The sequence below is a fragment of the Lingula anatina genome, chromosome 6 (assembly GCF_051362555.1).
Source record: "Lingula anatina isolate TDL-2025a chromosome 6, LinAna3.0, whole genome shotgun sequence".
In the NCBI taxonomy this organism is placed as follows: Eukaryota; Metazoa; Brachiopoda; class Lingulata; order Lingulida; family Lingulidae; genus Lingula; species Lingula anatina.
In genome coordinates this window covers 23,150,652-23,439,009 of record NC_141772.1, presented here as the reverse complement: position 1 = coordinate 23,439,009, position 288,358 = coordinate 23,150,652, and the positions used below count along the sequence as shown (strand labels likewise).

Sequence of the window (288,358 nt, the reverse complement as noted above, 5' to 3'; positions counted from 1 at the left end):
TGGTGCAATTAAGTTAATTCATTATGGTCGCCAACTGTCAAAGAAATTGCATTTTAGATTAAGTAAGCTGAAAACATTTAACTTGAAATAGATGATATTTTTCATGCTATTGTATTTCTCTAAGTTAAATGATAAGAACGAAAACGAAGAGAAAAATGGAAAGAAAATATAAGAAAGAAGGAAAAGTGCATATCAAATATGAAATCAAATTCACAGATTCAGTGTATATTTTCTATCATTGTGATAAGCTGCAAGTGGCGACGTCATCGTTGTATCAGTAAATTATCGCCTGGGACCATTTGGTTTCCTGAGTATAGATGGCACTAATAATGCAACTGGAAATCTGGGACTGTGGGATCAGATTGAGGGACTGAAGTGGGTACAAGACAACATTGGAGCCTTTGGTGGTGACCCTAAAAAGTAAGTTTATTAGGAATATTTACTTTCACATTACCTACCTGCCCACCTGTCCGTCTGTTAAAATGACAAGTTCGATATCTCCCACAACTACTTTACCGTTTCAAACCCGTGTGCTAATAAACAAAATTTGATTTTTTGCTTATCCTCTCAGAGGGTGAAACAAATCTTACAGTGACGCTTTAACTTTTTAAATCTCTTTTTTTTTTCAGCGTTACTATATTCGGAGAATCTGCCGGGGGTAGCAGTGTCTCTCAGCTTGCTCTTACCACAAAAGCTAAGGGCCTGTTTCAGCGTTTCATTCTTCAGAGTGGGTCCTCCTGGGCAGACTGGGCGTGGTCGACGGAAAAAGCTGAAACACTTTCTTTAAGGATTGGCGATATTATAGGCTGCCACGCTGGGCCAACCGAGAGATCAAAACTCCTCGACTGTCTGCGGGGAACAACAGCTGAACGATTCCTAGACGCGAGCATCATTGCTACCATAGGTGTCTCTGGGGCCCTTCATTATAGCGCCGAGGTCGATGGTGATATGTTCCCAGAATCTGTATCAGACATGTTTAAAAACCATGATTCAGAAGTCATACAGCACTTTCGTTCTCTGGACTGTTTGGCAGGTTTCAATGACGGAGATGGGGCGATATTGACCCATGACATCGATAACGGGATCACCCCTGCAGAGTTACGAGATAAGTTCATTCCTGATGTGGCAAAACAAGTCGCACCTGGCCACGAAGCCGAGATTGAGAACGTTCTGATGAAGGAATACTACAACAGCACAGCTAATCGATATGACACTGCTAACCGTTACGTCGACATCATGACGGACTGGGCGATAGCAGGACCGGTGGCAATTCTGACAACTAAACACGCGTCATCGGGTAATGGCTCTACATATCTGTACTACCTCACAAAGGTACCTTCATTTGGCTATGTTTTGAAATTCCCTCCTTGGTTCGATCGGTCAAACCACGGAGACGACCTTTCTTACCTCCTTGGTCCGGATCACCCAACTATGTTTGGTGACGGCGTGGAGTTTGATGACGGAGACAAGAGGATTTCTTATGAAATGATGAAGTATTGGGCAAACTTTGCTAAAACAGGGTAAGTATAGATATGATAAATCTGATGGTATCACCATGTTTCATATTCTAATGTTATTCTTCTGCTGCTTCTTTTAAGAAGCTTTTAAAATAAGACAACTCTTTTGACTTGTATACATTAAGCATATCAGTAAGTGAAATATTTGTGTAATAAAATACGATAGATCTGTTAAAATGTATCCAGATACAAACGCTTAATTATCAGAAATATTTAGTTAAATCAAGAGAAAGATCTATGTGTTATTGCACTACTTTTTAATTTAACTACATGCAAACATCGTAACAGACTTATGTGATGTTGGGAAAGTTAAGTTATATGGTAGCTATTTAAACACCAGATTAAACTATAAGGTCGCATATGCATTCCACGCCTTTATGTTACTTATCCAGTATAATTTCAATTTAATCAATATAGGAATCCGAATCTACCAGACCAGCCGTCCACAAACTGGCCGCAATACACAGCAACCGGGAAAGAATACATCGAGTTAAGTGACGTCACCAAGTCTGATTCTGGCGTCATTCCCAGTCGATGGAAGCTGTGGGTGACCACCATTCCGGGGATCCAGGCTTCTACCGTCTCTGCAGCTGGTGGCATTCGTCCCCCATTCTACGTCATAGTGGCGGGTATAATGTGGGCTTTGATAACACGTCCCTAATAAAACATATAGAAAAGGTTCATATAACGTACACTTCTTGGTACACTAAAATCTATTTCAGTATTCAGACAATATTCAGAGTAGGAACAGAGTGAAATTAGTGTGTTGAATAATAAGTTTTACAACGTTTCAATCAACTATGAGCACGATGAATATACGAGGGCCATGAACGACACAAGGGTCATTTGGAAGATAACACTTACACGCGTTACCCTCTTCAAAAAAAGTATAAGATTGTTAAAATTATTATTTCAGAATCGTTATTATTATGCAAAAGGTGATTTTTGCCTTGTTGTTTAACAGAATTATAATCTTATTATTGAATTTATTGGTCAGTTCTCGGGAACAGTAACTTTAATTCGCCAACTAACTTGTTTTGCCTGGTTATTAAGATGCCAGATGCACATTTTTCTTTTTTATCATTGCAAATTTGTAATTAATACATGTATATTATTCGAAAGTTTCTTCTGGAGACGGTTTGTCTTCTATCTCAAAATTTTGTACGAGTTTAATCATGCAATAAAATAATTGTCTTAGTGGATTATCTCATGGATAATTTTGGAGTGTAGCGTGTTAAAATTCATACTGAAATCACCTTTGTAGGAAAAAAAGCCATGTGCCTCGTAAACGCAGATGAACTGATATCCACGTACAACTTTAAAAGTTGTTCACTTGCAGCCAATGTGTTAGTTGAGTTTTAACTCAGATAATGCACCAGGACGCGACAATTGTGACTTAAAAGTCTCATCCTGGTGCATTAACTGGTCCATCGATTTTAGAATCGTTGTTTGTAGTATGGAGCTAACCAGCACTGGCAAAGCTAGCTTGTGTAATAGGGTTACAAAATGTCAGTACAGTATTACGTAAAGCATTCCCGCCTATTTGGCAGTCACAAGAGCGGGTAGTATAAAGTTACCGCTCAATACTATTCTTTGTAAGTCACGTGTCACGTCTTTTGGCAGTCACGTGAGCGGGTAGTATAAAGTTCCCGCTCAGTACTATTCTTTGTAAGTCACGTGTCAGGTCTTTTAGCAGTCACGTGAGCGGGTAGTATAAAGTTCCCGCTCAGTACTATTCTTTGTAAGTCACGTGTCAGGTCTTTAGCAGTCACGTGAGCGGGTAGTATAAAGTTCCCGCTCAGTACTATTCTTTGTAAGTCACGTGTCAGGTCTTTTAGCAGTCACGTGAGCGGGTAGTATAAAATCACCGCTCAACACTATTCTTTGTCAGTGTTCGCAATTCCACGTGAGTGTGCATGTGTAAGTATACAGGACTGAGGAAGGAATAAAGAGGCTGATCCTTATGAAATATGGTCGATTTTTTTATGTGTTACTCGGCTACACTTGAATTCAGTGATTAGTATCGTACGTGGATAAATATAATTTAGTAATTTACTGCATTAAATGGCTTACAACTAAAAAACTAGCATATGCATTTCATTCAAAACTTAAATTGAAGAATGAAATTACTAATGTTTAGAGACATTTTGTGTAAAATATCATTATTTTGGGGTTTTGCCGTCCATTCTGTATTTAATAGATGATCGTAAGAAAACTACAAAAAGTACAGGAAACCCTGTCTACATGTTTCTGGTGCACAAATAATGTGATAATAGTGACTGAAGTTGGACATTTCGTAATTATCAAATGACATGACAATTATTCTTCCCAGATGGAGATTGCATGTATTCACATTTTATGTCATAATTTGACTGAAATTATAGCCATGATCAAAGGTTTTTCAAGGGTGTAATTTTCTATGGGAATTGTAGGTCTATTTACAAAATATTTGGTTTCTTATGCAAGGAACTTTTTACTTTAAATATTTGATTTGAAGATTTTCAGCAAATGCACTTAGGTTATGAAAACACTGTTGCAATTATGTAAGGATAAATCTATATTGGGGGGATTATTGCCTAAACAATTAGCATGTTTGAATAAAAGCTGTGAAAATCTTTGACCTTAAAAGTCTTCACTTTAAACAATGATCCCATAAGAGGTATTAATATTATTTAATGCCAAATAATTAATTATATATTAACAAGTATTACATTGTATTTGATATCTTTTAAGATTAAAATAACACTGGATTATCTACATTACCAAGGCGGAAACTTCGTTTTAATTGTCTTTTATCTATTAAGAACAGTTCATCTCTAAAATTCATTATCTCAAGTTAGAAAATGTAGTTAGTGAGAATGGCATGACAACACTTTCAAAACCGAAAAACAATTTTTATCGTGTTATGAATGGTTTTTCGAGGAGAATGTAGAACACGATTTAGTACTAATCATATCAGGGATCGTTTGATCATAGTTCTTATTGATACTTGAATCCCCGTCACATGAGTAAACCGTTGCCAACATCCTCCTAATACTGACGACAGCGACAGCTATAAATTTGCAGCTCTTCTGTGCATTTTGGTTTAAACTCGTGAACTTCTTTGGGTGTCAACTTCCGACGATACTTTCATAAAATGGCTTGGTGGATTAGATACCTGTCTTTGCTTATTTTGTCAGTAACTGTAGTAGACAGCCAGTTAGAAGTCACCATCAGCACCGGTAGAATACGAGGTTTCAACAAAACAGTAAGCGGGATAACCGTGAACGAATTTTTGGGAATTCCCTTTGCCAAGCCTCCAGTTAGGAACCTTAGATTTGCAAAGCCCCAGCCTGCGAGCCACTGGGCAGGGGTGAAAGACGCCACAGAGTACGGTCCAGCTTGCATGCAGAGACCTAATCCATATGGATTTCCTAATCCGAAAAAAGTAGGTAGACAAAGTTTACATACTGCAAAAATATTTCACATACTGTAAGAATATTTATGGTTAATTTCCCTCAAAAGGAAAAGCGCACTTTGATATCTTAAATTTGAATTCAAATTAAAAGTGTGAAATGTAATATTTTCGTTTTTCAGGCAGGACCATCTGGTGATTTACACAACTGTTTTGCTTTTGTATAATGGGGTTCGCTATGTAAGAGGGTCCTATATTTGGCCAAGAAAAAACTTTCCCGTTTTTTTATCTTAGAATGTTTGTCTTAATTTCAACGCGATAAATATAAGCAATTGCACAATTGTCTATTTCTGTTGTTTTATTCACAACCTCAAGGGCTTCTGCTTCTGTTCAGGTGAGGGAGATTTGTTTGAAAAAAAATTCCACAAAAACGCTACTGTAACGTCTGCAAATCGAAGAAGCAAATTCGCTACGGTGAATTTTTGATGCCACTGCATTCTCAAGTAACATGGCTGTTTCTTGCAGCATTATCTAGGCGGATTGGGAAAATTTCCTAACCTACGGAACTCTGTGACATCTCATATATTGTTGCCCCACGACTAGTGGCACTAGATGTAGGGCGTATGTAATTTATAACTTATTTTCCACTGCAGATATCAGAAGATTGCCTGACACTCAACGTGTTTGTTCCTGATACCCCTGGCTTCAAAGCTGTAATGTTCTGGATTCATGGCGGAGGCTACTTCACTGGCGGAAGTTTTCACTATGATTTCACCGAATTTGGTAGGTCCTTTACAAACCTTGTAAACCAAGATGGCTTTCTCTCTTTGTGAAAATCTCGTAATTTTGTGATTCGGAGTCTCCTGGAACCTAAGAGTGAATTTAGCTTTGTTGACTCTTCGCCCCGTGGGCAACTTTAAATATCTAAGAGAAATATGAAATCTTTCATGTGAACTAACGCCCAGTATCAATGTACAGTATTATTTGCTTCAAAATGACTTCTTTTAGTCACACAATTAAAGGGAACGGATGGAAGAGAAAACGAGAAAGTGGAATGGGAAGAAAAAATAAGAAAGAAAGTAATTGTTCTATTACATTATTCATGAAATCAAATTTAGATATATAATGTATAATTTCTATAATTTCATAAGCTGCAAGAGGCGACGTAATCGTTGTATCAGTAAATTATCGCCTGGGACCATTTGGTTTCCTGAGTATAGATGGCGCTAATGCACCTGGTAATCTGGGACTGTGGGATCAGATTGAGGGCCTGAAGTGGGTACAAGACAACATTGGAGCCTTTGGTGGTGACCCTAAAAAGTAAGATTATCCATAATGTTATGCTTTAACATTGACTGCCTGCCTTCCTATTCGTCTGTTGAAATGACTTCGCCGGTTTCAAACGCCGGATTCAAACCCGTTTGTTAAGAAATGAAATTTGATTTTCTGCCTATCCTTAGAGAGGGCAAAAATAAATAAATAACAGTGACAATAACGCTCTCTTCACTCTCTTTTGTGAATATCTTATTCATGCTCCTTTTATAATGTGATCATAAATTCTACTTGAAGCACATATTTAAACATTTTTAATCTGAATCTTTTTTCAGCGTTACTATATTCGGAGAATCTGCTGGGGGTAGTAGTGCCTCCCAGCTTGCTCTTACCACAAAAGCCAAAGGCTTGTTTCAGCGCTTCATTCCTCAAAGCGGCGGACCAGGGGCATATTGGGCGTGGTCGACGGAAAAAGCTGCAACACTTTCTTTAAGAATTGGCGACATTCTAGGCTGCCACGCTGGGCCAACAGAGAGGCCAAAACTCCTCGACTGTCTACGGAAAAACACAGCTGACCGATTCCTAGACGCGAGCATCGTTGCTACCATAGGTGTCTCTGGAGCCCTTCATTATAGCGCCGAGGTCGATGGTGATATGTTCCCAGAATCCGTATCAGAAATGTTTAAAAACCCTGATTCAGAAGTGATGCGACACTTGCGTTCTCTGGACTGTTTGGGAGGTTTCACTGACGGAGACGGGGCGATATTGACCCATGATATTGATAACGGGATCACCCCTGCAGAGTTGCGAGACAAGTTCATCCCTGATGTGGCGAAGCAAGTCGCGCCTGGCCACGAAGCCGAGATTGAGAACGTTCTGGTGAAGGAATACTACAACGGCACAGCCAATCGATATGACACTGCTAACCGCTACGTCGACATCGTGACAGACTGGGCGTTAGCAGGACCGGTGGCAATTCTGACAGATAAACACGTATCACCAGGTGGTGGCTCTACATATCTGTACTACCTCACAAAGGTACCTTCATATGGCTATGTTTTGAAAACCCCTCCTTGGTTCGATCGGTCAAACCACGCAGATGACCTTTCGTACCTCCTTGGTCCGGATCACCCCACAATGTTTGATGACGGCGTCGAGTTTGATAACGAAGACAAGAGGATTTCTTTCGAAATGATGAAGTATTGGGCTAATTTTGCTAAAACAGGGTGAGTATAGATATAATAATTCTGGCGTTACAACAAGTATAAAGTATAGTTGAATTTATTTTTCTCTGACGGTAGGGAGGAACATACAGCTACATTGATATATCTTAGTTACCAAGAGGTGTTTGCAAAAACCGTTATACTAGTTCGCCAATTCATATCTCGATTACGAAACAAAGAACCTGAAAACGAGATTAAGAAAGTAACATTCTCAATAGGCCTAACATTCAATAAACCTGGGTGGTTAAAGAAAACTGCAGGAATTTCCAGGAATTAGTTTTTCTATATACAGTTCTAACATTCACTGTATGTTGATGCCTTGCACTAATACAGAATAGTTTTCATTTGTTTAATAAAGGGATCCTAACAAACCTGACCCGCCGTCCACAAACTGGCCACAATATACAGCAAACGGGAAAGAATACATCGAGTTAGGTGACGTCACCAAGTCTGCTTCTGACGTCATTCCCAGTCGATGGAAACTGTGGGTGACCACTATTCCTGAGATCCAGGACTCTCCTGTGCCTGCACTGGTCTCTGCAGCTGGCGGCATTCGTCCCCCATTCTACGTCATAATGGGGGGTATGATGTGGGCCTTGATGACTCGTGTCTAAACTAAAACATAGAAAAGGTGCACTTTACCTTAATCTTTCTGCTGTTGATCACACCACTGGAACCAAGATTGACTAAATTTAAAACTATTTTAGTATTTACAGTATAGATGTTACTGAACGGATTCTGTTCTTGACGTGTCGAATTAGTTAATATATGTATGCAATAATTATCAACATCATAAATGTACAAAAGGTACAGTTAACTGTCAGTTAATTACTTTTCTTATTGCAGAACAGGTTCATAAACTAATAACTAACTATAAACATAAATTAACTACCATATTTGTACAAACTCACCATGGAAGCTTTAAAGAGAAGTTGATAATAAGGACATTTTTGCTGTAATTCTGCCTACGGAATTACTGCATTCGTCATGTTTGTGACAAATCTAATCTCTAAATCTCCTATACAGCATTGTAGTTGTTAATATGTGGTTTCATCATGAGATAAAACAACTGGTTCAATAAACCTTTAAAAACTAAAAATGCGTTCGTCATGTAAGTATTATATGAATTGAAGCTTGTGGAAATATATATTGAGATAAATTTTGTGTGAGAAAAGGCGTGTGCTCGGTGCACATAGATGAAATTCATTAAACTAAAGGACCGCGACAATGCTGGGAACTTACTGCCATTGTGGTAGTTGAGCCTTGTCCACAATCGTCACATCTTGAGATACTTGCTCAACCAATGCATTCAACCTGACGGTTCGTTTCATGAAAATCATCGTTCATTCTATGTGTGATGCAAACCATATTTGGCAAAGTTATCTTGTATATAGAAAAGTGTAAATTACGTAGATGGATAAAAAATTCCATAATTTTCCCCCCGAACAAAAACAGACTTCCACCCATCCCACAGTCTACTGGCATCTCGCCCATCTCATTTATGGGTTCCAGAAGTAGATGGTATTCAATATGCTCACGTCCTTTTTATATTCTGTTCTTGGATTGAATACTTTCGAGTATCTTTCGGCTACGTACTTGTATTGGTGCATACATAACAGTCGTTATTTACGTGAATGATTTTAAGTATAGATAGCAGTCCGCACTCCCTGTATGATCAGAAGTGTGTCAAATTTCTTGCACCAAAATACAGGATGATTCCTTTCTTACGACGAACTGAAGAAGCAAACTGGTCGTCATTCTTTAATTAAAGGTTAACAAATGAGACGTTGCGTTCTGCTAGTCCATAGTCCACATTCACCACATCGTATTTAATGACCTTAAAGAAAAGTTCAGCTCCTCAGGGCCTGTAACGTGCACACGGTTTTCGTCTGCCACAGCATTAAGATGGAGTCCCGGGTATCGCGTCTGTCTCTGTTAGTAATTCTGGTCAACGCTGTGGCCAAAGTGGACGCTCAAACAACTGTCACCATTAACACGGGTACAATACAGGGATTCTCAAGTACAGTGGACGGGATAAGAGTGAACACATTTTTGGGAATTCCGTTTGCCAAGCCACCAGTCGGTGACCTCAGATTCGCGAAGCCCCAGCCTCCGGCGAGTTGGACGGGGGTTAAACAGACCGTTAAATATGGACCGTCCTGCATGCAAAGGCCCAACGAATTCGGCTTTCCCAATGCAACACAGGTAATTAAAAATCTATCATATCAACTGAAATATGTCTAATATTAATTCTCAGCACCTTGAACATATTTTTTCATTTGTTTTGGTTCAATTTTGCATCGGCTTTTGGACACAATAATCATTGGGATAAATCCCATTTGTCTTTTGGCATTTAAAATTTTTTTATTACATTGTTAATACAACTTCAGCTTAATTTTGACATATAATAATCAACTGTACCATTTTTAAACTGGCACTTTCTTCAGTCTAGCTGGCATCAACTTTTCTGTATCATAAAAAAAATTAAGCATGTGAGAAAAGAACATCTGCGCTAAATCAAAATTATCAAACCGATGAGCCTATTTCAACAAAACTCGACTTATCTGACGAAACAACAACATGCTACATTATATCAAGGACAGAATGCATCCTTGCAGGGACGGTATTTTTGGCTCTGTTTTAACACTTCTTACTCACTGGAAATGTGTGCTCAAGAGATGTACATACGAAGTACTTCCAAAAACATGAGTCTTAAATATTTATCTTAACCGGCATTCCTGGATTTTTCAGGGTAAGGCAGTGTTTTCAATGCCTTGCTTCTCAACCTCTTCCAACATTAAAATCCTCTAAACAGAAAAAAAAAAAAAACACTATGATAGATGGACATTCAAAGGAAGAAAATGATATTTATATTCCACTTAAACTCACAATATAATGTTTATAATACAAATGCATGCCATGTCTCAATCTCTTTCAAGTGTCAAAATTATTTTCATGTATTTTGAAAAATCCTGTCCGACCGAGAGGCAAGTGTTTAAAAAAATCTGCTTAATAAAGTTTATATTTGGCAACTGATAAATTACAGTAATGACGGTCACAGATTCACTGTCAGTGAAGTATGTAAATTCTGCCTCTATAACTACTAGTACGTACAACATTAGACCTGCGGTGTTTGAGACTTTAAGGACAGGAGATAAAGTAAAGCAGAACGCGGCGTGACCCGCTAGTCGACCTGATTGGTTTACTTTTCTCTCTGTGTAAATATGTATATTTACAAGTGATGCTCATTCACAATGATAAAAAGTTGTCATCATTTTCAAAGCTGACAGTGGATAAAAAATGGGCTCCAAAGGCTAGTGGCAGTTGTCAGACCCATATATACTGTACTTTACATGACGGTTAAAATCGAAACAAGGAATATTAATTTTTATACCGCGACCAAAATCTGATCGATTTTCAGCCAATTAACCTACCTCTAAACCGTGTAGAAATATTTATCCATCTTTATAATTTTTTTTTAGTTTTGTCTTTTCACTGACAAACCAACAAAGGCAAAACATGCAGGGCCTCCTAGGCGAAGGAAGTATTCCTCGAAAAATGTGATGAAACGACATAATCTTTCCAGTAATAAAGCAAAATCCTGGTGGTTTTCTGCTTTAAATGCGGTTCCAACATGTATTTACCAAAATAGCGCCAAACATTAATTTTCCATTGATGTGAGAAGTGAAACAGTTTTGTCTAATAAGTGATCTAAAGTCTGCTTCTAACACTAAGCCATGACAAAGCCGTATCTTTAGCTTACGTAATTATATCCTTTTCCTTTTCTGTAATATATAGGTATCTGAGGACTGCCTCACTCTGAATGTGTTTGCTCCTAATACAACTGGTGTCAAGGCCGTCATGGTGTTCATTCACGGGGGAGGATATTATTTTGGAGGCACCTTTCACTATGATTATACTGAATTTGGTGAGTCAAATTGATACGGGACATAGCGATTAATATGTATATATATATATATATATATATGAATAACCCAGTATATAGTTATAGTTGAAGTCATGCATGCACATTTACATATATAAGTTTAGCTTTGAAACCTTATTTTGGGGCCTTGCATATACGTACCTTAGTTTTATTAAAGTAAGCAAATGGTGATTCAGTTCGTGAAAATCCATACACTTTATGTTTTATTATTTTTCTATTTTTTTACTTTGCTTTCTTTTATAACTATATCATAATTTTTTCTATTCTATCCTATAAGCTGCTAGAGGCAACATCATCGTTGTAACAGTAAATTATCGTCTGGGAGCATTTGGTTTCCTGAGTATAGATGGCACTAATGCACCTGGTAATCTGGGACTGTGGGATCAGATTGAGGGACTAAAATGGGTGAAAGCTAACATAAGAATCTTTAATGGCGACCCGCAACGGTGAGAATTTCTTATAGCGACAGCTGCACATCCCAACATTATTTTAATAATAAGTTAAAACTTATTTGTAGTTTCTGATTCCTTTTATGTGCCTGAAGTACCACATCAATTATAAACTTGAGTTTAAATGATCACAGTAACCAAGACTGCTCTTTAGTTCAATAAACGTCCTTAAAATGCTGATAATATAGGAATAAGAAAACAGTGTCGTCAAAGTGAGTAGCGCGACGGTGCTATAAACACACGTTTGAATACTTTGATGTGTTTTTAATCGCCAAATGCAATGTCTAAAGCTAGTGCCAAATGGTCGAAGTGTGTGACACGTACTGTAGTCAAACCATCCGATTTGCTCTGAGATCCATCTATAGGGCGTACCTTTCGGCTTGGGGCCCATATATTCACGGCAAACGGCGTTGTGCCCATATGGGACGCTGCGGGCCAGCTTGAAGCTCCCATGCACGGTGTCAAGGTGCAGCTTAATATTGACACGGACGGCAGATGTTTAATGTAGGCCTAGTTATATTTCAAGTACAGACTGTTGAAAGATGGGTTTTTGTGCATAATAGTACAATTGGTTATTTTCTTTACTCCAGTGTTACCATATTCGGAGAGTCGGCCGGTGGAGGAAGTGTCACTCAGCTTGCCCTTACCGCCGCCGCCAGGGGTCTCTTCCAGCGGTTCATTCCTCACAGCGGCTCAGCCTGGGCAGACTGGGCGTGGTCGACAAGATCTCCAGAACTCTCCATGAAGATCGGCAAGATCGTCGACTGCAACGTCGGGCCAGCAGAAAGGGCAGAACTTCTGGCTTGCCTGCGCAAAACAGACGCTGAAGCGTACCTTAACGCCAGCTTTGAAGCTACCGTAGGCGTACCAGGGCTGTTGTTTTATTGCCCTGAGGTCGATGGTGATATGTTCCCGAAATCTCTCTCTGACGTATTCAAAAATGCCGATTCAGACGTTGTCAGACACTTCCGTTCTCTAGACTATATGGGCGGGTTCAATGACGGAGATGGGGCCATTTTGACACCCCCTACCGCCACGAACGGTATGAGTCCGGCAGATTTGAGGGACAAGTGGATCCCATTGAAGGCCAAAGATATATCTCCCGAACACGAAGCCAAAATAGCAGAGGTGTTGACAGAGGAGTACTACGACAGTTCTGCCGATGCCATAACCACCGCCCGCCGCTACGCTGATATCCTTACGGATTGGTTGTTCACAGGGGCGATGGGAAGCGCTACAGCGGCGCATGCGTCACCGACTGGTGGCTCCACCTATCTTTACTACTTCACAAAGGTACCATCGTTTGGCTACGTCGTGTCGCCAATGCCCCCTTGGTTTCGGCGGTCGAACCACGCAGACGATCTTTCGTTCCTTATGGGCGCGCATCATCCCACAATGGTACCGAACGCCACTTTCACCGACGAGGAGAAAGAGTTTTCGAAGAAGATGATGACGTATTGGGCAAACTTTGCGAAAACGGGGTATGACAGTCATTTTATTTCGATTTAGTATAAAAAATATTTTTAAAATGCTGGAGATTCGATATAGTTTGATAAATTATTTGTATTGGTTGTTATCAACGATGTAACTTAATTTATTTCAGAATTATTCTAAAACATTTGGTTAGGAAAAACAGCACAGTCTATGCATAGATAGGGTGGAGCTAGGTCTAACGACAAACCAAAATTCCACGCTCTTTTCAATTTATTGTTTTATAGGAACCCCAATCAACCAGTTTCTCCTTCCACAACATGGCCAGAATACACAGCCTCTGGAAAGGAGTACATTGAGTTGGGTGACGTCATCAGTGCCAAATCTGACGTCATTCCAAAGAGAATGGACCTGTGGACGAACACCATCCCCAAAATACGGGCTTCTGCCTTTTCTACTGCAGCTTGCGGAAATTTTCCACACGTCTTTGGCATTGCTTTTGCTGTTTTGTGTGCTCTGATAAAATATTTGGCCCACATTTAATTAAAACATGTACAGTCTTGTTTAAAGATTATGTCCAAGTGTTGCCAAATAGATATGTAATCGGGAACATTTGTATGCCTTGACACGGATCCTAAGATGCCTACAAAGTTTACCAAAATGGTAGATTGTTAGATATTTAAAAATGCTACGATTGGAGCTAAAATTTTCATTGCAAAATATTCTATTTTTTATAATACAAGTACATTTACCGTGTAGATTAAATTCATTTGGAAGAAAATAAAATTGGGGACTAAGGAAAAAAGCTTGCCCATAGGGAGACAAGATATGTTGAGGTTCAAAGAACATGCTCTATGTCCTCAGTAGTAGAAGGCGAGGAGCCAAAATGGCGCCATCAGTTATATATCCGCCTTGCGTAATTTCCAGTTTGCCAAACGGAATGGTACCTGTGTGTTGACTCAGTACTTTCCAAAGGCAAGATCTAACAATGGCGCAGGTGTCCGTTTCCGTTGACATATCTCTTTTAATGCATTTACTGTCTGCGTATTCTCTTGCCTTGGCTGCCTTGTTTTATAAGATGAGGTCATATGTTGTTGCATTCCAACCCTGACAGACGCGCGAGATTTTTAAACAAAGTAAGGTCACAAGTAACAACAGACATGGGTGTTTGTTTAAAGCAGCAGTCATGGTATCGGCAAAGGGGGGAAGTAGCCAAATTAAGAAAAATGATTCACTCAGTTTTAAAACAAGTACGCTCGTTTTTTTTTTTTTTTTTTTTTTTTTTTTTTTTTTTTTTTTTTTTTTTTTTTTTTGCTTTGGATATGGCGAACTGAAAACGCGTATGTACCTTTTGGACTTTTTGCCGATAAAAGGAAATAAGTGTTCTTTGAAAATAATGATGACGTTGATAGTTTCTTGATTTCACTGCGAGAAAATAATACTTCTAATGCAGTGGGAATAAATGGAGAACAAGACCACATACACAATTTGCTTAATTAAAACGAGATTCATGCCCCAAAACAAGGGCAATGTATCTGGCTATGGAGGGGGGTAGGGGGTAGTGAGGGTGCATACTGAAATGTGCTATAGAGAAAATAATAATAACACGAGTGCCTGCTCGCATCTTGGAGACCTTGACTTTTTCTGCGCTGCTAGTATATACTGGATCGAGGAGAATTTATGTAGAATTAAAACCCAAAGTCCTTGGCATTCTGCATTGGTATTCTTTCTGGTCTATTGCCACTCATGCAGCAGTTCTGATAAAGAGAGCAAGGTGACTGGCTTTACATACTGTACATGTACAAGACGTTGAATGGAACTTCCAGTACATAGCGCCCGTTGCGTTACCATGGGGGCTCAGAATCACAGGGGGGGGGGGGGGGGGGGGGGGGTCAACTCTCCTCTTAAAAATTCTTGAATGACATTTGCCAGGCGTTCAAAAATTAAAAATTTAACTCTTTCTATGTCGGAATGAACATGGAGACTTTGTAAAACCTGATCATTGGCTGTACATGCATGTTGTACACAGTGCGCAGCAAGGTTATTAATTTAGGGTACGCTGTTACGTTTTTTCATGCTAATAATAAAGATCTTGTGCTTCTCTCGGAGTTCACGACAGTTCATTGAAATCAAACTGAGAAACTCGATATCCTTTTCGTGCTTTGAAAAGCTTCATTTCACGTATTGACACCAATAAATAAATCTACTCCAAAAATATCACGATTTTTGTGATGTTTGTCTGGTGTTTTCGTCCTGAGAAAGCTATATGCTATCCGCGTTTGATATCTTCCCTAAATCATTCTTATTTTCTATACCTACAGATCAGGAAAAGCTACTTACATGTATCTTTACCAATTCAGGCTTTAAAACAATAAACCTGCTCAAAATAAGGTACCTGATGCCGATAATTTCCACTGAACCGAACAGGACGACATGACGGTCAAAACGTAACAAGAAGCTGATAGGGCTAAATGATCTAATTAAAAATGGTATGAATGTCGAATCCAAGTTCATAGGGGACGGGTCGGACAATGATTTTTACTAGGAGAATATGGGGGTTTCTTTGTTTCTTTCAATCTTTTTCAAGGAAAATTTGATTTTGTGGGGGGAAAAGCAGAATAAGATGTAAGTCCGCCGATAGGTTTAACTTTGAGTCATAAATATCATTTGACCCTCATCTATCAATGTTGCGAAGAATATGCTTGAGGAAAATTATAAACATTTAAGATATTGTGTCTGTGTGTGTGTGTAGGGGGGGGGGGGGCGATCAAATCTCCTGAGGACATATCTGGCAGGACGGGTTATATCCAATTTGTCGTTGAGGATTTAGTCAGAATTCAATAACTTAACGAATACACATAAACGGATCTTATCATGTAACATGTTGAGAGTTTAAAAAGACAATCGTCTCATGTTTAGTATAATAATAAAAGTCTTCGTATAGCAAATGTTTATTTAATGAGTTAAAATGAATTTGAAATATGGCCGATTCGGCCGAAGTCCCAAACTTTGAAAACCAATTACACAGAAGGTGAAAGGTTGAGATACGGTACATTAATAAAGATCCTTGTACCCTTCATCAATAAGAGATCCAATATAAACTTTACCACTGTTTAAAAATCTCTCCATATAAAATTGCCGCAGGTAAATTTTTACACGCACCTCGTGCTAACGGGAAGGTTTTATCCTCTTCTTAATCCATTACATGTCGATCTCTACATCAACCCCCTCCCATTCCTTCGCCTGGGCTTTATCTCAAGATGTGTCACGTTTTCGAAAAAGTAAAATGGTTTGGGTGCGAGTTTTTACGATTTTGTAATATTTCTTCCAACTTGTCACAAGCAAATCAGTTGGCATTACTGACCCCACCTCTCTCGATCATTCTAGATTCTTAAAATTCAAAGTGCACGTTACAATTCTAATTTTAGAAATCTGTGGTATTTTTTTTTCGGGAAAGCAAACAATGCAAACTAATCAAAACAACTGATTCTTTCAGAACAGAACACAGACAAGTTAATTAAATTGTAACACCGATATTTATTGACAGGTATTGTTCAAAAAGAACACAAACACGCCCTACACAAATTTCTTTGTTAAAACCACACCTACTATTCAATCTATAGTATCACATACCAAGTGTTGCAGTTCAAGATCTTTGTCTAAAATGACAAAGACGTGGAATGGAAGGGGTCTCCACTGTAAATAAAATGGAATTTTCACAAACAAAACACACACAGAATAGCTACTTCTCCTCTATCTAATCGTATAAAAAGAAAATGAACTTTTCTAAAAATCTCCCACTGACATACCTCAAAAGATACCCCCTCTTTTCTTTAAAAATGTATTTAATATTTATTTTACAAAAGAAGAAATAAGAATTCATACAATTCGAGATTGTTGTCATCTATCCGGTCTTCAGTACTGTAGCTCCTACCTGACCCCATTTAAAAAAAAAGGAAAAAAGAGGTTTGGTGTTTTTTAGCAGTTCTCTCCATTCTGCACGCAAAATATCCACACCATATATTACAACCAGGCCCCAGGTTCATGCAGAAACATACACAAATAATAATAATTTTCCTGGCTTAGTTGACTAGGATTTCCATGAGAGTGCTGTTACACTGCCCCTGATAGGGTAAGATGTACCCATGTGAACGTGTAACCTTGGTAATTAAGTTCTCAGCCAGGGAATTAACTAAATTTTGCTGAGGCCTGGACAAGAAAAGATCACAGTCCAGAACTAAAGCTTTACAATTGTGAGCATCTGAGTAGAAAATGAGTAACAGAGACAGGGCTGCAGGCTGCAAGGAAAGCAAACTTTGAAAATAAAAAAGATTTTTGAAAAGAATCCTTTCCCCTGTAAAAAGTGTGAGCCTTTTCTTTCTACAAGTCCATCAGATGTTCATATGTATGGTTGCATGTGTTGTAGGCCTTAAGCAGTCACCTCCCCCCCCCCCCCCCCGCCCTTTCACAAGAACATCAGCCCACAGCTCTGAAAGTTTTATATATATATTACAAGGGCAGTTAATTTGAAAGAATTATAGTAATTACTCAATTTTTCAAAGGGAGATACGTCTGAATTTTACAGAAACTGTATTTTTAAGTCATAAATTCTTGAATTTTACAGAAACTGTATTTTTAAGTCATAAATTCTTGAATTAGAACATTCATATTGAGTAGTAGAAACGTACTTAAAAAGCAGGCTACTTTATAGTACCATATAGTAAAAGCATTACAACTGCTACACAAAATTGTAAGTTTTGTGACTATATAATTATGTGTCTGAAAGTTTGATAATTTTTGGCCCATTGAAAAGATCAAGTATTTACTGTACATGAAAAGAATCTCCAGCTGAGTACCCTGAATATCATGGCCTAATTAACTCCATTATGCCATTCCTGTACCTTATGTATATGGTGACTCACATGATTAATGACACCTGTTTCACCTGGAATTCTTTAGGTATGCATATCTCCTCTTAATATCATAAAAAGTTTGCACAAGTCAATCTTCCACCAGAGGAGTGCGATGAAAATTTGTTTTTACAGGACAGAAGATGGACGCAATTTACATCCTGAAAACCTTAATAAATTCTGATGGAAAGCTACAAAACTGAAAAGTATTCTATAACTGCATTTGACTATTTTACATTTCCTAAAGAAATCAAACTATAGACAAGCTGCAGCTGTTCTACTGAAGAGAAAACAAGAATCTGTCACATAAAAAAGTTAGATATAATACAGCTAGCCAAATTGCACCCTACTGTATTGCTAGCCAGCTACCTCTGAGAGAATATTGTACCCAAGGAATTGACTAGTAACAGGTGGGTTGTACTTTTTCTGCAGAGGACATAGAATAACAGGTATGCACCACACGGATCAAAAAAAGTTTCATTCTCATCTCCATGTGTGAGTGTCTGATCCATAGGACCTGTATAGAATGATAATTCAAATACTCCAAGACTGTGCACACATAGTGCATCCCCCCTAAGAGAGTGACTGGAGTATAAAAAAATTAATTGAAAATATTCCATGATTGTTTGATCATACTTGTACTTGCATATCGTCCAGTTTCTCCATCCAAACTTGGTAACTTACAGTTACAACCACCGGTTAACAGAGAATTCACGTGAAGTCTACTTGAAAATATAACATATCCATTGCCGATGTTTTCTTTACAGTTAAAAATAAAGAATTCATAAAGATTAGTTTAATTCCCCTCAGTTTCAAATTGGTCATATTCATATATCACATTGATCAGCAAACAGCTGCACTGGAAAAATGCCAAACAGCCCAGCTGATTGGCCCCTCCTGGTCACATGACAGTGTCACATGATCACATGATGATCTGTGGGTCAGGTACGGACTCTGATATAGATTTATGTGGAAGAATTCTTCCTCCATTGATGTATATTTCATCTTTGACAGTGACATCTTCCCCCAGAACAGATACATTTTCCATGCGTACCTGAAAGAAGCAAAATCTTCACAGTCAGAGGAGTATTAAAGTAATGCATAAAGATCCCCTACTCTACCCCTAATGTGTTTTAGTAAAACAAACAGTCCCTATTTCTAATTTCAGACTGGTAAGCATTATTTCTTAGGCACCTAATAGTGTCCAGTGTTTTTTATAAAAAGTGTAAAGACATTACCTCACTCCCCCTCCCTTCTATAGGGGGCAGCACTTACCCATCTCCCCACATGACACCTCCATCCAATAATACACGAGTTTAACCAGCTATGGGACTTAATGACTGCTCCCTTCAGTACAGTGCACCGCTTGATGCAGACGCCATCTTCTATGACAACATCCGGTCCTATGGTAACGTTGGGTCCTATTCTGCAGTTACGACCTATTTTGGCACTCGGGTCCTAGAACATTAACACAGGGGCTTGATTGTTGTCACCTCTTACTTTTTTCTTTCATTTGTGTAAACTGTAATTTGTCAAGTTTCCATATTTATACACAGGTCTATTTTTAAATCAAAGATACTACGTGTACCTAGAAGCAAGTACCTACTTTGAAAAATGTGACTTTTTTCTTTTTCTTTTTGCAATTATTATTTTTATTGAACATTTTTTTAAAAAAATTTATGCCAAGAGTTTATTTCAATAAAAAATTAAAGCTTTTTCAACAAAATAATCAAATAAACAGAAAAAAAGGCCACAAAAGTAAAACAAAAGCACATATTAATTGACAAAAGTTAAAGAACCCAGTATAGATAAAGTTATTTTCTCACCACCAAGACATTTCCTAACACTCCATCTCCATGGTGAAGTAAGTGGCCTCCTTTCTGTTTTAGTGATGTCAGATACAAGCACATGCCTGTCAGGAAATCTTTGGGTTGGCCAACATCCATCCAGAAACCTGAAGAAATAAAGTACCCCAAATGAAAACTAGAGGAACAGACAGGTATAAACATCTCCTGAGGATGTACCACCACCTTAAACTTGAACAATATGAGTCTCAGCAAAGATAGTTCCATTCTTATAACAATTAATGGGTTAATTAATTATTTAGTCAATTAATGCGTTATCACCAAAATCTCACAGATTCAGAGCATGCCAATGCGTGAAGTTTCCTGAACATTTATTCAAAATCTGTCAATGCCTCTCCGAGTAAGGCTGTCAACTAAAAACTAACAAAAACACACACACAAAAAGAAAAAAAAACTTCTCAGAGGGCAATATATGATAATAAAAACACTATCATCTTATTATTTTATCTCTGTTCCAGACAAATTGTGTTCATCTCATCTAAATGTTAAATAACCTTCATAAAAATGTTGTTACATTGAATAATTCCACTGACCTTGTAACTCCATTGCATACAGATTGCTGTCGGCTGCCATGTGTGGGAACACTTCTTTTTCTATAGAGGTTGGTCGTAGCTGGAAAAAAATAATGACATAAAACACTTCAGGTGGAAATGCAGGGGGTTTATAATTTACAACAGTCCCAAAACTTGCTAGTTACATTAGATCCCCAATTATATTTAATACTTAAATCTTATTTTAAATTTCATCAATTATATTCTAGATATGACTTAGGGATCATTCCCAATAAAACTATCCATCTATGTTGATCGATCCAACTCCGCCAGGACTCTCGCTGAATGCAGTCAGATTAACACACCTCGTTTCCAATGTTTCAATTGTTTCCAATGTACTTATATAATCACCAGCTTTTCTATATACTGTACTCAACACCAGGAGGATTGCATTAAGCGAGAGTCCCCACACATTTGGACCTTTCACATAGTAAGATGGTTCACTGGAAATGAGCCCATAGCACGTGAATAAGTAACTGATTGAAGCAGTTCTGGTTCTGTCCTAGTTAGTCTTCGTAAGCCACACAAGTGTTTTTTTACATCCTGGATTACAATGTTGCAGATTATTACATCTAAAAGACACAGACAGACTTAATCTGTTTTGCGCGTTATAGCACCAAGATGGATCCCAGAATAAGCTAACTCACCTGTATTCTGTTCAACATGGTAGGACTAAAGATATAGAGACCTGCATTGATTTTGTTGGAGACAAATTCTTGTGGCTTTTCCACAAAACTGTCAATTTTCCCAGATTCTGGGTGATAGACCACTACGCCATATTTGGAAGGTTCTTCTACTTTGGTGACCTAGAGCAGAAAAAAAAAATTACATTACCGGTTAGGACCAATCAAACTTGTAAAGAAACATGAAAAGGGCTTTAACATCTGGCTCCCATTTCACAAAGAATCTTAATTTCGTAGTTGACTAGGCTGAGCTAAGTGACTTAGCCTTTTAGATTCTTTGTTGAACATAACTTAGTCACAGAGAGAATAAGCAATGTTGGTAACCAATTTTTCAGTCAGGGAAGCCGACTTGAGTTTTTGTGAAACAGTTGCCTGACTGAGGACCCCTGGCAGAACCCCCTCCCTCCCCCAGGATCCTTACCACAATAGTGCCCTCCCTGCCGTGGTTCTTGTGAAACCTTGCCATGTCTTTGAATGGAAAGTCACAGATCACATCACTGTTCAGGACAAAGAACGGCTCATCATTGGAGCCCAGGATTTCTCTGGCTAGGGCTAGAGGACCAGCTGTGGAGAGAATGGAGAACAGGTCATAATAATAATAATAATAATAATAATAATAATAATAATAATAATAATAATATTTGTTGAGAGTTAAAAACCCATAAATATATGTTCCGTACACTTTACAAACTAGAGGATCAGAGAGGCGATACCGCCTCCGAATATTGTACCACCAGCTGGAGCAAGCGCATTCGTATAGACCCCCACATACACAAAAGAAGGGACACAGCCACCAGTCTTATGCTTGACAAGCTGTAAAAATGCAATCAACAAGAATTTTCAAAATATGCAAAAAATATATATATAACTTAAAAATATGCAAAGTTCAGTTCATGGTGAAAAGTTGGTCAAAGGTCAATTTCAAGGTCACAGTAAAATTGCCAGTATATGACTTCCTATTCAACTTCAATAGTAACTATGGACCTATCTCTGCCAGTTTTAGAGATATAAGGGACTAAATGTTTTAATTTTGGAGTTACCATAATGTGCCATAAATTTCCTACAGAAAAAATTAATTAAAATAAAGAAAAGGTCATTTTGGTCAAAATTCTTGAAATAAGAGGTGCTCTGAAGTTCCAGATGTTCAAATTTGATGAAATAATGTCATTTTTGACCACAAGTTGTCTGCTTTGCCAAGCCTTATGTTTTATTTTTCCAGAGTTCAAAATTTATTATCCATTACCGTGCTTTCACCACCAATATGTACTTTTTGATACAGCATAGCTTGAAAACCGTATGGAATACAAAAAAACGGAGACCACCTTCAGTGTTGGGCTTTACATGCTCTACAAAATGCAAAAAAGAATGGGTCTCTAGCATTAATGGTTCCCGAATTAGAGACAGTTTTCAGTTTCAGTATCTTATGGCCGCTACTCCCGTTAAAATGCACCGATTGACCCCAAATTCATGGAGATGAAAGATGACCTGAAGGGTATCATTTTCCAATAATATTATTGGTTAAGTCTGTGTGGTGTCTGAATAACAGCGCAAATAATTTTTTTTCGTAAAAAAATTTCATTTTTTTGAAAAATTTGGCCTGTTTGACCTTGAAATAAAGGTCAAAGGTCAAATCCAAGGGCATATTTGAAATCTACACATATGACTTTTGGAAAGCCGTCTGTAGAAATTTTTCCCATAATTCCTTCCGTAGGGTAGATAATTAGCATTTAATTTTGCCATTTTTGGACAAGGGTGCATTGCAATGAATGACATACCTAGACCCCAATACCGACAAAGCCCAAATTTTACGTGGAACGAGTTGAGATTATAGGTGACCTAAATCCAAGAGATGGGCATGGGGGCCCTTACCGTCTAGGAGGAGAAGCGGTAACGGTAACATGGCGGCGGAGCCGGCGGAGCCGCAGGAGCCGGCGGAACGGACCGGACGGGACTAAAACCATGTGTACCGCCAGCGCTAACGCTGGTGGTACAATAAAATACAATACAAATAAAATATGAAGTACCTATACCATACTCTTTCAAACCTTGACGAATTCTTAATGGTATTCTGTTAGGTCAAACAAAACTGTTACAATGAAAATATGACTATTTCAAAATTATGGTCTTACTTTCATGCCAAAAATAAATCATTTTTACTAGTATGCACTTCAGCATAACTCTGAAGTTATAATAAATATAAATTAGTATACTAGGGCCCTATTGATTTCCACTTCATGCTTGTCACATTATAAAAATGGTTCCACTTATTATCTAAATATCAAATGTGAATCCACCAATCAAAGATAATCAATCTGTCAATATCACCATGCCACTGGTGACACCTAAAGAATACTGAAATGAAGATGTTAGATTGGCATGGAAACGTATCTCCAATTATCACAAAATATTGATTAGTTTGTGAGAAAAGAACATATGTTAACAATCACCTCACCTGTCCCTAGTGGCTCCTCCTCATAGGAAAATGTGATTGTTACTCCTAGCTGAAATATAGATCATTCAGACATCATAACCTGACTCATTCTCATATGAAAATGATTTTTTTTCAAGAAATTATTTCTAGCATGTAAATGTAATGAAATTTTTATTTCCAAACTTTGTTACATTTTGCATCTATCAAGTGAGTAACCTCTTCAGAATTCCCCCACCTTTACCAGATGGTTACTGAAATGCTTGACAGCGTATGAAATTTTAATCAACTTCTAAAAAAAAAAAACTTTTATCTCTAGTAGAAGTCTTATGATCTTTCCTAATCTCTAACCTTTTCTTCTTGTACTTTGAGTTCCTGTTCTAAAAGCTCTGCTCTGTAGCTGACAGCTAGTACTATCTGGGTTACCCCTGCCTGTAACAAATTAGACACAATTATTAATAAACCAGTTAATTTATTAATAAATTAGACACAGGGCCTGATGAAGACCTATGCTGGTTGGGTGTAAGCTAACGGTATGAAAGTTTTTTGGGTTGTGTTTGACAATTTTCATTTATGACCTCCAATTGCTATCATAAAAACTGTAGACCATCTTTTTCTCTTCATATTTCAGTCATAGTAACCAAGTATCTGATTACACTGTAATTCACTTGGTGTGAAATAATTTCAATGTAAAATTATCAGCATCTTCATCATCCGAGGTAGTTTACATACCTCTACCAGGGCCTCTATCTGGTGTAACATCATAGGTTTGTTGCCAAATTCCACCAATGGCTTGGGCCGACTGAGGGTCAGAGGTCGTAATCGCGTCCCATAACCCCCCACCAATATCAGCGCCTTCATGTTGCCTATGTGGTGGTCCTACGAAAAAAAAAAAAGAAAATTGCACATTAAATTCACGTGTGAACTGAATACCATCTTTAATTTTCTAAATTAAAATGCAAGGGATGCCTTCAACTTTCACTTGGCTGCAATGAGGTATAATTAAGTAGTCATTTTGAGTAGTTCATTTTCAGGTACTAGTGTAAGAATCTCTGAACTTTTACTGAACGTTTTACACCTAACAACTTTTAAGTAAATGTATCTAAATCAGGAAGAAAAAACAGATTTCAATAGCTTCTTTTCTGTTTATTTAGGCAGTTTCCTAAGTTGAAATAAATATTTTTAACAGCATGGAAAGCTCATTAAAAAAAATAATAATAATAAATAGGCCAAGGCCAAAGCTACCTTCATCTGCACTAAATGATTCTATGGTAAAACCCAAAGAAATAGACAAAGAGAAGAATGAACTAAATCAGTCTGTTTGTTCCATGTTTATTGTGCCCTACAGTCATTTCCGCCCGGAGGCCTCTTCAGGGGCATTATAAACAGATCTAATTAGAAAGAGGCCACTGTCAGCACACTATGGAATATATTCCTTTTGAACTAAATCAAAACTTGACACAAGAACAATGTAAAACTTGATGAAGAAACAGTAAAATATTTCACATTTTCTAAATAAAAGATTTTCATCTAGCTAAAATGTCTTATGCTACAGTAAGCTCTGTGTCCTTGGGTAGGGTGACCTCATCTCAGGTACACTTGTGACATCAGGTGTTAAACACTAGAACTAGAATACACCCACACCCAGACACCAGTCACCACACAGGTGTAACCTGATCACTACAGCGTCATAGACTACACCCCTTCTGTGTCCATAATACACTCAGGATACAAGTTACAACATGCCACTTTGAATAACAACTTAGTCACATAAAACATAAAACAAACATTTTCAGGCAATGCAAACACGCCTGCGAAATATTCATCTTCTCATTTGTTAATTTTTCTAAACATATAACTTTAAAATTTTCATAAACATCAATGTGACAAATGCCCTTTCTTAAACTTTCTGTAAAGATGACATAATGAAAGTATTTGACCTAGCATCAGATATTTAAAATTGTTCACCAACAATGGGCCATCATAATTTCATCCCACCTATCCCTGGGAACATCTCCCGGACCATCAAAAAATAAATATATTTTTCTCTTTAACAACTGACACTTGTATGACAACCTAAATGAGCACTAGTACTAAAGATTGCTTGAATAATAAAACAAACATGAACTCTGCGATCTTCAGCAAACATTCTTCATCTGAAACTCCTACATTATAATTCCAACTGAAACTTTTAGTCATATCATAAAAAACTTAACAAATATTTTATGAACACCCAAATGAGAAGCAAAAACATCCATAAAAATAAAAATATACACTGATTGTATTAATTAAAACACATGGATAGACACAAAGTCAAACTCATACAACCGCAAAGCAGGACAAAATAAATTTTGAAAGACACTGAGCTAGAGAGGGAACACAAGTGCCTATTTCACAGAAGTGTGTTAAGGACGAGACACTTTCTGACCAAATCTGCAGAATCAACAGCGCCCTATGTTCAGTCATACAACCGGGACAGACTTCCCCTAAGTATCACAGAAACCAAAACCCATCTCTTCAGTATACAAAATCGTTTGTTATGAAGCAACCCATGCCAGTAGACACGTCTCTAACTATTTCTATATCACACGCTCTAATACCAAACACATCCTGTAATTTTTTTTTTCATAGTTTATGTCAGTTCATACCTACCTTCATGATGAAGTCAAGTTTAGAATCTCTCAGCGGATGTCTTCCTAAGTTGTGAAGTAACTTGTCTACTTGGAGAGATATACTAATGTGTGCTCAAAGCCACGTCAGATTGTGACCCAATTTTCAGAAAGCTCACTTAGGCTTATAAATAACTTAACGTATTTGTGGTGGCATCCGCATTCAATGACATCTTTTATTATGAGTTCATGGCATACATAAAAAATTAGGACAACTCTTCTTTCCGTTTCTTCTATATTTAGAGCAGCAGAATTCTGCTGTGGGCAAAATGAAGCTGTTAATAATTACAAATTTGTATTTAAATTCACAGGTGTATATATATAACACAGTACATCAGTAAGCCTGAACATTAATCATGTAAATATTGAAACAGGTAGAGCAGGTGTCTGTTAATTATACATGACAGAAACACTGGCAATGAGATAAACCTGGTAGATGACATTAACTTTCAGCTACATAACAAAAATGCTTACTCTTAAATATTATGGTTAATTTCATCTAACCATTACTATGTTTTCATTTAAATACTTAAAACATTTTTCTGAATCTGAACTGTCTTGCATTATCATCAAAATATTTTCTCTCTTATATCCCAAAGACTTATCTTCACATCAGCTATCTTCCCTAATATATTGTAGGCATTTAGGTGAATCCCTAAATTATAATATTATTTTAAAAACTCTCTGCAACTTGAGCACATACACTAATTCACTCTCCCGTTCCATCTCCATCAGACATAAAATTTTTGACCCAGAAATAATGTTCTGTTACCAGGACATCATATCTTAACTTTATATATGGTTGACCATTATAAAACCCCACAACTGAACATATAGAACTGTTTCAATAGCACTTTATTTATACAGTAAATGGTATTGTATGTCCACACTTTCTACCTAGAAATGGCTCTCATGAATCCTCACAATGTTTACAGTGGTCTAATATGGCTTAAGAATAAAATGAAAAGCAACTGCCAACATCTAACAATTCACCACCGATTTGGTTTAAAAAAAAATCATAAATCTGATTCCACAGAAAATGCTGACGAGACCTCAAGCAAAAATGTTTACACAAATAAGGTGTGCTACAAAAACACACACACGCAGTAGCCTCAGCTTGCATACCTCCACTGTATAAACTAGTTGTGGACTTCCAGACATCAGAATGCAGCAGCTGAGCCTACATTATTGAACAGTACCAGTGGATCACCTGGCAGCTGTATATACAACTACATGCTACAGCTACCTGTGTTATAGGCTTAGGAATTCAAACACACAATAATAGCTTGCTATACTAGTATAGAAAATATTCCTGATTTTTGTAACTTTAAAGAAAGAATGTAATGTTATTGTTGTGTTTTTATAAAACAGAACTAACATATTATTGTCATAAACTATATATAAAGACCCAAAAGGTTGATTCCATATTTTAATCAAATAATGTCAAAGTATGATCCTTAACACTTTCTGTGTTAATAATACCAACCATTAGAGTGAAAGGGGGGAGGGAGAAAGAAATACAAAAAGTGGGCTACCTAGCAATGCCACTTGGTGAGGACGAGGAGGGGGTTACTGAACACATTTGTTAACTTAATATTAAGGAGAAAACATGTCACAGAGCTAAAAGTTTACGTTATCAGAAACATGAGAACTCTGCATATCACCTTAAATATTGTCATGATGCAGTCTTATGTTACTTTGTGACATAATTAAACAAAGGTGTTTGTGTCAAAGTCTGCAATAGTGATGGTGGTTGCTTTGTTTTTTTCGAGCATTTGAAAAAAGGTAACAAAAAAAAAAAAAAAAAAAGAAGAAAAAGGAATGAAAGGGAAACACTAATAAAACATAAACAAAGCATCTGTTTTGGTCAGCTTTATCTTTATCTCTGATGATCTTATAATTTTTCTATCAGATGCTACCTGATGATCTTATAATTTTTCTATCAGATGCTACCTAGCAGGAGCGTGTGGTGCCATCTTATCATCATCTATCAGGTTTTTTCATGTGCCATCACTTTGGACCAGTAGCACTTAGGTATTTAAAATTTAACACTGACCACAATTATTCCATGTTTGCTATATATAGTCCATATATAGATGGCTAAAAGGGGTGTGGTCCATTATACATGTAGTCAACTTTGGGTTAGCAAACAAAAATTACATCACACTTGTACTGAAACAGTTTATCAATAATTTTCCTAAAGTAATGAAGATGCTTTAAGAAACCAAATTCTGTTTTCATGTCACAGTTTTAAAAAAGTTTGGTCTTGATATCAGAATTACGTTTAAAATTATGACAGAACAAATACTAGTAATAAAAACTACAGCTAAACTAGTATACAGTAAAATATAATCTTTCATATTCCTTTAATGTTTTTTCTATGACATTCTGTGTCTGTTCATTTTCTCAATTTCTTGCTTAAATATCTTTTTATAAGGAGACAGCCATTAAGTGCATTCAGACCTGCTAAATCGACCTGTCACATCAACTTTTTCCGAAAGCGGTGATATTAACGTGTCTAACCCTCATATTATGTGTTCATTGTTGTCCCAGAGCGAGAACTATGAAAAGCATACACGAAATAAGAAAACACTTATATTTTCCGTTTACAAAACATGAATGTGGTCTATATATCGTCAACAGGAGTGCCAGAGATTACAAGTCGTTTTTTGTGGCTCGCATCTATTCGCAGGCAATGGAGAAAGTGAGCAACCGGCAAATTTCATAAATAGTTCATCAGAGCAGATTTCACTAAAAAGACCTACGCTTGTCACAGTTGGCGACATATAAACTCTATGAACAAATCCTGGTGCCTATGGCATTTATGAACTCGTTAAAACTCACCTAATTTATTATTAATGTTGGGGTGTTTACAGTAGTTGTGCTGTGCCACGACTCCTCGAAGTGAAAACGAGACTCGGGCACGCATGCGCATGTGAAACCGGAAATCAAAGTGTGATTCACACGGAAACAGCGATCTTGGGAATTTCCAGGACTTCATTGCAAGAATATCCATTTAAAGTCTATACGTTTTCAGAGGACGCAGGATCTGAAGCAGCCCAGAACTGGTCGTGGAGACACCACAACGATTGATGGCGGAAGCCGGAAATTCAGCCCAGGCGATCAAGCCTGGGTTCTACCGTCTTGAACTTAACAAAGCGGTCTGGGAGGTTCCCGAACGTTACCAAATGCTTCAGCCCGTGGGATCAGGCGCCTATGGACAAGTTTGGTACGTGTGTGCTTGATTTAATTTGTCATCTGTACTTAACACTTGCTCGACACGCAGGCGTCTCTGCTGATTATTATACACCGAAAAACTTCCTAGCTTATGTTTACTGTAGCAGTACAGAACCGACTCCTTCGTCATTTTGACCTTTAAGTTGGCCCACTTAGGTGGTGATGTAGTACTACGCGTAGATTTTGCTTTCTGTTTAAAACTTTCCCGTATTCCAGTTATTTTTGGAAAAAATAGTAATGCACAAACTGCTTAAATGCAGCAGACAGAATCCAAGAACTGTACCTAAATTTTCCTCTAATTAAATTTGACTGTAAAAAGTTTTCAAAAAAATGTTAAAATGAATTGATAGAGAAAAGTTTTTTTCTGAAGCAGTAGATCTGTAGTTGACACATAAGTGGACACTACTACCACATTGAACAACACAACTGGAATAATGTTCTACAGTTTAACATAAAGTGAAAACAATTTTTATCATCTCTACATCCGCTTTTTAATTGATAATAAATGAAAGTTTGTTTACTTATCACTTTCACATTCAGTGAGACTTTTGTCAGTTACCAAAGCAGTTTCATTTCACCATTGGCATTTATTTGTAGAGAATTCTTAGCCATGTGAGTCATTGTTGCTGGCAAATATATATGGAAAATCTTAGGATGCAATTAGCCAAGTTGTGCTACAGTATATTATATAATTAAAAAAAAAAACAATTCTGCTGTGAGGTTTTCAAGACAACCTCTAACTGGCACACATCAAGCATGTAGCATATGTTGTATAACAGTTTGTTTGTATATACTGATAAAAAACAATCTCCCAGAACTAATAAGCTTACTGCATTGTTAAATGCCCTTATTCATCCCAACAACCCCTTCTCTTATCACAACTCTGAGTGGGTGATATGTTCAGAGGTGTGAATCTGTGATTATCATTCATGTGCCCTTGGCACCTCCAGGTTGACATCACTTATCAGCAACTACAAAAAGAAAATGTTGGGTTCAAGGTACCCTCAACCAGTGCCACAGGTTGATTTTTTACAAGATATTCACAGCCTATGTTTTTAAATAAATAGACTGTCATTTGGTTCTCTGTACAATTTGCCTAAAAATATCTACCACCCTGGTAGAGGGTAGGTTCAAAGATCTTGGTAGAACTCCAGTCAAAACTGTGCCTGGTGCCTGTTAATATATAGTAGCTATATTCACAGCATAACTTCATAATTGTTATAAATACTTATTTATTATAACTGTTTTATTTTCAGCTCAGCAGTAGACACGCACAGCTCCCAAAAAGTGGCCATAAAAAAGCTGGCGAGGCCGTTCCAGTCCCCCATCCACGCCAAGAGGACGTACAGGGAAATACGAATGTTGAAGCATATGAACCATGAAAACGTGAGTGGAATACTACTGTTTGTAGCACTCTACTTCCTGGTTTTTGTTAAGCACATTAGAAATTGTTTCTGTCATGCTGAATCTTTTTGAAGCAAGACAGCCTAAAGCTGATCTATAAATTATAATGCTTTTCTGTTACTTCATGAGAAATTACTCCTTTAACCATTGTGATCTCATTGTTCATTTTTGTATTTAGGGTAAAAACTTGAAAATTTGGGCAGTCTTGAAAATTGTGTTGGAGGATGATTCTTAGCCAACATATTTTTATTTTGAAACTTAAAAGTCACACTGGAAAATCGGCATGTTGATCATTTTGAGAAGTTTGTCAGGTAATATGACCATGTTGGATTAAATTTCCAAGTTTTACCATACTTGTGCTTTTCTGTACAACTACATCTCCACTATCTATAGTCTTGTAAAGGTCAATTGTGATGTATTAAATGGATAAGTGGCCAATGTATTGATCTTACAATACTGTTACATATCCATCAATACTATGCCAGTGATCTTAATGTACACATTGTGGTAACTTGGGTATTACGTAAACAATGAAGGCTTGAAACTAGATTTATTTGAATCTTTTTTTACATGCTGTGCAGACAAGTAGGTCTGTAAGTTGTTGTAGATTTAATCTTCTTTTTCTCCTTTCATTTTCTGCTCCCTACCGTTTTTTTTTTTTTTTTTTTTTTTTTTTTTTTTTTTTTTTTTTTTTTTTTTGCAAATTGGCAAATTCTGTCATTGTTTCTGTTTGGTCTGGACCTAGTTTTATGACTGAAAACACAAAACAATCTAACAGCCATACAGTGATACTAAAGTGGACTAGAATTTTAAGAAAAAAAAAGTGTCCATTTGTTCGACCAGGAATTCCTGCCTACAATAAAAATCTCTTTAGACAAGAACATTAAGTGAATGAAACTGTAGATGGACTACTAGTAAAGGGACATAGATATATCAGACCCAGGTCATGACCATTTGTTTATTGTATCTGATGAGGACAATCTGACACACTGGCTTCCTGACCAAAACAGCTATGAAATTTCAATCTGTACTGTAACCAAAGAAGCCATAATTAAGATCAAATGTTAGGAGTTCCTGATATCCCATCTACAATAAGAATCTGTTTTGATAAGAGCATGAAGTTCATCAAACTGTGGAAGAACCAGGGACATTAGATGTTTGAAGTGCAGGTCATGACCAGGCCAGACATATGGGGACAAGGTCAAGATTTTGTTGACTGCAATGTTCATGATTGTCCCTGTATGAAAGGTGCTTTTGCTGTGATATAACATGCTCCTAGATAAAATATATGTTATATAACTACTTTTTGATGGGACCACTTCAGACTTATTTCAGGTCAGAGAAGACAACATTTTTGCTATAAACGTTTAGACTGGTTTTTGGGCTAAGGATCTTTTGTAAAACTGGCCCCTGCTGGAGACATATGTAAGCTCTAAGATCACATTCAGTTTCATACATTTTAATAGCAAGGTTGCCCCAACTCTACAGGGGATTCTTGCTAAACTGCTATCAGTGAAATCAGTTTAGTTGTCTGACACGCTTTCTTAAGCAGCTTTGGGGTAATTAACTATTGTGTGCTGATTATGCTGATTCCACTGATTGCATTTATCGAGAATTCCCTGCAGAGTTGGACAGACCCAGCTAGTACGATGGACTAATCTGAATGGGCCCTAAAGCAATCTGGATTTGAACCTTTTCTGTACCTCTCTTACTTTCTTCTATATTGTTACTGTTGTTAAGGACTTTGGTTTATAAAAAGTATTATTGTGGGAACATCATGTAATATAAGATAAGAGAAAACACAGCTGAGTTGGGTATTAATCAGGTGTGGAAGTACACTAATAATGTACAGCATGCAATCTATGGAGGTTTCTGTGATTTATTTTGTATAGTTCTGGGTCAGCTGAGAGGTGCATTCAGACCATACAATCCTTGAGCTGAAAAAAAAGCATTACCAGTTATATCCACTAAATACTGTAGTAAAAGATGTTATTTTAATAAGTGATATTTTTCTTTTGTTTCCAGATAATTGGCCTGTTAGATGTGTTTACTCCCACAGATACATTGGAGGAGTTTCAAGATGTGTGAGTATCAGTAGTCCTAATGGGAGAGTGGGACAAAGTTCCTATAGGAGAGTGGGACATAGTTGTAATAGGAGAGTGGGACATAGTTGTAATAGAAGAGTGGGACAAAGTCATTATTGGAGAGTGGGACACAGTCGTGACTGGAGAGTAAGACAGTCATAATGGGAGAGTGGGACATGGCTGTGGTGGGATATGGGGCTTGGTCGTGACTGGAGAGTGGGACATAGCCATAATAGGAGATTGGGACAAAGTCTTACTGAGAAGATCTGAAATTTGTAAAATCATGGTAGTTCTGTGAATAAGTGGAATAATGTGGCAATAACAGGGCACCTGAGGGTGGATGACTTTGTACAAGAAGACAACTTAGAATTTGATGTAAACATGTTTATAAGTGATATCCAGGCAGAGTGTGTAGGCATGTGTTTGGGACTGTCCTAGATAGGTTTCATCATTGTGATTAATTTCCTACAAAATATCAGGGAGTCCCGGCCCATCATTTTGCTAAAAAAATTCATAAGCCATCCAGCCTTCTTTGAAAATTAAGGCAGACCAGTAATGCTGGTGGCTGTCCAAATGATGGCTGGATGGCTAGCTGGGAAAAGCCTTGATCACAGTGACATTTCACACTAAACCCCCCCCCCCCCCCCCCCCCCCCCCCCCAGCAAGGATAAAAAGTGATCATGAAATTTCTGGTCCCCATCACATATATTATTGATATTCTTTGTAAAATGATGTAATTGTCAGCTTTGAGCACTTTCGTATGGCCTCTAATTGAACAAATCACAGCTCTAATTATTAAATAGAGCTGACAAATATCAGTCCGTAGGTGCTGCAGAATTCCATTTTATCATCCTAATATGTCTATTAATACCACAGAGATGGTTTTATTGGTTTCTGAGAGATTATACCGTGTATTGAATTGCCTCAATTGGCACGTTGGTGGTTAACGAGAGAAGCCGTTTGCAGCAGAGCAATCTGGTTTATTGATAGAATGTAAATGCTACACTGGAAATATCACCTAGATCTGGTTTATAGGAGGTCTTCCTAGGGTCGGATACTCAGGAAAATTTCAGACTGGAAATTTGGGTCAACTTTCAATTCAGGATAAATCCCTGGAGGTCGGATCGAATAAATTGCTAGTCTTAAAGTAAAACTCAAGTCTTTTTTTTTTTTTTCACTCCCAGTAAGAGGACTTTTACTGGCTTATTGGGGGGTAAAAGTAGACTTAAGATTTTATCAAATATTTAAGACCAGTATTTGGTCTTTAGATCTTGGGTGGAACTGTTTCGTGTGGGCTTTTACAGCATGGCAGACGTCTGGAATTGATGACATAACATCCTTCTTCTGACTGATAGCCAAAGTTTAGGATGATGCTGGGCACCTTGACGTTTATATAAAAAATTTACTAAGTGAGCACTGGATTGAGTCATCCAATCTCAAGGGCTGACCTTGCTTTGCTACTGTTATGAGGCAAGGAAAAAAAGGACTTGGATGACTGAGATATAACTTGTAAGATAACGCTGCCCTGGTAATACTATGAATTCAAATTATAGACTAGATGAAAATATGTGAATTTAAGGGCGTATTCCCAGACATTTAGATCGATCTATCCCCGTGGGGAGTCTCACTAGATTACTGTCAGATAATCCGGCTTAAATGTCCGTCCCGCCTACTGCAAGCTGTAAGGGGGTAATTAACTTTCATGCCCGCTCGGCTGACAGCTATTTAGCGTGAACCCTCAGGGAGTTAGGTCAATCTAGTTTGGATCGATCTAATCTCTGGGAATGGGGTCTAACACTGGGTATTATGAAAACAGCAAGATAAGTTCCAGGGTTGCACGAAATTTTGACATTAGTAGATTTTGACCAATTAATAAAGTTGATATACCTCCAATAACATTGGCAATATTTTGCATAATTTACATTCAACTTTACACTTAATTAGTAAATTTATACATACTGTATTAACTTGAATTCTGAGTCTGCAGATGTTAATAAACTTGTTGTATATTTGTAGATATTTGGTGACAGCGTTGATGGGTGCTGACCTCAACAACATCATCAAGACGCAGAAGCTTAGTGATGACCACGTGCAGTTTCTAGTATACCAGATTTTACGAGGTTTAAAGGTAAGCAGGTGTCAGTGTGCTAGACATTCCCTGGTTAGTTTATCTGATGGTGCAATTTAGACTGTTCTGTGACTGTTTTAAGTTGGGTTGTGTAAGAACACAGCCGTTTCTCACCAGGAGCATTTCCTCTCCTCCACGCACAAAAGATCCCCTATTAATAGTCGATAAATTGCCTCCAAGTTCTCCTTCCTGCCTGTTGGAATTTATGCCCTTGGATTACAAGGCATATGGACAGATGAAAATGAAATATAGAGCATGAATTCATGGAAGCATTTCGTCTCAATTCTCTGATTGATTTATTTAATATGGCAGAAAATAACACGTAGCACTTCGCCCGAAGAAATATCATGTCGACATGTACACAGTTCATCATGTAGGCTTTTAGGTAATTGTCTTCATTGGATTACATGATGAACTGAGTTCTGAGTCAGCCTGGGGTACAAGACAATTTAATATACACAAGTTGGCCATAAGACTTATAAAGTATATCCATACTGTTAATATTCAGTTCATTTAAAATGTATGCAGTAGTCAGACTAGTGTGTCTAATCTGTGTGTTTGTGTGCCTGAACATTTGATTTCTATATCTGAGTGTATGTGTATAAAAACAATTAATATTCAGTATCACAGTATTCTTGTATGAAAAAAATCTATCAGCAATTGCTCAGCAGTTGACTATTTGTGTAGCTATGTGTTCACTGCTGTGTGGCACCAAAGGGAATAGTATGACTAGCAAGTTTCAGAGTTTTTTTCTTCATACTTCAAGCAAGTGTTGTTTTTATGTGTACCATGTACGTCATATGGATAAATGCAGCATGCAAAGCTGTGTTCATATAATGTCTGTCTGCGTGTAGCATGTAACTCATATCATGTGGACATTTTTTTTTTTTTTTGCTTTAATAGTCTTAAATCTATGATATATTAGCTAGATCATATGTACAAGCTATACACAAATGTGAAGTAAATAATTCCTATCAGAGATAGTTTGTAAATTCTGTTATTCAACATTTCAGTTGTTCTTAAGACAAACCTCACAACTATAATTTTATATTTATTGTATTTTTCACAAATACAAGTACTAGTAAGCGTTTTTATACCAGTACAGTTTCGGTACATGGTCAACTAACTAAAATTGTTATTCTTAGGTAGAATACAATAGATTATGGAATGCTTGGTTTCCAATGTGATCCAAAAAGCAGCATGATTCTTGATACGTGCACACATTTCATGGGCATTAAGTTTCAGTAGATCATTCATTTATCAAGATACTAGTATAAACATGATAATAGAGGAAGTTATTTTTTTTCTTCTCTCATTGCAGTATGTCCATTCAGCAGGCATCATACACAGGGTGAGTACACTTCATGTTTTGCCATCACCATTGTTTTTAAATTTTTTAATGATTTTTTATTATGAATTTTTCATATTTTATTTATTGAATAAATTTGTGTGCATCATAGACAACAAAATGATAAATTGCTATTGTTTGCAGGACTTGAAACCCAGTAATATTGCAGTAAATGAAGACTGTGAGTTAAAAGTAAGTAGATTTTTATTGAAACTTATCCTTAAAGTTCTAAATCAGTGGCAAGAGGTCCAAGATCAATACACAGCTCTTTGACTGGATGTCATTCTTGATAAAAACCGATGATTAAAAATTTCCCTTGAATGAATGAATAAAGATAAGAGTTGTAGAAATTAAGCCATAAATTGTCTCTTCATGACAGTGGTGCTTTGCGAGTTCTTCAGACTGAATTCAAATTACCTGAGAGACGATAAACTGATAATGGCTAATTTTTATTAGCATACAAGGCTCTAAGAAACCTGTGACAGTATAGCCTTAAGGATATGTAACTAATGGAGGAAATTGTTGATGACACACTTGTAGACTTGATGTGACCTTTTACAGAAAAGATAGCATTTTGTGGGAAAAACACTGGTGGAATATAAGTTTGTGTATGAAACCTGAACGAAACAAAATAAATAGGAAAGTGTATTCAGTGAAATATGTGGATGAAATATAATAAAACAAGATATGGGCATTTTTACAATCCTGGGCTCCTTTTTTTCCCACCAAGGCTCAAAAATAGAAGTCATTATTGTGTTGAAATTTGTACTTTTCTTGAAAGTATAGACCTGAAGGGTGTAAGAAATGACAATCCCGAGATAAAACCTTGTGCATGTATAAAGTTATGATTATTTGAATTTTGAAAATCATTTTTTTAATTTTCATAAGCTAAACCTTGAAGTGTGTGACTTTTATGATAATTTAAGGTATTGATCTCCAGAAAACCACTTAGTTTTATCAGAGAGTATTGCTCTTTTATGTATTTGCAAAAAAATGGATGAAAATATCCAAAATTTGACGAATCAATGATATTTTGTAATTTTCCTGTTTCAGTATTAAATGTGACTTCATGAAGTTTTTGATGCTGAGATATTCTGAGGACTTCTGTACTTCACTTTACCTTGCATTAGTTCTTTATGTTATGCTTCATGATTGTGTAAAATATTATTTTGCACAGACATGTGTGCTAATTGCAGTGTCATGTTAAAATAAATGTCCTTTCCGAAACATCCCTGTTTCGGAAAGGACATTTTTTTAACATTTATGATATTGTTTTAATATATTGTAGTATTTGAGTTTATAAGTTTTAGGTAAAGTCTTTGAATAACAGGGGCAAAATAGGTGCAAGCTGAACTAAAATAAAGTCTTTTTATTACATTTTGTGCTTGTTTTGTCTATTCTGTACTAGTGATTCATTACTGGAATTTTATTTTATTAAATATTGATTCTGAGATATATTCCAGGTATTCTTTACACCATTACACCTTATTGCAGTTTCTTTTGTTAGAGTTCATTGCTGTATAAAATATTATTTGACAATGTCAGATTTACCAACAGTAAAGACATGTTTAAAAATATGTCCTTTTAGACATGTCCTTGTTTCGGAATGGACATTTATTTAACATTTATGAAATTGCCTTAAGATCTCATAGTATGTTGGTTTACAAGGTGAAGCAACCATTGGACAAAATATGAGTTAACTAAATTAAAACTGAACTGTTTTTATTACATTAATTGGTCATTTTGGATAGTTTTTGATTCTTTTTTGAAATGTTACTCCATTAGTATTTGATAATGACATAAAATAGAGAGTTCTACACTCCATTATACCCTATTCTACTTCCTTTTGTTACAGCTCATAGCTGTATAAAATATTATTTGACAACGTCAGGTATAAATTTAGTAATTACATTTTTAAATATGTTTTTAAATATTTTTAGGCATGTCCTGTGTTTCGGAATGGACATTTATTTAACATTTACGAAATTGCTTAAATGATATATATATATATATATATATGATGTATGTATATATTATAAATAATCACAGGAAGTTAATTATAACCTGCCTGCGAGCGCCTCTGTAAACCGTGCCAGTGAACTGACTCTCGCAACTTTAACATGTGTAGCCTCATAACTATTTTCGAATACTTTTACTTACATCATAAGTAAGCAATATTTAAAGTAAGGTAAGCTATATTATTCAAAATTATATTCTACATAAATTTGATTTGCTTCCCATCATCCTCTTCCTCATGAATAATAAATAGATGAGCAGACCAAAGAGTAAACAAGTGTTTTAGAAAATGTGTTAAAAAATGTCCTTTCCGATACAAAGCATCCAAATTGCCTTTATTTCTATTTATACTGATATAATCTCTTCAATTAATTGTTAATTTAATTTTGAAATACATGAACTTTGGGAAAATATGCAATGGAAGTTCTAGTAGATCCAAAGAAAAGATGCTGAATCACAAAAATGAATTTTTTTGTTGAGGATATATATAGAAATTTAAAAAGATGCCATTGAAGAAATGTTCTTCTATTATTTTTATGTCATATGCATGATGCTCTAACAGTAATTTGCTCATGTCAAGTGAAACATACAGCATTTAAGACAGAATTCTCTCTATTTATAATATTGGCAATGTAAAGGTACTTTTATTTGTTTCGGAATGGACAATTTTTAACAAGCATCTCAAAAAAGATCACAGTTAAATGGGTTTCTGTGCACTGGGGTTTTCTTATATAAAAATAAATATCACATGTCCTGGGCTTTAGAGAAATATATATTGTTACAGGCTAGGTGTCAACATGTTCTTTTTATGTAAGAAAAACCCAATGTTTTGGAATGGACAAATTTAACGGAAAAACACGGTAGGGTTATTTTGCACTCCATGTCAAGCTCCAGAATCATCGCGCAGATTTCATTATTTGATACAAACAATACCAATACATCCAAATAATGATTAGGATGGTTAATTATACTGTATGTTTTATGATATATTTTCTGAAAGTAATTTATTTTTGTTTCGGAATGGACATATCGTTTAACGGAAATACCAGCATGCCATAAAAAGACTTTTTTTCTAGGATACACCTCTCTCCTGTTAATATTTAAACTTTTTTGCTTCCTCCATACTACTGAGTGTTTTATAATCCAAAAAATGCAATGTCAAAGACTGTTTTAATTTATTTCAGATTGCTTTTTATTTCATATGACTGAAACGGGAAAAATTTTTGGTCATTTTTCAGGCTTTGCTTTAGCATAACTTTGGACTCGGTGGTGATATTTGATTTCTAATTTCAGTGTTTATCTTCACTTACACCATTCTCCAACATAGTGATAAAAGAATTCTTTGATCATAAGTATGTAATTTGTTAATTAGCAATATGTGGGAAAATCTGAAAAGTGCCCAGGATTGTAAAAATGCCCATATCAAGATACCACTTTTTCCATTCTGTATAATAGTCATTAAAATTTGATATCTTCACTATACATCTTGTTTTATAACTTCACTCCCCAGCTAGGGTAGAGCACTTCTCAACATAAATAGACAATATTATATTGCATATTTAAATATATATTATAGATATAAATTTGTGTGTGCAGATTTTAGACTTTGGGCTGGCCCGACATGCAGATGATGAGATGACGGGTTACGTGGCTACAAGGTGGTACAGAGCTCCTGAGATTATGCTGAACTGGATGCATTATAACCAGACAGGTAAGACTTGATATACATAAAGATCTGGAACTGTGAAAGGTCAGATATCAGCACACCTGAATGTTATGAGTACACAGGTAAGGTGAAGATGTGTACAGGTGATGGAGTATGCTCAGGTGAGCGTAAGGATCATAATGATATGTGGAATATTCATGAAGTTTTTTTGATAAGGGAACAAGGGTTATTTGGTATCAGATGGGGGGGGGGGGGGGGGATGAGGCTGTGATGGCTTACTCAGAATGAACTTTTTCCAGTATGTTTTTCAGTATAATCACAGCTGTGTATTTATCAGTAGTCTAAGAATAACAACTGGAAATTAAATGGAATCTCTATTCTTAAGTGTGGGTGTGGAGAATGCACAAGTATGTGTAGATTGGCATTCCATGATTTATTAATTTCAAAAGCCATGAATATGCATAAATAGTTTGCCATAAACTAACATCATACTCACTCAAATTGCACTGGAGCATGATAGTTAGTCCTAGATAGCGGAATGTTGAAATTGGGCTGAAGTGCACATTACTATGGCTAACATGGGTAATAGATATAATAGAGAAACGGAGTAAGATTGCATTCTTGGAGTATGATTTAAATGAGAGGGGGGCAGATTTGAACAAATTATTTTTCTGCGTGAGGTGGATGAGTAAGATTGTAAGTTTGTATTTCACAATCACTTCAAGTTTTTAAAGATTTTGCATAAAAACATTGGTGTTGTGTTGATAAAACTGAGGTTTATAAAGCGAGTAGTGTTTGGAGGGGTTGTGACTGGGATTTGTTTGACTTTTTAGTGCTGACTTAGTTGTCATTGTTGCTGAGTATCAAATAAGTTACACTAATGTTGACAAGAATGACCACCTGAATTGATTGATGGATGTGAGAGTGGGGGGGTGCATCTGCCACAGTGTGTTAGTTGTACTGTGACACAACATCGTGTTAGGTGTGCTGCATCACAATATTGTGTTAAGTGTGCCAGTACAATGACATTGCATTAGGTGTGCCTGTGCAATCACATTGTGCAAGGTGATCAGTACCATCATATTGTGTTGGTTGTGCCAATGCAATCACATTGTGTTGGTTGTGCCAGTACAATCACATTGTGCTGGCTGTTTCCCACTCAGCATGTGGCCTTATCTTGCTTGTAGTTCTACTGTCTCACTACACTTACCCTGTGGACATCTGGTCCGTAGGCTGCATCATGGCCGAGTGCTTGATGGGAAGACCACTCTTCCCTGGGTATGACAGTATCCTTAATAATAATAATAATAGTAATAATAATGATAATATGTGTATGAAGATTGTCACATATCCAGTAGATAAGGAACATGCACATTTTTGTATACCTTAAAAAATATTTTTCTTGGCTTGTTTTGTCTCATTAGGTTTTTGTAGCACTAAAAAAGTGAGTGTATTGCATTGGGCAGAATTCTGGGGGGGTTTATTTCCTAAAACCTGTGTCATGACCACAAGTCTGTAACGTTAAGGAATTTTTTAAAGTTTGTAGTATATTTATATTAGTGGAAAAACTTAGCAGATTTTTTTAATTAAATTTTCGTTATCAACAGATTTCATTTTCATCTTAGTTCAAATTGACCCAGATTTAAATTCCTCTTAGGTTGTTGTCCACATGACCAGTGAGCTAAAATATTTAAGGCACAAGAGTGACTTTTATCTTGAGGATTCACATTCACTTTCAAGTTATGCATGCATTTGATATATATAACTAACCTTTTCTTACTAACCTTTTGTATTTCTGTAGCATCTCTTACATATTATTAGTAGTTTATCACTGAGCATTTATTTTTGTTTAACTGAACTAGATTAAGTTGAGTTCACAAATGATTTGTTCTTCACCAAGAGAATGGTTAAACATGGTCCATGATTTGATCGATATACATATATAGTAAAACTAACTTGTGGATAATCTAACTGTAACACCAGAATAATCCTCCTATGGCCTAATGAGCTGTTTCATGGCATATGCATGTTTAGTAGTCTAACATCATATTGATTCTTGCTTTTTGCTTAGTTAAAATTTATGGAGGTTTTGCTCCACATATCTGAACAGCATTAAGGTTAAACTTTTATTTTAGAAATGTTGGTATTAAAGCTCCTATGATACCAAGTTAACATTTCACTAATGTATGGCAAAAAAATGTAGTCAGCAGCTCCATTTTACATAGCTTATCTAATTGGGCTACCTTTGACCTGTGGTTGACCTTTTTCCCTTCAAGTGACCTGTAGGTGACCTTTGACCTTCCTGTGACCTTTAACCTCTGACCTCTGTGTATTCTGTTCTTTCAGTGGATATCTGGTCTGTTGGCTGTATATTTGGGGAGATGCTCACTGGTCGTCCTCTGTTTGCGGGATTAGATCATATCCTTGGGGCACCTGTACTGCATGCTGTGCCTTGGTTTACTTTACCTTCTTACTTTCATATTTAAAACTGATCCACTTTTTGTGCGTTTCATCATGTGTTTTTTTTAAATTTAATTTTTTTTTTTTTTTGCCCACTTTTTGCATGCTCATATTGTCATATATCATGTTGATCTGCTTTTTGCAGCCTTCAGTTGCTGTGGATGAATTTAAGGTTATGTTATTATATAGTAATTATTGTTCCAGATATTCTCAAGCTGGCAAAAAATACTTGTCATGGCTAATTTTAAAGGTCCTTTTGAAAATTGTTTAGTTGGTTCTTTGGACTGACAACAATTAAAATTTATCATGACTGCCAGTCCAAGTATCTGGCAGTTTTAAAAAGTTTATAAAAGTTTTAAAAGTTTTCATAATGTTTTTCATCATTTGTATATATTCAAATTGTTTATATTATGACTAGCTGTAACTACATAGAGTCCTAGTACAATATCCCTACAGCCTGACCTTCCCAGTCCTTGACTATATGGATTAACTTTTATATGGGATGAACACAACACAACAACTAATAGCTCAGTCATGTCCTTTTGTTTTTAGATAAATTGCCTAGTTAGGTTAGCTTTGTTTGTTAGTCGCACACACATTTAATTTCACTGTATCAGTCAGTGGAGACATGGTTTGCTGGGAATTTAATGTTCATGTTGCATGCTCTAACTGTTTACCATTAAGTTGATCACAGTGGGTCATGTGTCACAGCATGGGTGTCTGGTATATCGACTGGAAGCCAGTTTCACAGAAGAAATGAAAAGACCTGAAATTGAGAAATTAAAATCTACTTTATTCCAGGATAAAAAAAAATGCTGCAAACTAAATAGAAAAAAATGTTGCTACAAATTCCTGCAAATTGGCAAGAGCATTTTAAGTGTGCTACGAGTTTGCAAGAAGTCTTCAAATCCATTCATATTTAAGACAGTGCCTCATTTGCATAGTAAATTATTTCTTCTTGCAAATTGGCAGCATATTGGCAGAAACAGTTTGCAAAAAAAAAAGAAAAAAAAGGAATTTACACTAAGGGTATGATGGAAACTCATTCTGTAGAATCCTTAAGGCAGACTTTCATTCTAAGGCCTCATTCAGAACAGGGAACTAACTAGTCCGAGGGTCAAATATGGCAACCCACTACAAAGCTTGCCATCTAATATGCTAATAGACACTGAATATATATCCCGTGGAAAAGTATTCAAATGGGTCAGCCATATTTGACCCTCGGACTAGTAAGTACACTGTTCTGAATGCGGCCTAAGTTAACACCAGCTTAGGGTCTCGGGGGGAAGTTTTTCTGTCACACTGGCCACAGAACTGGGAGTAATTTGCTTTTATCTTTTTGTTTTTCAGTTGACATTTGGTCTGTTGGCTGTATAATGGCTGAACTCATGACTGGCAAGACACTCTTCCCCGGCACAGATCGTATCTTTTGGCTTGTTTTAATTTAGTTGTTGATTTGTCTGTGTCGTTTATGTGCAGCTATGTAGATATGCCTGCAAGAGAGAGAGAGAGGGAGGGAGAAAGAGAGAGAGGAGTGAAGGCAGCCATTGTTTTGTTTGATGTAATGTAAAGCTATGTGGTCACATGCATGTTGCCTCAATGCAGGCTGTGTAGTTTCATTGTTGCTTCTGACACATGCTTCCTACTATCTGTATCGGCTTTCTTCCATCTTTACCAGCTTTCTACTTTCTAGACCAGCTGTCAACTACCTGTTCCAGCCTTCTGATACCTGTTGCAGCTTTCTTGTATCTGTACCAGCTTTCTAATACCTGTACCAGCTTTCTTCTATCTATTCAAACTTTCTTAACTGTACCAGCTTTCTCACTCTTGATTGATTGAATAGTAATCAGTTATGCTTAGGACATTTTGGAGTCAAGGTCAGTTCAGACATGATAAAACTTGGATCGAGAGTTGATTCTTTTGAGACCAGAAATCAGTCCAACTTTCGTGCTCAGATAAACCAGATTAATGAACCAGGCATGAGGCTGTCAGAGATGTGCTGGGACAGCCAACTGTGCTTCAGACATCTGTGGCCCTTTTCACGACAAGTCTTACACTTATCCCTACTTGCAAATATGCTTTTGAACACAAAGTTTATCTAAGTAATCGTGGCTAAGTTGTTTAAGTTCCTTGACTGCTGTCCAGATATTGACCAGTTGACCAGGATCATGAGTTTAGTGGGGACACCAGATGACCGTCTGCTGGCCAAGATAACCAGTGACGAGGTGAGTGGATGTCTTTTCTTAATTAGACATTTATTTTCTTCGTAGATCTTCTTATTCTAAGGAAATCTTTTCTTGGACATTCTTTGAATAATGTTTTCATATTCAAAATTTCACATTTTTGCCATCTCGAAAGAAATTCACCTGTTTTTATCTTTGTTAGGAGAGACATGAAACCAGAAAATTTTGAGCTCGAAAACTGGTTTGGATATGGGATTCCTTGTAGTTCAGAGAAAATCTCCAGGAAAAAATAACCTTCTTCTACATAAACTTTAAGTCTTAGTTCTTATTTTGCACCTGTAGTTGACCTCTGACTTGAAGGAAAGCTTTGCATAAGTAAAATTTGTGCTTTAATTTGTGAGTTGATGTTTTTTCAGGCACGGAGGTATATAAAGTCACTACCAACTACGCCAAAAAGAGAGTTCAAACAATGCTTCTTACAAGCCAATCCCTTAGGTAATCAAATCTCAGCCTTGTGGTGTTTTAGCCTCTAACATGTAGCGTGTCTGTAAATGTTTTGCTCAAGTTGGTTTAAAATTTCTAGCACATAACATATATTTAATTAATTTCTACTTAGTGGTAAAAGTTTAGCAGTGATTCCCAGCTCAATAATTACATTGTTGTATATGGCATGCAGTGGGTGACTTGTCTTGGAACTGTTACCTAAACTAAAATAATGAAGAAAAATCTAATACTCTACTTACATTAAAATGGAGATCACGGCTTTTTGACCTTATATAAAGGCCTTCATTGGTTGAACTGATGGTGCTGTCACGTGGTGCTTTCCGTTTCAACATAAGATCTAGTATTAGGATTAATATTTTCATTATCTAAGTATAATGTAACTGGATTGATTATGACTGTCACTTTGTTGTGTCCAGCTGTGGACCTCCTGGAGAGGATGCTGGACCTTGATGCAGACACTCGGTATACTGCCAAACAGGCGTTGGGCCACCCTTACCTCAAACAATATGCAGACCCTTCTGATGAGCCAGAATCTGAGCCTTACGACCAGTCCTTTGAGGACAAGGAGTACGATATCCCAGTCTGGAAAAGTAAGCAAATACTCCTGTATGAATTTGATTTTTTTTTTAATGGATATTTTTACTTTTATTATTTTCATTGTTTTGGGTATCAGCGTCATTATGGATAGCACGAAGGGTGTAACAGAATTCCGAAAGGGGAACATTTGGGGTTGGTAGACTGAGATGACCTTTGTTTTGCTTGAGGATAATTCAAGTTGTTTATAAATATGCTGTCCAAGGAATGTCCTTTTTCAAGTGACAGTTATAATTATTATTTTCAGTGAGAGGTAAACATGTTGAACAGAATTTTTGCAAAAAAAAAAAAAAAAAAAAAAAACAAAGAAAATTTATTTTGGTTGATATACTACAACTTCCCCTTTTGCACAATATGAATTGTCCTGTTTTGTCAGTCTGGTTTAGAAAAAAAGATAAAGTATTTCCATCCCATTTTGTTTCAGGACTAATATATGAAGAAGTGACAAACTTTGAGCCTAAGCACTTAGATGAACAGCAAGAAATGTGTATGTAAGAACACTTCCCCTATTTGTCTGTGTTCATGGACTCGGTGAGACAGAGAGAGAGAGTGACAAAATACCAAATTAAGTGCTTTTGATGAAGAGTGCCCTCCACAGGTCTTTCAGCTGCCTTTGTACTGTAGGACAAGAATTAATCTGGCTTTGAACACAACAGATGCTCTTCTGTAAGTGGAGGAATGGAAATGCGTAAAGTCGAATTTCTGGACTCATTTCTTTGGATGATAATTCAAAACCTTGTTAACTTTAAGCATTCATACCTTGCAAAAAGTCTCGTCTGGACGGGGGGGGGGGGGGGGGGGGGGGGGGGGGGGGGGGGTTAAGTCTGACACCCCCCTCTTTCCAGGGCCCTCAAAGAAATGAGAAAACGGGTTTCTTTCCACGAGTTCAGCAACGAGAGATATGCTACGCGTGTTGACAATAACAAATACAGTACCAGTAGTTAGTATCATATACATATATAGGGACGACAGTGATATTAGCAGTGGTGTACAAAGGTCTAGACATGTAAAGAATGGCTGAGTCAGCATTTTGACAGTGGAACCTCCCCCAATAATGCAGTAGTTAATATATAGAAAATTGACATTTAGATAATGTAGAAGTAATAAATATTATATAAATTAGGAAGATTGGCTAGCGCCTTGCTCATGACGTTAAGTAGTTCTTATTTGGCTGCTGATGTTTTCAAATTGTCCAAAAATTTCTTGATTGTTGACATGAACAGAGATGATGATGTTGTTGAACAAAGTTGTATAGATGAAGTTCAAACAGTGGTCTTGGTGATCATATATAACTGCCAGTGTTATATCATAGTAATTTGTTTGTAATGGGTGGCCACAAATTCATATGCAGAAAAGCTATCATCTTCATTGGTCCATACTGTTCATTGAAAAAGAAACCTCCAAACAATATGCATGTTGAAAGATTGCTGGATGAAGATGGATGTTTTTTATGATAAAGGAAATCCAAATGTGCATTCTTCATCCCTGAAGTTCTGGGGCCTGTTGATGGTTGACAAAAGAACACAGCTCAGAAGTTTAACAAAAAGGACTTCTTTGATCCAAGAAAACTTAATTTAAGTCCACAAAATCATGGCAGTTGCGTGTTTGAAGCATTTCTTAGTTTTTATAAAAATGGCTCGTTGGAACAAACTTTGAGAGACTTATTCTGAGTGAAAAGACTACAAAATTTCCTTCTTGAGTTTTGACTAACGTTTTCTGGGGCCCTGTTAAAAACCCTCTCTTCATTCTCTGGGTCACTTTGTAACTGTGATGTACGCCAGGGCTGGGAGAGATTTACCTGCTGATGAATGTTTGTCTTTAGATTTTCTACTTTGTTTTTCATTCATGCTCCTTTGCTTCCTTTGTACATATTTGCCCTTTTGCCATCAAGAAGAAAAAATTAGTGAACAAAATTATTTAAGTGGCTTGATAAAAATTCACTCAAGTGGTGTGATAAGAATTTCACAGCTTATGTAACAGGATTCAGCATCTTGGTGGCTTGGAGTAGGATATTCTTGCACAATTTTAGTCTCATAGTCTCAACAGATCAACAATTTTTTTGGAGAAATTTACACTCAGCTTGTCAAATGCGAGCAGCTGAATGGTGTGATTTTCTACTGTTGTAATTCAAATTGAATGATTTGTAAAACTATAAACGAAGCTGATCCAGTTGGATGGACTGCCCAATGACAGTCTTCGTATGGAAATTTTGTTATTTATCAACACATGTTCAACTGTGCAATTTATTCTTGAGTGAGATAACTTTCCCTTAAGCCCTCGTTACACTGGACGGCATTCTTTCTGCGTCCTTTGTACGACTATGAAACTGGTATCGCTGAGGTCATAGAAAGGAGGCACAAGCATCGCTTTGGTTGCAGAATGAATGCTCAATGATTGGCCAGTTGTTGGCACGTAAAGTTTTTTTTTTAACTCTCAAACGGGGCCATATTACAGGATGCAGAAAGGACGTCGTCCAGTGTAAAGGGGGTTTTACTGGTTTTATACACCATGGATTGAGGATTTATATACAGCTTGGCATTTGTGGTGTTTGGTTTGTTTACATTCATACTTAATTCCATCACAGCAATGTTATATAATTACTATTCTAATGGTTTTGTTACAACATGTAATCTGTATATATTGTTTTTATAGACTGTTATCACAAAATATGATTTGTGATGCTTTTTTATATCGGCTGATGTGGACATGTAATTAGGTCAAAATGCAGATGAATTAATTTGTTTCAAGCTACAATCAATGTATATTGAATACAAAAAAAAAGCTTGTACAAATAGTTATGGCCCCTTTCACATCGAATGGCAATTTTCTGTATCGCCTCAGTTTGAGAGTGACAACTTAATAGGCAGGGTATTTTGTAAACGAGTCGCCTCAACAGAGTCCCTGCGCCCCTCTGGGATAGTCAAGCTGGCTTGATACAGAAAACTGCTGCTCAATGTGACAAGGACTTATGAAATTAATTGCTTGGTATAATAAAATATCTATAGTACCCCCAGCTGTGTTGATATGGTAGTTCAAACCATGAATTGAACAATACCGATTTCTACAGAAGATATATATGCAGCAGTTAAAGATGTTACGAGTACACCTTGACAAAGTTTTAACTTGCTATTAAATGGAAATACAATTTACTAGGAGGTGACTGTATTTATTATGCAAGAAAAATTATAATCAGCAAGGTTAAATGTTGCCTACAAAAATGAAGTTTGCACAGAAAGTGCAAATATTTGACATTCTGATGAAAATAAAAACATTTGAATTTTTTTATGACTAATTTGTCATTTTATTATAAGTCTTTGGACAGCCCTGGTATTTCTCAGTCAAATCAAAAATTAGAATTATTTTTGAACAAATTTCTTTATTCTTCACAGCCAGTGCATTTATGATGATAGTCTTTCCAAATTATTTTGTGTTCTGCCACCTTGTCTCAATTCATAGATTACATTTGCTCAGTTTCAAAAATAAAGATGCATTTAAATAACTGAAGATTGTGTCTTTTGTTGAAAAGTCTCTGCTCTTTTTTCTCCTCATTTAAAGTCTGTTCCGAAGTCGTAATCCTCTTCAGCTTCAGCTCCGAGTCCACTCATAGCGCCATCTAGTGCCCTGGAGAGCTCTCCCGCCAATGCATCTGAAAATGATGTCAAAGCATGGGTCAAGACTCATTCTAACAACAGAAAAAAAATTAGAGACAATTTGTTGGAAATTAGTTGCTTTGATGACTTTCTCTAAATGAAAATCAAGATGTGATTGACAACTAAGAAAATTGTAATTGATGATATCACTTCTTTATATTGTAACAAAATGAGGGATATTTTTACTAAATTAAAATTGTCCTGTATTTTGAATAAAAATTTTCAGTACTGTACCTGCTCTCTTTCTCTTTTTCTTCATCTTCTTAAAATCCTGTTTTCTTTCTCTGTTTACCTGCTGGTTAAGACTCGGGACATTCTCAGAGTTTTGTTTTTTCTTCTCTGTAACCTTGGACGAGCTCTTCTTGGTTGGTTTTGTTTCCATGGATACCGTGACATCCTTTAACTACAAGTCAAAATCAAAGATGAGACATGAATAGGTGCACTAAGATCAGACTCTGAAAGGAAAATCTAGGCAAATAAAACATTTTATTGTACTACTAAATGCATAGTTACTGAAACACCTATAAACTTGACTCTGTGCATAAGTTTTATATTGTATGCTCAATTTTGCCAATTGAAAATGGTCATAAATATAATGAAAAAAGTTGACAAAAGTTTGGTTAAATGTGTTGTTGATAGTGCAACTAGTACACATCTAGTTGAATTGTCCACCTCAAACATGTTCCCTATTACTGAGCACATCCTAATCTTTAAAGTTTGAATAATTAAGTTAATCAGTTCTTTACATTGGAACTTATAGTGCCTAATTTACCATAGCACAGTCACTTAACACTGCAAATAAAATTACCTGTGTGAAAAGCAGGTAAACAACAGCTTAAAAAAGAGCATGACATCAATTTTGTCAACAAAGAGAGCACAGTGGATTCTAAGTGACAGATGTCAAAGATTAGGTCACAGGTCAAAGGTTAGGTCAGAGGTCACATCAATAACTATCAATACACCCCCTTGCTTATTTAACCTTCACCAAGACAGTTCCTAATTAATAATTCTATAATCAAATCCTGCTGGTGAATAAACTGAATAGTCACGGAGGGTCATTAAATATTAAAGGGTTGATGTTTTTTTAATTGACTTCTACTATTTGTTTTCCCTTCTGTGGAGAAATCAGAATATCAAATTTATCACACCTTTTTTTAATGAAAAATTATTTGGTTGTACAATGAGGAGTTGTGGCCATTGAGGTTTAGACCTCCTCACTGACACTGAGGTCTCTGAAGAACAGAATTGAATGACATGGTGGTGGTTTAACCCATTAAGAGAGCTGGCGGTGGTGGAAGGAGCCCAAATACAAACAGGTACGATTAACTAATTCTTATTTTCAATTCGATCCAATATTTATATATCAGTAAGAAAACTTAGAAAAAAAAACATCAGAAAAGTAAAATCTAGGGCACATGTAAAGCACAGCCTACTATCAACTTCTTACCACAAGACAATTTAGAAGAATTTTATGAAAGGTTATGACAGCAGTGATCTTAGCAAAGTAACCTTTTACAACTGAAGTACAGAAATTACATAAGCTGAAAAGCAAATACATGCTACGACACGCTCTCTACATTAAACATTTTAGAAAGATTAAGATAACAATTTAACAGTAGAGTTCACAAAATGTCACAGAAGAAAAATATTTTTCTGTGTTGTTCATTATAAAGCAAAAAATGTGACACCATTTAAAAACGGGTCAATTTATTGAAAGTGCCCAGTCAAAACAGTCAATTTACTATGCTAAGTAGCTACATAAACAATCTCCAAAGAGCCAATCCATTAGAATAGCCTCATCACACGCCATAAAGTACACACTCCACACAATTGAAGACTTTTAGACGCACAATACCAAAACTGTTCTGATCTGTTGCTGTTGTACAGGTGCAGGCAACATGGAGCCCTAGTTACTTCTTTCTGCCAAGAACCCTACCACAGTGAGCAAATAGATTAAAAAGAGCTACATCAGAAAATACTTAAAGCTGCTAATGGAGTACTAGATGAACCCAAGGACCTGAGGATTTTGAGAGGCAGACAAATCAATGGCCAAAGCGGAATAGGAAACAGTTCCCATCTATCAATCACATTTGGAAGCCACTCAACGAGGACAGTTGATTGATAAATTCCACGGCGCCATCTTCAATCATTTATTTGGATGCTACTGCAAACAGCACAAATTGATTACTGTAACACAGTACACAAAATTCAAGTTGTCACCTGTCACTGTTCAGTGTATTAATTGGAGACAAATGGTGTTGACAGGATCAATTGGGCTTGTAAAGCAGGAATTCATGACATGCATCTACTCAACTAGGATTTAAATGAAAACAATTCAGTAATATTATTCATAACACGAGAATGAGCCTTAGCACGGAGAAGGATTACAAGAACTGAAGAATATAGCACATTTAAAACTTTGCCCTTTGACAGAATTGAAAACAAAAATGAAACATGGAATACATGAAACACAGTGTCAGGAACAATTTTTGCCACTTCTAAAGAAGGTGTAATTCTGGAATAAAAAGCAGAGGTATGTCCCCCCAGCAGCTGTACCTCTATACTGACACAACAGCCAGTGTCAGTGGGAAATCGTTGCCTAATCAACAGAGGAAACAAAGCGGAATCCACACCACACAACTCAGAGGGAACGAACCCACCAAGAGGGTCACATTTACGGACAAAAATGAAGTTAAAACCACAGCTGGTGTGGTGGCAAAAAAGAAGAAAGTTTCACTGCCACCAATAGGACCCCAGTCATCCACTGATCCAGCCAACAGAAAGAAGGCATTAGAGGTAAAACTTTCGCCAGCCAGGGGCATTCTAAAACGATCTTCACTTCCAAAAGAAGACAATTCCGTTCCCACTGTTCCCAGCACCAGCAGACCTGAGAGTTTGCTCTCCTTAACCTCAGCCAGTCACCATGACAATGAAGACACGGTCAGTGTTGACCCCTGCGAGTGTGACCCTGCCTCGTCCAGTGTCCCGTTAGGTCAGCAATGTCCAGGATGTGGTGGATGGAAGTGGACCGACCAAGAGAGCAACCTCGTAGAAACTCCATCACAGGACAGGATACAGGACAGAGGTAGAGCACAGAGGTCAGAGAGGGCACCACGTGTCCCCTCCCCAGTGGACAGTGAGTATGATCTAGAAAAGGACAGTCTGTGGTACAACAGGTTTGGTCTGGTGGACTCCCCAGTTCTTAGTGAGGATCTTGAGAGAGAGGACAAACAAAAAATGGAGGATTTTACGCCAAACATGAGACTGAGCCCAAATGATCTCAGAGACAATCAAGGCAGTCGCAAAAATTCTAAATCTAGTCCCATTCTTCCTGCTATACAAAATGGACATAAGTTTCCCAAAAATGCACACCATAAGCGACAAAAACTCAACACAATCCACAGGGATGCCTATTTGGAGACTTTGTCCATTGCCAGGGCAACACAGTTACCACGGGAACCATGGCTCCTAGCAACAAGGACAACCCCAACTGTGGGGTTCTCTTACTTTTCTACAAAGCCAACAAAACCAGACTATAGTCACTTCCCCAGTGGTAGGGTAAGCAGAAACCCCATGAATGAAATCTTTGGAGGGGCTGACATAGACGGTTACTATACCAAAAAGAAATTAAAGCAGAAAATAGATGCTGTGAGTGATGTCCACAATGTTGTGTCTCACATGAGTAAATTAGATGAGCAAGGGCATTTTTGATATGCATAATGATGTTGTTTCTATATTTTTTTTATTCATTGCAAATTCAAAGTAAATCCTTAATTTAAATCTGTCTGGAAGGAATGTGATTATGCATTGAGAGTGAACTTAATCAGATAAAATTCATATCCTGAGGAAATAAATGCTAAGCACTAAAAATTCTAGCTATAACTGTTAAGGAGAAGTCTGGAAGATTTCATTTCACTATCCTCATCTGTGATATTGTGCCAACCATTCATTTTTTTGTAGCTTTAATGATTAAAAGGGAGGCGAGATCGTGTACACAGTGTGTTATGACCAGTTGTTTATCTGTTATTTGTATGTACATATTTGTAAAGTCTAATGAACATATTTATATGGAGTTTAGACTCAAAATAAATATATTATTATTATTATTAAAAGGTTAAAGTCACATTAAATATTTTATACATTCACTTGTCCTTCAAAGAATTATGAGAATACATTATATAATATCATATAATTTCTGACATTAAATTATTTTATGGCTTTGTGAAATGACAAATGACAGGTCCCAGGTGTGTGCGTGTGCATGTGCGTGTGTGTGTGTGTGAGAAGGGGGGGAGGGGAGGGGAGAATACAGAAACTGCCTCTTATTGTTAGTTAAGCTTAATCAAAGAGTTCTACCAAGATGAGTCATCTTATAAGTTATATAAAGATAACTTCCCCCATTCCCCTTACCTAGTTAAAAAGTTTTTTATAAACTGCTTATTGTGAAAATCTGGTTTATTAGAGTGAAATTTCCCAACAGTGTCTCTAAGGCAGCTGTTAAAACCTACTGAAATAATCAATTCATGAGGCAGTAGAGCAAACATTCTGTCCATTCCAATCACTTGTGTAAATATTGCACTTACTCTGTCAGTCAATACATTAAATATTATAGAGAGGTAGTTTCTTATGTAATAACTGACAGACTGACATTGAAAATCTAACATAAACTTAGTCTATCACTTATTAATAAGGAAGCATCCTGTCAAGCAATGTATAATTTTTTTCTCTTCACAACCCTCGCTACTCCGAAACATTACAGTACCACAGTCACTTTTGCAGATAACAGAATATATCAGTTCCTTTAAGTGAGATAAAGAACCAAATCAAAAATGTCTTTTTGGTATAATACAGGACTGTTTTTTCCAAAGTAATAATCCATTTTATCAAATAAATAAATAAATAAACTGTAAAATGGAATATCAAAGAACAAGGGAGAAAACAAAACAACATGTCTACCTCTTCAGCATCTTCTTCTTCCTCCATCTTCTCTTCCTCCTCTTCCTCCGCGGTGACAATTCCGTCTGTGGGTCCAGCTGACTCCACCACAATATCCATACTACTCACACTCTTCAGATCTGGCAGGGCAAACGCATGGAGATATGAGTTATGATCACTGGGATATGATTGGTATAGAAAAGCATACAAAACCTGTGCCAAAATATTTGTGTACTGGTCCTCCAGTGCCAAAAATTGGCTAGCCCAAAGCAGAAATAGTGACCAGTAACTGGACAAATTTACAAAATTTTACTGGCATATAGCGTGGGGGCAGTTTATATGCTGCAGACCGTATACACTTAAGACTGACAATTGTTGTGAATTGAGTGAAGTTGCATGGAGTCTATATCGCATTTTCTTTCATGATAACTCCTTAAACATCTTCAGGCCATCTTGTCTATTGATATAAAATACTCCACTACATAACTGTTGAAATTTAAGAGATGTCAACAAGAGTTATTCAATGAACTGTAATATAGCGGTAAACAAAAACAATTATTTTCTTCTACTCCAAAAATAAACAAATTTCTTAAATTTCAAAAGGAAAGCAAAGTTTTTGAGTGCACTATCCTGGTTAAAAAAAAAAAGAAAGAACGATGATGAAATCATTCAAAACCTCTCAGTGTGTCCTCGTCTTCCTTCATCAGGCTCTCGACATCGAAGGCGGCGCTCAGCTGGGTCACTATGGCAGCGTCAAGGTGGACAGGGAGAGAGTGCTGCTCTGGGGGGTGGGTGTAGTATGTTATCTTGCCACTGAAATAGTCAACATGTATCTCATACTAAGTAAATTCCGTAATTTTTTTTTTTTCGTCTTTTATCTTAATTATTCATCTGGGGCCCTTCTTCTCAAGCTGAGAAAAGAGGCATGTGGCAAAGCTGATATAATTTCTATTTCTTGTTGAGTCAAAATGTTTTGTAGATCCAGAGAAAAATCATCAATCTCTGTGATTTCCATTTTAACACATCCCCATATTGCTAACCTTGTCCAGTCCTGTAACACCGTCTTCGCTGCCTTGTCCACGTCTGGCACTCCTCCCTTCTTCAATCTGCCCATCTTGGTGGCCAGCAGAGACAGAAACTCCTGAACGTCCGTGTAGTCTGGGACATTGTAGTGGAGCATCAACTGAGAGATAAAACATTCAAGAAATAATTCCAATTGTCATGATAAGAGATCAGCCAGATACTTTTTAATTGTCTTAATCTGACTGTATAGTACATAAAACTAATTTGGCATCTGCATATCAGAAGGTATTGTGTATACATTAAAAGCCATTTGTCTATTCATGATAGTGGTTCTGAATATCTTACAAGCCCAAATATTTTTTTTTTTTCACGTTTGAAGTAATTTCTTATTTTTGTTGTTCATCTTCTTGAGTCAGCAAAAGTATTTTCCAGCCACTGCCAGTATACATGTGTGTGTGTGTGTGTAAGTACTAATACACAAATTGTACTAGTAAGCAGTCCTAAGGACACCACTTCTCATTATTATTATTATATATTATTTTACTCACCTGCTGCTTGCTACATCTCCGCATAATGGCCTCTACTGGAGAAATGGGGTCAGGGAGAGTCTCAATCTGAAACAAATGACATACTCTTGTAAACTGGAGGGTCAGAGAGGTAATACCACCAGATGGGTTAGGCACACAAAAGGGATAAGACACATATAATATATGAAAGTGAGGGAAGAATTCCATCAGCTGCGTAATGTTAAAAGAGTAAAGTGACTCCAGGTTATTCCTACCTTCACACAATTCCTTAGAATTACTGAAGCGTCCGAGGATCCCGTTGCCATGACAATACCCGGACTGTCCAGCAATTTGATGTGTTTATCCAGGTGGACCTCCTGTATGGTCCTGCAGGAGAGAAGAATTTGCAGATATGAAGTCACTAAGCCAATTACCGAATTTAATTAAATTCAAAATTTAAGTTACATCTTTACCTATAATGCAAACTTATGAGAGCATTAAATTGTCTTCCTTGATTTCTCATAAATTTAAAGCAATGTTTACTTCAATTCAAATGTTTGTGTATCTTCAATCTCATCAACTGGCAAGGAAATTATTTTTTCAACGGGGTAATGAGTATTTGGTTACATTTGTTAAGAGCTAGAGACAAATGTGTATTGCCAAGAGTCACATTTTTTATCTGTTTGAAAAAAATTACTGGTGACTAATTAAGGCATATTCCTTATTCTCTAAAGTGATGAGTGAATAAGTACAATGTCCTGAAGTAGACATAAATAAAATTGAAATTGTTTGTCCATGATTTCTACTCACTTGGTGAAGCCAGGAGTGGCACCTACACCACACGCTTTACACCTCTTCAGACTGTTGATGATACTGCTCTTGCCTGTGTTAGGAAACCCTGAAGACAATTGTGACAACATGTCACACGTAACACATTGTTTATCAAGTAAATGCATTTCTGTGAGTGTTATTTATCTCATTTGGGATATAATGAGCTTCAATCACAAAAGAATTATTTCATGTTCTGTAAATTAGGAACAAAGATCAGATTTGGCCTGGTTCAATTTCAACTTGATTTCATCGTCTAGTAATTTCTTCCAAACACATGTCAAGTTATCCTCTACTTACCCACAATCCCCACAGTAATAGCTGTCCTGATATCTTGGTTTCTACAGTAGTTGCCTAGCAACTTGAGGAGAGCGTCTGCTCCTACACAGCGACTTGACTTCAGCAGATCTTCTGTCGTCTTTTGAAGTGAGCCTCGACTCTGTCCCTGTATAATTGTGGTCAAAATAAATAGATTAATGAATCTTATTATTGAATATCTGATGTGATTAAGAAATTTGGTTTGAACAATAATATGGATTATTTTCTAGTCCCTTAATATGTCACAATAAGTTAAAATTGGCTTCCATCAAGGGCTTCTCAAGGCAATCTGGACTCTAACTTAAGAAACTGTTTATGATGACTTACATTTGCTAATTTTCGATGTTCTGGATCATGTTAGAATTTTTAGCAAAAATTCATGCAGAATTGATGAATTTCAAAAGTATTTTCAGTATCAAATATTAAATCAATTTACACAAAACATATGTGATTCATTCCAGTATGAAAATAATGTTACACCAGAGTTAATAGAGATTAACAAGAACCTGATAGGAACAAGTCTAGATAAGATCTAGATGAACCAGTCAACAAAATACTAAGAAAAGTCAGTATCTAATGATCACGAAATCAAACTATATTTCAATGCAACTGTCTATAATTCCAATAAAACCATTTCTCGGTACACTAGTTACCCACCAAGTTTTCTTTCTGTGTCTGAGTTGATGCTTTGAAGGCAACAGTGGGTAATTCATTCCTCAAATGTGTCAGCCACTTTTCAACATTCTCTTTTGGAACAAGATCTGGTAAAAGTTGTAATAAAATATTTATAACAATATACACCAAGTGCATTACCATACAATATAGCAAACTGGTATCAGAACAAAGAAAACAGTAAGTGACTCTTGCTAATGTAACTCTATTAAAATCAATGAATCTTTCCCCGACAAATTACCTGACATAGCTTCTCACCCTCATTCACTTCTCTCGAGCAATTTCAGGAGTTGATTAGCCAAGATTTTGTCCCTACAATTCACTTTTACCAAATATAAATTAAATCAAATTTACCAATTTTGTTGAGGACTAGCACCAGTTTCTTGTTTGCCCCTGCGCTGATCACCGCTTGCTCCACCTGGGGGCAGCGACTTCCCACAGGGTCCCTGGCATCCAGCACCTCCAAGATGACGTCTGCTGCCTCAATCACCTGCAGACACAGTGATAAATGGGTCTAATGGCACCTTCATTATGAAACACCTTCAGACACAGAGCTATCTAACTACATCTTTATTATTAAACATATGGCGACACAGGGATAAATAGTTCTAATTGCATTTTTATTTCTGATGAAGACTTGTAGAGACAAGATCCATGTACTAAGTTGGATCCACCATCTTGATAACTAAGAACATTGCTCTCATTATTTAGATTCTGTTTTATCATCTTACCTAGAGACCACAAAATCCTTTTTCAATACACTTTATTACTTTGTTGTAGTTTAAATACTGGAAGAAAACTAGCATGTGGAATTTTTCTTAAAAAACTTACAATGATACATTCTAACTAAAAGAAAAAATATCAAGCTTGCTATTATAGTTTTTTCTGATATAAAGCACAGTTTATTAACTTAATACAAAATGTGACAAAAAGCCAATGACAATAAAAGTCTGTACATACCAGTCTTTGACTAATATACCATCACTGTTCTTACCTTTTTAAACTCTTTGTAGTAAGCTTTGAGAGATGACTCCACGGGTTTTCCGCCAGTGAGAGCGGCGGACGACTCCTCCCCCGACAGAGCATTCTGGGAAATAAGTTATTTTTAAAAGTGACACATCAAAGTGATATTTCAACTGAAGTGTACTTAGAATGTGAACAATATTGTTCCATACCATTTTCATTTCTTTTAACTTTCTAATCTACTAAGAAGTATATTAAATCCGGTAAAATTAAAACTTAATGCTTATTCAATTACTCATTTACTTGGTATGCACAGATTTAAAAGAGAAACCAAATATTGCTACAAAATATTTTAATAAAGAATTATGATTTAAGAATAATGACAGCCACAACGAACAACGATGCAGACAGTTTTAATAAATAGCATTATTTTCATGATACAAGATGCCTGTAAACAATGCTTTACCTTTCTCTCATATTCCTCTGTTCTTTTCTGTGCATCTTGAGCAAGACTGGCTAAATTTCTCTTTTTATCCAAGACCTTTTGTCTGTCTTTTTTCCTCTTGTCTTTCAGACGTTGCTGTTCTTCTTCTAACTGTAAAATAATTCATTACCTTGAATTTTCAATGTGCTTTCGACAATCCCAGAAAGTACCCGCGGCCTCAGGTTCAGTAAGTTAATGCTATTCTTATCCTGACATACTCATATTACAATTGGAGCCATCCAAGAGATCCCCATGTCCCATGAATTAGCACATAATCAAGAAAAAATTTCATAGGATTTGGAGGAGAGTGGGTCAAAAATAATGGCAAACTAATGAGCGCAAGGAACATAAATTCCAGTAACTTCCAAGATCCGTCAATCACTCTATGAAATATATGAACCTATACATTGTAATACCCTTCTCTTTCTGTCTTCAGCTTCTTTCAAAATTTCTTCTTTAAAAGGCAAACTGTTTGGGACAGCCACATCTTTTCTTTTAGCTGAAAAAGACATGCGTTGTGTGGACTAAAAAAACAACCAAACTTTTGCTTATTTTATCAATCTCTGGCATAAAAATATGATAAATCAAGATATTAAACTTATGACTGTCATGTTGATTGCAACATATACTGTGTGTACTAAATGATTTATTATCTAATTATTATTATGGCTGTTATCTTCATGTTTACTGCCAACTGTTAATGACAAAAGCATGAACCCACATTTAGTGTTGGGATTGTTCTTTGCTTCTTTTTTCTTCTTTCTGTTGTGTTCTCTAACCTGGAAAATTTTTCTTTTAATAAACAAGTAAACAAACATACCATTACAAAAAATGAAGCACGTTTACAATGTTATTAATTCTGATCAGTATCAATATAGCTACACGTATGAAAAGAAATCATACACAGTTTTACACACCAAACATTTGACACAGTCACTGAACCTAAATTCAGTGCAATTTGGCATCAGTGATTTCAAAGAGTTTACTGTATTTCAAAAGATCAATGTTGCTACAAATATGAAAGTCTAGTTAGCATTCTAAATACACTACCAAATCTGACTGTCACCTCAAAAAGTTGTAATCAGTTTACTTTACCTTTCTTTCTATTTTGTATTTTTTTCTACATGTTAGCCTCTTGCTCCTCTTTTCTGAAAATAACATCTCCACAATATGAGCATTTATCAATTTGACAGAATGGTTTAAATCAATTAACAAATTAATTTAAATTACAAAAATTAAAATAAAAAACAATTTCAATTCACATAAATATAAATATAATGACAAAACATCTAAATAATTTACATATCTTGCTTTACCTTTGGTTGAATAAACCATATCTTATTTTCAAATCATGCCTCATGCAAATTGGAAAAATTTATATATACTTACTGAAAAACTGTTTCACCATGCTGAAAGCTTGTGTTTGTCACTTTGTGAAACGCTTCAACATCAGCACAGAAAAAAATCAAGTAGCCTCTCGGCGTTCTTAACTCAGCGATTCTCTCACAACTTCCTTAATGATTTTCGTATTTTCTTTTTTTTATGCAAAATCATCAAAACCGAGTACCGACGAGATTAAATCCCGGTATATTTCTCACGATGTATGTTTCTGTTGTTACAACGTGTATCTCTCGCTCACGTTTCTTTCGCCGGAAGTAGCGGAAGTTGGTGTTTTAAGTCGTTCAGCAGAGAAGAAAATGAATCCGTTTCATTGGATGATTCCATGAAAAACAAACGTGCTGGAGGACAGGCAAAACTACTAACTGCAGAGTGTGAGTTTTAAATTTATTTCATAAATCCCGGTAAACTATTTTTTATTGATCATATATTTTGATAAGACATTTGTAACATTAAAATCAACTTATTTTTGTAATAATTTTTAAAATTAAGGCAAATGTTTTTTGTTTTTGCTCGGTAAGAACTAGATTCTCCTCGTGCCAACTTCCGTGTAATGGGAAAGTTGGCAAACAAACCTTAGTCACACTACTACTGCAGTAGTTATGTTACCACAGCATCCGTTGACTTAGCGGTAATGTTTCTTTCTCTTTTATGTTTCATTTATTTAAAAATTTAAAAATAACACAGCTGCTCACCTTTTATATTCTCGATATATAGTCTGATACTAGTGCTTTGATTTACCTTTTTAAATCTCATTTTTACTGTAACTTGTTGTATGGGAGCGTCCACATAAACTCGTCGTCGATCTAACTCTGGGGGGGGTGGGTGATTCTCTCTAAATTGCATTCAGTGTAAATGGCTCAAATGTCTGGCACGCCTACTCAAGCTACTAGGGGGTAATTAATGTAATTAATTGTATTTCAGAAACATGTAATTGATAATTAAATAATTTGTCAAATCTAGTTCTTTCTCAGTTTTTGTCACAAACATGACTTAGTTTTTAAATTGAATAATAAGCTAGTCCCTTTCTTTGGTTATTGGTGAAAAAGTTACATGCATCCGCTTTATTCCAGATAATAACATGCCTGAGCAGATACCCGAAACACATGTTGCTAATTAAACTACTATACATTATAATTAAATGTTATTTCTTGTTGGCAGTGTTAGTTGAATATAGTTTTTTAAAAGAAATAATCCTATTAGATTAGTGCCAGTATTATATAATGCAGAGGTACTGTACAAAAAAAGCAAAGTTATTTGTTGCTTTTTCAGCCTTACATGTAGGTATTAAATTTTACAGGCAGCCAGGCATTTAATTTATTCAGATATAATGCAGACATGCCTGGGCATACAATAAAAAGTAGTGTGTTTTGGTCCTGACTTAGACTATGTAGTTGTAAACATTATTACAGAGAATACTGTACAACCCGTCTGACTCATGGTTTAACTACATACAGTAAAAACTTGAAAATATAGTTAGTAATGAAAATTTTGTCAGAAGACCATTCTTTCTCGACATATATATTTTTTTTACTTTGAAAATTTGGTCATACTTGAAAATTAGCCTGTTGATAATTTTGAAAAGCTAAACACCTAATATTTAATTTCTAAGTGAAAATTTTTTTTACCATAATACATATGTTGCTTAAAAACCTTGCTGCTTATACTGGAACCTGAGAATGACAGTTTTTTTTATTTTAATTCAAATACCAACGAGGAAGAGTGAAGATATGGGGTAGGGGAGGGGGGAGGTTGATGTAAGAGAGTAAACAGGCAGATAGTGTATCCATGCAGATAATATCATAATTTTGAAAAAAGGGTAACTGGGAGAACAACATTGATGAAGAGATAACCCCTGTCACATGAGGCATTGAAAACTATCACAAAAATAATATCTTTCACTGCCAGTTTTTTCCCCTGCTGCCAAGCGATGAGACAGCACATCCCGTTTATGAAAGAGTAGTATGTCCTAGATCAGGATCAGCCCCATTTCATTCTGACCCAGAGGGAGACACATAGTCACAAGTCCATCCAGTGGCAGTCAGTCATTGAAAATATTAATTACTAAGGTCCATAACTTTTAAAGTTAAGTTGTTAATTTTAATTTGTTAAAACAAAGCCAAAAAACATAACCTGGCTCTCAGCAGAGGCAATAATATCATTATTAATATTATGATATTGTTTAAAATCCAAATATATTCTGTAGACTTATTGATGTAAAATACAAGTTAAAGAAAGTCATTATACTTGCATTTTGCCATAAAAAAGAGCCATTTAATGTTCAAAATGTATATAAAAAGTCACAGGTGGTATATAACTTATATCCTTTTGCAGAAAATTTCTTTACTTCCCCATTCACAACCTCATTAAGTCAACCTTCCTGTTTATATAAGGGTTCAGAAAATTAAACTAGATTACTGATTGTCGGATGTGTCCTGCCAAAATATGTACTTTGCCGTACTAGGTACATCTCTTGTGTTTACTCTATTGTTAACTGTCAAATCACATCTCTTGGTTCAAATCAATTTTTTCAAAGGGACTCCAAAATAATTATTTGAAGTGCTAAAGAAAAATTTTAGAGACATGATGACTAAGTAGTTAAAATGATTGATGGCATATTTTTTTCAGTGTGCAATCAGCCATATTTGTAAGGCTGTGTACACTGCAAGCCTGACGTTTAAATCTTTCACATCTCAAACCATTCTTTTTTACTACCCCAAAACAAGTTATTTCTTGATTCGTTTGTGTTATCTGAGTATTGGTTTTATTAAGGTACAAATTTTGCAGGACAAACTCCAAATTTGCTGCTTTCCATTCTTGCTAATCACCAGACAACCTATTTTTTGGCAGACAGGAATTAGGAGGGGGATTGGGGTTATCTTGTCGTGTCCTCAGATAAGGTGCCTCATGCTGATTAACAGCACTCATTGTTCCTAGAAAATGGGGAAGTAGGAATACTAGTAACTGACATCAGTGAGTAATAGGCTGTTTTCCTGTTTTCTTAAATTACAATATTTCTGCTTGGTATTTTGGTGACGATGTTTATAAATCATCATTTTCAGTGAAAATAGGACACGGGTATTATGAAGAAAAAGTTAGCTCTATGATTATTTTTATGCCTTTGACTTAATTTTTCAGGTGTACCTAACTGGTATATTATTCTTCAGCAAAGACCTATGGTACCATATCTGGTTTAATATGGATACATAATGTGAAATGGATATCTACTATGACCTGGGTACAGTATGACTTGGACACTTGGTTTTATATGAATATAGATTGTGACGTCATGGATTATATCCGGTATGACACGGATACAGTGATTTGTAACTGTGAAGACCACTAAGACACAGTAATGGCATCGTATTCACAGGATATGCCGCCACCCCCACCACTACCAAGACACACCCACCACGCCTTCTTTGCTCACCATGAAGAGGAAGAATCCTTCCTGCGGTGTGTCCTCTCCATCCTCACAGCCCTGGGGTACAAGCATGTCCGCACCGGTCAGTGTCGAGCAGGGGCCAACAGGTTTTCCTTCTGCACGGACTCTATTTTCAGTGCCAAACATGCGGTGGTTTGTTTGAGTCCTCAGTACCTCGGGGACGGATACTGTCGTTACCAGACAGACCAAGTCCTGTATATAAAGGGTGCCAACAGAGTGATATGTGCTCAGTTGAGGCCTTGTAGAATACCAAGGGAGCTACGGCACTGCTATGTGCTTCCTGGGAAGGATGTGACCAGCGCTGTGAAGGCTTTGATAAGATGTCTGGCTAACCCAAGATGTAAGTGAGTGTTTAAGAGAGAGAAAGAGAAAGAGAGAGAGAGAGAGAGATGCCTAATATGTGGAAAATCTTAAAAAATTCAAAAATGTTGGTGTTTTCTGGCATTTTTATATAAATCATTTTCCCAAAAAAATTTTTTTTAAGTTGATGATTAAGGGACCGTTCACATGGAATATCTATTTTCTAAAAAATCTATTTGCGGTATCTTGTGATCACAGTCTGTGCCCTGAATACCCCACGGAGTAATTACGGGCAGCACGAGCCAATTACTTTTTAAGCTGTAATTACTTCTCCGCGCTGCCAGTAATTACACTGCGGGGTATTCAGGGCACAGACTGTGATCACAAGATAACGCAAATAGATTTTTAGATCTTTAGAAATTAGATTTTCCATGTGAACACAGCCTAATTATACGAAGTTCATAAACTTGGAATAATGTGCATGGTAACAGTAAGATTATAGCTGTTGTGGCACTGGTTCTACAAATTTAACTAGAAAAGCACTGAGAGCGCAGACCTCTGCCAAGGCAGCAAAGTCTCCACCCAATGCCATTTCACCCCTAAATTTTCATTCTATGATTTAGTTTTTTTTTTATTTTTCATTATTGATTTTTGATTGATTATTGATCTGGATCACCACCAGAAACCAATCATCTGTTCCTTGGCCCACTCCTGACAGTTCCTGAAAATTTCATCAAAATCGATCCATAACGTAGTTTTTTATTTTTGATTATTGAATATTGATTGATTATTGATCCAGATCACCACCAAAAACTAATCACTTCTAAGTTAACCCTTTTCTGACCTACACTGAAAATTCCATTGAAATTCATCCATAATTTTTTTAGTTATGTTGATGACAAACAGACATACAAACAAACAAACAAACAGGGGTGACAACATAACCTCCTTGGCGGAGGTAACTTGAAAAGCATTCAGAGTGCACAGATCTCCACCAAGGCAGCGTAGTTCTCATTGTTAATAAATGTACCATTACCAAAATCTAAAAGTTAGCCTTTTTTCTAATATTATAAAATTATAAAAATTTAATGAAGTCTGTGTATGGCTTTTTGAGTTCAGCTGTTAACTACCAAAGGAAATAACACAATCCCAATTTGGTTCAGGTAATTGATAAATCAAACAGCAATTGCAGTAAAAAATAATCACATCTGTCCTTTTCAGTTATAAGGAGGAGACGAGGGATGGGATGCCTTTCAAATGTCTATGGTGGGATGAAGGTTTTGGCCAAGGTGCTATGTAAGTATTGCAGCTGAGCTTAGTCTTTCATATTTTCAAACATGATATTTTTTTTCGTATTGATTTCAATGTGGCCCTTGACTCCCAGTGGTTATACAACTAAGATTTCTCTCTCTCTCTCTCTCTCTCTCTCTCTCTCTCTCTCTCTCATATAATAGAATAGAATAGAATAGAGAACAGATCTTTACAGTATATTATATTACCTGCCTTCAGGCTGCAAGTACCAGAGGAAGGCCAGACAGGCACTGGCAGAGAAGTATTCCATACAAAGACAGTACCAGAAGGGGGCCAACACCCCCGTACGGTGTGCCAACCACCCCTGTTCCCACACCTGTAAGGCCAAGGAGATATGTTTTCACCTGAGGCAGTGTCCGTACCAGCTGGTCAAATGCCCCGGTGTCCGGTGCCCAGTGCAGGTGCAGCGGCACAATCTGAGCAGTCACGTCAACAAATGTCCATTCTCAGCCTCGTTCAGTGGAAATGGGACTAGAAACAGATGTTATCTGCAAGAAACTGCCGTTGTAAAAGCGAAAAGTTCCAGCTTTCAGTGCAGAGTCTCTGGAGCCAGTTTTAGACAGGTTCCCAAATGCACAAGGAAAATTCGAAATGAGAGAAGGTTCAGGCATATTCAGAAGGTGCCATGTATTATCGCAGAACACATCAAGGCTGTTGCCATGGCAATACGGTCTATAGCGAAAAGCGCTTTGAACATAGACAATAATGAGAAGAGCTCTGATTGCCTGAGTGACAGTTTATATGAGATAACAACGAGAAACTTGACATTTTCCCCCACCCTCTGCCCGAATCCAAACTGTGGGGAAATTGTTCAAAAGTCCCACTTACCACGTCACCTGACCTCTTGCCATTTCACCCCCCTCCCTTGTCCTTTTGATGGGTGCATTTTCAAACAGGAGCGTCTTCGGCGTAATGAACTTGTTGAACATGTGCGTGTGTGCAGTTGTGCAGATGTGCAGTGCGCATGCGGAGCCTTGGTGCCGAAGTTGGAATTTATGCGTCATCACGAGGCTGTCTGTCCTGCTAGAAATGTGAAGTGTGTGCTGTGTAAGAAGATGGTAGACAGGTGAGGGTTTTACGTCATATGTTTCTTCTGAAATAAAAAATAAATTCATGGTTATGATTTGCATTAACAAGCACAAGGGAAAAGCTACAATGTAGTTGAGACAGTTAATCTTCATCTCATTACTGTTGAAATAGTCTTACCAACTTTATACACGCACACACACTTTTTTTTTTTTAATTTCATAATTGTAAAATCTGTCTAAATTGCTCATCTTGAAGAAAATATCAAATATGTCTTATTCAGGACAATTTAAGTCCTTGAATGTTGGAATCCATTATAAGTTTATTATGTAAATCTTTCTTGTACTTCAGACTTGAACTGGGTAACCACAGGAGAGACAAATGTCACCAGCGTCTGGCACTGTGTCCATACTGTGGTCAGTTGCTGACCGTGGCAAAGTATGTGTCCCACCTGGCAGAGGAACATCTTTATGATGATGACACGAACACAGAAAAGGTAGGCAGATTTATGTTTGTGTTCTGGAAATCATCCAAGTGCCCATTCAGTACAGCGGACTAACAGATCTGCAGATCAGATATGGCTGACTGACTTGAATGTTTGTTGCATAATTCCCACAGGGAATCTGTTCAGTGTCTAATTGGGAATAAAGCAGCAAGTTTTTTAGTGGGTTGCTATATTTGATCTGCGGATCTGTTAGCCTGCTGTTCTAAATGTCCCCCAAGACATGCCTGTATGCTAAAATGGGAAAATTCACAAGTTGCATATTTCACATTTTTGTATGTATCCAATGCCCAGTTACCTGTGCTGAGTAAAAATCAGATTAATTATTAGTTTACCCATAATTAGATATCTCACTCTCACTCTCTGTTGATTTTAAATTTGGTTCTTAACCAAGCATTTCTACTACAGGAAACCCAGGAAATAACTACGTCCACTGCTCACAGTGCAAATATTATTTCCCCTAAGCAAAATCATTGTAAGTATGTTGATTGTATTCAAATAATTTCTTTAGAAGAATATTTAACCTCACAAACATGTAATAACTTTATTATATTTAATATATTTAAGATTGGTATTTTAAGACTATTTTTATTATTGAAAAATTTATCCCCTCTGTTTTTGTGGATGCATGCTTCAAAACCACGGAATGTGTAAACATAGTTTTACAAAAATTCTTGGATTTTCAAGCATCACAGTTTTTGCCACTATTACATTTGCACAGGGACCACAGATCAACAGCAGTGCATACAGCCACCTGTCGTTAACAGTGGGTGCAAAGTTCAAGATGAATCTGAGGATGCCACGTGGGAAGAACTCGTCCAGCTCACAACACATCCAAACCTGTCAAATGTTCATCACCTTCGTCAAGATTCCGCAGGGAAAAACAAGATTCCACATGACACAATGAAAAACATATTGGGTGTTCCTAAAAATGTGCATCAGTTCTCCAAGTCAGGGGACCCTAATGAGGAAACAGCAGCTGGATTTCAAGAGGGTACCTGTCTATGTGACCCGATGGGCTCTTCAAAATTTGTGCCAGAATTTGAGGGGTGTAAGTCTGTCGGAAATGCACCAGGTGTTCCTGGTAACTCTGCCACAATTTCAAAGGGCAACACACAGGGAAGGGAGAACAGTGAGAGAGATGTTCTTGGTGTTAGAGGTGTGGGTGTCACAGAAACGGTGGGCAAGGAACCTCAAGATGTGGACTGCGAGGCACACTGTGGTGCCATACCAGAAGATAGTACAGAACCACAGTTTGGTGAGTGTCGGCTGGCTCCAGACCCGGAGTCATCCTACAAGGCCAACGTTCATGTTGAGAAAGCAAGACAGACTTCTTCGGCTGGGGCCAAGACAAGCTTTCCAAATGGCACAGTGTTCACAGGGGCCAGGTCACACAGCAACATGTCAATTATAGACACAAGTAGAAGTGATGGTGAGACTGCCACAGGGACCAAGACAAAATGCAGTAAAGCTGGGACAGGGGCTCATATATTAGACAGCGAGCATGGCTTAGCAAGTGAGACCAATCAAATTGAAATAAAAGCCCCAGACTTAGACAAAAAATTATCTATGCAGGTCAGAGATGCATACGGGAGAACTTCTCCAGAGAAAATAAAAGGCAAAACAAATGGTGGAAATTTAACAGTGGAAGTTGTTGAATCAGAGCAAGCAAGTAAAAGTAGTACCTCAGCAACTGAGCTCAGTTGGAGGCAAAGTGGAAGCTACACAATAATAGGTGAAGTTAGAATGGACAATAAGAGTTGTCAGTTGGACTTGGGTGAAAGTGAAGTTGACAGTGATTATCATGCTGAGGTCACAAGTTTCAACTGTGCAGAAGGTGAAGTTGCGATGGTTTTAAAGCGTAAAATTTTGTCAGCCATGAAGAACCAAAAGAGCTGGAGCTTTAACACCAGCGATGACTATGTGACGAAGAATGTCCGAGAGGTTTCAGATCATCTGCCAGCTGCTTCAGATGGTTACAATGAATTAGACCCTTGTTGTAGGAAAGAGACTGAGTCTAATCATGATTTGTCCAGTGGAGACAAGGGTTTCGACCAAGAAGAGGAATTTGTTCTTGTAAGTCCCGAGGATTTATCAGATTTCCCAGTAGGTGCTGATGTGCTCTGTACCTGGTCGGAGCGAGGAAACAGCATAACCAGGCCAAAGAATTGCTTCTTGAAACTTTTTGGTAGAAAAAATAAGGAAACAAAAGCAAGAAGTCAGAGCTGCCCTGTCAAGAACAAAGGTATTTTGTTTGTTCGCACAAGTAAATTCAGTAGAAAGATTGTGAGGTGTTCAAGTCAATTTTGGAATTTTTCTTGTAGTACTTTTAACATTAGACAATAATTCTTCCTTTATCATATCTTCTGAAAGGCATTGCTGTATATTATTCCACAAGATGACTTATTGTGTTTTAACAATTGAAATTCACACAGACTGCAGTTTTGTATTTGCTGGTACAGTGTAATGATATTTACTTGATTTCATGATTACTGACAATTTATTTTATATTTCAGAACCAGTTCACGTCGAGTCCCCAAGAAAGTTTCAAGGATTTAAAAGTCTTTTCCGAGGAAATCTTTGCCCATTCAGTTTAAAAGACACCATCGACCACCTGTATGAAAAGAGCTACCTGACCTTGAAAGAAAAAAAGAAGTTTGAAACACATGCCAAAAAAGTCAAAACCTTGCTCTGCCCACTGGACGAAGCCCTGTACCGTTCAATAGAGTACCACAATCCTGATTTATTCGGTGTGGTCCAAGATGTCATCAAGGCTTTTCAGGCTGGGAACCTGGATAGAAATATCACCTTTTTTGAACACGTGTGTGAGCGTTATGCAGTGATTTTCAAGCGCAGGCAGAAGCAGAGGAAAGATGGCGGTCAGTTAACTTTTTCGTCAAATTTCTCATCACAGCAGTCATGTCATGAAAAAGCCTCTCGAAAAGTTGCAGATGAGGTGCTTCCCCCAGGTGTGGCAGAGTACTTGTTTCTGAAATAAAAAACTTTAAGCATGGTCAGTAAACAGGATGGAGACAAGATAAAATTCTTCCCTAACCAAGTTCTTGTTCTGAGGAGAGAGTCAGCTTGTAACAAATATGGCTGCTTAATTTTTATCATGCAAATCAAAGGCTGTTTTTTTTTATTGTTGTCATTTTTTCAAACTTCATGTAATTGTTGATATTTTAGATGTTTTAACACTTGAAAAGTGTTTGGTGATTAATAATTACCTCTCCCAAGGAGCTTATGTTTGTTGTTCCATTTGTCTGTCTGTAATCAACATTATGGAAATAGTTATGTAAGGATTTTGTTGAAAGTTTCTGAAACTTGGAAATGTACAAGTAGCAAAGATTTAGAAACTGGTGGTGATCTACACACCGATTAATTAGTCAGTTAATAAAAATGAGAATTGAGCTTCCTTGGCGGAGGCCAACATTCTCCAGGTGCTTTTCTAGGCGATTTTTATATTATTGAAGATATTATGAATGCTACACGTAAACATTTTATAAACCATTTTAAAAACCCAGTCAAAGTTCTTGTATTTGATTTTTGAAGGTTATGGTAGTGTTAGATTTTTTTTTAAATTATTATATTAAGTTGGGGTCAGTACTGATAGTGCCTGGTGAGGAGTTTGTACCTCTTCCTTTTTAAAAACTCATCTTGTTGTTTAGTAATAGTAATTAGTAATAGGTTGGATCTCATAATTTTTGTTATTATTTGTCAAATTTTTTAATCTAAGCAAAATGCAAATGAGAAAAATATGTTTATTGATAAATATAAAAAGCTGTATGGAATTAAGATGGAAAACTTGCATATGTCTTTACATATATATATATAGAGAGAGAGAGAGAGAGAGAGAGAGACGGAGACGTAGTAGTGAAGTACAGTTTGTGATTTACAAAGGGGTTAAAATCCTAAGACATAAATATGGTGAGTCTGTTGGTAATTTTGACATTCTGTCTCTTTAACAGACAGTATTCTTAAAATGATATTTGCACTTACTGCATATCTTGATTTCTTCACCCCAGTTGTGTTCATGAAGTATAGCACAGGTACTGTCCTAGGCCCCCTTTATTTACTCTGGATGACGTCCTTTCTCGCTTCGTAGTACGGCCCCGTTTGAGAGTAAAAACTTTACCCGCCAACAACTGGCTGATCATTGAGCATTCATTATGCAACCAAAACAATGCTTGTGCCTCCTTTCTACGACCACATCGATGCCAGTTTTCATGGTTGCTAAAAGGACGCAGAAAAGATGTATAATTGTAGGGTCATGTGAATGGTGCTCCTTGTGATTTACTGCAAGCATTTTTTTTACTACAGTGGAAAAATATTGTGCCATTGTATTTACTTGAATTTGGCATTAAAGCTATATTTTTCATTGCTTGTCCTAATATTTTATTTTTATATATTTTATAATGTAAATATTAAAAAAAAATTGATCGTTCTGTAATTTGAATTTAAGTAAAATATGCTTCAATTAAAAGTTTTCTGTTGGCTGCCACTGTCTCATTCCGTATACTGGTTTCCGACACTTGTCTCAATTAGATTAAATCTTTTTTTTTCTGCATGTGGCCACGTCGTTTAAAGTCAACTCCATGGGATTTTCCCGAGGAAATAAACAATTTTCTAATACCCGTGTTTCATTTATCTATCCTTCTCTGAACTTGGATTCCGCCGTTAATTGAATTCGTTTAAAATGGTTGGCCAGTCATTATAACAGCGACCATCACCCTGTATGCTCCTATGTAAAAATCAACATCAAGTGCGCTCCAGAAAGAAGTATTTAAGGGGTCAAATTGTTTTTAAGGTGTATGTAAGGTTCTAATAAGGCGCTCTAGATGGCAAAATAAACATATGGGGAATTTTCAGACCAATGGAGTGTACCTTTAATTTATAATTTCAAAAGAAAAAATGATGAAAAAATCTTTGAAAGCGTAAGAAGCAAAAACAGACTGCAGGCAATTTTCTATAAAAAAAGTAAATCTTTGTGCCCCCCCCCCCCTAGCAAAATACATGTATCTTTGCCAGTCAATATACGTACCACTTCACCTGGCTCCACTTGTCACACATCTGCAGCATGGAAAATCCGCACGTCTGTTAAATCTCACAAACGGGAATTCCCTGGCTATATTTGCATGATCTATTATTAGTAACAGGAAAAATCCCCACTGTGATTTCCAATCATATAATAAAACGGCGTGACCTGACAAGTTTATAACTGTATAGTCAACTAAGTCACCCAGACAGTGTGAGGTTTCTCATCTGGATAGCTAATTATTAATGACAACCGAACCAAGACGTTCATTCGTTGCATCCATAAACGCCAACGGTGATCGAAGGGCTGACCCTAATGAGTGACAAGCCTAGACAAGGAGACGCCAGACATCGAGATATTACACATACAGAAGAAGCGAGGTGTAAGAAATACTCTTTACCAGGGTCACAGATAAATTTCTCAACACATATTCACAGATATATTTAATTTATCATAAATTATCATGACCTTGTACAATATATATAATATAATAACAACAATACAATCGGCGCATAATAGGCCTACCGTTTCTTTTGTTGGTAATTGTGTTGCCAGTTTGTGAATGAGCAAAAATATAGGCTATGTCTTAATATGATGACAGAATATACTGGTTTTAACTTAAAAGTTACTAATGAAATATTCAAGCCAAGTGGTGAGATACAACTTCTTGGTGTGAATATAAATTTTCTGTAGACACAAATCGTGAAGAATATGGCTGTAGGATCATATGTTACACAATGTATATATATCTCTGGCTAATTACGAAGGTTTCTCGTATTCTGCAAGACACAGTTTACTTGTAGCTGAAGTTCGGAAGCCGAGCGAATCTCGCACACATTTAATTTAGGTGTTCGGTACACGTGTTTAAATACTTAAATTTCTTGAATTAATCAACACTGATTTTGCTTAACAATCAAGATATTTAAAATATTATGTTTTTGTAGACATTTCATCTACTTCCTGAATCAGTAATTTATTAGTAGACGACGAGTAAAATGTAACATGATGTCAGACAATGCAGGGGCGGATCCAGGATTATTTGAAGGGGGGGGGGGGGGGGGGTCTGCGGATGCGAAACCGATCTTCACCCCCCCCCCCCCCTTTTTGTTTTTTTATTGGGTGAACGGTGCCATTCGGTACGGTTTAGAACTATAATTCAGCTAGTCATAATTCTAATTTCAAGAGGGGGCCATTGGTATGATTTTTTTCAGAAATCGGAGGGGAGGGTCAGGACCCCCCTGACACCCCCCTAAATTCGCCACTGCAGTGTGACAATTTGGTAAACGAACTCGACCCACGTTACTTAGAGAAAATGAAAAATGTACTTTGTTTAAAATGAAAGTAAAACATGCACTGGATATTGTTTTGGTTAATACACGTAGCAGTAACTGATCTCAGAAAAAATCTTAATTAGTACCACTGGACTTACGTCTTCAAATGACCCAAGCTGAACAGTGGATTTGAAAATTTCCATTCCCACCCTCACCTCCACAAAAAATAAATATATAAATAAATAAATTAGGCCCACGTCTATAGATCTTATCTCTCGTTAATCAACTTATTAATTCGTTTGGCCTTAGAAAGGATCCTAGATAATAGGCGTAAGTGAAAGGTGCGCTGTGCCGCACGTCCCGTTAAGGGGGCCCGCACACGGTGAGCATTTAGCGCGCGCCACTTGCGCTGCGCCGTTTTCTCATCGTGTGCGGGGCTATTTCGGTGAGATTTTTGCCCCTCGCGCGGCTGAGCAAAATTTCTCACGTGTTTGATTTTTTTATGTACAGACACAGATGTGTCTGTACATATTGCCATCACCTGCGTCTGTCGTCGCCGATGCCGATGCCGATGCCGATGCCGATGGCGATGCCGATGCCGATGCCGTCGCCGTGCACTTTCCTTGTAAACACGATAAGTGGAAGGCAGTTTTACTTTTTGGCTTTATATTTACAGAGCTGATGAATATTCATAAAACGCAGGTCAAGTTCGAAAATCAGCATGATCGGGCCATTACTGTAGAAGTTATGCTGTTTTTTCACTTTTCAGCATATATGCAACCTTGTAAACACATTTTAAGGAGATCCGTTAGGCCTGTTGTCATGAAACTCACAGGAATGGTCAGTCTTACTAAAACGCAGGTTGAGTTCGAAAATCAGCATAATCGGGGCATTATTTTAGAAGTTATGCTGTTTTTTCACATTTCTTCAGATTTCCTCAGATTTAATTCTTAGGCATGTTAATAGCCTTATTATTTAAGTAATAAGATACATAAAAGTGTTTGTTTGACATTTCCTGCATCTTTACAACATTGTTAGTTGATTATGTAAAAATGATGGTAAACTTGTTATCGTGTATTGTGTAATAAAGTGTCAAAAATGGAAATAAACTCATATCATTGCAGTTTGTCAGATTCAATCATTCACTATGTTCAGAATCTCAGAATGGAAGAAATTGGACATTTAACACTGTTCTATTGATATTTTTCACATCTCATCAATTTTCTTAGTTGACCTTATAAAAATGGCAGTAACCTATTAATTTTGTTTTATGTTAAAAAAGTGTTAAAAATGGAAAAAAACCCATTTCAGAACAGTGCAGTCTTGTTTACATTTTGGCATCTTTAAGTCGTGACTTTGAAGTTCCATCGGCCTAAAAACCTTTGTTAGTCACGTTTACTATTTGCCCATGATACTAATATTTTATTATTAAAAATTGATGATCATTATGCTGTTAAACATTATGTAATATTGCATCAAAATTTGAAAAAAACCTATTTTGGGCACTGCTCCCATGATGACCATTTAAGAAAAACCATGTCACTTACTGTTCTCAAACAGTACAGTTGATATGTACAGATGTGTCTGTACATATTGCCATCACCTGCGTCTGTCGTCGCCGTCGTTGCTGTCACTGTTGCTGTCGCCGGCGCCATGCACTTTCATTGTAAACACGATAAGTGGAAGGCAGTTTTACTTTTTGGCTGTATATTTACAGAGCTGATGAATATTCATAAAATGCAGGTCAAGTTCGAAAATCAGCATGATCGGGCCATTAATGTAGAAGTTATGCTTTTTTTTCACTTTTCAGCATATATGCAACACTGTAAACACAATATAAGAAAAACAGATGGGCCAATTGTCATTAAACTCACAGGAGTGGTCATTCCTGCTAAAACGCAGGTTGAGTTCAAAAATCAGCATAATCGGGCAATTATTTTAAAGAAATGCAGTTTTTTCACATTTCCTCAGATTCAATTCTTAGGCATGTAAACAGTTTCATTATTGAACTAATAAGATACGTAAAAGTGTTTGTTTGGCATTTCCTGCAATTTTACAACATTATTAGTTGATTATGTAAAAATGATGGTAAACTTGTTATCGTGTATTGTGTAATAAAGTTTCAAAAATGGAAATAAACTCATATCATTGCAGTTTGTCAGATTCAATCATTCACTATGTTCAGAATCTCAGAATGGAAGAGATTGGACATTTAACACTGCTCTGTTGATATTTTTCCCATCTCATCAATTTTCTTAGTTGATCATATAAAAACGGCAGAAAACTGTTAATTTTGTTTTATGTTAAAAATTGTTAAAAATGGGAAAAAAAAACATTTCAGAACAGTGCTGTCTTGTTTACATTTTGGCATTTTCAAGTTGTGACTTTGAAGTTCCATGGGCCTGAAGACCTTTGCTAGTCACATTTTCTGAATAGCCATAATACTAATATTTTATTATTAAAGTTGATGGTCATTATGCTGTTAAACATTATGTAATATTGCATCAAAATTTGAAAAAAAAAACAAACTATTTTGGGCACTGCTCCAATGATGACCATTTAAGAAAAACCATGTCATTTACTGTTCTCAAACTTACAGGAAAGAAACATGGGACTAAAATACAGCTTCAGTAGGAAATACAGTCTGTTTGATAATTCTTACTGCCAGTTAAACAGTTATTTTGTGAAAATTTAATTTTTCACATATTGGCATTTTTAAGGTGTGACTTTAAAGTTCCACGGGCTTGAAGACCCATGCTAGTCACATTTTCTGAAAATCCATGATATGTATATTTTATTATTAAAAATTGACGGTCATTATGCTGTTAACCATTATGTAATATTGCATCAGAATAGAAGAAAACACAATTTTGGGTGCTGCTGCCATGATGACCATTATGGGAAAACCATGTTACTTATGATTGCCAAACTTTCAAAAAAGAAATACAGGACTAAAATGCAGTCTGAGTTGGAAAAGCAGTCTAAGTGACTTCTTTTTCTGGAAGTTATACATTTTCAAAGTGTAAACTTGTCACATATTTTAATTACATTGGTATTACCTGTTGAGGATAATTAAAATTTGATGTTGAATTTGCAGTTTAACATAATGTATTTTTGCATCAGAATTGACAGTAGCCTATTTTGTGCATAGTTATTTCCTGTTTTTTGTCTGTACATTTGACAGCTTTGCTGCCTTGTTGGTCTCTTGAGGCAAATGTCTCAGCGTGTGCGGGGTGCAAGCCCGTTATCTCCCGCTCTGATTGTCCATTTAATTTAACCTTTAACCAACAATTTCGAGATTAAACATTCATCCGAGAAAAACAGATAACACTTGTGCCTAACAGGAAGCATTTATACATTTACGCCAAATTGCGGTACAGGTGAGAAGGAGGATAAGCAAAGTGAAAGTGAGGAGGTTGCTGTTCGCGAAGATTTTCTTTTGAGTTTAACAGAATATTTTACGACTTACTTATAAGTAAACATTAGGACAGGGACCGTTACCTTCCCCCCCCCCATCCTTCCATCTCTGCTTCCTGCACTTCTGGCTAATGTGAGGGGGAGGGGGGAGGGGAGAGCCCCCCCCCCCCCCACCTTCGACTGATGATGGATTATATTCGGTCCGATGAATCAGGGGAGGGGCGTATTATGTTGGGCTCTCATCTTGGTTGGCGAACACACGGGAGGTCAAAGAGTCCCGGCTTTCACGATTATTTAGGCCCTACTAGAACCTAACCTGAAGCTTTAATTAAATGATCAAAAAATTAGCTCAGCAGCTTGGTAAGATTTGAATGTGAAACTGGTCTTATTGATGCCCGTGAACTGAGTTACAGGACACGGCAGATGCATACTGATAAAAAGTAGGTTTCCAGTGATTTCAGAAAAAATTCAGGGTATAAATGCAGCTAAGGGGAGGCACCCCACCCACCTCACCCCAACCTCCTCCCGCTTCCAAAATGGCGGAACCAGTGCCCGAAATTTTTCTTCTCGGGATATGAAAACGACCCCAACGGCACCTTATTTTCGAAACATTTCTTTGCCGTTAGTGCCGTGGGAGGACAGGATGAATTTAGGGTTGTCACATGACAATTTATATAGGCTCATATTGAGTGGCAAACAACAGTGCCACATATTACGTTTCCTATCACTTACATTGTAGGGGAGAGGAAGAACGATGTCCACGCCAAAAGTGAAACCACCGAAATTAAGGAAACACAGTCACCATGTGTTTTTCGCCCATCACGAGGAGGAGGAGCACCTTATTTCACCCTTCATTGTTTTCCTGAAAAATCTTGGCTTCACGTGTAACCACTCTGGGGCCTGCTTTCTTGGCAAGCCAGTCGTCCAGTTTTATTACGCGTCCATCGAGCAGGCCAAAAGGGTTGTCTTTTGCCTGAGCCCCGACTTTTGGAGAAACCCATGGTGTATGAATCTTCTGCAGCACGCCCTGTGTGCGAAGAAGCTGAAAAACCTGAGGAGTATTCGAGTGAAAGGCTGCAAAGTTCCAAAACACTGGAAAAAACACCGCATTGATCTAGGCAACATTAACCGTGGCCCTAGTACGCTGCAGAGATTAATACGGTTTTTGGCGAAGCCTAGTAAAGGTACTTCTTCTGCACTTTAAATCTTCATTCCATCGTTATTCCACAGAGGTCTGTTTTGTACTTAATTTAAGAAATTAAAGACGGTATATGTATAACGTTTGCAGGATTCTAGGGAAGGGGTTACATTGGTAGAAGTATGGCTTCGCTCCTTATCTATATTATCTATACATACATACATACATTTTTTACATACATACAATACCATACATACAATAAGCCCATTGGGACAACTCTTCCAATCAATTTGACACATGGACTAGGTCAAAAATGTGATATTACTGTCAAAGGGAATCATAAGGGTGTGATATCTTGTCTTAGGTTCGTTGCTATGGGGAAAGACCAGAAGAGTCGTGAGAACAGTGAAACGTGCTATCTGTAAGTATGATATACAAACTTTGTTTGCACCATGCGGTCACCGATAATTTATATTTGCATTTGATCATTTTTTATGCTCGGGTCAGTTTTTTTTTCTGTGGCACTTAAATTGCACATTAGAATAAGCCACCATAATGAGCTATGGCGGTTAAAACGGGGAATTACAAGCACCAGCAGGACGAACCTGTTTATCATCAAGGCGTTTTTTTGCCCCAGTAAAAACCTAAAATATCGTCTGTCAAATCCGAACCGATTTCTGTACTTGATTTACATGTAAGAGATTCTGGGCTTGATCAGATTATATTCTGCAATGCCCTTTAAACAGGATAATTAAAAGAAGACTCGAATACAAGAATGCTTTATGATCTCTTTTCTGAATTTGAAAAATCGCCCCTTTTGACCCCAACCTCCTCCCGCTTCCAAAATGGCGGAACCTTTATAGATATTTTTGTCTGAATTTATCTATCCTTTGTTTGCGTGTTTAAATATTATTCATAAGATAGAAAAATATTTTAAACTTGAGACATTTAAGTATTTTTCAAGTGTGAATTTTTGTTGATTTGTTGGATAAATAGGTATCAAATAAATACTGTTATATTACAACCAATGATGCTGTTAAGAATGCACATATGCTTCATAAATCTACTTCATTTCAAAATTACACGTCTCAAGGCAGCGGCATGAGGAAGCATGGCGCCGCCAGCCAACATTTTAAAAGCAATGAAATGGCGTTCTACTCCAAGGTGGCGGAACTCAAAGTCAGGTGCCATCATCTACCATGCGTATTCAGTGGCACAGTCAGGGAGATGGTTATCCACGAAAGTGTTTGCGATCACATGCAGATATCATGCCCTCACCCTCAGTGTAGCCAGAGCGGACCCAGAGGAGCTCTCCGTGAACATATCAAGACATGCCCGCTGAAAACACAGCACAAGATACCAACGAGCAATAGAAGAGATGGTAAAGCAGGAAAGAGCTTGTTGAAGTGGATCACGTCTCTCTTCAAAGCGAAGCCTGCCAAAGAGAACGACCTGCCCTTCCAAGCCAACCAGCAGTGTCCTGATTTCGTCCCCGTGGTCTGCACCAACCCAGGATGCAAGGAGCTGGTCCTACCCAGCCAGTTGGAGAGACACCTCTCCTTGTGCAAATTTTCCACGGTCACGTGCCCGTACAAGTCTCTGGGCTGTCCCCATAATCTCCTGCATCGCTGGGAGCTGGTGGAGCACGTGGAGAGGTGTGAGTGGGCCTCGTACCACTGCGTCTGTGGGGAGACAATTCTGAGGAAGAGTATCAAGAACCACGAGCCCCTTTGCCCTGCCAGATATACCACATGTCCAGCGTGCAGTAGCAGAGTGGAAAGGTACGTGGACTGCACTTGGTTCTCAAAAACCTGATGGTTCTAAGAAATATGTGTTGATCCAAGTTAAGTTTATGTTGTGTTCTGAAAGGTGGTTATTAATTGACACGAATTGTACCCCCCTTACCTTGTGAAAGTCCCATGATATTTTCTGACATCAATATTTTTGCATTAAGGCATTGAAGACGTCTTTGCCTCTATTGCAGACATGACATTCGACATCACAAACGGTTCCAGTGCCCCAAGACCCCGGTGTTTTGCGAACACTGTTGCTCGTGGGTCACTGCCGGAAAATACCAGGAACACATACGAACTCAGCATGTAGTCTCAGAAAACAAGGTAAGTTTACAACGTGTAAATCTACAGAAAAGAGAAGCTTCTTAAAGGTAGAAAACAGTTCTACTTAAAGCATACTAGTCTTCTTTGTCGATGAATAAAACAATTATTAAACAATTATTATGAAACAATCAATTACAAAACATCTAATGTTTAATGATTTTTGTTCATAGATGTGAGTCTAAGTGTTGTGATTTTTACTTCAGCAATCGTGCATATTTGAAGAAGGTACCGATGTTCAATATAAAGGACCGTCTACGGGTATGTAGAAAAAGGTTTTTGCTGCAATAATATTTTGATAAGCTTGAAACTTATTTATTAATTATTAACCAATCGTGTAGTCTGTTCTTCAGCAAACGTTAAATTCGAAATGATCCTATTCTGACAAAGACACCGCAGACAGTAAGTACTATACGAGCATATTTGCCAAACTGATCCCTTTTTCTTTTCAGACAAAATTCATCAATTCGACGAAAGCTGTAAGTCCGAACCTGCCACAAAGGTGAGACGTTTCACGGACAGCGGATCGTATGTTCCCTGGTCTGAGTTGGAAGAATCTCTCAGCATTCAGACTCAGAAAAAGCCACCAACGAAACATATGAGACGAGACAATTGTTCTGGAACACCACCAGTAAAGACAAGGTACATTGGAACACCATCTATAAAGATGGGACCGAGTGGAAAACCACCAGTTAAGACAAGATCACAGGACAAGGCATCATCAGTAATGTCGGAACTGAGTGGAACATCACCAGTTAAGACAAGATCACAGGACAAGGCATCATCATTAATGTCGGAACTGAGTGGAACATCACCAGTTAAGACAAGATCACAGGACAAGGCATCATCAGTTATGTCGGAACTGAGTGGAACATCACTAGTTAAGACAAGATCACAGGACAAGGCATCATCAGTAATGTCGGAACTGAGTGGAACATCACCAGTTAAGACAAGATCACAGGACAAGGCATCATCATTAATGTCGGAACTGAGTGGAACATCACCAGTTAAGACAAGATCACAGGACAAGGCATCATCAGTTATGTCGGAACTGAGTGGAACATCACTAGTTAAGACAAGATCACAGGACAAGGCATCATCAGTAATGTCGGAACTGAGTGGAACATCACCAGGTAAGACAAGATCACAGGACAAGGCATCATCAGTTATGTCGGAACTGAGTGGAACATCACCAGTTAAGACAAGATCACAGGACAAGGCATCATCATTAATGTCGGAACTGAGTGGAACATCACCAGTTAAGACAAGATCACAGGACAAGGCATCATCAGTTATGTCGGAACTGAGTGGAACATCACTAGTTAAGACAAGATCACAGGACAAGGCATCATCAGTAATGTCGGAACTGAGTGGAACATCACCAGGTAAGACAAGATCACAGGACAAGGCATCATCAGTTATGTCTGAACTGAGTGGAACATCACCAGTTAAGACAAGATCACAGGACAAGGCATCATCAGTAATGTCTGAACTGAGTGGAACATCACCAGGTAAGAACGGACTGGTAGTGACACAGCAAGCAATGTCGGAACAGACTTGGACACCGAAAACAATGTGGGAACTCACTGGGACATCACCAGTAATGGCTGGTCTGATAGAGACACCGCAAGCAATGTCGGAACAGACTGGGACACCGAAAACAATGTGGGAACAGACTGGGACACCACCAGTAATGGCGGGTCTGATAGAGACAGCACAAGCAATGTCGGAACAGACTGGGACACCGAAAACAATATGGGAACTGACTGGAAGATCACCAGTAATGGCTGGTCTGATAGAGACAGCACAAGCAATGTCGGAACAGACTGGGACACCGAAAACAATGTCGGAAATGACTGGGACATCATCAGTTAAGAACGGACTGAGAGGGACATCCCAAGCAATGTCGGAAATGACTAGGAAACCACCAGTAAAAAGGGAATCGACACCACCTGAACTAAAAAAACGTTTAAGCCGTTCAAAGAGTGCACCGTCAGCATTGTCAGAACTGAGTGGGACACCACATGTAAAGACGGAATCGACCTCACAAGTGAGCGGAGGACCGATGAAGTTACAACCCGAATTGAGCCCAAAAGCAACATTTCACTTTGCTGTCGAGCCAAATACTGATGACACTGGGCACATTATGTCAACTCAGTCAGGTAAAATTGGGTCAAAAGAAGATAAACGGCTTAAAAAGAACGTGGACAGCAATACAACTGAAACGAAAACAGCTACACAGCAACTAGAGGGAACATTTGGCAAACCAGGTTAGACCAGATGTTTCTGTTAGAAATTAAAACCTATTGTATCTGTGGAATGAATACTATCAGGAAAGTTAACTTAGATGTAACAAGACACCTTAATTCTCATAATTAACTAATCAATCAATTGAAATTGATTGATGTCATGATAAAATGAGAAGTGGTCACCATCAAAATCTATTTGATATTTAGTTAACCCATTCTCGACACGGCCTGAAAAATTTTATCAGAATTACGTTAGTAACCTTTTGAATTAGGCTGTATACTATCAAACGAACAAAGGCCTAAGGTCGGGGTGTAGTGTTACAGTCTTTACATAATTACAAATTAGAACAGAGATGTTACTTTGGCTGCGCGAAAAAAAATCACGATTATTTCTTCTCTTCTCTCTTGTTAGATGGTGGGAAATTATATGGCCTGGCCACCAAAGAGAACCTCCCTCAAAATGATGGTGCACAAAGACGTGGAAATGCCAACGCAGTTCCTTTAAGGAGGCGCCGGACCGTCAGCGAAAATGCCCAGGAAAAGGATGGTAACGACCCATATAATGACATGTTAACAACCGAAGTTGATTCGCGGATTAAATATTGTTGACCCATTTGAAATATTGCCGCATAATCCTCGCGGGGTATCTTTTCAGTGTCTACTTGTAGATGATGCCACAGGCTTTAGAGTGGGATGGGCGTGTTTGATCCCGGGATTCTTTAGTCCGCGAAACAATTGGTTGTGAGAACGGTCTTAGACACACTGAATTAATATGCGATTGCATGGGATATGTAAATATAAAGTTAGTCGAATGAGTCATAATGTTCTAATCATCAGAATGCATATATACATACACTGGTCAATAGAAGTGTCACCCCCTAAATCAGAGTAATAAAAGTAGGCAGATCTTGGGCAGTTATAATGCCTGGTCTACTTATGATGTGACTAATGAGTATAAAACCGCTATACTGCTGGTCTTGTACATGTACAGCAAATGTCATTACTGTCTTCCTCCAATATGGCAAGATACAGGCAATTATCTGACGGTTATAGGCGTCAAGTTATTAACCTGAGGAGGCGGAATATAAGCAATGTAAGAATATTGTCCAGTGTGTGTAGTTCATCGCGGCTTGTACAGGAACTATAAGCTGCAAATTAATTCCTTCTTGTTCAACATTCAAATTCACCGAGATTCCCTTTCACATGTGATAAATGATATGAAATATTTTGAATTTTTTCTTTTGATCTATTAATTAAGTAATTCATTTGCTTATATAAAAGCTGTCTCAGTTACATGTACTTTAGTACACGTAATGAATTTTTCAGACAAGTCAATTCGCGCCTTTCTAGACCTTTGCAAGAGGAAACTATGGGCTCAAGTGGAAGAGCTGTGCCCCTTTAATTTGGAAGACCTGGTCGATTGCCTTTTTGGTGGATACTTGATTAGCAGAGAAGAAATGATGGGATTCAGAGACTTTGCTAGTAAACTGCCCGTCTACAAACAGTCGCCGAACAACGCCCTCTATCGTGCCATTGAGGTCTGGAATAGTGGGTTATTCGGGATAATTCAAGAGGTTGCCGAGTCTTTCCATGCAGGATGCATTACGTCAGACAAAGAATGTACATGTCTTTCTATCATCCGTGATAAGTATTACAAGTTGAAAAGGTCACGAAATGCTAAAGGAAACGGTCCTGGTGCCCATCCATCCAGCGGGACCGGTTCCCCGACGCTCGCGATTGGTAAGTTGTTTTACCTGGATTCGAAAACTAAGTTTTTTTAATTTTTATTTATTTTTTTTAAATTAAGTTGGGGCTTGGGGTGGGTGATACAACAGTCTAGTCCCAATACAGGCCCGTATCCAGGAGGGGTTGGGGGGTTCGAAAAAAAACCCTTTTTGGGAAAAAGGTCCACTCTGGGTAAATTTGATCTAATTATACTAAGGTTTCATGACAATAGGTCCACATTTTTAGAAAAAAAAGAACCCCCCTCTTGCAATTGCTGGCTACGAGCCTGCAATACCTCCCTCTGAGAAAATATGTAAGTTATGGGATGACCGATGCATCTCACACAATACACATACTGTACATGACGGGTGTCAAAGACAGGCTGTCGTGTCGCGATTCCCACCAGAAGCAGATATAGAACAATTAAAATATTGTTACAATTAAAAGGCCCCACAAGGACAATATGAAGTGTATATGTAATAACGTCTTAAAAATAGAAACACTGTGAAATATGTGTATTCCAAACAGTACTAAATGTCTTGTTATTGAATGTTTGAAGTGTATTACTAGCAGCATTATGTATGTAAAGGTTTTTAGTGTGGATTAGCATGTCCTTATTGTAAATTTTTGTTAGGTCATATCCTTTTTGTAAAAAGTGTGCAAGAATCAATTAATCGTTGTATTTTTTTTTTACTTCAATATAGCTGTGTGATTATGTTAATAAGAAAGGCTCATTTCGATAATCAGCAACGTTATTCTTCCAACATGTACAGTTACTGATTTTTAATGTTTATTTATTAATTTATAAGATTATTTTTGTAAAACTTGTTGCAATGTCTTTGTTGTTTGGTGTCTGTATATTTGCCGACCTTAAATTCTAATCAGAAAATAATGCAGCGGGTTTGATTTTGAAGGCTGCCTTTCGTTTATTGGGGTCTCCATGAATTTTGAGAGGTACCTCTAAAGCCGATTTAGCATAACTCAAATATATCAGTTTGGATTTTCGTAATTTGTGGACGGGGTTAAAAGAAATGTTCCAAACACCGTTTTTAGTTGCACAAAGTTATCAATATCTATGATAGAATATTTCTACAGTCTTACAAGAGCTGTTCTGGCTACGCATCTTACAAAGAAGTTTATGTAAAAACATTGCTATTGTTTTTAAGCTTTTACAGAATATGCGCCAGGTTTCCTCGTAGAAATTATTCATCAGCGCAAACAATATAGGCCAACTAGAAACTCTTTCATTTTATACTTAACCTGTCCTAAAAAAAGAGAGACATTGTAACACATTTTATGAGGATAAGGCTTTTACTATTCATGCACCAACATAACGGAACTATTTTATGTTGGAGCTGAGAGTGATGTCGACAGATTTTTGGTCTCTCTAAAAATTCATCTTTTTCAAATTTTATTTGTGATGGTTAATGTGTTTAAACCTTTAAACTACGTTTGTGTCATTTTGTATTGTAATTTTTCACAGGTATTTGCTCTTTGTTTTCCAACGTTTTGGAACTCTTTATATTAGACGTGACGGTGATTATGACAGATTTTAAGTCTCTAAAAATTGATCATTTTCAAAGTCTTTTAATGAGTAATGTCTATGAACCTTTAAACTTAGTTTGTGTCATTTTGTTTTGTAATTATATTGTGTTGTGTCTTTTTTATATTGTATTGTGAGCTAAAAGTGAAAATGACAGTTTTAGCCTGTCTCTAAAAATTGATAATTATCTAAGTCTTTTTACGATTAATGTCTTTAAACGTTTGTACTTAGTTTGTGCCATTTTTTGGACTGTTATTTTTTAAGAATTTTATATTATATACCGGTGACCTGCACTGACATATATTATATTGGAATGCACTTTATAAGAAATAAATATGATGATGATCATTATTATCATTATTATTATCGCGAGATAATGGCAGGATTCACATGGAGATGGTGTCATAGACACAGTTTTGACTTCATACTGACAGTGAGTTTTCTGCGTTTAGTTCTGCATTTATCTTGAACAATAGGCAGGTGATCGAACGAAAGAACTGAGCATTTTGTAAAAAACGCTTGGTGAGAACATTATTCAATATATAAGTACTTATTTTCAATCTCTAGATTAGTGATCGATCGATTGGTTGGTTGGTCGATTCGTAGATTGATAAATTTATTGATTGATTCTTTTATTGATAAACAATTCATGAAATTTGACGTCTATGAATATCCGTAGGTGCCCCCAAGTGTTGGCCGTCTTTTTAAATTGTCCGTGCTGGCCTCATAAGCAGCCCTCAGTCTAAACCGATAACCGGATGGACGCGCCCCGTTCGTGTCTTCCTCGTATTTCAAGGACCCGAGAACAATCCACTTGCTTTGTTTGCTTAAATATCTGTCTAAAGAGCAAGTTGATCCTATAAATATTTCTGCTGGAATCTTCGGATTCCCTGTGTTCCCTTTGTTTTTCAACACACAAGACACGTCGAACTTGCAACCGTATAAAGTAAACACCATAGCCCGGCTGTTGTTAGCGACGAAAGCGTCCGACGCGTTCGCTGTGGAGTTTAGAAAGCGGAGGCTGGTGCATCCAGTTCCATTTGGGTAACACCCGATATTGGCCACTACTGTCTCATTCCGTATACTGGTTTCCGACACTTGTCTCAATTAGATTGTCATCAGTTAAAAGTAAAACATTTGTTTTCTGTGGCCACGTCGTTTAAAGTCAACTCCATGGGATTTTCCCGAGGAAATAAACAATTTTCTGATACCCGTGATTCATTTATCTATCCTTCTCTGAACTTGGATTCTGCCGTTAATTGAATTAGTTTTAAATGGTTGGCCAATCATTATAACAGTGACCATCGCCTTATATGCTCCTATGTAAATATCAACATCAAGTACGACCCAGAAAGAAGTATTTAAGGGGTTAAATCGTTTTTAAGGTGTAAGGTTCTAATAAGGTGCTCTAGGTGGCAAAAATAAGCATATGGGGAATTTTCAGACCAATGGAGTGTACCTTTAATTTATAATTTCAAAAGAACAAATGAGAAAAAATCTTTGAAAGTGTAAGAAGCAAAAAGAGACTGCAGGCAATTTTCTATAAAAAAAGTAAATCTTTGTGACCCCCCCCCAGCAAAATACATGTATCTTTGCCAGTCAATATACGTACCACTTGACCTGGCTCCACTTGTCACACATCTGCAGCATGGAAAATCCGCACTCTGTTAAATCTCACAAACGGGAATTCCCTGGCTATATTTGCATGATCTATTATTAGTAACAGGAAAAATCCCCACTGTGATTACCAATTATGTAATAAAACGGCGTCACCTGACAAATTTATAACTGTACAGTCAACTAAGTCACCCAGACAGTGTGAGGTTTCTCATTTAGACAGTAAATTATTAATGACAATCGAAACTATTTACACTGGGGATCGAAGGGCTGTCCATAGTGAGTGACGGGCCTAGACAAGAAGACGCCAGACATCGGGACATGCAAGGGGTAAGAGATGGCCTTTACCAAGGGCACAGATTGATTTTTCACTTGTGTTCACAGATATGCTGGTTAATTTCTGACACTTTTCTCTACTGTTCCGTTAGAGAAACTGTACATGAAATGCACATATTAGAGGGTAGGTAAGAGATGGCATACGGAAGTTTCTCGTGTTCTGCCAGTCACAGATCACCTTCTAGTATTTGAAGCTCAGGAAGCGGTGCAAATCCCGTACACATTTGATTTAGGTGTTCGGTTTTTAAATAGTTAAATTTGTTGAATTAGTCAACACTGATTTTGCTTAACAATCAAGATATTTAAAATATTATGTTTTTGCAGACATTTCATCTACTTCATTCATCAGTGATTTATCAGTAGACGACAAGTAAAATGTAACATGATGCCAGACAATGCAGGGGCGGATCCAGGATTATTTGAAGGGGGGTCTGCAGACGCGAAATCGATCCTCACCCCCCCCCCCCCCTTTGGTTTTTTACAGGGTAAACGGTACCATTCGGTACGGTTTAGAACTATGATTCAGCTAGTCAAAACACTAATTTAAAGAGGGGACTATTGGTGTGATTTTTTTTTCAGAAATTGCAGGGGAGGGTCAGGACCCCCCTGACCCCTCCCCCCCCCTTAATTCGCCACTGCAGTGTGACAATTTGGTAAACGAGCTCGACCCACGTTACTTAGAGAAAATGAAAAAAAATGCACTTTTGTTTAAATGCAAATAAAACATGCACTGGGTATTGTTTTGGTTAATACACTTTGCATAGTAACTGATCTCAGAAAAAAAAAACTCAATTAGTGCTACTGGACTTACGTTTTCAGATGACCCTAAAGCCCCCTTTACACTAGACGGCGTCCAGCAGCACGGCCCCATTTGAGAGTTAAAAGAATTATAATATTTTACGTGCCCACAACTGGCCGATCATTGAGCATTCATTCTGATACAAAATCAATGCTCGTACTTCCTTATTAAGACCACAGCGATGCCAAATTTCATGGTCGCAGAGAGGACGCAGAAAGGAGGCCGTCCAGTGTAAAGGGGGTATAACTGATCAGTGGATTTGACATTTCCATTCCCAACCTCACCTCCATAAAAAAAACTGGCTGAACCTAAAATCCATGCTTCTTAAACATATTTTAAAAAAACGGCCGACATTTCGTCTATAGATCTTATCTCTCGTTAATCAACTTATAAATTCGTTTGGCCTTAGCAAGGATCCTATGTAGACAATAGGCGTAAGTGAAAAGTGCGCTGTGCCGCACGTCCCGTTATCTCCAGCTCTGATTGTCCATTTAATTTAACCTTTAACCAACAATTTCGAGATTAAACATTCATCCGAGAAAAGCAGATAACATTTGTGCCTAACAGGAAGCATATATACATTTACGGTACAGCTGAGTAGGAGGATTAGCAAAGTGAAAGTGTGGGGGTTGCTGTTCGCCAAAATTTTCTTTTGAGTTTAACAGAATATTTTATGACTGACTTTATTATACATTAAGAAAATAACCGTCACCCCCCACCCCACACACACACACCTCACCCTTCCATCCCTGTTTCCTAAACTTTTGGCTAATGTGGTTGAAAAAAATTGTGTGAGGTGGGGGAGGGGGGGGGGGGGGGAAGGGGGAGAGGGTCTCTCTCCCCCTTCCCCCCCCCCCCCCCCGGACTGATGATGGATTATATTCAGTCCGATGAATCAGCTGAGGAGGGGCGTATTATGTTGGGCTGTCATCTTGGTTGGCAAACACACGGGAAGTCAAAGAGTCCCGGCTTTCACGATTATGTAGGCCCTACTAGAACCTAACCTGAAGCTTTAATTAAATGATCAAAAAAAGATTAGTTCAGTAGCTGGGTAAGATTTGAATGTGAAAGTGCACTACCAATGCTCTCTTCTTATTGATGCCTGTGAACAGAACACTGAGTTACAAGACACGGCAGTGTTTCTAAAACTCAGGGTTTATAGGCAGCTATGAGGAGGCACACACACACACCCTCCATCCCCACCCCACCCCACCCATCTCACCCTCATCCTCCTCGGAACCAGTCCCCGACCTCGTTTCTTCTTGGGATATCAAAATGACCCCAACGCCACCTTAATTCGGAACATTTCTTTGCCGTTGGTGCCGTGGGAGGACAGGATGAATTTAGGGTTGTCACATGACAATTTATATAGGCTCATATTGAGTGACAAACAACAGTGCCACATATTACGTTTCCTATCACTTACATTGTAGGGGAGAGGAAGAACGATGCCCACGCCAAAAGTGAAACCACCGAGATTAAGGCAACACAGTCACCATGTGTTTTTCGCCCATCACGAGGAGGAGGACTACCTCATTACGCCCGTCGTTGACGTCCTGGAAAAACTTGGCTTCACATGTAACCACTCCGGGGCCTGCGTCCCCGGCGGGTGGGTCGTCGAGTTTAATCACGCATCCATCGAGCAGGCCAAAAGAGTCGTCTTCTGCCTGAGTCCCGACTTTTGGGGAAACCCATTGTGCCTGAACCTGTTGCAGCACGCTCTGTGCGTTAGGAACCTGAAAAACCTGAGGAGTATTCAAGTGGAACGTTGCAAAGTTCCAGAAAACTGGAAAAAACTTCAGGCTGATCTAGGCAACATTTACCGTGACCCTACTGGTACTGTCCAGAGATTGGTATGGTTTTTGAGGAAGCCTAGTAAAGGTACGCCTGTTGCTTTGTGCCCCTCTTCATTTTAAGTCACATGAAACAGGTATGTTTTAAACAGCGAGATGTAGATTTTCACCCTTTTACTGACAACCATGAATCCTACCATAATGCAAAAGGACGGCACTTTTATCTTCATTCCATCTAATTCCAGAGAGGTCTGTTTTGTACTTAATCTTGGACATGATAACGAATTATTATCGTTATTATGTCCAAGACTTAATTTAAGAAATTAAAGACGGTATGACGTTTGCAGAATTTTAGGAGAGAGACTACAATGGTAGAAGCATGGTGGCGCTCCTTATCTATGCATGTCAACTGCCCTTCGCCCCCCCCCCCCCCCCCCCCCATATACTCCTGTGTTATATCACTATTGTTTGGGTTTTTACGTATAGAGAGTACACCTTGAGCATAGACCTATCAATAAGCCCATTACCATTGGCGGGTCCAGGTGTATTATCTGACAGTCTTCCAAATTATCTTTGTTGATATATCCTCTATTTTTGACCGTCTTCCAACAGAAAAAATTAGATACCTATCAATGTAAACTTTAAAATCTGACCGTCTTTTGGAAGACCCTAAATCCGCCCAGCATTAGGGACACAACTCTCCCAATCAATTTGATACATGAACTAGGTCATAATGATATTACTGTCGAAGTGAATCGATAAGGGTGTGTTATTTTGTCCCTTAGGTCCGTTGCTATGGAGACAGACCAGAAGAGCCGTGAGAAGCACGGCGAAACGTGCTATCTGTAAGTATGATAAACAAAATTGTGACCGATAATTTGACATTGTATTTGTATTTCATCAGTTTGTGTGCGCTCGGGTCAGTTTTTGTGAAAAGTGTTTTAGTTTTACATCATACCTCCGGGGAGTAGCCGTTTGATTGTCACTGTGTAATTTCTCTGTGGCACTTAAATTGCACATTAGAATAAGCTGCCATGATGAGCTATTGCGGTTAAAACGGGGAATTACAAGCACCAGCATGACGAACGTGTTTATCGCCAAGGCGTTTTTTTTTCTCAGTAAAAACGTAAAATATTGTCTGTCAAAGCCGAACCGATTTCTGTACTTGATTTAGGCCCTACATGTAAGAGATTCTGGGCTTGATAAGACGATCAGATTATGTCCTGTAGTGCCCTTGTCTGGATACATGAACCTATAAGCACGTGAAATTCTGCTGAAATCAAAAACAGCCTTTTTTTAATATAGTGCGTTTTCTATGATAAACTGGCTTAAAGTCACTTGCCACGTTTCAATATTTAAACAGGATAATTAAAAGAAGACTCAAATACAAGAATGCTTTATGGTCTGTATTCTGATTTTGAAAAATCGCCCATTTTGACCTTTGGCCTATTCAGACATTTTTTTGTCTGAATGTTCAGCCTTTCTCCTCTCTATCCTTTGTTTGCGTGTTAAAACATTATTCATAAGATAGAAAAATATTTTAAACTTGAGACATTTAAGTATTTTTTTTCTGATGTGGTGGATAAATAGGTATCAAATAAATACTGTTATATTGCAATCAATGATGCTGTTAAGAATCCATATTTGCTTCTTAAATCTACTTCATTTTCAAAATTACACTTCTCAAGGCAGCGACATGAGGAAACACGGCGCCGCCAGCCAACTTTCCAGAAGCATTGAAATGGCGTCCTACTCCAAGGTAGCGGAACTCAAAGTCACGTGCCCTCATTCACCATGCGTGTTCAGTGGCACTGTCAGGGAGATGGTTATCCACGAGAGTGTTTGCGATCACGTGCAGATATCATGCCCTCACCCTCAGTGTAGCCAGAGTGGACCCAGAGGAGCTCTCCGTGACCATATCAAAACATGCCCGTTAAAAACACAGCACCAGACACCAGTGAGCAATAGACGAGAGAGTAAAGCAGAAAAGAGCTTGGTGAAGTGGATCACGTCGCTTTTCAAAGCCAAGCCAGTCAAAGAGAATGACCTGCCCTTCAAAGCCAGCCAGCAGTGTCCTGATTTCGTCCCCGTAGTCTGCACCAACCCGGGATGCAAGGATCTGGTCCTACCCAGCCAGTTGGAGAGACACCTCTCCGTGTGCAAGTTTGCCACGGCCACGTGTCCGTACAAGTCTCTGGGCTGTCCCCATGATCTCCTTCATCGCTGGGAGCTGGTGGAGCACGTGGAGAGGTGTGAGTATGCCTCGTACCACTGCATCTGTGGGGAGACGATTCTGAGGAAGAGTATCAAGAACCACGAGCCCCTTTGCTCTGCCAGGTATACCACGTGCCCAGCGTGCAGTAGCAGAGTGGAAAGGTACGTTGACTGCACTTGCTTCTCAAAAATCTGATGCTTCTAAGAAATATGTGTTGATCCAAGTTAAGTTTATGTTGTGTTCTGAAAGGTAGTTATTTATTGGCACGAAGCTGTACCCCCCTTACCTTTTGAAAGTCCCATGATCAGTTCTCATGTACACTGCATACATCAACATTTTTGCATTAAGGCATTGAAGAAGACCTGTTCACCTCTATTGCAGACATGACATTCGACATCACAAACGGTTCCAGTGCCCCAAGACCCCCGTATTTTGTGAGCACTGTTGCTCGTGGGTCACTGCAGGAAAATACCAGGAACACATACGAACTCAGCATGTAGTCTCAGAAAACAAGGTAAGTTTACAACGTGTAAATCTACAGAAAAGAGAAGCTCCTTAAAGGTAGAAAACAGTTCTACTTAAAGCAGTCTTCTTTGTCGATGAATAAAACAATTTTTAACAATTATTAAGAAACAATCAATTGCAAAACATGTAAGGTTAAAGTGATTTTTGATCATGGATGTAAGTCTAGTTGTTGTGATTTTTTCTTTCAGCAATCATGTATATCTGAAGAAGACATCGGTGTTGAATATAACGGACCATCTGCAGGTATGTTGGGCCTAGGTTTCTAGTAATATTTTGATAAACAAGAGAGCTAATGATTGATTAACATCCCATCGTGCAGTCTGTTCCCAAGCAAGCGTTTAATTCGAAACGGCCTTAGTCTTCCAAGGATACTACAGTCAGCAAGATACAACTTTGTTTATATATAGAAACTGAGCCCTTTTTTCTTTCAGACAAAATTCACCAACTCGTCGGAAGTTTTAAGTCCGAAGCTGCCTTAAGGGAGTGTCGTTTCTTCGACAGCGGATCATATGTTCCCTGGTCTGAATTAGAAGAATCTCTAAGCATTCAGAATTGGAAGAAGTCACCAACAAAACAAGTGAGACGAGGCAATTATACTGGGACACCATCAGTAAAGACGGGACACATTAGAACACCCTCAACAAAGACGGGACTGACTGGAACACCACCAGTAAAGACAGGACACATTAGAACACCATCAACAAAGACGGGACTGACAGGGACACCATCAGTAAAGACAGGACACATTAGAACACCATCAACAAAGACGGGACTGACTGGAGCACCATCAGTAAAGACAGGACACATTAGAACACCATCAACAAAGACGGGACTGACTGGGACACCATCAGTAAAGACAGAACCGACGGGGACACCACGAGTTAATACGGGACTGAGTGGGACATCACCATTTAGTACAGAATTGACTAGGACACAACCAGCTAAGACAGAACCGACTAGGATACCACCAGTTAGGACAGAATCGACTGGGACACAACCAGCTAAGACAGAACCGACTGGGACACCACGAGTAAAGACGGGACTGAGTGGAACACAACCATTTAGTACAGAATTGACTGGGACACAACCAGCTAAGGCAGAACCGACTGGGACACCACGAGTAAAGACGGGACTGAATGGGACACAACCATTTAGTACAGAATCGACTGGAACACAACCAGCTAAGACAGAACCGACTAGGATACCACCAGTTAGGACAGAATCGAGTGGGACACAACCAGCTATAGCAGAACCGACTGGGACACCACGAGTAAAGACGGGACTGAGTGGGACATCACCATTTAGTACAGAATTGACTGGGACACAACCAGCTAAGGCAGAACCGACTGAGACACCACGAGTAAATACGGGACTGAGTGGGACACAACCATTTAGTACAGAATCGACTGGGACACAACCAGCTAAGGCAGAACCGAATGGGACACCACGAGTAAAGACGGGACTGAGTGGGACACCACCAATAAAGACGGGATCGAATGGGACACCACCAGTAAGGGCAAGATTGCAGACTGAAGTGACCCGAAAAGCAACATCAGGTCTTGCTGTTGACGATAAACAACGTGAAAAACAAGTGGACAGCAATACTTTTGAAACGAAATCTACCACACTAGAGGGCACATTTGGCGAACCAGGTTAGAGCAAATCTCAACTGGTGTTTTTGTTAGAAAAAATATTGTGTATCTGTGGACTGAACAGTATGAAGAGAATGAGTTAACATGTAATAAGGCAGCTCATTTCTCGTCATTAATTAATTCATTAATCAAAATTGATTGTTTAATCAATTAACGGATTGGCACCAAAATCTAATTGATTCGAGTATATATGCAAGACCATTAATGGCCCGGGTAAAAAAATATGCATCAAATTTCCCTCAGTAGCTTTTTGTCTGTATATTAACAAACGAAGGCCCAAAATTAAATTCCTGGCGGAGGTCAATATAGTTTTATGTTTGAGTTCAATATTACAGTTCTTGCACAGTCACAAAATGCGACAGGGACGTGAACTATAAGGGTCTTAGGTTTTGCGGAAAAAAAAACACGATTATTTGCTTTCTAGGTGGTAAGAACAAGCAAGGCCGTGCCACCAAAGAGAACCTCCTTCGAGGTGATAGTGAACAAAGTCGTGGAGTTAACGAGGCAGTTACTTTAGGAATGCGCCGTCCGGTCAGCGAGAGTACCCAGCAAAAGAATGGTAATGTTGCCTTAAACTGGGTTCCCATCGGTCCATCCCCACGGGGTCCCTCGCTAAATTGCGTTCAGCCCAAGCGGCTTTGACGTCTGGGACGCCCGCTAAAGCTACTAAACGATAGTATGTTACCCCCCTATCAGCCTCAGCAGGCGTGACAGACATCTAAGCCGCCTAAGTTAAGTGCAGATAAGCGAGAATCCCGTCGGAGATAGTGCGATCCCAAGTTAGTACGATAGTATCCGCGTATGGTCTCTTAGACACACTGTATGTTTGAATGTATAATGGTAGCATAAAGTTGGTCTGATTATAGTCATTGGCCGCATTCAGAAGAAGTTGATCTGCGGACTGACAGGGGTAAGCTTTATAGTGAATCGGCCATATTTGATCCTCGGATCTGTTAGTACGCGGATCAACTATTTTGGTTTTGAATGCAGTCATTCTATTCTAATCGTGAGAATACATATGCAGTTCATGGCGCACAGGGACTTTTATCTGCAAATTTGATTGAAATACCTTCTTGTTGAACATTAAAATTCACTTGAGTTTATATTGGCTGTCTCTTTTACAGGTGATAAATGATATGAACTTTTTGAATTCATTTTGTTATTTCTTTTTTAGCTATTTCGTAAGCAGTCTATTTGTTTATATAAAATCTGTATCAGTTGCCTATGCACACTTGATGAATTTTCAGATGAGTCTAGCAGATCAATGTGGACCTTTATAAAGGCCTTTTTGAAGTGGAAACCAAGGCCTCAAGTGGTGGAGTTGTGCCCCTTTAATTTGGAAGATCTCGTCCATCGCCTTTGTGTTGAAAGCTTGATTACCGAAAAAGAGAAGACGGATTTCAGAGACTATGCTAGACAACTCGCCGTCTACAAACAGTCGCCGAACAACGCCCTCTATCGTGCCATTGAGGTCTGGAATAGTGGGTTATTCGGGATAATTCAGGAGGTTGCCAAGTCTTTCCATGCAGGATGCATTACATCAGACAGAGACTGTCTTTCTATCATCCGTGATAAGTACTATGATAAGTTGAAAAGGTCACGAAATACGGAAAGAAACGGCCCTGGTGCCCTTCCAGCCAACATGACCGGTCCTCCGCCGCGCAAGATTGCTGAAGCATTGTTCTTTAAAACGCTGTGATAAGTTGAAAGTGGTCGTAAATCTACGGCTGTTACAATCAAAGTCAAGCGTCTAATGACATTACATATATTTTAAAAGAGCAGCGTGTTTTTTTCATAATTATTATTGAAAGCTGCCCTCTATAAACCAAGGACATCCTTGCATTAACCGAGCTCTCCGAAAATGTCATGGATTTTGAGAACCACCGGAATTCAATTCAGCATCACTCTTTACGGGTATAGTTGGACCATCGTAATTTGAGGACGTGACGGATAAGAACTGCTTTTATTTCCTGTAAGGTCAACAGAACAGAGGGTTCATAATTATTAAGCACATTACACATTGTATACTGTATACAGACATGACTTCTGTCAGCCAGAGTTTCTTGTGCCTGATTTTGCATTTCGACAAGAGGCAAGTGATCGAACCCAAGTACTGAATGTTCTATGAAACGACGATTTTTTTTTTTTTTTTGCTGAGAATAATTATTTTTAATATAATAGTGCTGTTTGTCAAATTCGATTGATTCATTCATAGATTGATAAATTCATTGATTTATTTAATTATTGATAAACTATTAATGGAATTTCGACGGCTATGAATATCTGCAGGCAAACTAAAATCAGGGCTTCGTTATGTCTCAGATGCGTATAAATCATTAATGAAACAATTCACCCCTTTGCAATTTTGAATGACCTGTAGACGGATTCATATGTACTCTTATGGATAATAAATAGCATCCACTTTGTTGGAAAAGCCCAGTCTTCAAGCATTTTCCAAATCAAAAATAAACATTTGGTCTTAAATTTGTGTCGCACTATAGCAAGTCTCAATGAAGGAAATGTCATTTTAATAAAAAAATGCCCTTTTAATATAAAATATTCTACCTATTTTACAGCAACTAAATAAAACTGACATGCACCAGAATGTCGTAGACTGATGTTAAATAAAAAACACAAAAGTTAAAAGATATTTCATATAAATAACAATAAAAGGCGCCATAAAAAGCCACGACACATTTGTCCATAGTTTACACGACGCAAGCACCTGTGATAATATGAAGCCGTCTTCTAACACACAGTTATCTCTGTTTACTGCCGCCATAAAAGACGTACTTGGTGTCATAAACACGCCGACAGCGTCTTCCGTGACTGTCTGAAGTCAATAGTTACATTTTCTCAGTAGGGGCTATAATACTATAAAAACGTTTTTAAAAATCCTCAATGTAAAAAGTAGGTGTCAAACACTTTAAGGTCACGGTTAGGTATCATGTTTATATGTATGTATCTTCCCTGGGATGACGCACCGATTGAATACGGTTACTAATGTTTCCAAATATAAACAAGCTAAAATATGCCAATACTTAACATGGAATGTAAGGGAAAAAGTTTTTTTTGGGGGGGGGTTAATACATGTAATTTACATCATAGATCCAATTATTTAAAACTAAAAAAAACACTTAAACAGTTTTAGGAATTAAACGTCCCGCAAAAAACGCCGCCGTCAGCACCAGAACAGCATACGCCCGCACCCCAGCGGAGGTAAGTGCGGACTGGCCACTACAACCTCTGTCAGCGACAACATACTTGAGGCTCGGACAGTATCGGTCAATGTCTTTGGGATCTTTCCCTTCTGGTAGCTCGGCACGGTGCCCACAGGTGTTGGCCGTCTTCTTTAAATTGTCCGTGCTGGCCTCATAAGCAGCCCTCAGTCTAAACCGATAACCGGATGGACGCGCTCCGTTTGCGTCTTCCTCATACCTCAAGGACCCGAGAACAATCCACTTGCTTTGTTTGTTTAAATATCTGTCTAAAGAGCAGGTTGATCCTATAAATATTTCTGCTGGAATCTTCGGATTTCCCGTGTTTCCTTCGTTTTTCAACACACAAGACACGTCAAACTTGTAACTGTATACAGTAAACACCATAGCCCGGCTGTTGTTAGCGACGATAGCGTCCGACGCGTTCGCTGTGGAGTTAAGAAACCGGAGGCTGGTGCATCCCGTTCCATTTGGGTAACACCCGATGTTGGCCGCTACTGTCTCATTCCGTATACTGGTTTCCGACACTTGCCCGTACAACACAGAGTCAAGGATGAATATTCCCGCATCAAGGCTGAGCGAATTAATGTCATCCACTGGCAGTATGTTTAAGTCTAATGGAGGGTAGCCTTGGATGGTGTCCTTAAACCCACCCCGGAGCCCGCACTCCCCCGCATACAGCGCCCCGTTCGTCATCTCGGCGTTGCTAACACGTGCGCTGCACAGGTACGCTGAAATCAGCAAGAATGCACGTTTGAAGTTGTCAGGTGTGAAAACGCACGCCATCTTGAAAGTGTGGTGTTCGACAATACCTGTGTATGGCATTTCATCCGATGAGTCAGAGCCATTAACGTGACATTGATAGCGTATTCGACCCATTTCTCGCGCATAGTGGCCAAATGCAATTATAAGGCAGCAGCCTGGTGAACAACACACTGAACTAGGAGCAGTTTGAGTCTTTGCAATAAACTCTTATAGCGTGCCTTGTGGTCAACGAACAAAAGGCTCGGAATCGAAGATGTCACATACCCTATCATTACTGTCACCCAACACGCACCGACCTCACATATCTGCAGTGAAGACTTCCCATCTTTCACGGAAATCAAAGATGTGAAATTCCATATGATGTATCATATTGCCCCCCCCCCCCCCCCCCCTCTTACTAGTACATCTATCACGTACAAACTACACAGGTCTCGTTAACATTGTAGTACATTGCTTAACGAAAATGTGTTTGGTAGTTATTTTCAAGGTACTGTCACTCGTATATAGCGTATAGTTTTTTTGACTATATGTTAAAACTATACTTTAAAACGCATGTGAAAAATTGGCCTTACGCAGAGAAACGCAAAGGATCCGTTAGACGTTACCGTATAGCCCTCTAGTATGCAGGCAAAAGAAGATAAATGTTGTGAGCATGTTCAAATACAAGTCCATGCGCTGTTTAATATGCTTATTTCTTTGCGTTAAAAAGAGGGCGATTTCTCTCGCTGACAGTTGTGCGTGTAATCGATTTTACATGCGACATTCATGAGCACCTCTTTACGCTAGATGCCACAGGGCCTTTACGATGACACTAAATGCGAGTTCACACAAAGACTATTTAGGAGCGGAAGTCGGAAGACGTTTTTAAATGACTATAAGTGGAAAACAGCGAGGGCAATCGCCTAGACAGGAGCCGGTTCAGAATTTTAGACAGGCTTTTCTTCATCGTTGCTTTTTTAAAAATTCAATTCAGAAATGTAAATTTTCCCTTTGTAAATGTTGCATTCATGATACCAGCTACCAAATCCTAAGACTAATTTTAACCGCCTTCCGGAAGACGCGGCGAAATTGTTTTACTCCCACCCGTCTTCTCTTAAAACTCGCCAGATGCAATCGCGCCGGATAATAACATTTCATATTTTCCATTCCGAACAAAAAAATGTTCAGGGTGCGACTAAATCGTTCAATAATTTACAGATTTAGTGAGAAATGCTGATCTGAAATTCAGTATAAGCATTCAAATCACCGCCATATTTCATACAAACCCGCTGTTTGTACAAGCCAGGTTAAGGAAAATTATATAGAAATTACTTTTCCATCCACGTAATAAACAGTTTCAAATATTTAATCTAGACAATCACAAAAATGTTTTTATCTAATATAATTAAAGATGTTTGTAATGTTTTTATTCAAGCAGAAAAGTAATAAACGTTTAATACACAGTAACAAATCAAAATCGGTTAAAAATATCTCAAAATAATTCTTCAAATAAAAAATATGGAAGTCTAAATGATTTTGGAATCATAAAAATCATAAAATAGACGGATCTCAATGTTGCTTTTAGGTATATCTCAGCCATAAAAACGATCCACAGGACAGCATTACGTAAAAAAAATATTTTACAAAGTTCTACCTTCACCTAAATAGGCAAACAAGGTCGGGATAATTGAACTTACTAAATTTTGCACACACAATGCGACACAACTCTAAATATTTGTGTTTGTGCGTTACAAGTTTTTTAGCGCAGTGTTTCAATTAATACACCGGTCGTACGTCAAAAATCAAAGAAACAAAATCCGCAAGTGACAGAGATACATAATTGACATATCTTGCAGATAGACAAGTCACTCGTGTGTATCGTTACACTGATTTCACTTTAAATCTGCCAAAGCAGGGATTTTAACGTCCTCGTAAGACAAGGGCATATAGTCCGTTGGCAATGTCCAACATGTTACCCAGGAGTATTATCAGAAATATATTAAAACAACCTCTGTGTGGGGAGGACGGGTCATTTCGCAGTCCTGTTTTAATATTTTCCGTCCACTGGCTCTAATACTTTCCGTTCACCGCAAAGAACGCCATGACAAACAGGTAAGCAAGAGCCGAGATCTGTGGCGAAGCCGCTGCGCTAACCTTGACACACGCCCCCTCTGTGCTGGAGGCTCCCTCGGTGGCGCACATGCTGGAGTTGGAGAGGATGGGGGAGAGAACGGGGGTACGGAACCCGCACAGCTCCCGCAGGGTCTGCACGCGGGCTGGCGTGGCTTGGTACGCATATTTCATACGCAGTCTGAAGTTGGAGCCGGTTTCCAGTGAACCGACGAAGATGTAATCCTGGCCCGGTCTGACGTGGGTGAAGTCGCACGTGGAGCCCAGGCTGATGTTGCCTCGCGGCAATGCGTCCGATTTCAAATCTGACTTGGAGTGCTTTAAAACGCAGTAGAGCTCCACTACGTACACGTACAAGGGGAGAATCACCCTCGTTAACGGCCCTGGGATTGTTATAGCGCCACCGCCCGACCCCAACTGGATGTCTACGTCACACTTGTCACACGTGTTGTCCAGGCACGAGAGACAGCTCCCCTTGACGCTGGCGGAGACATTCGTGACGTAATAATCCACAACCCGGCCATGGATTGCCTCCTGGTTATAGTAAAGAACTTCATTAAATGGCTTTGAAGAGTTGAGTTCATTGGAAACAAAGTTGAAATTCGAAGGCGGAGAAGGACCTAGGACTGATACACTAGTGGCTTTGAAGAACGGGCAGTCCCCGGCGTAGATAGGCGGCGCTAGCGTCGTGGAGGTCTGTGACAGAGATCCCTGTATGAAACACAAGCACAACACAGCTATCACCATCGGTGCCATTATCTGGAAGAGAAGATACAAAGGAATTTTACTGACAGACGACCCGAATAAAAAACTTCCTCTGTTCCTACTGTATTAATAAGTAAATAACAAGGCAGCAAAGCTGTCAAATGTACAGACAAAAAACAGGAAATAACTATGCACAAAATAGGCTACTGTCAATTCTGATGCAAAAGTACATTATGTTAAACTGCAAATTCAACATCAAATTTTAATTATGCTCAACAGGTAATAACAATGTAAGTAAAATGTGTAACAAGCATAAGGCTTCAGGCCCATGGGAGTTCAAGTTCACACTTTGAAAATGTATAACTTCCAGAAAAAGAAGCCAATTAGACTACTTTTCCAACTCAGGCTGCATTTTAGTCCTGTATTTTTTTTTTTTTTTTTGAAAGTTTGGCAATCATAAGTAACATGGTTTTCCCATAATGGTCATCATGGCAGCAGCACCCAAAATTGTGTTTTCTTCTATTCTGATGCCATATTACATAATGCACGCACACACACAAGTGTATGCACAGACTTGAATTGCCTCATATCTGGATGACATCTCAAGATAGGGGCTGTTGCAATATGACGTCAGTTACCACAGCAACGGTTCAGGCGGGTGGGACTTTCAACAACCAGTGGGTCAATTAATGGACAAAAACAGTGTAAAGAGGACGTAAAAGATTCTCTTTTCTTTTGGAAGTGCTGGCTACAGTCCTGTGATATTCGACGCAATGTTGGAAATAAATGACGCAGGTCGTCTCGCAGAGTATTCCCCCCGTATTCCGCTTATTTATGTTAAAATCAATATATCTGGGGGCGTGAATTGCAAGTCTAAAAAAACGACTGTGCCAACACTTACGGCAAAACAGCAACTATCCTGGTAAATATACAGTAGCCATATGCAATTATTATCGGCAAGTGTGTTGCGAATAAAAGCCCTACGCAATGCGGTCTTTGTGCTACTCTGCGACATAATACAGTGAGGAGATCAATTAGACCTACTAGTGCTTTATAGAAATGGCGGTAACCCGTCTGCAGCAGATGACCTATAGTGGACAGAAGACAGGTGTTCAAAATGTCTAAACAGCGTCTATAGGGGCCTACACCCTTTACATTTACGTCCCAGCTTCACTGACCCCATTTAGATCCGGTAAAATCTCACCTCTGCACTGGCTTTATGTATAGTCTCAAATATAGGTCACTAAACTACGCGAGCAATAACGTTTCCTCTACCATTCACAACACACACAATACAGGGGCGGATTTAGGCCGTCTTCTGGGTCTTCTGGAAGACAGTCAGATTTTCAAGTTTACATTGACGGGTATCTAATTTTTTCCGTTGGAAGACAGTCAAAAATGGAGGATAGATTAATAAAGATAATTTGGAAGACTGTCAGATTATATCTCTGGATCGGCCCCTGCAATACCATGTTCATATGTCGAGCCACACTCACACACGCCGACTTACCTTCTTTATGTCCACCTGCAAATGGTTAAATTTCGCAACTTTCTCTTTGCTTTATACCGCAACGAACATCCTTTTTCCTGGAAAGATTTCAAAACTGGTTTTTCTCCAGTGACTCATTCCACAGCGGTCATACATTATCACAGTGCTGCTGACACCGTGTTGTGACGTCATCCTCGAGCTCGTGCATAAAGCTCTTCTACAGGGTCACCGTTAACACAACAGTAGGCTATAATTGAAGACAACTTGGGGGGGGGGGGGGGGATACAAGAAAGATGACTATTTGGTATAACATGGTATAGAGGTGTTTCACATTGTAACAGACTTTATGTCATTTTATGAACCGATCGAGGTTTCAGTGGCAATTTTCTGTACGATGATGAAGTCGATGAACACTATAGTATATATACATACATGAATATATGACCACGGCTTTCATCACTGATATTTTCCAAAGGACAGTGAGTGATTTCTTACTGTAGTTGCCAAACAAAAATATAATATAGGCCCCATATGTTCTTTTATGAGTCCGTCTTGGGTTTGGCGTACAATTTTAAGCGTTTAGACTTAAATAAAACGACAATTAATTGAACTATAACAAAAAGTATATAAAGTGAAAGTAATAGGAAAAACTGATGCTATGTATGCAATGCGTGATATAGAAGCCGCTGCAACTGCTTCACAAGGCATGTCGGGGTCTGTCCCGTACGTTGAACACTGGCTATAGTCAGCCAACGTCGGTGATATCTCCGGCGATCGAAAGCCACACAGCTGGCGAAGAAGTTCGACTTTTTCGTCAAGCATTTTATAGGCATATTTAAGCTCAAAGTTGAGCTTAGGGCTTAAAGTGGTCACTCGTCCAGTAAAGATGTATTCAGCGTTCGGTCGTACGTGGCTAAAATCACAAGTGGTCGCCAGCGTTATTCGAGCTGGGAGAGCTCTGTACGTCAGGGCAGGTACGTTATGTTTTACCACACATATAAGGTCCACGTCATAATAGTGCTGTGGGAGAATGTATTGCGTCACACCTGGCTCCACGTATCCACCGATAGCTAACGTGACGTCACACGAAGAGCACGTGGCGTCACACGTCAAACAGGTACCCTTGGCTCCGACAGTGACGTTTCCCATGCGGTAGTCGACAACTTTACCCTGTATTACATCCTGGGAGTGAAACAGCTCGTCCTTAAATGTTCGACTGGAGTTTATTGCTGTTGTAACCAGGCTGAATTCAACTTTGAACTTTGAGCCAAGGATTTTGGGGGTCTGTGCCTTAAAGAAAGGGCACTCTGGTGCAATAACTGGTGAGGGTGGAGTTGGTGATGGTTCCTCCCCTTCGACAAGGTGTAACATCAACAGCGCTGACAGGTGTAGTACAAGACTGCCTCCAAACATCTTTCTGAAACAACAAAAGTTTTAATTTTAACATTACTAAAATAATGTTTAAGCCTATTTTGTGGTAATCGGACTTTTATGCTGCTTATTTTTTATGGTTGTAAACAAAAACAGTTTAAGACCAAATAAATTTTAGAATTCTTTTAGAAAAAAAAAAAATTTACTAAAGGTATTTTAAAATGTCGAACTACCTAGAATTCGGTGATTTAATATACATTAAAAACAATTTAAGAAATTACGTAAAAGCACGTCTCCTGGTATTCCCCCACTACCTAATGAACGGTTGTTTATAACAGTGGACCTAATTAATGTACTGCTAGTGGCATGACGTAAGCTATTGCCACTGACCTCAGGTTTTAAAGAACTATGAACTTTTGGAAGATATTGTGATGCTTTTAGAGCTTTAAGACTATGGCAGAACACAGGTAATGGCGAACCACAGTTATTGTTTAAATGTTAAAATTAAATAAATAAAAAAATAGACAGCGGGCCACACAGCCAGTCAGTCAGGCAGGCAAACTAACCGTTAGCTGGACCTTACCAAACTCAGGGTAATAAACTGAGGCAGGCACTGACATCAATAAACGTATTCACACGCAAAGGGAGTACAGGAATGAGCAGCCACAGGAGAATAAAAACACTAACTCAAATGCCGTACACGTATTGATTTCTTCTAATAGTAGATCGAAGTAAGGAGAGAGGCAGCCAGCGTCCGACATGCTTACGAGTTACGACCTACCAATATTACAAACTCTCACCCCTCACAGCTCTCTCCTTCCTCCACCCCACCCCCACCCAAACCCTCTACAACCTGACCCCAGAATTATTAGATCTACGTCACTGTACACCAGGTACTGAGGAAACGCGCACGCACGCGCGCGTGTGGGGGGGGGGGGTCAGAAAAAAAGAGACGGCGGTTTGTGTGTGTGTGTGTGTGTGTGTGTGTGTGTGTGTGTATGGCATCAATCTTACTTTCTGCACCACTTTTGACTGACGTACATAGTTGAAAATAGCTACATCCCCACCCCTCGTTGCCGGCTCCAAAGCTTTTCTATGTTCAGCGCGTGTTCACGCATCTCTTGCCTATTGTCTATTGAAATATTTATCGTATTATTTATCGTGAAATATTTATCGTCGCCACCGGGAGTGTAGATACATCGTATGTAAGAACTAGGGCTTGTTAAACACGTGTAAATAAATATCACCCCAGGGTATATGCACAAGTGCCATATATATAGGCCTACCTCTAATATCAGACGTACAGTTTGAAATTTAGAGATGCGCCTCACCTCATCTCTCCGTGGTCCCCACAGAATTATATACCACTCTGTTCTGTCGCATGAAGAAGTTCAGTCGATACAGAAGCTATGACAAAGAAGCTGACACTGCGGTAACGGGATCTCCGTCTAGGTCTGTGAAAGAAACAACACTATATATATGTAGGCCTATCTGTTTACCGCATTGAACTGCTAAACAATTTACGAGACATTCCAGTCTGAAGTAGCATCTTTCGTCCATTTGGGGCTTTATTTAGTGCATGTTGACAGCAGCTATAATGATCACGTTTACTTGACACCTACCTGATATTGCAGATATTCCACTGGCTATATTCGCTCGATGTATATTAACGGCGTATTAACACGGCACGTAGCGTGAATAATAACGATTTGACCTATTTCTCCCATTGCTGTTTTCTTCTGTGGGCGCAGGTGGTAGATGAAGATTATCTGAGACTGTAGTTAATTAATTAGATTGCATCGCCTGTTCGCCAGAAACATTATCGTTTCAACACTGAGTTTTTTTGTTTTTTTTTATGTACAGACACATATAGCCATCATCTGCGTCTGTCGTCGCCGTCGTCGCCGTCGTCGCTGTCGCCGTCGCCGTCGCCGTCGCCGTGCACTTTTACCGATAACACGATAAGTGGAAAACCATTTTGCCTTTTGATTTGAAACTTGCAGAACTGATGAATATTCATAATACGCAGGTCAAGTTCGAAAATCAGCATGATCGGGTCACTCTTAGGGAATTTATGCTGTTTTTTCACTTTTTTCAACATATATGCAGCACCGATAACACCATAAGTGGAAAACCATTGTACCTTTTGGCTTGAAACTTACAGAACTGATGAATATTCATAATACGCAGGTTGAGTTCGAAAATCAGCATGATCGGGTCACTTAAAGGGAATTTATGCTGTTTTTTCACTTTTTTCAGCATATATGCAGCACCGATAACACAATAAGTGGAAAACCATTTTACCTTTTGGCTTGAAACTTACAGAACTGATGAATATACATAATACGCAGGTCAAGTTCGAAAATCAGCGTGATTGGATCATTTTTAGTGAATTTAGGCTATTTTTTCTCTTTTTTTCAGCATATATACAGCACGGATAACACCATAAATGGAAAACCATTTGACCTTTTGGCTTGAAACCTACAGAACTGATGAATATTCATAATACGCAGGTCAAGTTCGAAAATCAGCATGATTGGGTCATTTTTAGTGAATTTAGGCTATTTTTTCACTTTTTTTCAGCATTTTTGCAACACTGATAACACAATAAATGAAGAGCTGTTTTACCCTTTGGCTTGAAACTTACAGAACTGATAAATATTCATAATACGCAGGTCAAGTTCGAAAATCAGCACGATCGGGTCACTTATAGGGAATTTATGCTGTTTTTTTTCACTTTTTTCAGTATATATGCAACACTGATAACACAATATAAGAAAAACAGATTGGCCAATTGTCATTATACTCACAGGAGGGGCCAATCTTACTAAAACGCAGGTTGAGTTTGAAAATCAGCGTAATCAGTCCATTATTTTAAAAGGTAATGCTGTTTTTTCACATTTCCTCACATTCAATTCTTAGGCATGTTAACAGTCTCATTATTGAACTAATAAGATACGTAAATGTGTTTGTTTGGCATTTCCTGCATCTTTACAACATTGTTAGTTGATTTTGTAAAAATGATGGTAAACTTGTTATCTTGTATTGTGTAATAAAGTGTCAAAAATGGAAATAAACTCATATCATTGCAGTTTGTCAGATGTATTCATCCACTATGTTCAGAATCTCAGAATGGAGGAAGTTGGACATTTAAAACTGTTCTATTGATACTTTTCCCATCTCATCAATTTTCTTCATTGGTCATATAAAAATGGCAGTAAACTGTTTATGTTGTTTTATGTTTAAAAAGTGTTAAAAATGGAAATAAACCCATTTCAGAACAGTGCTGTATTGTTTACATTTTGGCATTTTCAATATGTGACTTTGAAGTTCCATGGGCCTGAAGGCTTTTGCTAGTCACATTTTCTGAATAACCATGATACTAATATTTTATAATTAAAAATTGATGGTCATTATGCAGTAAAACATTATGTAATATTGCATGAAAATTTTAAGAAACCCCTATTTTGGGCACTGCTCCCATGATGACCATTTAAAGAAAATCATGTCACTTACTGTTCTCAAACTTACAGGAAAGAAACATGGGACTAAAATACAGCTCCAGTAGGCAATGCAGTCTGTTTGGTAAATTTTTCTGGCAATTAAACAGTTTTTTGTGAAAATTTAATTTTTCACTTATTGGCATTTTCAAGGTGTGACTTTGAAGTTCCATGATCCTGAAGACCTTTGCTTGTCACATTTCCTGAATATCCATGATACTAATATTTTATAATTAAAAATTGATGGTCATTATGCTGTTAAACATTATGTAATGTTGCATCAAAATTTGAAGAAACCCCTATTTTGGGCACTGCTCCCATGATGACCATTTAACAAAAATCATGTCAATTACTGTTCTCAAACTTACAGGAAAGAAACGTGGGTCTAAAATACAGCTTCAGTAGGCAATGCAGTCTGTTTGGTAAATTTTTCTGGCAATTAAACAGTTTTTTGTGAAAATTTAATTTTTCACATATTGGCATTTCCAAGGTGTGACTTAGAACCTCCACGGGCTTGAAGACCCGTGCTAGTCACATTTTGTGAAAATCCATGACACTTATATTTTATTATTAAAAATCGATGGTCATTATGCTGTTAAGCATTATGTAATGTTGCATCAAAATAGAAGAAAACAATTTTTGGTGCTGCTGCCTTGATGACCATTATGGAAAAACCGTGTTACTTATAACTGTCAAACTTTCAAAAAAGAAACACAGGACTAAAATGCAGCCTGAGTTAGAAAAGCAGTCTAATTGGCTTCTTTTTCTGGAAGCTATACATTTTAGTGTTATATTCATTATCTTTTTTGGCATATTCATTGTGGGACTCGGAGCTCCCATGGACATGAAGCCAAATGGTAATCATATTTTCTACATGTCCATCCTATTTATAGTCAATAAACAAAAATTGATGATAATTATTCTCTAATTTATTATGTAATGTTACATCAAAATTGACAATCTTTTTGCACTGCTACTGCAAACATTATGAAAAGAAAACTGTGCTACTTATTATAATTTTAAACTTACAAGTACGATTTTTAGGATTGGCCTTCAGCTCATGAGAAAACCAGCTCTATTGGATTATCATGTTTATTGTATTTATGCATTTTTTGTGAAATTTTCATTTTTCTCATTCTGGCACTTTCTAAGTATAAACTTGAACTCTGATGGGCCTGAAGCCTTATGCTTTTACTTTCGTCTGTGTTACCTGTTGTGCATAAGTTGATGTTGACATAATGTATTATTGCATCAGGATTGGTAGTCTCCTATTTTGGGCATTATGGTTTTGTGCTTTTCTTAAGGTGTGACTTATGGGCCTGAAGACCTTTGAGTGGGTCAGTCTGTAAATTACCCTTGGGTATCACTAGATTAATTTCAGAGTTATAAAGTCATTTGCTTTAATAGGCCATTAAATGAGATTACGTAAAGCACACTTGTTGATATTTCCCTGAAAACTCCCAAAGGTAAAGCTCTCTGCTAGATTAATAATAAGGAAGCAGTGATAATTATGCAGGTAAATTTTGTTTAATATTGCAAATAAGTTTTTTATATATATATATATATATATGTATATATATCAAACTGGAAGATTAAAAGTTTGAATAGCAGCTTCATTGGAATTATATTTACCTCAAGCTCTGCCAAGGAGGTTATATTTTCACCCCTGTTTGTCTGTCATCCACATAACACAAAAAGTTATGGACTGATTTTGCAGAAATTTTCAGGAACTGTCGGAAGTGGGCCAAAGAGGACAATGATTAATTTTTGGTGGTGGTCCGGATCAATAATCAATCAATTATCAATAATAATCAACAATTGCTGCCTTGGCAGAGGTCTGCACTCTCAAAGTGCTTTTCTAGTTTTGTTGTTTTCCTTTATAATTTTTTCTCAAACACTTGCATTTGTGACTTTTAGCCCCAGGCAGGCTCTCATCTGCCTGGGGCTCTGCACATTTTCTGTATTTCTACATAAGCAGTTGTATTGTTTTTTATGTCTTTAAACATTATGTAATATTATTTTATGCACTTTCATCATTTTTCAAATATTGAGACTTTCATAATGTGAATTTGAACTCTCATGGTCCTGAAACTGTAATCTTATTGAAAGGGTGGATTGAGACCATCTTCTGGGTCTTCCGGAAGACAGTCAGGTTATTAAGTTTATATTGACTGGTATCTATTTTTTTCTGTTGGAAGACCATCAAAATGGAGGATGGATCAACATAGATTCGTGATACTGTCAGAAAATATCTCTGGGTCCGCTCCTGTTATTGACCATGTTACCTGTTGTGCAAGATTAAAATTCAGTGTTGACTGACAGTGCTATTATAAGCATTATTTATTATTGCATCAAAATTGACAAAATGACCTTTTTTGCATCTTTATTTTCTGTTTTTTGTCTGTACATTTGACAGCTTTGCTGCCTTGTTTTTTTTAGATCCAGGAGGAGTACAGAAACTTTTATTATTTATACAGAGGACAGGGCCGTAGCCTCCGGGGGGACGGGGGGGGGGCAGCTGCCCCCCCCCCCCCCCCCCCCCCCCCCCGGGATTTGAGGTGCAAAAATAATAATCGCAAAGGTAAAAAAAAATAATTGCAAAGTTGGTATCAATTCTGTGAGAAAATGCACTCATGGCCACTAGACAATCATTCAACAATCTGTTTACAAAGGTGTACTGTTTTTAGCCAACTCAGTTCATGCCAGAAAGCTCACCCCCCTTAGGAAATGAAGTCCAATTGGCGTGTTGTGTTGAAAAAATGACTGTACTTATGGCAAAATGAACCCACAATTTCTGACTTCTGATTGAGCAATAAATAAAAGTTAAAATGCACCAGAATGCAGTATTATACATACAGTTTTTAAAAATTTTCCACACCGTGGGAGGGGGACACCCCCTCCCCCCTCGGGGGCTTTGCCCCCTCGTGTCCGTTTACTGCCCCCCCCCCCCCTGGCATTTTGCTCAGGCTACGGCCCTGCAGTTGTATGCGTTTAAACAGTTTCTCATTTATAAAGAAATCCTACCTTCCGAGATTTTAATCTTTGCTTCCTTAACTTCAGACCCATTCCCAGATCATATTCATTCCCTAATTTTAATACCTCCTTTTAAAGAGAAACTTTTTATCGCGTTAAGTGTAACATCCTGGAATATTGGACTATTTGACTAGTATTTGTTTAAGAAAATATTACCTAGATACGCCAAAATAATTTTTCCTGGGGTTATAAGCAGTTATAAGCAGCATTTCTTCATCCAACCTTGCACTCAGATACAAGTTTTATTCCTTTTTTAATTAAGTCATTTTTTTATACTGGTTTGTTTGGTGGGCCTTGTCATAGTTTCCAGTCATAGGTATTAAAACCCGTGGGAGGGAAATTGCGACAGCGCTGAACAACCGGCCATTGTGTTAGGTGTGACGGTATGTATAAATCGAACATCCGTGACCTATTTTTACCCACACCGACTATCACAGCCAAGCAGAGAAGCACCTGAAACTAAATTAACTCGTTTAGAGAGCAAAACTAGCAGCATTCGGCGACTAGAACAGCCAGAGATCTGCACTGTTTCATCTGCTGTCCAGTCGGGGTTATTCTGGCGCTAGCGGGCCGCGCCAAAGATGAGTATTTTCGTGGCGAGCCTGTGGGTGTTGGTGGTGATTTGTGTTGTGTTGTTTCTATACACTCGCTCTGACACCACGGCATCGGGGGATGCGGCGTTTAGAAGTTTTCAGCTCACCTATCTCGTGGTCTACATGCTGGCTATGGGTGAGTATTGAGAAATAGCTGGATTTTCAGTTTTTAAGCTTCCTCAATGTACGTGTGCGTGTGTGTGTGTGTGTGAGAGAGAGAGGGGGGGGGGGCAGCAAAAAATGCTTATTTTTTGAAAAAAGTTATTCCATAAAGCAGTCCCAGATAATTTCACGGTTCAGTAAATGAAGTGTGAATAATCATCCTGTGACAGTCATAGCCAGATTTTTTAAACTGATAACTATGATAACTCGATCCCTCTGTTTGCATGGGTGCTTGATTCTTTTCTTTTGGATCTTGAACTGTTAAGATCTAGATGAAGTGAGCAGGTTACTGGTACTTGATTCTTTATTTATCTCGTATTTTATCTTGCCAGATAATAAGATAATTATGCATGCAAGTGAACAATATGAAAAACAGGTAAAAATGGCCCAGAGCCAGTGCATATTCCATTGCATTAAAATGTTGGTATATGGATATGAAAATGTATAATATATGAGAGCTTACCCTGAGGTAATGCATTTAAATAACACACTGATGGGGGTCTCATACAAAATAAAATTATATGTATAACAACTTTAATACTACCAGTTCGTGGCATTCTTTACCTAAATCAAAGCTGAATTGAAAGACTTGATCATAAATCATTGTGTATGGTTGGGTTTGTGGCAAAAGTTTGACTTTAAATCTTTAAGCGATAAAGTTTCAATGAGTGTATGTAAAAAGGGATTTTTGACAACCTGATTTAATCTTGAACTGATGTCATATTGTAGAATGATTTAGAGCTCATACCAGCATGCTCTGTAAGTTTTTGCTTTCTTAATATATTGCAAGGTGACGTCTGATAAACCTGCTTTTAACTCTGTCGTGCAAAGAGGAATTTTAAAGAGAACAAAAATCTTCACACAGTAAATGTCAGGGCTATCATGATAAATTAGAACCTACAGTGTATGTGGGTGCATGCGTGTATGCTTGTGTGCGACTCCAATAGAAAAAGGGGGTGGAGTCATTTCTAGGTCAAATTGTCAATATGTTAAAAGAAGTTTAGGTCCTTGATTTTATATGCGTACTAGTACAGAAGTTAAACATAGGGTAGCTTTTCTGGTGGCTCAATGCAGTTAAAATGATCTATCACAACTTGGCATATTGTTATGAAGCTATACATTGATCTCCACATTGTATGGGATAGGTTAGTGTATAATTGATGGTAAAGGTTGGTTTAACTGGCATTAATTATTAATATGCTCATATTATACGAGGTATGGGTAGGAATGGAATGTATAATTAAGTGAACCCATAACCGCATCAGTATATATATTAGCAGTGAGGTTAAGTTTGTTTTTCTTTTTAAGAAAAGTAATATATAAAATGTTACATGCAATATTTTATTTTCAATTTGCCATTGATTTTGTAATAAAAAATCAGGTATTTGGCTAAAAAACATACATAAGAAGGGAACATTTTCAGATATTTAAACATATATTAATATGTACATTCATATTATATATTCATATTTAAAAATATGAAATATATGCCGTCATTTAGTTAATTTTTCAAGTTACAGTACCATTTGGATAAACTGCAATTCTACATACAGTACATTCTTCTTCATCTAAACACTTCATCCAAGACTGCTATTTTTGCCCTTTGTTACATACGTATTCCATGCAGTTTTGCCAATCTATTATAACCAGTTAAATAAGGTTTTTACCCGACTACCCCGAACCATAGGTAAAAAAATATTACACAACATGCCAATCATAATTAGATTTCATTACATTCAGGTAGCAAACATATTTTAAAGTTATTTCCACTTATTTTGTCAAATAGTTATATTGTTGGAAGTGGACCCTGTTACCCAAACGCATAAAATTAATGTAATCTCAAAACAGAACCAAAATTTCATCAACAAGTTTTAATAACTGAATTACAAAAAAAAAAAAAAAAAAAAAAAAAACAGCCATGAAGATGACCTGTTATGCTCTTCTCTTATCACCTGAATGTGTGGCATTGGTTTGGCACCATTAAACCAGTTTTAATCATTAAAAAAATAAAATGCTGTCACCCTTTGATAAAAGTGTCAATATGGCAGGATCGGGACCACCTTTCTTGTCTCTCCTGTTCCCTCTCCTTGTAATAGAGAATCTTAACAGGTGCCCTTCAGATTTTGTTTCTTTGGGAGACATCTGTTTATCCTAAGATCTACAACCAGAGGGTCAGGAGGAGTGAGGACAAGAGGGCCTTGATTTGTTCTGATGACATTTTGACGCCTTGTTAAAGCACAGACACAGATATGTCTACTAACACATTTAGCCGTCACCTGTGTCTGTTGTTGCTGTCGTCGCCATTGCCGATTCAGAGATAACATGATAAGTGGAAAAAAAGGTTTTACTTTTTACCAGAACTGATGAATATTTACAAAATACAGCTCGAGTTAAAAAATGAGCTTGTTTTATTATTTTATTTTAAAAAGTTATTATCATGCCTGGTAACATGGTTGATGTTGTTATGTTTCAGCTGGGGACTGGCTGCAGGGACCCCATGTGTACGCCCTGTATCAGCACTATGGAATGAGCACTCACGACATTGAGGTGCTCTTCGTGGCAGGCTTTGGCGCCAGTATGATCTTTGGGACTGTGGTCGGTTCATTTGCTGACAAGTAGTAAGTCTTCTGTCATGCTGTCTACTATAGCTGTACCCCTCCCCTCCCCCTTACCCCCCACCCTCTCTCTCTCTCTCTCTCTCTCTCTCTCTCTCTCTCTCTCCACTTTAGATCATTTTAACTGCATTGAGCCAAAGGAAAAGCTACCTTTATTAAATAAGATCCATCTGCTAGTATTTCCTTGCTTAAACAACTTCAAAAAAGGACAATTTTGTTTTTCTTTGATGGGGTGTTTTCTCATATTTTTATTGAAGAGAGATGAGATTACCAAATTCAAATAGTAATTATAATATTTCAGTACAGTGTCTTTTTGAAAAAAAAATTCTTTGGTTAAAGAAAAAAGACATTGTGGTATATATAATATTTAAGGTATTGACCCTGATATTTACTTTATTTCTAGTGGAAGGCGAGCCAACTGTATCCTGTATGGTGTGCTCTATGGTATGGCGTGTGTCACTAAGGTAGGTGGCGCCACTCACAGGTCCTATCACCAGGCCAGAATGAAACCAATCGCCATTTCTTTTCCATTTCCAGCAGCTTTTCTATTCCTAAAAATATATGGAGACTTGAAATTCACTTAAATATTTAGCTGTGAAGCACTACAATTTTGGTTCCAAAAGTATATGTCACATATATATGATTCATTAGTATTGAAGTATACCAGCATGACTTATTACTAGTAAATGCTTTATAATATGAATATGATATTTTGCATTTTAATCTGTTGTATAACACTTCTGAGCACCTGATATGGCAGGCGGGCTGTATCCTCCCCAGGGAGGTGAGAGCGTCTATAGAGTGCAACAGGGCAAAAAAAAAAAAAAAAAATGACCAGTCTTCTCTGACTTAAATAAATTTCATTTAAATAAATAAATATATAAAGTATATATATGTACCTTTGGATTGCAATATTCCAATAAAGATTATTATTATTAGTATCACTAGCACCACATTTCCATAGATTTTTAGATCGATCTATCCCTGTGGGGAGTCTCACTAGATTACTGTCAGCTTGGCCGGCTTAAGCGTCTGTCCCGCCTACTAAAAGCTGTAAGGGGGTAATTAACTATGGTGCCCGCTCGGCTGACTGCAATTTAGCGTGAACCCCCAGGGAGTTAGGTCGATCTAAAACTTAATCTTTAGATCGATCTAAATCTCTCTGAAAACAACCTATGATATTCTTCCAAGCCAAAGATAAAATCATTTGGACAGCCTTTTGGTAAAATTTTCAGTCCCTAATAAAGACCAAAAATTCCCAAGACCAGTAGAAATTTGTCTTCAGTTGATCCAATTTTAAGAGCTGCCATTTTGAATTTACAGTCAGTCTGGTAAAAAGTCATTTGATACAGCAAATGTTCCGTAACTGCTGGTCTGAGAGTTTTCTGTCAAAAATTTATAGTATTTGCTCTCAGTGTCTGTTATGTCATTGTGCAACCTTCAAATTATGCCTGCATATTGCGAAACAGACCATGGCGTTTTATGTCATTTTGACAAACATTGTGTATTTTTTAAAATGTGATATACCATATAATTATTTTAGTTGTCATATTGTATGTATTGCTTGGTTATTTATGGATCCCTTATTGAACAAGAACTACTTATATTGCCCAATTTTTCTAAATAAATTTTTGTAAGGTTCTTTTACTTTATACAACTGGCACAGATGGAAAAAGATATTTTGGGTGGAAAAAATAGCCTAGTTTGAATCAGTATGTTATGAATACAGATGTCCATATTCACTCTTCTGTCTTAATGTTAATTTTTATATTGTTATATTTCAGCACTTTGGCAATTTCTGGATCCTTATGATTGGTCGGCTACTAGGAGGTACAGCTACGTCCATATTATATAGTGCTTTTGAATCCTGGCTGGTGTATGAACACAATAAGGTAGGCCAGGGCATAAAAGTAGTCCTTTAAGTCGAAACATTGTAAAACCATTTGATACATATTAAAACCTTGAAATACAAAGTCAATCATGCCATTGTGTTAGGTCCTGTGTGTCTTTGGTGCAGATATTCAAACATGAAACGATAGTTCAACTTACTCAGTCTGGTAAGTTGAACTATTGTTACATGTATTTTGATACTGTGGTGGTATCCTCACAAGAATTTCAGCTAGTCACTGATGCAGTGATATTTTAATACACTGAGACTATATTAAGGTCAAGTTCATTTATTCAGTATTGCAGGCTTACAGGTTGCTGCTAAATGTTGACACTATATCCACATTTGAATTAATTTCTGTGTATTGGACGTATTCTGTCTTATTGTCTTTCAGAGAGGATTTAGTCAGGATCTTCTCGGAACCTTATTTTCGCACGCCACCCTGGGGAACTCCTTGGTGGCCATCTTGGCTGGATTTGTGGCACAATTCTTCGCTGACAGCTTTGGTTTTGTGTAGGTGCAAATAATGAGAGTCATAACAACAAAATCTTACTAAAGTTTACGTTTATGATCTGTTTGACCATAATGATTTGAGTCTTTTTTTTTTTGAAAGAAGTGTTCCTGATTCATGATAAAACTGGCTCCGTATTGTTACTGTTTGCAAAAATGAATGGTAATTTTAAAAAGGCGATAAAGTAAGTTTTGGAAAAAAAGAAAAAAATCATCACTTTCTTATCATTAACCTTTTCAGACATTTGTAACAATTTTTAGTTTCACAATCTGAGTTTGATTTTTAATTTTACATTAACAAACTGTTGTTGGAACAATATAGCAAGAAAGTTTCCATGTTAATTCCAAATTAGATAAAATCCTTTTGGAGTTTGTTTTTCAAGCCCACATTATAATCATCTTTCAGAGCTCCCTTTGATGTGTCCTTGACTGTCCTGGCTATCATGTGTGTGGTGATCATATTTACCTGGTCCGAAAACTATGGGGACTCTGCTGTCAACGTGCGCACTTCGTTTGTTAGTGCTATCAAATCTATCAAATCAGGTAGGATATGAGTGAACGCTACAGTCTTGGTGTATTTAAACAGAATATCTTGTTACTGACATGAAGTGAAGTTTACATAAATATAACAAGCAGTACAAGTATTTAGTTATTATAATTTTTATTATGTACAGACACAGATGTGTCTGTACATGTAGCCGTCACCTGCGTCTGTCGTCGCCGTTGCCGTTGCCGTTGCCGTTGGCGTGCACTTTTACCGTAAACACGATAAGTGGAAAACGGATTTACGTTTTGACTTGAAACTTACAGAACTGATGAATATTCATAATATTCAGGTCAAGTTCGAAAATCAGCATGATTGGGCCATTTTTAGGGAAGTTATGCTGTTTTTTCACTTTTTTCAGCATATATGCAACACCGTAAACACGATAAGTGGAAAACAGTTTTACCTTTTGGTTTGAAACTTACAGAACTGATGAATATTTATAATACGCAGGTCAAGTTCGAAAATCAGCATGATTGGGTCATTTTTAGGGAAGTTATGCTTTTTTTTCACATTTTCTCTGATTCAATTCTTAGGCATGTTAATAGTCTCATTATTGAACTAATAAGATATGTAAAAGTGTTTTTTTGACATTTCCTGCATCTTTACAACATTGTTAGTTGATTATGTAAAAATGATGGTAAACTTGTTATCGTGTATTGTGAAATGAATTGTCAAAAATGGAAATAAACACATATCATTGCAGTTTGTCAGATTCAACCATCCACTATGTTCAGAATCTCAGAATGGAGGAAATTGGACATTTAATACTTTTTTCAGCATATATGCAACACCGTAAACACGATAAGTGGAAAACTGTTTTACCTTTTGGTTTGAAACTTACAGAACTGATGAATTTGTATAATACGCAGGTCAAGTTCGAAAATCAGCATGATCAGGTCATTTTTAGGGAAGTTTTGCTTTTTTTTCACTTTTTTCAGCATATATGCAACACCGTAAACACGATAAGTGGAAAACAGTTTTACCTTTTGGTTTGAAACTTACAGAACTGATGAATATTTATAATACGCAGGTCAAGTTCGAAAATCAGCATGATTGGGTCATTTTTAGGGAAGTTATGCTTTTTTTTCACATTTTCTCTGATTCAATTCTTAGGCATGTTAATAGTCTCATTATTGAACTAATAAGATATGTAAAAGTGTTTTTTTGACATTTCCTGCATCTTTACAACATTGTTAGTTGATTATGTAAAAATGATGGTAAACTTGTTATCGTGTATTGTGAAATGAATTGTCAAAAATGGAAATAAACACATATCATTGCAGTTTGTCAGATTCAACCATCCACTATGTTCAGAATCTCAGAATGGAGGAAATTGGACATTTAATACTGTTCTATTGATATTTTTCCCATCTCATCAATTTTCTTAGTTGGTCATATAAAAATGGCAGTAAACTGTTAATTTTGTTTCATGTTAAAAAATTGTTAAGAATGGAAAAAAAAACATTTCAGAACAGTGCTGTCTTGTTTACATTTTGGCATTTTCAAGATGTGACTTTGAAGTTCCATGGGCCTGAAGACCTTTGCTAGTCACATTTTCTGAATATCCATGATACTAATATTTTATTATTAAAAATAGATGGTCATTATGCTGTTAAACATTATGTAATATTGCATCAAAATTTGAAGAAACCCCTATTTTGGGCACTGCTCCCATGATGACCATTTAAGGAAAATCATGTCACTTACTGTTCTCAAACTTACAGGAAAGAAACATGGGACTAAAATACAGCTTCAGTAGGCAATGCAGTCTGTTTGGTAATTTTTTCTGGCAGTTAAACAGTTTTTTGTGAAAATTAAATTTTTCACATATTGGCATTTTCAAGGTGTGACTTTGAAGTTCTGTGATCCTGAAGACCTTTGCTTGTCACATTTTCTGAATGTCCATGTTACTTATATTTTATTATTAAAAATAGATGGTCATTATGCTGTTAAACATTATGTAATGTTACATTAAAATTTGAAGAAACCCCTATTTTGGGCACTGCTCCCATGATGAGCACTTAAGGAAAATCATGTCACTTACTGTTCTCAAACTTACAGGAAAGAAACATGGGACTAAAATACAGCTTCAGTAGGAAATGTAGTCTGTTTGGTAAATTTTTCTGGCAGTTAAACAGTTTTTTGTGAAAATTTCATTTTTCACATATTGGCATTTTCAAGGTGTGACTTAGAACCTCCACGGGCTTGAAGACCCATGCTAGTCACATTTTCTAAAAATCCATGATACGTATATATTATTATTAAAAATTGATGGTCATTATGCTGTTAAGCATTATGTAATGTTGCATCAAAATAGAAGAAAACACAATTTTTGGTGCTGCTGCCATGATGACCATTATGGGAAAACCGTGTTACTTATGACTGTCAAAGTTTCAAAAAAGAAACACAGGACTAAAATGCAGCCTGAGTTGGAAAAGCAGTCTAATTGGCTTCTTTTTCTGGAAGTTATACATTTTAGTGAAAAATTCATTATTATCGTGTTGGCATATTCATTGTGGGACTTGTAGCTCCCATGGACATGAAGCCGAATAGTAATCAAATTTTCTAAATGCCCATGCTATTTATAGTCAATAATAAAAAATTGGTGATAATTATTATATAATTTATTATGTAATGTTACATCAAAATTGACAAAAACTTTTTTGCACTGCTACTGCAAACATTATGAAAAGAAAACTGTGTTACTTATTATTATTTTTAACTTACAAGTATGATTTTTAGGATTGGCATGCAGTTCAAATTAGAAAGCCAGCTCAATTGGGTTATCTTTCATCATTGAATTCATGCAATTTTGTGTGAAATTTTCATTTTTCTCATTCTGGCACTCTCAAAGTATAAACTTGAACTCTGAAGGGCCTGAAGCCTTATGCTTTTACTTTCGTTGGTGTTACCTGTTGTGCATAATTAAAATTTGATGTTGACTGTGCAGTTAAACATATGTATTATTGCATCAGAATTGGTAGTCTCCTATTTTGTGCATTATTGTTATGTGCTTTTCTTAAGATGTGACTTATGGGCCTGAAAGATCTTTGAGAGGGTCAGTCTGTAAATTTCCCTTGGGTATCACTTAGCTAAGTTCAGAGTTATAAAGTCATTAATAGGCCATTAAATGAGATTACATAAAGCACACTTGTTGATATTTCCCTGTAAACTCCCAAAGGTTAAGCTCTCTGCTAGATTAATAATAAGTAAGCAGTGATAATTATGCAGGTAAATTTTGTTTAATATTGCAAATAAGTTATATATATATATATATATATATATATATATATATATATATATATATATATATATATATATATATATATATATATATCAAAAAAGATTAAAAGTTTGAATGGCAGCATCATTGGAATTATATTTACCTCTGCCAAGGAGGTTATGTTTTCACCCCTGTTTGTCTGTCATCAACATAACTCAAAAAGTTACAGACCGATTTTGATGAAATTTTCAGGAACTGTCAGAAGTGGGCAAGGAGGACAATGATTAGTTTTTGGTGGTGGTCCGGATCAATAATCAATCAATAATAATCAACAATTGCTGTCTTGGCAGAGGTCTGCGCTCTTGGAGTGCTTTTCTAGTTTTGTTATGTTTTCCTTTTTAATTTTTTCTCAAACACTGGCATTTGTGACTTTTAACTCTCATCTGCCTGAGGCTCTGCACATTTTCTATATTTCCACATAAGCAGTTGTATTGTTTTTTATGTCTTTAAACATTATGTAATATTATTTTATGCACTGTCATCATTTTTCAAATATTGAGACTTTCATCATGAGAATTTGAACTCTCATGGTCCTGAAACTGTAATCTTACTGAAGGGGTGGATTGAGACCATCTTCTGGGTCTTCCGGAAGACGGTCAGGTTATTAAGTTTATATTGACTGGTATCTATTTTTTTCTGTTGGAAGACCATCAAAATGGAGGATGGATCAACATAGATACTTTGGAATACTGTCAGAAAATATCTCTGGGTTCGCTCCTGTTATTGACCATGGTATCTGTTGTGCATGATTAAAATTCAGTGTTGACTGACAGTGCTATTATAAGCATTATTTATTATTGCATCAAAATTGACAAAATGACCTATTTTGCATCTTTATTTTCTGTTTTTTGTCTGTACATTTGACAGCTTTGCTGCCTTGTTATCATTATTATTATTATTTTTTTTTTTTTGTATTATTTATATTTTTTTTTCATCTGGCTATTTAACAACATTCAGTTTATCATATGTTACAAAACAGTACATTCTAATCCATCCTTCCCTTCAGACCGCAAGATATTATGCCTGGGTGTGATCCAGTCTCTCTTTGAGGGGTCCATGTACACCTTTGTCCTGGAGTGGACGCCCGCACTGACCCCTGTGGCCACAACAGCGTCCAGTGTGGCCAGCAGGAGACTCCTAGAGGAGGAAGACGTCACTGTAGAGGGGCACAGAGGGGCTATACCACATGGGTATATCTTTGCAGCATTTATGGTATGGTCCCCCATGGACAATTAATTTTATTTGTTTAAAGTTATATTTGAAGTAAGCCTTGATTCCCAATAATGCATGTGAAAAGATTTCTACTAGATTTTATTCTTCAAGTTTCTTGATTTCTTGTTGTAAATTGACCTACTTATCTGTCCCTTAAGTTTGTAAAATTCGATCAAACTAGTAATGCATGGCACAATACTGCTGCTTATGCTGTTATTCAACAGTTGGTAATATATTTCAGTCTTACTGCTTGGTGGAACTGCTCTTTATAAGTATGAGTGATCCATATTCATCATTAATTGTGGAAAAACCCTTTGCTTTACTTACAAAAATATTTTTGAATAAGTGTGTTTGATTATGTCACAAATACAGATTTGTTGAAACTTCACATTTCCATAGCTGTAACACTCGCTGATGTCTGTTTCTTTATTTCAGATTGCTATTATGATTGGGTCATCTCTATTTAAGATACTATGTAGATGGACCTCCATTGAGTCATTCATGAGGTATGTTTTTATCTCTCTTGTTTTGAATGGCTATTCCATGGCATTAGCTTTTGTTTTTGATTTTTTAAATGTAAGGTGTGGTAAAATTAACCGAGGGGCAAGTTGTTACTGAGTGTAAAAAGGTTTGGAATTGCCTGTATCAGTACATGTCATTGTAAGTGTCCTTTTTCTGACTTGTTTAATGCAGCTAATTTTAATGCAATTTTTAATTAAAATTTGAGTGGAAAATCTTCTTTATCAATACAAGACAATTATTTGGCTATTAGTAAATAATATTGTTATGTATAACTTTTTTATTTCAGACCTGTGTTATTCATATCAGCTGTAGCTCTGTGTACACCTATAGTGTGTCCGGGGGTAAGTGTAGTACTAGCAAGTCCAATCCTTTCCCTCTCCTCTCTCAGGAACATCTTAAATATTAAGAAATGTTAAGAAAGATCCATAGGCTTACATTCTATGATAGACATCTAAACTCTTCAGCTAGTACAAGAGTGTAATATTTATATTTATTTCTTGCAACTTAAAGCAGTTAATGTATTTCACAAAGAATGAATTAGCCTAATATATATTTATATCATGTACAAATTTTAATACCATGTTGAAGGAATTCATGTTATTCCAATTACATTGCACTGCTTGCTATGTTGGAAAAAAGCTGATACTGAAATAGAAAATGATGCTTTTGCTCAAACATAAGTTATAGGTGTAACAATACGGTAATTGAAGTAATGCTATTTATATCCTATTATCTAAAACTAATGGTAAAATTTCTGATTCTAGAACCAGCTTGTAATCTTCATTGGTTTCCTGGTATTTGAGGTGTGTGTGGGGTTGTTTTGGCCCTCCCTGGGGACTATGAGGGGGAAGTATGTCCCTGAGGAAAGTAAGCACATTTGGACGAAAAATAGTTCTGCTTTGGTCACTTAAATTTGTAGACTGTTTGCTTCATTTATTACCTCCGCCAAGGAGGTTATGTTTTCACCCCTGTCTTTCTGTCTGTCTGTTTGTCATCAACATAACTCCAAAAGTTATGGACCAATTTTGATGAAATTTTCAAGGTAGGTGGGGAATGGGTTAACTTAGAAGTGATTAGTTTTGGGTGGTGATCCGGATCAATAATCAATCAATAATCAATAATAATCAAAAATCGCTGCCTTGGCGGAGGTCTGCTCTCTCGGAGTGCTTTTCTAGTTGTGCATTAATTTCTTAGGAATGTGATGTTGTCAATTTACAATTTTATATTCATTGGAGAAAACAAATATGATCTTACTTTGTCAACGAAAGAAGTTTATTTTGATGTTTTTTTCCCTTCTCAGCTCGTGCTACTATAATGAACTGTTTCCGGATCCCGCTGAATCTCATTGTAGTCATTATACTTGTCCAGGTAAGTAACTGCTGATCTATCTGAGTCAGTACTTGAGTTGTTTCAGAACTTCCATAATGTAAACCTCAATCTTATCATATTTAAGATAAATTTTGGTACGTATGTTTCAGACAAAGTTGATTTTTTTCTTAATTTTTTCCATACTAGCATATTGATTTTTTTTATAATTCTAAATAAAGACATGCTTCACTAAAAAAACCTGAATTCTTTTTACAAGTCTTGAATTTAATGAAAATTCTTGTAAAATTATTGAAAAAGAAAGTCCTGAGTTGATAGTGATATTCAGTGTTTGTTCCAGCCATATTGGTATTAACTGTGCTATAATGACTGTGTTTCAGAACTTGAGGATGGATTTGATATTCAAGTGTTGTGTGATGTTTCTTCTGTGTGCTTGTCTCAGTCAGCATGTATTATATAGGTAAGTATAGGGGGTACACTCTCCAGTGACACGCACATACACTCACATGTAAGCATGCACATGTGAACATACATATCACACAGAGTATAGTACATATACACAAAACATTGCAAGCACACACACACACACACACGCACGCACACACAAATGTACACACACAGACAAGCACACACAGTATAACTTATATACACATGGTATTGCATGCACGTGCACACACACACACACACACACACACACACACAGTATAACCTATAAACACGTAGTATTGCATGCGCGCGCACACACACACACACACACACACAAACACAGTATAGTATTGCATGCACACACACACACACAAATGTACACACACAGACAAGCACACACAGTATAACTTATATACACATGGTATTGCATGCACGTGCACACACACACACACACACGCACACACACGCACACACACACATGGTTACACCATCACATATGAAAGCATGCAAGTATATTTCTGTGGCTGCTTCTGTGCAATTTCTTTCTTACATTAAACCAAAGTTAGTGGCCCATCCTCATGCATGCCAGACCTGTAGAGCATATTATTATTTTCACCAGAGGATTGAAATAATTCACTTTGTCCATGCAAAATGTATAAAATTCCTTGTTTAGAATGCTTCTGATTAATCAACATTTTAAGAACATAAAATCTAGATTTGTCAATGTTTTTATGTACAGACACAGATGTGTCTGTACATATAGCCATCATCTGCGTCTGTCGTCGCCGTCGTCGCCGTCGCCGTGCACTTTTACCGATAACACGATAAATGGAAAACTGTTTTTTCTTTTGGTATGAAACTTACAGAACTGATGAATATTCATAATACGCAGGTCAAGTTCGAAAATCAGCATGATCGGGTCACTTTTAGGGAATTTATGCTGTTTTTTCACTTTTTTCAGCATATATGCAGCACCGATAACACGATAAGTGAAAAACCATTTTACCTTTTGGCTTGAAAGTTACAGAACTGATGAATATTCATAATACGCAGGTCAAGTTCGAAAATCAGCATGATCGGGTCATTTTTAGGGAATTTATGCTGTTTTTTCACTTTTTTCAGCATATATGCAACCCCGATAACACGATAAGTGGAAAACCATCCTACCTTTTGGCTTGAAACTTACAAAACTGATTAATATTCATAATACACAGGTCAAGTTCGAAAATCAGCATGATTGGGTCATTTTTAGGGAATTTATGCTGTTTTTTCACTATTTTTCAGCATATATGCAGCACCGATAACACCATAAGTGGAAAACCAATTTACCTTTTGGCTTGAAACTTGTAGAACTGATAAATATTCATAATACGCAAGTCAAGTTCGAAAATCAGCATGATTCGATTATTGTTAGGGAATTTATGCTGTTTTTTCACTTTTTTCAGCATATATGCAGCACTGATAACACAATAAGTGGAAAACTGTTTTTTCATTTGGCTTGAAACTTACAGAACTAATGAATATTCATAATACACAGGGCAAGTTTGAAAATCAGCAAGATCGGGCAATTTTTATGGAAGTTATCCTGTTTTTTTTTTTTTTTTTTTTTTTTCAATTTTTTCAGCACTTTTATAACACCGATAACATGATAAGTGTAAAAATGTTTTTCCTTTCCTTGGATTGAAATTTACAGAACTGGTGAATATTTATTATACGCAGGTCAAGTTTGAAAATTGGCATGATTGGACTATTTTTACAAAAGTAATGCTGTTTTTTTCCCTTTATTCAGCATACATGCAACACTGATAACGCATTTTAAGGAAAACCAATCAGCCTTTTGTCTTGCAACTCACAGGAGTGATCAATCTGACCAGTATACAGATCAAGTTTGAAAATAAGCTTGATCAGTTAAGTTTTGATGAAGTTATTAGCCTTTTTGTATATAAGTGGTTTTTCTTCAGATTTAATTCTTAAGCATGTTAACAGTCTCATAACGGTACTAATTGGATATGTTAAAGTGTTGTTTTAACATTTTCTGCTTCTTAACAATATTGTTAGTTGATTATATAAAAATGACGGTAAACCTATTATCCTGCATTGTGTAATAAAGTATCAAAAATGGAAAGGAACTCATCATTGCAGTTCGTCAGATTCAATCATTCAGTTTGTTCAGAATCTCCAAATGGAGCTAATTGGACATTATAAATTGTTCTATTGATATTTTTCCTATGTCAACAATTTTCCTAGTTGATCATTTAAAAATGACAGTTATGATGGTTTTATGTAAAAAAAGGTGTTGAAAATGGAAAGAAAATCATTTCAGTACAGTTATCTCTTGTTAACATTTTGGCATTTTGAAAGTGTGACCCTAACTTCCATGTCCTTGGAGACCTTTCCATATCACATTTTCTGAATATCCATGATACTTTTATTTTTTTATAAAAAATTTGATGGTCATTATGCTGTTAAGTATTATGTTATATTGCATGAAAGTTAAAGAAAACCCTATTTTGGACACTGCTGCCAGGATAGCGATTAAGGGAAAACCATGTTACTTATGATAATCAACCTTACTGAAAAGAGTGAAGTGCAGCTTGTGTTGGAAAACCATCGTAATTGTTTTCTGTTTTGAAAGCAATGCAGTACAGTGCTATTTGGTGCAATAAATGTATATGGATAGTAGGCAGTTAATTCAGGGTTATAAAATAATTTGCTTAATTGATTTTCAAGTTATTTCAGGGTTATAAAATAATTTGCTTAATTAATTTTCAAGTGGGTATTAAATGAGATTACATAAACACACATTGAGATTTCATTGTAAAGTCCCATCGGTTTAGCTTTCTTAACTGTGTCACATAATTAGGAATCGATGATTATTATGCAGGTAAATGTTATTTAATATGGAAAATAAGTTTACAAAAAAAAATTTGTGTAACGCTTACATTAATGCTAAAGATGAATAACAGTGCCTTATTATTCTCAAACTCAATAGGGTTATTCATATCATGTTAGTAATTGTACAGCTAGATTAAAAGTTTGAATAGCAGCTTTATTGGTATTTTTTGTTATGTTTTATTTTACATTTTCTTTTAATTTTTTTATGCTGTTTTTTCACTTTTTTCAACATATATGCAACATTAATAACACAATATAAGAAAAACAGCTTAGCCAATTGTCATTATACTCACAGGAGTGGTCAATCTTACAAAAATGCAGGTTGAGTTCGAAAATCAGTGTTATCGGGCCATTATTTTAGAAGTTGTACTGTTTTTTCAAATTTCCTCAGATTCAATTCTTAGGCATGTTAACAGTCTCATTATTGAACTAATAAGATACGTAAAAGTGTGTGTTTGATATTTCCTGCATCTTTACAACATTGTTAGTTGATTATGTAAAAATGATGGTAAACTTGTTATCATGTATTGTGTAATCAAGTGTCCAAAACGGAAATAAACTCATATCATTGCAGTTTGTCAGATTCAATCATCCACATCTGCCATGATGACCATGATAGGAAAACCGTGTTCATTATGATTGTCAAACTTTCAAAAAAGAAACACAGGACTAAAATGCAGCCCAAGTTGGAAAAGAAGTCTAATGGGCTTCTTTTTCTGGAAGTTATTCATTTTAGTGAAATATTCATTATCTTTTTGGCATATTCATTGTGGGACTCGGAGCTCCCATGGACATGAAGCCGGATGGTAATCAAATTTTCTACATGTTCATGCTATTTATAGTCAATAATCAAAAATTGGTGATAATTATTCTATAATTTATTATGTAATGTTACATCAAAATTGACAATAATCTTTTTGCACTGCTACTGCAAACATTATGAAAAGAAAACTGTGTTATTTATTATTATATTTAACTTAAGAGTATGATTTTTAGGATTGGCATGCAGTTCAAATTAGAAAGCCAGGTCAATTGGGTTATCATTTATTATTGAATTTAATGCAATTTTGTGTGAAATTTCATTTTTCTCATTCTGGCACTTTCTAAGTATAAACTTGAACTCTGATGGGCCTGAAGCCTTATGCTTTTACTCTCATCGGTGTTACCTGTTGTGCAAAATTAAAATTTGATGTTGACTGTGCAGTTAAACATAATGTATTATTGCATCAGAAGTTGTAGTCTCCTATTTTGTGCATTATTGTTTTGTGCTCTTCTTAAGTTGTGACTTATGGGCCTGAAAGACCTTTGAGAGGGTCAGTCTATAAATTTCCCTTGGGTATCACTTCGCTAATTTCAGTTATAAAGTAATTTGCCTAATTGATAGGCTACATAAAGCACACTTGTGATTTGAGATTACATAAAGCACACTTGTTGATATTTCCCTGTAAACTCCCATAGGTTAAGCTCTCTGCTAGATTAATAATAAGGAAGCAGTGATAATTATGCAGGTAAATTTTGTTTAATATTGCAAATAAGTTTTATATATATATATATATATATATATATATATATATATATATATATATATATATATATATATATATATATCAAACTGAAAAATTAAAAGTTTGAATAGCAGCTTCATTGGAATTATATTTACCTCTGCCAAGGAGGTTATATTTTCACCCCTGTTTGTCATCAACATAACTCAAAAAGTTATGGACCGATTTTGCTGAAATTTTCAGGAACTGTCAGAAGTGGGCCAAAGAGGACAAAAATCAATAATAATCAACAATTGCTACCTTGGCAGAGGTCTGCACTCTCGGAGTGCTTTTCTAGTTTTGTTGTTTTCCTTTATAATTTTTTCTCAAACACTTGCATTTGTGACTTTAAACTCTCATCCGCCTGAGACTCTGACATTTCTGTTTTTCCACATAAGCAGTTGTATTGTTTTTTATGTCTTTAAACATTATGTTACTTATGTAATATTATTTTATGCACTGTCATCATTTTTCAAATATTGAGACTTACATCATGTGAATTTGAACTCTCATGGTCCTGAAACTGTAATCTTATTGAAAGGGTAGATTGAGACCATCTTCTGGGACTTCCGGAAGACAGTCAGGTTATTAAGTTTATATTGCCTGGTATCTATTTTTTCTTCTGTTGGAAGACCATCAAAATGGAGGATGGATCAAAATAGATACTTTGGAATACTGTCAGAAAATATCTCTGGGTCCGCTCATGTTATTGACCATTTTACCTGTTGTGCATGATTAAAATTCAGTGTTGACTGACAGTGCTATTATAAGCATTATTTATTATTGCATCAAAATTGACAAAATGACCTATTTTGCATCTTTATTTTCTGTTTTTTGTCTGTACATTTGACAGCTTTGCTGCCTTGTTTCATCTAGTAAGCTAAAACATATTTTATTCTCGAGTGAGGCGGCCCAGAGCTCCATTTCTGTATAAAATGTATCAAAATAGAGTCTTTTCCACGGTCACGTGACTTCCGCTAAATTATCCGTGGGAACGCGAGATTTTGCGGGATTTGAAGTTTCAGGGGGAAAGTGTGGAGTGTACACGACGGACGCCTTATCGAGGAGTGCTCATTTCAATCTGAATTTTCAAAGTTTTGTAACATGTTAACACCTGATTTTTTTCGAAAACACATTCATGGGAGCAGTTGGAATAGAAATTTAGCAGAAGTACCTGATGACTTTTCAATGAAAGAACTAAAAACGTACCTCATCGACAGCAAAGATAGGACATTCGGTACTTTTGTAGTATACCCCCCCACCCTGTAACTTCCTGAAACTTTCATTTTTCAAACATTTTTTTACAGTGTCTTTTGCACCTATGTCAAAGCTGTTGAAATAAAATGTTTTTGTAATTACCTGTGGTCTTTTTATTAGTTTTAATCACGTTTAATCCACCCCATTGAAATACAATGTGAAAATTTACAATGTAACTGCAGCTTGCTGCGTTTTCGTTGGCTAACTCTACCTTATTTTATGTGAACATAGGATTGATACATTGTATACTTGGATTTCCTCTGTGAAATTATTATGAGCTACTTGTTCACATAAAATTACCTTAGGGTTAGCCAACGAAAATGCGGCAAGTTATTGACTGCGAGTGTAAATTGAAGATTCTAACTTTGTATTTCAATGGGCTGGATTAAACGTGATTAACACTAATAAAAAGTCCACAGGTAATTACAAAAGCATTTTATTTCAACAGCTTTGACATAGATAAACAATAAAATGTAAAAAACTGTTTGAAAAGTGAAAGTTACAGAAAGTTACAGGGTGGGGGGGGGGGGTATACTACAAAAGTACCGAAGGCCCCTTCTACTCTTTCCCCCTGAGAAACAGTCCCGCACAAAATGGCGCGAACTGCGCATGCTCACGATTTCGTGGAAAAGACTCTGTTGGTCTAAACTTTGAGGCTAAAAATTGTAGCCAACTTTGACACTGAACACTAATTATAGCCCTGACAGTATCAAGTGGGGTATTTGAGCTGATCACAAAGTTTTTAAAAATTATAATGTTAAAAATGACATTTGAGTCCTAGAAATTTATAAGATTAACCTGAAGTAAGATATTATCAGACTTTTAAAAATTCAACTCTTAGACTAGTTGTTCTGTGAGCAGAGATCCATGCATGTGTTGGTGCGTATCCTTAGCAAACCTTGAAATGAACAAGATTGACAGCTCAGTTTATCACTATGGTTGGGGAAACTTTGATGATTCACTTCTCTTTTTTCTTTTCTGTCACCTTTTCTAATCCTATCTCATATAGATGTAGTTGCTTGCAGAGAGATGGGTGTGGGTAGCTTAGACAATCCATCATGGCTATTATTATAGATATCCATAAATTTCTGAAATCCACTTTTGTGCAAATATTTACGTTGTGGCAGGGGTGGAAGATAGGACCCCCCCCCCCCTTCCTGCCCTTCCTATTTTTCTTTAATATCCTGTGCTTATGAAACTTTGGCTGTTTATTTATCCAATTTGCTCCCCTTTTGCTTGCAGAACTTGCTTTGCCACTGGCACATTCTTAAATTAAACAACATGCTTGATAGACTGTGTGCTGCTGTTTACGTGAGAAGCGAATTGGATTATGAAATATTTGAATACTAGTTTAAGTGTGTCATATAAAGAACCTTTTTAGTCAATTTTTCTGGAGAATTATAAAATTCTGCTTGTCAATGAATTATGTATTTAACATCTTGACAGTACCAGCATTTAATATATATTTGGTGGTAAAGAGTTTCTGTAGTGTGTTTGAAAAAATTTTTCCTTTTCATGAGATATACTGTAACAATGATTTTGTACAATTTGGCACTGGAATTACAGGAATTACTGTGATAGTATGTATTCTACAAACTGATCTTTATAGCAATCTTTAATCTCTTAGCATTTCTAGGAATGCTTAATTCAGCATGCTGGATCAGTTCAGGGATATTTGGCTGAGGAAAGTTCTTTAGAAACTGTAGAAAGTTCTTTTTTTTTTGCCAGACAGCAGACTTCTGACCTGCTGGAAGAGTATTGAGATAAAAGAATTGGGCAATTAAAGCTTTTGTAGATACTGAATAGCAAATGATTAAAAATAGATGGGAAAATCTGTTGGTGCTTTGCTTAAAGGGATGGCGGGCAAGGAGGATGCCAGTTTTTTCCCTTTTCATTGCTTCCCCCATTTTATCATGATGTGTTCCTACTTATCTTGTTACAGAATAGTATTGCAGCACACAAGTGCTGAGCAGCAGACGTCCAGTGCCGGGATTTTATGACCTTGACCCTTATGACCTTGACCTTCACTGGTGTAACAGGTGCTTATCTTCTGCTTCTCACTTCTTCTATTTCATTGTTGTCAGCCGTCTGCATGGAAAATGGGGTTGAAATATTTCATGTCTGTCCCGTTGTTATCTAAATCTGCTCAGATTAGCAGTGAAAATGGACCTCGAATATTTTATAGTACACAGCTAAGAAAAGCACTTGATCTGAAAGCCCAGACTTTTGCCAAGGCCGCTCCATTCTCAATATTGATTAATCAATTGATTAGAAAATTGAGGTAATTAATTATTTATTTAATGAATTGTCACTTAAAAATCTTATTGGTGCTAAGTTTATTTCTGACCAATTTTATCTGCCCCTTAACTGTTTGGCTGTTCACTAACAAATTTTAAACCATCAAAGGCAAAATCATAATCTCCTTGGTTGCATTGATATTGCTTTTTGGTTTCAGGATCATTTTCAAGTTTGTACTGCTCTAAACAAACCTGTATGTTTAAAACTGTTGATTTTATAGGGTGCGTCATTGCAGGTAATTGTTGAACAATATATTTATAATGTAAGAGCTTACAGGACAACAAGTTTTATATCTTAAGACCTGCTCACGTCAGTATTAGGTTGTGTGTTTTCTTCAACTGGAGGCCATATGTGTTAATATATGGAAAATGTATGTTGTATTTGTATTTATCTTTTGATTTTTTGGAGGGGAGGGGGGTTCTTTTTTATTTCTATGTGGTTGCTCACACAGCAAGAGTTTGTTTTTTCTTTTAAAACACTTTTGTAAACAAATGCAAGCATGGAGGTACATGCACACACACACACACACACGTGCACGCATGCACACGCACGCACCCACACATGCAGGCTCTGTGTCAGTAATATACAGCCAGATGGACGCTGGCCAGATTGTTTGTGTATTGAAATGCTGGGCTTATGGCAACTAATTTTACATTGGGGTACTGAATTTGTGGCTGGAGTCGTTAATTTTGTGTGTTTGTGCTCTCAAATCTAAAGCTCATGTTAGCCAACTGCAATTGTCATTTATGAGGCCTGTTAATGTTATTCATTGACTGTCATGGACTCATGGTATTAAATGATGTCATTTATATATTTTCAGAGATAGTTTAAATGTGAGCAAAGCTCTCCCAGAAACCAGTGGTGAAGCCAGCAGACAAGATGCAGGCAAGATGCCTTTGATTAAAGAAGACATGGTGGAGGCAAATGGCACTGAGGAAGATGATCAGAACTAATGAGAAGACAAAATGACTTATTTTAGGAGGTGGTTGTCAACTCAAAGTGTTGACTCTTATTTAGACTGTGAATTCTCACTGGTTTATTGTGATTAAGTTTTTAATGATACGATATTTCTCTTTATGTGGAATTCTTATGGTTATGAATAATTTCTCTCTGATTTTCAAGTGGTATTCTATGTTAGTTAATCTATTTTTATTTAATTTTTGTGGGGATGACAATGTGGATGCTGCCAGCAAAATATATTTACCCAAGCTAGCCATGAGTTAGGTCTTGCAACTTTGCATAAATTCAAGCAAGATTTTATGAGGCTTGGAAGAGAGTGGGTACAGAAAGGTTGAGAGGCAAGCAATTGTGGTACAGCAATGAAAAAATGACAATTTATACACAGATTTTTATCGTTGTTTCCTCTGGTGATTTGCAGAATTACAGCTTTGCGTACTCAAAACATGGTAAGAAGTCACCATGTTTTGTGTTTTACTTATGTATTGTTTTCTAAGGCAACATTCCTGGAATATTAAAGGGATAATAATTCTTCATTTTGGTGGGAGAAGTGCCATAAAACAGATTTTCCTGGGATAAATGATGATGGCAAGCACAAATTTCAGAATAATTGCTTTAACCTTGGTGGTAAATGGAATTAATTATATTTCAAGGTTTTGTTTTCAGTGCATTTATTGTGGAATTTTGAATCTTGTATGAAGAATTGTTATCCCTATAAGTTACACCCTTATCACTAAAAAGTTAACCCCACTTCACAGGGATGCTGGGATACTTTCTAGTGTCAATTATCATTCACTAAATAATTTGATACTTGCAAAATTACATAGAGGCATTCTGGTGAAGAGTTATTAAACAGAGTAACATGGGAAGAGTAGGAAAAAAGCCAGTTTTAACACAATTTGGACATGAGATGGTTATGTCACTTGTTGGTCTTATCTCTAATTTTGTGAAGGCAATCACTCATTTTAATTCTGTGCTTTGACTTTTGCATGGCTCCATAAGGTGTATACAATGGCTTCAAGCCTGAAATAGGTTGCTTCAGAAAAAACAGAGGACTGAACTGGTAGACTGTGGTTTTGAAACCATGAGGTAGCGAGTAATGCATTAAGCCGTTACTTGTTTCTGAAATTAGAAATAATTTTAATTTATGTTTAACATACTATTCTGTATATTTTACTAATTTTGATGAAGATTAGTATTACATACTTCAGTGCATTCCAGAAACAATACAGAGAAAAGAATTGTGATTAAGTATATATGTTCATATATAGGATGTAATACCTATTGTGAGAATACTGTAAAGGAAGACAAATTGGAACATAGTTGTCTGTGAAATCTGTAAAGTGAAATAATTCTATGATACACAGACTGATACATAGAGGAGGCGAGAGACAGGTTTTTAGTAATTTTTAATGGTATTTCTTTACTTTCCGGTGAAAAGAATTTGGTCATATCTTAAAATGAAGACAATGTTTAGTTATGCTATAGGAAGGTTCTTTTTATTTTTTCATGGTGGTTTTTATAATAAATGTATTTTTGCTTTTAGGTAGGATTCTGTTTTTATAGCCCTCTATTTTATTTTTTTTTTTTTACCATTAAAAACTTCTCTCATTGCAAAATACTTTATTGAAGGCATTGATTTTATATATGCCCAAGTTAACATGCAGCTACGCAATTTACAATTAAATACCACTCTTTTCTGTCTTTTCACATCTGTCTGATGAAGGCCTACGTCAAAGTTAGCCATAAGCTAACGGTATTAAAATAGCTTCTTATAATTATTATACACACACTCTTCTCTCAGCTATAAAATATCTGCCTCTGTCCTGGCCTCTTATATGTACATTTTCCCTGAAATGACTCATTTTACCAGTCCTTATACCGTTAAGGTACTTTCCTCTCTAATAACTTCAATATCTGCAGTTTAATTGTACTGAACATAGTGAAAAAAGCACGTTTTTTTAAATATTTTGTAAAAAATGTACGTGATGTAAATTGACAATATTTTTGACATACAGTGATTAATATGTGATGCGTTATGTTCAAGTGTTCTCACTCCCTGACATTAATTATTAATCTTAAAAAGAAAGGACATTGAGCACACTCGTCAAATTTGAAATTTGATTAATTCTGTAAATATTTATCCCTGCTACTTGAAAGGCATAATTTTAACCGAAATCTTTCTACTTTAAAGCAAAATACAGCTTTATAAACAGAATGAGATAGTCCAATGCCGCCAACATGAATACTGTAGCTGTTTCGTACTTTACACTGCATAACACCACTTCATAAATTTTTCAAATTAATTAACTAATTAGTAGCACTAACCCAGAAACAAAATTAATACAGATCCTACAAATTCATTTTGACAGAACTCTAAGACTTCCAGCACCACAAGTGCTCTCCAAAACAGCCCATTCCACTGTATGTTAAATGGAACATGGCACTAGATTCCACATATCTGTCAATAATTTTTTCTCAAAGAGTGAGGCCTCCATTCATTCTGTATTTGAAGGACAACATATAAAATATTCAACTTCTTTGCCTTAATCAGTCATGATAAAATGATAATACTCCTAAAATGTTTACTTGTTAACAATGTTGTACACCAACCATGGACCAGTGAGGGCAAGTGTAGAGGAAATACCAGGTTGAGATTCTGAAAAAAATGCCATATTTCATGACTTTATCAGTGTCTTTAACTCTAACTTATAAGCTTATAATTATCAAACAGGTCCGTCTTCTGGCAGTATTTTGTTTACGTCCCAGTCTCAAGACTGAGATTGGGTCTGGGTCACCCCTATTTACATGACGTCTCCTTGGATTGCTACAGATCTTCAATCTCTTGTAGGACCTGAAGTTAAAGAGCAGAGTAAAGGCATGCATATTAAATCATTTGCTTTAGTTCGTTTAAGATCGCATTCACAACGATTTGAGCCAGGCTTTACAAATCCTGGGGACTAAATATGGCGGACGTACATGAAAGAAAAAACGCCTAATCTTTTAATAGTCTCTCCGCCTCTCACACGCCTCCCCACACGTCGTCCCTGCGGGGTACAGTCATTAAATCTCAGCTCCATTCGCCATGTGGAAGCTACCTGAGAAATATTAAGTGCGCATCAATTAAACTCCAGGTGAAGTAATCATGGCGGATGGAGGTGATCGAAGGAAAAAAGCTCTTCAGAATCTGTTCTATTATCTCTCAAAACAGAGACGAAAAAGAAATGAATTGGCCCGTAGAGCAGCAATGAATCGGCTATCTACGGAGATAATGTCACCAGAGACATTCACGGAGATACCTAGCCCCAGTAGACGGAGGAGGAGGAGGGCAGAATTTTTGCGTATGCAGTCTCGTCAGAGGGCGCAGTTCTTTCTGATGCTGATGTTTGCCTTGTTCCCTACGCCTGATGGAACTGTAAGGGGGGGGGGGTGTTTTCACGATTTTGATCCTGATTCATAGCTGCTCTACGGGCCAATTCATTTCTTTTTCTCAGGTAGCTTCCACATGGCACCCTGAGCTTCAGAGCTAACTTGACACTAACCTTTTCACTGTAGCCTATCTCCATCGTGTCAAGTAACCTCTGACCAGATTCGAGTGCCCCCGCCGCCCGCCAATCAAATTTAAAGCCTGCACTCGATGACTCATTGAACGATCTAGCCAATGAACGCGAACGAGTCAAAGCGCGCTTTGTTCAAATCCGGACAAATCAAAGATAAGGCTGAATATCAGGGACTTGCCGTAACCTGTGGGCAGCACGCAAAATACATCATCCCTCAGTAGATAATGATGCAGGGCATCATACTGCTCTGGTTTCAATTCCGATATACTCCATGCTTTCTTTGTGTACGGTTATGCACTCGGAACTACTCGGATGTCTCCGCACTCGACAATAACTATGTTGTTAGTATGGAGCTTGCGGAATCAGCCGAGGATTGCCGATTGACGATCAACCAATCAGCGTTTTCACCAAACTTTGGTGAAAAATTTTGAAACATGGATTCGAATGGCTTATATAAAATAGGTCAAACTATTTTCGTCAGAGGTTACTTGACACGATGGAGATGGCTACAGTGAAAAGGTTAGTGTCAAGTTAGCTCTGAAGCTCAGGGTGCCACATGGTGAACGGAGCCGAGATTTAATGACTGTACCCCGCAGGGACAACATGTGGGGAGGCGTGTGAGAGGCAGAGAGACTATCAAAAGATTAGGCGGTTTTCCTTTCATGTACGTCCGCCATATTTAGTCTCAGGATTTGTAAAGCCTGGCTAAAATCGTTGTGAATGCGGTCTAAGAATACCTTGTAAAGTATTGGCTTAAGAGACCGTTTTTAGGAAGTACTTCTTGGCATTTAGTTATTTAACCGGAGAAATTGAGACTTCAAAATATTACATGAAACACGTCAACTTTCAAATACCAGGATCTGTTTCTTTTTAAGTGGTACAATACAGTAATACTAGTAACTTACCTCTTGCATGGTAGGACGAAGTTTTTTCTTGTAATTGAGGCAGTTAACTGCTGTGCTAAATAAGCTATTAAACACGCTCTCTGGCCATTCTCCTGCCGTACCGTCAGCCAGCTCAAGGGCATTCTCGCTGGAATAGTTTTCATCCACATAGGATGCCTAAAAATATCAATAAATATTATAAACTAACTTCCAACTCTCTCTCCCTCTCTCTCTCTCTCTCTCTCTCTCTCTCTCTCTCTCTCTCTCTCTCTCTCTCTCTCTGATTGTTTGGGGGGGGGGCAGAAGAAAATAGACATGTACACTCAGATACCTGGGCATTTCTTCATTTCAAGTGGTCTAATACTAGCCAAATTCTTGGGCTGATTTGGTTAGGAAAATTTTGCAATTTTTCATGTTCTTTCTTATCCCATCTTTGAATAGGAAGAAAATATTTTGTCCAACACTTGATTTTGTATTTTCATCAAATAAACAAAATGAGAAAATTTGGAAAGATATTTTATAAATGTCTCAGAGTTCTTAGTACATAATGCCAGCGTGTGTGTGAGTGTGTGTGTGTGCGTGCGTGTGTGTGAGTGTGTGCACACATTAATGCGTGCATGTTTACATGCATGTGTATGTTCACGCGGGTGTGCCATGGACTTCTCTTTACCAAATCCTTCTCCTCTCTCTCCTCATCAAAAGGGGGCAGTCCACTCAGCAATTCTAGGAGCACCTTGAATTTAAATAAACAAATACAGATTATTCCCAATTTTAACAGCTGTACAATAACACATTATCAAATTTACTTCGTGTTTAGTCTAAGCCCATTTCTGATCTTTACACTTGAAAAAAATCAACATTTTCTACAATTTCAAGTGAACCAAATATTCAGCAAAGAAGGTTTCCAAGTTTCTTTCAAACAAGACTAACATTTGAGGCTAATCATAGCTTTACAGTGGGTTCAATCAAGTGTTTTGGCAACAAAAAAATGTCCTGAATTAAGAAGATAGATAATTACATTACATTTTTCTTTCAGCAGAATTAGCATTTGAGTCATAGAATGAGAATCCGTCTTGCTTGCATTTTCCACAGACAATATAGCATCATGCAACTTACCACACCATAACTGAAAGTGTCCAATTTGATGGAGATGTCAAACTTGACGGCTTCGGGGGCCATGTACGCAGATGTGCCGATGACTGTTGTGGTCATCTTCATGGAGGCTGGGTTAGCCGAGCCCGTCCTGGCAAAGCCAAAGTCTCCGACCTTTGGAACCATGTTGCAGTCCAGAAGAATGTTGGCACTAAAAGTTGGAATAGTTGGAATAGTGGAATAGTGAAAAAATTTTAAGTAGACAACTTGCAAGAATATGTTCCAATTTATTTACGTAAGTTACTAATTTTCACGGACTTTCATGCAAGATGGTGAAAAAGTAGATTGCTTCTAACAAGGCTTAACATGCTGATGAAGCGTAAAGAAAAATAACCCCTCATAGCAAAAACCATGTTTAGTCTCGTAGAATCAATCTACATTTTTACCAGCCTAAAAATGCTTTAGTCAACTTTATTCGCTGACGCTGGCACAAGTGCTGACCTCTTTATGTCTCTGTGTATTAAAGGTTTCTCGTCAAAGGTATGGAGGAAGACGATGCCACGCGCTGTACCCTTGACTATTTCTAATCGCTGCTCCACAGAAAGGGGTGGTGTGTTTTCCTTAAATATGTCAAGTAAAAAAATCATTATTTATAAATTATTGTAAGACACAATCATGTATGCTTTTTTGAATTAAGATTATAATTTCAAATAATGATGACATTCCTCTTAAGTCCACTATATCATTTCATCTCATATTTCTTAATAAAAAATCCTGACGAAACTCAAACTTATCCCAATGCTTTGATATAATAATTTTCCCTGGTCTCTACTCCCTGGTCTGGTATAAACTCTACCAGTATATAAACTCCACACAGAGGCTCACCTTGCACGCCAGCCTGTCCTCAACCGAGCCATTCGGCATGTACTCAAATATTATACAGAATTGAGGACCATCGCTGGAGTAGCCAAGCAGAGGAAGCAGGTTTTTGTGGCGGTATCTGAAATAAAGTCTCACTTTATAGTACAATTTATGAAATTAATTGTCTTGCAATAAATAAAATTGTCCATCTTGACTTGGAAGTCAAACTGTTGTATCTACATGTAAAAAGAAAAAATGTTGAGACCTTTAATTTAAAAGTCTGCCAAGGGTTAACACACCATTCCAGGTGGTTATACATGTTGAGCCCTGGCTTACAAAGAGTAAGTATACTTCCCTCTTAATGTATCAAGTATTTGATGGCAATGGCCATAGTTCAAGAAGAATATCCAAGTCTTATTTCTCTATGAGTTGACACTCTATTTAGGTCTATCTGAAGAATCAATTGATTTAATATTGGTGCAGAGAAGGGCTTTGTGAAGGAAAGTGATAGGTGACCTACTTTGAAAGCACCTGTAGCTCAGTTTTGAACTGTTTCATTACTGTATCAACTCTGTCCATCAGACGTTTCACAGCAATTAAGTGGATACTATCTGGTTTACCTGGGAAAGGCATCGTAAAATATTGACATTAAGATTATTAACTGCTAGAAATACAAAACACATCTTGCTGATATTAAAAATGTGGAAAAACATTGCGATTGAATTAAGTACTGAAAGTACATAAAATATGAAGAACATGTTAAACATGATTTTACTGAATCATGAAAAACATGTAATTATTAGTAAATAAGTTTTAATAAAATGGCTTATCTAAAATGTAAATAAGATAAGATATTCATCTTGAATAATTAAGAAGAAACAACAAAATTTACAATTTATATATATATTATTTTAAAGATAGCAACAATTATTTAATCGAACATAATTTTCATATTGATTTCAACATAAACTAAACTTCAAATAAAGATGGTGTATCAAGGATAAAGAGCTTACCAAGGTATACTTCCCCAAATCCTCCCTGTCCGAGGAAATTTCCTTTCTCACTGACAGCCGTCCTGTTAAAGTTTCCTGTAATCAGCTTCAACTTGGAATACTCAAAGTGCTTGACACTGTCTGAAATACAATGCCATTCATCAGGGTTTAATTGTTAACTGTCTCAATGTAAATAAACAAAAGTAATTAAAAAGTATATTTTTATAACAAAAAAAAAAAACAAAAAAACGACACAAGTTAAAAATTTTAATGAAATAGATTTAAGGTCTTCAATTATGTTTAACGTGTCTCACCTCCATGCTCCAACCCTTCCACAATATCTTGTATCAGACTTGACATATCGTCTCCTGCTGCCTGCGTGTCCTTCTTCTCCTCATTCTCAGCTCCGACAAGCACCGTCTCTTGAGAACAGTAAGGGTCAGTAGCCTGCTCAACATCCAACCCCTTTCCGTTCTCCACATCATTCTTTAATGAGATCATCTGATTCACTTCTTCAGAAGCGAGGTAGGGACTTGAATCATTCTCAGACGGGCAACGAGCTAAATTCTTGCCTTCTGAATTTTCTGCAGGCCCTCCAAAACTGCTGTGGTCCAGTCTATGGACTCTAATACTGCCGCTGTTGCTATTGTCATTAGAAAAGTTGTTACTGTCACTGGAGCTTTGCACGCTGCCCAACTCGATGTTTAAGTGACCCAAGTTGCTGCTCTCTGTGGGACCAGGGCAAGGAAGAGACCCCACAGAATCTGAAATTAAGATATTTAGACTGAGAGTTAATAATTTATTCTACTGAGACAGCAATGGCAAACTTAACTCATCTAAAATCATACATAGAAAGTAGGAACAATAAATATACATTGAGAAAAAGAATAAATGCCCCACACAATACTATAAATTTTTTTCAGTATTATGGGTTATATATATATATATATATATATATATCAAATTATTCAAAGTGAATATTGTTATTTAATGTGCTACAAATTAAATACTGCAGATTACTGTTCGTAGCCTTACTTATTACATAAATAATTCACATGGGGCACTTATATTTTTTCTCAGTGTAAATGTGCAGGCAAGTAAAAAGTGATACAAAACCACATCTAAAATGACACTAGGTATTTAGCCGAACATGTGAACAAAAATCTAGAACAAATTCAACCTTAATTTACATAAATTATTATTTTCTATTCAAAACATTTTAGTATAGATGTGTATAATGTACATGTGACATGACATGAATTGCTGCTTCTTTTGGAGACAAATTTTGTAATATCTACATAGAATTCTCATTCCCTAGATAGAATCATTTGAGATTATATATGTGTATACTTTAGAATAAAGAGAAATCAAATCAGAACATACCATTTTTATCATACAAGATTATTTCATTTTCTTCAATTTTGTCACCTATAGGAAAAGACATGGAATGTAATTGACAATGACATATTAAATGGAAAATAAAATAAACACACACACACACGCACACACACGCACGCACGCACGCACGCATGCATGCACACACACACACTGCAATTTTATTTTAATAGCCATGAAACTTATAGTTTTCTTATTCCTTAAAATGGATACAGGAATAACTTTGACGTGACTTGTCTCCAGGACTAAGATGCACAGGTTTTTTCAAGTTTATGATATAAGTGTTTTGTATCAAGCATCCAAATCAGTCTAAATCCTAAGGGCAAATGCATGCTGTCTTGTGGGTCTTCTGGAAGACAGTCAAAATTTTTCCAGATTACATTGATAGGCATCTAATTTTTTCTGTCAGAAGATGGTCAAAAATGAAGGACAGCTCAACAAATTTTTAAGACTGTCAGAAAATAATTCTGGATCCGCCCCTAAAATCCGCAGAATGCACAGTAAGCTGCTCTACTCAAATTATACATCTGAAAAGTTTATCATGCCAGGGCCATGACATCCATTACTAGTACTGGTATAGCAGATCCTAATCTAACCCAAACCAAATTTACCCTTTAATACATCCACACTGATGAAGTTGGCCGCTCGGTAGAGTTTTGACTTAACGAGAACATCCAGCAAATCTTTCACCGTGGTGTTCTGGGTAGACCAATCCTCAATCAGTTTTCTTGTTGGGCTGCCATTCGGCCTCTGGACTTCCATTTCTAACATGCTGAAAATTGAAATATCACCGTCTTTTAGTTAAGAATAATTTATAACCTATTACATTTTCCAATGTGCTTGGGCAGATTTCTTAGATCTTCAACCACATTTGAATATTTTGCACTTGGAAATAATTTACAAGTACCCTAAAGTGAGTCTAGACTGTTGTTTTTATCCGAAATCAAGAAAAGTTGTCAAACTGTATCAATCTTGTATTTATTAGTAGGCTATCATAGCATTACCATATTGTATCAAAGTTATATTTCGGCTGGCCATTGGGTTTGGTGATATAGTCAGTCATGTGTTTCCATGCTTGGTCAGGGTCTAGAAGCTGACACAACTGGCTGATGTGACTGTACCGCATACAGCGGACCAGGGTGGTGGGCTGGACCGTCAAGTCTCTCCGAGAATTCATAGTTCTTTTTAGAAAAACTTCCCTGGGTTATCAAAACACCTGAGCTTTTAACAAGCTTAAAGTTTAGTCTAAGGGTTCTGTCCGGCTAGCTGTGTTAACATCTGAAATAGACACAATCTTTAAAACTTTATAAATCTGAAATTGACGATCACGTCATTTTTCTTCTAAAATTAGATTTTAAACAAGTTCATATGGCTAGTTTTACCATTTTGGAGTAAAAACTTAATCTCATCACGCCAATCAGATCATAGTGATAGCATGAGCCTTCAATGATTTTGTCAAGTCTTTTCTTAATACTGTTTTTGTTGAGGTTAATTAACATGTACCCCAGTACACATTAGCAAATGTACATATTGTACCTGTCCAAAATTAATGGCCTTCCATTCAGTCCATCAACTTCACGTAGAAAAAGCACTTGAACTCCAAACCTCTCATGATTTGATTAGATTTAGTCTATTTTTCTTCGAGTGTCACGAAGCACAAGAAATAAGCACCGGAACTTTCCACTCGGTTCCACTTTGTACAGCCAATAAGGACAACGATAAGGAAATCTTCCTGGTTGCATATTTACAGGTGGCGCTGCTCTCGACCAATGAAAGATTAAGGTCAAAGGTCAATGTAGGAATGTCCCAGGTCAGGAGATGACAGAATAAATGCCATCTCAGGCCAGAGAACTTAACAGCTAAATATGCATGGAAATCTGCTCATTAATCACGGAAATAAGTACTTTTCATAGCCTCGCGTATTTCTAACGTGTTATTAAGTTTGATGTTTTAAAGGTGATTTTATGTGAGCTTTTTAGAAATGATTGCGTGTATACCACTTACCATATATATCCTTTAAAACACAAACTAATTAATAAATAAATTGATTAATCAAAATAAATAAATAAATAAATAAATAAATAAATAAATAAATAAATACACAGATAGATTTATACGTATATCATTACTTGGAGATCAAATAATCTTTTTTGTCAGCCACAAAATCACATTAATTAAGATTTTAATTCAATATTTTCATTTTGTGAAAGACAGAAATAAACATATAGCATGAAATGTGGACATAAAAGAAAAACATTTTGCTACTGAAAAATTATGGAAAAGGATGTGGGGTTTCTGTGGTTAGATAGATAAAAAGCACAAATAAATACAATAAAATTAAAATAATTAAAAGGGTACAAAATGATAATATGATTGGGTGCAAAAAGTTCTGATTTCTCCCAAATTAGGGTAAGTAGCACTTCCTAAAACTAACATATCACTTTTGTTTGGCCTACGGGGTATTGGCGTTAAACTCTCTGGCCTAAGATGACATCTAGCTTCTGGCTTGACATGGCATGTGGCGGCCCATTCGTGGCCTAAGGTGACCTGTCTCCAGCCAGTGCCAGCGGTTTCTCGAGAGCGCGTGAATATCATCGGCCATATTTCTGCTGACACAAGGCATCCCCAAGTCGGGAATGCACGCCTTCGATGATTTTATTTAGTTTAAAAGATGGCAGAACCACCTGTGTTACTTGGAAGATACCCTACGGTCTCTTCTCTAGCTTTCAGCAACCAAAGGTAAATAAACTGAAGCTCTGGTGATAAAAAGTAGAGTAATTATTGCTCAATGGTTTTGATTTTGCCAAAACGAAATTTGAATGGTCTGCAGTCAGGCAATTCGGACACATTTTGACATTTTCATTGGCTATGTGTCTCCTTTGTCGAATGAATTAGACCGTCCATTATAATGGTTCTTCATAGTAAATATAAAATATTGGACTTTGGGAGTTTATTTGTATACTCATTTGACGGACATTTACTAGTAGTTGCCAATTTTGGTACTTTTGTAGTATACCCCCCCCCCCCCCTCCTGTAACTGTCACTTTTCAAGCAGATTTTAAAAAATTTTTTTTACATTTTCTTGTTCATCTATGTCAAAGCTGTTTACACAAAACGTTTTTGTAATTACCTGTGGTCTTTTTCGAGTTGTAATCATGTTTAACCCAGCCCATTGATATACAATGTGAAAATCTACCATGCATCTTGCAGTCATAACTTGCCGCATTTGAAATGAAATCTTTAAATATTATTCAGGATTGTGAGCCTTCATATGCGACATAGGCAGCATAGATAGTTCCTACTTATGCGCCACATCTTCCTCTCTGACTTCAAAACAATTATAACCATAATTTCCTGTTCTCCTCAGGAGGCCCAAATCGATCCTTAGTGATATTAGTTCAGAAAGTGATGGGGGTGCCGAGGATAGTTCAGACTGTTGGATGGACAGTCACAGACACCTGACACGTATGGCCAAGGCTTTGTGGGAACAGAGGAGCCACTCCACCGATATATGTGATATCACTGTGACTATTGACGGGAAGGTAGGTCTGATATATGTGATATCACTGTGACTATTGATGGGAAGGTAGTTCTGATATATGTGATATCACTGTGACTATTGATGGGAAGGCAGGTCTGATATATGTGATATCACTGTGACTATTGATGGGAAGGCAGGTCTGATATATGTGATATCACTGTGACTATTGATGGGAAGGCAGGTCTGATATATGTGATATCACTGTGACTATTGATGGGAAGGCAGGTCTGATATATGTGATATCACAGTGACTATTGATGGGAAGGCAGGTCTGATATATGTGATATCACAGTGACTATTGATGGGAAGGTAGGTCTGATATATGTGATATCACAGTGACTATTGATGGGAAGGCAGGTCTGATATGTGATATCACTGTGACTATTGATGGGAAGGTAGGTCTGATATATGTGATATCACTGTGACTATTGATGGGAAGGCAGGTCTGATATATGTGATATCACTGCGACTGTTGATGGGAAGGCAGGTCTGATATATGTGATATCACTGTGACTATTGATGGGAAGGTAGGTCTGATATATGTGACATCACTGTGACTATTGATGGGAAGGCAGGTCTGATATATGTGACATCACTGTGACTGTTGATGGGAAGGCAGGTCTGATATATGTGACATCACTGTGACTGTTGATGGGAAGGCAGGTCTGATATATGTGATATCACAGTGACTATTGATGGGAAGGCAGGTCTGATATATGTGATATCACAGTGACTATTGATGGGAAGGCAGGTCTGATATATGTGATATCACAGTGACTATTGATGGGAAGGTAGGTGTGATATGTGATATCACTGTGACTATTGATGGGAAGGTAGGTCTGATATATGTGATATCACTGACTATTGATGGGAAGGTAGGTCTGATATATGTGATATCACAGTGACTATTGATGGGAAGGCAGGTGTGATATGTGATATCACTGTGACTATTGATGGGAAGGTAGGTCTGATATATGTGATATCACTGTGGCTATTGATGGAGAGAGACTCAATATTTGAACTATTCAGCTGCTGTTTATTTACAGAATAGGGTGCCCCATGGCTATGTTAATTGATATGTATACATATTTTTATAAGTCTGCGAGGAAAGTTACTGAGTATTTATTTTTCACGTTTTAGCCAATTATGTATTACAGAAATTGAGAATTATTGATGTGGTTCAAGTTTTTGATGTTGTTGAATTATCCAGCTATTAGTGAATAACAAAACTTAACCAAGCCTGTAGAGAGCTGTGTAAAACATCTAAACAGTGTTAGAAAATACATTACTAGCATTTTTGTCCTATAAATGATTATTTATGAAATGACATTCTAGAAATCCACGAAGAAGTACACAGGACAAACACGTTTTCGCTTCTACACTAATCCTCACTAAACATAACATTCACTTTCAGTGTAATGATGATGATAGTAATCTAGATTATTTATGTGATAATATCATGGACTGTGTTTGTGTTTCAGGCAGTGAAGGCTCACCTGTGTGTACTGATGTGTTGTCCTTACTTCAGTTCTCTCTACAGCAGTGGCATGAAGGAAAGGCTCTCAGGTAAGTGTGCTGATCTGTTGTCCTTTCTTCACTACCCTATGTATTCTGTTAGATGTTTTTCTGTTAGACTTTTAAGCTTGTTTCTATGTCTGTATTGCTGGGAACTTCTTAAGAGTTCAACATGAACTGAATGGTATTGCAGAAAGCAAAGACAATTATAAGCATCTTATGGCTTTTTATCATTAAAATATAATAATAATGATAATAATAAAATGTCACATATTATATCACATATTTTACATAGTAATGTGATATAAAATAATAGAATGTTATAAAAACTTGTTCCAGGCCAAGTTGATCTCAGTGGTGTCACCTCCCCCGAGACCTTTGAGACTGTGTTAGAGTACATCTACCTGGGCAAGGCCGTCATTACAGAGCACAATGTCTCCAGTATTCTACACCTGGCTGACTATCTCCAGCTGGAGGGACTGAAAGACATGTGCTCCCACCACTTCATCAGGAATGGGGTCACCTCCAAGAACTGCCTCAGACTCTGTATATTAGCCAGCATGTACGGATTGCACTCGCTTTACGATCAGGCCAACCAACGACTGCGTGCGTACCTGCATGAGGCGTTGAAGGAAGACGACGTTGTAGACTTGTCAGCAGAGTCGTTGCTCGACTTGCTGAAGGATAAAAATCTGAAATATGTGCCAACGATGGTGTTTTTTGAGGCCTTGATAAAGTGGGCCAAGCACAAAGAGATGGAAAGGAGGAAGGAGTTCAAGACGCTGTTTTGTGCCATAGACCTGTCCAGCGTGAGTTGTAAGGACATGGAGACAGTGATCAGAGACCAGGAGCTGGTGTCCAGCGACCCAGACTGTGTCAAACACATAGAGAACTATGACTTGGACTTGTCTCTGGGGAAGATCCACCCCGACACGGAGGAGAAGGAGGTGATTGTAATCTCAGGGGGGCGACACACCCCGGACGGCACACCCCACGCCCAGATGTATGGGTTCGTCATCGAGGACTCTAAATGGGTGCGGTTGCCCCCGATGCCATTCCGTAGTGATGTCCACGTGTGTACCACGTTGAACCAGCGTGATTTGTATCTCGTCCGTCCCATGCACATGACTTGGGAGTTTTACAAATTCCAGGAGAAGGACTCTCAGTGGAGCTCTTCCACCACCGTGCAAGAACCCCTGATGTCTTACGCCTCCAGGACCATCATATGCTCCGTCACGTGTCGAGGAATGATTTGTATGCTCAAAGACAGAAGCATGTATTTCACAGGCAAGCCATATCTCTGTTGTTTTAATCCCCTGAATACACACATCGAGAGATACTTTCCTTTTCAAGACACTTCACTAATCCCAACCATGTGCCAACTGGCTTCTGTACTTGACCGTTACGTATGTCTGCTTGCCAAATGTGCGGACTCCAGCCGCATCGGGCGCGTAGAGACGGTCAGGTTTTACGTCGTGGATCTGCAGGAGTGCGTCACGGAGGAGTACTCACGCGGGGCCCAGTACGGAGAGATGATGCATGTGACGGGTCAAAAGATTTACGTCACCTCACCAGGAAAGAGATTCAGCAAGGTTTTCGACATGGAGCTCAAGAGCTGGAAAAGATGTCGGCGAAGTTTGCCTCCTTTTCCAGACGAACCATCCCGTATCAACTGCATGGCCGTCCCTCACAAGGGGGCCATGTTTGTGTTTGGTGGGATGGACCGTGATGTTCGAGACGCCCCTCCCCGCAACGGCCATGTAATAACCCCTTCAAATTACCTCAGTTGTTACAAGTACATGGAGAACCAGGACAGCTGGGAGAGGCTGCCGGACGCCCCAAGTCAGTTTCACGACAGCTGCGCCACGGTGGTAACTCTCCCGTCCAGCATCCTTCACTGCACCCCTGACTGTCCTCACTGTGTGGAGAAGTACAAGTTCCATGACCCCATCTTTGACAGCTATGCAATGAGGGAGAACATGATGTACGATGATGAGGATGAGGATGACATCAGCACAGAGGACGACTGGTCGGACGGGGAGTTGGATGATATAGGACCTGGGGGACCAGAGGACTGGTGAGTTGCCACTGTGTGTTTGTGTATGGGTGTGTGCGTGCATGTATTTTCTGTGATATGGGGCCGAGGACTGTGTGTGAGGGTGTGCATGTATCTGTCTGTGTGTGTGTGTGTGTGTGTGTCTATGTGTGTGTGTGTGTGTGTGTGTCTATGTGTGTGTGTGTGTGTCTATGTGTGTGTGTGTTTAATGAGGTAAAGATGGACCAGATAACTGACATATCAATACATTAAGATGTGTGTGGGGGGATCAAGGCTGTTGGTAGAGGGCAGAGAAGAGGGGGGTATGACAGAAGAGAAAAAAGGAAGAGAGTGGTATTCTTCAAGGAAAACTAATTTCATTGTCAACTTGAAATGAATGTTTATTATAATAGTAATTTAATCAATGATAACTGGGCTTACATACTTCCCTGGAACTTCAGTGTTGATATCCAATCTTCTTTTATTCTCTTTTCAGCTGTATTATGTGACATCTGGTGACAGGAGTGATATGGTGAAGTGAGGCTCAAGCCAGTGATAAGGTCAAGGTCAAATGATCAAGGTCAAGGCCAAGGGGAACAGATGAAAACAAAAATAACAGTATTACCATACGATGTTTCTTTTTTTCATCATGGGAAGGCACACATCTTTAGTTTTACAAAAATTCAACCTTGGACATTGAGCAGTGAGAGATTTATTCTGAAAGAGAAAGCCGGCAGTGACCTGCTTAGAATATTTTCGTTGGAGTAAGAGGCAAAGTACAGGAAATACTCCTTATTTTGTAACTCCGTCATAACCGATGAAAGTGTGCCATGCAGTGATGTTCAATATTCTAAGTTTTAATCTCTTCTTTACTGCAGTGTCTGGTTCTCTGTTTTGTCAACAGGATATTTTTCTCTTTTTCTCTCTTTCTGTTATCCATGCATTACTTTTTCAAGGATTTTTAGATGAGGAAAGGAACATTTTGGATTTTTATGCATTTTGAGTGTAAAAGATGCTGTGCACTAACAATGCAACAAGAACGGATGTGTTTTGCTGCTATATGAAAGGCAGTGGTGGTATTTTTTTTAATTCATTTGAGTTGACATTTATAACATGAATAAACCATGTTTACAACATTTGAGTTGCATTTGTTGCCAAAAACTTGAAAGTTTGAGATGTGGCACAAAAGCTTTGAGAAGTGCCAAAATTATCATTTGGATATTTTATAATGAATAAAAAAGATGAAGAGGACATTGGAAATGTTATTAATGAGAAGCTATTGCCCTCCTTTCATTTGCTGTGCTTTTTTTATTGCATCAGCATACATTGTGGAAGAATTTTTAATTTTCATAATCTGTTTAGGTCACAAAAGCAGCAAACGGAAAGTTATGGGGGTAAATGGGTAAAACTGTTTCATGGTCCTCTGTGAGATAATTGTTTGAAGACAAGTTATGGAAACAATTAATTCCAAATGGTCGTATTTATTTACTTTTCCACACAGCAAAAAAAAATCATTTCCCAGAAATGTGTTTATCAATTTGGGAAGCAAACGAATTTGTGTGACAAGAGTTGCATGGGTTGAATTGTGTTAGAGAAGACAATGAGATTGTGACAATCCACATAGGGCCGATTAGGTGTATATGGTTTTACTGTCGAGAGTGAGTGGCAAAAAATGTAAAAAAAAAAAAAGGATGAATTAAAGCCAGCTTTTGATCAGTTTTCTGTCCAGCGACGTCCTCTTTCCACATTTGCCATCATTTTTGATCGTATATAAGCTAAGACCATTGGTCACTGAGGTACCTACGTAGAGTTAGCTGACTTTACACTGATTTTGAATTTCCAGAAACAGCAAATACGTGTCCGATGGTGGGGGGGGGGGGGGGGGGTGCAGAGAAAATTTCACGATATCCATTCAATAACATCACACAACACAACAAAGTATCTTTGAAATAACATGAACGTGTTGACCCCCGGTGCTTCATTCCTCAGATGGCATGCACTGGTCTAAGGTGGTACATTCCGTCCGTGCGAGTCAAGGTCAAAACAAAGATGGCCGCCTTGGGACGGAGGTGGGGGCAGCTAAGCCGGCGAACACAAACTCTGTTTTTCCCTGCTCAGGACCATTTCAGTCGGCGTTTTGCATCGTCTCCGATAACGGGTTGGCCCAAGGTGGATCAGGCGCTGAATGACACCACAGGAGGGAGGGCGACTCGCTGGCTACAGGCCTTCGAAGACTACTTTGGACTCACGGAGATCAAAGCGGCCCAGCAGAAAGTCATTGAGGTAACATGTACTGCACGTGCATCACTGGCATTTCTTTTAACTTAAATGATAAGATAAACTTAAACATGGTCCACGTTAAGTGACTATATACTGTTGCTGACATGACTCTTTTTGTATTTTATATTTATTTATTGCTTCCTAACATTGGGCGTGGTTAATTGCATTATTATGTCCTTTTTATCCTCGTATGATTCTGGTAAATATATCTTAACGACATGCTGAGCATTATCTATATTTTCCCTCTTACGAGATGCTCATATTTGATATATTCTAGTAATCCTCATATAGCAAGCTGCTTCGGGGTGATTTTGCCAGTTTGATGTAATTAATAGAATAGTCCAGTGTCAGAGCATTATTGATCCAACATTGAGAGCTACATTGGGAAGTTCCTTTCTTATGTTTTCTATGTCCATCTATTTTTCCTCTGTGACAGGCTGAAGAGCAGTTCCTTTCATATCAAGAGAAGAGGAGGAGCAAGCAGCACGAGAGAACTGCTCTGCAGACAAAGCTAAATACCATTAGACTAGAGCTGGACAAAATCAAAAGGGGAGAAGAACGATTTCTTAAGCTGATCACAGAGGAGTATACAGTTATTGCACAGGACAACGCTCTGGCCGAGGAGCTGAGCGAATTTGAAGAGGCGGAGAGAAACTGTTTTCAGCAGCTATCAGCAGCACATAGAGAAAGTCATGAGAAAGAAAGGCTGAAAGCCGAGAGAACCAAAAACTGGAGTTTACTGTTTTCAGGCGTTGTCACAGTAACAGGATTTGTGGGGTACAGTATAGCTAATTACCTTCGCAATCGAGAGTTGAGACGTATAGTGACATCTTCTGCTGGGTCGCAGGAATTACAGGGAAGGATAGAACAGCTGGCGGAAACTGTGCAGGGACAGCAAGACAGGCTGAAAACATTTGTCAATGATATCAGTCTTCTTATAGGGCATGCAAGTCAAAGTGAAAGTGAAACTAGTCAAAATGAAAGTGAAACTAGTCAAAGTGAAAGTAAACCTCTAGTGAATGCATCACGGAGTATTTCTAGTGAGCTCTTGGACAGACAGTCAGAAGAGATCATAAATGCTGTGAAACTCCAAGACCAAGCCCTGGAGGAGCAGATGGCCGAGATCAAGCACCTGTTGTCCGTGCGCGAGGCCAGTGACACTCCAGGGAACGTTGTGTATGTCGGGCCACACATGGAGGAAATTATGTTGTACACAGAGAAGAACTTGGAGTGGAAGATGAAGATCAACTCTATTGTTACTGTGACCATGGTCTATGCTGGTTTAGCCATTGCTGTGCCAATTTTGTATGCAATATTTAAAGGTGGAGGATAAGTGTGATGTGAAAGTGAAACTGGAGTCAAAGTGAAAGTAGTTGAAGTATGAGAAAGATATGCTTGTGTACAACTATTTCATAACTTCTCTCTTGATCATATTCTCCCATATCATGTTATTTGACAGCCATGATTTCAAAGAATCATTTTGTTCTCGTGAAATGTATCATGCAAGATGTAATGAAGAACGTAATTTCATCAGTCTTAAATACCTTTATTTATTATACTTATTTTATTATGTGCACAGATTACTGTGAAAGGGAATTTTGATAGGTTGAATTCGACATCAAGTCTGAAATAAAAATTAAACTCTATCATATTAAACATGAAAAATAAAATGGAATTAAATTCCTTAAATGAATTGGTTTGTTTCTTCCAAGACCCGAATACCCAAAGGCCACACGGGGATGGATGGTACTCTACCCTTTGATCATGTGATCAAGGTCCGTTTAAGTTGGATCTAAAGGTATGGCTGTTGATATCAACTTTCTTAGTCAATAATGAATGTTTTAACATCTTATTGAGAGACCATGAAAAACCTTTTAGTCTTCATTTTTGCCTATTACTTAATCCTCAGATTTGAGACTTTCATGAAAAACCAGTGATATGAATTCTTGGCTCCATTATTTGATATTTTATTTCTCTAATATCATTATTATTATTATTATTATTATTTTTTTTTTTTGGGGGGGGGGGGGGCGATGGAGAACAAGACCGTGATTTCGTATATTTAAACATGGTTTATTGAAACAAGACATGAATTGCCAACACAGCAATATAGATGGAAACTGGACTCTCAAGACAGACTAATATGCAGCGGTGACATCTCATGGTAAATGCATGAATTCATCATCTAAGCCAAATAGACTACCTGGACTGATAAGATAATAATATGTTACAGTTACTGTAATAGACTTATGTTAAATGTAAGTTAAAATCTCAAAAAGTGCGAGGTTTGAAACTCATATATACATATACCATGCAGGATTCTCGGATGCTCTGCTATTTCTGTACAATAGTGGTATGATATACTCGTGTTTATCAGCAACATTCACCATTCATATAGTAAAAGTAATAAAAAAGGGGTGAGTTCCATTAAATATGTGTAAATATATTGCACACGTGTTGTCAAACACAACCTAATAGTAAGGTGGGGGTGTTGGGGGGGGGGGGGGGGGGCACTCTCTAAGGGCCACTTCGGTCCATTACTCTTGGTTTTTCTGTCTGTCCCACTTAAATGAGTTATTTCCATATTATGTTAATTTAAACTTAGTACATTTTATAACAATTTCATGGTGTTGTCAAAAAGTTTGTAAATATAACATTTGCTGACCCATTTACATCCAAGAAAATGTGCAAATCCCAGAGTGAGATAATACTGGCAGTTAAAGTGTACAATAAATGTCACATTATACATAAAAATCTCATAGTTGTAGAGATAGTAACCTCAACATTTCTTATAAGCAACACTAGTCAACACAAATGTTATAAAGGAATATTAAAAAAAAGACCATATAATGTAAATATTCCTAAATTATAATATTCCTAAATGATCCAGAAGACCTTCCCCCTTTATTTCACACTTCACACAAAAAATGCAAAAGATTTTTTCTAAAGAAAAAACTCCCATACCACAGTCAACGGTAGGATCACAGAAAATCAGTGGTTCAACCTCTACTTCAATTGTTTCCAGTAAATGAAACTTAATAAATAAAACAAATGACAGTTGCCATAGCATCAGCAGTAAACACAGAATCTAAGCACCTGTGAAAATGACTACATTAGATTGATGCTAGCAATCAGCAGCCGGTATGGGCCAATTCATAGTCGAACCAAAATAACGGCCAAAATGTGGTTCCAGATAAACTCATTAATTCAACAGTGATTACACAGCCAAGCTACAAAGACCTCAGACCTCCGCCAAGGTGCTCAGAGAGTGCAGACCTCTGCCAAGGCAGCTTAATTCTCCTCAGTTATCAGTAAATGGACCAACATCTAAACAATTCAATGTTAGTCCATTTCTTACCTATCCTGAAAAGTTTATCAAAACTTTATCAGTTCAGCTGTTAACTAACAAACCAAAAAAAGACAGAAACCTAACCGCCTTGGTCGAAGTCAACTATTCTGAGTACCTGTCTGAGCTGACTATGTGTAATGAACCCGAAGATTGACAGCAAATAAGGGGAGGTGGGAAAGCTTCTCGGACAATCTGTGAAATTTGGAGCATAAATTTTGGTAGTCTCTTTCTGCACTTATTAAAAAACAAGTGTTTCTTGTAGGATATAAAAATTCACCACAAATGCCAACCATCATTCCAGTGTGAATGTGACTGGACAGACACAGAAACTGGGAATTTTATTATTCAGGTGCAAAACATAACTGCACTCCACCCTTATTTATGTAACCTACAGGTGAACACTCTGTCAGCCTATGTCATCACTGTGAAACTTTTATTTTTGTATTCGTGCATCAAGTCACGTCAGCCAAGGATGGGGCAACGGGCGGCCATTTCGAAGTTCAGCAAAGTTATTATCATTTCACAGTGCAAGAGACAACTTATTTCTTATATACTGGTTACTAATGAATATATGAAAGTGAAAATTCGCACACATAATGTCACGTAGGGTTATTTTCTGATAACGATCAAAGAATACCGTGACGCAGTACAGTCGTCTCTGGCACCCTCTAGATCTCGACTTGTATAAATGCAGCAAAAGTGATTTAGTGCCGCCATTAATAGATTGAGAAGTATTGACTGATTACAGGTAGGTTCTAATGCCGCCCTTGGGACCAAATTGACTTTACTTTGCATTTGGTTTTCTCTTATTGAATCGGCTGTTTCTGACAGTTTACCGGATAAGATTGGTTGATTCTGTATTGCTTACAATCCTGTGGTACAAAAAAAAAAAGAAAATACACATGAAAAAAAATGTAGTCTAGAAATAGCGCTTTTGCCTTGTAACAGCTCCAATGAAAGAATAACAGGATTTGGAATTCAAAGGACCAATCAAACAACGTATGGAGTATAGCTGGCACAGTGAAGAATAGTCTTATAGTTGAGTATTATGCATTATCTTGTGCATGCACTGTTAACATATATATGCAAACACTACATTTTGGCTATCTTATAAGCCATCAACAGATATAACCTACCCAGAAGCATCCTGGAAGCTCTTTTTTTATTTTTGTCCATCAGAAAATAATAGAAGAAAATACTGAAGTGTATCCTGTCACTTGCCATCAGTGTTAACATTTTGCTGGTTGAAATATATGGTGTTAAGATAGGATGCAGCCACAAAGATTATACATGAATAAAAAAAAATGCATTGCAATTTTGACAAAGTATCTTTTTACTGCAATAAAATAAATAAATTTCAATTTTAATTAAAAATTTTAATTTCAGCTCACTGAGGTCAAAATTTCCAAATAGTCAAAACAGACTGACCAAACAAGTTTCTAAAAATGTTCAATGACTTCATCCTATAGGTTAAGAATATGCAAATTATAAGAATCAGATAGGATAAGTTAAAATACCTGCATTAAATATATACCTCCCGCCCATCTCCAGAATTAAGTTTAAAATATTGGTAAACAACCCATGAAAATTTCATTCCATATGAATAAATGTCAATCAAGTGTTTGTCAGATTGAGAATTCTTCCAGAATGCTTCTAACTGTAGTGGTTCTTTAACACAACGTAACGTGCACAGTGATCACATGACCTTCCCACAATCCACTATTCATTCATTATTTAATTTAAAAATTGTATACATATGTCTATGATTTTGTAAGATGAATAAGATCATATACATATAAGGCTGTAAAAAGTGTGCCATAGCACAAACATGTCAAAGTGCACACAGTTGCCGGAGACAAAACACGTACGTAAGAAATATATTATGCTGAAATCTACACACAAGTACATTTCACTTTTCGAGGTAATTGTTCTTCATGTTCACCCTCAATCTTTCCCTTATAACAATGATTGTAATTCAACTATAATGTTTTAAAGATAAATTAAATATATATATAAATTTTATGCAAGAAGCCTAAAATCACAATTGAGATTCTTTCAAATTTTTTATAAAAGCCTGGCAGAAGAATTAAAAATACAAAGTTAAATATCAATAGAGAGCATGAACATTTAAAATTAAGAAAGAGCAGAAATAAAAGGACACAGAGTGGTGAAAAATCAGGTGTATAGCAAGGTATTCTGCAACTCATACACAGCTTAACCATGCCTTCCAGCTGAACATAGAAAACTAGTGATGAACATCTGTGACGTCAGCATAGATATTGATCAGTGACACGGGGATTCTGAGAGCAATAAATTTCTACATCTACCTGCAGAAAATGACTGCAGAAAGTGGTTCGTTGAAAATTAAAAAAAGAAAACTTAATACATAATTGCAAGCCAACTAAGTGCAGTAAACCGGTTTGCTTAAAAGACCTTTGTTTTGTGAATGAAGTCCAGAAAAAAGTTTAAGTCATCAGTGCTTAAAACAAAACATATTGTGGATACAGATAATAAATAAAATCAACAGATTATAATGTACTTGAAATAGATACGTAAGATGGAAGCTGGATGAATGGATAGGTATAACCCTTTTGAAATGATACCCTTTTGCTCCTGCCACTTTAATTGGATCAGTATCGGAGTGGGTTTGTGGAAATGTTCTGTATAATAACAGCGGATGTCATTTCAAGGTAAAACCCAAGTTACGTGACAAGAAATTGATTTTTCTAGAACCTAGAGAGGTGGTTTATGGCTTCTGTCATAAAAATACGAAGCAAGGAATTTTAACAAAAAGGAAGATGCAACAAATAACAACTAAGTGAACAAACAAGAAGTGAAGAGGGCTCTCTTTCACTTTCAACACTGCAAACAAAAACCAAGGTGTTGTAAAATTAAACTGAGTATGAAGAAGAAAAATAAACATCCCTACTACGGCTAGTATCATGTGTACAATTGCTTCGATCTACATGGTCTGTAATGATAACAATCCCGCGTGAAGAAAAAATAGCAATAGGTGGACACATCAACTACAGTGAAACTGTCACTCTTTTTTCTATTTTTCTCACAATTTACTACTCTATCTTTCTTTTTCTCCTAGGAACCAGGTGCAATTATTTCTTAAACATCCATGAAAACATTTCCCTCTACTCTAAATCAGACTGAGTGTTCATCAAATACAACCATCAGACACAGTGTATATACATTAAAAATGGAAACAGATTTTACATGTATGCCAACTCACCCAAACACACTAATAAGTACTGTTTTTAAAAATTTCCCTAGACGGGAAAAACTTGCCTGAGCATTTCACATGCAGCAGGTCAATCATATTCACAATTTCTTCCAAAATTTCCTATACATAAGTGCTAACTAAAAATAGAGATAAATGGCAACCATGGAAACCCCCGTCTGTGACAGCTGGTCACATGGTTTGCGAGAGCCAATCGCAGTCTGTTTTACAACAGTCACATCACATTGTGTGCTCACTGAGCACTAGAATTCACAGCAGTACTGCCTCAAAAGAGAGAGAGTCCTACACTTTATCCTCTAGCAACGCCTAGCTACTTCAGTACATTTACGCAGACACTTCTTAGCGTTAAAAGATAAACTAAATGCGTTAACACGTCATGAATTGAAGTGTACAAATGTAATAAAAGATGTGAACTATGTGCTAAAGGACTGACCACAGACTATATACAGTAACAGTTTTTTTTTGTTCTTAAATAAGTCTACATTAGCTATACTAACAACCATAATGGCCGTTTGAAATTCAACTCCATGACTAATCAAAACATTAAGACTCGTATACCATCACCACATGAATTGTTTATCACACACAAATACATGTAAAATACATATCTATGCATGATAAGCAATATGTTATATGTATATATAACGATACTATTCATAATTCTTTTAGTGAAGGTAAATGTGTGAGTGTCCCCGTAGCGGCATGTCACCTGTTGCACCTTGACAGCCACGTACCCATTATGACACAGACCCTAGCAGGACCTGCCGAGACCCCCTGGGTGAGACCCCCCGGGGGAGGGGGGCCCCACCGTCCTCACAACACCCTCTGTGCTATAAGGTGGAGATTCTCACCACGCCCCCTGCTGGAGACACTGTGCTGGCCGTGCTGGGCGTGTGCAGGGAATCCTGGGAGTTTCCCATGTTGCCAGGCGACGTGTTGGGCATGCTCACTACGGCTGTGGTTTGTATATTGTTGGGTCGGCTGTTGGAACTAGTCGGGTAGCTCATGGCGTTTAGACTGGACCGTGAGTTGCGATTACTGGAGGGGATGCGAATACTGATGTCGTTCAATTCCTCTGCGTCTGAGGAATTCTTAAGTGGCTGGAAAAAGGCAGAAAAAAAAAGGTGAATGATTTTTTTAAAATTACATATTGAGAAATCGATACAAGTTCATACTTGTCATTTCAATGAAGGTGGTGTTAAGAAAAAATACAAAAACAGATTTTGCCCAGCTTCAGTTATTTTCCACTGTACCCCAAAATCATGCCTTATTTACATTTGTAGACATTTTAACCAGATATCATTTTTAACAGTTTACTTCATAGTATTATTCAATTTTCAAAAATACTGATCAATCTTGGATGTTGATTCATAACAGTTTTATTCAACCAATTTAATGAATATCAACACATGGCACAAATCTTGTAGACAATAACTCTCAGAATCTATAGTGTAAACAATTCCAGAAATATCTAGTTTAGTCCAAGCTGTTATCAACTACATTTCTCCTTCAGCGATGGAAGTCACATTCGCCCACAAATAACATTAGTAGTAGAAGTGCAGTTCTAACATGTTTATGGGTTCATGCAATTATCCATCAGTCAATCAGGAAAAAACGGGTCATTTCTGCAGGTGCGTGTGATCCATATTACTAGTCCATGTAAAATGTACAGAAAGACACCTCAGGGGTGGGTGACGATGGGTAAGGAGGGGTGGGGGTGGGGGACCTCACAGGTGCATTTGTGCTGGAGTGGGTGCAGGTTGGTAGGGGTGGGGTGGGGTGGGGTGGTATGGGGTGGGGTGGTGTGGGGAGGGGTGGGGTGGGGTGGGGTGGTGTGGGGGTGGGGGTGGGGTGGGGTGGGGGTATCACATGTAGGAATTTTGAAGTAAACAATGGGCTTTGAGAAAAAACAAAAAACAAATAAATAAATTAATACAATTTTTGTTTAATTAAATCTTTTCTGCCAACCTTAAAGATCAGTGCAAAGCCAAAATGACCAAAGCTGATGCTTTCTGAGTATGCTATTAGGCTATCGTTTCATTCACAATAAATGTCACTACGCATTTAATCAACATGCAGGATATTACAATCAGTAATCATCACGCACAGAAAACCTGGTAATTCAACAGGCCAGACCCCTGGGGATCAGGTGAAAGCACCCCAGGGACGTTGGAGGCAATCCCCACCCTTCAAGCTGATGTGACGTGCAGCTTTCACTGCCAACAGACCCTGGGGAATTCTTTGAGGAATAGCCTGAACTTAAGAATTTGAATGCACAAATATATCCCCTCTACACAGCAGTCAATTTGAGCTCACCCCTGGAATAATATTACCACCTAATCTCCTTCTTATATTTGACAAATGTTCAACTCCCATCCCCCCCATGGGGCCGCGCTGGTAAGTAGGTCTATCATTCAAGAGGAACAACTTTCTTTTCAATATTGATATAATTGACCAAACTGGGCCGTATTTAGAAACAATTTGACAGGGCACCTGCTCGTTTCTATACAGTAATATGCACACCAACCACCGCTGGGAGTTTTATCTTCGGCAGCACATTTTTCATAATCTGGTAAAAGGAAGAAGACCGTATCTAAATACAAAAGCTCACGGGTCGGGTCTAAGACTGCGCTTTTCTTTCTGAAGAATAATGAGCAGGCACGATTATGCTGATAGTTTCAAAGCACTATTCTCTCCGAATTATCTCACTGTCTGGATTAGCGAGCTTCTCAAAGCCAGACTATAATAGACGCCTTCAGACCAGTTTGTGAGAGGGACTTGAGCCAAATCAAAATGGATGGTTTTAAAGCTTATTCCCTTTCCAAGGATAAGATGTGCATTTCTTGGAAAAGGCTAGGTAACAGGGGAGATTCAGAAACTGCAAAAGGACCTTAAAATACTCTATAATTAAATATTGTAATTACAAAGAAAATGGTTTCCCAGTTTTCCGGGATCCCATGGTCAATAACATCTAAATTTAAAAAATCAATTCTTTTTTTCAGGCAGTAGGTGGTCGCAGGCACTTCCTGTGTTGTTCACATTTTAAATTAAAGGGCACTCTTAAAGATTATCTTTTTGGGACCTCAAAAGCGTCATCTGACATTAAAACTGGTGAAACTGGTATTCCTTGTACTCTTAAAAAATCATCCAGTAAAAGGGGGAGGGGCAGACCTAGGAAATCACACCTTGTGCTGGTTGCATATCTATGGGATAATGTTAGTCTGTGTAGGCTACTGGTACTTGTTTAAGAAGAGAAAGTTGGTCTTAACTAAAATATTTAGTCTACTTTGACAGAACAAAAATCAATAGTAGACTGCATAAATGAAAAGTCTTATCTTAATAATTAAGTATCAAGAGAAAGATATGTCTGTCCTTACTCAGACTAAAATTTAGTTTCATTAAGTAGACAATTACAGATCTCTTCTGCCTTGAAGAAGACATACATTTTCAGTCAAAAAGTCTGGACCAACTTTCTGTCTTAAATTTTTTTTATTGTTGGTGAAAATGGCCTGAAGACTGGTGAGGAAGAAGAAGAAGAGGTGAGAGTTCACAAAATAACCCGTCTGCTAGACTGTCTGGAGATACCAAGACCCTTACATGTGCCAAAAACTTGAATTAAGATCACTGGGTTACATTAATATCATTAAGGTCTTCTGTTTCCAGGGACTCCCGTGTCTAAAAATAGATAAAACAAAAGAAAACGAGAAATAAGGTGTCTCTAAGGAGGGGCTGTGGAAATGGCTGTATTGACAATATGGCTGAGTTTGGCAGGAAGAGGAAGATGGCAACTGAGAAAGCCATCCTTCACAATTAAACAAATTAATAAAAAGCTGTCAAAATTATTTAGAAATGTTTACAAACTATTACTACATGTACAAATCAAATAAAGTGCCATTATACAGTATTTTAGACAAGCGAAATAAATAATGAAAGTTTCGTTGGGATAAAAAAAACTGCTAACTTGAATGTTCTATTCAAGGTACTGAGTTTTCTTTTCATTCAGATTTATTATAGTAATTCTCATCTTTTTGATTGATCTCTGTATGTAACTAGGGAGTTTCATTAAGCTTCAAAGAAGCAAAACACCGCAAAACTTTGCTGGCTCCATCATGTGACCCGGCCCACAGGTTTCAAATATGTTATCAGTATGTATCTTTATGTTTCTATATGTATCTGTATATATATGTTATGAATATGCATGATCTGTATGTGCATGCATCTATGTATGTATACATGTATCTATCTGTATATATAATGTGTATGTACATTTATCTACAAGTTCATGGAATCAATTCTTCTCTTCCCTCTGTAAATATCAGAATACAACACGCCTAGCTAAAGATCGACATATCCTTGGTGTCAAATTAGAAAACAAATACCATATTAATAATAAAAAATGTATCAATTTAATAAACAAAAGGGGTCATTTCAAATGAAACAGTCAATGGCATTATATAAGTACAGAAAATTATTACATGTATTTGTAATACTAAATAAACATCATGTAGTAATCTATTAAGCCATCAGGTACAATCATTTTACGTATTTTGTCAACATTTCGACAAAAACTGACCAAAATTTAGCTTAATGGGCACTGAACCTTGCATTTATTCCAGGCGCAGAGTTAATAATTCAGAACTGAGACAATTAAATCCCCAAGACAGGTGAAGATGCATATTCCATCTAGAGTTTCAGGAAAAAGACAATTTTCTGTAGTAGATAATGACCTTGGTATGTCTTTATTCCAGAGTGGGTATGTTACTGCTTACCATTATTGTGCTAGCCATCTTTGTCTGGGAATTCATTATTCACTGTGCGGCTGTATGCCCTTTGCATTTCATTTGGATTGGCACCCTTGCCACGAAAGTACTTTTTTCAAAAACTAATTGCCACCATAATTCCATTATTGTTCACAGATCTATTTTTTTCTTTCTCGCTCTTTAAATTGTTCCAAAATTTTTATCACTGGGAGGAAGAGAGACAGACTTCACCCAAAGTGTTTCAAATAATTGATCCAGGTACCATTTGGCTCAATCATACTCTTCTTCTAAATGCTCTTCATACTTCCCACTAACTCCCAAAACAATAGATCTTTTTTACTTGCAAGGAGTTTTCCAGCATTTGGCTTTTAAATTACCTCTTTGTGAACTTGACTAACCTCATGTAATCTTAAGCAGCCCATTGGATTTGTATGCCAACCTTTCTTTTCCTTTTTTTTTTTTTTTTATTAATAAATTTGCAGAGCCTTTTAACTCATACAGCCATTATACTGAATATTTGTTTTTGTTACAGTGTAGATCAAGGTATTATCATGTGCTCCCACAAAATGTTCTACTTTTTAAAGACTTTTTTTAAACTCACAGACAGTCTAATTCATCCCCCATTTACAGTTAGATAATTAAGTAAATTTAGCTTATCTTTTGGTGGGGGACTGCTGTTGCCATAGCAACTATGAATTAGTTTCCAAAGAGCCTTCACCCCAAATAAAGTGAGTTCCAACATGAACTACTTTCTGTTTTGTTTGCTGTCTCTGTAGAAAGATGGGGATATTTATAATCCAACAACCAACATCAGTTGAGACATAGTACTGCCAAAAAATTTGGCTGTTCTCAAAATACAACTGGGTAATAAAGTTTGTGGAAAAATGACTTATTTACTTTTGCCTAGATGGACACTAAATACATACATGCCACTGTTTTGCATCTTCCTATATACTCTTGAGAAATGAGCCAATGTTCAAGGCAAGGTAAATCCTTGCTTTTAACTGCTGATATCAGTACACTCTGATCAAAAACTATGTGGTTGTTCACCCACCCAGGTAAAGGAAGGTGTGTGTGTGTGTGTGTGTGTGTGTGTGTGTGTGTAGCAATATAGTGATAGTTGGTGATTTTTTAAGGCCACCATGGAAATTCCCACATGTAGAGCGTCCTTTGAAGAAACTAACTTGCATCTGTTTATGACAAACCATGATCAACAATACCCATTTTGTACTCAAATCTTCACACAAGGCTCTCCAGTGTATATAAATCAAATATATTTAAAATTCCCTTCATTGCACCACAGACGGTACCCAGTAGTACCCAACACAGAGACTTACTTTTCTAGAAGATTTCCTGGCGCAGCAACCGGTGGTTCTGTTTTTATTGTCCCTGGAGCGGACAGACATGGTGGGGGTGAGAGGAGGGGTGCCTAGGAGCTTGGTGGGCTGACCGTTATAGTTCACGTCCATGTCTGTGAACTCGCGGTCCTGGGAAGAAAAGAAAGAGAAATCAGCTGAAAAGTGGTGTTGAAAAGAAATGCCATAGAAATAAGGAATGTAAATTAAGCTCTAAATCTATATTCCAATGTAAGGCCAAAAAAAGTCATCACTCTGACAAAATTAACTTAGTTCTAACATAGAATACAGCCACTTCATGGACCAAATAAATTTCAGCTCTTAGACCAAATTCTTTCAGCTCTAGGGTCACACAAATTTAGCTCTGGAGCCATAAATTCAGCCCCATGACCATAAGAATTTGACGGTAGGACCAAATACATTCAGTTGGAGAATCTCAACACCATTAGGTACGGTGAATTACTACTAAATCATTCTAAACTGAAGAACTTGTGAATATAAATTTCAATCTTGAAGTAAAGATCAACTTTCAACATAAATTCTTAAGGGAAATCAGGCCCAGAACTTCTGGAATATTGGTCCAATTATTACAATTACAGAAACGTAACAGGAACAATTACAGTGCCCATTCACTGCAATTCTTGCCCATTACTGTAGGAATTACTAAATGAGGCATTCGTCTCTTCCAATAACACATTTAATCTAACTGCGTATTTAGTTTAGATTATCAAGTATGGAGACTGACAACTGCCAGTTGAATTCTCTGTTCATTTGTCAAACTTGCATAACTGTTAAATTAAGAACAACCATGAAATATTAAATCATCCACTAAAGTGCCCCAATCAACTTTGGAAAAAGTAATTACTTCAACTCCTTCAGAAGTTATTTATTCGTTGCTAAATATGATTTCCCTTTGTTTTCCAATGTCTTTTTCATTACTATTGATATCATAAACAAGATTTTTCTCATTCTGATATAAAAAATTTAGCCAACAACTTATTTGCAACAACAGTTAGTCAAGGATGGGTTCATGGGACCACCTGTCTTGTTGTTATATGACACGGGCACCGTGAACCAATGTAGTTCCACAGTGCAGAAAACATAATTCATCTTTCTTTTTTTACTGAACTTTCGAAACAAGTTTGCATATATCAAAATGACCAAAAATTCAGTTTTCAGTTTCTGTTCAGTTACCAGTTATGCAGGCTTTCCTGTCTTGATGACCTCACACATAAAAACATCGTATGGCAGCACAGAAAACCTGCAAGATGGCTTGCGTGTATTATTGGTTCTTAACTAGTCTGTAAGTCTAACTTATCCTTGAATAAGTACAGTTAACAGCTTGTAGCCCAGTCCTACTAACAGAGACATTTTAATTCATCAAGAATTGATCGGATTCCTGTATGTAACCAGACATGGACCTCATTCAAAACCAACGTTAAAATGTCTCCAGTGCTTTAAAATCAAACTCCAGTAAAACCAGGCTTACTGTGGTTTTTTCCAAGCAACTCAGCAAATGGTGGTGCTGAAGCTCAAATACGTCTGCATCATCTTTATCTTCAGGCTCCTGACCTAATTCTTGCAGCCGTATTCGCTCTTCTTCCTTTTTCTTTCGTGCTACAAAAGCCGCACCACTTGCATTTTTGGCCATTCTTATCCTTGCTAGCCGGGCTTTCTGTAACACACACAAGTCAGTAAAATTAATGGAATTCATTTAAAGCTGTTTATTTTTATTTACATAAAAATATATTTCAATTAAAATCATATCCCAACTACAAAAATTAGTTTAATTAAAATCAAATCTCAGCTGCCAATTCAATAATTTTCAAAAAAAATCCATAAGAAAGTTTTAAAAACACTCAGAAAAAGAAAATACTTGAAAAACTATGCATTTGAAATTAAAAAAAAAATGTTACAATGCTGATGTTATTCTTAAAAGCTAAGAATTTTAGCATTTTCTTCTCATTATTAAAGTATTCACTTATAGCATAATAAGCACCGCAAGACCCTTTAAAAAGGGTAGAAAAACAGTAAAAAATGCACAATATGCAAAGATTTTTTGAAAGAAGCTCAAAACCACTCAAACAAATTTTCAATGGCAGGAAAAAATCTTTATCCCTTTTTCCACTTTTCTGGGGAAAAAAAATGAAATAAAACTAATTTTGTTTGAAATGCACCCTGGCTACCTGAACCAGCTGAAACTCAGGCGTGTTCAGAAATGCTTCTAGTTCAGCCTGCTGAATATGAAATTGTGCCAGCTTTTAATAATATACCATCAAGTCAATAACGCAAATCTCAAATTCAAGCATAAACCATGCCACTGCCACAAAACAATATTCTTTATTAATCTTTCAAAAATCTGTCTTAAAATTAAAAACTATAAAATGATACTAATGAAATCATCATCCATGTTAGTTTACAATCAGTGTGTAAAAAAAATCCTTATTGAATTGTGCAAAGATAATAGCAATTTACACAAAGAACAATTAGCGCAAAATGTGTTTAGTTAGTCAAAAAGGCAAATGAAAATGTTGCAATTTTGTTAGAAATGTAATAAAAACCACACAGGTGATTTCAGAATGTGTGTGAAAGCATGGCTGGGTGCATTTGTTTTTGTTTTGTTGAGGAAATGAATAAAAAAAAACAATATTGTCCAACAAACCTATGTTAGAACTAATACTGTGGTCATATGTACTATGGGGGGGGGGGGGGGGGGGGGGGGAGTTCTCAAAAGATTGACAATGTTCAAATTCCATTCTGAAACTGTCAACTTTTAAACCTTTGTGTAGAAATGGTTTTGGGGGGTGGGCTTAAATGAAAATATGAATGGGTGGGGATAACGAAGAGACAAAAAGGAAAGAAACTGAAGTCGCTTTGAAAAACTGGCCATCTTCTCTTCAAAAGAAAATGGGGGGGGGGGGTACATTCATGGACCACCAATGTCACTGATTTAAAAAGCTGAAAATCACGCGTGACAAGGGACTGGAAAATCTACCCCTGGAGAATTTTACCTGTCTGTAAGACATTCAAGGTATGTGAATAGTCAAAACTTCAAATATACGGTCTAAACTTATTGGAGAAAAAAATAACCTCAAAATCAAATCAACATTTAAACAAACTGACTAAAAGTATTCCAAGTTATTTAAAGGGAAGAGATGTAAGCTGTTTACAGCCTAAGTCCCACAGGTCATTCTGGACGCCATTATCCACATCAGTTCACTGTATTGATTGCTGGACACAGACCTGATGATTAGAGACTTCAGCTGCTGGCTATTGGTGTTTAGTTAGCATGTACATTCACTCTGTGTGTGTGTGTGTGTGTGTGTGTGTATGTGTGTGTGTGTGTGTGTGTACAGGTCATGTGTGTGTGCACGTGTCCATGAGTGTGTGGGTGTACACACACTGGACAAAAGAAGTGTCACCCCCTAACTCAGAGTAATAAAAGTAGGCAGATCTTGGGTACTTATAATGCCTGGTCTACTTATAATGTGACTAATGAGTATAAAACCGCTATACCATGGGATTGTATTGTTGGTCTTGTACATGTACAGCAAATGTTATTCCTTTCTTCCTCCAATATGGCAAGATACAGGCAATTATCTAACGGTTATAGGTGCAAGTTATTAACCTGAAGAGGCGGAATATAAGCAATGTCAGAATATCGATACAATTGAATTGTTCAGTCAGAACCGTGCAGAGGGTCTGATCTCGGTATAGAAACGCTGGATCAAGAGACAAATTGCCTCTGATGGGTCGTCCAAGAAAAAATACTGGCCGTGAAGACCGACGACTGATTTTGATGTCCAGGTTGTCAAAGTTCGACACTGCTTGTCAGTTGACAACACAGTGGAACAATTTCACACATAAGAATGTGTCTGTGAAAATTGCTAGGCGTCGGTTACATGCTCAGAGAGTGTACAGCAGGGTAGCAAGACTGAAACCTCTTATATCGTTACAAAACAGGCAACGTAGAGTAAACTAGGGTCAACAGGATCTGGAACTGGACAGTTCATGACAATTGGTCCTATATATTTTTTTCTGATGAGTGTCGCTTTGGTCTGACCTCTGATGACAGACGGGTACTATGCTGGCAAACTGCTGGTAAAGCATTTGAACCACATGCACTTAATTTTCGAACCCGGAGCAGCATATTCGTCATGGTGTGGGGCTGCATCAGCATCCATGGCTTGGGCGAATTGACAGTGGTTGATGGAAACATGAATCACTAGAAATATATCGATGTTTTGGAGTCAGGCTTGCTACCATCTATTACTAACATGTTTGGTGACAGGAATTATCCATTTGTTCACCAGGATGACAATGCTCCTTGTCACAGGCCCAGAGCAGTTGATGATTGGTTTGACCAACAGGACATTTGCAGGGTGATGTGGCCTGCCCAGAGTCCGGATGCAAACATAATAGAAAATGTGTGGAATGATATGTCAAAACTTTTTACAAATGCCCGCCTAACCAGCAGAGAAACTCTATTATATTCAGTGTTTCATGCTTGGGACAGCATTAGCCCTGAACGCATCAGACAATTATATGAAACCTTGCTTCGTAGACTGGCACCTATTATTAGGTCACGTGGCTATGCCACTAAGTGCTAATTTTGGACTTGAAACTGCATATTTTGGTAGAATGTATATTTTGTTCTCATTTTGTGATTTTTTGTGAAATTTGATGTTAATAAAATGATACCAGGAGCATATCATTCCGCAGTCATTTATCTCCCCCATAGTATTGGCTCAGTAGGGGTGACACTTCTTTTGTCCAGTGTGTGTACATGTGGTGTGAGCTGATACATGTCTATGAATGATGCGTGTGTAAATGTGTATGTGCGTGTCCATGAGTGTGAGAATACACGTCCATGTGTGATGTGTGCAAGTGTGTGTGTGTATCCGTGTGTGAGTGTGGTGTTTGTGTATATGAGGTGAGTCTTTGCATGACAGTGTGTGTGTGTGTGTGTGTGTGTGTGCGTGCCTGCGTACATGTTAGAGGGAAAAGGGAAAGGGTATACTTGACTGCCAGCCTTTAAACCAACTCCTGGCAACACATTTCATCTTAATTCTTCAGTACTTAGTATGCCATGACTAATTTAGACAGGTGACATTATTCCCTATGGACTCTGCATGTACAGTAATAAACCACAGACGTAAACATTTTGTATACAGTAAGACTGGTAATCCTGAAAGCATTCCTTGAACTGTTGGTTCATGTTAACTTTTTTCCGCCCTCATGCAGTTGTTAGAAATGGCAGATGGGTGGGAGAAGTGGGTAAGGGTGGGGGTGGGTGGGGGGGGGGGGGGTGGGGGGGGTGGGGGGGGGGTACACACAAACCACTCTTGTGACCAGAAAAGAACTGCTCTGAGTCAAAATTGGATCAGGGTGCTATGCAAGCACTAAGGCCCACACGGATTTTGTGATAAAAAAATCTAAAATGACTCGTCCCCCAACCTCTACCCCTTGAAATTTTTGGCCGCAGGGTTAACAGGTGTCTCCATCTATTGGTGTGAAATCTTCAGGTAGCGCCAGACTGTTCACTAACAATATCTCTCACTTTGTCCAGAATCTAGGTTATTTTTGCTGGTTTGATTTCTGTGTCTGTTTTTAACCAGATGTGCTTGTGTTTAAAGTACAGCTTTATCTAAGTATAGATTTTTTTCTCTTTTTTTTTTTAGGTTTATGTGTAACAATGTTAAAGTCATTCCCCAAGCCAGTACAAGATAAGGAAGCTTGGGTCCACAAAGATGACATCCCCAATGAAGTTCCCTGTTAGTTTCTTAATCCCTGTTAATAGCTGTCCCTAATTTCATACTTCAAACCTATGAAGAACTACCCAGACATTACTCCCCACTGCTATATCAGGGAGTAAATGAGGACAGCTGATCATGGCACTATTGATTTTGTATCCTTTCTCTAACACACAGATACCAACTGCCAGACTTCACTTCAATAAAGGAGTAGTTTATGACTTTGAACTAATTTTAGATGAAAATTTACACTTCTGATATGTCACCTTCATTTTATCTGTGTAATTTGTAGTGGTAACTGAATGATTTATATATCAGAGAGTCTCATTTGTATGTAACATGATAGCAATAGTTGTTTTATTCTGTGCTACTTTTCAGTAATCATTCCATATGTACTTAGTATAATTTTGTAGTTGTTATAAAGACGTTACGATAAGAGTAGAGAGCCTGTAAAATGTAACTTGTACACAAAGTGCTCAATAAAGATTATTATTATTATTATTATTGACAATTTCACCAATGACATCTTTTTAAGATGAACGCTGATACAACAATACACAGCTTCCAAAATGAGGGAGTATTTGAAGGCTTTTGTGCATAGCTAATGAAGTTTTAATGTTCCTGAGAAAGGAGTGATTTATTATAAACCTGCATATTTCATGCTCCGCAGTATTTGTCATACATTATTCAATCATGCATTATGTATAGTTGTATAGGTCTTCTAGCTCATGTTTAATGTAATGTGTGTGCACGTGCATGTACGTGTGTGCGTGTCTGCAAATGTTGATTTGGCAACATGAATGTGCTCAAAATGCAAAGATCTATTAACAATAGAATTGCATTAGTCCTTTAAACAATGGAAAACTGTCCTAAATAGTATGTAGAATATGTGAAGTTGCATGGCAACTCAGCATGTGCGTGTACAAGTAGGTGGCAACTCTGCATGTGCATGTATGTGTCTTCGATAACTATTTTTTATGTATCAGCAGTGGGCAACGAAAGCATGGTGTCCGAATGCACAGACATTACTGTGTTAATCCTTGTGAAATCCTCGATAGCTTTTAATGTAATTCTTTCAATCCACATTTAAAGAAGTCTGCATGGATTTTTGAGCAGCCGTTTGTAAGCCAAAATGCTGATAGCAAACTTGCTTTCAAAGGAACGTTCATTGAGAGACATGAATCATACCTTTTGAGACTTTCGTTTGTCTGCTCTTTGATTTTGGTGATAAATACGGCTGAAATTTGACACAATGACAGGCACTGGAAGCGCGATCACCAACACACCGCTCAGTGAGCAAATACCACCCACGCATTTCCCTGTTATTGTATTGGGGACGATATCTCCATAACTGCAAAAAAAAATTGGTGCAAAAAATCATTAATATTAGTAGAGTCAGAAGCTCTAAATACAACCAACGATGGTCCTACGACACACAGGATATCCCAAACCTGGCGCATAACATGCATCCCATAATGCTTCAGCCAAGATGGCAGTCAGCACAGAGGAAGATACATATATAGCACAGCCCAGGACACCGACGGTGAACACTGACTAGGAAGGTCAGGAAAGATACGAACCAGGCAGTGCAGGGGACAGGTAACTAACACTGGGAATGTATGGAGTGGGGAGAGAGAAAGAGAGAGACACGTAATAGTGAAAACAACATGAACAGAAAAGCTGATGCATGCATGTGTTGTTGTATTATGTGGTGGAGTGTTGAGAGCCCGATGCACCGACATCGGTGTCTGTGTGGCCCTCTGCCTTTAGCTAGCTTACGTACCTTCTGCGCTTTGCGTTTGTCGGTTCTTTGACTTTGATGATAAATGCGGCTAAAATTTGACACTATGACAGGGACTGGAAGCGCGATCACCAACACACCGCTAAGGGAGCAAATACCACCCACTATTTTTCCCATAATGGTTTCTGGGGTAATGTCACCATAACTGAAACAAGACAGTGAGGACTTTGCATAGACAAGAAAACAAAAGGCAGATTCAGAACAAGTTGATCCGCGGACTAACAGATCTGCGGATTTAATATGGCCGACTCAATTGAAAACTTGACACATAATCCCCCAATAGAACACTGAATAGATTCCCGCATGGATTACGCAGTAGCTTTCAAGTGAGTCGGCCATGTTTGATCCAAGGATCTGTTAGTCCAGGGATCAACTTTGATTGTGAATGCTGCCAAAGAGTACATCAAATAGAGTGGACAATCTGAGAAGTCTTCTGCAGGAAATTACATCCATTTTTTTTCTCTAAATTTTTCATATTAAGTTTTGAGGTCTAAAGTAAGCTTTCAAAAGGTATTGTTTTACAAAGACATTGAGCATTACTCTTTTTTTTTCTTATTTTTAAGTTTATTCACAAATAAACATAAATTTCCCAGTGGGATGCTTTACAGCAGTTGCCTGCAGAAGACCACCAATCTCTGCCAAATTTGTTCACCAAAGCCTAGTTTTGATGCAAAAGCACAATGAAAAGATACATTTCATGATATGGTCAATTCAGACAAGGTCCAATTTAAACCCCGAAAAGGAGTCTTTTCAATCAGCTGACCAGTTTAATTAATTAATCAAAAAACCAAAGTCCTGAGCTAATCTGCTATGCTGCTGAGTTTTGGAGTGGATTTCAGAGCCCCCTGGCATCCAGGACATCAACGTTTCTGGTCAGCAGCTGACAACACCTTTTGGACCTTGTCCGGACAGACTCGTCAACAGATTTCTCCAACTTACAACAGCGATACTACCAACAATGAAGGAAGTACATTAAGTCTATACAATCTCTACATCTCTACAGAGGAGGTGAAATACGAGGCAGCCATTTTGTCTGCACTGGGTGTGATGTGATACAGATAGAATGTAACCATTAACACTGATCACTTTATAGTCATACATATGCAGGAAATTAAGATAATATATATTTGTAACATTACTAAAATAACAGTCATTCAAATTATGTATGCAATTCTTAACTTCCTGTAGATTAAAAAACATCAGAAATCATTGAGGCAAATTTCAGTGGCAATGCCAACTAATGTATGGCGTAGCTTTCTTGTCACATTTTATTAATGAATAAGATTAAGAAAAATGTCCCTTTCATCTAGTGATAATTGCAGTACATCCAAGATCAATAAATTAATCACACTGGCATTCAAAACGCGTAATCTTTGAAGTCAACAGAGACAGCTGCAAGGAACACGCTTTTTTGCCTGGTGAAATATGGGCCCCTTGGTGGTTAGGAAAAAACCTGAAACTGAGAAAAAAAATCCCTTCTCCTGATATATTCAATGCTTGAAAATAATTTTGAAAACATCAAATCACCCATCATCGAACCAATGTTAAATATTGCTCTACTTAATTAGTTCTTCAGAAAAGCAAGGTAACTTTCCAAGATAAAAATTGACCTCAATGTAGCTGAAGGGAGACAACATGGCCACCTTGCAGCGTTGTGGAGCTGGTAGCGCTGAGATCTTCTAGTCTTCCTCAAGTGCTAGAGTTAGGCAAGATGTACCACATCCTAGAGTACAAGTGGGTTTCAACACAAAGTGTTTGGAGTTCAACCCAATAGAACTACTAGTAGCTTTATCCACTGAGAAGCAAGTCTTTCTGATTGGGTTCAAGGTACCACATGGTAAAGCACCTGTGTAAAAATCAGCTGGGTTGACCCTATGAGGATGGCAGGATTAACAGGTGCTTTTCCATAAATCTCCTCCACCCTTAACCCAAGCTGCAGTGACTGGCAGGGTTTCTCCACAAATGTTTGAAATTTATTTTACTTATTTATTTTGTTGTTGCTGTTGTTGTTGTACAGCTTTCAGTTTCAATCACAAAATGATAAATTTTATGTCAGCAAAATATGATTATCATATCAACCAAATCACAATTGAATTTCTGAAATCACACAATAAAAATAATTCTATTTCAGTATCGACTAATTCAATAACCATTCCATTCATATGCTGCCTTTATTAATTTGTTTCAAAAAAACCCATACAGCTATATTATGTTCATCTCTGTGGGCAAAAACATTGAATAAAAAGCACTGTCTGAGCTACATGTGCATCATTTTTAAATAACCTGTGAAAAAGAACATTATTTATCAGGGATGAAAGTGGATTTTTAAAAAAATCCTAATAATAAAATGTCCACAAGGGGTGGGGGAGAGGGGGGATCCAGGGGGTATATCTAAACACCCAACTATCCAACTATCAGGATAAATCTGAAAGACTTCCATCTGCAATCTATACCAAGAGTGTCGTACTTGTATACATATACGTAACAAATATCCAGTAATTCGCATTTAAAGACTGCTGGCAGGAAAGTCTACAGGGACATCAGCAGCAATAAGAACTGATTCCCCGCCCAGCGCAGAGGTGAAAAATACAACACGCAGGGCGCTAGCTTTTTACTAAAGCCAAGAATCAAAGGAGCCCGATTAACTTTAGACTTGGTTGTTGGCTGTGAGTGTTCTAATGCTGTACTACAACACTCTCACTTCAAGCAGACTTTGGGTGGCTTAAGAGGATTCCATTACCCCTAAGAGAATCATTACAAGTGTGTCAAAAAAGAGCTATTTTGAACTGAAAATGGGACAAATGCACCTCACTAGACCCCAACCTGTTTATGAGAGAAGAGTTTCATTTGCTCTGTATGTATCAATTTAAATTATTTCCCAACCTGTTAAGTTTAAATTTAAAGCGCTGACAGCAATATGAGGCAGTTTTTGCTGATCACCCAACTGCACCTTAAATCCTGTTGTCTGACATCAAAAGTTTGCCCTATTTCCAGTCCAACCCCCAGTCTGAACAGGCCTTCATGGGTTGTTCCACACACCAGTCCAGTTTTTATAAGTAACCATAAATACCACATAACCCATTAGAGGAAAACCAACAGAATAATCACCAGGAGACACACGATACGGACATTTCTTCCTATCCTTAATGATTATGTGTTTTGGTGTTAATAGATCAATTATGGCCATATCCACAGTGCTTCAATGCTCATTATCTTATTATTTCATTAAAACTTTGCACAAGATGCGCCCCGTTTTCACCTTAATCAAATTGTTATTGAACTGAGCAAATAATTTTTCCAATCTATCAAGATGATAATGTAAATGGTAAGATTCTTCCTATCTGAAATAGAAACAGGCAGACATTTTGATTATATTTAACTTTATTTGGCACGAAGAAAAATTGATACTGTGAATCATTTTGACAAGCTAATCGACTAAATTAAAGAATAGCAAATTGCTTTAATAAAATTGACTGCTCCAACACATACTACTTGTGCATTATTACTATTTCATTCTATTCACATATAAAAGTACCTGCAAAAAATATCAAGCACAACTGCAGAGTAGAAAAACAAAAACTTTACGATGCGTCTTTTTTCCTGCAGCATTTGACAGAAACTTCTCACAGAAAATGTATCCCCCTCTGTACCTGTAGGAATTGTGGCATGGAAAGTGGATTAAATTCAGCCCCAAGAATAGATTACTTCGAATCCACTCCCCAATGATAAAACAAAGTGAGGTTAATTTAGTATTTTGACAGTTGAGCTCTTCCTGCTGATGGATGGCTTTCCTTTGTGTCAACAGATAGGACAATCAAAGATAATTCTCAGAAATAATTTAATTTCCAGATAATGACACACTACACAGACATTAATATATCTTCATGTTTACAAAGCCTTTCCACCTTTTTTATTCCGAAGCAAGCCAGTAATTGTACTTGGTCCAGGAGGACGTGTTCCTTCTTCCAGCCCAATTCCCAGAGTTTCTTCTTCAAAGTTTGTTTGACATTTGCACAAGAAGACATCTTCATCCTAGCAGACCAGACTTAATGTTTAGATCAATACCCGCCACATTCCGAGAAACCAGTGATACCGCCACGGTGCGTTAACTCTAAAAGCGGATATCTCAGACCTCAATAGACCAAGGTAGTGCTGATCCAGGAATTAAGCTTATTTCTATCATTAATTCTGCAAAATCTTTAAAACACTTCTAGTGCTTAGTTTGAGAGAGTAAATAATAGTTAGTGGTAGGCATGCATCAGCTGGAGACAACATCAAACATGTCTTCTTTAAGTGCTGGTTCCAAATGATTGGTAACAATTGGAGTTTATTATTTTGAACCCCCCCCCCCCCCCCCCGTCCCAAATAAAAAAATTATTACTCTTGATACAAAAGGGTGATTAAAGACACTTCAAATAAATAATTCTGATATCTCACTTAATTATCCGACTTATACACATTTTTGTGACTTCATATTCATAATATTTCAACACAAAATTCATTAAAGAAAAATCCATTTATCTTATTAATTATTTGTGGTCAAATGGACGAGATAATTACTGTAATATCAACCACACCATCAATCTTTGTGAGACTGCATTCAACTGTCATGGCGGTTTCTTTCAGTTTAAGAAGATAACACCCAATACGCAAAATGCAATCATGTTCAATGCCAGCAAAGGTCACAGATAACTGTAAGGAAATACACACAAAATATCGCTTCATCAAGAAGCGGCTCTCAGGCAAAAATGTGGACTACAAAAATGCTATAAAGTATACTGACAGTACTCAAATCTTGTAATTATTTTAAAATCTAACTCGAGAACAATTGAATAGGTTCAATTTTTACTGATCATGTAATCAAAATTGCACTGCATTTATCAATAGTTAGATTAATTATTTTTCTGTCAAATTATTCTTCATTTTTATGATTTATAAGTTCGTAGTAAATACATAAATGGGACAACAGTTACCTCCAACATAAGCTGTGGCAATTCGCGATCTGCCAAAACTGGAAATTATGTTGGGATAAAAGTAATGTAGTAATATATAAATCATAGGCCAGGTTGCACTGACTCATTCATTCTTACATTCTTACTTGAAAAAAAAAATGGAGTTTGACGCCACAGCGAGGACAGTGACAAATTGTTTGAACAATAACTGAAGTAAGCTGTCTTTTAAACAAGTCTGATGAACTTAAAAAAAACTCATACCAGCATACAAAATTTAAAACCACTAAAGATGATTTAGTATGGCCGAAGTAAATGCAAAATATCTTATTTTAAATACCTTATCACCAAATCTGAAGAGAAGTAATGACTTGACCTCATCAAAAGACGTGCTATAATGACCTGAAAGCTACCTAAGAACCTCTCTCCAAGTTCGCCCATGAGGTACGTAGTTTGGGTTCTCATACCTTTACATATTCTCAGATCATATTCTCTCAAGTACAGAAAAAGGTGCATAGCAACAGGGTTGGACCGTGATTAATACAAGAACAAGTTTGGCATCCCCAGAATATTTTCTGAAACACTGAAACTGAGCAGGAAGATCCAAACCTTCCTGTATGGTTCAGCTAATAAGAAAACAATGTCTGTCCTCAAATCAATGTGCTTTATTGAATTTCAATAACACCAACAGAGGGATTAGATAGAGCTACGGATAATCCATCTCAATTCTTCCACAATGTAATCTTCTCCCTGTGTAAAAATATCTCAAGAACGTTCATTTTTCTACTTGGTACAGTGCACTAGCTCTGGATGTGCCTTGGGGTGAATTGCTTGCGCCATTAGCTAGAACAGAGCAAGCTGAAACATCTTGTTTTCAACAGCACGCTACAATGGCTATATCGGGTTGAAGTGCCTCATCGCTGTCCCTGATATCGCTATTTATAACCCCTATTCTCTGCAATGGGAGCCGACTTCCTCATCAAACTCCTTGTTACATCAGAAAGGGCCTCAATTAGCTGAACAGTAACAGGATGACCTTATTGATGATTTGCTAATAAGATTTCGATTATGAAATGTAACAGACAATTAGCATCCCTGTGTGCGAGAAGCATTTTTCCAGGGATGCTTTTGTTATTTATGATCTAAATTATGACAGCAAATGCTACAAGAGCTCACAGGGCGATTTAACTTCATGTGATGGACTAATTACCTGAAAATCTATCTAATCTGTATTGACACTGTGCATATGTGCTTATGGCATTTATTATACAGTCTATAAGATAGTAAGTTTTATATAACAGTGAAAATGGCTGCTGCAGAGCAAAAAAAAACAAACATACAAGTCTTCAGACAAGTAATAGTAACTGACTGGAATTAAATAAAATGAGACGGCAAAAAAACTTAAATTACCTCATATATTAATATTTGCATTACGCTGTCCACCACTTGCTATTTCTAAAACATCTCAACCTAATTAAGATCCAAGAAAGAGAGAAAAAGAAAGGGAAGGGTTAAAACATCCTCAATTCCCAATGTTAAGTATGCATACATAAATATAGTCAAGTACAAAACGTGTGCTAGCATGAAGTTTTAACACAAAGGCAAGGCGTAAAGTTTACAGCGCTGAAGAACCTTAATCGTGTCAGCAAGTGCACTGTGTTTGAGTGTAATTGAATTGAAATTTGGAATTGGAAGACACGGGGTGATATTGCACTGACGTTATCCTTGCACTTCACTATCTCAGCCTTGCTTCTGAGAATTCTATTCCAGAAAACAGTTTTTGTGCGACATATTTGTGCTTTTTAGCACCTTGATGCGCGACGTGTAACCAAACACCACATATCTGAAAGCAGCGTTCAATCAATAACATTGCATGTTCGTACCACAAAATAATTTAATATTGTTCATTGATTTCTTGCAACTTTTCTGAATCCATTAAGATTTGTTTCTTTTTCTGCCAAGACAATAGCCACCCTGGCCAAGTTAAGCCTACAGTTTGAGAAGATTACAAGTTTCTCTAAAAGAAAAGACTTCATTTACAGAAAATTACTTCAATTTTTCACTTCCCGTGATGTTTATACTAGATAGGCAACACAGTTACAGATGATTTTCATGGCAAAAAACATCAATAAGCCATGTTTGCCTTCATAAAAACCAAGACAAACACAGAAACACAAGCCCCATTGTTGGAGAAACCATACATAAGAAATCACAGGATGTATAGTCTCAGTACATGCAATCTATTTTTGCCAAAAATGTCTATTTTAACGTTTGATCTAGATATCAAGCATCTTTCTGGCATGGTTGGTATCCAGAGCACTGCATGCTAGCTGGTTTTCACTTAGCCCGTCTTCTGGGGGTCCTGGACGCATTCTAATACCATGCAACGGTAAATTAAGAGCCTTTACGTACTTTCTTGTACTTCTATCAAGCATGAGAGTGCAATTTAGTGAAAATGTTTGACAATATAGTGTGGGGTCCAGTCCCCCCCCCCCCCCCCCCCCACCCCCACCCCTTTCCGAAGTTTTTATATCTGCATCGATCTCAAGAATAATATTTTTTTGGCTCCCAAAAAGCCGGAAATCTCCCATCCCTGTTTTATACTTCAAAGGGAGGAAAAGGAGAGGGGAGGAAGAAAAGCAAAATGATCCCAAGTTGAAAATCCAGCGGTAATCCTGCACAGTATTCCCCAATCGTTTTTCAAAGTTATTGCCAAACACAAACAACAGAAAAACAAGCCCTTTCTCCATGTTCAAATCAGCCATCAGTTCAAGGACCCGGAGCCCACTTAACTTGAACGCTGTAGCCTGGCTGAACCAGTGAAAACTAATTACAGCCTTGCCAGAAATAAGTAATCTAATTTCGTCTCCATTCAGAGAGCCACCCAAGAGGATCCCCTTTACCAGAGAACAGATAATGTAACTATCTACGTCTGTCGACATGACACAATGAGATTTAACTCGCCATAGTTTCCCTTGAGCTCATACCTACCCTTTTTACCTGAGAGGATGCTACTTTTCCATCTCATCCTAATTGGTTTAGCTTAAACTTTTTTTTTTTAAAACACAAAGCACATCAGGGCATTGACCGCCCAGTTCCCAGCCAAATAAAGAACAAATAACAATTCTGAAATCACGATTTTTCAATGAATTAATAATGTCACATAAAAGGAAGTATTATCCATAGTCCTTGTGGAAAAGGTCCGTTCTGAATCACTGAACTGGATCTAGTTTCTATGTCATTTCCTTAGTCAGTTATTAAATATACGGGGTTAAAAAAGATCCACATTTCTGAAAATGAACCCCCTTTTGAAATTGCTGGCTACTGGCTGGAGCTGAATGGCTTTAAATACCACGGCAAAAGGTTTTGTTAATTTTTTTTCCTTAAATTGTATAATCTGCAGCAGTGATTCCAACTGAGTGCATGATGGTGAAAGTGTGTGTGTGTGTGTGTGTGTGTGTGTATGTGTGCGGGGGGGGGGGAGGCAATCTGACAGACAGAGAAACTGCCTGTCCGACTGGTCATGATCACTTAAAATGCCAGAGGACCTACAAGATTTTTGCTATCGCGGGTCCTATGGACTCATTGCCAAGATTTCTGTGAAAATACAATACATAATTATAAATCACATGTAAACATAGATTTCGGACAATAAAATACTTAGTAACGACCAGCACAGAATTTAGGAGAACTTGAAGATTTTTTTGTAGTGCAGGTCTTCCGGACCTCTTCAGTATCTCCACAGTTTTCCCCACGTCTGTTGGTCTTTTCACATATCAGAATGGAAAGAGAAAACAAGCAATATAAGCAATAAAAAGATTGGATATATTTGCAATCTTGCAGTACCAGGCTGTGTTTGGTCGCAAAAGCACCTTACTTATATTCTAGCCATAGTGATCATAACATATATACCCAAGGGGCATGCAGTAGCTTTTATACACAATACATCAGAAAACAAAAATCAACATTTTAAAAACTTTATGAACAGTCCTGGCTTCATAGAGGAGGCCAAGTTGGGCACACTGAAAATAACAGTTGATACCCAGAGAGCCACAGGTTATGATAAATATAGCACATAAGCAGTGAGTATGGCTGGCGGTCCCTGCTAATAATACAGTTATTCCTGGAGAATCAAAATACCCAGAGCACACACGCTTATAAATACAGCTTGATAACCCAAACCTTGTGTACAGGTAGATAATGAAAACGTGTTACATCAGCCTACTTGGCCCTTCTGTGCTATTCTTCAGTTAATTACGTCTCTCCTGGTGCTTGGCAACCGCCATCGGAGTTAATCACTGGCTGCATTGAAACTTTGGTTTTCCGCAGCCACTGCCACAATTTTTAATTATTAACTTTTGTACCATTCACTGAAATATCAATCAAACCTTACAGGGTTTGGTTTAAAGTGCACGGGTTCGGTTAAGTTTGTTTGCAAGTATTTTCAAGCACTGCAGTTGGAGTTTCAGGTTTCTGGCAGTGATCGGATTCTCAGTGGCATATGCTTGCTTCCCATGACATCACATAATAGTTGTTTATCCTATATGATAGGTATGGAGGAATATCTCTAAAAGGTTCTAAAATTTAAGGCTGAGATTGGTTAATTATTTCATAAACCATAAAGAAAAAAAAAGAAAAACAACACCGCGTGTATCAATCCTATACTGCTCATAAAAGAGATTCTGAAATGCTTTGAACTTCAAGTTGAAATTCATGATTTTTATTTTCATACACCAGGAAACGACAAAACTAAGGCAGTCAGTGGTAGTATTATAAAATCTGTGCAGGTATTCCTGTGGGGTGTACACACCTGGCATGCTTGGTTAGGGCTAAAATAGACAGCCACTGACGTCAACACAGAGTAGAGCAGCCAGAGATAGTCTCTAGTCTAACAACACTGGCAGGTGGTAACTCCAACTGGTGGCTATCCTGAAGTCAGTGGCCACAGGGAGGGAGTCATATAAGTGAATATATATATATATATATATATATATATATATATATATATATATATATATATAAGTGAATATATATATATATATATATATATATATATATATATATATCACAGAGAATATGATCGATTCACTTTAGAAGAGTGCTATATCCATGGTGACGGACCATGGGAAGCTGATATAGAAAGAAAAGAAAATGAACAAAATTAATATATAATATATATAATACCCGTAATACACACTGGTACATACTCAGCAAGGGGAGCTGGAGGAGGTGAAATAACCATCATTTTGGTCAAAAAAGATCTGCTCTACTCAAAATTTTAGCTACATTCTACGCGGTTTCTCAAGCTGGGTTTACTAAGAGCGTTAAAAAAAGTGCATTATTTTACTGAAACCCTCATTTGAAATTTCTGGCAACAGGCCTTCATACAATTAACTGTGTTAAAGAGGATTTGGATTCTTTATGATGGTACTAGTAATTTATCAGGTTGCATATGTGCGTGTTTGTGTGGGAGAGCGTGTATGTGTACGCATGAAATGAATTCTTGATGATGTAACAGAGGGTGATATATAAAGTGTTGCAAACATCACAGATGGCTAGATTTAATGGCTACAACTGCCACCTTTAATAATGACATAATTTCGTAAGATATCTGATTTACATCTGGAGTACGATTTGAGATGATAGCCTCCCAGAGCCACTGCCTGTCGCCACAAGTAATAAAATAGTCATCAAACAGAGCAAAAAAAATTCTGTCTTTTCTCTTTCTCTTTGGTATTTTTGTTTTTCCTTTATAATTTGAAGAGGTATTGACAATATCAGCTGCAACAGAAGTGAAACAGCATGTTGTGTATCAAAAGTGTACGGGATAATTACCCACAGCTACCTGTTCCTACTGGCATAGCTGTTACCTTGGTAACCATTACCTTGGTAACCATTACCTTGGTACCATGTGCTGAAAACCTGGCTAAGCCATGGGGCTTGTTTAGACTAAAAATTACATCAGACCGGTGGAGTTCCATAATTGCTCTATCTATAGGTGTGATCAGACAGGAAGTTGTGCCAGAAAAGGCCATTTTTTTTTTCTTTTGCTTTTTTTTTTTTTTTTTTTTTTTTTGTTTTTTGTTTTTGTACAGCCTATCTTCAGATAGGATAGGATCCAGGAGACGAGCTCAGTGAATAGACTATGGATATTACGTGTCACGGTCCCTGAAATCTTTGGAACAGGAAATATGCTTAAATACATACCTGAAGATGTTACGTAACCATGGCGATATACACTTTATTCGGTCTTAAGGGTGTTTTTCTATGAAATGCAAATACTGTTTCTCGGTATGTATGTCAAATAATACATTGGCCACCCTCTCGTAATATATGCCTTGAACACCTCTTGCTGACACTCATGACATTCTGGCATATATGACTAGGGTGACAGTGTTTGATCTGTCACATGCTATAGCTTGGTTTACACATCTATACAAAAGCACATCGCCGTCATTATCCCTTTCCTGACTCAACTTCAGGCCTTGTGACAGGTTATACCTGGGTCTGCTGTATACAGTGACTGTGTGATTTCAGCCTCGCGCAAGGAATTTCCCGCGCAAGGAATCAGCCAGCATTTGGGTGGCCTCTTGCCTCAAAAGATGTCTTTTATTTTCAAAGACCACTGCATGGCTTACTAAATTTTGGGGGAATGACTATATTTGTAGTTAGACTCCCTGTAAATTGGTGACCACAGAACTACATTTTGGACTCCCTGTACTCCAAATCCTGGGGAAACCCCTGGCCTGGAGAATTCATACAAAACATACATGACATTTCATCACAAACCCCTTCCCATGGTTATTGATTCTTATTACCATACAAAGATGAGGTTTGTGCTAATGTGTAAATTTACCAAACAAGAAACTAATAAAAAGGGACAAAAAAATGCAAGTTTGTGACTTGGAACCACACATTAGTGACTTTGTTCTCAAAATAAATGATAAGGAAACACAGTCCAATATTCAAACTGCAAGGATACCAACTCCAGTTAATTTGTGTTTACACGGTCTGATTTTGAAACGTCTCAACCACGGAGTACCCAACCACTAGACCTGTGTACACTATGTAACTACCTGTCTATTCTTAGCAGGCCTGCCTATAAATACCTGCTATTTTCAGGTGTCAGTTTATTGTGAATACAGTTAAGAAACTACAAGCTAGATCATATTGGGTGTAACAGGGCATGCCACTGGCAGCTGACCAATGCTGTATATATATATATATATATACACTCAACCAAAGAAGTTCAAAAACATGAACATTTTCAATAATTAAAAAACTATGTTATGTGTAGCGAGGAAGATCTTCAGTGTGCATAATAAATGATAGGTGGAGTATCAATCAATATATGGTTAAATTATTTACCTTAGCTCATATGGTTATTTTATAATTATGCAAAATATCGATGTTTGAAACATTTCTGGTCGAGTATATTTATTTACATTAAAGTTGCCTTCATCCTCTTATATAGCAGCAGCCTGATCATGGGCCGTGATAGCAAATGGAGGTGTATCCTCCCCAGCATCATAAATCTATTTAGCATATTCCTATCAAGTTATCAACTCCGTCAAGTACAAAATCTTAAGTGCAGTCATTTATCAAGCAGTCTCTGGTGGGGACAAAACCCACGTCAGAACTGTTTCTTCTAATAACCATCCATTCTCTCTACTCTTTTTTTTTCTCTCCCGTTTTCAGTGTCTGTGTTCAAAGTCATTGGCAACATTCCTGTACTCATGCTTCATCCCAATTACTGTCATTTCATCATTTAATTGAGACATCATTTGCCTGAAGTGCAGCAATGTCCTCTCGTTTACAAAATGGCTCTTCCCGACCAAAATCAATTTTACCTATCAGCCACAGACTCATCATCTCGGAGTATTTTCTTCCCTTCTCTCAAATAAAATCTTGTGAATTAACTTTCTTCTCAGATCATTGTTTTTGTTTAATTTCAATTTTTAGTTATTTATTAGTTCATCCATCTTTATAAAGAGGGGAGTTGGATAAATAACTACATCAATACCAAATGTTTGGCAAATTGGCAAATAATAGTCATATGCCTTTTTATTTTCTTAAGGCAAAATAAAATAATCTTTGCATATAAGATAGTTTTCAAACAGAATGCCTCAGAGGAAGAATTCAGTCATCAGTGTTACCATGAGGTATCAGAATAGCTTCCAAAACATCCTCGTTCATTGAAAAATACCAATCAAGGCCATATGCCTTGAGGAAATACTGAATTCAGGAATAAAAAAAAAGGCTACCACTACCTGCACATAGCAGGCAGGAATGGAGTTAAATTTACTTCAAGTTAAAGAGGGGTAACAACCTTATTCTTTCCACAAATTAACCCAAAAAACTTCAATTTTTAAACATAAATTTTTGAGATTTGGGCACTTTGACTTTATATTGCTTACATGTATAAGCCTTTAACAAAATGAAAATTTTGCAGCAACAAGTTTGTAAGAAAAAATTTATTGCAGCAAATTTGCAGCAATATTGCAGTAAATTTGCAGCAGGCCTGATATTTTGCTAAAGGAGATCAGAAAAAGACACTGTGTGTGTGAGAGAGAGAAAGAGGAAGGATGGAAGAGAAAGAAAACTTGATGTATTATTGGTATCAGACTCCCTGACTCCATGTTTGACATATTATATACAACCTGTAAGACACACCATGTGCCTGAATGTCAAGTTTAAACATTTCAGCCAGGTAAAATATATCTTCATCCATCTCACATTACTTCAGGTAAATTTCTAGGAAAGAAACTTGACACACATCAGTCAATCTTAGATTTTACAAAAACAATCTGATCGAACAGAACATACTAAGGTATATATTATCCATTTTCACAGAACCACATATGCATCCACTCATATACGTCACAAGCATGCGCATTTCACAAAAAAAAATTCAACCAAGATCAAAACCCATCATCAGGATACACCTATAGACTAAAGAGGCAATGAAAGCCCTTGTTCCCTATCATTTCCTCTTAACAATACGCCAGCTACATTCATTTCCTCTGCTGTGTATCTAAATAGGAAAGCGTGAGAAGTGGCATGAAATCCTCAAACACGGAGAGCACTGAGGTATGACACTATTCTCCTGCAGAAAAAAAAAAGCTAAACAATTGCATGTACTTTATTTCCTAGTCGCACTAATCAAGCCAATAATGTTATCAGTCGATATTGTTAGAACACAAACAGAAGTCATAATGCGGAAGAAGTAAAGTTTTACCCAATCCAAAGGCTTTATTTGTTGTAATGTCGTCAAATATGTAGTACCATCGCCTAAGTCATAAAAATAAATTAAGATTTTGGTCACGGTATCAAAATAAAAGACAACATGTATACATGTACTAACATTTTGTTTTGTTTTTTTTTTTCATAAATATATAAACCACAGCAAAGGTTATAGATAATTAGTTTTGACGAATATAAAAAGAAATGAAATGGTATAATTAAATGAGAGAGAGAGAAAGAGAGAGAGAGAGAGATTTCTACAGAGATCAGTAAATCAAGTCAAGATATGTATAACATGTAAATGTACAGCAATGAACTGGACATCCCTCTCCCAAAGCTCCTACAGTGACCAGTCGAGGCAGGCCGAATGCTTCATTATCAAATAGAAAGCCATTCACTTCCATCATTTCCCACTTCTGCTACCAACCCACCGACCAGACCAGATCACCGTGAAAAATACACAACTCTCGTTATTTTCCTGGATCAGGTGTGTTAAGCAATCTGCCTGCTATTCATCATTTCCATCCCTATCATATCTCTACATTATTTCCTGGATTACACCACATCCTCGGCTCACACTGAGCAAGCATGCAGACAGATGTCTATGGAAATATCCCAGAAGCCTGTGCTGATCAGAAACCGAGTGGTAATCCGCGATAAATTATTCCTTTAAAGCGGTTAACTGGTCTATCTGTAAACCCATCCTATGCCAGAGATCCCCCACAGACGCCTGACACCTCAATACCCAGTGAGTTCATTGGGTTGTTTAAGTGCGTTTTTTGAGCCAAAATGGTGGAGGTGAAGCCAAGAGGGCACTGTGAAGACACCAATGAAGACACCAGCATTTGAAATGAGCTTACTAGTAGATTTTCTGTTGCATTACACTGCACTTGATGCAATGCTGTAAATGGGGGAGGTGAGGTGTGAAATTAAGGGAGTTGAGCAAAAATGCGCATTTGACTGAAACCTGTCTGCCCTGAATGGACAGTTGCACTGGGGTCTATGCTGTTTCTCAAACTGCAAAGGTCACTTTTAAGGAAGTAAAAATGTACTTTTTTAAAGTTTTTCAAAATGTAAAAAAAATTAAAAAGACACCCTCCGCATTCCCCCCCCCCCCCCCCCGGCTATATCTCTGATATTACAACAATTAAATCTGAATTATTATCGCTACAGAGGAAAAAGTGAAGTTTTATATATATGCCTAATCCAAAAGCCTTATTTCTCATAACATTATCAAATATCCACTGCCATCACCTGAATCTTAATCCCCTCGAACTTGACTTCAGTTTGCCAACCTCTCAAATCTGAACATCCTACTAAGATACATGTACATATCAGTTGTTTTAGATGACTTGCAACAGATTATCACTCCCATATATAACCTGCTTCTGCTATATTCAGTCAATAATGTAGCTATTCTCTACCCAACTTTGTCGACCTAAATGTCCATTTGAAACCTAATTTGGTAACATGGCTATGTCCAACGCAATACCCCAGCCCTATGGCCTAAAAAAGGGGTTCTAATTTTGTCAAACATTAACCCAAGGGAATAAGTAAGTGCATGAACAGATAGACCCGCCTCCTAATATATATAACTGCTTGCCTCTCTCTCTCTCTCTCTCTCTCTCTTGCTGTTTTCCCTCCTCTTTCTCTCTCCTTCTCTCTTTCTCCATTTTCCCTTCTCTCTCTCTCTCTCTCACTAAATCTCTCTCTCTCTCTTTCTCAATACCTCTTTCTCCATTTTCCCTTCTTTTCTCTCTCTCTCTCTCCTCTTACACATCAATCAAAGACCACCGTCCCCCACGAGTCTGTACTTCAAGTTTACATACATCTCTTCAGAGGGGCTAACAAAGCCGTAGCACTCGTGTCATTACTAGATAACACCATGCCACTGCAGTATGATGTTGCTCAAATTACGAGTAAAAATCAATGGGCAGCGCACTGAGGGCACAAGGACTAATTATAACCCGCTGAGATGACATCGAACATCAAAGTGTTTTCCTGATTTTCTGCCAATTGAGGTCTTCAATTAGCATACGGAATCTGACTTTCATATTGGTAGTTGGGGATCATTTTCTGCTTGCAACAGTTATCTCTACGTCTTTTATCCCAAACCTGAGAGGACGTTATTTTCCCTTTTTTCATTATTTGTCAGGCCACCTTAGTAAAAATATCTTTCTCCGCAAAACCCGACTTACTGGACAAGTACTACACGCTCCAAAACACTTCAATCAATTCCACTAATTGAGGTCATCTTTTCTTATTGTAATCAAGCGAATTTTTGCGCAGCATCAGTCCCAAGGAGAAACAAAGTCTATGGAGAATAAAACCTGAATGCTCCCCTTGGGATAATAGCTGGAGTTGTCTACCATTGTGTCTGACATACATCCTCTTACTTGTAATAAATAATGCAAAAAAAATAAATAAATGGCACTTGCAACACTCACGCTACCATTACTAATCTTTTATAAATTAGAAAATGCTAAAGAAATTTCAGATAGAGTGAAAAATACTGGAATTATTGGATCATTTTCCACCACTTAAACACTGACTCGGTGAAGAAGTATTCATCTCGTCTAGTTCTAAGTGTGTGCTTTGACACTCATCAAAAAGATACCGACTCATTAATATTTATTCTAACAGAAAATAACTTCCAACACTTTTTTATGTACTAGACTAAAAATCTCCTTTCATTTGTAAACCAGTCATTTCTCCCCCCAGACACTTAATACATAAAGCATAAAGATAATAGCAAAGAGAAATATATATTCCAAATAAGCTGTATATCTTTCTATATGTACGTGCATAATTAGTTTATTCCAAGTGCTATTATTGCCCAAGCTGACATAAATCCTTGTATACTGCCAGCAATATGCTACTGCCTTGCTATATTTGTGGCCAATCTGAAGAGCCGAGAGGCAGGCTATAGACCAAGCTATAGACGGGCCAAACAAGTGCTGCTGTACAGAGCTGTACAGTCCCTGCACTAGTGGGCTTGATTTGGTCTTAAAGTGCAATTTAAGTTCACAAATAGTCTTACATGATCTTAAACCATGAGTAAGACTATTTCTGGTCTAACAGCCAATTAAGTTGTCTCCCCTTACACAATCTCCTATTGTGAGCAGAGGTGTCCTCTATTGTGAGGGGAGGTATCCCACATTGTGAGGGGAGGAAACTGCTTGACCACTTAAGTAGATGTTAGATCATTTTTGATCTTAAAAGCAGATTCAGTCCATTTTAAGACTACTGCTGTAATGTTTAAGATTGTGTAAGATCACTTGTGAACTTAAATTGCACTTTAAGACCAAATCCAGCCCACTAGTGCTGCTTCCTAACCCACTCCACTTACAGCCACTCGCGTCATTCTCTCTGTTCATTTGCTCAGAAAATTGTCCAGCACCACATCAATGTCAGTGGGTACTGAGGGGATAAGACGTCAATATTGCCACTGTTACCATGTTGCGACTGTACAAGATATGGAGGAGAGAGCGCTATTCAGCCTTCTGTGTGCTCGCTCACAATGCAGATCAATGAGAATAACACACAATTGTCTCTCCCGCTTAGGAGAACATTTTCAATGATCACTCAACCAACGGCAAAAATCATCACAAATACCTTTTGCTGAGACCTATATATATACATATATTAATTTGCCTGCATGACCAGAAAAACAAAACTATATGATGCAACAGATATAATATACTGAAGTCTGAATTTTTTTAACATATCAGTTTTCCGTGTAAAAAGGGCCTTTCATTTCACCATAAAAGGGGCCACTCCAAGTAATTATTGACTTAAAGCCAGGTCCTTGGCTGCGACACGCTCTTTACAATTACTCCACTTCTATACCAATTCTACAGTTGATTTCTTTGTATGGGAGATCTGCCTGAAATAGCTGTTAAATTATTGATTCTGTCAGTGGAATTAAATATTTATGAAGTTATTTCACACAATTCAATACATGCATGATGGCCAGAGGCGTAGTTTTCTTGCTTTGTGTAAGGAGAGCTGGGTGGCCAGGCTGAATATGACACATACACATACCTGTAATATTATCCCTGCAGTAACAAAAGTACTTTTACACTCTTTCCATGCAAACTAAACCAAACAGTTGTTTTTCTTGTTCTTTTTTCAGTGTTGCCTACTTTGTTCATATAAGAGGATTGTATTTGCTTCTGAATATGGATTATCTTTCTTTATCGAGATATTCTTATATCAATAACATAACAAATAATGTATGTGCGCATTTAAATAACTACCATGTTGACAATATCAATCTCTGTCAGAGCATTTTATACAAAGAGGCACCGAGTACAGATTAAACTAAGCCGATACAGACAGAGGATATGTCTCTTGAAATCTTTCCTTAGTCCGTTTTCAAATGAAGGGGTGAATTTTTCTGTATTCCATCACTTTCACTGGTCCTAAAAAGGAATAACTGGACAGTTTTTTTTTTAACTTCCTTTCATTAGCCCCAAAGTTTAATTCAAATTCATCCCCGTTACCAGCAACTGGCCATGGTGAGTGAAGGAAATGGTTTAGATGACACTCATACGCAATAGCATAGCCTGATAAGTGATATTCTCTTCCTAACCGTTGCATAACAGAAAGTGTTATGCTAAATAAAAAAGGACCTTAAAGCCTGAAACATATTTTAGCAACCATCAACCTGTCCACCTCCTGTGGTAAATATGAAAACTGGTATAATTACTAGTAAACAGATGTTGAACATGACTACAGAAGACCAATGACAGGGAGGAGGTTCTAATGAACATTAGACGGCAGTTCATCACATTGCTTTACTGTCTTTTATATCGCCTTCTCCACGGACATGAAAATATATGACCTCCTCCCCATACAGCCCTGGGACCCCCGGCCTCTCCCATCAGGAAGCTCCAACCAGACGAGGCTTAGTTCTGATTGGAAATCTCTCCATCTTCTGGCTGTTATTGGGTTTCACCTTTCGAAAGCACCACAAATTGTGTTTCGTTGAATTTAAAAGTGCAAGAATTGATATGTTGTAATACACGGCACTTCGGGGACCATTTCTAATCTATACTTCTCTGGAAGTGGCATAAAAATGGACTGGCCTAAATAAGCACTAAATATTGCACTTTAGTTAGCAGTGGTTAAAACCATATCAAAATAAAAGACCATGTTGAATCAGCCTTTGAAATTTACACAGGAATGATGTCTCAGCTGCTCTAGCGATCTAGAAATCAGTCTTCCCCCTCGTACTGTTGACACTGCCTTATAGCAAGGACTTCAGCTGTTAACACAAAGCACCCATTTTTCCATGCCCTACCATAAGTTCCTAGCCAGACTCTTTCACCACCAGACCACCAACCCCCTGTTCAAAACATTCGCACCAGACCCCTACCAACCAGACCCCTGCTCACCAGACCCATACCAACCAGACCCATGCTCACCAGACCCTAACCAACCAGACCCTTACCAACCCGACCCCTGCTCACCAGACCCTAACCAACCAGACCCATACCAACCAGACCCCTGCTCACCAGACCCTAACCAACCAGACCCTTACCAACCGACCCCTGCTCACCAAACCCATACCAACCAGACCCCTGCTCACCAGACCCTTACCAACCACACCCTTACCAACCAGACCCCTGCTCACCAGACCCATACCAACCAGACCCCTGCTCACCAGACCCTAACCAACCAGATCCATACCAACCAGACCCCTGCTCACCAGACCCTAACCAACCAGACCCTTACCAACCCGACCCCTGCTCACCAGACCCATACCAACCAGACCCCTGCTCACCAGACCCTTACCAACCACACCCTTACCAACCAGACCCCTGCTCACCAGACCCATACCAACCAGACCCCTGCTCACCAGACCCTTACCAACCACACCCTTACCAACCAGACCCCTGCTCACCAGACCCATACCAACCAGACCCCTGCTCACCAGACCCTTACCAACCACACCCTTACCAACCAGACCCCTGCTCACCAGACCCATACCAACCAGACCCCTGCTCACCAGACCCTTACCAACCACACCCTTACCAACCACACCCTTACCAACCAGACCCCTGCTCACCAGACCCATACCAACCAGACCCCTGCTCACCAGACCCATACCAACCAGACCCCTGCTCACCAGACCCATACCAACCAGACCTGTGCCAATTATTATTATTTTTTTTATGATTTTACAATTTCAAGGGTAGGGAGTTAAAATACATGTCTATGAATATCTCAATTTTCTTGCCGCAGTACTCATTTTTTTTTCTTTAAGCTGCATTTGCTTGACCTAAATACATAACCAAAAATTGCTGTGCAACAAAATGTAGCCATTTTAGTAAAATTGTTTACTTCCACTTGTGGCCTTTTCTTCTGACTGCTAACAAAAAAAGAAAGTCAATAAAGTCAATAAAGGATGGATTGAAACAGTTTCAGATTTTCACTGGTTTGGGTCATGATGACCTTATAAGACAACCTCATTAATTAATAAATTAAGAAATCAATAATGACATTTCCAAGATTAAAACTAAGCTTTGTCAGTTCGTCCTGTAGGAATCACCCCCTTTGTCAAAATGAACAGAACAGAAAGGCAAGCTCTTGGTGCAAAGGCCATGATTGCATTTCTGAAACGTTTTACCTAAGTGCCCTATTCTAAACCCTCTCTTTCCGTTCAATCAAAGCAATATTGATTTTCAAGATCTATCTCAACTTCACATCTTAAATAGAACACATTATCATCTCTTGTGATTTTTAGTTCCATATGCAATTTCAAATTGTTTTGTGGAAAGGACTTCTACTACATTTTCAGTTAACAAATGCTGATGTCATCAGGACCTAACCAGTTCGGGTTTAATTCCCCTGTCTGAACGCGGCAGTAAATCCCCACCTGCAAGTAATCGACGTTTTTGCCTTTTTGCCTCCAAGAGAATTCTAGAAATCTAGCTGTTTTCTGCTGCTTATTATGCCGTGTTGACTCTTGGCAAAACGTACAAATTGTTTTGTTGGTAGTGGAGCCTAATTTGACAGCCAGCTCGGTGTAAATATTTTACATGAATAACATTATATCATATCTTCCCATCTGTGAGTTTGAATCAACAGTTAATTATTCCACGAAGAGCACTACGCACTTCTGGCTATATTGATATTTTTCAACTGCAGCTTCTGAGGGACAGAGAGATATGCCTGTTTATGAAGGAATATTGAATAGCACAATATTTATGTTGAAGCCTGTCATGAAATTGAAAAACATTGGTTGGTATGGTGCTACCCACGGGGGGCCAATCTGCCCCCCTCAGGACTCCCCCCCCCCCCCAACCTCCCCCCCCCCCTTTACCACTGATAATGTAACATGATAACACAGGTAGGAAAACTTGCTGTGGGTTTGTGTTCTCTGATGAGACACTGTGAACACAGGCAGCAGGTGTCATTAAAGGCACAAAGTTGTCACAAGATCACTGGACAGTGGAAGTGCAGTCCTAGGTCCTATCTTAACACCTTATTCATCTCTCTCTCCTTCTTTCTCTCTCAAACACACATAAACACACTTTTTATCTCTTCCACAAACAAACACACACACACTCTATCTCTTTCTCTCTCTCTCACTCACTCTCTCTCTCTCTCTCTCTTTCTCTCTCAGTTGTGCAGCCAGAATCCATTAGGCCAAGATGAGACTTGCAGACGGGCTCTGGTTGCTAATTCAATCTGTGGCTCTCCAGCCCAGAAAAGACTGCAATTTTATTTCATCCTTCAGTTTTAAGAACATTGTTATCAGGATTGAAGTCTTCCCAAAGGATCAACTTATTCGGTTAAAAGGTACAGAAAAAAATTCAGACCTTGAAAGGGAATGTTGTGAATGTAAAATTAAGCCATGTTTAGTGCAATTACAGACTCCCTCCATTGCTGCCAAGACCCTCAACTCCCTGGGGCAGACGTCAGCTGAGCCTCGGTCCCAAACTGTCCTCGTTTGACCGAAACACGTAACACTTTCCAAGTGCAGCCCCGGACTCATTGCAACACCTCTCAACTACTTCACTATAAAAAAAACTTGCCAACTGCAGCCTTAATTTGCTGTAATGTGGTGATGAATTGCGATGTTAAAAAAGCTATCAGGCCGCCCAAGTAGACAAAGTTCTCCGAGTTCCCATGCAGACTAACTCAAGAGTTCTGCCATGTAATTTTCTCATATGTGTTTTTGCTATACAGAGTTCAAAATAATATTTCAATAATCAAAGCCGTGCTTACAACTAAGCTAGGTCCCCCTATCCTTGGTATGAACTATGTTCAATGTCTGTTTGATGAAGTTCAACCCACCACAGGCACCTAACCCTATCCCTGTTTTAACTACCCTTTCCATCCTCCACCCCCCCCTCATCCCCCCACCCCCACCCCCAATCCTGGCTTGGTAGGTTACTGACATAAAGCTAGTGTGATCACATTTGTTGCCTATGCCACACTAAGCATCAGTTTGTGCGGACACATTTCATTTTTCTGTCTTTGAGAGAGAGAGAGAGAGAAAGAGAGATACGTGCAGAAAACTAGCATGCTGAATATATCCTGTAATAGTGACCATTACCACAGTCAGGGACAAGCAATGATCCCAAAACAACCAGAATAGATCAATCAAATACACACAACCCCTGTAACTCTTTTAAAAGACTCGCCTCATGAATAATCAATGCTGCAAAGAGCTGGGTTTCTGAACATGTAAAATGGACTGTCTAGTGCGGTAGAAACTAGTCAATTTTGCTCTCCACCGGGGTCCCAGTGCGCTGGTGGAAGCAGCTGCTACATGGAAAATCTAACAAATAATATTTCATGAAATAACGCGAGGTTTGCATGAACTCCAATTTCTATATTAATACGTAGATAACACAACTGTGTAGCAGGGCAAATATAGTGCCCAATTGAGACGGACTCTGTGTGCATGGCAGTTCACTTGCAGTTCAGATAACAAGTTTAAGCATGTAAATGATCGCAACGTTTCTCTAATGAAAGGAAAATCCATGTAATGAGCAGTTGTTTTTTCCACGCTTAATCATAAGCTCCTCCTCTTCTGTGGGATCTATTACTTAAGTTACCAAATATAATTTCAATACATGGAGTGGTTGAGCATTATTATACGTATTTCTAATAAAAAATTGAAAAAGAATACAGATAATGTTCACTACTTCCGTATCACCAAATGACTGAAACTGGGCCTAGTTGGCACCAAAATATTTTATGCATAATCTAAGAAATTCTTGAATCCCCACACTTATTAGTTGTGCCAGACGGAGAAAAATTACCTCGCGTACATCCCTACATGCGGGTTGTCAAATCCAGAAAGTAAATTGACCCAGAGGACATTCATTTTCTTTGATCAGATTATTTTTTAGCCATCGGCAAATCAATGCCAAGAATGACGCTAAGCTCAGACATCTTGGCCGTGCAAATTAATAACTTCACAAGATATGGCGATACAGAGAGAGAAAGGTTATTTGGCCAAGACAAAAGATTCATCGCGGTGAACAGAGAATACAGGTTCAAATGTAATCAACCAGTTGCAGGTCTACCATTCACATTACAGGGGAGGATCCAGAGAGATTTTCTGACAGCCTTCCAAATTATCTTTGTTGATCCATCATCCATTTTTGACGGTCTTCTGACAGAAAAAAATAGATGCCCGTCAATGTAAACTTTAAAACCTGACCATCTTCCGGAAGACCAAGAAGACGGTCTCAATCCGCCCCAGCATTATTCATATTAACTTTTTTTTCCTCACTTCTATACAATCAGCTGACACTGCAATAACAGTGTACATGTAGGCTTTCTTTTCACCAGACCCAAGGGTTACGTTATATTAAATTATATCTGTAGCTTGTGCAATCATGGTAATTACATATTCCTAGTGCTTCCTCCAGACTAATCAAATGTTGCAGGAAAAAAAATAGTAGGAAAAAAAATTTTTTTGTTCAACATTAGTTCAAAAGAGTTCTCAAATAAAAACTTATAATTATTGAACTTGAAAGCAAAATTTAAGATCACTGATGTGAAATGTACGGAGCTGCATTTTCTAGGTACTCACACATATATCTGACACACTTTTGCAATCAATTTCTCTATTTTCATAACTATTCTTCTCTGAAAGGTTGTTACACCTAAAGTTCTAGAGTATATATTATAACAAAACTTGTGTCTAACTTTATCACATTCAAGAGAGCAGGCAGGCGGTTCAGCCCAGTTTAGCTCAAGAAGACATACTTCATTAAAACAAGATGTCAGTGTTATGTACATGTACATTTACCTGTTAACACAAGAAAAAGCAGACAGAAATCATGTTAATGAAAGGTCATTTTTTGTAGTGCAATTATATTATATAAATAAATTGGCCACTTTGTTTATGGGCTCATCCGGTTCTCTCCGTGTTGGTTTGTTAGATAAAATCCCAACTCAATAAGTTAAGGGCAGATTTTGATAAAACTTTCAAGACAGACCTAAGATGGGCTAACTTAGAACCAGTTATGTTTTAGACTTGATCCATTAGTTAATTAATTGATTGGTTAATAAATAATAAAGAGAGGTGTGTTATTTTAGTCTAGTTAATATTCCCCAATTGTAGATCTCTTTCCTTTCCTTCTTCCCTCTCTCTCTCTCACTCTCTACCCTCTTTTCTTCACTCTTTCCTCCTCTGTTCACTTGGTCAGTGATGCAAAAAATTTATTTATCACATAGCTGAAGACAACAGGCAGAGATAAAGATTTCAGGACAAGTACTTGATGTGTCAGGCCCCACGGCTACTTCACCCTGTAATGATAACTCTTCAGTGAGGGTAAAACGATGGGAAATTGCTGCACAAGAATAGTAACAGCCAGAACAAAATGACAGAGATATGTCCCTTGTATTGTTTGTCTTTTACCCCAGAAGGAAAATTGGTTCAAGTGTGACGAGGTGCACTTATAATGTCAACCATTTTGATATTGAATACAGCAAGGAGGAGAACTGGAATTTCATAGCATTTGAATATGCTACAGCACTGGAAATATAGCTTGAAGGTTGTTGACAACAAAAGCGTAAAAGTTTTTAAAAAATTGCCAAAGTACCTATCCACAAAATGCTGAATATCCTTTATATGATAAATATTTTTAAACAATTTTTTTTTTTCAATTTTGGTAAATGCTTAAACAATATACCATTTACTTAGTTACCCCTCTCTTCAGACCAGATTATTTCAGTTCCACAGTATAAATTTTACAAATCTGTCATATCACCATATACAAAGACACGCTGAATATATATAGTATTAGCACCCCAACAGTGGCATCTGGTTCATTTTCATAAAAGATTTTTATAATATCAAAATAAATAAGATTACACTCCTGAAAGAATTTCACATGGGTATAAAATCTCCATATTTACAGAAGGCTTATATCACTCATTTTTAGACTTTAGAGCTTTTCATCTTTCCCCAAAAGTATGTATGTAAGAGCAAAAATCAGCCATTTAAAATACTCATAAGTGTACATAAAATTTGCACTTTTGATATACACAACTTCCTATTCATTTTTCCATCAAAGGGGTGAAAATCCTGCACTCTGCAGTACATCAATAAGTGCATCTTTTGAGGACCGTTGAAACACGTCAGTGAAAAATGACTTCCACTACTATCCAAACACACTGACAGAAATGTAGTGGGTTATAAATGACACTTTCCCAAAGAGGTCCAGAATGGCCCTCGAGTTCAAAATCTAGTTGAACCCGCGATATAAATATCAGCTCAAGATATTTGTACTAAGGATGGAATTCTCATAATTCCTCCATCTCTAACCAGTTATGTTCACTGAGTACTCAGGTTTACACTATTCAGATTTCTACTTTCAACCCTTTCTTTTCATCTCTGACCTATGTTTTTAACTCAACATCGCAGACCTCTATAACGTTAATAATTTATCCCCTCAGCAAGCTAAACCAATGTATTATCATTTAAAATTCCATAAATAGTAATTCTTACAGAAATTAAAGTCCTTAAAACAAGTTGATGCCTGTGTAATTTTGACAGATATTGGAGACATAAAACTGCATATGTCTTCTTTGTTCTAACAGAATGAGGGCAGCTACCTAGGAAAAGTTGACAGAGCAAATATCAATATTTAACAATCATTATCCTAAGTGTTCAAACTATTGATTCATATGGTAAAAACACTGCACCTGAAAGTTAGACAAAAATCAGGTTTTTAATGGAAGCAATTCCTGGCAAACCAATTCAACCATCCAACACTCAAAGCCCTGGTCCGATACTCACCCTAAAGTAGTCATAGTAACAATGGTGTACCAAAATGCTGCAGGGATACTGGTAAATTTTGTGTTTTCTACGTTCTTTTCTGCATAAAACATTATTGTGGCAAATATGATGATAGCCATTGCAAGGGAAAAAACCAGGAACCCAAGTTCGCTGGCACAGCTCTTCAACGTGTAGCCGAGGATTCGTAATCCCTGCGAATGCCTTGAAAACTTAAAGATACGAAAAACTCTGAAGACTCTGAGAGTCACGAATGCACCACTAACGTCGTCATTTTCTTCCGTAAGAAACAGCCCGATGTAGTAGGGTAAAATGGCCACCACATCAATTACACTCATTATGCTACGCATGTATTTACAGCGATCTGGCGCTGCGTACAGCCGAAGGAGATATTCCACTGAGAAAATCATGACGCATGCAGTGTCTACTACAAAGAACACCTTTTCATACCGGTCCCCACAAGAAGGATTATCGAATGTTCCCGGTACGATTCCACATGGAACGGTTTCTACCACATTTCCCATCACTGACACCGCAATAAAGAACCCTGTCACATAATAAAACACTAATGCTGCGGTACCCGTTTGAGGATTTTCAAAAGCACGCCATAATTTTTCCCTCATAGAAGCCAGGGGTACATTATCACCATCTTCAGAATCTTTGTCATCGAGCAAGCGCTCATTGTTCTCGCGTTTTCTGTCCCTATAATCTTCGTAACAGCAATCGCCAATAATGTCAGGCATGATACCGAAGAATGCGAGCTCTTCATCATACGCCGTAATGCATTCATGCTTTGGATAATGCAACTTCCCAGTTCTGTAATAATTAAGAACATTTCTGAAGATGTCTGGATCTCGATCAAAGAAATACTCCTTGGCGTCTTCATCGTAGAAAAACTCCTTCTCGTTTGATCCAAGCAGAGTGTCAGGGTACTTCTCAAGAGTATTTCTCCAAGTTTCAAACCTGCGCCCGCTGACGTTGATTTTCATCAAATCATCGGTGCGATTGTGCTCCCTGTTCACTGGGGGAGGGGGCATGGGTTGCTGAGCCACCGGAACCCAGCCAATTGCCGCCGCACGGGCGAAGGGGAGCCAGGCTGCCACCGCTGCCATGCTGCTTGATACTGCCTGCTAACGCTACAGCTTCCCTTCACTACAAGGTGTACAGCACAGCCTGTGAATTAAAATAGGAGCCCAACTATTATTACCCACACTCACACACTCGGTCCGGTTCGCTAATAGACCCTAGCTAGTATTGGATAACACCACCGTTTTGTAGCTTCGACACGGTAAGTTTAGGCGGTGCGTGCATTATTATACGACCCATAAATCACATTTGAATTAACGTAGATGTTAGCGCATTTAGTGGACAACCCTTAAGTGCGTGTCCGGTGTCCGAAGTCTGTTTGGAACCTGGCGAACATGACTATTTCTCCCGTCGATCCATAAGTCTTGCCAGCCTGCGCCATGTTGCCTGGCCTTCTAATCGATATCTGGCTGTGTATGGATTATTGGAGCAGCGAGTTGGGAGAATTTAGAACCGGCTGACGTAGCCACCGTTCTCGGCCGCCTGCACACATACACGACGCCAGGAAAGGGTGCCAATTAAGAAAAATTCGAATTTTCTCCTTTTATGCCTATATTTTTGGCTTCTATAACCGCAGAAACTCTCCTAGCTGCAATGTGTTTTTACTTAGAATTTGATTGGGGTCGTTATTTTACTTTGCTTTACAGGTTGATTCAATAAATCTTACAAAGATCCAATAATGCGATTCAATAGAGTTCTTTATTCTTCGCCACTCTCATTTTTCCAATATTTGCAAGGCTTAGTACGGTTGAGTTGTCTGTATGAATTACCTCGTAACCAAAGGAGCTACTGTGGCCAGTCGACGAATCAATACGTGCGCCGCTTTGGGGCTTGGGACAAAATAGTTGGAGTAATGAACTGGCGGCGCACTCGTGTATTTTCGACCGTATTTTCTGGTGCATGCCAGCTAGAAAGTAAACAAAAGGATGGAAGATCAACCGTGCTACGGTCTGTTGGCTCTAATTTCCGGATCTCGCATCAGAATGCTACAGCTGCGCCCACATCCATTAGGAAACAGTAGTCTAATCAGGAAGTAATCCGTTTGTCCGGCGATTTTGTTCGATCTTTTCACTCGGATTTATTATGAACACTTCTGCTGCCAACATCTTGTTAGAATACGTTAGAATACAGACATAACACGGACAGCTGAGTCACTAAAGAATTGTTCTGTACTAGCCCATAAAGAGTCAGACGTGGCCTAGCGTTGTCTTTCACTTTGGTAAACCTAGACGCCATTCCGACATATATATATTTCACACATTATTTTGATAAATAAATAAATAAATAAATAAAATTATGAATGAATAAATTTATAACTTCTTACAGTAAACATAAAGTTTTAAAAATACCCAAGATTTAACACCGTAAGAACCGCCCTTTTGGCCCGACAAGGTACGCTCTTAATTAAAACTGATTTAGGTTCTATTCCATTTCTTAGGTTGGATCAGCTGCTGGGGGTAAAAATGTCTACTTTTTTAATTGTCCCTCTGAAATTGCTTGCTATAGGCCTGTATGCCTTGAAGTCAATGCTGTCTGTCTGTCTGTCTGTCTGTCACTTCGCCATCTCATTGATGGGTACCTTTATAAGTATCTCGGAACCAATGTTATCTGTCGGTTCTCCACCTCCCCCCACCCACCCACTCTGTTTGTCTATCCATTAGCCAGGAGCAGTTCCCGGAAAAGTAGTGACATCATTCGTAAGCTGGATTTTTTAAAACTCTTTAAGCCTATTTTGATTTTCATTTTTTAACAAAGGTAGCATGCTTTTGCAATTGGCTGAATTTCTCAGCCCGAGGAGTTGGTGTTAAATGCCAATAAGTAGGCCTATAAAGACAGGTAAGAAGAGTTGGGAAGCTGATTGTCTCCGAGAAAAGAAAAAATGGTTGCGAGCTGCAAGCAAACTAAATGTTCAGTGTGCAAGGACTTTCATGTTGCCTGCTAGTCAAGTTAGCTGCAGCTGGAAATTATGTGAATATGTTGAACAATGTCATTGTGTCCTTAAATTGTATGAAATAAACTTAAAAGTTAAACCCAAGAAATGGGTCTTTTATAGAGCCATTAGCTTATTTTCTGGGGTCATAAGCATATTTCGCCTCTATTATACAAGTTCTATTGTACAAAAATCAGGCTTATTTCACGTGCAAGACTTTAGTCAACTGATCTTTTAAGATTAAAATCTCGGTCAGGGTTTAAAATCAGATATGCATTATAGCTTAGTTTAGTAAGGCTTGGTTTAACAAGTGCGTTTCTTCCAGAGCTTTATCAAGACGCAGTTTTTTGGAAATGCCAAGTTCAAACCCACACAAACAGCTACGAAAATTATTGAGCAAAGTTTTTGTGTGTGTGTGTGTTGTGCGCAGGTTTTATTTGGTTGTTACTATGCCAGTACTAGAAACAGGTGCCGAATCATAAGGGAAAAGTTGATAAACCCATTAAGAGAAACGTATCGGTAAACTGAAGAACGCCCTCCAGAAATACACCTGTATTCAGCAGTTATATCAAAGGACGGCTGGTCGTCACTTTTCTTACTTATTATAAACAAAATTATATCTTTCAATTTCTTATTTCATAAGTCATTATTTTCTTAGGAACAATGAATAGCTTGGATTTCGTAATAAACTCCTTGTCCAAACATAAATGTGGATTTTTAAAGAACTATTTCAAAACAAGAAAAACATCAGCTAGACGTGCCGCTGATTTGGAGCACCATTTGCGATTTGTGTTGTGAGAAAGGCGAGTGTTGTTTGAGAAAACATAAACTCTAGCAGTGCATTGAAAGTGATCGCTTAAATATTTTCAATTTTGACAAAAGCAGTGGCGAAATAAGAAAACGTGCAACAAAGGGCCAGCAAAGTATGAAATTAGAATCTGTCTTAATCCCAGCAGTGTTCCACGAGAGTCGCGGCAAACAGCAGGTGACGGATGCGTTGCTGTCTTTTATATCAGATTTAAGATAGCCATGTTATTTTTCAGGCGAATTTTTATGTATGTGTTGGTCGTATTTGGACTGTGATGCCATTTCTAAATAAAACGCGGGTCTAGGCAGGTCGTAATGAAGTCGAATGGTAAAGTCAATATTGTGAAAACAGAGTTTTAATTGCTTACACAAAGGCAAATGCAAAAATAAACAATGGCTTCTACTTAAAAATGGGGCATATTGGACCCCCACCGTATATTTTCTTTAAGAGCGTTTCAATTCACGGTTTGTTGTGTTTAAGAAAGCATATTTATCAAAATAAAGCTCAGGTAACAAAGGGCGTATGTGCTGGGTAAACGAAGCGTCGTTTGATGTGACCAAACACGATCTCCAGTTATAAACTAAGTTGCGCATATTTAAACCACTGTGGATTCCAACAGCCACAAAGGAGCATGTTTACTGAGCATTTCTTCTGTAGAATCAAATAAACTCAGTTTCCGCTCGAGGCGCTGGGGTGTTGTCTGTAGCAAGAATTGTATTAAATACACTTTCTATTGCGGGAAAATATGGGTCGTGAAGTCGTTATGCCTTATTTGTTTCCCAGTGTTATTTCTGCCTGGTATTCATCAGGCCGCAGGTGTTTCAGGTGATTTGACAGGAAGAGAGCCAATCGTTCACATGAGTCGCGTGGGGTATGGAGTCGCAGGCAGAGACAATGACCAGCGTTTGACGTCTGAACCGGGGTCTCCCCCCTTTCACGAGGTGGGGGCATGGCGCCCTCAATCACGGAACTAGCATCACTGGGATATTAGGCTTAGACTCCGTTCACATGAAAAATCTATTTTCTAAAAATCTATTTTCTATTCGCGGTATCTTCTGATCACTCCGAGCGCAGCCGAGAATTAATTACAGCTTTGGAAGTAACTGGCTCGCGCTGCTAGTAATTACGCCGCGGGGTATTCAGGACACAGACCGTGATCACAAGATACCGCGAATAGAAAATAGATTTTTAGAAAATAGATTTTTCATGTGAACGAAGCCTTAAACACGGACGGCGGTCGCCTATCGGTCGCCTACCTGAATTATCTTCAGAGTTAATGCAGTAACTTACTGGACTGAAAATCTGACTGAAAACCCTGTGCAAAGGATTGTGATATTGAATCTAAGGGGGGGGGGGCAGTTTAAGTGAACATTTTTTGTCCCCTCGTCTTATTCTCCGGTGTATTATAGCCTTTGTGTATATAAGCGTCTTTTGAAGTCTACTATACTTTAGTTCAAAAATTACAGAAATCTAAGGAATGTATGCTACCGTTCATTCCGCTTGGAAGAAGTGGTATAAAAATATTTCGAACAATATTTTCTGAGTTTAATAGTGATAATTGTCTTGCACTGGATGTAACAACAACAACAACAACAATAATAATAATAATAAAAAATAATAATAAATTCAATGAAATTGTTGCGTCAGTATTTTTGCACCCCAAAAAACTCTAAGTTCGGCTTAATAGATACATGTATATACACCCCCATCTAAAAATATACATATTAATTTATCTATTGCGCAGGTATCTGAGAACTGATCTGTCAGTCTTGAAATATTGATTATGATGTTTAACATTGAGTTGGTTTAAAATACTACCCTACTTCTATACTTATGCCAGCCGAAAAACAATCATCTTGTTTTAAATTTATACAGAGGCTGGCATTTGAAGTTTGTTGGCAGTAGCAAAAAAATATTTTGGGCATGCTCAAAATCTCTCTCCCACTCTCTCTCTCTCTCACCCCCCCCCCCCCCCCTCTCTCTCTCTCTCTCTCTCTCTCAGCCTTATTGTACATGTAGTTGGGATATTTTTTTCTCCTATGATACTCTTTTAGAAGCTAATTATGAAATATAAATGAATAGAAATAGTATTTCCTTAATCATGAGATTGACCCAAACCTTTGTCGTTATTTAGAGACCGTGGTTGCGGTACGTTGGAAATGATATCCTAAATTGTTAATGAGTTATATGCGTAATCCATGTCTCTCTCCAATTTATTACAAAATGCTTCCGTAACCATAATACTCCGGGATCGTTACTCGATTTAGAGGAGCAATCTATCACTTTCAAATCGGGAAGCGAATTTTGGAGCGTTACGCGCCATGAGAGCGATTTTGGTTAAGGTTTTCACATTTTCCCTTGGGACCCAATGATAACTTGACCTTATTCATACACTCAAAACACTAGCCGTCAGCAGATCTCGGTCAAATAATGGATATTGATCACAAAACTCGATGGTTTTTATAAATAAAATTAGACCAGGCAGTTTCTATAAACTGGTTTAAATATATATTAAAAAAAAACGTTTCATCAGTAAAAAATACAGTCATTTGAAGGTATTTAAAGAAATATTTTCCCCTTGAACCTTGTGGCTTTTGTGAGGTTATAACATTTTTTGTGTGTGGAATCCTTTAAAACAAGAGTACATAGGATGTTATTTTAGTTTGCGTTATTTTTATTAAACCTGAAATTTACGCAAATTCCTAGAAATAAATCTCCTGAAAAATGTTAAGAGAAAGCTGCGTTATATAGTGCGTTATTTCTATTAAATCTAAAATTACGCAAATTCCTAAAAAATAAAACTCTTGAAGTATGTTTTAAAAGAGAAAGTCGCGTTATATTTTCGGCATATTCACCGCTAGTTCACAGATATCAAACTCCAGATTTGCGTGTCACTCTGACCCGTTGACCTGGCCGTGGTGTTAATCTCTTCTTTACTCGATCAGTTCGCTATTTACTGATGAAAATCTGATGGTTTCAACTTTATTGTCAAGTTCAAGTGTGTGTGTGTGTGTGTGTGTGTGTGTGTGTGTGTGTGCGCGCGCGCGCGCGCGTGCGTGTGTGTAGGGATAAGGCGAAGGAAAGCAGGGCCTGAACTTGACAAATAATGTAAATACAACAGAACTGATATTTAATTCAAAATATTTAAAGCAGGTCTTACATAGTATAAACATATTCTATATAGTGAAAGCACATGTACCTGTTTTACTGCAGTACTTGTTGTTTTGCCGTGCAATTTTTACGTAATCTTGTAAAAACTTAATTTGACAACGCTTGTAATGAAATTAGAAATTAAGTTAAATGTGTTGTTTTAAAACCTCATATTTCCATTGTAGATAGGTTGTGATGATATCCTGAGGTCGCATTGCGTTCTTTATTTTATATTGAGATCATCATATCAATATAAATTGATTGATTGAAAAGGCCAAGTGAAATAGCATGTTGCCGTTCCTTCAGCTTCAGCCAAGTGAAAAAAAACTGGTCTTAGGAGTATACAAGTACAGAGAGTTACAGGGTGTTTCCAAGTGTGGAATTAAAGAGACAGTGGGGAGTGTGGAACGCTAAGTAAAAGAAAATCCTTGGTAACGCCAGGAAAATTTAACTGCATTTTCGCGTGCCAAAATCCCTTATACGGTCCCTTCTACTTATTCCATTTATATTAGATGTAATTGTACACTTTTGTTGTACGCTTATTTTGAAGAAAAGCCGCTTGGTTCGAAAGACCAGTGCATTCGATGACGAGTGACACTTATCACGCGCCACTGCCTCCGCCAAGGTACCGCAACGGTTTGCTAGTTAACCAATTTGAAGTCGCGTTCATACAGAGCTGAATTTTAACCGTTAGCGATACAAACCATGTCAACCGTAGTGCAGTTCAATCCACCAGGGAGTTTTTGATTGAATCGCAAGGGAATCCTTCCGTAATTGTTTCGCCTGCTGACGCGTTTCAGAATCATTAACGTTTTCAACTTACGCCCCGTGTGAACGCAACCGAGATCAGTTCATCGTGTGTACGATACCAGCCGCCCCTCCAAGACGATCCTCGATGCTCATTATTCCAGCAACAGCGTTCCTATGTGCGTCAGCGTGCTATGTATATCATCAGATGGGTAGCCACATGCCTAACGACATGATAACTCGATTATTCTTCTTCCGCTACGGGGCACCAACAGAAATATCCATGCGACTAGAACTTCCTTATCTACGTATAACTCTGTATATTTTTAGTTATAAAAGGGAGGATACAGGACTGCGCTTTCCCGTATTCTATGCGTTAATAATAACAGAGCGTTTTTGCTTTTATTTCAAGTGTGGTGGTTTCGTAATTAGCGTGATGAACAGGCGGAAAAAAAGTCTCTATTTATGTATAAATGCAGACAGTCCTGAGATTAAACAGGGCTCATTCCCAATGGAAATATCGCTCTACGTAGATCGATCTAACCTCTTGCTGAACGTAACCAGAAGCCTCCGCGTTTCCAGCTTACTGGTATCACCAGATTTTCTGTAGTCTACTCACCGCCGTTACACTGATTGCACTCAGCGAGGGACCCCGCGAAGTTGGATCGATCTACGTAGAACGATACTTTCATTGGGAATGAGCCCTTCAACGTGTTGACGAGATCGTCCCGCTTGGTAGATACGTCTAGAAAGGATGCATAGAGCACAGAGACCCACCCAACATCTCATTCAAATTCAATTCATAAATAAATAATAAAACTGCATCAAATTGTCGTTTATCGTGTTTTATTTATTCAGAGTAGCATTCATCTGTGCACAAAAACGATGATAGTTCAACCCAGCCTCCCTTCACGTAGATTGAGCACAGCATCTAAAATGATTAACGTAAACATGTAATACTTAATCAAGAAAAAATATTGCCATTTATTTCGACAGTCTCGATAATTTACAACGCACAAATTGCCTCATGACAGCATACATATTTGATCATTAAAATAATAAATTTCTTGAGGAATATATTCGGCTACTCATTTATCCTTGCACAGACACACACACATTTCATCAACTAAACCTTGGAGAGATTTTACAACGAACATATAGCAGGAGGAACGTGGGAGAGAACGTGTTTTAAAAATATCAAAATAAAGCGCACCTTACCCAAGAACAGCCATCACTCCAAAACCTACGCTATTTATGAATTTGACAGTTATCATCAAATCCCTAGAGAGGAAATCTGCATCCAACTTTGCCAACTGTAACTTATTTTTACTAAAAGTACGGTAACTCCTCGAGTTTTTCAATGTGGGAAGATTGTAAATTTTACAGATACTCTATCTTTATTTCCTATAATAACATTCCTGTCGACTGGTAACAACAAAATTTAAAAGCAGGTTACTCTATGGTTATATTCTATGCAGTGTGCTTCATAGAAATACTATATAGAAATATGACTTTTTGTATTTAAAAGTTTGATAATTTTTGTCCGTTGAAAAGAGTAATTTCCGTATTCATCTATCACTGCAATGACAAATATCTAATGCCATACACGTTTATATGTTGAAGGATTAATGTCTAAAAAAGACAAATAATAGTCATTACATAACAAACTATCATCTGTAAAATACTTTGCCCTTATCTGTCATTATAAGCTGTGGCAGTGAAACACATGGCCTTATTAATTTTCAGCACTAACTGAAATTATATGCTAATATATATTATATAAATATTGACTCCTGTTCCATGCATTTACCTTGTATTCAGGAGCTATATTTATGCTTACATTTTCCAAACTGAAATGATGGTAGATTTGCTGTCAAAAGATAAATAAAGAAATAAATAAACAATTCCAGGCATTGTATTAAAGGGATAATAACTCTTTGTTTTGGCCAAAAAATGAATTTTCCTGGAGTAAACAACAATTTTCCGTACTTACCAATGGTTAATGAATCCATTTTTACATTCAAAGTTAGTCCTTGTTTTTTTTAGAAAAGTTTTTTTTTTTTTAATAATCTCTTAAGAGATTATAACAGAGTATAGCTATCAATGGAGGTCACGTGGTCTAAAGACAAGCTCAGATATCAGAATAATAGCTTTTTAAAACTGCCATTTTTGTGGTACAACAGAATATATCATACTTCTGTGAGTTATTCACAATGTTTTTATTGTGAAATATAGATCTCATACGAAGAGTTATTATCCCTTTAACCTTAACTCATTCAATAATATATATATTAATAAAATTTGTGAATATTTAAAACATTTTGAACCAGAGCAGTTAATGAAAATAACACGAGAACTACTTACCAAGAGTTACAATATTGAATATCTAATTTATAGATATAATTTTCCTTATACCTGCTAATTAACAAGTTGCAAAGCATATTGCCTCACTACCCACATTCAACTACCTGATCCCCTAAATTAGCCGCTGACAACAAAATCCCAGATATCTTTTTAAATATAGCACCAATACAATTATACTTCATATTCTTATTATAACGTTGATCTAGCGAGCTACCAATAATAATTTTAATACCACTAACATTTACATGTATCTACATTGGACACTTTTTAGCACACATCACACGAGTATTCATACAGTGCAAGAACAAAAAGCATGAAAATAAAAATACATACACTTTGTATTAGTCACCTGTTGAGCTTATTAATTACCACAGCAATATTTTTATCTAACAGTATTCGCACATGCAGGGTTCCAAGCCTTGGAGAATGGCTATATGCTTTAGATACCTCTGTATCTCATTTTATCTCAGTTTTGACCACAAAGAAATCAAATATAATAGTATTGTTATTGAGATTGCAGTTGTTAGTCCATTGAAAAAGTGACTTCCAAATAATCATATATTTCTATCTTCACCTTGAGAAATAAGCAGCACTATAATTTAGCTGTTTAAAAGGTCCTGCTTTTCACTTTTTTTGAGTACATCACTTCAAGTAATGGTCCTCAGAATAAAACTAAATTCAAAATCAATTTAATCAATATAATTTTATAGCCCATCAATTAACTGATTGAGACTGACTTTATTTGTTTAAAACAGTTTTCTATCTGAAAATAATATTTCTGCCAGCATAATCCTGTTACATTGGATATCCTATTTACAAATCCCTGGTTTGGTCAACCCACTCTCTTTAGTTTGATCTTAGTTATAGATACATAGTTATTTTATTAAAATACATTGTTTCTTATCCATCTGTGATCTCATTGGTCTGTTTTCTTGCAAGGCGAAGGCAGCGGTGTGCTGGTGGCCTTGGGCTGCTGCTGCTGCACACGATGAAGTTCCTGGGAAAGTTTTTCTATGTCCTAGAAAGAAGGTAACGCAAGTATAAGATAACGTATAACAACCACATCAACAGTATTGCCAATTTCTTCAGTTCTTCAGTTCCCTCCTCTACTAAACTTGGAAACAAGAGGCAGGGCGAGTAATCAAATTTGCAGCAACTGAAGCTGTGTGCACACAAAAGAATGCCTGCGTGATTACCTTTAAACAGTCCAACTCTTCAAACAAACAGCTCAGAATCCAATTAAAGATGCCACAAATACATCCTAATTGTGATAAGATCAAAACTCAAAGGGCAGAAAAACCTTTCATTTGCTTTACTCTCCAAAAAACCTGTTTCCGATGTAAATCTCAAACATGGACCAGTAAATAATTACCATGAACAAGCAGCTCATTAAGTTAGAGAATCCCCAGTGAGTGCCAAGATGTAGAATGTTTCCTGAGAGCATGCAGTTTGTGTCCTACCATTGAATGCAGTACCACTTTCTGTATAAAAAGCACTTGCGCAAAAAGCATAAAATAGAAAATTGTGAAAATTGACCAGGGCTTTGGCTGTCCTAGAGCTGGACTAATTTACACTATCAGAGAACTTGCATCCAATCTGATCATGTCAGTGTTAAGAAGTCATCGTCCTCGGGCAAGTTGTCTGAATCCGTGTGTGTGTGTGCAGGCCCGTAGCCAGGGGGGGTTCGGGGGGTTCAAAAGAACCGCCACTTTTGGTGGGAAAAGGTCCACTCTGGGTAAAATTTGATCTAGGTTCATGAAGTTTTTATGGAAAAAGGTCCACTTTTTCAGAAAAAGAACACCCCTTTTGAAATTGCTGGCTACGGGCCTGGTGTGTGTGTGTGTGTGTGTGTGTGTGTGTGTGTGTGTGTGTAAGTGCATGCATGTGAGTGTATGTTAAACAGAGACTTGGCAAACAAGCCCCAAGACAATGGGTCTACTCCAATGGAGGGCAAACTGGACTTAGTTTACAGGGAGGACCCCGGGGCAACTGTGACCTCTGACCTCCAGTTCCACCTGGCTGCACAAATGACTGGTCCAATAAACTTCAATCAAAACTGTAACTGAATGTCACAGTCCACTGAGGGTCCAGACGTGGAGGTTTGAAAATTAAGACGCAGGCACATTTCAAACTTGAAGATTAGAGTATACTGCAGAGCCCTTCTGAAGTCATATGTGACAGTATCTGTATATTGCAGCGATATCATCTGGATTCAACGTCTGACTCATCTATTACAACAATATCATCTATAAACTGATGTACATATACCAACAATTCCACGTGAATTCACATACCAGCAAATTGCTTCAAATATGAAATGAGTGGATATGATATCTCTGTATGTTATAAATATAACAAATGTCAAAATATGTTATAAGAAAGACAAAGCCAGTGCATATTATTCTGCGCATATTTTTATAAAAAGTAAACAGTTTCTGAGAGAGAGAGAGAGAGAGAGAGAGAGAGAGAGAGAGAGAGAGAGAGAGAGAGAGAGAGAGAGAGAGAGAGAGAGAGAGAGACCACTTTGTACCCACTAATTATTAACCATGTACATATTATGAATAAAAAAAAATTTTTTAAAGCTGTTTTGGAAAAAGAGAGACAGTGTCTGTGAGATCACTTTGTACCTACCAAAAACCATACCCAGTACATAAATATAGATCAGTGAGCTATTCTAGGCTGAGTTCTATTTATACAGTCATGCTGCATTTGGTTCCCTGTATACAAACACTCCTGTTTGGCTAAGTAGCAAGAATCACATCACTGACTGCATGTATTCTTCTGGGAGAGAGATGTGTTACAGACTACCTGGTGGATGTGTTCGGGTGCACCTGACTGTGTGTGTGTGTGTGTGTGTGTGGGGGGGGGGGGGGGGGTATTTATTATTTTCATTTTTTATTCTGGACAATTTTTATTTTTGTTAACTCATATTCTGTCAGCACGAAGGCTTATCAGTGTTATATCAAATTCATGAAAACAGTGTTCATTATTGCATATAATATATGTAATTTTTGGGGTGTATTCCTAAGACACTTTGCCATACCACAGACAGTTTGAGTAGAGCTTACACTCGCCAATTTAACCAAATGCTAAAACTGATTGAAATCGAATAAACAAAATAAGGTTGATACTGTTTTTAAAAACATTTGGAGAAAAAAAAGTGATGCAAAAGCAGGGATTTGGCTAGGCAAAAAAAAAAAAAAAAAAAGAATTGCTGTCACAGTTTTCTATCTCAGTTAAGTTTGACTGGTCTTGGGTGAGTGGGGGTGGGGGGTGGGGGTAGGGGTGGGGTCTGTTCAGGTTGTTCACTTTCAAAATAGCCAGATCCTAAAGTTGCCTATCTCTCACACTGAGTAATACAGCAAACAGTTTGATACAGAGTTCTCGAAAGTGGTCCTCATTTTTTCCCTCATTTTTTTTCATAACTGTTGATTGCATACCTCTTGCAAATGCATGTTCTTGGTCAGCGTTTCCTCCACCATTCTCTGCAGCTTTCTATTGGTCTCCTTAAGGTTCTCATCACCTTTGTTCTTCACAAAGTCAACCACACGGTTCAGTGTTAGTTTCTCATCTTTTGGAGTGTGGACATATTCTGAAACCAAACCATGTAATGGTAAGAATTTATAAAACTAACAAAGTGTCTGTATTTCCTGTATTTTGTTGAAAAGGAAAATTTCAAAATAGCATACTTTTACTTCATCAAATTAAAAAAAAGAGTTACAAAAAATCTAGGACTAAAGGACAATTTTTATTTTTGGGAATTATGTAAGATTTCATGGCTGAAACCAGTGCTAACAGCAAATAATATAAAGTCAATATATATAATTTACAAAAAATGCACCTCAAAGAAAAAAATGTTCAGTCAAGGAAGTCATAAAACTTACTGTGAAAAGCAAATAATCATGAGATATTTGATCAATAATAATAATAATAATAATAATAATAACAGTTTAAATGAACCCTGACTGCTTACCTGGTCTTCCTTCCTTGACATAGTGGTCAATGACAGCCGTCTTCTGGATGAGGTCTTCCGCCATGGCTGCGTTACTAGACTCCAGCATGTTGACCTAGCACGGGACAAGATATACACTTCAATATCAACATTTATGGTTTGATTTGTCCCCTTGTTTGATACTAAGATAAAGATGATTAGGAACAAATCCCACACTGGAGCTTATGGGTGCAGTTAGGCCTTATCAAAAGGGAACTCATGTGAGCTATCACTGAAGTCACCTACTTGTGACATTCATAACGCACATGAAAACCTTTTTACTCAAAGTTTAGACTTTGACAATGCTACCTTGTGATAAAAATTACACCTATGAAATTACACCAACTGACCCCAAAAAGACAAGAAGGTACGGTGTAACCAAACATCAAAGTATGGAGGGTGAACAACTTCAGTTAAAAAACTGCCATGCTGAGACACACCTACCTGTGACCCACTAGTCACCCATGATGTGACCGACCCACCTATGACAATTACTGTGCTCACCCTCCTATGAACCACCCACCTGTGACCCATGCTGTCGCCCACCCACCTGTGACCCATGCTGTCACCCACCCACCCATGTTATACACCTACCTGTGAGCCAACCACCTGTGACCCATACTGTCACCAACCCACCTGTGACCCATGCTTAATCTGCCCCACCCACCTGTGACCCACACTGTGACCCACCCACCTGTTCCTGCAGGTTCCAGTTCTGCTGCTGTAGTTCTGCCACCCTGCACAACAGGTCATTGTTCTCCTGGGTCAGGGACATGGGACTGGACACACTGCCTTCATCTGGGGACTGGAACAGCAACATTAATATACAACTCAGTGTGTGTGTGTGTGTGTGTGTGTGTGTGTGTGTGTGTGTGCACATTCTGTGTATACATGTGTGTTTGTGTGTGTACTTAGCAAGCACAGTTTGTGTGTACTTAGTAAGCACAGTGTGTGTGTGTATGTGTGTGTATGTGTGTGTGTATGTGTCAGAGTGTGCGCATGTGACTCAATGATCATTTTAATTCTAATCCTTCTTCACTACTGTCACAAATATTTTTAACAATCATAATCTCTCTCTCTCTCTCCTATCATACCTATCTCCTTCAAATCAATCAATCAATCAACCATCTCTTGTGTAATGGCTGCTTTTCAAGCACCCTCTACAGACCTGTACACAGACACATTTTCCTACCTGAGACGCGCTGTAATTGGAATTACTTAACGTATCCTTGTTGCCACTAATGCCACTCCATGAAGATATTGAGCTGAAATGGAACAGCCATCTCTTTATCTCTGTCTCCATTATTCAGAGAACCACTTAAGCTAGTTGGAGTGAATAATGTGTCATCATTGGACCACAAAATCAAATTAACTGGGATTTAACTTGCTTAATGTGTTGTGGTATATCTGGGGATATAAGAGGAGTCTATGAGGAGAATTGACTAGTCCTTAGTGTTTAATTGTCAATGATAAAAAAATGCTTAGGAGTCTTAAATTATTGGACTGATGTTTATTGGTTTATCCAAGTAGATTTACAAATAAAAAGGCTAGTCTTTGTCAACTCCATATATGAATACCATGCAATTGAGAATTTGTTCAAATTGTCATCTTTAAGCCAGAGTTTTAAGTTTCACGTTTCAAATATTCAGTACTAAAAGCTGTGCCAAAAACTTTCTATCCTACTGGTCCTCCAGGCACCTGTTTCTAAGAATCTATTCACCCAAAGCAAAAATGGTGACAAGCAGCTGAACAAATTTACAAAATTTCAATTTTGCTGACAATTGGTGACTAAGGCCACATTCAGAACCGAAGTTGATCTGCAGGCTAACTAGTCCGGGGATCAAATATGGCATGCAGTAGTCAATGGATTCACGCCTCCCACGCACACCGACCCAGAAGTGGCAGAGCAATTAAATCTCGGCACTCTTTCAAGTGGGTCACACCATATTTGACCCCCAGACTAGTTAGTCCTCGGATCAACAGGTTCTGAATGCACCCTTATACACTTTGATAATAAGACAGTGTTAATCTGTGTCACTCACCCATTGTCTCCTTTATATCTTGACTCTGGATCTTTACCCATCAGCAACTCTTCTGCAGCTGAAAATAAAAAGACAGAATATTTCAATACACAGAGAAAAAGTGCACAAAACAATATATTTACATGTTCAGCATAATAACATTCAGTTCATCAGGAAAAAAAGTGGCATTAGCAATTAACATAACAAATTGACTCTTACGCAAGTCAAAATTTCTCCAAATTTAATTTGACCAAGGAAAATGAGATGGATTTCTAATAGTTTTTTCCTAATGACAGGGATGTGCAACACTGGTGACCGTGTTGACACCTGTTGAGCAAGAGCAGTGGCAGACGATCATCTTTGCAGTCAGGGGACCCCTATCATTTTTTTGACTGAAAAATTCATCATTTTAAATGCTAAAATAATAACTTCTTCCCTAATAAAAGGCCAAGGTGCAGAGATTGCTGCCTCAACGCAAAGCTCAAAGAATCAGGTATCTCTGTAGATAAAGTACACGTGAAGACACGAAGATAATTTGGCACCTTGCCAACAGGGGGATCCACCTACCTTGTCTCCCTCCTTTACTCTCAGACACTAACTTCTGCAATCTTTCTTGCAATTTTTCGCCCCTTTTTCTTTCTGCGTGCAGTTGTCTTTTAAAATCTTTCAGCTGAATAGAAAAATTGGTAAAGATATCACAGAGATTGGACCAGATGCTCCAAGGTCATCAACATTCACATGTTGGTATATGTTAGTTACTAATCTAAATCTAAAAGCTACAGATGGCTTTTGATAAAATTTTCATGATAAGTCAGAAATGGGCTAACCTAGAACTGCTTAGATTTGGTGGTGATCCATTGATTAATTAACTAATTAATTATCAGAATTAAGCTCTTTCTTGGCAGAGGTCCAAGTTCTCTGAGGGGTTTTCTAGTGAAATATTCCATGCTATACTCACTGTTGAGGCACCCTTTTTCTCATGAATTCTCATCTCTTCCTCTTTATCCTTGATTTGCTGTGAAAAACATCAAGTAAAACCCCTCCATAAACTGTTGTAAAGTTTTGTCTATCTAAATTAGTGAAAATTCTAACATCTTTAGTCTAGTTGCAAGCAGTAAATAACACAAATCATTGGAAATTGGAATCAATTTTCTGCTAACAATTTTTGGCCTTTGTGAAATCTGTCAAAATCAGCTTTATCTCTTTAATTATATTTAACTAAGGCACCAAAATAGTCTTGACTAACATGTTAATCAATGCATATTGCAAGCATCCCCCCCCAAACTAAAAAAATAAATATAAATGAATAACATGAAAGCAAACCCAACAACTAGAAATGTACCTGTTTAAGATTGTCAATGGAAATATTCTGCTCCTGTTGTTCTTCAGTCAGTGTCTGTATCTTGTCCTCCAGTTCCTATAACATGTGAAAAAACATGCAAATCACTTTTAATAGAAAATCAGAATTGAAAGTGTATTTTTTTTTTATAAAATACCAAAAAATGGGGGTTAAGGGGGGTGGGGGGTGGGGGGGGGGGGGGCGGCCGGTCGTAAATACAAACGACCAAATATATGGTTTTACTATTTTACTGATACATCTCTATCAGAATTCACTGGTGAAAAGTTTGTTGACAGAATTCATGATTTACTGACTCCTTGGTGTATTCAGGACAGCCAGCTTTACATCTCTCTACAGGCACAGGCCTCTTTACTTTAGCATTTTATTAATGGAAAGACACACTAGAAAGCTGCGGAATTGATGGTATAATATAACCATGTTGACAACATAATGTTTTATAATCTAATACTGTATTTTGTCATCCCCTGAGAATAAATTTCTATTTTTTAACACTATACATGCAGGCATACAATGCCAGTAAAAACCTTTATGAAGCTTAAAATATACTGGAAATTTCTGCAACTTTCCCCTTATCCCCTAGGTGCTATCCATGCCATTGAGAAAATAAATTTCTATTATAATTACAACAGTGGGATAGTAAACTGGCTGACATACCTGCTAGATGGCTGCCTGACTCTGCCTCAGACTATTATAATTACAACAGTGGGATAGTAAACTGGCTGACATACCTGCTGGATGGCTGCCTGACTCTGCCTCAGACTATTATAATTACAACAGTGGGATAGTAAACTGGCTGACATACCTGCTGGATGGCTACCTGACTCTGCCTCAGACTATTATAATTACAACAGTGGGACAGTAAACTGGCTGACATACCTGCTGGATGGCTGCCTGACTCTGCCTTAGACTATTATAATTACAACAGTGGGACAGTAAACTGGCTGACATACCTGCTGGATGGCTACCTGACTCTGCCTTAGACTATTATAATTACAACAGTGGGATAGTAAACTGGCTGACATACCTGCTGGATGGCTGCCTGACTCTGCCTCAGACTATTATAATTACAACAGTGGGATAGTAAACTGGCTGACATATCTGCTGGATGGCTGCCTGACTCTGCCTCAGACTATTATAATTACAACAGTGGGATAGTAAACTGGCTGACATACCTGCTGGATGGCTGCCTGACTTTGCCTCAGACTATTATAATTACAACAGTGGGATAGTAAACTGGCTGACATACCTGCTGGATGGCTGCCTGACTCTGCCTCAGACTCTCTACGGTGTTCGCATGCTCGTGACTGCTCGTTTCTAACTGAGATTCATAGTTGACCTTCGTAGCATCTAATTCTTCCTGTTTAATTATGAAAAATGGTATTTTTTAATGACATAAAAGAACTTCTGCTTATCATTTTCAGTTTAGGATAGAAAGTTAAAGTATTCATTAGTGATAATATCAATTTAGAATGGTTTCAGTCAATAGGAAATGAAGGTTTGAGTTATATCCAGGAACTTATTAACAAGTTGAGTCACCTCTACTTCCTGAAGCCGTCTCTCCAGCCATCCTTTCGTGTTGTCCAGGGACTGCACCTGCTCTCGTAGCTGCTCCACCTCAGGTTTGAGCTTTTCCAGCTGAGACACTTTAGTCTGAAAAATAATACAACAATATCTGGTCATGATGATGTAATGAATTTTTTCACTGACTTAAAGAAATATATGATACTGGCTGTTTTTGTTTCACAGAATGTGTATATGAGTGCATATGCATATGCATATGTGCGTATGTTGACATGAATGCATGGGCAGGAGGCCCTTTTTTGTAGTGTGTGTGTGTGTGTGTGTGTGTGTGTGTGTGTGTGTGAGAGTGTCTGTGTGAGTGTATGCGTGTGCCAGTATGCGTGTGCATGTGAGTGCCTGTCCACCAGCGTTCCAGTTGAGGTTTCCTACATTGGGCATCTGTGTTCTCATACTTCCTTGTACCCATTTGTGCACAAAAGGTATAAACTAAACTGAAATATTCTCTTGATTACCACTGCCCCCTATCCTACTGTCCTCACCTTCTCCTCAGTCAACTGTGTGGCCAGCTGTGACAGCTCCACCTGGTGACTGTCCTGAAGACGTCCCACCTCCTCCCTGTGTTTCTCACTCTCCGCCTGGTACTTGATGGCCAGCTCATCCAGCAGCTGCTTCCTCTTCTCTGCTATCTACAGCGGGAATTAGAACAAACTTAAAGTGAGTGTATTGATGACAAACTCATACAACAACTGCTTCCTCTTCTCTTATTTATGATAAAAATTGTGCAAATAAGAGCAATGTGTAAATGTATAAGGAAATATCAACCATAAAGATTATCAGGCTATGCTTCAATTTATAATGACTGTTGCAAAAAACATAAGCGCAAAGTGGTTTCTAATTAGTAACTAATTCAATAGCTTACTTTGCTAGCTTCTTGGAGAGCTTGACTTTGAGTATCTCTCTCTGTCTCAGTGTCACTAAGCTTCTGCTGTAGGGTGTCCTTCTCTTTCTGACTCTCCTGAATATTTATAAGTTAAATAAATATCTGACAATTACTTTTTTATATGATCAAATGTTCTCTAAAATCTCTAATCTTCATGAAGTTAAGATATAAAGAAGGAAGTATTTCCCACAGTTATTTTAACTTTGATGGAATATTTTCATGAAAATTCAATAACTTTCTACACTTGTCCTCGCTGATCAAATCCTGGTATATCTGTGTTACCCGTTACTGCTTACCTCAAGTTGTTTACAGACATCCTCCCTTTCCTGCTGTAGAGCTGCTATAGACTTCTGTAGCTCTGAAATCTCCTGCTGGAACTTGCTGGTCTGAGCCTCTAACTGGTGAAGCTGCTCCTCACTGGAGGAATTGACCTGTTTGGGGTAGTATTTAATTAACATAATTTATGACTTCAATAGGAAATGACATTTGGAAATGAGTCACTGCCCTTCCCTGAACGAACATATACATATAAACTACCAAAAGACAAATTTCTGACATGTTAAATATAAAATAATTTGCTGAGATTGTTTTATCACAATCTGATGATACTAATGCGTTATGATTGTTCATAGTTTGTTTAATTAATAACCATATCTAATTCTTTGACTAAGCCAAAGGTCAAAGACTGAACATACACTTCCCATACCTGACTCTGAAGAGTGGAAACTGTCTCTTGCAGCTCTGTTATGGTTTGACTGGATTGGGATTTTTGTTCTTCTAGCACCTAAGAGCACAACCAATAAGGATCTTCGGTTAATCATTTCTAGTCCTCTTGACAACAAACATCAAAAATAGTTCTTGAGAAAAGCAGCAGAAATTAGAGTTGAGCCACCAGTACATTAAGTGTGGCTGCATGTGTTGCTTGAGCTGCTGTTGTGAAAAAATAATCATTTTATGTGTTCAGCATCTACAATACACTAGAGCTCATGTGGAAACTTGGTGGCAGTAACATATTTTACCTCTTTCATCTTCTCCAGTTCTTCCTTAAGTTTGGCAATGTGATCTCTGAAGTATTTGTTGTCTCTCTCTTTACTGGCCTGAAGTTCATCTATCTTCTGACTGGAAACACAGAAATTGTCACTTATGAAATAAGTACATACGACATATTTTGCTTTCTCTCCTTTGGGTTGGGAGAGGGGTTTAAAAAATAACTAGAATATACATCATGTTTGACTAAATCACCCTTCGTGAGAAGTTCTGTGTTGTTGGCCAATAAACTTTGTGGGGCACAAGGCGTAATTACAGCACAACTTTGACCTCACCTTGTCTCTCTGAAATGAACCTCTTTCTCTTCTTGAAGTTTACAGAAACTGTAAAATATGAAAAAATAAAAGTTAAACAGGAAAGATTAATTGTGAGAATATGAAATTTCAAGAAATTTCTGTTAAGACAATGAATGAAAGAAATTACTTGACTACTGCCCTCATAAAGCTCCTTAAAATACTGTAACTTTTAAAATTTAAATTTAAAATTTACACTTTACCAACATAAAAAAATCATACAATGTACTTTTAAAAAATTCAGCAGGTAAAAACATTTTGACAATACATGAAGACAATACATGTCACACATACCTTTCTTGCTTCTTCTTTAATTTTTCTTGCATCTAAAATTATAAATGTGAATGTATAAAGCATCATATAATTCAGTTATAAATGCAAGCATATAAAAGAAATATTTGTTCAATAATCATTACCTGACATGTTCACCCTTGCAAATGTCAAACATATACTGATGGATTTAATTTCCTTTTAAGACTGTAAGAGAGCAATGTTACTCACCTTGTCTACCTCTTCTTGTAAACTGTTGACCTGATCCAACCTTGACTTCTGGAGATGGAAAAAAAGTTCAATTTAAAATCTTACTATATTTGTAATCTTTTCTGTCATTTAGTCAAGAGTTACTGGGGTTTAGCAGGTGAATTAATTGTGCAATTATTCGTTTGACATCTGGGGTATCTTTTAGATGAACCACAATGTGGTCCCATTCTTATTATTAAGGGCATGGTTTTTAAAATCTTATCATTAACTTTTATAAAAAATTGACAGAAATAGTTATCCTTTCTATGACAGGAGTAAAACCAAATCTAATATATCAATATAGCTTTGGAAAGGAAAAGAAGAGACAGTTAGTTGATATGCTATCATAAAATTTTACTTTTCAAATCTTCACACACTTACCTCTAGTTCTTCCAACTGTTGTTTCAGCATATTGTTTTCTTCTTTTTCTGTGTCTAAACTTAGTCTCAGACCTGAGAAATAGTCAGAATAGTTGTTGGAACAATGACAGACAGAGAGAGAGAGAGAAGGGGAGGAGCAGCAAATATGAACTAGTTCAAACATTTGATCATTTTTATAAATTTAAATCAATTATTTTTTTTTTTTGGCTAACATGTGTGTGTGTGTGTTTTTGGGCACACGTGTAAAATTGCTTTTTGTTTAAATCCCAACTCACTGCTATTTTCTTGAATGTATTCTTCTAATTTGTGGGACTCCACATCCACAGACGGAGCAGACTTTTGAGGCAAGACATCTGGAAAAAAAATTAAAACAAAAAAGATCTAAAGTCAATAGCAAACTCTCAACACACTCAATACTCAATAGCAAACAGTTAGTGGTTTGGGTCTAACACACAATATCAGACCACCAAACTATTCCATATCTCTGTGAAAACAATAACCTGGGGCCAAGGGGGATCTCTGGTTTTAGGCTACCTCCCAGGATTTCTTGACAATGGCGGTAAATTGGACCAAGTTTGAACTTTTGGCAGAAAAAACATGACAGCCTGAAGCTGTGAACATGAATCATTACCAGGCAGATATCAGAAACTCTTAGACCCCATTCCCACAGATTTTAGATCGATCTATCTCCATGATTATTAGATTAAATGTCTGTCCCGCCTATTAAAAGCTGTAAGGGGGTAATTAACTTCCATGCGCGGTTGTCTGACAGCAATTTAGCGTGAACCCCCAGCGAGTTAGTTCGATCTAGATGCGCTCTTATTCTCAGTATGAACTTTACTTACCTGGGGGATTGGTGGGGCTAGCAGCAGTGTCGCCCCCTATAGCTGCTTCTACAGACCCATCACTGGAATCACATAAAATCATAAATATTATTGTTATTTATATGATTTATATAATACACTTTTCTTTACACTGTGGTTGTGTTTGTTTCTTTTGGTTCAGAAGCCAAGCCCTTAGCCAACAACTTAAATGAGGGGTTCCTTTCAATGCACCTTTTCTGGTCAACTGTGGGGTTATTTAGACCTTTTTAACATCTGGTTTCTGACCCAAGAGCTGTATCCTGAAACCCTCTCCACGATATAATACTGCATCAGTAATATAATTCAGCTAACTAAGTATTTATAGTATTTCAAACTTGAAAAATTGAATATCTAGAAGATTTGTCCCCATCATGGTATTATTTCAATACTATAAAACAAGTTGGGAGGAAAGAAAACTACGATTTACCAAGAATCATGTGTGTTGTTTACAGTGCCAAGGTCTCCAAGGTCACCAAGGTCAACGTCCTGCATTGACCTCTGAGACGTCAACTGCTTCAAGTCTGAAATCTCTTTCTTATACTTCTCTTGGTCAGCTTGAAAATAATAAACAAAAAACATTTTATATCCTTTCTTAGGTTTATTGAAACCTTATAATTGCTTTACTAAAGCCTAATAAATGACAAAATAATAAATAAATTTACAATTAGTAGGGTTTCAAACTTATTTGCTATGTACCTTATTTTACTTTGAGTCTAGGATCCATAAAAATCATAGACTAAAATGCTACAGTACATGTATTTTACAAATATAATCATAGCAGCTTACCACATTTTAAAACAACAAAAATAGATAGAGAAAAATATATTAATAATGAAAAAGTTAGACCTAAAAATGTGCCTTTCTGAACTTACAAATCAGATTTTTCTGCAGCGCTGCATTCTGAGCCTGAAGACGTCTGATTTCATTCTGCAGCTCCAGCACCTCTCCGCTGACTTCTTCACTCTTCACACATTTCTCTTTCTCTGCCTCATTTCCCTGGAGACTCTGGAGTTCTTTCTCCAGCTTTTCGTTAGTTGACACTAACTAAAATTGGAACATTCAAAGTTACAATGGAACAATTACAAGTTAAAAACACGATGTGCTTATGATAAGTAACTTTATACTGTAACAAGCACAAAAAAAGGAAAGAGAGAGAAAAGTGAAGGCAACATCCTGAACCTCTGCAGCATTAACATGTAAAAGGAATTCACTGGCAATCTAAATGATTTCACACTGTAAGGTAACTTTAAAGTAAGTCTGAATTTTAGTGTAATTCTTATGAATTTTTACATTTGATATTTAAACTGAAAGTGCATTGTACTGTACGAATTTAAATGGAATGCACTTTACAAGAAAAATGATAATTATTTTATATTATTATTATAATTATTATTATTATTGTTTATACAACTGACCATTCCCAATTCCTGCATCAGGGTGGTATTTTGTAGTCGGAAGTCTTCCTCCTGGCTGTGAAGTTTTCCTTGAAGAATGTCATTTTCTTGAACAAGAAGCTCTACCTCCTGTGTCGAGACAAAAAGAATTGGAAATATTGCAACTTATAATGCAACATAGCAAAGGTGGAAGCAGATTTTAACTTTTAATAAATATTTTCTACAATAAATTGAAAGAACAAACTTGATGAAAGTGGCAAATGTGAAATACAACTTTAGGTCACCCCACTGACTTTTCATTTTTAGCATCCATTTTATTTCATTTAATATATTCTATACATTATGGCTTGGCTTTTCCATTGGAAGAGTTGCTAGTTTATCTTTTATCCTTGGTTTAACAAACAATAGCATTTACCTTTGCCTTTTTACTCTTACTTATGGCCTGAAAAAAAGTAAAAAAAGAATCAAAATATGATTAATAAAATCAAGTTATAGACAAATCCTTTATATTTTAATCAATTTATTCATTCATTCCAGAGAGTCAGTCATGGTTTAGAATTCATCTATAACTAGAAGATCCTATACATGAAAACTTAACATATTCCCAGATTATTTATCCCACTAATCCTTGGTGTTCCCTTTCTAGGTGATCCACAGCACACTTACCTTATTGGCTTTTTGTAGATCTTTGTCGAGTTCTGCAACACGGGTCTTCAGTTCTTGTAATTCTGAAGAATTGAACATTTAAAAGATGTAAATATTCCACTGACTTTTAGAAATATGGGCGAGTATTTGATGTTTGCCAAGTCCATGCATAAATACAATAAATGAAAACTAAATTGTCATATTAAGATAAGTACAGTTAATAAGACCCACTGGAATTCATTCTCAAAGTCCATTCAAACTTTTTGGAGAAAGAAATTTGTAAATCATAAATGTATTCATGAATTGTTTAAGGTAACAATGTACTGGGAAGTAAAAAAAAAAGATTTATCAATTAATACAACTGCCAAGTGGGTGACTGAATCTTTGTTTTAAAAATATTTTACATATAATTATAAAAAAGAAGAGTGAATACCTCTGTCTTTCCTCTTGCATTGGTCCTCTAGAGTGTAGTTTGTTGTTCTCAATTCAATCAACTGGAGCTATATACATGGAATTCATAAAGGACAAAAATTAACATATATTGCATGTTTAAATAAAATATGGAGCTATGATGCAGACATGCCATTAAGGAATTTCAACTATGTGAAGCAAAAGGTAAGGCTGATATAGTGATACCTACTTTTACACTAAATTGATGGTTTTCATCTACCGTAATCAAACAGATGTTATCAAAGCTGGTGATGTGTAAATATGTACAGCACTAAATACATCTGAGAGCATATAACACTCAAGAACTTACGATGCTCAATTCCGACAAAATATTGAAACGCATTCTAAAGACGAACAAATTCAAAGTAACGGGGTTTTAAAACAGTCCTTATCATAAAAGCACATTAAAATCATTTTATACACTGCATGAAAACTATAAGCACTTATTTAAATAATTCTTAAATATTTCTATCAATAGTGAGTATTATATGTGTATTTAGTTGTTTACCTGCATGCGATGAAATTCATCGTCCGTCAGACCCTCTGGCTTGCTGGCCATTTTTCAGCGATTCGTGAGCTTCAGATATTTATTATTCTCGTACAGTTTATAGTATACCCATTGGCACTGTTATTCAAACAAAGGTTACATGCTTCAAATGTACAAACCCGTGAGCAAGTTCAGATATTTGCAAAAAAAAAGTTACGAGCCGTCCACGATTTAGTTGTAAAAAAGCAGACTGCTTGAGATAGCACTGGAACCTGACGAGAGACAGACCTCAGGAGACCACACAATAGCCCTGACAGACCAGTGGATGTATAACTTGTAGCAGAATTTATGTAGAGATTAAAATAACTTTGTTTTTGATACATATTGCACTTCAGAATAATCATTATTTCAACTACCACAGCAGAGATAGATCTAAAGAATATACTTTTCATACATTCATTTTCTAATCTGAAACTCTTTTGGACGTTGTGTTAAAGTTACTTTAACGTGAAAACCTCATTTCTGGGAACGCAATTTTCATCTTTTTTTTGGGGCTAAAATGTAAACAGAAAATTAAAATCTAAGAAAAAGGAAATGTTTTTGTCTATAGTCAGAAATGAATCTAATCAAAAATCTGGTGTCTCTTGAGACATATCTCTCAATGTAATGCCAAGCCTATCCATTTCCGCTATAGACACTGGCTCATCTTGACTAATTCCAATATGTCTGAAGTGACTTCATAAGCTGACGTCCCATTAATTGTTTTTACATTGATCTACCCGCGAAGAGGACAGGAACTAAAACACATTCCACATGTCACACCAAAGTGGAACAGACGCAGATGAGGTTTATGACTATCTCTTTAAGATTGTGCTAATAGGAGATGCAGGGGTCGGTAAGACGTGTGTGGTCCAAAGATTTAAGTCGGGGACGTATACAGAGAAACACGGAAGCACAATTGGGGTGGATTTCACCATGAAAACACTGATGTTAGACGGGAAAAAGATAAAGGTAACAGACGTCCTAGTTGCTAATTCTAAGGGCTGTAATTCCACGAATCATTGACATTTTACCTACATAAATCACAGTAACACTGGTTAAATCACATTGTTGAAATGGAACGAATAAACAAAATGGTTTGAGTGAAAGTGAAACAACTGCGATACAGTGTTTAAATTCGTTGGTCAATTTATAAAACATAATAATGTTATTTTAGTTTGTTTCACATTTTTATATTACCACATGTTCAGCTTATCTCCTGGAAATTTTCATCAAAAGATGCAATTACTTGATCATACAGTTTTTATAAGTGTACAGCTGTACCAGTATGTAATATCCATTATCGATTTATGCAGTCAAAACAGATTCACTCAGTGTTTGCCTCTTAGGAAAATTAGTTGCTGGACCGAAAGTCCAGCCATCTTGAAAAGTAGCTGGACTGAATGTCTGCCGAGTGGGAAAACTTCTCAGCCCGTTCTGAAAGTTGTCAGCCCCGGGCAGACAGTCCAGCCTTAATTTCTAACACTGTCATTCACTGGTAACTTATAATCAAGGTAATGGTAATCCATTGCAATAAACAATCTCTGGTGACAACAAATAGTTTGTATCCTACTCCTACGGTGTTTTAACAGTATCTCTTAATTTCAATGAGACACAAACCAATCCAAATTTGTCTCTGTCGAATGCACCCATAAGTGCCGTTTACATTTGTAGCTCCAGGTGTGGGACACTGCGGGCCAGGAGCGCTTCCGGACAATAACCCAAAGCTATTACAGGAGTGCCAATGGCGTTGTGGTGGCATATGATATTACGAAGAAGGAAAGTTTTAACAATGTGTCACGCTGGCTTGAGGATGTCAGGAAGTACGCAGGGGGCAGTATAGTCAAAATATTGATAGGTAGGGACAATACGGGAGAAAAACTTGAGTTTTCACACCCTCACTCCTCTTTTCTACCTTGTAAGTTGATCTTCTTGGTGTAACAAGGTTTCATCTGAAAGCTTTTAAAGACTACATAGTTAAAAACTGAAAGTAATCATCATTATCAAATTGATATTATTTAAAACATTTTCCTTTTTGTCACTTTCCAGGGAACAAAAGTGACCTTGAAATGCACAGGGAAGTTCGATTTGCCAAAGCAAAGGAATTTGCCAGCAATAATGAAATAATTGATGTTGTAGAAACAAGTGCCAAGGATAATTCAAATATTGATGATGTTTTTCTCAAAATTGCCAAGGTTTGTTGCTATCTATATTTTCCACAGCAATTAACATTCAATTTCTGTACGAGGAATGCCATTGTGTACCAAATTTTTACTTGCTCATCTTTTTTATATCTGTATCTGTCTATGTTGCGCTAGATAAGTGTAATCCAATTAGTCTTCAGCTTTATAGAAAAATTGATTGGTAACTATATAAAGGTTAGGACCACATGTGGTAAAATGATCTAATGAAATAATGCAGTCAATAACATTCATTACTTATAGTGTTGAAAAAATTTATTTTTTAAAGGGATAATCATGATAGAAACTTCCAATTGTTAACTATAAATGAACATGATGATGAATAATTTCTGTAATTTTCCCCAGGAGCTAAAGAAACAACATGGAGGGGATGTAACAATGCAGGACACCCACACGATTCAAGACTTGAACTCCTCCAGGAGAGTTGGGGGCTGGAGCTGCTGTGGAAGCTGAACAAACCCCGTTGTTACATCTGTCCAGACACAGTCCAACTTGAAAAAAAATAACAATAAGTGAGGTCAATATGGCATCATTGGATCACACGGGAAATCCCAGCCTGCTTCAGGCATGAAAATCAATCATTTTGTGATATGGATTGGTAAAGTTGTCTGATGACACATTTTAGACTTATTTTACAATTTAAGTTGGACCTTGTCTGAACAGGCCCGCTAACTGCAATCAATAAGGCAGCACCCCTGTACTGTGAGTGTGGAATATCTGGCATATTATCCCCTCCACTCTCAGCTGGTTGTTATTGCTGTGAATAACAGGGACATGTTCATAATAATAATAATAATAATAATGTGGGACGATGTGTTTGTCATATGGAAATGTGTGTTTTTTATCAGTGGGCGTAGTTAAAGGAACTTTCATATACAGGTGCAGATAAAAACAGGTTGTTGTTCAAAAACCCATTACCAGACACTAGATTGATTTATCAGTGTTGGATTAATGGTCCTAAAGTGTCGTGTGCTCAAAATAAGTCAAAGATAACTGGTTGTGGTGAAGGGTTCTTTACTTGGTGTCTGGGACATGAATTTCAGATTTTTCAGTGACGTCACATGGACCTAAACCTTTTTTACTAGAACTCTGTGTTCTAATGCACCTTTAGGAATTCCGATGTGTTCAAGCATGTAGGAAGTAATCAAGACATTTATTTTAAGGAAACCCAGTTCTTTCTTTTATATTCATTTATCTGTATATTTTGACAATAATGTGTTCTATGTAGGTGGTCATGACATGGACCAACATATTAATGGCATAATTTGGTGAAGTAACTCGTTACTGTTCCTCTGACAACTGGTGTAGGTGATAGCTGCAAAGGACAAGATTACAAACATTTAATCATGACTGTTTTTAATTGGACATAATAATTTTTCCACAAACTGAGACAATTTGTGGGTATTTTATGCAAAAGTACAGTATTTCTAAAATATCTTTTTCTCTATTATCTTAGTCATAGCTTGCCTCATTTTTTATTTAATCTTGTTTCTACATTGACTTTTTATGTAAAGTATGCAATACATGATATCATTTAGTCTTTGATAACAGAGGACATGTATTCATGATTTCACTGTTTATACATGCACATTATACATGAAACTAAAATTTCACGTATATCAATCCAACTCTGCGGAGATTCTCCCTAAATGCAATCAGTCTAAAACAGATTAACACGCCTCCTCGTTTCCAATGTACTAGAACAATCACCAGCTTTTCAGTATTCCACTCAATGCCAGGAGGAGGTATGTTAATTTGTTGTCCAATATGTTAAACTGTTTGCATTCAGTGAGAGTTCCTGCTGAGTTGGATCAATCTATGTAGATCAATAGTTTCACTGGGAGCATGCCCTGTGTTAAGATTGGAGTCTTGTATTTTGACCCTTCTGTGGTCTATGAAGTATTAAAACTTACTAGGGGGAATAATGGATCACAGGCACATTAAGACAAGGGACTATTTTGGACTGGGAATTAATTCAAGTCATCAGCATATAATGATGTGGAGAGGGTGGTGGTGTTATGTTATCAGGTGATAAGATGATGTGTTCCTTTTTTTTTTTTTCGTAATAGTCCTGGCACCTGTTTCACAAAACAGCTAAAGTTCAATGTTGGCCTTGGAAAGGACCATTAAGAATTTTAGCCAACTAGTCTAAATTCCATTTTGCTAAGAACCTAAAGGTCTGCTCATCTTTTTTTCTAATTACTTTAACAAAAAAAAGACACAAGTTGTAATTATTTTCACCATCAGAGGCAACTGCCACTGAGGCATGTTAAACACACCTAAGCAAAGTTGACTTCATGTATTCAGCTATATAATATGTCCAGAAGCAGTCCAAAATTAACCTAGAAACTCCTGTTTTGTGAAACAGGCATTGTGACGTAGTGTGATAAAATTATACAGAGGCTGTAACTGGTCCCATAGTAATATTTATAAACCTGTAGAAAATGTAGTACATGCATGGGAATGGATTTTATTTGCTTGTTTTGATTAAATTTGAATATGTTACTTCTCTGGTTTTGTCATTCTTTTGATGTTGTACTTTTTAACCTCTTATTTGCATTTGTTTTCTATAGTTATATAACACGTAGTGTGTGCAAAATGTGTACTAGTAAATGTAGTGTGTAACAAACTTTAATGTCTTTCTGAAATAATTTGTTCTTCAAACTTTGCAAACCTTTTTCACTCACATTTTACAGCTGTGATATTACTTCAGAGAAAATATAGACAGGTGTATTTTACAAAAACAATCATTCATGCATTGGAAGGCAAACTAATATGTATATGTAATTGTTTTTGCTTTTTTAACAAATAATCTAAAACATGCTTTTTTATTCGGAATCAGTGCTATAAGAAAACTGGCAAAATAAATGCAGGAAGTGAATATAACAATCATGCTTTTACTTATAAAGTAAATTATTGCGTCTGATTAAAAATGAGACCATAGAAGTCAAATTGTTTGACTGGCTATTTAAAGCCCCCTTTACACTGGACGGCGTCCTTTCTGTGTCCAGCAGTATGTACCCATTTGAGAGTTAAACAAGGCAGCAAAGCTGTCAAATGTACAGACAAAGAACAGAAAATAAAGATGCAAATAAGTGAAAAATTAAATTTTCACAAAAAACTGTTAAATTGCCAGAAAAATTTACCAAACAGACTGCGTTGCCTATTGAAGCTGTATGTTAGACCCATGTTTCTTTCCTGTAAGTTTGAGAACAGTAAGTGACATGATTTCCCTTAAATGGTCATCATAGGAGCAGTGCCCAAAATAGGGGTTTCTTCAAATTTTGATGCAACATTACATAATGTTTAACAGCATAAAAACAATCAAATGTTATTAATAAAATATTAGTAACATGGACATTCAGAAAATGTGACAAACAAAAGTCTTCAAGATCATGGAACTTTAAAGTCACACCTTGAAAATGCCAATATGTGAAAAATTAAATTTTCACAAAAAACTGTTTAACTGCCAAAGTAAATAAATAAATAAATAAAAATACCAAACAGACTGCATTGCCTACTGAAGCTGTATTTTAGCCCCATGTTTCTTTCCTGTAAGTTTGAGAACAGTAAGTGACATGATTTTCCTTAAATGGTCATCATGGAAGCAGTGCCCAAAATAGGGGTTTCTTCAAATTTTGATGCAATATTACATAATTTTTAACAGCTTAATGACCATCAATTTTTAATTATAAAATATTTGTTTCACAGATATTCAGAAAATGTGACTAGCAAAGGTCTTCAGGCCCATGGAACTTCAAAGTCACGCCTTGAAAATGCCGAAATGTAAACAAGACAGCACTGTTCTGAAATGGGTTTATTTCCATTTTTAACACTTTTTTAACATAAAACAAAATAAACATTTTACTGCCATTTTATATGACCAACTAAGAAAATTGATGAGATGGGAAAAGTATCAATAGAACAGTGTTAAATGTCCAATTTCCTCCATTCTGAGATTCTGAACATAGTGGATGATTGAATCTGACAAACTGCAATGATATGAGTTTATTTCCATTTTTGACACTTTATTACACAATACATGATAGCAAGTTTACCATGTTTTTTACATAATCAACTAACAATGTTGTAAAGATGCAGGAAATATCAAACAAACACTTTTAGGCATCTTATTAGTTAAATAATGAGGCTGTTAACATGCCTAATAATTGAATCTGAGGAAATGTGAAAAACAGTATAACTTCTAAAATAATGGCCTGATTATGCTGATTTTCGAACTCAACCTGCGTTTTAGTAAGATTGACCACTCCTGTGAGTATGATTACAATTGGCCAATCCGTTTTTCTTATATTGTGTTATCAGTGTTGTATTTATATTGAAAATAGTGAAAAAACAGCATAAATTCCCTAAAAATGGCCCAATCATGCTGATTTTCGAACTTGACCTGCGTATTATGAATATTCATCAGTTCTGTAAGTTTCAAGTCAAAAGGTAAAATGGTTTTCCACTTATCGTGTTATCGGTGCTGCATATATGCTGAAAAAAGTGAAAAAACAGCATAAATTCCCTAAAAGTGACCCGATCATGCTGATTTTCAAACTTGACCTGCGTATTATGAATATTCATCAGTTCTGCAAGTTTCAAGTCAAAAGGTAAAATGGTTTTCCACTTATCGTGTTATCGGTAAAAGTGCACGGCGCCGACGGCGCCGAAGGCGACGACAGACGCAGATGATGGCAATATGTACAGACACATCTGTGTCTGTACATAAAAATTATAATACTTTACGTGCCGACAACTGGCCAATCATTGAGCATTCATTCTGATACCAAATCAATGCTCGTGCCTCCTTATTAAGACCCAGCGATGCCAAATTTCATGGTCGCAGAAAGGACGCAGGAAGGACGCCGTCCAGTGTAAAGTGTGTATAAGAAAGGCAGTGTCAATTCTCCATCTAGGAATGGTAATGTCAGGAATGCTGACATCAGTATTGAGGGACTTTATCCAGTTCATGATGCTATCCCAACAGTTGTTCTTTGAGTTTCCAAAGTATTTGGTCTCCACACTTTGGCACTAGATGGCGCCAGTGGGGGATTGCCCAGAATGGCATCAGCACATTTCTCTGCGATCATAATAGTTGGAGCATTCAGGTTGCCACTGACCATACTTGGCATAATTGATGCATCGACCACGCGCAGGTTCTCCAGACCGTACACCTGGCCGCTACTGTTCACTACTGCCATCTTGTCATTAGCCGCCCCCATCTTACAGGTACATGATGGGTGATACACAGTGTCTGCTGTCGCCCTCACAAAGGCGTCTATTTCAGCATCAGTTTGGACAGAAAGCCCTGGTTTCAGTTCCGGTCCACGAAACTCGTCAAAAGCTTTCTGAGAAAATATTTCCCTGGTTAAATGCAGGCCGGCTCGGAATTCCTCCCAGTCCTGCTCCTTGGACATATAATTTGGATCTATAAGTGGATGGTCATAGGGATCTCTAGACTTCAGCTTGATGTGCCCCGTACTGGCAGAACGCAGGGTACCAATATGGGCCTGAAATGCATGACGATCCCCAGGTTTACGACCATGATCATTGAAAGTTGACGGCAAAAAGTGGAACTGAATATCAGGGTGCTGGACACCCGCGGCGCTGCGGATGAACCCCCCGGCCTCCATGTGTGTGGTGGCGCCCATTCCTGTCTGGCTGAGGAACCACTGGAGACCTATACGGATCATGTTGTGTGGAAACTTCCACTGGGCTGTGTACAGAGTGATGGGCTGGGTGCACTCCTGTTGTAGGCCTATCTCTAAGTGGTCCTGAAGAGAGATGTTTCAAGAAGTTTCTTAAATTGGCGGGTAATCATCACCACAAACTGATTTTGTAACTCTATAAATTAGGTTTGCTTTAAATTTTTGATAGCAGTTCAAGGTACTTTTCACATGTACATTTTCACTGCAGGTATTTTACTCTAGGTTCAATACTTACCTGCAAGTTCTGTCCCACTTCTGGCAGGTGCTGTACCACAGGTATATTACTATAGGTTTAATACTTACCTGCAAGTTCTGTCCCACTCCTGGCAGGTGCTGTACCACAGGTATATAACTCTAGGTTTAATACTTACCTGTAGGTTCTGTCCCACCCCAGGCAGGTGCTGTACCAAAGGTATATCACTATAGGTTTAATACTTACCTGCAGGTTCTGTCCCACTCCAGGCAGGTGCTGTACCACAGGTATATTACTTTAGGTTTAATACTTACCTGTAGGTTCTGTCCCACTCTTGGCAGGTGCTGTACAACAGGTAAATTACTATATGTTAAATACTTACCTGTAGGTTCTGTCCCACGCCAGGCAGGTGCTGTACCACAGGTATATTACCCTAGGTTTAATACTTACCTGTAAGTTCTGTCCCACTCCTGGCAGGTGCTGTACCACAGGTATTCCCAGCTCCCTCAGGTCGTCCCCATCCCCCACCCCTGACAACATCAGTAGCTGGGGGGAGTTGATGGCGCCACCTGCCAATATGACCTCCTTGGCTGCCCTGACGGTTTTTACCTGATGGAAACAAAATTAGAAGTACATAGATTTTATGTTACTGATGCATTCTTTTGAGATGAACTGTGAGAGGGACAGGTGTCAAAATTAAATGTTATCATTAAAGGAACACTCTCCAATTATACATAACTTACAAGTAATGTACCAGGACCTTGTGAACTGTATCTTGGTCAATATTACTGAAGATTCTGCATATCTTGTTCACCTTCAACTCTCTGATATCATTTGAAACATAGCATTGCATATTTAAAATCTTTGTATAGAGATAGAACAAATTGCCCTGTCTCTGAGCCATGTGAAGATTACAGAACTACATCCACTGCTAAGCCATCAGAAGACGAAGTTGAAACCAGCTCAACAACTCACCTGAGAGTTCTGTTTATATTCCACACCCACAGCTTTCTGTGCCTCGAACACAACCCTGTGTGTCATAGTCCGGGCAGTGACAGTGAGGTTGGGGCGCCCCACCACAGGACGGAGATAACCCTGGGAGGCGCTCCAACGCTTGCCCTTGTGAACCGTCATATCCATTGGTCCAAAGCCTTCCTGCTGGTAGCCATTTTGGTCGGAGGTGTGCGGATAACCTGCCTGCAGTCCCGCCTCTATAAAGGCCTTAAATAGTGGGTTGGTTCTATTTCCACGAGACACATGAAGAGGTCCAGCGCCACCTATGTAGTCGTCTTCTGCACAGTTATCATGGGTTTGAGCCTTGCGAAAATATGGCAAACAGTCTGCATAGGACCAACCAGTGGCGCCCTCTTTCTCCCACCTGTCGTAATCGTAGGCATGTCCGCGGATGTAGACCATGGCGTTGAGGGCGGAGGAGCCGCCCCACACACGACCACGAGGCCAGTATATAACACGGTTGTTCAGGCGTTTCTGAGGCACAGTGTTGTAATACCAGTTATACTTGTCATTGCACAGGTTGTAGGTCATAGCTGCCGGCATGTGGATTTTCCAGTTCCACCATTTATCCTCCGGCCCTGCTTCCAGGACCAGGACTCTGTTGTTTGGGTCAGCTGACAGCCGATTGGCCAACACACACCCTGCTGATCCTGCGCCTACAATCAAATAGTCGTAGACATCTGATGGTGATAAGACAGATAGGTGGCGCCTCTGTGACACTACAGGCTGCCAGCATCTAGTGATACTTGTACAGGAAGATCTGCATACTTGCCCTTGTAATTTTATGCCTTGTGATGATACTGGTAGCTGTAAATATTAAAAAAATATGTGTTCGGTTGGGGATAGATATTGAATTTTCAATATGTTTCAAGACAGATGTTGGAAATACTGGTTACAGTCATACAGTGCTAGAAAATCATGTTTTCAACCATAAATAGTGGTAAAAATTAGTGTAAAAAACTAGCTTATAAAATGGAGTAAAAATATGAAATTAATATGAAAAGGAAATGACCTTTCTTTTGTATTCTAGCAAAGATACATAATTTACAAAAAAAGCCAAATTCAATAGTGCTAACAGGTGTAAACTTAGTAGTTGAAAATTGTGGCTGCACTTAATGTGGACACTTCTTCAGTGTCCACATTAAAAAAAAGCCTTCAAAAATTAACTTCGCTCCTCCACCCCCCTCCCTCCCCCATAAACTTGTAAAGCGAAGAGAGAGCAGAGACAGGAACACTCCGACTACGCCTACAACGTTGTACGATAACAAGCATAATAGAATCGATCATATAACATAGCTCTACGCGAACAACAACATAAATTTCACGAAAGCCAATTTAAGGTCATTAAGTATGAACAAAGTAATGTTATTACATTTGCCGAAATCTGCTTCCGTCCTCGCTGCAGAATCCGCAGGTGAGCCATGTCGGAGTGGTTATGTAAACTGTAAGGTTCATATCTGTGTCCATGTTTACATAACGGTTCATTCCCCACTGCTCTGCCTCAGTACTTGGTCTCTGCTGGCAATGCCCGTGAGGTCAGTAACTAGAACTCCATGAGGACATGCCAATATATATGAGTATACCAGTATACCTGACGATCTCTGGCGCAATCAAATCAGGTTCAGAGGTTGAGCAACTAAGAAACCGAAATGTGCTAGAGAAGAAACAGTCTCAGACCCGCTGTATCCAACACACTGACGGACACAGAATTTTCCTAGGGAAAGAGGGGCGGCGGTGGGGTGGGCATTGCTAAAATGTTCTTTCTTCTTCGCTTGGCTCAGCAAATAATAAAGTAATAATAATTATGAATCCTCACAGGGCACTGAACTTACTGCTTATGTAGAGTCTTGTTGTCTGACAATCGTTTATGATGTGTGTGTGTCGGGGGGGGGGGGGGGGGGGGGGTCGGCGTTCAAATACATTAGGCTAAAATACTACTACTACTACTACTACTACTACTAATAATAATAAGATATTTTCTTGTTTCCAAATTTCTCCTGGTCATGTGTAGTGAGTCAAGAAAAATGACAACCATCTTCTACTTTTCTTTCTTTTTCTTGTGCCTAGGTCTACTGTCCCTTTTTTCGATCTTTAATTTATGTGATCATTGTTTGTAGGAACTAGTGGCAATACGTTTTTTTTTTTTTTTTTTTTTTGGTAGAAATGAAATTTAGATTTTGCGCCCAAATTAAACAAATGTGGAACTATTCCATTAACTCGAATATAGGGGCCTCAATGAAAGGGAAGTTGTACTGGACCATCGTGAAAATGAAACCCTCCTGCGTTCCATCCACCCTCGCCCGGTCTTGTTTATTCAACCGCAGAGCCTACTTTAAAACCTTTTATTTATAGAACAGTAGTTCCTGGTAACCAGACTTGATCTGAGGTGAACGACACTGGGTTCTGGCTGTCAGAGTTTGAAAAACGACAGAGATTAAATTCAGCGTTTTTGAAAAGACATTAGTTCCTGGTTGCCAGAATTTTCTTTTTTTCTTTTTTTTTTTTTAACGACACTAGTTTCTCTTTTGCCAGGAATGCTTTTGAAAAACGAGTCTAGTTTCTGGTTTCCATGATCGTTTTTTTGAAAAACATTAGTTTCTGGTTGCCAGAATCTTTTTTTGGAAAAGTCTTCGAAAAAAGACACTAGTATCTGTTCGCCAGATCTTTTTTTTTCCTTTTGAAAAACGACACCACAGAGTTCCTGTTTGCCAGAATGATTAAAGAAAAAAACACTACACACTTCATTGCCCTCACAGGAGACGTGTAGGGATACGAAATGGAGAATGGCTTGGGTTTGTCTCGTTATTGATAGATAGATAGATAGATAGATTAGTTGATAGATTGATTGATTGATTGAGTTCCTCAAAATTGCACCGCTGTGTCCTCCCCTGCATATGCTAGGGTGTGTGTATCGGGGGGGGGGGGGGGGGGGGGGGGGGGGGGGGGGTAGATGGATGTTTCAAGTGGTGTCAGTTATACGAATTTTGGTGAGATAAATATGTTGACACCGGCACTGACTGGTCCAAGATGTTACTAATGGGGAGATGGGGGTTCGGCGGTTGGGGTTGGGGGTGGGGAGGAAAACATTTTTCTCTCAGTAAATATAAAGCAGTCATCAAGGACAATTTTACTGTGATATGTACGATAAAAATATTGCCTTCTTTTGTATCGTTTTGCACGATTTTTTGAGGGGTGAGGTGGGGATGAGAGGGGGAGGGAAGAAAGGGGGGGACATCCGGATCAAAGGAGGGGAGAACATGGCCCACTGACCTCACTGTGCCCTCCATAAGATCATTGGATGTGTGTGTGTGTGTGTGTGTGTGTGTGTGTGTGTGTGTGTGTGGATAAGTGTGTGTGTGTGTGTGTGTGTGTGTTCGCCAAGATTACAAAATTACAAAACATTTTTGTCCCAATCATAATTGCATTTTCACTGGCCAGCCTCAAATTTCCTGCAGTCAATTTTTTTTCATTGTGCATATCAGAAATACAGCTTGAGTAATGGTTGCCTTGAAAATGAAAAGGTGGTGCTATTATTGCTTATATTGTTATCTATAACAGAGGATTTTATAGTAGTGAGAGCGAGGATGCTAAATTGCATTACGTCAAAGGAAGGCTGACTTGTGAGTCTGTAGGGTCCCAAAATAAATTGAGGAAGCGGAAAAGTGGAAAGAAGCTCAATGTTGTTGCATCCATTTTGGTAGATTTATTTCACTAACGAGCGATTTAGATTGTGGCACAATTTTTTTTCATTAGCTTGCGTGTCACAGAAAGATATAGAAAACCACCAAAAATGTGTCTCCTGACGCTGTTATTGTATCTATATTTGGTAAATTTCCAGTAAATCAGCGTTGATACAGTAGCCACGTTTGGGATTTGAATTCTGAAATTAGTCTTGTGTGAGCTTTATTCCTGCGTTGTTTTCATCCTAATTCTTGACTATTTATTTATTTATTTATTCATTTATTTATTTATTCTTGACTGTGGCTGTGTACTCGAACCACAAGACTATAGTATTTTCAAAATCAGTCTCCTCTTCGTTTCTTTAAATCATAACAAATATTCCATCTTGTCCCCAGAATAACGAATGCAACCACCGCAAGGCGCGAGGTTCCTTTCCCTCTCACCGAAAATAAAACAATGGTGTTAATGACGTTACGGCATATTGGCATTTCTAAGAAAGACCTTATTCAGCTTAACACTTTATATACTGAAAAAAAAAAAAAAAACATCATAGGGTCCCTTGGTTTGGTATTTCTTTATGAAATCATACTTGTACATGTAAACACAAATATAGCAGCCCGCGCTTAGAATGACAAATATCTTTATGCAACCATCGCGAAGTGTAAAATTACGTTACGGCATATTGGAATTTCAAAGAAAAACCTCATGAAGCTTAACTCTGTATATACTGGATGGGGACTCTTGACTTGGTATGACGTAGGAGGCATACGTACGGTAATGGCCCAATCATTTTAACCGGGAAAATTATGAATTTTACAGATACTGATTTTATTTAAAAAATAAAAATAAAAAAAATATTAAAAGTTAGAACATTCCTATTTAGTTAATTCCGACAGTTCCGATGTCCGACAGAATTTTCGTTTTCAAATTCCCACATGTACACTGTATGTATACGGAGTTTATACGTTGTTAAAGTGTGGGTACATATGCGGGGGTGAAAATGAAGACGCTCGCGTCGTCTCTAAAACTTGGGCAAATAACGGGATGACGCGTAGTTCAAGCATCTTCATTTCACCTCGTTGAAGATCAGTCATGGCTGTAGGTATGACTTAATAGTGTCAGGCGTACGTTATATCGGTAATAAAATTTTTGCAAGGTGGCTAACTTATGGTTTTCTCAAAACCTTCAGCACATAGGGAATCCTTTTGCCTTTTCTGAGAGACCAGTGGCGGGTCTGGGGGTGGGGGGGTGGGGGGGTGGGGTGGGGGGTGGGGGATGGGGGGTGAAGGGCGCCATCTGTCCATGTGCCTAATCCCTTTAGCTTTAGACCCCCCCCCCAAAAAAAAAAAATCTTGGACTATCCAGGGCAGACGACAATATTAATATTACAGGTACTAAAATACCTGAGACGCATATCGCTCTCTGTCTGCCGGGAAGAGCAGTAAAACAAATGGAACCTTCTGTGCCAGATTTTATATCAATGAATGGGTTTTCATCTAGCTAGCGTTTTTGACAGAGATGCATTCAATGTTTGGGCACTGAGTTAAAATTCAATATCACCAGGTTTAGTGACAAAAGACACCTAAATGCTATAATCGTGTATTTTTAGATATAACTGAAAAGAAAAAAAGAAACGATACTATTTCCCCTGTGCTTGCGCTTCAATATATCACACTATGGAATTTCAAAACCTCAACTGCTTCCATGTAAACAAGTAAGCCTACAAGATTCGGATCGTAACTGAAGACAAATAATTTACGAAATTGCTCACGGTTGTTTGCAATGTTTGTGTAACGTCTCATTAAAAACTAGACCAGAACACAATAGTGTTGGGGAGCGGCGCGAGGAAGAAATCAAACATGGCGTCACTCGGCATAAAAAAACGTGGCCAATCAATGGGTTTGCACTAAGACCTTTAAAAGAATATTATCGGACTTCTGCCAAGAATGTTAATTTTCCCCAACAAGCTACAGGTTAACGAACCAGACACTGAGGACCTTGCTCGTTATTTTTACCTTTATGCAGGTGGTAGGCACTTTACACCCACTTGGTATATATATCTAAAAACTACTCAAACGAACATTGTGATTATAGTACTCGTCGTACATAGAATTGCGGAATCTCATTGTCTTGCTCGGAAGAGGACAGAGGCGGGGATCGGGTTTCCTACTGATCGGTTGAGAAAGAATGAACTAAATTGATTGGAATTACTGATACGAGACAGAAATTCAGACAACTCCGACAAGGTAATTGGTTCTTACCTGAATATAGTTCCAAGAAAAACAACAACAGCGAGCATTCAGCTAGAGTGAGCTACATGCAGGTAAGTAACTGGGCTTATATAAGTCATACAAGTGTATTTTTTTTTACTTATTAACCATAGTTTTTATGCAGTAATCATACATAAATGTGTCCACATCTGAAAGGTACGTCTATCCTTTCTAAGTGATTAACTGACTGCTTTCTGTATTCAGCACAGCATCAAAATGCAAAGAACGCAAGACATGGTTCAGAAAGCTTCAAGTAACGTGGCTTTAATATGATACCGTCTTTAAAACATTTACACATATTCATGTGCTACTTCAGACTTCGGTATTTGATAAAATACCACAGAAAGTCCCATCAGTTCTTGAAAATTTGATGCCAGACAACCGTTGTGAATGCAATTGGGGTACGTAATTGTGTAAACTTTGTGGGTTTTCATTCACTCTCACGCCATGACTTACGTCAATTTCGGATGGTGACATCCCACACCTATTGGCTGTTACGGTCCATATATACTGCTTTAAGTGCAACTATGTCACCCCTTCCCAATCAATATTTTTCATTATTTTGCCAATTTCTTTGTATTTTCATAGCTGAAAGAGGAAATACATTTCCGGTAAATTGGGGGAAGCAAGTTTTATTTTTGACCTCGAAATAGGAGCGACTTGAGGAGGGGGCAAGTGTGTAGGAGGGAAGTTTTTTCTTAGAAAAGCGACAGAAATTTACAAAAGAAACTGTTCAAGCGTTTTGTATTTGTTACTGGATAAAGTTTTTTTTTTTTCAAAATCATAATGCAAAAAAAAAAAAAAAAAAAAAAAAAAAAAAAAAAATTCTTCCAGGTGGGATTTTTGCGGTTATGCAGTTAAAAACGGACGAGGATTCGGTAAAGAAGGATGTTTGTATTGAGCGCCACAGACATGTTTTAATGTCTGTAACCTATAGTTTTCACTTTTAAGTCTTAAAAGACCTAAAGAATATATTAAAAATATACTCTTTATTGAAAACTATAAATCTCCAGTGGCATGAAGCCGTGACAAGTCAAACTTCATGGAATTATGGTGTATAAATGCTGAGATATTTTTTAATCTAAAGTTCGGTACCCCTGTATATATTTACCTATTAATGTTTCTGCTAAAAGCATTTATCCGTCGGGATATTTTTCAACTAATATAGATAATAAATCTTGACATAAGGACACATGTTTGATGACTACCTATAACTAACAACTAATTACTGCTAAGTGCAGCTCTGTTGATTGTTGCTGTTTATAATAAAAAGCGAAAAGGTCATCGCTAAAACTAACCATCGCTTGAACGTTTTCTCTTCACCCAGCTTGTTTACTTTTTATTCAGACACCTTTTGCAGGTAGCGTGATATCACACAGTTGATACATTGTATCATAATACCTTTGTAACAAATGTGTTTTCCTTCCTGTTGGAAACAAACTCAAATATCGAACAATATTGTTATTTTATGTATGTTACAGAATACGAAATGTACACTTAAAAAATATAAAATTTCAGATGGATCAATATCCGTATGTAGCAATAAAAACTTCCAGATTTACAAAATACTTCGCGATCAAAGATCTCCAAGTTTCGTTTTGTAATTCATATACTCCAATACAAAATTATTGTTATTCGCAAAGGTTGCCATGACTACCTGTCTCCCTGTTAAAACTCAACTTGCTAGGAGCTTAAACTTTCCACAACTTATTAATTAGCACATCGCGTTAAATACCATAAATTAGCATATAGGACTGCAGGTGCGAAAATCGGGTTATACAGAAGTATTGCGTTACTAATCGCAGCGGATTTAGCGCCATTTTGTTGTTCGCAAAGCAGGGACACCGCGTAAGAAATGACACTGGTGCATCAGTGCACTCACTGAGAACCTGACTGTGAGTTAAGAGGGCCCTAGTTGTAAGCCAGCGTGGGCGGAAGCCTTCGTAACGATTGTTTCTGAGTCTCATAGACATCGTGACTGATAAACAAAGTCATCGTGACCAAAAGTTTGTTTTGAATTTGTTTATGTGTGTGAAAGGGGTGGGGTGGCCGGCTCATGCCCTAGTTAAAATCCACTTTACAAAAAAAAAAAAAAAAAAAAAAAAAAAAAAAAAAAAAAAAAAAAATCCTGGGGATGGGCCCCTGAGAATATGGTCTGGTATTTCTATTTTATCATTATTATTTCTACTTCTTCTTTTTACACTAAGTTTAACCCTAAGGTTTGACTCTCAATGTATGAAATATTCTCAACGGTAAACCGGAGTGACATCCTAGAGTACACATCATACAGAATAGCGCTATAATTACCCAGGCTTTCATACTTTCATGCTATTTCGGGTTTGGTAACAATACGATTCTAAAAATGCGAAGATAGAGCGTAAGTCACTGGATGCCATGGTGGTACGAGAAAAACAAGGTATCAAATGGTAAAGGAGTCGTGTGACGCATAACAGTATACACGGTATCTCCAAACTGCGGTTAATTCATACGATGTTGTGTAATGTTTTTTTAATACAAAATATCTCTCCTGTTTTTTGTGTTCATGATAAACTAGGAACGCGTTGAAATCTCACACCTGACATATCTCGATCATAAGAGTTAATTTTAGTAACACGCCAGCATTCAGTGCGTGTTCGAAAAATCTCATGTCTGTAGAAAATAAGTTTCTGTATCAGCAAAAGTTGGAGTGCCTATTAAGTTACAAATTAAGTAGATGGAATAAAATGAAATTATAAAAAAGCACTACATGTAGACCTATACCCGGGGCATGACAAAAAGCCGCCTTCCTCTCTAAGGAATAATGTTACCTTTTCTGCAAATACCATTTTCATAAAACGCAGCAGATTCAAAATAAGAAGTGTTCAATAAGAACAAATCCCTGTTTTTTTTTCTATTTCTTTACGACGTAACAGGTGTCGATAAAAAGGTAAATCGACCTTGACCTTGCGTTACAGTGACGGCCTGGACTTTGCGTATCAATGATCAAAGTGTAGGCGTCGAAAAGTCATCTCTTGTAGGAAGAAAACACGTTTCTTTTTAGTCTCTTTACAAAACGATTCATTTTAATCATCATAACAGAGAAAATGAAAACCTATTTCACCGTATATAGGCCTACAATGTAAATGTCATTCATGATTTCCGACCTCTCTTATCTTTAATAAAAACAACTTTACTTTGTGGTCTTTGAGTAACATGGTTTTTACATATACTGTACATGTACGGAAGTGCACAAATTACAAGGTCTGTGATGCACATATAAGGCAGGGCTGGCTTGGACCAGAAAATGTCTATTCACTCAATCTTAATTTTTGTTCAAACCAACATCAATGGTCATGATCCATTCATTTCTCGCATTTGTTGCCCAAGTAAGTAGGCCAGAATCGCCCGCGGTGTTAAGCGTATTATAAGCGTATTATAATACGTACATACAGAGGACACAGCAGGTTCTCGCAAGTTTCTAATTCATTTGCAAGAACTCGATATATCCCCAGCAGCTGGGGAAGGGTCTTACATGTAGGCTATATCCAACCGTTCACACATTTTTCAATAAATATTTACATGTAGCATGGGAACAACAATGTTGATCTTATTGTATAAGAAGAATTAAGCACACGACTGATGAACTGTTATTTCAGATTTCCAAAGAGAACTTTAGAGAAATATTTAAACAAAAGGGGTCCCTCCATTACAAAGTGACAGCCGGTGAAGGAATGGTACTCATTGGAATAGAAGTCCGGGCTCCCATATGATTAGTACAGGTTAGGGTTAGTTGGAGTATTGGGGTAAGTGTATATACGACTTGCATTATTCGAAAGGTGCGATATGCGCATGACCGGAATTGTGCACTGCAGGGGTCAAAATAGTACCGGAAGCGTTGTTGACAGCGATAGGAACACACATGATGGAAGCATAAGACATGCCGGGGGCGATATTAAACAAGCCATTTGAGGCGACAACGATGCCGGAGTTGAAAAGTTGGTTAAAATGTAGGATGCCCACACATCAGGCAAAAAAGAAGAGCTGATAAAAAGGTATGTTACACGATATTTTCTTAAATACAAAACCCTAATGTGGTCATTATGTAATTATGTTCACCTGAGTCATTTATTGGGGAGATAAATTTGTCACCTGGTTCAAGCAGTTATCTGATACAATCTCGGAGGTGGGCTAGTGCACTGTACAGGTAATTAGTACAAGCTCGCTGTCAATATCAGTGCATCTATCATTTGTTCTTCTTCATTATCTTTCTGTTGTGTATCCAGGTAGATTTCGGTTAAAAAAATATGACTAGTCATGTCAATTTTCTGTTTTGTCATCAGTCTAATATGTATGTATGTAAATAAATCACTGTTATAGATGTGTTGATGATGACTTTAATAACTATTTTCATGACTTTTAAATTTTTTACTTGTTTTATAGGTGAAAACTGTACAGTGAGGATAGAGAGAGAGAAACAAAATATTGGATCCAGACGGCAGAGAAAATTAGAAGTAGGCCTACCAGATTGAAGTTTGAATCAAGACAGTGGAGAATGGACCAAGTCCTTGAAGGGAATGCCCAAACCGTTTTTTTTTTTTTAATATTTGCCTATTAATAAGTACAATTTAATATTTCGTTTCACATTTTTATTTTGCATAATAAAACCAATGATGTTGCCTTGGAAATATCTTTCCAAGGTACCTTACGATATTTCTGATTTTTTTTTTAAAATGCAATGTTTTAAACATTTTCTAGATATGTTCAAGTGCATTTTGATAATAAAAATGAGATATTTGGTAAAAGTGTTCTCTTTTTTTTTTGTTATTTGCATAAGTAATATACCATTCAATACTCCTTCACAGTCAGGTTTAAACCTGGTTTTAGTTTTACTCGGGTCTAAGCAATGTCGATAACAATACTCTAAAACCAAAGTAAAACTAAAACCAGCTTTAACCTTGCTGTGAAATCAAACCAAAGTTTCACATGACAGTTTTCATGCCATTTTTTTATACTGAGGTAATGTCAGGGTATAAAAAGTCATGAAAATGTTTAATTCCTTGTAGGTTTCAAGACCGATGTAAAATTTAACCATTTCAGGTTTGTTGTGCATAGACTTTATGCTGAAAGTGTGTTTGTCAACTGCCTCATGTGCTTTGGACAGTTGTTCCAGCATTGTATGTACTTTTTCTCTGTCACACTATTTCTTTATGCATCTTTTTTTTTTTTTTTTTTTTTTTTTTTTTTTTTTTTTTTGCTCGTTGTAATTCCACTCTTAGTTGTTTCCGAAAGTTAAATTTCTAAAGATACTGAAAATAATATGTTGTTTTTCCTTAACTGTCGTTAAAAGCGCATCTGAGCCTGCATCTGATACAATGCAGTAGGCATCGTGGTCTGTATTTGAGAAGCCATTTTCGTCCTCGCTGTTCAACTTCTCACTTGCCGCCAGGTTCACTAAAATTTGTCTCAGAGTTTTCAACAGTTAAATGTCTAATAATTTTTTTCGGGGCTTACGAATCTTCGATTTCTTGAGTGAAAATATAGTTGGTCTCCCACCCAAATACGATTTATTCCCTCCTTCAAAATGAGCACTACACACACGGTGATGCTTGGCGGGCTCAAACTTACTAAATTTGCCTTCATTTCCCGCTCGTCCAATACTGTCAATCCATATACCTCTCTTTTTTGGGTCCTTGGGGAAAGCATAAAATGAAAAAAATTCGATCTCGCTCCGTATTGTTGAAACAAACAGGCACAAAACACATAGAACCGTCGAGAGGCATTTTATTTCTGTGTACAGAAATGGCGGCAACGCAAGATGGGTCCCACTTTACCCACAATGCATTGCGCTCAATATCGAAAACGAGACGAATAATGCAAGTCGTATATAGGACGAATGTCACCTGTACAAAGTAATGGGAAGCGGACTTCGGTTCCTAGCGGACTACCATTCCTGTCACGCCTGTCCCGGTACTGATATTGATTTTAAAACAAGAAAACAAGAATGAAGCAGGAAACCATCAGCCAGAAACTAAGTTCAAAACCTGCCGTCATCAAATTGATGGACTTGCTAATAATGTTCAAATTGGAAACAATTCCACAATTCCCTTCCCACACTCGTTTCATGGAATTTTTCCAACAGAACTGGCCCTTTGGGGACAGCAATGGTAAACTGTAGAGACGCCCACACAGGTGTTATTGGAACCTAATTCGATGTTTTTCCCCACAATTATAAATACTTTTGACCACCGGATATTTGTTATACTAAATATAGGCAATGATATCTCTGGCAACAGGAAAGCCATCAGATTTTGGTTTTTATAGGCAACGTTATACCTGAAATATCCGATTTCGATAAAGCTGAAAAACGCACGGTCGCCCACCAGCGTTAGATAGTTACCGGTATGTTTTGCGGTGGCTCTTATTTCGGTGCATTTACATATGCAAGTAACTGTACTCTTTATTAAAAAAAGTCTATCTATTCCTGACAACCGGTTATTTGTTTTCAGTCGCTCCACTTATGTTAATGATATATGACAGACGTCCATTTGACGGACGTTAAATCTGAGATATTTTCTACTTCGATGAAATAATTAAGCTCGCCCACTTCAATTGAAAAGTTACGCGAGCCGGTGGCACTTCGTCGGGTTTGTTAACAGAAGAAATGCAAGAGGCATAGAAGAAGATTAATCGGTTTTATCTTATAGCGCGTTTCATATACTTACGTACCAATTAGCCACTTCACGTCAATTAGATGTACAGAGCCTCACTTACCTATGGCAGTGTTCGACTTTATGGACGAAGCAGGGAGGTGGGGGTGGAGGGGGTGGGTGGGGGGGGGAGAGAGGGTAATAACAACTCCAATTCAGCTTCGCTTGAGAGCAGCTGAAAATCAAAGGTTATTAAAGTATGATTAGTAACTGGGATGGAAATAAATGTATATAGGCCTAGATGTGCAATATGCAAATAATAAATCCTGTATCTTTATGACCTTTTGTTATTTATTTAATATGTTTTCATTGTTTTTAAATTGTTTATAAATTATATCCAGTTATTTGCTGTTTAGAATCTTTCCAAAAGCTAAAAAAGAGCTTATGTTTTTTATGCTGTATTATAAATGTTGTGCTTCACTTGAATGGAATAAAACAAAGAGTTGTGTTGGAATATCTTACCCTTGAAAACCTAGCAAGACTTTTGGATTTCATAGCTTATTTCTTTATTAAAGCAAAAAATACTTAGACGTCAACGCAAATATTATAAATATAACATTTTGAAATAAATCTGAAAAAAAAATGTCCCTTTATAATTGCTAGCAGGAACAGCGTCATTGGAAGCATACCCAGATTTTTGTTGCATTTCTGTGTTCGATGTCAGTCTCTTGGACGTCTGCTGAAAACTGTGTGGTGTAAATTGTTGCCAATGGTGACGGTTCCATCCAGGTTTGGCCTGCCATTTATTATTTGGTGTCGAACCAGCCTGGTGATTGCCAATGAAAATGTAAGTGCTGACATTTTGAGGCAAGTCCTGGCGACGCAAATGGCGCTATATGCTGGAGGCCATTTTGGCCGTAACTTTCTGTTCCAACATGACAATGCCCAACCTCTTTGTAACCCCGCCCAGCTCAATGATTTTAATTATGAACAAGAAGTTCCAAATTTTTTTTGCAATATGATGTATTAGTCTTCATTAAGTCACTCTCTGGTGAATATGCAGTTTTGCTTTGATAGGCAGCATTCTCATAAAGTTAAAGAAATGTTCGTATATTGTTCCGAGATATTGCGCCTACTCGTTTTTATCTGTTACCTATACTATAACTGATACGCAAAGACGAGATTTTGATTAGTATTTCTCTCTGTATTTATCAACTTAAGATATCGGAATAAATTTATGTCTCGTTCGGATATACTCTTTTTTTTATTTCAAACGTTTTATTGAAAATAAGTTAAAATATCCAACAAACACCTGCAATTTAACGGATATGCACTTCCGCCGCTTGCTTCCTGTGTGGAGTCAACTTTTGCCTGGCAGGGAATATTACTTGGAAAGTTTGGTTCCAAAACAACCAGCAAATATTTGGTTAAATTATCTTGAAAGTTCACCAGCAATTTACCGGTTATCCGTTTCCTTCATATGTTTCCTGTTTTGTACGTAATTGCCGTGTACCTGTGCAATAATTACATCCTAAGGATTAAACCGAGATTATGTTAAATGTTTAAATTACCTATTCCCAGTAACTGTAACGTAAAGAATTCAAAATATAAGTATAATATCGCAGTCATTGCGTAAGATGTGAGCTTTTGTTATTTGTTGTAACTCCCTTTTTTAAGATGAAAAATTCAAGTGCACCTTAATGTTAAATTTTATGCTTTTCTCCTATTACCAAAGCAAATATTTGGTAAATATTTCCCACTGACGTAAAAAAACGAAGAAACAATTTAGGCACTTAAAATCGGTACTTTTCAAACAAACCCCCACTCCCTGATGATTTGTACAACAAACAATTATTTAGAACTGTTCAAAGGCTGTAATAAAAGAAATGTTTATAGAATTTGGGGTGAAGTATAACAATAAATACACAGGGGCGGATCCAGAGATATTTTCTGACAGTCTTCCAAATTATCTTTGTTGATCCATCTTCCATTTTTGACCGTCTTCCGACAGAAAACATTAGATGGCTGACAATGTAAAGTTGAAAATCAGACCGTCTTCCAGAAGACCCAGAAGACGGCCTAAATCCGCCCCTGATACAAGCAATATTTGTTGCCCCCATTCTGGCCTCTCTCAGCTCGCAGTATTTCCCCTATATATCCACTCAGCAAACAGACTGCGTACTACGCGCCTCGCACGCCGAGATCTCAGCCAATGATATCGGATTGACATTCTTCATTGCCTATTTTCCAGATCATGGCACTGAGGTCTGCCAGAGGAAGAGCAGCTCCATCTGCACTGTAACAGCGAATCAGCTGGTGTCGCTTTTACATTATTGATAGAAATACGGGCTGCGCTTTCCGTGTCGTTTTAGACTAGTCCACACGCGAAGCTGACGGAGTCAGCAACACACCGCCGTCAACGTGCTCCACTGGGGACATTCTGCTGCGTGACACAGAAACCATTTGATGAACGCTCCCACGGCGCTAACAAACTTCATTAACAATCGCACATACGGTGAATATCAGTCGACACCAGTAACGAGGCAGGCGCTAAAAGCACATCTTGTAAGTTACTTTGGGAGTATAACCATTTTAAAGGTACCTTGAAAGGAAAACACAATTACAAAGGTGGAACCGCTGATCCAACGGAGGTTTTGTTTCACGTCGCTTCACAGCAATTGTAGAACTATACTCTTTTGTTTAACAGAATACAAGAGAAGTCTTCACAAGGCTTAAAATGCCGTCTGGGCACTGGTCACCACTGGTCATACGGCTGTGTTGTATACTAACGGTCATCATCATGACAGCAGATAGACTGTACATCAGTGGTCAGTCGACGCACAGCTGTCCAGAGGTTTGTCGGTGCCGTAACGAGAGGTACGCAGGGCTGACCACCGACTGTAGCTTCACGGGGGGCGGGATGAATGCCTCGGTCTGGATGGACATCTCTCCCCGGACCAAGAAACTGTGAGTACCTCTTGTTGTGTGTTTCTTGTACCTTCAGGTTTATTTATTTATCTTAATATTTGCTTACCCTGAGATGAATACTTCTCACAGATGAAGGATTATTTTTGCCGTCTCCTGTGTTGGACTTGCGCAATGTTTGTCAAAATTTTTGATATAAACAGTTTCATGTATACAAATTTTTACTGTATACTCCGGTATACAAAGTAAAATTTTGGACGCCTGTCGTTCCAATTAAAATACAATTGTTTGTCGCTGTGAGTGACATCTTCGTAATGTGACTATACATCTTCATTATGACAATATTGGTATGAAATATAAAGGGGTTTCTATATCCTTTTAAATGAAATATTAACGAAGGAATCAAACAGGGATCGGTGGGTCAAAGTTCTCACCACTGCCAGCGCCGTGGAGCTCCCAAACAATTTATTCATCTAACAAATAAATTATATTGATATCCGAAAATGTTAAAAGTGAAGTGAATGGTTACGATCTTGAAATCGTATACATGTACACTGACAGATATTACTGCTTTGACGATACAGTGTTGGGGCAAAGAAAAACGTATTTTTTCGAATCCGATTTGATGGCTATTACTGAAGGCTGCCCTTCAGTGCTCTTAAGCGCACCGGTGTAGTTGGCATAGCTCTTTGAAATAAACAGCTTAATTGATAAATCTCTCCGAAGAGAAAAACCTTAATGCTTTCTGTTCACGGATTGTTTTTCAAGCATAGTTGAAAGTAGAACATCATGTAAACGCACGTATGGAATAATACTGGTATTGCTGTCGGTAAAAAACAATATAAAATATTCTAATAGCTGGCGTTCTAAAATAGGCATGTCATTCATTTTGATTGTCTTCCATCTTCCAATCTTCAAATAAGATGTAATATTTGATAAAGGATGATACTCTGATGTCCATTGGGCTTTAATGTTATCCACTAAAATAATAACGTCATCACAATTGCCCTCTTTATCGGGACAATATTTAAAAAATTAAAAGATCAATTATTTCAAATTCTGAAATGCCTGAACTTCTTTTAAACGACTTTCCATAGAGAGATTTATTTATTCGTTTATTGCTAAGCATTACACGACTTCGATATATCACGTATGAATTGTGTCTCTCATATAATATTATCAATAATTAATGCCACGAACGTCGCAAAATGATACGTGCATGTCTTTCCTTTATTAGAATTATCTCACCACACATTGTCGTTTGGTATAAGAAGCATGTGTAGTCTTTTTGCGAGCTTTTTCTATGATCGTTTTGCTGGTGTGCCTTTTACGCTGATGGGTTCTGGAGACCAAACATACACTACCTTAACAGAATTAGTGTTGGCTTCGGAAATAGTTGAACTTAAGTGTGAATAAGTTAAAGACGAAAATATGGGATAATATGGAATAATGCTTTCTCTTATGCCCTTTGTCTCAACGTGTTTGTGTCTACATAGAAGAAAAAAGAACACATTTGACTCTGGGGAATCAGGCTTCCAGATAATTTACCTAATTGTTTTCGCAATTTAGGCATATTTGTAAAAAAATAAAATAAATAAATAAAATAAAATAAAATAAAAATAAATAAAAATGCTTTTTTTGCAATAAACTTACACTAGCAAATATGGTTGTTATTACAGGGAGATATCAAGACTATGTAGTTCTAAGGCGTAGAATGGTTTCTCACAAAGAGAAAGGATATCTTACGAACCTACTTGTAAGAGGGTCATAGCTCGAAGACCGCAAAGATAAGTAATCAAGGAGCGCTATCTCTTTTTCCCAAGTTATGAAGCCTGCTACGAAGTGTATGTAAAATGGAGATTTGACTCAAGAGAATCTCTTTATTTATAAGAAGTTAAAAATCTTTAAGGTGGATGGATCCATACACTTGGTCACAACAAAGACACCCACTCTTGTTCAGAAATCTTAGCTCTTGTGAGTTTAAAAGGTCGCACCTCGCTATGCTGAAGCGTTTTAGACCCCAAAATGGACCAAGAGCGTGTCTGATCAGGACTTGGCGCAAACGCATTTGAATTCAGAACGCAGCGAAAAGTTGCCGTCGCCGCCTGTGACATTTGAATAATTCACCATGGCAACACCACGTAAGAACGTTTGCTGCTGGCAGGTTCTTGTAATACAGGTCATAAATATCAAAATATAAGTAGAGCAAATATTGATTATAGAAATCTACAGATCATTTTCAGGCAAAATCACACGGTGAGATACAAGCTCAGCTACTCGCCTCGCTAGGCCGTTGGCTCCAACCATTTATCTGATTTTGATATGGGTCCCGTAGAATGGGGTTGTGAGAGAAAAAAAACGAAGCAACCTGTTTCTCGAATGAGACAAATCTTCCTAAAGACGGTAGCTCAGTTTGTAGGTCGAAGTGTGTACTAAGCCTTTAGAGTGGAGTAAATTACAGCGTCATAATCTTTTTCTTGGCGTTAAGTACCGCTCTGTTGGAAATCTGGGATACGGTCGACCTGCACGGATCTGTGACCTTTTGGCGCAAGATTGGTGACGTCATACGCTAAAGATCACAAAGCCACGACTGTTCAAGGCAACGCTTACAAACGGTCGTCGATCAAACTAAGCAATCGTGTATTTAATCAGCCACCAACTAAGGCGTTCCAAGAACCAAGTATTTTTAATAGCTTCTGTGTATTTCTCAATCGAACACCTCGCCGCATAACCATGACATCCACCCATGACATATCAAGTTATGGTAAATAAGGGCAGATTAAGAATTCACTGGAATTCCGGCTAGCTGTGACACGTATTGGTTTTTAATTCTTCTCTTTCACTTGTTGTTTCCCTCGTAGTATGGTGCACAGCGTTCATAAAATGAATTTCCTTTAGATTGGTAAACTTGTCAGCGGGCACTGCGATTGGCAATCATCGCATGGCATTTGATAATTGATACTTGATTCTTAGCATTGTCCATTATTTAGAAACAATGTCAGCTGGTATTATTGTTGAAGAAAATGTGAAATCAACACGATATGTATGTGTAATCAAATTCTCTTTTGGATATTAACGAGATTCACGTTAATAGCGCTGTCGAGACCAACAGTAGTCTGTCCTATATAAATTTCACTGGGTGTCAACTTGTTGTCATGACCAGGTTGCAAAAGACAACATAAATGAGTTTCTCGTAAGATCAAATTCTTTAATCTAAGGATCTTTGTTGTATTCCCACCTTAACGTTGTTTATAACAGATTTTATAATTAACATGCGTCAGCTCTTTCCAAGAAAGTTGAACGTAAAACATATCTTAGTCTGAATCCTTTCCCTTTTCCAACAAGTTGTTTACTGTTGTCCATGTATACTATAGTATAACGCTGCATGGCGTGAATCTTAGCTTAAATATTAATTTCAGTTATCCGTTGTGAAGTGGCCATTTTTAGCCGTACTTGTAGTCGTCAAACTGCTTTCAGGAATTATTGTATTAATTTATCTTATTAATTTACATCACGGCCGACATCTTATTGTTTCAAAGTTAGACAACCCTGAAAATTTTATCTAAAACCGCGTAAAACTTTTTGAAAAAACGCTGTTCACTAGCAAACCAACAAATTCATAAACCTTAACCTCCTTTGAGGTTGTAAAATGAATTCCCTTCAAGAGAGACATACATAAGAAACTCTCCCCCTTTTTCTTCTCCCTGTAATTGAGTATTTAGCGGCATTGTGGCCGACGACAAGTTTGAAGCTGCGGCGCTGTCATCTGTTGGTCTTCTTCTCATTTATTCTTACACGTTATTTTGATATAACGGGCCTCATAAACAATAATTGTCTTAGATTTTCGAACACAAATACCCAAAATAATGACTAGATCGAGCCACGATTTGAATACCCAAACGTACAATTAGTGCACATGAACACAGTCAGAGCGCTCCGGGTGTCATAACGCTGTGCTTGTGGCAAGTAATTTAAAGGGATAATAACTCTTCGTATGAGATCTATATTTCATAATAAAAACCTTGTGAATAACTCATAGAAATATAATATATTCTGTTTTACCACACAAACAGCAGTTATAGCTTTTATTCTGATATTTGAACTTGTCTTTAGACCACGTGACCTCCATTGATGTCTATACTCTGTTAAAATCTCTTAAGAGATTTTAACAAAAAACCAAACTTTTAAGAAAAAAACCAGGGACTAACTTTGAATGTAAAAATGGATTCATTAACCATTGGTAAGTATGGGAAAATTGTTGTTTACTCCAGGCAAATTCATTTTTTGGCCGAAACGAAGAGTTATTATTGTTTTAACGTTGGGATACTTCATTCGTGTCTCGAGTCGTTCATCAGGGCAATTTTGCAAACGCCCAATCCGTTCATAAGGCCTGTATTACATCACGTTTAATTTCAAAGGAATGTTTGGAATTTGATTATTCAGGACTTTGATAGACCTTAAAAAAACAAGTTCGTAGAGTCAATTAAAAGGAATTATTTCTTTTGTAAAGTTATCTAAACTGAGAACGTACTACTGAGAGCGGTAATTTTCGTAGGCGTTTCTAACAGTTAATTTAGTGTTCTGCTGTTAACAGCAAGGTGTCTCAGTTCTATATGAAAGATTGATTGAAAAATAAAGATGCTTACTTTGAATCAGAGGCTTTCGCGGCAATTTTCATCCATTCATCAAAGAATGGGGAGCCATTCTCTTTTCAGTTCTGACGTAGCATAACGGAAATAATGTTAATTCATGCGCAGATATCGGGTGAATTTTTCATCATTTCAGGAAACAAACATATCACATTCAGCATAAAATAGATACAATCACACTACAGGTAACAAAATGGCAATTTTTTCATATCCGGTGATCAGATAACATTTCGATTGGTAAAAAATTGACTTGTTTCTGAATAGACTTAGAGCGTTTCACCTGCGAGCCAAAGCGTTTTGACCTTTCATCAATGCCTTTGGTGAAGGGGTCAAAAAGCCATGCCTACTAACTTGAAACACGTTATAAGTCAATTAAAAAAAAGCAATATACGCGTACGACCTTTGCACAAGAGGGAATGAAAAACCTATTTCTCTCTAATTTAAGATATCGCTTCAAACAAGAACTCCATATGCTCCCCGTAGTTGAGTGCTGTCTGCCTTTGTTTTCCTGGAAGAAATTATTAACTCAACTTTTGGGTAATACTTGTCTGCTTCCATGTAATATGATTAAGGTTATTATTTACATTACATGAAAGTAATCGGAGACTGTTTACTATTTAAAGTGACAGTTCGTCGAATTTTTAATGCCCTTGAGTTTTTTTCTAGATTTTACATACTAACGTTTAAAAGGCGTGTAAAATCGAGAGACGACGTTTCCCACTTGGCTTAAGCCAAATTAACAAAATCTGATCTTTGGAAGGGATATACTTATTTGAAATTTAAATTGATGAAATTTAGACAGTTGGTGTGTAATGAATAGTGTGGATAATGCCTAGGAAAATCGTTATATCTTGAGTCACGACTCAGAAAAAAAAAGCAAAAAAAAACAATGCAGAAACTAGACACCCCCTGCGAAGGACGCAAGAAAGACCATGAACAGCCAGGTTGTCAAACCGCACAGAACAGAACTATCTGGTTTTGTATAACGCCCGATTTACTTCCAATGAGGCCCCTGGGTTTCTGCCCTTTTGGATATCATGAGAGAACGAGTATAGCCTTCACCCTTTGAGGCACTCAATTGTTGAGTTATAATGCATGGGCCTGCATAAAGACATACCAACTATCTGCAACAATTAAAACATTAGAGAGCCCTACGTGTTGGGCAAAGTACAAAGTTCCAGACGAAAGAAAGGTTGTATATGTTAGAGAAATAATAAGTACAAAAATAAGTACAAAACGTATGAAGAGGATTTGTATGTTGTACAAAGAAGAACAAAACGTTTGCAACAGTTATGAATTTTGGACAAATTAGTACAAAGTGTAAGAGAAAGTCCCGTTTATTGGACAAATAAATATAAAATGTACAAGAAAGATCTGTATGGTGTACAAATAAGCACAAACTGTAGGAGAAAGAATAAGTACAGAGCATAGAAGAAAGTCGAGTATGGTGTATAAAAAAGTACAAAATGTAGGAAAAGGTCCCGTGTGTCGTCACCTTCATAGTTACAAAGGGCAAGATTTAAAAAACAACTTTTCCTTATAAAGATAGAAACTGCTAAATTTCATTCGTGACAATGACATTAGACATTTAGAACTCCAAAACAGGTTTCAGTGTTTTTTGATACAATAGACATACGTTGGTGACGAAAGATAGAAGTTGTTGATATTTCCATGATTTTGTTTCTGTTTAAAGGTTTAAAGAGTATTGTATAACTTTAAATGTCGATGACATCATATTTTTGCGTAAAGAAAAAAAAACATGTTGTTAGGCAAGACACATAGGACGACTCCGACCACTTCACAAATAAGCGCCTTTCTTTCGTGCTTTGTGGGTTGGGAATTTTTCTACTTTATAAACAATCTTTTAATCATTTTACCGACTTTTTGTTCAAAAACAAAGTGGGCGCATGTGTTGGCTCACCACACATTTTTTGGCTGAACGGTGTAATGCAATGAGCTTTGGTGAACATGCCGTGACAAATGGTAAGTACAGTGTAGGTATAGTATAGCATTTTATTGAAACAATCAATAACTAGTCCTGGTGAAAATTCAGGCATAGCGCGTGGCTAACCGACATCAGGTAACTTTTAAGGTCAAATGATGACCTTCAGAATGCGGTTACGTCGCACAGGCACGAGGCTGGCTCTTGCGAAACGTGCTCTACTTATTACGTCATCACGTCACCGGCTGTGGTCTCTCCAGGCACTTAAATGACAGTACGGAAAAATGGAAAAAAGCTTCAAGTTATGAAGGCGAAAACATTTATCAGCAGCCATGCATAGCTAAAAGGAGTTACGCTCAGTTTCATCTCATTCTTTGTTTTAAAAGACACCATTGTTGTTTCATAATGTTTACAATATCATGCCCCATTGGACGAAATACTCAAACGCCATTTTATCTTATTCTTAGAGATTGTTTTGAGCTTTTGCACACTGCCCTTGAAAAATTATATTAGGGGAGGGGTTAAAGTTCTCTATTTAGATTCTTATTATCCAGATTGTAACATAAAGTGTGTGTTTGTTCTGTTCAAAGGGAGGTTTAGATAAGATCGAAAATTGACGGCATCAATTGACGTTGTTAAAAACTTACAACAATTCACACGGAATTTTAAAGATTGGGTGCGAGAAGAGAATCACTTTGTCTGGTATCTGTACCAGTATATGCACATTCACTAAGTACGGACATACATACATACATACATACATACATACAAACATACATATACCAGTACGCGGGCACCAGCTGCTAGAACCTCCCATTACTGGCACTGCGCTCCGACAAAGCAGTTTGAGGGGCCATACTGCAAAATAATAGCAATAAGACCCGAAAATGGCACATTTGTTGTTCAGTCTGTGGCCATAGATTTCCCATTTTCCAATATCCTGACCAACTTAAAGCGGCAAACCTGCTATTTGCTGATTTTTCGTGGAAGAGCTGCCACAGCCCCTGGAGTAAAGTGAGACTACCCGAACAGAAAGCAGACGATTCCTTTTCTATACTGCGAACATTATAATGCCAATAGAAAAAACATGTGTGCGATGGTATCTAGCTAGATATTTGATTTTGATGGTACTTCTTGGCGAATAATTATTGACAAGTCATTGGAACCATAACGTTTCACCAATAAAAGTATGCCACGTGAACACAGCGTTTTTCCAATCAACCCAGAGCATAATCCCTACTAACTACATGTAGCTTGTGAACAAAAATGCTGGGCAAATGGAAGTGGATATGGTAGCCTGTGTGCACTAATTTGGACAGCAAGTCACCGTCTCTCCTCATTAAAATCTTACACTAGCCTTCAACTGTGATCAGTCGTTCTATCTTCCTGAAAGTGGAAAGAGATAATGGAGATATTCGTGTCTTCGTGCTCGTTTATGTGTCTTACTTTTGAATAAGGTTCTTTCTTCACACGTTGTTGCTCGTTTGGATACGTGTACCAATCCTTCCCAAGAGGCCGTTTCGACACGGAGATATTTTATATGCAGAGAAGCACGTTCCATATACATGTATATTGACTTTGACGCCTCCGCTGCGAAAAAAAAAAAAAAAAAAAAAAAAAAAGAAAAGAAAAAGCAAAAGAAAAAAAATTAATCACGCGGTTCAACAGAAGCGCACGAATAATCAGACTAATACGTACATGCATATATAATCATATTATATATCTGCTAGCTACGGAATATTTCAAGAATATAACCGAGTCTAACGTTTTTTGGTCGACCTCTGCGACCTAACAACGAACAATGTTTATTGCGTGCTCGGAACAATCACTATAATTTTCTTGGCAATAGACCTCTCAGATAATAATATACATGACAGGGATTGGTCTTTCCATTCTTTCTTTTTTTTTTTTTTTTTGTAACAACATGTTCATTCATATTTTCATAACCGTTGCGATCGATTTTCTTTGAAAAAACAAGTAACAAATGACATGAGGAATCTTTGGGTGCTATGTATTTTGCTTCGGTTCACGTGGTATTTAAATCTTCCCAATGTTGCTGACATGTACTTTGTACACCTGTTCACCAGTTTATTCCAATCTCCTCATGTACTGCACTTAACTAGATGACAGTGACACATCTGGCTCTCTGAAACCCATATAACTATTTACAATTCGTGATAACAACTAGAGGACAACAAAGGACGCGAGTCTGAACGTGATCTCCTGATTTGTTGCTTGTTTGAACTAATTTCGACAAGCCTGATAGGAAATTGGCAACACTGCACAGGGAATTTGATTCAGTTCCTTATTAGAGCAGAAAGTGCAGGTTTGTCAACAGGCATACTGTTTTATTGTAAAAATGAGAATGCCATCCTCAGAGGGGACTGCCAATTTTAGCTACATATCTGAAAAGGGAGATGGTAGCCACATACTGATGCACCGTATTCTAAGTATAGTTTCGAAGTTGATCACGTGATGGTCAACACATTGGTACTACCTTTTTTAGATGTGGATTATACCATATTTAATTGACAGAACATTTAGGTTAAGACAAATAATGCCATTTTTATTGATTGAACTCGTACAATTACAGGAAACGTCTGCACAACCACGACTTATGTAAGGATGGATATGGCTTCATCAATTCATGGATAATGTCTAGAAGACAGCACTTGTTCAGAATCACACAAATGTTTCAGAACTTCTCTTGTGTGAAAGGGGGAGGGAGTTATTGGTGTGGTCTTCTTCCCCCCCCCCCCCCCCCCCCCCCCCCATCCTTAACATTCTGTTATATAACTCAGAGATTTGTCTGAAGAATGGACGTCTGAAACATTGGTTTTGGAGCATCCGTGTCTGGTCTCACGCTATTTCGTTTTATGCTGTCTCCAATCTGTCAAATAATAAATTGTCTGAACCACACTTTGAGTGAAATTAAATGGAGAAGGGCAAGGTGAAATTTCCCTCAACCTTTGTTTCCTCATTGCTGCGTACGGTGATTGTAGTATTGTGTATTTGATAGGGTTGTGCTGATTATATCCATTGTTATTGATTTGTTCAATTGGGATGCTACCATGTGTGGGTGAAAACCAATGCAAGAAGAGCACATATAAAATGTTGTAAACCCTTGAATACACCTATGGAAGTGTTTCTGTTGCTCATGGACTGTTTACACACCAAAAAGACAAATAGGACATGCATGACGCGTCACAGAAATGCTAGTTTAGTAGGCTATATGATGTTTTAGTGATAAATTAGGCAGGAACAGGTACTTTAATTTTGACACAGTGGGAAACAGGGCTTGTCAGATCACTGTTCCATCGTCATGGCAACACGTCCCAGTATTTATACATGTAGTATAAATAGGACCTAACGCATGGTTACTTCCTCCTTAATTTTTCAAAAAATTCACCTAGGAAACCGGAAGCGTTATTTCGGTGGTTCTTTGTTTCTTCGTGAATACATCTATTCAGCCTTACGTTTGAAAATAATCACATATCTGATTTTTTGAACGCATCTATCTCAAAGCCTCTCAAACCAAGAAATATAGCTGCCATTGATAACCAGTTTAGCAAAAGGAATCTACGTACTGAAAGGGAAAGGGGACTTGTTCGAACAGGGATCTGTTTCACACTGCAAATCAAGCCAAAGCTTGGAATGGCGGGAATTTGGTGTCAGTATTTATGAGTCAATCTTTCTAACTATACCGTAAAATCATTTTTACACAGTTGAATGATTTCTCGCGGAACGTGCAGCAAAAAAGAAAACGGTATTTATAAAATCTTTAGAGAACACACACTTTCCAAGCTCATTCTTGCGTACGTCATCTTCTAGAGGCGGTTTGTCTCCTAGCAGTAGATACAATTGTTAACAATTAACTCCACCCATTGCACGTTTCGCTACACGCAACACGTTGACCGCCATTCTTAAATCTAGTAGCAGGGGCGGATCCAGGATCATTTGAAGGGGGGCCCGCAGATGCCAAGCCGACCCCCCCCCCCTCCCCCCTCACCCCCGTTGGCGTGGGCCCCGAAAAAACTGGTATTTGAGACGGCGAACGGTGCCATTTGGTACGGTTTAATATTATAAATCAACTAGTCAAAATCCTAATTCCAAGAAGGGAACATAAGAGTGATTTTTTCCAGAAACTGAAGGGGGGTAAGGGCCCCCCCCCCCCTGACCCTCCCCCCTCTAAATCCGCTACTGAGTAGGCCAACTGACTAATGTCGTATGCTCTTTGTCATGAGTGATAACATTAACCTATGTGAACAAAACCATTATTTATCAATCAAAATGTAATTACCGGGTACCTTTATCATACCTCATAAAATACAAATTACTTCATGTACATGTGATGGCACGACAAGAAAGACAATGAGGTGATCTTTTGAGGAAATACCAAGATCCTTTGTCTCGGATTTTTTTGCTGAGAGTCTGGTGGAATGAAAATAACATTTGAATGTCAAGCATCCGTTTATTTTAAATATTTTTTCTATTAGTAATCAATGCGTTGGTCTTTATCGGCGTGATTTTGCCGATAATGCCGAATTTATTTTAGTTGAAAACAATTGTTCTGTGACATAAAGCATTAAGACACGAACTTTACCTGTGCACTTACATAGTAATAGATAGATGTCTTCGATCAGAAATTCTTAATATGGTATAACATACAAAAGAACATATTTAACAGTAAATATTAAAATGCTGCACTTAATTTGTATATATTGAGATATATTAGCGGATTGGGGACTTGGAATTCTAATCACCGGGTGTTGATATTCCTGTAATTCTTTACAATTAACAGATTTTCCTTAATGACCAGCTGTAATTATGTTTCAGATTGCTGTCTGGAAATGGGTTGTCGGCACTGCCAAGAGAAGCTTTTGGAAACATAGGAAATCTACAGATGTTGTAAGTACACTGTATAAAGAGGCCTATGGTTCTTGTTCTTCAGCCTCTTCGCCAGAACCGAATACTCAACATTACTCATTCATATACCCAGTGGCCTCAATATTACTTTTTGCACACAGATATGAGGACATTTGCCCATTTTTTCACAATTTTCTGTTGCCCTGCTTCAAATGATAAACATGTCAAGACAAGTTTTATGAACAAAATGGATGACAAAAGCAACAGATAATTGCACTATTTCGTGATCTGACCTTGCGAGTCCTTGGTGGAGCAAACGCGATCGATGTGACTAATCTTTGTTCTTCTTTTCAATCAAAAATCGCTTGGAAAATTACTGGGAATTACCACCAAGAGAATAAAGATGGTCACTTGAGCAGTTTATTTCTTGGAAAAACCAACTCTCCTCAATCATGGCCCAGTCCCCGTGTTGTTTCCCTGCCTATACGTTATCTGCGGGTCAGTTAGCACTGTAAGGGCAGGGCGGCCTAGGGTTTCATGCGGAGAGACGGGGCAACCCTGTCTATGACGAGGTGACTGAATGGCGAGGGTTAGCTATTTCTGCGGCATGTCATGGCCATTCCAACCAGATATACGTGTGTGTGTGTGTGTGTGTGTGTGTGTAGTTTTATATATAACTGCTTGAGTTATTTTTGTTACTTAAGTAAGTCAGATTTGTCCACAGAAGCTGTTGATGTATATGACAAAGGTTACTACAGGACAAAGAAAAATGTTTTATAGGTGTAAAATATTCTCTCACTGAATAGTTCAAGGAAAATTACATCCATATGATAGTGATATACTAGATGTAGTCAGTTCAACACGACATTTTTGTTTTATAGGGCTACACAGTGTTTTACAGCCTTATCGTGATTTGCTATCGACTTTTAACTCAGTTGTCATCGTTCGTTTTCTATTATTGCATGAACACTAACAGCCATGGCCCGTTATACTTCAATCCACCGTATAAATTGAATGAGAGGATATAACTTCATTATTAATTTTTGGAGTTGATTTAAGGCGACCGAATCATTGTATGTGGGTTCAGTCATAATGTTAGAAATGAGATGGGATTTAAAAGAGCCATCAGCAGGGTGATATACAGAGCTCTGGTACCTACCGGTACTTCTGAACTTTTAGACCAAGCTTTTAATTTACTTTTAGACTAGCTTAATCATTAATTAGCGGTCCAAGCAAACCAGATATTGTCCCTGCTTAAAAACGAGAAAGACAAGGGTGCAGTTTTTTTCCCGATATTAAGTTATTGTTAGTAAAGTTTTAATTTAAGAACGGTAATTTTGGTCTAAAAGTCTTCGGTCTAACTGCTGCAGAAATGAACGTCAGTCAAAAGCTGTTTTTATCAAAACCGTTATTTGGTCATTAACAGACTCTACAGACTCGCGCTGTTTCAAAACAATAACAGTAAAAGGTGGTTAAGTTCTTAGTAAGTTTTTAATGGACTTTGAGTTATTAATCCTGTATGAAAATGGACAGCCATTTTCGTTTTGCAGGAACGGCAGTTATTTTTGCACATTTCACCGTACATCTGACATATGTTGACCCAGCCTAATTACCGTCTATTTCCTCTGTGTCTGATGTACCAGTACATTGACCAAGCAGATAACAAACCATGATTATTTCTCAAGGGACAGCAAATATTTGAATTGGTTTCTGGTTAAATCTGCAATTACTTGTCCTTTTTTTTCAGGTCTCTGAGTGATAACAAGTTTGCTGACCTGGCTGACCTGGTGGCCGTCATGTCGAAGAATGCCACATCCTCAATTTTAAACATGTGAGTGTATTTTTCTACTTCCTTTTATTCTTTGCAACTTGGAGAATTTCTAATATCAAGCATATTATCTTTACAATATATTTGCTGTAAAGACGGTTTGAATAATGTTCTTTTCAATTCGGATATTGGATCCCTCGCAAAACTAATTTGCAATCAAAGCAACCGTTCCTAATACAGAAAGTTGTAGATAAATGCGGCGGAGAACCACAACAATCATGTTAATGCAAAACCGCTCGGCTAATTTGTTTTTTCCAGGAATCTGTCACGGAATAATTTTACAAAAGTTCGGAATGGAACTTTTGTTTCTTTAGTCAGTTTACAGACATTGTAAGTACTTAAGCACGCCATTTTTTGCATGGAACAAGTTATTTGCTAACCTTTTATAATATCACCATTGCCATATCCAAACTAACATAAACAGTTGACTATTTACATTTCAGTGGAGCATGTACATACTACGATATCCCCTTGCCTCCCATACCATATAATACGTACCATCCCAATAATCCAACACACTTTTTTCCATTCTAAAACGTCCTTCATAATATTACTAACCCCATCGAAGTTTAAGCCATGATTTCAACTATTTTTAATACTAATAAAGACTATCCACTTTTACCTCAACCTTACCTGACTCTTAACCGGGCTATAGCTTTTACCTGCCATAAACTTTATATCACTAATTTGTCTTGTTGGATTTTGAACCGTCCGCAATATGCTAAGATTATAAACATAGGTGTGTCATCGGCCTGTCTAACAAGATTTCTCAGTTGACAAGATAACACTAAGCAAATTAACTAACAAATTCCCCTGCTGACAAGATTAGGCCTACATTTAGTGAAGTTGCATGGTTGTCAAGGTAAAGGTCTCAGGGCAAGCAGATACATTTTCTGTCTGTGTCGTGTTATAAACAGCGAAATAACACAAGTAAATAAAGGAGATACTTTTGAAACTTCGTAGAATACATGCATTTTATACACTCATGGCGTTAGCAACACTGAGTGGAAAAAGCTACATTGTACATATACAAAAAAATTGACACAGAGTATATGTGCACTGCTTTTCACTACCCATGTAACCTAATTTTTATAATTTTGCATTGTATGCGCCTTACTAATATTCTACGGTTTGCTCATTCCCCGCAATATCCGCTTTTCTTGAATTCCACGAGGGTTAAATAGGGTTGATTCCGTTTAAATGAGTTTAAATACCTAGAAATGATTTTTCTGGAAATTTCAACGATTTTCCCCTTAATCATCAAGGATATCCTGTCTAACACTGTTTTGAGGTCTAAATTTATCAAAACTAGTGAAATCCAATAGTCTCCATCTCTATTATGAGAGAGACGCACATATTTTAAACCTTTGAATGCAAAAAGACAAAAATAAGGTTTAATCTTTCTGTTGTTAACCGTAGTGGGTTTTTGGTATAGGCCTACCTTGCTGGTTACATGTAAGAGAATAGTATTGGATTTCCCGGGAAAATAAGACTTATTTTTGGCTATGTAAATCTTACATGCATTGTATTCTTTTGTGGTTTGAATAAATGCTCAGCTAACACCTTGTAGGTACAATTGATTTAGAGATATTATTGGTGACAATGTTGCTACATGTACAGGGCCAGATCCAGAGATATTTTCTGACAGTCTTCCAAATTACCTTTGTTGATCCATCCTCCATTTCTGACCGTCTTCCGACAGAAAAAAAAAAAAAAAAAAAAAAAAAAAACATAGGCCCCTATAGGCCTACCCGTCAATGTAAACTTGAAAATCTCACCATCTTCTGAAAGACCCAAAAGACGGCCTCTATCCGCCCCTGATGTGCATGCACTTAGTAAAATGAACGAAGGAGGCCTAATCGTAGAAGGCAACACACCTTTGTACAATCCTACAGATTGGTTTGGTTTGATTTAGAGTACTGGAACGTTTTGTGGAAAAAAATCAGTTATAGTGTGGCTACATTGTAGCAACTACTCATCCGTGGCAATGCTAAGGACCCTTCTCGTCCTGACCTTCACCTTGACCGCACCCCGTCATGGGTGACGAGACCAGGTCCCGGTATCACAAATTAACTTAAGTCAGGTTCCCTGGCTATGAACTTAATTACCAAGGTTACATGGTCACATGGGCAGATCTTACCCTATCAGGTGCAGTGTAACAGCACCCTGATGAGAATCCTAGTCAACTAAGCCGGGGAAATGACTAAAGTTTATTTGTGAAACTGGAGACAGAACGTCCCGTGTTCAAACCGTTGTGTTCAGATTGTACATACTTATACACCCATAAAATGAATGCTGCCTTAACTGAAGACGATTTTGTATTCAGAATAAAGATGTGCTGTTTCTTTTTGCTTCACGGAATTTGAAGATAGCAGTTTAATACAAACATAGAAGGCGCATGGCTTTAAAGAAAGAAAAACGGAGACGTTTTGGTCCCGACGCGTGAAGGCGTGATCGTGGAAAAATGTCTTTCATTATCAAAGTTCGACTCTACTTAAATCGATTTTATGCTTTACTGATCAGTTATCACCACATCCTATGATTAATATCAAAATGTGTCGACAACAATCGATAAAGATTGCTTTCAACTGCAATATACACAATTTTCTCAAAACGTTCTGGTTTTAACTACGGAGTGAGACCTTGGCATAGCCAACTTCCAAGTCAGGGCATTACCCAATATCACTATCCATTCAATATCATTAACCACGTTTAAAAGAGTCCTCAGGTAGGCCTATCATACAGTCGTTTTTAATCGATTGCCAAAAGTAACACGTATTAGTACACGTGATGTACTCTGTGCAGTTTTTTCCAAAAGTAGAAACGCACATGGTGTCTTCCTTTCGAAAAAAAAAAAAAAAAAAAAAAAAAAAAAAAAAAAAAAAAAAAAAACGGGAATTATGATAAAAAGTGACAATCAAACAATGAGAATGAGGAAAGGGTGGTTTCCCGATTGCTTGCACCAGTTTTCCCCACTCAACGATTGTCTGAACGTCATTACCCCAAAGACACAGGAGATGCCCAGCCCGGTACCAAGAAAAAAAATAATAATAATTTCTAACAAAGGCGTTAAGTCGGTAACGTGACTCTGACCTAACGTTCGTGACAATGTTACCCCGCAGTTTCTACCGCAGCTCACAGCTCCTAGGGGTGCCCACTGACTAGATAAAGTTAACAAGGAGAAGTTATATGATCTCCAGCTTTCTGGCGGGGTATATCAGTTGAAAAATTCCCGGTCTTAAGAAATTGCGGCGATGCAAAGTGTTGCGTCTCGGGTGCGCGGCGTGCCACCAGATTTGAAAAAGAATGCACGTGTGCACTGATGCATGTGATCTCCACAACTCTCAAGTGTGTGTATGTGCGTGCTTGCATGTGTGTGTGTGTGTGTGTGTGTGTGTGTGTGTGTGCGAAATAATTCCCTTACTTGAGTTTTATTTATGAAATTACTATATCCCTGGGATAGATAAAAATAAATGGGAATAGGACTACAATAAACGTACTAAGGAATAATAATACTAAAGCAATGTGCAATCGTAAAAAAGTAAAAAATACTGTCCCTAAGCTCCAGTGTCCTGGTAGCTGTTCACTCCCTAGATACCTCAATTAAACCTCTGATATGGTACGATTTCTGTCATTCTCTGGAAATATTTGACTGAATCGTGTGTGCAGTGTGCTCATATGCGTCAACGTGTGTGCTTTCGCGTGCGTATGTTAAACTGGATTTGTTCGTGTTTTTGGTGAAATGCGTGCTCATCAAGCTTGTGATTGATCATTTTGTTAAAAATTTGAAGTAGACGAAATGTTCTATAATGTTTTCCAGACGATGCTTTTGTCTCAGTCACAGTTCAAATTGCAGAGAGATTACTTACAGCGCTTTGATCTTTTGTCATACGAAAGTACGTGCCATTTGTACCACGTTTTTCATTAAAACGCCAAATTGTTATTGGCACTTCTTTTAGAGAGGCGTGGCATGTACTTTGTGTTAAATATATACAGCCATCTCAGCTACCTTCGTGCAGTAGTACCTGTCGAAAATTCAACAATGTTGGTGAAATTTTATGAGACAACCTGTGCGGCGCCGTCCCTCATATTGGAAAAGTTCGCTTTTCTGCCTTTCATTTGTTCAAAGTACTGGCTGAAAGCAGGAGTGCACTGAGAGTTTCATCATAAGATGACGAATTAACCTTTAATTTCCAATATAAATATTTCAAATTTTCTTGAGGCTGAAAATGAACAAGTTTTATTTCTTGTCAGACAAAGATGTAACTCGTATGTATAGATAGATGTGACCCTTCTGTATTTGTACAACATACTATTATAAACTACGATTTCAGTAATATTCATGAAAAATAATTATTTAAAGATTTCAGTCAATTTAATAAAGAATTATAACTTGAGTATCGAAGACTTATTAAACATGCAAAAGGCAATTGTCTTTCATGTTAGAAAAAAAATTACCAAGGATGTAGAGAAGACTTCCTTCGCGCGACAGGAAGGGAGGGGGGTGGGGGCGCGCGCCCACGTACACTTAGATAATAGTCGGGAAACATAATCTGACAATATAACTGCGTCCAAGCAGGATCTGAGGATATATCTCTTTGGCTGTTACTCTCAACGATTTATCTCGAGCTCTCCAACAGCAGTAACTCCGTTTATCCTGGTGCTCGGTGTTGGATTGCTAAAAGGAAATAAATTGACACCGATTGAGGAGGCAGCACGTAACGTATTATTTTAGATTATACTAACACGTCTACTGCTGATGATAAATGGGGAATTAGGCTCATCGATTCTCCCCGCTCAGACGTATCCGCATCCGCCCCTCGCTTGGGCCATGAATGAAGAAGCAGACCAAAACGGGGAGAACGGCCACGGCCTGATTCATCACGATTGCCTACAACCAATCCATCAATAGAAAGCATTAGAGACAATAGGCACTGGGTATTTATCACGTCATTAGATTAAGAAAATGAACGGACGCGGACATGAAATCTATTGCCTCGAGCTTTAGCAGAACTTTTTTTAGATGAATCAACAACGGAGATGGAAAAGTGCTATCTGTTTTATGCATGATTATATCCAATAATAAAAATCAAATCGAATTGAATCAGATTTAATTAATGAAATCATGTCCAATTACACTTAATCCATTGAATTTAATAGATGTATTAATTTGTACAGAAGTACAGCCGGTGCAATAATTTATACTTTTGTCTCAGCATCACACGGCCCAAATAGATCTAACTGCTGGGCGTCAGTGGGACTGATTAGTAGTCAGTAGAGGTCCTCATTTTTTGAAACAGCGAAAAGTTTCTTTTCCACTGTCTAGAAAAACAGTTAGACGGGTCAGGTGGACAATTTACCGTCTCTCCGCCATAAAACTGATCTCAATCATCTTTGGATTACATGACAATCATGTGGCAAACACTAGCAACAACGTTATTCCAGTGCAGTCTTTTACTGGATTAGGAAACCAGCCACAATGGAAATTGCTATCGGAAACCTGCTAGTGGAGATTGAGGCAACCAAGGGCCTGTTCAGAACCAATTGACCCACGGGCTAACTAATCCGTGGATCAAATATGGCGCGCACTTGACAATGTATCCCTGCTTCCCATGCGCACCGTCCCTGCAGGGACAGAGCCATTAAATCTCCATATGCTTTCCAGTAGGTCGCGCCATATTTGATCCGCGGACTAATTAGTTAGTCCGCTGATCAAGTGGTTCTGAAGAGGGCCCCCAGACTGAAGACCGACCCAAAGACTGAAGCCCTAGATGAAAGGAGCCTCTGCCGGGTTTACACTATTATCTAGTGCTGCCAGTACGTGTATCGAGTTCGAGACATTTCTATGGATATTAGGTAGACGGTCTATACAGCATGTTCAGCTCTGTATTAAGACTGGTTCTTTAACAGATTCTAGGAAATGAAGCAGGGTAATGCCAGGGGGATAGTGGTTCTTGCGCTTCAATTTGTACCGCTTTAATACCGCCAGTAATTAGTCGCTTGTAACGCAACACATCTCCAGGGTTGCTCTTGCAAACGAAAAAAAAAAATGAATAAACAAGACAAGACACTTTTTAACGTGAGAACTTGCCGGCCAACCTGTGTAGAAGCCATGTCAATAAACTCGGATGTGACAGGAATAGGAGCCAGGTCCCCATTACTTCGTACAGGTGACATTCGTCCCATATACTAACCCCAACACTTCAACTAACCCTAACCCTTACTAATAATATATGGGGCCCCGGATTTCCACTCCTAGGACTACCATTCCTGCCACACCGGACATCAGTTGCGTGATATCAGTGTCCATGTAACGTGAATGTTAACACTTCACACTTTAATATACTTTAGATTACAAAAGAACTAGGAGGGTAACTCAATCCAACATTTAGCATTCTCTTTACATTGACGACATGAAAATGCCTTTAGTCTACTTTCCTCTGTGCGTGATAGAGTATGATTCACTGTGAATTACCCACGCAAGGAATCTGGGGTTTTCACAGTTAAAGCCGTGTGCATTACTTTCCGTGAAATATCACCATTTCAAATTTAATTTCAACACATACTGACGCATCACCAGAACGCTATCTTAAGGACAAACGACATCAGAAACAACTTTGCATGTTGGAATCTATTTGTCATTCCTCTGAGTACTACAACCGCGGGACTGCGGCTTTCCAGGAAGCCCCATTGCCAAGACAGGGCTATCAATCTTCGTTGCAGAACGCGTGCAGTTTCGAAGGTTAATCGTTTAAGGCACATAAGAAAATTCGTCCTCATCGATTCCCATCAACAAGTAGGATAAGTATCCTCGCTGCGTTCCCCTCATTTGTACTGAATTAGCATCGATTTCCCCTTTAAAACGTCTGTTTAACGCCCGGGCGGTATTGGCCTATCGGAATAGCACGCAGTCAAATTAATTCGTAGTCTATGGCACTTAGTAGAAATCGAAAATGTGGGCTAAATGGGGTTTGTGTCTTTAGCTTCAATTACATTACATGGCTCAAGCCATCACGTGTATGTAGATTTGCGGTGATGACCAGACTTAATAAACAAATTTAGTGGCTCAACTGGTGTGCTTAGAATAGATAATGACTGTCCCAAGATAAGAAACCTAGAATTGAGAGAAAGAAAAAAAGAAAAGAGAAAATGGAGCACCAGTATGGCACTGGTTAATATGCAAATTATTCCATCGACAAGTCAAGGCCAATGTACTTTTAGGAACGGCTGAAGCGCCATGTATCATATATACAACCCACGCTTATTCTCTTTTGAAACAGTGAACATTTTTATCGTTATTTCATATTCACAAGAGACAAGGAAACACCTATTAAAAATATGGCATTGCCAAGTTAATCATCTGGACAATCCATCTTCCAGGTAATTGTGCCACTAACAGGTGACAAATTAAATCGATTTATTCTGGATATTTCACCAATACAACTGTTGAGATGAAACTAATGCTCTGTGCGTTTTTTTTCTCTCATAGGAATCTTGCCGGCAACCGCTTGAAGTACATTGCTCACGGAGCCTTTGCGGAACTCACAGTCCTAGAATCATTGTAAGTTGTTTTTATTGAGAGCATACACATCGAGTAGAGCCTAGGTCTAGCAAGGCCGAGACCTAAATATGGAAGACAGCTTAATCCTTTAGTGGTCTCTCAATGACATTCATTGACATTCATTGAGAGACCATTAAAGGATTACGCGGTCTTCCTTTCATGTAGGTCCGCCATATTTAGGTCTCGGCCTTGCTAGACCTGGCTCTTCTCGATGTGAATGCTCTCATTGAAATATCGAATCTAATTTGTCATACAACAATTGGTATTGTATGGGCACCTGCACTGCCCTAAAGATGACTATACAAGACCCTCACAGAGAAAAAGGTTTTACGGGCCGCTGAATGCAATCAGTATGACAGGCTAGCACACCTCCTCTAGTTTCTTACGTACTACTATAATCGCCAGCTTCTCTGTGTTCTATTCAACACCAGGAGGCGTGTATTCTGTTAATCTGATTGCATTCAGCGAGAGTCCCCGTGGAGCTAGTGTACGTAAGCTAGATCGACACATTTCGTTGTGAACGGTCCCCAAGACACGGTGCTTAAGAGTACTTTAAAAGTTTGGTAAACCGTATCGTTGTTGAATTGACGCATATATCAATAACTAGTGAATCTTTTGATGAAGTATCTCAGTTTTAACGTAATCATCTTCGCATCATCACATCCATTCCCACAAGTGCCCGACAACTTCATTACTGCATGTACGCGTTCTTCTTGTAACAATATTTGAATCACTATATTCTACGAAGAAAACTGTCAACTCTGTTGGTCCCGTAATTAATCTTGTCAATATTGGTTTAATTATGTTATTGATAAGTGTCATTATGTGTTTACGAAGCATAATCTTGTTTCCGTTAATACAGTGCACACAAACTCTTTTACATGCGTAATACAAGGGGGGGGGGGGGCTCCACTCCCAAGCACAAGGTACGATGAGCACACTGATAATCCTGGTATTTTGTCTCTATCACACACAGAACACTTAAAATCATATGTGCACCGAGCAATTACACAGCTTGGCTTTCTTCGTCCCAAATGTGCTCACAAAATATAGCACTGGTGCTGAGCTTGCTTATGCCCCGAATTAGTGAGCTTTTGGATGCCAAATACCAAAATTACCACTACCAACGTACCAGTAATCCCGTTTATGGCTCTAGTTCAATGACTCTATTGCCTTTCGTGCTAAGGGCTGCATTTCGTATTTTATTAGGTTGTCTTATTTCTTCTTCTTTTATCTTCAGGCTTCTCAATGATAACGTGATAGAGAAACTTGAACCGGAATCAATGAGGAACACAAGTCGCCTTGTCACTCTGTAAGTAAAGATGACATATATTTGGAACCACACAACTTCACTACGAAACTGATACAAAGGTCGACTAAATAATAATGATAATAATAAACATTAATAATGAAGATCAGATTCCATCAGATCTCAGAATTTTAAGATCTCTAGTTAAAGGTGTAATGGGGGGGGGGGGGGGGGGGGAAGAGGCTTCTGGCACCAGATACCCCAGGATGTGGATTTGAGGGGTTTGCGATTGGGGTGTTTTCGAGGTGTAGCCGAGATAGTTTCACACTTCCATGTCACATACAGCGTAACCGGCCTTTCCCACGCTTGACGTTCCGAACAAAGGATGATTGCACTTGAATTTTGCTTAAAACACAATAAAGCGTATTGCAATACAAGTACGCGTTCACCTCTACAAGCAAAATACAAGAGCAATTATCTTACGTTACGCCAGCCGCGATAAATATGCTATATGAATACTTTTAGTGTGATTGTTTTCCCTCCTTAATCGTGTTTTGACGGATACTGTATACGCCTGATATAACAGTATGGAACATGACTTCATGGAGAGTCAGTAATTCTACGATGATTACTCCAATGTTTCTGCACGAAAGCAGTATTAATCATTTTCATGAATTTGCGGCATTGGCATAGTAACAAGAACTATTTTTCTTTTAGCTCCATCTACCTTTAGATCCAAGGAGCAATACTTAATACTTGAATCATGAATACGTTAATTTCGTTTTTTTTTGTCGTAATTGTAGTTGATAAATTATTTTCAGAGAAATAAGCGGAAATTTTCTTCGAGAACTCCACAACGATACGTTCAAATACTGTACCAATTTACAACACTTGTAAGTACTGAAAGACTGGACATCCGTAATGGTTTTATACATTCTTATGATTGACATGTTTTCATTATATTGCAAAATGATTTCCATGAAATTCTAAAATAGATAAATAAAGTTTATTTAATATTCAGGCTTAAACAACCTTAAGCTGCTGTTCAGAACATTTATTTTACTGTACGTACGTATTTGTTTCATGGTAAACGCCTTGGAGAGAATCTTGACAGTTGGCAATTTCAAAGTTTCGGGTCACTTCTCAGATCAAGATATACTTTCCTTGAAACTGATGCCTTTTCTTGGTAAACTTTAATTTTGTAGAATAAGTTTGAATACTAAAATGACCTTCTTTGTGGAGATGATTAATCTGAATGTGTACCGCAAAGTTGTTTGATCAGTTATTGATTTCCTTTTTTGGTTTCAGAACGCTGAAGAGGAACCCTCTTGTGTCCATTGATGGTCATGCCTTCAGCACCATCAAACATTTAAAAACGCTGTAAGTGTTTGTCTCTGTGTCAGTTCATGTATGTTCCCTAACACGACACATTATTGTCATTGTATTGATTTTACGTGTTGAATTGCTTCTAAAAGATTTGAAATTGGAGCCGGTAAAAACCGTTACAAGAGAATGGCGTTTTTGGGCAGTTGGCCTGGCGCGTCAGGCTTCAAATCGAAACCCAAAGAAGAATGCCAAAAAGAAAGCCGCCAGTATAAATTACATCACCATGTGCCTTTTATATAAAAAAATTATAATTCCACGTTGCTATTTGACAGTTACTGGAGCAGCCTCACTAAAAAACAAGCAAAAGCGGGCTTTTTTTTCTGTGACCACAATGAGCTGTCGATTGCGTGAGGAGGTCTTTTGAGAACATCAATTTTCACACTGTAATGGAGACTTTACACGTTGTCTGTTTCATGTTTTTCTCTTTTTGCTCAGGGACCTCAGCGCGTGCGGTCTTGGTCGGCACAACATAACGAACACGTTTCAGAATCTGAGTTCCCTAGAGACGTTGTAAGTATACTTGATATAGATATGGATACGTTTGATATACAAACAGATAAAATACCATCACAAATGAAATTTCAGCAATTTAGACACACTTACTGAGGACAATAGTCTTTTGGTGAATGAATAAAGATAAGTAAAAAAGCAAAGCTTCGCCTTGACGTCAAGGGAATATCACATTGACATCCACTGGCGCTTTACGTACTGCACGCAGTATTTGGGGAGCTTTTAATATCCCTCTAGGACCCTTTAAAGTATCGTATGAAGGGTCGCAATTACCCTGATTAGGTTAAGACTAAAGCCGAATCACTGGTATGGTACACGTAACATACTCTCTCGCGCGCACACGCCACCACACAATAGTTAGATGGATTTATCTACTGATATCTATCTATCTATTAATCTATCTATCTATCTGTCTAACTATTTATCTATCTATCTATCTATCTATCTATCTATTAATCATGACACTAAATACATGAATGTCGTTGAGTGACGTATGCCTTAGAACATATATTTATTTTAGAATGCTTGACAACAACGAAATATCAGACTTACCAGAAGGAGCACTGAAAGGGACAAATAGTCTAACCACATTGTAAGTATAGAGATGACTCTAATTTTTTATTTCTGTGGGAAACGATATCTCGGTATAGACTTTGACCCCGTCACAGAAGAGGGCAATGTTTCCATCAGCATTTTTTTTTTGCGTTGGTTTGTCTTGTTGACATCAGATATCATAAAAAGTTATCAAACTTTGACAAAATTTTAGAACATGTGATTACAGTTTTAAATGAGTCTGAATTACTTAATATTTTATTGCTCAATATTTTTAAGATTTTTATGAGTAATTAATAAAAATATTTTTATTATGTATTATATTTAATCTTGTTGGCCTTATGGTGAAATAATGTCATGTAACTGCATGCACATTCTTCTCTTTCAGATGGGCTGTGAACAACTCAATGGTAAAATTTCCTCTCTCTGCCATCAGAGGACTGAAATCTTTGACCACCCTGTAAGTTTTTGAAGTTCAAAATACATTTGCGGGGGGAAAATCATGAATAAACCTTCCTAGACTGACAAATATTTCTGACACTAAGTTATTGGTTTGGCGCTAGATGGACAAGTGAGTCAGATGTACAGGTATGTTGTGTGAGTTGACTAGTTGTAAGGGGGGGGGGGGGGGGGTAGGGGTATCTCACTCTACTCCCCCTTCACCGTTACCCCCCCCCCCCCCCCAATCAGTTTTTGAATGACCTTTAGAAAAAGCTGGTTATTGGAGTTATGCGTGTCTGAGTTAGGATAACATAGCGTAAAGGTGGGCAGTTCTTCGTGCAAGTCAACACCATGTGCTCTGAAGCTTAAAGTTATGCCTGGTTTCCTTTTAGGTACCTAAGTAATAACAAGATACAAGTGGTTCCTGCCAACTTGTCCGAACTCGTGGCTCTGAAATATCTGTAAGTATCCAGGATGGCCAGTTGACAGTTACCAAGACTGAGAGCGCTATGTGTTTTCAAAATTTCTATAGATTTACTCTTTGTCAAAATAAATAACTAAAAAAATAAAGAAAGAAAGAAAGGAAGAAAGAAAGAAAGAAAGAAAGAAATGAATAAAAGGAATAAATAATAATAATAATAATAATAATAATAATAATAATAATTATTATTATTATTATTATCAATATAATTATCCATTTTTTTGTTGAATATTTATCTCGGATATTGTCTGACAAATTATTATTAAAATAATAATGACAAAAATTTGTCCGGCAATATTCAAGATACGGCAATATTCTACAAAGCATCTAAAACTAATTATGTGGATTGCATGTACTTTTCAGATATCTTGATGATAATGAAATTCACACATTTGAAGATGGTTCTCTTCAAGGTCTGCATAGACTGACGACTTTGTGAGTAAACTTTGCAATTTTATTATGATTTTAACCTGATATCTGATATCTACGTGTTCAAAACATTTGATATCTGATATCTTCGTGTTCAAAACATTTGAAGCAGAAATTGAGCATTCATTTTCATTTGTTCTATTTTAAGACTTCTGTGAAGTGAAAATTTACTACATGCTTTTGCAACCTGTTTCCTATTATACATTGTACATGTAACTTTAGATTTCCCATGTACTTGTATGACGCTTGTACCACAGAAGTTATGAAACTGAGCAAATCTCTTGGTAATTGATCAGCTTGCACAAGTAACCAAACATGGACTTTAAATTTGGTGGATTTTATTACCATAATATTTAATTCTTTTCATTTCTTTCCTTTCATTTAATTTATTTATGCAACTTGGTCTGATTTGTGATAAAGATATTGATTTTTTTTCAGGTGGCTCTCCCGCAATAAGATCAGCTATCTACCAGAATCTTTTCAGGATCGTTTCAATCACTTGGAGTATGGCAATGTGTGAGTGCAGTGAACTGCTAGACAGATCTACAGCTTCTGTTAATTATATGTAACAAAAAAGGGTGAAATACTAGTATACGCTAAAAATAGTTTCAGGCCCGTAGCTAGCAATATCAAATGGGGGGTTCATTTTCTGAAAAAGTGGACCTTTTTCCATAAAAACTTCATGTACCTAGATCAAATTTTATCCAGAGTGGACCTTTTCCCAGCAAAAAGGGCGGTTCTTTCGAACTCCCCGAACCCCCCCTGGCTCAAGGCCTGAGTTTAAAGGCAGTTTTTGTGACAGGAATGCCGCCAGTTTGTACTTCATGTTAAATATACCGGGTGCTTTAATTAAAGAAGTAATATTGTAAAAATGATCCTGTAAGATCATGTTCAGATCAATGTTCATTTTGAAAGAGATACCACAAAAATGTCTTATATAAAAATGATCTATAAAATGTGTTTGAATTAATTAAGACAGTGTTTTGCTTCAGTGATAAAGTGAAGAGTACATATTAGGTATAAAACAAGGAGGATCAGAATCTTTCAAGTTGAAAATTTGAAAAATACTGTTTCAGTTTACAATACAGATGTAATAAAAGCTGATGGTAAAATATGCATGATACAGAATTAATATAAGTACTGCCACCTTGCATTGACAGGCCGTTGTCCAAGAACCCAATGTCATGTGACTGTCACATGGTGTGGTTTGCTCGCTGGGTCAGGCGAAAAAGTGGGTTCGTAGTTCCAGAGCCTGTTTGTGCTGAACCTGCCAAGTTAAAGGGCATTTCCATGGCGACAGTTCCTCTGGAGGATATGCTGTGCTGTAAGATATATAGTTTATTTGTCAAATGCTATACCATTGTTACTTTTTTTCTTCAAATTGTTCATGGTTCCAAGATATTGTATTTAGTAAGTTTTGTGAGTGAAGAGAGTTATAGTTATGTTGCATACTCACATGTCAACCAACTTCTGTGCTCAAACTGCACATGTATTCAGTCTGATATGTCTTTTGTGACAATAGAAATATAGCAGTTTTGTAGTGTTTTGTTCCAATTTCCAGTACTCATTGCCAAAAGTTACAAAAATTGTTAGAAGTGTTTCAATTTTATAGCCCGGGGGACATGCTTATTTTAAAATATGAACTAAAAGTCGGTCATCAACGTTATCATGCAAGTCATCTAGTATGTCTGAATTTTATTAAACAAAACATAAAATAAATGAAAGATCATTGAGGAAAACACAAGGACTGCTACTATCATAGTTTGATATATTCATTAATTGAACAGCAATTTTTGATAAAACATAAATATTGTATTTTAGCAACAACTCCAGTTTTATGCAATGCTCAAGATCCTCACTGCCAGAAACTGTGTGGAAATAAAACGTCTTGCTTTGGTGAGTGATTTGTTGGCCATAATTAAAAAAATCAGAACATTCCAATTTACTGTCGATCATTGTGTTTGAGATCTTGAGCTACATGTACATAGATATAACTGAGACAACAGGACAGTCCAATGTTATAAAAATACTACATATAAAATACTATAGAGAATAATAATCAAATCACATGAACAACATGTACCTAAGTGTACAATGTATTTCTTAGAAGACTAAAATTCTAAAATTAATTTACTTAGTTCGAGCCGAAGATACATGTACATCTTTGTTTAAAAAAAGACATTTGCCTACATGATAGTATTGAATTGCATGTAATTGGATCTTTTGTCCATCATCTTATTGTGAAAATATAATAACATCTGCAATTATGAGAGCCTTTCCTTTGTAAAGTGTTAAATATGCATGTACTAAATGCATGGAGTTGGTAACTGCATTTTTGGAAAATTCATATTGAAAAAAATAAGTTCTGTAGCAGGCAATATCTGGGTTACAATTTCAGTCTGTCCTGCTGGGAGTTATGGGACAATCTCCAAAGATGTGTCCGCCATGTCCTGTACCAGCTGTCCCGCCTTCTCCCATAGTCCCCTGGGTAGTCGGTCACTAGGCGACTGTCAGTGCAGGGAGGGCTACGCTCAGAATGGAACCACAGCCCTCTGTACAGGTACAGTGTACAATGGCTTTAACTGATAGACATGCACACATATGATCAAATTATCAGTAAAACTGTCTGTGGTTCCAAGGAATTGTACTTACTGAAGTTTTAGTGATAGTATAATCACTTGGGAACAAAAACTGTGGGCATGCAGCCTGATGGTGCCCTTGTGGCAAGAGCAAAGTAAAAAGTAAGTGAAAACCATCCCTCAGACGTCAGTATAATTAAATGAGTATCACAGTTAAGATTCAGAACCAGTCTGATGGGTTTATCTCCGGGTGACATGCATGTACTGTTCTGCTGTATGCCAACTGGGCCGTTATTCCCGCAGGCTAGGGGAGATTCAAACTGGCATCTCATTGGGTAGATTTGCAAAAAATAAATAAAAATACTGGTTATTATTTATATAGTTATATATTAAGGTATGTAGAGATGAGAAGCATATAATAATGAAGAAAAGAAAATACTTAATCATAAAATCTGTTGTAGAAACACATTATTTATGATGCAATTTATAACATATGCATGTGTAACAGTATTTTTTATAACATATAATGTATGCATTATAACATATAATCTATGTATATTGATACCATAATTTTGTAAAGACAAGGATATAAATTGATACACTGGTATATTGACAGTGGACATATCATTTTCTCTCTCCACTGAACAAATCATATTAATACCCTACTTTATTATTGCAGCTTGTCCCAAAGATACCTACAAGCCAACCATTGGTCCAGGACAGTGTCTGGGGTGTAGGAACGGTTCTTCCACCTTCTATGAGGCCTCCCCCCACTGTGATTGCCAACCGGGATTCACACTAAATAAAAATAAAGAATGCACTGGTAATTAAGTTTATTTGATCAATTTAATTTACAGAATGTTTAATTAATTAGTTTTTAAAGATTTTGGTAGTAGTTTGATTCTCTGCCTTTCTTGTCACGTTTTTTTTTTCTTTAATTAGATTCTATCTGATTAAAAAAATATATATATATGTCATTTAATTGTGATGAAATTAAAGCTACTTTTTCAGTAAAATAGAGTGAGACATATTTGTTCCAGTATTTGCTGTACATCCTACGTAGTACATAACAATAACACTAGTAAGTTTGAAATATTATATTATTTGTCCAAATCTTCCAGCATGTCCAGAGAATTCTTTCAAGGAGTACCCAGGCCCTGGTGCATGCACTGTGTGTCCAGCATTTTCTGAGAGTTCTGTTGCCAGCGTCTCATTCAGAGACTGCAACTGTACCTACGGAGAGTTCCAGAGCACGCACCAGAAGTTTGGAAAATGTCAGGAGTACGACGGGCAGGAGAAGGTGTTGATGAGTGAGTATGGCTCTCTCTCTCTCTCAAGATCTCTCCCTCTCTCTCTCTCCAGATTGTTTAAATGATGAACTCTTTTGCTGTAAAGCTGGCAAATGACAAAAAAAAAAAAAAAAAAAAAAGAAGAAGAAGAAAAAAAAATGGAAATGCATCTTAAACTCAACCTTAAAACTACAGGTAATTTTTTAAAATTTAGACTCAAAATATTATCATCTTAAGATTAGTTATGTATCTATTAACTGAAAAGTTGAAAATTTTAGACATTAAGACAATCATTTGATAAGGAGGCTCATTTTTTTTACCCTAAAGTTAGCATTTTCTTGTAAATGTTAATTATGAACAAACAATTTAATCAATCATTTGTCTCTGTCATTTCCCTAGGGTTGCAGACTCCACCCCCAGGGTATAAGGTGGATTTAGTACCAGTTATAAACAACAGTGTCCAGCAGAGACAGGAGCCAAATCACACTGGTAAACATTTGATCAGACCCAACCATATTGATCATGCAGACTAAAAGAATTTTTGTGTTGATTTCTGAAGTCATGTCCTGCATACCCATTGACTTATATTATATTGACTTGAATTATACATTCTGCACAAGGATCTTAATTGATTGGCGTGCTTTCCTAAGAAAAGGCTACGATGCATCCAGTAATAATTCCCATATATTAGTACTTACTGCACATTTACAGTGTAGTAATATGTTGGACAGACAGAGGGACAGACAGACAGAAAGAAAGGCAGACAAAGTTTTACCTTTGCAAGTTTCACTTTAGGAAACATCTTTTAATTTTGTTTTCAGTTGGCATGGTTCTGGGAGTCATCACAGGTCTGGCAGGAATGGTCATTCTGGGCATCATGACTGCCCTTTTTTTGTTCAGGAGGAATAAGAAAGCCAGCAAGTTCTCAGTCAATGATCTGTATGATGTAAGTTGATACCATTCACTTTCCTCAAAGATGATGGTTGTATTCTTATTACTATCATTCTAGTGCCAATGTGAAGCACTCTGGTACTATGAGGAATGGCACAGAACCAGTTTGGTACCTTTGAAATTATATACCTCTGTTTATGTTTTTTTTAAATAATCTTATTGTGCAATTCCACTATATTCCATGTTTCCAGAAACTGTAACAATTAATTTGTAATTGAAAAGATTTAGTACATGTACCAGTACTAATTAATACATCAGTTGACATTTTCTTGGATAATCTAATTAGGTCCATCAAATAGATTGAACAACCATAATTCTTAATTTTAATTTGAAATTAAAAATATTAAAACATGTTTGTTTTACCCATATCTCCATAGGAAGCCAGTGAGCCTGCCCTCAGTATCAGACATCACTCTGTGGACAACCTGTACTTTGATAAGAAGCAATATTTACAGTGGGAATTTCCAAAGAAAAACCTCAAGATTGGCCGTATTCTAGGACAGGGGGCATTTGGTCAGGTCCACGAAGCTTGGGCTGAAGGACTGGACAATGTGGTGAAGCCAGAAAAGGTTGCTGTCAAAACACTGAGAGGTATGGTTGGGATACAAATGAAGCACCACCAGTGCCGATTAAAATACAGATTAAGTTGTGTTCTCACAGTCAGGTACATGTACACTTAGTTGACTCTCATTTTGTATAGATCCTGAATAATGGAAGTTATCTCAAGGCTTATACAATATCAAACCATTAGGTTACTTAATTGACAGACTTGACTTTTTTTTACAACTCGATCCTTGGGACCCATCATGGCTTCCATAGACATATACCTGTATCTTTATGGTAATATATGATAGCATTTCATCTTTTTTTGAAACTCTGAAAGCAACAAAAAAAATATTATTGGCAATTCATTTCTGTTTTAGATAAATGCTGTGTTCTAGGTTTGGTAAATTAATATTCTATATTAATTTATGGTTGTCTTTTTCAGAGCGAGCAACAGCAGAGGAGAAAGAAGCGCTGAAGGTGGAGCTGGACCAGATGATATACGTTGGTAACCATCCTAATGTAATCAACCTGCTCGGAGCTTGCACATATGGCGGTATGGAAGAAAAAATGTTACTTAATTTTCCAGTAACTAAATAAAGTTAATTTTTGACTGTAATTTTTCCATTATTTGCATAAATTTTTGGCTTTTTAAAAAGTCTTATACTAGTAATACATAGCTGTAATTTATTTATGGGTTGCACTGGGAGTATGCATAACAAATTCATATGAGATAGCAGTCTACTTTTAGTTGAGATCATTTTTTAATTAGACAAACAGAAAAAAAGACCAAAGGATGGATAAAGCATGAATTATAAACTTAATTGCATGTATAAAATTTTACCAATATCAGACAGCTGAATTACCTTTACATTTTTCATTTTCTACGTTAACAGGTCAGCTGTTGATCATAATGGAGTACGCAGCCCATGGAAATCTTCTGAACTACCTAAAGAACAAGTCCCTTCAGCTGGACTTTGCTTACAGGGATGCCACAAACCCTCTCATTGTGACTGAAGACAAAGACATCTTGTCATTTGCCTGGCAGATTGCCAAGGGGATGAGCCACTTGGAAAGTCTAAAGGTTCTTTTTAATTTCTTCTTTTTTTTATTTCAAACAGAACTTACCAATATTAAGTAAATGGTCCTCCAATATAAATGGCACATGGAAATAATATCTGAAATGTTAAATAATCTATGATTATAGTTAGAATATGCATAATACATGTAATATGCACAATACATTTGAAGGATTTTGAGTTAAATCCTGAAAATTGATTATACAAGTGCAGTGCCTTTAAGACACAGAATTGAAAACATAGCTCATTTAAAATGTTTAAATACAATGCATTTCTATAAAGGCCATTTTTTAAAATTTACATATAAAGGAGTTTTTTGCTGAAGCTTAATCAGTTACAAGTACCTTCTTAGGTGCAAATTTATATACCTATAGTTTTTAAAAATGTTGATGAACAACATTTTTTGTAAAGGTTGTCTCAAAAAGTCATACAGATATTTGAAAAAAAAATTACATTCCTCCTCAGTGCATCCACCGTGATCTGGCAGCAAGGAACATTCTCATCAGTGAAACAATGGTGGCCAAAGTCTCGGACTTTGGTTTGGCACGAGAGGCTTACGAGAGTGGATATTATTTCAAGGAATCCAAGGTATGATTGTTTCTGCAGGTGGTTCTAGGGTGATATATAATAAAGACAAGATGGGGGCATTTTTCTTGGAAATTTGAATTTGTTATAATTTACTTAAACTGGCATCAGTTACATAATATGAATGTCTTTTTCCATAACTACAATATGAGGAATTTAAGCATGATGCAAGTGGTAAGTGTAACAATGTATCTTTATTTACAAATATGAAATATGCTTTATGTACAAATTATGAAAGGAAAAGACCAAAAGAAAAAAATTGAATATATTATCAAACCAATAAAATTTCTTACTTCTCCTATCCCCATACTGACCTGATGCCTTTTATCTAACTTCACTGCAGGGTCGTCTGCCATTTCGATGGATGAGCCCCGAGTCCCTCCTGTCCGGCCAATACACGACAAAGAGCGACGTCTGGTCTTATGGGGTGGTTCTTTGGGAAATGGCCACCCTGGGTGGCACCCCGTACCCAGGTATCCCCCCTGAGCAGATGTACGAGATGCTGAGATCAGGGTACCGGATGCCACGCCCTGAACACTGTGGACAGGAGATGTAAGTTAGAGGGAATGTCTCCTGTTTGGCAAGGCTCCATGGCTGCCAGATTTCAGGAACACACCTAATTGATCGATCAGTACCATGAATTGGTGCTTAATAAAATTGGGCATTTACAAAAGACAAACAGAAAAAAAGAGAAATTGCAGAATGATTTGGCAAAATCCGAACAGTTTACTGTTTTTATCAATTTACATAATAATTGTAACTTTGAATTAAAACTGTTGTTCTGAAATAAAACCAAGCACATATGTGATAACATAACATGAAACATCCAAAACTCTTTGATTATTTTGCAAAAGCCAGAATATTAATTAATTGTGGGTTTTCTTCTTAACTTACCTGGCTCATTACATGTATCTTGAATTATGTTGGATAATAAGAACGGACTGGAATCCGTTTGTATCACTTTTTACTCCCTGACATAGAGGAACCAATCTCAGTTAAGGGATAAAACACAAATCAAATTTTGATTTAGAGCAGACTTTTTTCCCAGCCAAAAGGGAGGTTCTTTCTCACCCTCTTAACCTTTCCCCCCTCCTACATTATGGACCCTACATATCAGACAACATCAAATGCATTACAATTGGTGACATTTTTTTTCAGATATAACATAATGCAGAACTGTTGGAAGGAGGTTCCATCTGAGAGGTGTACTTTCAAAGAGCTGGCAGAAAAATTTGACAAAATCTTGCAGCTTGTGGCTAACAAAGTAGGCAATTTAGTGATACTTTAAAATTGATTTTTTTTCTTTGCTGATGATTATATTTTAGAATTTTTAGCAAAAAAAAAAAAGAATTCAATTGTTTTGTTTTGTTTTTTTTTCTGATGATTATATTTTAGAATTTTTAGCATAAAATTAATTCAGTAGTTAGGATACCTGGTAAAGCCAGTATTTCAGGTCTGTGGGAATTTAATAATTGAGCCATTTCCCTTAACTACCTGCAATTAGTACTAATGGAAACATGGACATAATATTATGTCCATGATGGAAATGAAAAAAGTTGGAGCAGGTGGGGCTACCCCCCTCCCACTCGCAGGTAGCCCCCTTCCTCGATCCACACACACACACACACACACACACATCACTTTATCTAGTGAGTCCAAGCCAAAGTGTTTGATCTGAACAAATTCTTTACCAGGTTACAGAACCAGGTATATACATGTACATGTATCATCTGATTGTTTTACATTATCTTAGGAGTACCTGGATATACAGCCATCAAACAATATGGCCGCCCTGCCAGTGTACTTGGGCGACGAGGACAATGAACCAGACGGAGGTTCAGAGGAAGCTTTGATGAACAGTTCCACGGATAAAGATTCGGACAGTGGCTCCCCCATGTGTCCAGCCACAACAGGTGCCCTCTATCTTAGCAGTGTGAGGAATCCGAGGAATGATGAGAATCTTTGCTCAACCAATCCGGTGTCTGTGCGACTTTGAAGAATGGAAGAGTGGAATTTTGGGAATGGATTAATGTCAGTTTATTGTGTGTGTGAATGAATGAATTCAGTGCTCAATTAATTCTCTGTCTGAGAAATCTGTTTTTTTTTATTTTCAGACTTTGAACTTATGAGTCTCATTATTATCAGCCCATTATTATGTATTATAGAATGATGGAAGTGCAAGATTTGTTCAAGCAGCTATTTTTCTGCATTATGTAGCAACAACGGAAATATAGTAAAACAGAAGCTGTGCCAGTAAAATTTAGTAATTTATTTGTTTACTGTCCACTGCCTCTGCCTGAATTGATTATTACATTATTTATTATTACCCTTTGGTATAAAGAGCCAATGGGCTTGATATTTTTGGCACAAACCACCTTTAATATGATGAAATACAGATAGTTGTAGATATTTGTATCCAGGTTAGAAATCACTTCGATGGTTGCATGAGTACTGCAGGCACAATTAACATGCACATGTATATAGTCTCCTACAAATGCACTAATTTATTGGGTTGAAATGCTAGTAAAGAATATCTTATACAGGCAGTAAGAGCATTGTTGGGGGCTGTAATTCTTTTGTGAAATGGGGCCTCGGTAAGCTGGTGAATTAAGATGAAAAATTTGAAAGTTAAATGTTTGAGATGTGTAATGAGTTATCAGGGATTTCTGCACAATGATTAAAAGACTTAATTATGGCATTTATTCTTATACAGTGGTATGTGTTGCATGAACTTTCTTTTTCATTTAAACCACAAAACTGGATGTTAGATGTCCATTAGATTATAGGAACAGTTCCTGTTGAAAATACACAGTGTATAATTTTTCATCAAAAAATTATATTTAATGAATTTTTCTGAGGCAAAGGCTATTTTTATGTCACTAACCGACTTTTGATCCACCCTCCCTGATGTTCACCATAGCTCTGTAACAATGCGGGGAAATTAAAAAGGTAATGTTGTTTTTTCAAATTCTGCAATCCTTTCGACCTCAGTTACAGGTTGCATGTGATAAAAAATAATAAAACTGTGTCAAGATGGTTAAGACGCACATGTATGTGGCAAGGTTTGTCAGGGGGTGATAGCATTACTTAATACCTCAGATAATGTCTACAAGAAGCTAGAGGTTTATATACTTGTGTTAATATAAAATCTTACGTTTTGTCTCTTTAAATGTTTTGAACAACGATCCCTGAATCTGTATATTTGACAAAGCTTAAAGTAGCATAAGCGATTAGTTCTATCTTCAATGGTGCTATAAGTTACAAAAAAAGACGAATGTGATATTCCAAAACGTAACTGTACAATTCTTTCCATTTGTTAATTGAAAAAAAATTTAACTCAATAGTCTTTTTTAAAGACGTGGCATTTATTTAAAATGTTCAAATGTCTCACTTTTTCAGTTGAATAACTTTTTCAAGATTTTTCATTTTTAGACACGCACAACAATGTCTTTTATGACGCTAGGCCAACAAAGTTTTCAAACGAAAATTCAAATGAATCAGCATTTCAATTATTATTTACATAAAATTTTTGAGGAAAATTATTAATTTGCGTTTGAGTGTAATAATTAACTAATAAGCATTATTATTACTGTTCTTTGAGATTGGTTCTCAACTTCTCAAAATACAGACTTGACATTTAATATGGAATATTTTTTTGCAAATTATTTTTCATCAGTTTTTTCCTATTTTGCTGACTGATAAATGAAAATAAGGATTAAAATCGTGTTTTAATAACTTTTATTTATCTCTTTGATGTCATTGTGACATCAGTTCATTAATTGAATTCGCCAGTGAAGCAAACAAAAATGCATTGCCTATTTTAAGTCTTACGACAACCATTGAAAGCGATATTTTGGAGCTCCATATTTGCCAAATTATCGTCTGTGACAGAGTTATACACCCCACAAAGGACCCTCATGCCATTGTCTTGTCACAGCAACGGTCGCTGTTACACCTGACGTCATCTGGCTGCTACCAGAGCTTTCAAGCGGCAAGGCATTCCTTATGATAGGTTTTTAGAGTTTAATCTGGAAAAAAATTCCAGGCAACGGTCAAAACATGTCCAATTTGGTTCAGTTTTGTTGTAGGACATGCACACCGTTGATTCGGAGAGTAATGACCTACTCACGTATTGTCTGTGTGGTTCAAATATGGCGATTTTGGTGACCAATGTATCTGCTCAATCACGTGGCTCTGTAAGTCATCTGCTATTAAAAGTGTCCTGTGTGAGTGGGCAATCTCATCGTTCAACCTAAAATTGTTCCTAAGGTGCCCCCTATCAAATAATAGTCAAATGGTTCCCAGATTATTCCTTTATTTCATCTGGTTTAGGGTTTCATCAATGACTACCATTGGTGTTTTGGCACCAATGTGGTATTCACTCCAAATTCTGACGCTTTCAATGACCCTAGTCACTTTAGAAGCGGCACACGCCTTGTCGTAGGCCTTTTCAGGATGTCTGTAAACTCTGTTTTGACCAGTTAAGCGGTACAGGTGAGATCTGACCTCAATAAAGAAAGTCACGCGGTTTCAGTGTTCTACCCAGAAACGGTCATGGTCCTCAATTCATTAGAGAAACAGATGACGCTATTTTGCTGTTTACAGTGGCTTCCTCAGAGGTCGTTTGGTATCCTAACCTGCTAACACCAGTCTGGTATTGGCTAAGAGCCTTGAAAAACGCGTTTTGGTCACAATTTGCCCCTTATTCTGAACGGACTGGGTGGGTTTTGTTTAGTTGCAGCAGCATACCCTGAAGGACAGCGAGTCCTGTGCCCTGGTGGTAAGATGTCGATACATTGGGCGTGGTCTCTGTGTAGGTACATCAGTCTGGGCATAACTCCATAAAACTGTGCAGACTATTCCGTTTGACACAATAATCTGTCTGGCAATGTCTGTTTTTTTCGCGCCATTCTGGCACAGATTAACAATTTTGTAAAACATTGTTTAACTCATTTTACGCGCTGCAAAACCGACCACTTGCATGCAAAATTTCAAATTCATCTATGCAGTAGTTGCCGACATATGGATACTTTTTTGACAGAACCATGCTTCGCCAAAGCCAAGCTTTGACCAGCCCAAAGAAGCACTACCCAATTAAATCACTGCATATTACACAATGCAGCGGTGCAACAGACTTGGTACTCAGTTAATTGGTAGCAACACACCTGACTTCACACTTCTCCAGTCAGATATCTTATATGAGATCTGAGTTTTATGGAAAAAGAAAGCATTTTTACCTAGGCATACCTTTGAAACTGAAATATTCCATATTAAATGTCAAGTCTGTATTTAGTTGATTGTTCGTTTTGTTATTTGACAAATGGCAACAGTGAATATTTCTTCTTTATCAAAACAGTTGCAGTTTCTTGTTTGTATCAATGATGTATACCTTTTACCAAAAAGTATGTAATGTGTTATTAATTATTTCTCTTAATCTGTCGGAAACAGAAAGCATTGGGATTGATTCTGTATGTGAAGTTTTCATATCGGGCTGATTTAAAGAATATGAAAAAGGCAGTTAACAAATAGTGCAAAGTGTATAAATTAAGCGGTTTGATCACGTCGGCGACCTGTGCACATACATTTTTTTGTACTTATCGCCTGTAATGGTAGGCCTGTACAGGGCAAATGGTAATTTATCCCGAGCTCAACTTTGAAATTTAATTAAGCTCTTTAAAAAGTTCATTAGTCTGGTATATATACATGAATTGTTGAATTAATAGTATCACAGACAATGCTTTTATACCGGCAAATTTTCAGCTCTACTCAAGAGCCTTCCGCTTAATTTTAATTAAGCTTCATAGAAACTAAGATTTTGCATCTAGTCGTATTTTACTTAATTTCAATCCATTTAGGAGCTAGCGATTTAGTCTATTTGACGACTTTCTTCAGAAGACCGGCTGTAGTTTACGAAAGGGAGGCACAATGCCGTCAGTTAGGCCAAGACTACATTGCATGTCCGTTAATAGGTTTAAAAATGTAACTTTTTTTACAGTAGTATTGAGCTGTCTTTTCACAAGTTTTCATATCGACACAGAACTTATCTCAACAATTTTTTTTTTGCTTAATTTCATAAACAAATATAATAGACAATTCAGTGTAATTTTTAGATATATATACAGTGTAGTTTATGTTGTTTATTGTGCCAATGACACGTTGAAAGACGGGTAAACGTAGTGAAGCGTGAAAGTGAACAGAATATGTATGTACACATTGCAAAGCCTGGGAACAATCTACCTCCTACCAGGGTCTCTCATTTATTTTTGTGGACATTTTTTGCTCAATCGACATCAGACCAAAATGACTGTCTATTTATCTAGAGACGTATCTGTGAATATCTTTGAAATATCAATCTGTCGCCCTGGTAGAGGGTAGGAACAATCAGGCTAGTTTATACCGGTTGGTGCTTTCAGACGCACAGATAGAAGTTACGTTCATATGTTATACATCTTACATCTCGAGTTGTTCAGTGCAAAATAACTCGATATATATATAGTTACTTTGTAAACTTCATTACCTTATAATGATAATACTTTGTATTCCGTGCTGCATATAGTTCATTGTGATCCTATAATATATTACGTAACGTTTAAACGGGTGCAATTGAAAAATTGAAAAAAAAGTTGTTACATTTTCTGAAAAGGATGGAGAGATTAGATTTGTTTGTATTTATGAGAGTGTATCTTTATGCCAAAGTTTAATGTTACCCATAACAGTAAATTATAAAAGAAGACAGGCTATTTTTGTGTCAAATAAAGCGTTTTGTAATTTTTGTGTTTTAAATTCTTCTTGCTCAAAACATTTCAACAACATTCGTTGTTTAAAATATATATAAATATATTCAAATATGTTATCATGCAAGGAAATATGTTGCGAAAGACAAAGTAATTAAATTTGTGATCTAGAAAAATGACGAAGAAAA

The 288,358-nt window shown here is 37.5% G+C and overlaps 19 protein-coding genes across 31 annotated transcripts in view; 11 read left to right on the top strand and 8 right to left on the bottom strand.

The window, feature by feature from the left end:
• Positions 1–14,775, top strand: part of LOC106152594 (uncharacterized) — a 15,728-nt gene extending 953 nt beyond the window's left edge. Inside the window, exons 3-16 of the mRNA XM_087016024.1 lie at positions 249–420; positions 630–1,520; positions 1,935–2,172; positions 4,615–4,944; positions 5,565–5,694; positions 6,063–6,231; positions 6,519–7,409; positions 7,765–8,014; positions 8,253–8,257; positions 9,251–9,611; positions 11,205–11,334; positions 11,630–11,798; positions 12,392–13,282; positions 13,520–14,775. Of these exons, the coding sequence (XP_086872150.1) occupies positions 249–420; positions 630–1,520; positions 1,935–2,172; positions 4,615–4,944; positions 5,565–5,694; positions 6,063–6,231; positions 6,519–7,409; positions 7,765–8,014; positions 8,253–8,257; positions 9,251–9,611; positions 11,205–11,334; positions 11,630–11,798; positions 12,392–13,282; positions 13,520–13,775 (4,883 nt within the window). The 3' untranslated portion in view covers positions 13,776–14,775. The remainder of the gene's footprint in view (positions 1–248; positions 421–629; positions 1,521–1,934; positions 2,173–4,614; positions 4,945–5,564; positions 5,695–6,062; positions 6,232–6,518; positions 7,410–7,764; positions 8,015–8,252; positions 8,258–9,250; positions 9,612–11,204; positions 11,335–11,629; positions 11,799–12,391; positions 13,283–13,519) is intronic.
• Positions 14,776–18,349: 3,574 nt separating this feature from the next.
• On the bottom strand, positions 18,350–29,324 carry LOC106152870 (mannose-1-phosphate guanyltransferase beta-A). Of its 3 annotated transcripts, none has more exons than XM_087014531.1 (10): positions 29,183–29,324; positions 24,402–24,548; positions 24,021–24,101; positions 23,694–23,742; positions 21,663–21,805; positions 21,206–21,364; positions 20,541–20,619; positions 19,969–20,096; positions 19,418–19,600; positions 18,350–19,196 (listed from the first exon to the last, which is right to left on the bottom strand). In XM_087014531.1, the coding sequence occupies exons 2-10, from the start codon at positions 24,528–24,530 to the stop codon at positions 19,065–19,067; spliced, it is 1,083 nt and encodes a 360-aa protein (XP_086870657.1). In that variant the 5' UTR covers positions 24,531–24,548; positions 29,183–29,324; the 3' UTR covers positions 18,350–19,064. The 3 variants fall into 3 exon arrangements, with proteins under 3 accessions (XP_086870657.1, XP_086870655.1, XP_086870656.1); XM_087014529.1 differs by lacking the exon at positions 29,183–29,324 and adding an exon at positions 26,322–26,498; XM_087014530.1 differs by lacking the exon at positions 29,183–29,324 and adding an exon at positions 26,321–26,442 and having other exon boundaries at positions 24,402–24,544.
• LOC106179288 (mitogen-activated protein kinase 14-like) lies at positions 29,262–46,512 on the top strand. The gene is made up of 12 exons (XM_013562837.2): positions 29,262–29,567; positions 30,832–30,961; positions 33,005–33,063; positions 35,080–35,191; positions 36,513–36,542; positions 36,684–36,731; positions 40,152–40,266; positions 44,032–44,103; positions 44,827–44,906; positions 45,281–45,359; positions 45,785–45,958; positions 46,387–46,512. The coding sequence occupies exons 1-12, from the start codon at positions 29,431–29,433 to the stop codon at positions 46,455–46,457; spliced, it is 1,107 nt and encodes a 368-aa protein (XP_013418291.1). The 5' UTR covers positions 29,262–29,430; the 3' UTR covers positions 46,458–46,512.
• Positions 46,513–49,107: 2,595 nt separating this feature from the next.
• Positions 49,108–60,986, bottom strand: LOC106152848 (guanine nucleotide-binding protein-like 3 homolog). Its single transcript, XM_087014532.1, has 17 exons — positions 60,731–60,986; positions 60,437–60,489; positions 60,063–60,120; positions 59,758–59,840; positions 59,324–59,452; positions 58,889–58,981; positions 58,249–58,384; positions 57,880–57,983; positions 57,205–57,349; positions 56,887–56,974; positions 56,352–56,463; positions 56,119–56,184; positions 55,588–55,730; positions 55,224–55,360; positions 54,569–54,687; positions 49,847–50,015; positions 49,108–49,608 (listed from the first exon to the last, which is right to left on the bottom strand). Exons 1-17 carry the CDS (start codon positions 60,747–60,749, stop codon positions 49,508–49,510), a joined length of 1,755 nt encoding a protein of 584 aa, XP_086870658.1. The 5' UTR covers positions 60,750–60,986; the 3' UTR covers positions 49,108–49,507.
• On the top strand, positions 60,976–71,642 carry LOC106152837 (uncharacterized). Of its 4 annotated transcripts, none has more exons than XM_087014528.1 (9): positions 60,976–61,113; positions 63,878–64,524; positions 65,706–65,780; positions 65,994–66,861; positions 67,173–67,317; positions 67,732–67,798; positions 68,045–69,428; positions 69,459–69,568; positions 69,840–71,642. In XM_087014528.1, exons 2-9 carry the CDS (start codon positions 64,095–64,097, stop codon positions 70,319–70,321), a joined length of 3,561 nt encoding a protein of 1,186 aa, XP_086870654.1. In that variant the 5' UTR covers positions 60,976–61,113; positions 63,878–64,094; the 3' UTR covers positions 70,322–71,642. The 4 variants fall into 4 exon arrangements, with proteins under 4 accessions (XP_086870654.1, XP_086870651.1, XP_086870652.1 ...); XM_087014526.1 differs by adding an exon at positions 61,261–61,370 and having other exon boundaries at positions 61,067–61,113; positions 68,045–69,568; XM_087014525.1 differs by having other exon boundaries at positions 68,045–69,568.
• A 6,946-nt stretch (positions 71,643–78,588) lies between these two features.
• LOC106179260 (uncharacterized) lies at positions 78,589–97,299 on the top strand. Its single transcript, XM_087015289.1, has 7 exons — positions 78,589–78,605; positions 92,049–92,736; positions 92,957–93,089; positions 93,289–93,343; positions 93,532–94,752; positions 95,177–95,311; positions 96,000–97,299. Exons 2-7 carry the CDS (start codon positions 92,057–92,059, stop codon positions 96,449–96,451), a joined length of 2,676 nt encoding a protein of 891 aa, XP_086871415.1. The 5' UTR covers positions 78,589–78,605; positions 92,049–92,056; the 3' UTR covers positions 96,452–97,299.
• Positions 79,304–86,054, top strand: LOC147761385 (uncharacterized). Its single transcript, XM_087016305.1, has 6 exons — positions 79,304–79,965; positions 80,169–80,301; positions 80,505–80,559; positions 80,751–82,568; positions 82,960–83,094; positions 83,874–86,054. The coding sequence occupies exons 1-6, from the start codon at positions 79,331–79,333 to the stop codon at positions 84,326–84,328; spliced, it is 3,231 nt and encodes a 1,076-aa protein (XP_086872431.1). The 5' UTR covers positions 79,304–79,330; the 3' UTR covers positions 84,329–86,054.
• Positions 87,584–91,946, top strand: LOC147761384 (uncharacterized). Its single transcript, XM_087015292.1, has 3 exons — positions 87,584–87,762; positions 90,001–90,448; positions 91,146–91,946. Exons 1-3 carry the CDS (start codon positions 87,754–87,756, stop codon positions 91,235–91,237), a joined length of 549 nt encoding a protein of 182 aa, XP_086871418.1. The 5' UTR covers positions 87,584–87,753; the 3' UTR covers positions 91,238–91,946.
• Positions 97,300–100,119: 2,820 nt separating the features above from the next.
• LOC106179308 (uncharacterized) lies at positions 100,120–102,775 on the bottom strand. The gene is made up of 2 exons (XM_087015291.1): positions 102,754–102,775; positions 100,120–101,603 (listed from the first exon to the last, which is right to left on the bottom strand). Exon 2 carries the CDS (start codon positions 101,598–101,600, stop codon positions 100,785–100,787), a length of 816 nt encoding a protein of 271 aa, XP_086871417.1. The 5' UTR covers positions 101,601–101,603; positions 102,754–102,775; the 3' UTR covers positions 100,120–100,784.
• Positions 102,776–103,363: 588 nt separating this feature from the next.
• LOC106152616 (uncharacterized) lies at positions 103,364–106,216 on the bottom strand. Its single transcript, XM_087015290.1, has 3 exons — positions 106,032–106,216; positions 105,741–105,863; positions 103,364–104,455 (listed from the first exon to the last, which is right to left on the bottom strand). Exons 2-3 carry the CDS (start codon positions 105,743–105,745, stop codon positions 103,624–103,626), a joined length of 837 nt encoding a protein of 278 aa, XP_086871416.1. The 5' UTR covers positions 105,746–105,863; positions 106,032–106,216; the 3' UTR covers positions 103,364–103,623.
• A 5,112-nt stretch (positions 106,217–111,328) lies between these two features.
• On the top strand, positions 111,329–134,519 carry LOC106179301 (solute carrier family 61 member 1-like). 2 transcript variants are annotated; one of them, XM_087015221.1, is made up of 14 exons: positions 111,329–111,671; positions 114,171–114,315; positions 114,716–114,776; positions 116,097–116,204; positions 116,595–116,713; positions 117,117–117,253; positions 121,547–121,752; positions 122,188–122,258; positions 122,561–122,615; positions 123,039–123,141; positions 123,575–123,642; positions 123,981–124,060; positions 131,662–131,758; positions 132,838–134,519. In XM_087015221.1, exons 1-13 carry the CDS (start codon positions 111,524–111,526, stop codon positions 131,717–131,719), a joined length of 1,359 nt encoding a protein of 452 aa, XP_086871347.1. In that variant the 5' UTR covers positions 111,329–111,523; the 3' UTR covers positions 131,720–131,758; positions 132,838–134,519. The 2 variants fall into 2 exon arrangements, with proteins under 2 accessions (XP_086871347.1, XP_086871346.1); XM_087015220.1 differs by lacking the exon at positions 131,662–131,758.
• Positions 133,053–143,499, bottom strand: LOC106152888 (interleukin-1 receptor-associated kinase 4). 3 transcript variants are annotated; one of them, XM_087015218.1, is made up of 13 exons: positions 143,295–143,499; positions 142,763–143,036; positions 142,370–142,530; positions 141,747–141,791; positions 140,678–141,127; positions 140,385–140,504; positions 139,892–139,991; positions 139,396–139,510; positions 139,012–139,130; positions 138,535–138,721; positions 138,089–138,151; positions 137,440–137,595; positions 133,053–135,828 (listed from the first exon to the last, which is right to left on the bottom strand). In XM_087015218.1, the coding sequence occupies exons 2-13, from the start codon at positions 142,933–142,935 to the stop codon at positions 135,802–135,804; spliced, it is 1,716 nt and encodes a 571-aa protein (XP_086871344.1). In that variant the 5' UTR covers positions 142,936–143,036; positions 143,295–143,499; the 3' UTR covers positions 133,053–135,801. The 3 variants fall into 3 exon arrangements, with proteins under 3 accessions (XP_086871344.1, XP_013382089.2, XP_086871345.1); XM_013526635.3 differs by lacking the exon at positions 141,747–141,791 and having other exon boundaries at positions 143,295–143,498; XM_087015219.1 differs by lacking the exon at positions 143,295–143,499 and having other exon boundaries at positions 142,763–143,052.
• Positions 143,500–144,307: 808 nt separating this feature from the next.
• Positions 144,308–149,983, top strand: LOC106152973 (kelch-like protein 11). The gene is made up of 5 exons (XM_013526729.2): positions 144,308–144,497; positions 145,126–145,300; positions 146,781–146,865; positions 147,154–148,891; positions 149,346–149,983. The coding sequence occupies exons 1-5, from the start codon at positions 144,430–144,432 to the stop codon at positions 149,356–149,358; spliced, it is 2,079 nt and encodes a 692-aa protein (XP_013382183.2). The 5' UTR covers positions 144,308–144,429; the 3' UTR covers positions 149,359–149,983.
• An 863-nt stretch (positions 149,984–150,846) lies between these two features.
• Positions 150,847–152,818, top strand: LOC106152661 (mitochondrial potassium channel-like). Its single transcript, XM_013526339.2, has 2 exons — positions 150,847–151,132; positions 151,566–152,818. Exons 1-2 carry the CDS (start codon positions 150,899–150,901, stop codon positions 152,460–152,462), a joined length of 1,131 nt encoding a protein of 376 aa, XP_013381793.2. The 5' UTR covers positions 150,847–150,898; the 3' UTR covers positions 152,463–152,818.
• A 363-nt stretch (positions 152,819–153,181) lies between these two features.
• On the bottom strand, positions 153,182–199,858 carry LOC106152918 (potassium voltage-gated channel protein Shal). 4 transcript variants are annotated; one of them, XM_013526679.3, is made up of 6 exons: positions 197,864–199,665; positions 171,380–171,542; positions 165,333–165,518; positions 163,826–163,975; positions 161,326–161,403; positions 158,657–158,828 (listed from the first exon to the last, which is right to left on the bottom strand). In XM_013526679.3, exons 1-5 carry the CDS (start codon positions 198,970–198,972, stop codon positions 161,350–161,352), a joined length of 1,662 nt encoding a protein of 553 aa, XP_013382133.1. In that variant the 5' UTR covers positions 198,973–199,665; the 3' UTR covers positions 158,657–158,828; positions 161,326–161,349. The 4 variants fall into 4 exon arrangements, 3 of the variants coding, with proteins under 3 accessions (XP_013382127.1, XP_013382119.1, XP_013382133.1); XM_013526673.2 differs by lacking the exons at positions 161,326–161,403; positions 171,380–171,542 and adding an exon at positions 170,785–170,947 and having other exon boundaries at positions 153,182–158,828; positions 197,864–199,848; XM_013526665.2 differs by lacking the exon at positions 161,326–161,403 and having other exon boundaries at positions 153,182–158,828; positions 197,864–199,669.
• Positions 199,859–208,850: 8,992 nt separating this feature from the next.
• Positions 208,851–224,136, bottom strand: LOC106152944 (GRIP1-associated protein 1). The gene is made up of 29 exons (XM_087015968.1): positions 223,878–224,136; positions 223,353–223,419; positions 222,941–223,002; positions 222,690–222,716; positions 222,296–222,403; positions 221,753–221,924; positions 221,308–221,434; positions 220,863–220,924; positions 220,293–220,370; positions 220,019–220,089; positions 219,620–219,667; positions 219,413–219,444; positions 219,101–219,148; positions 218,798–218,897; positions 218,485–218,562; positions 218,075–218,209; positions 217,758–217,853; positions 217,378–217,524; positions 216,854–216,967; positions 216,564–216,674; positions 215,300–215,374; positions 214,916–214,972; positions 214,525–214,627; positions 213,979–214,036; positions 213,129–213,201; positions 212,631–212,741; positions 211,919–212,012; positions 211,386–211,537; positions 208,851–208,963 (listed from the first exon to the last, which is right to left on the bottom strand). The coding sequence occupies exons 1-29, from the start codon at positions 223,926–223,928 to the stop codon at positions 208,862–208,864; spliced, it is 2,559 nt and encodes an 852-aa protein (XP_086872094.1). The 5' UTR covers positions 223,929–224,136; the 3' UTR covers positions 208,851–208,861.
• Positions 224,137–224,546: 410 nt separating this feature from the next.
• On the top strand, positions 224,547–228,601 carry LOC106171302 (ras-related protein Rab-43). Its single transcript, XM_013551590.3, has 4 exons — positions 224,547–224,867; positions 225,570–225,753; positions 225,945–226,090; positions 226,442–228,601. Exons 1-4 carry the CDS (start codon positions 224,670–224,672, stop codon positions 226,547–226,549), a joined length of 636 nt encoding a protein of 211 aa, XP_013407044.3. The 5' UTR covers positions 224,547–224,669; the 3' UTR covers positions 226,550–228,601.
• Positions 228,602–228,783: 182 nt separating this feature from the next.
• On the bottom strand, positions 228,784–234,647 carry LOC106152955 (choline dehydrogenase, mitochondrial). The gene is made up of 4 exons (XM_013526704.2): positions 234,387–234,647; positions 232,976–233,821; positions 232,451–232,609; positions 228,784–231,873 (listed from the first exon to the last, which is right to left on the bottom strand). The coding sequence occupies exons 1-4, from the start codon at positions 234,435–234,437 to the stop codon at positions 231,067–231,069; spliced, it is 1,863 nt and encodes a 620-aa protein (XP_013382158.2). The 5' UTR covers positions 234,438–234,647; the 3' UTR covers positions 228,784–231,066.
• Positions 234,648–247,519: 12,872 nt separating this feature from the next.
• LOC106171307 (uncharacterized) lies at positions 247,520–285,064 on the top strand. 2 transcript variants are annotated; one of them, XM_087016138.1, is made up of 28 exons: positions 247,520–248,558; positions 259,944–260,015; positions 261,721–261,804; positions 262,060–262,131; positions 269,291–269,362; positions 270,603–270,674; positions 271,433–271,504; positions 271,920–271,991; positions 272,433–272,507; positions 273,028–273,099; positions 273,448–273,519; positions 273,893–273,961; positions 274,345–274,416; positions 274,849–274,926; positions 275,571–275,734; positions 276,232–276,306; positions 276,809–276,970; positions 277,669–277,812; positions 278,111–278,299; positions 278,678–278,767; positions 279,100–279,224; positions 279,607–279,820; positions 280,218–280,328; positions 280,669–280,856; positions 281,317–281,439; positions 281,780–281,988; positions 282,595–282,700; positions 283,190–285,064. In XM_087016138.1, the coding sequence occupies exons 1-28, from the start codon at positions 248,329–248,331 to the stop codon at positions 283,430–283,432; spliced, it is 3,327 nt and encodes a 1,108-aa protein (XP_086872264.1). In that variant the 5' UTR covers positions 247,520–248,328; the 3' UTR covers positions 283,433–285,064. The 2 variants fall into 2 exon arrangements, with proteins under 2 accessions (XP_086872264.1, XP_086872265.1); XM_087016139.1 differs by lacking the exon at positions 262,060–262,131.
• The last annotated feature ends 3,294 nt before the right edge of the window (positions 285,065–288,358 follow it).

Coding starts and splice junctions, on each gene's coding strand:
- LOC106152661 (XM_013526339.2), top strand. CDS start 150,899: ATGGCCGCCTTGGGACGGAGGTGGGGGCAGCTAAGCCGGCGAACACAA. Junction 151,133..151,565: donor CCCAGCAGAAAGTCATTGAG/GTAACATGTACT, acceptor CCTCTGTGACAG/GCTGAAGAGCAGTTCCTTTC.
- LOC106152848 (XM_087014532.1), bottom strand. Junction 60,121..60,436: donor AATACAAAATAGAAAGAAAG/GTAAAGTAAACT, acceptor AAAATTTTCCAG/GTTAGAGAACACAACAGAAA. Junction 59,453..59,757: donor CTGAAGACAGAAAGAGAAGG/GTATTACAATGT, acceptor ATTATTTTACAG/TTAGAAGAAGAACAGCAACG.
- LOC106179308 (XM_087015291.1), bottom strand. CDS start 101,600: ATGGCACCGATGGTGATAGCTGTGTTGTGCTTGTGTTTCATACAGGGA.
- LOC106152870 (XM_087014529.1), bottom strand. Junction 21,365..21,662: donor GCAGGGAGGGCACTATTGTG/GTAAGGATCCTG, acceptor TTTCTGCTCTAG/GTCACCAAAGTAGAAGAACC. Junction 20,097..20,540: donor GTATGCAATGGAGTTACAAG/GTCAGTGGAATT, acceptor TTATTTCTTCAG/GTTTCTGGATGGATGTTGGC.
- LOC106152973 (XM_013526729.2), top strand. CDS start 144,430: ATGGCAGAACCACCTGTGTTACTTGGAAGATACCCTACGGTCTCTTCT. Junction 145,301..146,780: donor CTGTGACTATTGACGGGAAG/GTAGGTCTGATA, acceptor TTTGTGTTTCAG/GCAGTGAAGGCTCACCTGTG. Junction 146,866..147,153: donor CATGAAGGAAAGGCTCTCAG/GTAAGTGTGCTG, acceptor AACTTGTTCCAG/GCCAAGTTGATCTCAGTGGT.
- LOC106152955 (XM_013526704.2), bottom strand. CDS start 234,437: ATGGCTCACCTGCGGATTCTGCAGCGAGGACGGAAGCAGATTTCGGCA. Junction 232,610..232,975: donor AATATAAACAGAACTCTCAG/GTGAGTTGTTGA, acceptor TGTTTCCATCAG/GTAAAAACCGTCAGGGCAGC. Junction 231,874..232,450: donor GAGTGGGACAGAACTTACAG/GTAAGTATTAAA, acceptor ATCTCTCTTCAG/GACCACTTAGAGATAGGCCT.
- LOC106152837 (XM_087014525.1), top strand. CDS start 64,095: ATGGCATCGTATTCACAGGATATGCCGCCACCCCCACCACTACCAAGA. Junction 66,862..67,172: donor TGTAAGAAGATGGTAGACAG/GTGAGGGTTTTA, acceptor CTTGTACTTCAG/ACTTGAACTGGGTAACCACA. Junction 69,569..69,839: donor CTGCCCTGTCAAGAACAAAG/GTATTTTGTTTG, acceptor TTTATATTTCAG/AACCAGTTCACGTCGAGTCC.
- LOC147761385 (XM_087016305.1), top strand. CDS start 79,331: ATGGCGTTCTACTCCAAGGTGGCGGAACTCAAAGTCAGGTGCCATCAT. Junction 79,966..80,168: donor TGCAGTAGCAGAGTGGAAAG/GTACGTGGACTG, acceptor CCTCTATTGCAG/ACATGACATTCGACATCACA. Junction 80,302..80,504: donor ATGTAGTCTCAGAAAACAAG/GTAAGTTTACAA, acceptor TTTTTACTTCAG/CAATCGTGCATATTTGAAGA.
- LOC106152918 (XM_013526673.2), bottom strand. CDS start 198,972: ATGGCAGCGGTGGCAGCCTGGCTCCCCTTCGCCCGTGCGGCGGCAATT. Junction 165,519..170,784: donor ACAAACGAAAGTCTCAAAAG/GTATGATTCATG, acceptor TGTGTGTTACAG/AAAGCCCGGCTAGCAAGGAT. Junction 163,976..165,332: donor GTTGCTTGGAAAAAACCACA/GTAAGCCTGGTT, acceptor TTTTCTTCCCAG/GACCGCGAGTTCACAGACAT.
- LOC106152888 (XM_087015218.1), bottom strand. CDS start 142,935: ATGAATTCTCGGAGAGACTTGACGGTCCAGCCCACCACCCTGGTCCGC. Junction 139,992..140,384: donor ATTTGGGGAAGTATACCTTG/GTAAGCTCTTTA, acceptor TGCCTTTCCCAG/GTAAACCAGATAGTATCCAC. Junction 138,152..138,534: donor ACACTTTCAGTTATGGTGTG/GTAAGTTGCATG, acceptor TTTAAATTCAAG/GTGCTCCTAGAATTGCTGAG.
- LOC106179301 (XM_087015220.1), top strand. CDS start 111,524: ATGAGTATTTTCGTGGCGAGCCTGTGGGTGTTGGTGGTGATTTGTGTT. Junction 117,254..121,546: donor TATCAAATCTATCAAATCAG/GTAGGATATGAG, acceptor CCTTCCCTTCAG/ACCGCAAGATATTATGCCTG. Junction 123,643..123,980: donor TAGTCATTATACTTGTCCAG/GTAAGTAACTGC, acceptor ACTGTGTTTCAG/AACTTGAGGATGGATTTGAT.
- LOC106179288 (XM_013562837.2), top strand. CDS start 29,431: ATGGCGGAAGCCGGAAATTCAGCCCAGGCGATCAAGCCTGGGTTCTAC. Junction 44,907..45,280: donor CCAAGATAACCAGTGACGAG/GTGAGTGGATGT, acceptor ATGTTTTTTCAG/GCACGGAGGTATATAAAGTC. Junction 45,959..46,386: donor CGATATCCCAGTCTGGAAAA/GTAAGCAAATAC, acceptor ATTTTGTTTCAG/GACTAATATATGAAGAAGTG.
- LOC106171302 (XM_013551590.3), top strand. CDS start 224,670: ATGTCACACCAAAGTGGAACAGACGCAGATGAGGTTTATGACTATCTC. Junction 224,868..225,569: donor TAGACGGGAAAAAGATAAAG/GTAACAGACGTC, acceptor TTACATTTGTAG/CTCCAGGTGTGGGACACTGC. Junction 226,091..226,441: donor TTTTTCTCAAAATTGCCAAG/GTTTGTTGCTAT, acceptor AATTTTCCCCAG/GAGCTAAAGAAACAACATGG.
- LOC147761384 (XM_087015292.1), top strand. Junction 90,449..91,145: donor TTTGAGGAAGCCTAGTAAAG/GTACGCCTGTTG, acceptor TTTGTCCCTTAG/GTCCGTTGCTATGGAGACAG.
- LOC106179260 (XM_087015289.1), top strand. CDS start 92,057: ATGAGGAAACACGGCGCCGCCAGCCAACTTTCCAGAAGCATTGAAATG. Junction 92,737..92,956: donor TGCAGTAGCAGAGTGGAAAG/GTACGTTGACTG, acceptor CCTCTATTGCAG/ACATGACATTCGACATCACA. Junction 93,344..93,531: donor ATATAACGGACCATCTGCAG/GTATGTTGGGCC, acceptor TTTTTCTTTCAG/ACAAAATTCACCAACTCGTC.
- LOC106152944 (XM_087015968.1), bottom strand. CDS start 223,928: ATGGCCAGCAAGCCAGAGGGTCTGACGGACGATGAATTTCATCGCATG. Junction 222,717..222,940: donor ATCTACAAAAAGCCAATAAG/GTAAGTGTGCTG, acceptor ACTTTTTTTCAG/GCCATAAGTAAGAGTAAAAA. Junction 213,202..213,978: donor AGATATAAAGGAGACAATGG/GTGAGTGACACA, acceptor GTTCCATTTCAG/CTCAATATCTTCATGGAGTG.
- LOC106171307 (XM_087016138.1), top strand. CDS start 248,329: ATGCCGTCTGGGCACTGGTCACCACTGGTCATACGGCTGTGTTGTATA. Junction 269,363..270,602: donor CTCACAGTCCTAGAATCATT/GTAAGTTGTTTT, acceptor TTTTATCTTCAG/GCTTCTCAATGATAACGTGA. Junction 271,992..272,432: donor ATCAAACATTTAAAAACGCT/GTAAGTGTTTGT, acceptor CTTTTTGCTCAG/GGACCTCAGCGCGTGCGGTC.